The 266,445-nt window shown below is 38.5% G+C and overlaps 2 protein-coding genes across 3 annotated transcripts; both read right to left on the bottom strand.

The window, feature by feature from the left end:
- Positions 1-9,910: 9,910 nt before the first annotated feature.
- On the bottom strand, positions 9,911-14,902 carry LOC135709965 (NCK-interacting protein with SH3 domain). Its single transcript, XM_065232420.1, has 8 exons — positions 14,563-14,902; positions 14,292-14,476; positions 13,790-13,939; positions 13,578-13,671; positions 12,364-13,515; positions 12,075-12,296; positions 11,841-12,013; positions 9,911-11,782 (listed from the first exon to the last, which is right to left on the bottom strand). The coding sequence occupies exons 1-8, from the start codon at positions 14,588-14,590 to the stop codon at positions 11,591-11,593; spliced, it is 2,196 nt and encodes a 731-aa protein (XP_065088492.1). The 5' UTR covers positions 14,591-14,902; the 3' UTR covers positions 9,911-11,590.
- A 13,850-nt stretch (positions 14,903-28,752) lies between these two features.
- On the bottom strand, positions 28,753-215,004 carry LOC135709973 (netrin-B-like). Of its 2 annotated transcripts, none has more exons than XM_065232426.1 (7): positions 213,029-215,004; positions 147,117-147,305; positions 66,332-66,481; positions 66,175-66,276; positions 45,023-45,088; positions 29,649-29,892; positions 28,753-29,591 (listed from the first exon to the last, which is right to left on the bottom strand). In XM_065232426.1, exons 1-7 carry the CDS (start codon positions 214,173-214,175, stop codon positions 29,447-29,449), a joined length of 2,043 nt encoding a protein of 680 aa, XP_065088498.1. In that variant the 5' UTR covers positions 214,176-215,004; the 3' UTR covers positions 28,753-29,446. The 2 variants fall into 2 exon arrangements, with proteins under 2 accessions (XP_065088498.1, XP_065088499.1); XM_065232427.1 differs by having other exon boundaries at positions 29,454-29,591; positions 66,171-66,276.
- Between the last annotated feature and the right edge of the window lie 51,441 nt (positions 215,005-266,445).

Raw genomic sequence — 266,445 nt, 5'->3', positions numbered from 1 at the left:
TAAAGCGTGCAATTAAAACATGGACGCATAGTGGTATAAGAGCTATTATGCTGACTGTATTCACCTTTATTCAGCAATATTGTTAAGCAATGCAATGGAATCTAGTAATGGAGCTAGAAAACAATTATTACACGTATAATAAAGCATGTTATTAAATCAATTGAAACAGTCGGATTAAAGCGTAAATGTATGTGCAAATTACACTTATTCAGTATGTTATTAGATCAAACTTCTGGTGTTGAATCAGGAAGACAGTCATCGTTTGTATAGATTTTAATAAGTATATTATCAGAGCAATCCGCGAAATAAAGGCGCATCATCGATCTCAATGAGGTTTTCTGAGCACATAATTTGACAACCCAGTTTATTCAGCATTGTACACTGTTATAAAGCATTTATTCAATCTATATGCTTATTTGTGACTCTGAATTGTTTTTGGGCAGTGTTGTGGAATAATGAATCTAATACGTGGTTTATAAAGCATTTACAAAGCATTCAACTAAAACATGGACGCATAGTGGTATAAGAGCTATTTTGCTGACTGTATTCACCTTTGTACAGCAATATTGTAAAGCAATGCAATGAAATCTAATAATGGAGCTAGAAAACATTTATAAGACGTCTAATAAAGCATTTTATTAAAGCAATTGAAAACAGTCGAATTAAAGCGACAATGTATGTGAAAATTACACTTATACAGTTTGTTATTAGATCAAACTTCTGGTTCTGAATCAGGAAGACAGTCAACGTTTATAAAGCTTTTAATAAGTAAATTAATCATATCAGAGGAAACGGCGGAATAAAGGCGCATCTATCGATCTCAATGAGCTTTTTTCAGCACATAATTCGACATCTTGTTTTATTCAGCATGGTACACTACTGTTATACAGCATTTATTCAATGTGTATGCTTATTTTTGACTGTGAATTGTTTGTTGGGACTTCAACAGTTATTAATTGAGGAAGTCGAGAAATTTTCCAACCTTAACGGGAATTGAACCCAGCCACCTCCAGCATGGTCTTGCTTTGTAACTGTATCTTTACCGACTGAGTTAAGGGAAATGATTAATGAGCTTCATATTAGCGATTCTCTCTTTCTACATACCAATAAGTCAGCGGTATGAGTAGTGATGCCACATTTTTTCCAATTTTAATCTGTAAAAAATCTTTTTAATCTGTATTTAGCTGATAAAAATCTGTATAATAATCTGTATTCTTCGTAAATGTTCATTCGAAGTTCAGAAAGATATATTTTCAAAGTTAAGAATCTTGAAAATGATTTAAGATTGCTTTCTAAAGAATCTATTTAAATGATCTCTAAATCCTAAATATTGGATTTATTGATTTGTATATTTTCTACAAGTCTAAAAATACAACAAGTTCCAGTAGTGAAAAACAAATCTGAAAATTTATTTACTGAAGTAACAATCATATTTCAGAGTGGCGTTGCATCCACATGTGCAACCTGTGCACGACACAGGTGTAAAAATGCGTTTAGATTTTTATAGATTTTATGGTCGCATTATGACACATGACCACTGGGGAATTCGCAAAAGATTGATATATCAAAAACTCATCATGCGACACCTCAAATCACATTAGAATTTTACTATAAGATCAATATTTCATTCAGACACAATGATCACAATGGCCTCTTTCAGATGTATCAGGTACCCCCGGGAAGTGGACAGATTCTGATTCTTAGTGAAAAAAGGCGATTTGGTTTGGTGCTTGCAGCTGTTCAAAAGCAAGAAACGATTATTTATCGGAATGAATAAATATAATCCAGAGTGTGTTTTTTTTGGCAAGGAGGAAACCTTCAAAAGGCCATCATGTCACCGCTTGACGACCGGACGCGCGGTCGCGGTGACACGGTGTGTGGGAAAACCTCCTTGGACGCCTTGTCCTTTTCCCCCCGGAACCACTTATCGTATTACTTCGGATGGGGGTGTGCATTGCGCACCTCACTTTACCTCAGCTATCTGGCGCTTCCACTTCGCTGACCGTCTCTCCAATTTGTGAGCCATTTAGCTCCCAGCGTCTCGTTCTACTCGGTTAACCCCGGATTCAGCCTACTCTGACGGATAGTTCTCTCGGCTTCGGCTTTCACTTCGCACTTGTGTGAGCACATTATTACCCAGACAACCAGAATGCACGTATATTCAAAGTTGTTTACGTGATATACAAACATATATACAAACAAACAAGTCGTATAGAATGCAAAGAAATGGCTTATACGTACAAAAGTGGAGGCCATATACGTGCATATTTTCGTTTAATTTTAAACGAGTTGATTTAACATCATATGCGATTTGATCTGTAATAACAAATCCATTTTGAAAAGTCTTACGATGTAATCCGATTAAATTTGTGACACAGTACGACGGAAAAATGAGTCATCGCACATAAGTCGGAAATTTGCATTCTATACGATTTAACTTAAACATAATGCGAGGTATGCCATTCTAATATGCGATTTTTACTTAAACTGTAGCAATTTACGATACTGTCTGTACATTATTATACGACTTCTGGTTGTCTGGGTACTTTCTAGCTGGTCCTCTCGCCATTTTCGCTGCAGCGCTGACATGATCTGCGTAACTGCTCTGCTGACGGCGTTAAAGGTGCCCTCCTCTCGACATATTTATTCGACGACGTTCTCCGTGCTAAGGGCGAGCATCTCCTCTCGCACAGCATCAAATCTAGGACATTCGAAGATCACGTGCTGTGGTGATTCTCCCACATTCCAACACTCCGTGACCAGACAAGAACTGCGTCAAGTGGAAGTTGACTTCTCCATATTTCCTGTTGACCCTGGTTCGTCCTTTTCCTAAGAATCGGTATTAGCCTGTGTCCATCTACCGTTCTCTGCTGCATCCAACTCCTGCTGCCACTTAGCCATCGACACCGTTCTCACCATTTTTCGTACTCCTCTGGTTTCTCTCCTCATATAGCACTCGTAGTCCTCCGCCATGGTGATCCCAATTGGGAGCATACTGGCGATAACGCATACTGCCTCCGTCGAAATGGTTCTGTACGCACTCACGACTCGTATGGCCATAAGCCGGAACGTACTGCTCAATTTCATTTGGTTCTGCTTCGTTTTCAGCGTTTCAATCCAGGCTGGACCTCCGTACCTGAGCATCGATGAGGACACACTAGCCAGAAGACGCCTCTTGCTGCTGCTTTGACCAGAATTGTTCGGCATATTTCTGGCTATTTCGTTGATGGTCTTCTCGCACGCATATTCGATGTGACTGTTTAAGTTTAACCGGTCCTCGGTCATCACTCTCAGATACTTCAGCACGCGCTTCACTGTCCGCATTGCATCCACCGTCGATCTCCCTTTCCCGAATCTGAACTGCCTCTCCGACAATCCGTGCTCACTCTCCGTGCATTTCGTCAGCCTGTTCAGTATGATCCTCTGCAAGAACTTTCCGACAGTATCCAGCAAGCATATTGGCCTATACGATGCAGGATCCCCCGGCGGTTTTCCGGGCTTCGGCAACAGCACAAACTTTTGTCCAGACATTTCTGCAGCACTGTCTTCACGTACATTACGTCGTCCATGACGATGCATCCTTCTTACTTTGTAAGAACCACTAGATTCTGCTTCAGTGTCCTGTTTGGTTGCTTACTGGCCCGAAAAGATCGAAATCCTTCTCGCTGACGAATCCTTCTGATGGTGCTTTGAATGGCATTGCATTTCTTGGAGATATCATAATCCGACAGCCCTGGGTTTGCCCTAACCGTTCTCAACACCTTCAAATTCAGCTTCCGATCATTAGTTCCACCACAATCAATATGAAACTATCGATTTTAAATTGACTCACTACTTCACTAGCCTATTGGTCTCAAGCAAATCGATTAACGTACCCCTTTCTAGTTGAAATGCTAGTAGGGTAGAGAACTACTTCGGCCTAATCGCCCATTTTAGGCCTATCAAGCAGAAAACTTCAAATAAATCCTTGATTTCAGAGTTAACAAGTCAATTGTGCGTTTGGTACGATACTTTACTTTATTGGCTATGGAACGAAGTCAATGAGAACGCGTGATATGAAGGTTTGCACCCATTATTCCCAAAATCAAAAGAAGCGCTCCAACTGAATCAACTTTTATCTTCATCCGATAGGCCGAAGTGAATTCATTGGCGTTTCAATGGCGTTTCAATGCGTTAGGCCGAGTTTAGAATCCGTAAGCCGAGTTTGGCGTCAAGAAGCAGCGTTAGACTTTTAACAATATCTCAACGATTAGTTTCTCTTTTTAAAATCTTACGGTACATACGGAAAGGTAAATAAATTTGGAATCCATCAGTAATAATAACATTCCGTTTGGTGCTAAACTGCGCTAGATTATGAAAGACTAAATGCGGGTTGTACTTAATAGCCAGGAAATGGGATAATGAACCCTACTACACTATGTTTGTTTTGATTTGCTCTGAAAATTTGACAGATAAAATGAGGGGTTCGTGGATTTTCCTATGTTTCGAGGGGTGCATCGATTTGCTTGGGACCGAAGATAGTACCAGAGCTGAGCCAAAAAGTTGAGCACGTTTCTTCGGGACCTACTAGTTTAAGAGTTACCTCTATGGTTCCACTACGACGCTTGCTATGATCCTGCCGATCGATAGTATGCCGCTCACGAAAACGTTTGAGAACACTGCACACGGTCGTCGATTTAGCCAATTTCAACGACTCCGCGATTTTTGAACCTGACCACGTCGAAATTTCTAAATGGGTGTCCAAAATTAATTTTTTGTTCGCGGCTTACATCAAGTATAACTTCTGCTGTCAAAACATTCCAGATCTGAACGCTAGGAGCACTGCAGTAAAATAAACAGTGCGTCCAGGTATTAAATTATTCAACAATCATCATTTTACTTCATTCCATATAGTTGCAGAACAAAAATCGGAGCCAATGACCAGCTGATATATAAAAAATCATCATTTCACTTAATTTCATATAGTTGCAGAGAATAATGATTGATTGATTTCTTTATTATAGAGACTTTCACAGCAGAGAATAATCATCAAGGCATACTTTGATAAAAAATATATAATAATTAAGATTAAGGTTGATCCGGTGGACACTCAGTATTCAGAACCAGGTTGTGGGCTGGTTTTGTTAAAATATTAAACAGCACTACACACACATAGATGCCTGTTGCTGTGAATTTCCAGCATCACCTTATTCTATAAGACTGGTACCTTTTCTCTGGTACTGGTACCATATAATTGCATTCCTCTTGGCTGGCACCTCCATCACTGATCAGCCGCAGGCCAAGCTCAAACAAGGGCACTTTATTCTCCCCCCTCAAATCACTCTGTGCACAAAAGCAATGCTCATCGCAAAAAAAAATAACAATAGATTAGCGCGGTCGAGTCACACTGGCAACAAAGGGAAGCGAGAGCACACCAAGCACATAAGCAACAGAGGGAAACCTCTGCACAAACCAAATTAAATTATCGCTCCCGGGACACAAAAGCACCGAAAAACTCAACGGTGCAAAGCAGCACACAGCGGAGCAAACAAACAACCGTTCTCGAACAACTCTCCAAGCGCACCTTGGCTCGTTCCCCCATACATTTTGTCGATCTTCCCCATGCCCTTTGAACGAAATGATTTCAATTTTGGCAGGGTGTTTCTGACCCCGCAAACTACCATTCCAGGGGGTAGCGTTTGCAATGCCAGGATTAACGTTTCTTTCTGAAATGGCTCTTGATAAAAAAAGCAAATCGACCTTATGTAAACCGACCTTATGCCAATCGGCTTTATATCAAACGGAGTTATGCCAAACGACTTTGTGTCAAATGGGGTACCCCCATTAGAAATCCCCTTCCGTGAATATCCAGAGCAGGATTTCATTTTCTTCGGTACAATCACCACGTTAACTTTTCTATGGAAGGGATGTATTGTCATCGAATATTGGGTTGGTTTAGAGAACGCTTTGAGTATAGTATTTATTTGCAACTGGTTCCCTTGCCCAAAACACTTTCGCTCTGTTGAATGCTGTTCAGTTGAGTTACAAACTACCAAGATGCCGTTCGCAAGAGACATTGGCTTAGTCATCGCATGGAGAATTCTTACATCAAATTTCTAACAAAGCTTTCCTTTCTCAGCGTGAACCTATAAAAAACATGTCTGTTTAACCATTTTGGTATTTTAGCATTCCAAAGATGCTTTATTGTTTTTTTTTTCTTCTATCCATCTATTAGTTACCTTTTCTTATATCTCTGTAGTTTATAAACTTTAAATGCAATCTTTAACCTACCGAAATATAAATAGCTGTCTATTTATAATTGTTCGTTTAAATATCTATTTGTTGTTCAACTAGCTTTGTGTTACCAATTTGCGTTAAAAACTTTGTTTTGTTTCCTTTCCATATTTGCTCTTTCATGTGATTTCCTGGCGCAGTTGTTGTGCTTTGGGTTTGTTTTTTTGTTTGTTTAAAATTTCCCTTTCGAGATATAGTTGAAATATAAAATTGTTTTTTTTGTTACAACATTATCGTTACTATTAAAGTGGTTTTTGAATGCCTTTGACAAACTAAAATCAACATTATTTTTGGCAAAAATGGGAATTGGGAAGAATGATTTTTTATCAAATTTCAAATGTTTCGTTTTACGGTTTCTCCTCCGTCAATACGCGATTACTAATAACAACAATAAAACACATACGTTTTCGTTTCGGTATTACATTTTTGATTATTTTTTTCTCTCTTTGGACCTAAATACTAATTCAACGGCTTTATGAACTGGATACAATTTTTTTGTTCGATTCTATTTCATTCTGGAACTGAGTGACCATTTGTTAAAAAGTCCAGAATTTTTTAGGAAAGTGTAATCAACTTTTGAACATTTCTTAGCAAATAATTTTGTTTAGCTTTGCTAGGTGATGGAATTTGAATGAATTCCGAAGTAAACGACTTTTGAAGGCATTTTGTAAATTGAAAAAAGAAACAACTAAAAGTATGCATTTTCGTTGGTTTAAATTGAAACTGCAGCAAGTTTAATTTTCGACTCTAGCGTCGTATACAGTTGTGTGTCCTCTTTTTACCGGGAAAAATTGATTTGGAAAATGTAACAATTATATTTTTCTTTATTCTTTGTTCTTTATTTGTACAAGTTGTTCTATCTAAAACTAGGTTAATTCTGTGTAATTGAATTGCTATGTTAAAATTGGCTATTTTTATGAACATTCTATTGCCTGTCGCTATGAAAAAATCTGTCTGTTTTAGCTGTTCCAAGTATGGATGGTTTAAATTGGTATTGAAAATTGCCCGTCTAGTCATTTAAAAATCATCGGGACGAACATGGTTAAATTTTAAGCTACCGATGATGTGTTTTAGAGAAGACGACTAGAAATTCGATTTTAAATATTGATTCCCGTGGATAACAACCCGATTTTTGTTTCTGAATATATCATTGAATTTTATCACACTCATGGCGTTGATCGCGCTAGCCACCTGAAGTAACCAATAAGCCCGCTAATTCGCCTTTTTGCCGTTTGCCTTTCTGCCTTTCTTCGCATATCAGCTCCATAAGCGTTTTTGTTATTGTTGAGTTTACCAGATGAAAAATACATCAAGTCTGTTTGCCCCATCATACAAAGTAACCGCGCATATCAGAACGACCCACCACGAGCGATCAAGTTATAGCTCTACTGTTTAACCCTCTCCTTCATGGTAGCACAGGGGATCCACAACTTTTCGATCCGTCTTATGTTTGTCAATCTACCATTCAATAGCCAGTATTTATTTAAGTTTCTCCGTGTGGTCATGATTCTCATCCATATCTATTATTGACAATGAACTGAGTAACTGTTGAAAAACAATTAACATAGGGGAAATGGATGTAATGTCGGCCTAAATGCCCCTAATTTGGGCCCATACATAAATTCAGTAATCGAATAAATTTTCAATAGCGACCAAAAATATCCATTAGTACCGTCCCAATCATTCATCTAGATAAAATTGATAAATATCAGATTTTTAGCGATGGGCCCAATCTTAGATTCATAGGCCAACATTAGAGCCATTTCCCCTATTACATCGAAAATGTACTCTATATCTTTGACAACAATTTTCTTAACATTGAAGACGATTATTGTGTATTAGAAACTCAAATGTCATTAGCCAAATACATCCGTAGACCATAGGTCCACCATTGTATAATTGGCAATGAACCCGTGTACTGAATGGGAATTGTGGGTTCGAATCCCACCGGTGGCCTTAGATTTTTTTTCGAAAATTTGCTTACACACACACACGGCTCTTACCGATGATATCCCATTGTGCTTATCTCTCAGTATCTTCTAACTTTCTTAAAAAAATATTGGCTGAAAAGTCGTTAACCGTAATTATAAACTTAATATCAACTTGTTGAAAATATGGCAGGTATGGGAAATGGATGTAATGTCGGCCTAAATGCCTCTGATTTGGGTCCATACATAAATTCAACAATCGACTAAACTTTCAATAGCGACCAAAAATATTAATTAGTTCCGTCCCATTCTAGATAACATATTGAAATCCAAGATGGCGTCTGACATTGAATTCCGGTCTTTATACGCCATCCCGTTTCCAAAAATATCCTGTATTCAAAAACTGTTATTTCGACTTGACACTGCATAATTTTATGCATCAAATACAAATTCCGTTTAGTTATCTGCCATCACTGGCAATTCTGAATAATGCGCACCACGCACATAAACATACCACAGTACCGGATCGGTTCTTGATTTTAAAACATCATCCTTGTGAACACGAACACCGGTACTGGAAAATCAGAACCGCACCGTATGCAGCGAACTGGTGAACACGGTGCGGTGTTGCTTGCAACTACGAAACCGAACCGACAGCAGCAACAAACACTTGGTACAACAGATCAGCACATTGGTTATGATTTAGAAATCCGTACCGGTGCTGTACCAGTGTTTTGCCCATCACTGCCGAAAAGTACGGTAAAGTATCGACATTTACGAATTCGCTACGTAAAAACCGAGAAACTCGGTAAACTGAACCGAATATTCGCTAAAACGTGTTAAACGTCAAACGCTTAAACGTCAAACGTTCCACTTGCACTCAACTTCACGATGGAAATTTTAACCAAAAACTCGGTTCTTTAAGCTGAATTTATTTTTCGTCAACCGAGATTTTCGGTAAATTTGACAGATTGTGGGTAACAAAAAGAACTAACGACAGCTCGGTTATTCCTCTTTGAACCGAACAGACTACTGAGCGTTCAACTCGGTTGAAATGAAATCGAGTTCGTTAATATTTTTAAAGTGTGCATGTATCATTGGGTAATGCGGAGAGATTTTCTTTAATCAACGTTGGCATCACTGAAATAATCGTGTCATAACCATCATTTGGTACGCACAAAACAAATTTCTCTTACATTTAATGCAAGGTTGGATTTATAACATACTCTGCATATGTTTAATACAACAAATGTAATGGCAGCTCTCGCAATGGACTGTAACTGTACAAGTAATTTTTTCCCGATTGTATATTTTTATATGAAACCTTCACGAGATGATTTTCTGGACGCAATGCATTTGCGGAAACAAACTTTGCTCGAAAAATAAGCTAAAATAAAAGCTACTTTTCATGTAAATCTGCTATAGAATACTACATTTCCCGATAAGTGTAGCGAGAGCTTAAAATGTACATTTAGCTCAAAGCCGACTCGTGACTTTTCTATTGCTTTTTTTTTTGCATCCATATATTCTTGCAAATAAATTGTAGATTGTGTTTGTGTTTGCATAGCCATTAATATCAAAAAAGAAAGTCGATGAAGAGAATCGATCAAAGCAGATAGGATCTTTCGAATGGTTCATCTAGAATGCAGAAAGACGTTTTGAAATCAAGTTGATGGTCCTAAGTAACATTGATCGATTCTCTTTATCGAATTTGTGTAGAACTGTTTTTTGTCGTGTTTGTCGTAATAATAATAGCTTCTTTCATCGACCTATGTGCTAAAAAAATAACTGGGAATGTCTTACTCTTAGCCATGAGGACGCAAAAAGAAGTCGATGAAGAGAATATGTCAATGTTGCTTAGGAGTCAGTGTTGGTTAGTTCATTTTCAAAAAAAGTTCTTTCGTAGTTCTTCAGAGCATCATATCGCTGAAGAACTAGCTATTAACGAAACGAGATGTGCGAAACAGTTCAGCAAACGATTCCGAAAGAGAATTCCGATTTCACTCTCTCAACCTATTTCACACAAAATCGAGAAACGAGCTAGCTGAGGTTCTTGTCTCCTATGTCATGTTTCGTCGCGGAGTAGAATGAAATTCTATCGCTTAATTTCTGCTACCTACTCTGCTGATGTTTTCTTTCTCTAGATTAGGTGTTATGCTTTATGCATAATGATATTTATGTTGCATACATGTAGGAGCTACCCGTGCCTTATAATTGGTGGAAGTATACATTCAGGATGCATTTTTAATACACTTTCATAAGGTTTTCATTTTCTGTAACTCTTGTTTTACATTACTCATAACAGCAATTCAAACTTCAAAGGCTGCTCACGAGTTACAAAAAAAGTTCACGAGTTAGTTCGCGATCTATTTCATCACATATCAGGAACGAAAAGTTGTGCAAGGAAGCTAAAGCAAAAAATATAAAAAAACTATAGCTTGCAGGTGAGTCAAAGTGGGAGTGATATTAGTTACTCTCAATCTCAACCAAGAAAGTTCGCTTGGGAAATAACGCTTTGCAAAATTCCAATCGATAATTTCCCTAGTGAAAACATCTCGCTTGCGATAATGAACTTTTGACGATATTTCCAACGCTGCTTAGGACCTAAACCAGCTTGAAAGGTTCATCTAAACTTGCCACGGGACACATGAAGGTGTTCTGCTGGATAAACATTGTTATTTTTTAACTTAAACGGTGGCTTTAGCGCACTTATTCCATGGGTATTATGGAATGCAAACGCGCAGTTTTATTAGCGTTTTCACATTCTCTATGAAACTCACTTATCTCAAGCTGAACAATGCATTAGGTCCTTATTAGCATTGATCGATTCTCTTCATCGACTTTCTCTTGCGTTAATAGCTTGACTAGAAATCCGTTTCTTGTCGTGTTTGCCGTCTTAGATGCCAGATAATAGCTTCTTTCATCAAATTGTATGTTGAAAAAGCTGGTCGTGGAGATGCAATGTGAAAATCGACGAAGAGGCACTGTCAATGTCATTGCTCGACTTGATGTGTTCGCCATAGATGGGTGTACTCAAATGTATTGTAGTTTAATAGTAAATATTGCAGCTCGATTTTGTATGTGTGATTACCAATCGATTTTTGTTTTGTTTTTTTATGCTTACGGCGTTATCCAGGGTAACTTAACCTATGTCTTTGGTTTGAAAACTTCCATCACTAATAAAAATAATTTGATTCACCTCACCATCAGTAGTAACTTAGATGGAAAGCATGCCCTTAAAAAACAATCGCCAATAACAAGTGTACCTTTCCTGTAGCTATTTTCTGCTGATTGTTTGATTTCCGTTCGGTTGGTTTTATTGCTACTGAGGACATAGTAAATGGTCTGGCGTCGCGGTTGTATGGCACACTCCTGGAAGACGTCTGTTTTCACGCTTTAAAAATCTGCGGAAACTCGTTTGCAATCTCTCGTACGATCTGCTGATCCCCAGCACTGCATTCGGTTTCTTCGCAGAAAATTCGGGTGAAAATTTTGATCAGATCCTGCTTCCGATGTTGCTGTTCGACGTAGGAAGTATTACGGACGATTTTCCTACACAGTTCCAGGTACCACTTGCGAATCTAGAACATTATCATACGTGAGTTTGTAAATCAAGAAAGAGATTGGTTGGCAATTTACCGGTTCGCCGGCGGAAAGATCCGACAGTTGTCGCACTAGAATGTCGATCAGAACGTTTTGATCGTTTGTGTAGAAGATGGAAGCAGTTTCCGGTCTACTGAATAGATCTACCAACATTTTCAATACCGGATTTATGTGAGCGGGAGTGTGTTTCAAGGTGTGAACTGGATCCTCTGTAATAGTAAAGAAGTTTGTTAATACCCAAATAGTGGCATGAGTTATAGCTCGAGTTACCTTCTCGGTTGATAAGGACCAGAATTTTTTCCGTAAAAGTTTTAGCTGTTTGAATATGTTCCATTGCCTCCAGTACGACGTTGTCGGTGAAGTTTTCAAACTGAAGATTAAACGATAGAATCAGATTTATCATGATGTCCGAAAGTACGTTGTGAACGTCCGTTTCTGGTGGATTTTCAATTATGTTTAATAGGAAGATTACGAAGTCGGATCGAAGGTGTTCTGCGAAATAGAAGATCGTTATAAGTTTCAGCCATAAATCATTCGGATGGTTCACTTCACACACTACCTTGCTGATTGATTGGCATTCGTCTGCCGATAGAAAACACGATAATTAACATATTAGCCAGTTCTTGCAGTTTCTCCACATCTCTTGCGTTAGATATCATGTCCTGAACGATTTCCAAAGGCAACACCGACCCTAGCAATATATCAACGGTTGTGTAGTCGAGATGACACATCGCTTTGAAAGCCTTCAGTAGGAGCTTACGAATCGACCATCGGGTTTCCATCTGGTAATACAGGACTAGATTGATAACGCTCTGATAGTGATCGACGCCCATTTCGTTGCGGCAGATTTTCGGATCGGCATCAGTTAGGATTCCAATGAGTTCACTTAAATAACGACTAATATCGGCTTCGTCTTCGTGGAGCATCCAAGTACGTTGCTGAGAATCATTCTTACACTCGGATAGACCGGTAAAGATAATTCGCAGACGACGCGCGTCATGGGTCTGAGCTAGCAAGGCATCCGGTACATCCAGAGGCGCCGTTAGGTGCACTGCGATCGGTTCAAGGTGTTTCACTATTGGTTGAGGCAGTAGAGGCTCAAGCTCACTGAGAACAACACGGAGAGCTACGCAAGCCATTTCGTGACTGAGGTTCGTATTGGTACGGATTGCGTCTACCACTTGATACACGTCCTGTGGTTCAATTTTTGCTGTTGGAATTTCGTTAAAGTTCTGGCTTTCAGCAATTGTGTCAGGATCACTGGTGATTTCTTTTGCCGAGGTTTCTTTTGGTTGTGGCTCATTTTCACTGGCGGTCATGTCATCATTGTTGGTGGTTTCTAGTTCTGTTTCATGGTCTGTTTGGGTCTCTGGCTCCGCAATGAGTTCAGTTTTCTGAGCTTCTTCGTCACCTCGTGAAATGGCGGTAATTTCGTCACTCGTAGTAGTGGTTGTAGTTGTGGTAGCGGTATTTGTAGCATCCCCTTCAGATACTTCCGATACTAAACTGTTCTCCTGAGCGGTCGGCGTAAGTGGTTCATCTGCGTTCAGTTTGGACGAGAGAATACTCATACTAGGGCTTTCCTGTATAAATTGGGGGACATTGTTCGCAGCACCTACAGCAGGACTAGATTGCGACTTTTTGGTTAAACTTTCATGCTTCGATGAAACCGGCGAATGGTGGTGTTCGTTGTTATGTGTTGGGGCCGAGTCTGAAAAAAAGATGTTTTTTTGTGAATATCCCCGAAAATACCATTTGAAGAAACTAACTGACCTGTGTGGCTACTGTAAGAATGATCCTCAAGGTGTTTCACACTTCCATTGCCCATTTTAAGCGGTGGCTCTTCCTCACTGTCTGAACTCTCATTCTGGAAAACAACACGTGGTTAGCCTCGATAAAATTAGGGCATCAAATCAATTGAATTATATTCTCATGAGCATCCGCATGCATAAAAACGCGTTCTAGATCACCCCTAGCATAGTTACCTTTAGTATTTTTTCAACTTTTATCTTCTTCTCAACTAGTCGGTCAATGAGCTCATCGCGATTAATAATGCCGTTGATTTCTTTATCGGTAGACATTCGCAGCGATTCAATACTCGATTCGAGAAAACCATTCAGGAAGTTTGGGTCAACCTGCAAAGGCAAAAAAAGGTGAAGGGCGCATGCTGATTATGCATGGCGACATACTCCGAGTGGGTACTGTATGCTTCCGCGCAAATATGGATATGTGTGTACGTACAAAGGACCTGCCATATAAATATTTACGGCATCATTACGGGGTGAGAAAATGCGACAGGAAGAAAAAAACTGAAAAGTTCAAGCCCCATCCATCCACTATCTGGCGGCAACATCATTGCTGATTCGTCAGGATGCGAAGATGCTGAGGCTTATTTAAAATGCAGTAAGATATCGATTTTTCTACCGTTCTCACCCAGTTGTATCCTTTCGGCCTTGTACGTGCTGTCATATGCTCGTGATTCCTTACCTTCAATTTCATGACATAATTCGACGGGACGAACCCAATATTGCCCTTCATGCTGACTACTTGCCACCAATTTCTTTGACGAGCACTAGTCTGATGCAGGATGAAGTACTCTCCCTCGTCGAAGCTAATAGTTTTCGGATAAACTGCTGTAAAATCATACAGAGCCTTCAGCATCTCGAAGCTCTCTGCAATCATAGATACGGGTAATAATTGATTTTTTTCATACTTTCCATCATCCGCTGGCAATTACAGCACATTCTTCAAAACTTACCAGCTTCGTTCAGCAACCCTTCTCCCATTTTCAACAATTTCTAGTGACAGTCTGCACCACTCGATACTCAACGACCTCTTTTTGCATTTATCACTAATTTTTCATCACTTTTTTCCTCGTTTTTCCGACGCGAAAAAGGGGAGCCAGGGACAAACTTTCACACACCCTCTTGCTCCATATCAAACTCGCGAAAGAAGAAAAATCCGTCCGTGCTCTTTGGATGCCTCGCACACATTGTATGGATGAAGAATAGGCGCAAATGGTCCTGCACTCTCGCTCTGTTATGATTCTCCTCGTCGTTCTATGTACCTCTACAGCTTCCCCACAGCAGAGTATGGTGGACCACTGAGGAGAGTATAATCGTGCCTTTGACATATTTAGGAGAGAACATCAACGCTCTGTTTATTTTTGAACCTAGAAAAAGAGCATTAACATCGCTTGTTTGTGGGTGCAAAACGCCAGTAAGGAGAGTCAAATGTCAATGTCATTTTGTTTTTATCGCAAATAATAAAATTCACGCTTCTTCGGAAATGAGAGCATCTTTAAGTAAGTGGCACAGTTACTGGCTTGAAATTTATTCAGCTGTATTGATTTTCCTTCGTGTTTATTAGGTGCCGCTATCTATCGGCGAGCATGTGAAGGAATGTGACTATATCGTTAAGGTGATTCGCTGTGACATCCTTATTCTCGTGACCATTTCGAAACTTTAAGTGTACAAAGATCAGCTTCGACGACACGTGCAATATTCAAATTGTTACTCCATGTTTGCTGCACTGCAGCATACATGAAGTAGCAATTTGAAATGAAATGGAGGACTGATTTCCGAGATGTGTGTAATTGAAAATTCAAAGTGGAAGTGCATGTATAGCCTACGTGGCGGCCATTAGTGGACTCTACAAGGAATCACCTTAAATAACTGTACAATGTACATCGTGGCGGGCTTATTTAGATTGGACGTGCTACTTTGGATACTTTAATGTTTGATAACATAAGTAAACTGCCGGTAATTTATTTATTTATTTCGTCAAACAAAAGTAGACCACATACAATGGTTACAATGTTTTACTTACTATGCACTATTTCTATTTTCCTTAGTCATTTTTTTTTAGATTATTAGACATATTGATGTCGATGACTTCGCAATGGAGATTATACTAGTGCATCATTCAATTTATGGGACTATTTTTTGGATAATTTGATCTAATGATTTTTCTGAGAATAATTTTCGTGTCCTTGTATGTCGACAGAGTGTGTAGAAGCGTAATTGCGCGAGTAGTACTGATGCTTCTATGCTATGAGAAATAATGTTATTTATGAAGAAAAGCGGCGTTCCTTAAGTATTTGTAAGTTGATGAGCATGCAGCGTGCTTCATATGATGGAAGAGGAATTGCAGTCCAATGTAATTCACGAAGGGCATATGCAATGGCAATGTATGGGTTCCATACTAGGCTGCAGTATTCCATATGGCTGATCATCTTAATGAAGCCCATTAAAATTACACCTAATTCCCTGAAATTTTTTACATGCTATTACAAAATTACTCCTAATTCGCTTACAATTTTACTTTTTTTTTTACTTTTTGGTTTCCTAAAAATATTTCAATATAAGGTGTTTTAATTTTTTTGCTAAATGCTATTGCGTTACATTTTTTACATTGAGTTGGAGTATAATTTTACTACATCAAATGTAGAATAGATTGATTTCATTCAGGCATTACTTATTTACATGAATAACTTCGTTTCGTCTCACAGTGGCCGGAGCCCGGACAAAACCTCACAAAAATTACGTTTAAATTTATGTAAATTCTATTTTTTCTAGGTTTCTCACACATTGAATAACGTTTTCTCAAAATGTCGTTATTATGGGAATAAGATTTCGGTTTTTGACAACGTTGCTAAGCCAGCTTTTTTTTATCTTTATTTGTTCAGGGTGTCGACTACCTGAAAAAACCTGGAAAGTCAGTGAATGTTATACCCCGGACAGACTATGGCTTATATCATGTAATATAGGCTGTCTTGCAATGAGCACTCATACATAGGATTTCCAGTGAAAACTAGATGTATGAGTGCTCATTGCAAGACAGTCTGTATTACATGATATAAGCCATAGTCTGTACGGGGTATCAGGGAATTCTATTTACGATCTGGAAAATAGTGTTCGCAGTATCAGTTGGGATGTTGTCAAATATTTGCGTGGTATCTACAATATCTTCAAAGATGTACCAGGAAGACGAGCGTTTATCACGATGTATTCTGGGGCACACCATATTCCCGTTAAAATTTTGCGGTCACCGATGGTTGGAAAATAGTGGTGCTGTTCAGAGGGCAATCGAAATTACTCCGCTAATACGAAAATTGATTCAAGGTGACAAAATCAAAGACAAAATTGCACCAACGTCAGCTTCCTACCAAGATGCTAAAAACTGTTTGAATGACTCGCTGCTGATGGCTAATAAAGGGCGAACACGAAATTATTGCGACACCGAAAATGTCATGCCAATTTTCTTATAATGTTTAGAATCAATATATATATTTACTTCAAAAATCAAAAGAAAAGTTAATCGATGGAGCCTTGAGTGTAAAATTGAACGCATTTTCGCTTGATGCCCTCCATCAAAGTCTTTACAGTGTCATCCGGTACCAGTTTCTCAGTTTTTTTTTTTCCATTTTCTTAACATGTCCTTCTCGTCTTTGACTGTCTTCTTGCTCTTCCGAAGTTCCCGCTTCATTATTGCCCAGTACTGCTCCACCGGGCGCAGCTCCGGACAGTTTGGCGGATTCATGTCCTTTGGAACAAAATGGACAGAATTGGCCTCATACCACTCCAGGATACTTTTAGAATAGTGGCATGATGCCAAATGTGGCCAAAATAGCGGAGCTTCGTCGTGCTGCTGCAAGAACGGCAAAAGGCGCTTCTCGAGGCACTCAGATTTGTAGATCTCGCCATTTACTGCGCCCTTTGTCACGAAAGGCTCACTCCTCAGTCCGCAAGAGCAGATGGCCTGCCAAATGAGATATTTGGAGACGAATTTCGACATTTTCTTCTTCTTAAATTTGTCGTCCACATCGAACTTGCTCTTGCCGGTGAAAAACTCCAACCCCGGAATTTGCTTAAAATCGGCTTTTATATACGTTTCGTCGTCCATCACACAGCAGCCATATTTTGTCAGCATCTTCTCGTAGAGCTTCCGTGCCCGAGTTTTAGCCGTCGATTGTTGCCGCTCATCGCGGTTTGGGAAGTTCTGTACCTTGTATGTATGTAGTCCAGCTCTCTTCTTTGCATTCTGGACGTAGCTCTGCGACATGCCGATCTTTTTAGCCAAATCACGGCTTGAGACGTTGGGATTTGCTTTAATCATCCGCTTCACCTTTCCCTCCGTCTTTTTGTTCTCCGGTCCCGGTTTTCTTCCAGCTCCTTTGCCGTGGTCCAACGTCAACCGCTCCTGGAACCGCTTCAACACTCTGGAGACGGTTGAATGGTAAATGTTCAACATTTTTCCCAACTGCCGGTGCGACAGGTTAGGAAATTCCAGGTGTTTGGAAAGAATTTGTTCTCTCAACTCGCGTTGGTTCACCTCCATTTTCGTTGAATCGAAAAACACGACTTCGAGTTTGACAGCATGTACACAATACACATCAATGAGAAAGTGTGCAAAATTTGGTTGATTTTTACCCAATGGTAAAAAAGTTATGCCCTGTTGAATGTGTCGCAATAATTTCGTGTTCGCCCTTTAGTACATTCAGACTACAGATTTATAACATGTTATAGCACTATCTTGATAGTGGTTTCTGTGTTGCAATTATTTGACAACCGTTATAACGTGTTATAACTCTGTAGTCTGAACGTGGTATTAAGCTAGCTTTCTTCAAATCAGTTGCTGTCGAAGTTGAGCCACTCCTATGCGAATTTCAGACGGACAACCCTATGGTACCTTTTTTGTACAACGCGATGTCTCTGCTTCTCGCATGGTTACGCCAATGCAGGGAGAGGTTTTTTGGTAAATGCAGAATATCTTTTTGAAAACATGAGAGAAGAGTCAAGGCCCAAGCGCAATGACAACGGAACGGCACTGGTAGCGAAAAAATCCCGATCTGAGTAAGCCACAAAAGTCATCCAAGAACACTTTGCTTGAGGCCGATGTTTTTGGCTCTTTGGTTCTATTATACGTCAGTTATTGACAGCTGATGTAAACATTACGAGTTTCAGCTCCGTTTATGCGTTTGTTTGAACGACCATGGTAACGTTGTGGTTTTGATGAAAATGTATCAAGTGATTAGTGTGTTTAATTGTTCTCTCAGTGTTTTTCAGTTGGGTTTCTATCGCTCTACGCAATTATAAGAAAGAAGTGCATGAAAGTGAGTTCACGGTGGCTTCAAGAATAAATGACCGTCCTATCGGTTGTTCATACTCGGAAGGGTGAAACTCATTGCTAAGCCATGAAGATGGTACCGTATGACCGAACCTTAAAATCTTTCCAACATCAACGCCACCGCTATCACTGACGGCAGCTTCAAGAACCAATCGCCATGCCAGAGGATTGGAGTAAGCTAGTTAAGAATTGAAAACTAGTTAGAATTAAATCGACTGCGGTTAGGCATCTTGATGTCATTTGTGACAACTGTCAAACTTACCGTTTCCGTTCCACTTCCGCCCACATTGCGTTTGGGCCTTCATCCGTAGCGCGACGTCAGATCTATGATAGTGTTATGCCTTGTTCAGACTACAGAGTTAGTCTGAGATAAACATTTTTTATAGTAATCCGAACATAAACACATATTCAACTTGTAATTTATCGTTGTAATTTGAACTTACTGAGACTATAAAATGTTAATGATAATTAAACTTAAATTATTTTGCCATGTCTGCGGTTGCCATATGGAGTTCCAGAGAGTACGAAAACTTACTGACTTATGCATTAGCAGTGCATCCTCAGGTTCGGTTGCCAGAGCAAGAATAATCACTACTCTGTTATTTTACAATAATTTATATGTTAAGAGAAAGGTTCGTCTACGGGTTTATTTTTATTTGGCTGTGAAATAATGAACACAAATTGAGAGCTTGGTGACATTGATTAAATATTCCTATTATTACTTAGTAATGAATAGTGAGCCTAGTTGTAAGCAGTAGTTATTAATTATTATATTATAATATGTATTTATAGCCCTAGGCCTATTCACATCCTTCGTAGGTAGTCGGTAATATGTTCTGTAAAAATTGTATTAGTATCAAGCTCTGTTGTGCGTGCCATGAGTATGCTATTCTTGATATTTTTGAAAACTTACCCTGCTGCTCATTTTAAACTAACCTTAATTTGCCCTACGGTATAATAAAGCACATCACGTTGAAGTTTCTTAGGTTGAAATAACGGAGTTTTGTGGCCTGGATTTTTTTTAAAATCCGACAGGGAATTTTTTTTTTCGACTTTGAGTCCAAATTCAAATCAAATTACATTTAATTTTAACCTAGGTGCTCCAACTAGTACAATAGCTTACCAGCCTTAATTGTTCCGATATACTTCTAAATGTTTTTACATTGTTCCTGCCTTGGCAATTCATGGAAAATAGCATGCTTTCTAGTGAACGATATAGAATTGCATTTCTTTACATTAAGTTCTAACAAATTTGTCTTACACCAGGTGTAAAAAACGTCAATTTCATGTTGGAATGTTTGAAAGTCAGATGCTTTGTTTATAACCATGAAAAGTTTCATGTCGTCTGCATGTATTGAAACATGAAGGAATTTCAAAATGTGTTTTATATCGTTGACAAATAAAATAAACAGTAATGGATCAAGATGTGAACCTTGTGGCACACCTGATGTAACATTAACTATGGTACACAAATTTCCTTCAAATATTACTCTTTGTGTTCTCTGTGATAAATATGACTCGATTCATTTCAGTAGCCTGAGGTTGAAACCCAACTAAAATAACTTAAAACACAAGAGCGGTATATCAACTCTGTCAAATGCTTTACTAATTTACTAAATGAACTAAATAAAAATCATTAGAAATCCCGTTGTGCAAATCGCCAGGACGGGATTTCATTTTAATTTTGATTACGTGGATCATCTCCAAGGGATTCACAGGGCTGTTACAACAGGCGCGGATTTCGCGAATTTCGCGATTTTCGCGGATTTGTCGCGGATTTGAACTTTCAGTCGTGAAAATCGCGGAAACATTAAATGATGTCGCGAAAATCGCGAAGGGACTGATGTGCTGTCACAAAAATTGTGGAATTCAATGTAATCTCTCCATCCCGGATTTTTTTGCTGTCATCAATTTTGTTAATCATTTGGCTCTCAATTTTTTATCGGTTCAATCCAAAAACCCTGCAAATAATCTCAATTCCATAAGTCACACCGGATTTACATGAAAATTCCCTGAGGTCTGTCCAATGTGAGACATTTTCCTTTTTTTCCCAATATGAACTTAGTATTTTTCGTTGTCAAATCATAAACGAATCGTATACAGGGGTTACTCAAAATAACTAGGATAGGCAAATTTTTGGTCAACTGTAGAGTATTGTAACTTCGTCAAATATGATCCGATTTTAAATCTTCCAAGAGCATTTGACTGGAAAACTAATATTGTTCTACGGTGTAGCCACGAAAACAATCCTGGTCACCGGATACCGGAGATATTCCGAGTTTCTAACTTGCTAAATTTTTGGTAAAATTTTATATATGATGCTGGTTAAATATATATATTTTTAGTAAATACAACGAAAGAAGAACCATTTCTTAAGCGAATCATATGCCAAGAACTACAATCGGCCTATAATCAACCAAGATATAGCCATTTCCCTGGAATCGGTTCTGGTGAAGAGTTCTGAATGCGGGCAGATCATTTAATCAATCAAAACATGCCGTGCGACAGCTCTTTCTTCATGGTTTCTCGTCAATAGACTTTCGATAAACTTTAAATGCATCATTGACCACATTGGCCACTCTCGGAACATCCAGTATGCCCCCGGGGGAACGTGGAGCAGAGGACAATTGCATTTTTACACCAAAACATGCCGTGCGACAGCTCACTCTTCATGGTTTTTCATGAATAGGCATTCATTAAACTTCAAATGGATCAGTGACCACATTGGCCGCTGGAGTTCTGGGTTCTTAATGTGAACAGAAATGAGCTTGTATTTGGCTACTAATGTAATTTGATGTGTCACATGATGGGCTATTGAGTCTATTTTGAAACTGGCCACACTCTCGGGGATCAATGTGGTTTTGGACACACGATATGTAAAATTTTGACCAGGATCTTGTTTTTGAATTCTGATGTGATTTGATGTGTCACATGTTGAGTTTGGTCCAAGTCAGAAACTGGCTACTTCCTCGAGGATGCCCGTCTCCAGAGGAAATATCCATATCAATATTGTCCACAATTTTACAATATCAAAAGTTACTAAGCCGGCGCCGGTGGTGTAGTGGTAAGCGTGATTGCTTTCTAACACCCCAATGGGTCTGGGTTCAATCCCAGCCGAGGTCGGTGGGATTTTTCTGAGGCATAAAAATCTCTGGTCACGTCTTCCTTCGGAAGGGAAGTAAAGCCGTTGGTCCCGGCCCATGTGTGTTGAATGGGTGCGATATCCTACGCAGGTGTGGAAGCTGCCTTCCTTGCACATTCGATTGTCGTCAATGGATGGCAATCGATGTCCGTCGGTGATTGGCACTAGATTGCGGAACAGAGACCGACGTTAAATAAAGGAAAGAAAAAGTTACTATGAAAAAATGCCAAACCCTTTTCCATTGTTTATGTAGAATTGTCCTTAAAAAATCCAAAGCTTAAACTACATTGCCATGTATACCGAATATTCTAGGTTCTCCAAATCGTCCTGGAGATCATTATCATAGGCTTTGTTGATCTAGTAAAACAAATCATCTGAACTGCAGGACGATTTGGAGAACCTAGAGCATCTGGTATACGTGGAAATAATTATACATTATCCATATAGACACTATGAATCTGTTTGGACATATTTCGATACAACAGACTTTATCACAGTCATGGTTGATCTAGTAGAATAAATCATCTGAACTCCAGAACGATATGGGAACTTAAAACATCTGGTATACATGACAATAGTTCATGCATGATCCACATAGACACTGTGCATTTGTTTGGAAATATTTCGATACTTAAGACATTGTCCCAATCTCGGTTGATCTAGTAGATCAAATTATCTGAACTCCAGGACGATTTGAAGAACCTTGAACATCTGGATTACTCGGAAATAGATCATGCATGATCCACATAGACACTTGTTTTCGATACTACAGACATTATTGTAGTCTTGGTTGGTCTAGTAGAACAAATCAACTGATGTCCTGGACGATTTGGAAAACCTATAATTTCCGGTATACATAGTAATAAGTCGTGCATGAACCACAAAGTCACATATATACAATTCGGTTATGATTTAACAACGAAAAGTGCTAGGTTCATATAAGAAATAAAAAAATATCATGAAAATGTCTCATCATTGCACAGAACTCAAAGAATATCCGTGTAAATACACAACCGCGACGTGACCAACAAGTGCGACTTATGAAACTCTGGTAATTTCTCGATTATGTGCGGGGTGTTTGGTTTGAATCGGTAAAAAATTAAGAAAACTAGAGCCAAATTAACTACAACATTTAGGACAGCAAAATACGTCAGAGACGCAAAGGTTAACTTTCAAGAAAATTTGCATTTCAATTGAAAATACATTTTTTTTTTTTTAAATAATGTTTCATCAAATCTAGGCCGATAATAGAATCTCATAATGTAAGGGTGTTTTATTATGTTCACTAATTACTCAGAATTTATACTAAACATAAATAACTGAAGATGATTCATTGTTATTTTTTCAAGGGTTACACAAGATATTCTTTAAGCACAGTCGGTAAAGGCGACTGAGTTCGATTCCCGTTCGGTCTATTAATTTTTCGGGTTGCAAAATTTCTCTACTTTCTTGGGCATAGAATGGTACAGGCATAGAAATTTCTCGATTTAAATGTGAAAGTAGTTCAAAGAACACTAATTTGAGTGCAGGCAAAAATCTAATATGAAGCAATAAGCTTGAAATGCCATGTAGTAGTACACAAATGCTAGTTTTAGGCAATGAACACAGTTTTTTTTGTCGCGGATTAGCATTTGAAGTCGCGGATTTCATTTGAGAAATCGCGGATTTCGCGGATCGAATTTAGAAAATCTTGTAACAGCCCTGGATTCAGCACTGGGCAGACCTTTCAAGACATCCTTGAACAGACGTTCAGTGTCGTAAGTGAAAAATGTGTGTTGCTTATCAGTAAGATACTTGAGAAGACATTAGAATCCGTCGAAAGTTTCAGCAAATACACGACATTGAAGTAAAAACTTGAATTGAACGAAATAAAAAAATTTCGTGCGAAAAGCATGGAAATCGGAAGCGGTCATCACAATAGCGGGACCTTTTCCTTCTTGACACTAAGCCGGGAATGTTTAATGGAATTTTGCCTGGATCATTCTTATCATCCGTGAGCACATCAAATTGATTGCACAAATAAATATCATCTGAAGGGGGATCAAGATATTGGCCTTTTCCTTTGCGTTTAGGCGCTATGGGGGCAGAACAGAGTTTCACCAAATCGACTTTCAAGGAGATTACTATAAGAATACGATAGATCGTAGGGTCCGAACAAGGATTGAACAGGATTAAGAATTGAAAAGGTAGAAAATTTGCAGGTATTTTTAGCATTGAAAAGTGCTTTAAATTTGTAGTAGCTTTAGGTAGCAGTAACACTTCCTTCAGCAACAAGCAAATAGATCAGCATGGGAAGAGAGCACGATGCGGACTGGCTAAGTCAGCTACCTTTGATTATTTGTATGTTCAAAAACCTAAAATGTAAGGCTCACTTAAAATACCTGTTACTCATTTTATTTTTAACCAATTCGATCACAACAGGTTTATTTTGAAAGTGAGTAAAAAGCTAATATTATCATGTAAATAAACTATGAAAAAAAAAAGATATATGTTAAGCATAAATACTCATCGTGGCTCCTATCTTGTTTTCGAATTCTAATGTGAATTAACCACTTCATTCTAGCAGTTAAAATGACGTTTACTACCACTCGAACTTTGAAATTAAACATTATTTTGAGATTTTTTCTTATAGAACCACGAGAAAAGTAGTCATCATTTGTGCGTTTCATAAATAGAAATTAGTTGGTTCAGTTTTGTGGAATCGTTGGCAGAAAGTCACGCCAAAACTGCTTGACAAAAGTGGTCAATTGGTTTGATGCATGGTGAGTAGGGTGCTTCATTTTGAAAAAAAAATGGTAAATTTCTTATAGGCCGATTCAATACCCCAAAACATGTGACCGAAAAATGGTAAAGATTGAAGGTTTATATGTCGTGCTAATGGATTGTACTGTGTATTAATATTAATTTATTTGATAAGGCTCAACCGAATTAAGGGCCGAGGATTCTTGTTCACTATATAATACATCTTAAAACTATAGTCAAATGGTACAACACAATAAACATGTTATCTCGCGTTATCCAATAATCCTCCTCCACCAGAACGGTAGCCGCTTCCAGTGGTTTCATTGTATGGCAGATTCGCCAACGAGGGTCACAGCGCTTCCATTGCAGCAAGGGACGCAAAACGTGGTCATCGCTCTCACACTCATCACGAAACGGTTGCTTTCCAAAGTCGACGATGCATCGACTGAAAGAACTGCTGATGAAGAACAATGAGGAGGACCACACAATAATGGTTGCTGCCGAGTAAACAGACGATCGCGTGACACACATTGAGAGTGGTCTGCTTCTGTCGACAGCCGAGTGAACACTGGATTGAACTGTGTATGGAGATTTTGGTGAATTACTATGGGAAATTATTGAATTTTACTAACATTACTCTAACATTGGTTGTAGGGATTCAAATTGGTTTTTGTTTGTCGTGACAATAATCAACAAGCCTGTTATTGTTAGGATAAAATTGGTGCTGTTGTCTTTCATCTTCTCTAAAGGGCGAACACGAAATTATTGCGACACATTCAACAGGGCATAACTTTTTTACCATTGGGTAAAAATCAACCAAATTTTGCACACTTTCTCATTGATGTGTATTGTGTACATGCTGTCAAACTCGAAGTCGTGTTTTTCAATTCAACGAAAATGGAGGTGAACCAACGTGAGTTGAGAGAACAAATTCTTTCCAAACACCTGGAATTTCCTGACCTGTCGCACCGGCAGTTGGGAAAAATGTTGAACATTCACCATTCAACCGTCTCCAGAGTGTTGAAGCGGTTCCAGGAGCGGTTGACGTTGGACCACGGCAAAGGAGCTGGAAGAAAACCGGGACCGGAGAATAAAAAGACGGAGGGAAAGGTGAAGCGGATGATTAAAGCAAATCCCAACGTCTCAAGCCGTGATTTGGCTAAAAAGATCGGCATGTCGCAGAGCTACGTCCAGAATGCAAAGAAGAGAGCTGGACTACATACATACAAGGTACAGAACTTCCCAAACCGCGATGAGCGGCAACAATCGACGGCTAAAACTCGGGCACGGAAGCTCTACGAGAAGATGCTGACAAAATATGGCTGCTGTGTGATGGACGACGAAACGTATATAAAAGCCGATTTTAAGCAAATTCCGGGGTTGGAGTTTTTCACCGGCAAGAGCAAGTTCGATGTGGACGACAAATTTAAGAAGAAGAAAATGTCGAAGTTCGCCTCCAAATATCTCATTTGGCAGGCCATCTGCTCTTGCGGACTGAAGAGTGAGCCTTTCGTGACAAAGGGCACAGTAAATGGCGAGATCTACAAATCTGAGTGCCTCGAGAAGCGCCTTTTGCCGTTCTTGCAGCAGCACGACGAAGCTCCGCTATTTTGGCCAGATTTGGCATCATGCCACTATTCTAAAAGTATCCTGGAGTGGTATGAGGCCAATTCTGTCCATTTTGTTCCAAAGGACATGAATCCACCAAACTGTCCGGAGCTGCGCCCGGTGGAGCAGTACTGGGCAATAATGAAGCGGGAACTTCGGAAGAGCAAGAAGACAGTCAAAGACGAGAAGGACATGTAAAGAAAATGGAAAAAAAAACTGAGAAACTGGTACCGGATGACACTGTAAAGACTTTGATGGAGGGCATCAAGCGAAAATGCGTTCAATTTTACACTCAAGGCTCCATCGATTAACTTTTCTTTTGATCTTTGAAGTAAATATATGTATAAAACTACCCTAAAATTTTGGTTTGATTCTAAACATTATAAGAAAATTGGCATGACATTTTCGGTGTCGCAATAATTTCGTGTTCGCCCTTTATTATGTTTTTTTTTTGCATTTTCATATAAACTGATCGTTCTGCCTAATGTGATCTATGATGGCAAAGAGTCCAATAGTGAAGAAGAAGCATGCAACTTCTTCGGGCTGCATTTCGCATCCATCTTCGAACCATTGTCATTGTCCGACGTCGAGGCCGAACTTTCTGCGTCAAATGTCGCGCTGGATGCAGTTGATTTAGACACGTTTGAAATTTCATCTGCAATGATCATCGGTGATTCAAAAAAGTTGAAGAATTCATTTGCTCCTGGCCCGGACGTAATCCCTCCTGCTATGTTCCGTCGCTGCGCATGCGCAGTAGTTTCTCGAGCTTCTCGAGATTATCGTCAGTGATCAAATTCTACGCCCTACAGAAAACCTCATTTCGTCAGATCAACATGGATTTATTCCCGGTAGGTCTGTTGCTACTAACTTGCTGGATCTAACTACTACCTGTTTTTCGGCTATGGAAGATAAAGTGCAGGTTGACGTAATCTATACACAAACGTAATCTTCTCTGCTTACGCTCGCTTGGTCTGTAGTACTCCTAGTCCACAGACTGAGGTGTAACAAAATTTCGTGTACTTAGTTATGTTATTTCATATAAAGTTTTGTACAATTATGGCGTCCAAAACTTCTTCTTACCCTTTCATTAAAATTTAACCTGATTATTTAGTGCATTACCTTCAATGTACAAAACGACGTTTCTCAGTTAACCTCTGACATTTTTATATTTATTTTGTATCAGTATAATTGCAGCAAAGGGCTATGGATACGGTTTGTCTATTTCCAGTGTGCTGTGGTTTAGGAGCTATCCACGAAGAAATTAAATGTGTTAACCCGTACATTAAATAACCTTGAAACTGCTGCCAATAAAATAGCACGATTTTCGAACAAACTAGCAAACTTTGACATGTTGCAACTTTGTTCTGTTATGACCAATGGGGCTACATTGTTGGCACAGAAGTATGTATAAATATATTCTTTAAACAAACTTGAATATTATGTAATACATAAAGTTTAAAAGTATATAGTTGTGGTGCAATCAGGCATGGAAAATCATTTGCATTCATTTCATACATTCATTTACATTCATTTGCCTCTAACTTTTTTCATCAACAGCATTCTGCAAAATGATGTATAGAGCTTTTGTAGGTTTTGTTATTAGCTACAACTTTTGCTCATAACTCAAATCTGTATCTCTTATGTGTTACGAATTAGAGCGGGCAGAACTTGTTACTGTTTTTCAGTGAATGTAAAATACATTCACTGAAAAACAGTAGTGGCTTCTGTTCGCTCTGGTTCGTCATGCATAAGATAAACGGATTTGACTTGTTAACAAAAGCTAATAACAAAACCTACAAAAGCTCTATACATCATTTTACGGAATGCTGTTGAAGAAAAAAGTTAGAGGCAAATGAATGTAAATGAATGTATGAAATTAATGCAAATGATTTTCCATGCCTGGGTGCAATTAAATATAAATGTAATTAAAATATTATAGAATTGAGCTAAAAACATGCCTCTAGCGTACTCGGAGGCAGTTAGGGGCAGGGTATTTTTGTGGCAGCGATAAGCAAAGACAGCTTGCATCAATTTCTACTCATTTACATCTCCAGAATCCACCTGAATACAAAACAAATTTATCTATTTTTCCATTTGTTGCTACTTATTTACAACACCTGGTGCCGCGGATACACATCTGTCACTCGACAGACTATGGGCATGAGCATTATTTGTTTAATAATTATGAGCACAATACAACCACTATACAAGTGTGGCCATGAGTTTTGTTATACAATCAAGGTTCATGCTCATGGTTTGTCATACAAGTGTATCCGCGGCATTAGAATCATTCTAAGGCTAACTGTCATCATGATTGATTGGATCACATTCTCGTCAAAATTGTTCATTTATTTTCTCCACATTCTTCTTACCGGATATCTTACAGCTATAAATGAGTGAGTTTTAGTTGAATTTTTAAGTATTTTAATGATCACACAAACTGCTTAACTGGTAAAAAATACTGATTTTGTATTGATATGGCGACACTTGACGACTATCAAGGAATAGGAGAGCTCTAGAACACGGCATCTACGATCTAAGGAAACTTCAACGATCAACAAATTACATAAATATTCAATAATAGGGTACTAACTTACGTCCTAGTGGTAAAAGTAACGATTGGCAATGGCAATGCTATAAATACAAGCAAATGTATTTCAAGATTTACAACGTCATGGTCGCTATAGATCTTCCGTCAGAATGCTGCATCGGTGCAAGGAGTGTGTTGTTGTGCATAAATACACGTGGGAAAACTGAATTGATGCATTAATTTTTCACATAAAATCTGTACGAACAAATCGGGAATCATTAGCATTTGTGCGTTAGACTGCAGCAACCAAACGGTACGGTAGCGGCTCTTTGAAATATAATTTTCAATCGGAAGGATCGAGCAGATCTTACATAATTTAGCGATATTTTATTACGTTAACCAATAAATATATATCTTAATCGACTATTGTTAAAAATCTCGCCGTCGTGGTTCGTTGTTTGGTACTATGCGAGAGAGCCTGGGCGAGACTGATCAGTGACACGTACGTGCCGCTTGTCGTTGAAATTTCCTTAACCGCCGATGCCATTCGTCACGCCATTCGATGACGATAGATCGCGGCCCGATGCCGAGCGCTCCCGGTGGTCCCTCCGTGTCCCGACCGAGGATCAGATAGGATCTAAAAATGAATCAAATGAGATATTTGTGGACATTTATCCTCTCTAGCGATACTCACTTATTCACTTTGATTCTTGGGCAGCGGCATTCGAGATTTTTCACGTCCACGACGAGCGTTACGTGGGTTGACCTTCTCAGCGACAACGCCAGAGGGCTGCTTGGACTGGGGCTTCTTTTGAACACCTTTTGGACGCTTAGTGTGAACTTGACCACGTCGTTGCTGTTCGGGTTGTGGTTTGTGTTGCTTTTCAGGTTTCCGTTGTCGCTTTTCGTGTCCTTTGCTGTTACTTTGGCCATTATTACTGAAATTTTCGAAATATTTTTGATGAGACGTTGCTTTAAAGTGTTATTTCCAGTAAATTGTTATGATACTGATGTTAAATTTTTGGTGCGAATGTGCTACAATTTCGAAGCTAGCATTAAACTGAAATTTAGAAATCTAAAATTTTCCGCCCTATCAGTGGAAGCTACATCGCTCTGGTAGCAGGAAAAAAGTTCATTTTTCATTTCACATGCTGCAGTTGACTGGCTAAACAGCGGCTTTCCCTCATCTTGTGTAAACAACAAGCATATCCCTGAGCGTTCATTTCCTGACCATTGATCCTGACGGGAGGGAGAGAGAACTGCACCCGTGTATTTTCCAGACATTCCTGTATTTATACTTTTTTGCTATCCTCTCTGGATTTTCCTACCGGGTCCTGCGTTGGTATCGAAAGCCCGCAGGGCTACATCAAAAATTAATTTCAGTTTTGAAAACTAGAAAGGCCAGTCCCACCGAAACGGAGCTTCCGTTTGCGGCTTGCTGAGGAATGGGACTTGAACATATTGCCTAGAAGCTTTTTTTTATGTCAGAATCGATATTTACAGATGAGAAGAAAAAATTAATAAAATGTATATTTGCAGCACGCGTCTCGCTTGTCCATCTTTCAACGATCCGTTATTTTATTTTGTAACGAAAATATATAGGGTCTACGATCGAAGGAGATGGAAATTCAAGTTGTAATATTTTATCCCAAGGAAACATGGCACAACAAAAGGATTTAGCATCGTTGTGGTGAGAAATGGGATTGAAATGAACCCGGATAGAAATATTGGGAAGCAGATTTTGTGCAATAGTACAGGCATAGGGTAGGATAGTCTAAAACAAACCCGGGATCAAATGGCCCCAAGTTGTTTTTTTTTATAGCTTTCCGATTGTCAATTCATGAATTTAACAAACAACATTGCTAGGTCAGTACTAGCACATAAAATCTCATGATTAGTAATGGGAAAGCAACGCGGGGTTATTTCACCTCAGGAGTGCGTTATGGACTGTTCTCCCCTACTCTATCTCTAGTGTGAACTACGTCTTTGTCGACTATACTGGGGTGCAAATCAAAAAATATGTGTGGTGGAATAGTTTTAGGTTTTGAACGCTTGTAACTTTGCCATTTATAGATGAAAATATAATCCAAATACGTCAATCGATAGGATATTACATTACGAACATGCTGAAAAAAAAAATGTTTTCAATTTTCCATAGAAAAACATTTGAAAAATATACAAATGATAATTTAATCTGTTTTCATGAAATAAACATTTTTCCCAAACCCAGTCGTCATAATCGAGTACCACTCGGTTGCACATCGTTCTGCTTGTACCTCAAAAGATATAAAACAGCGCTGCTGTCATGCCTTTACTCATTACCGCTTTGGACGGCGTGGCACTTGGTGCTGCATCAAGCAGGAGCAAGTCAGCGAATAAAGGTGCACCACGGCGTGATCACCTTCACAACCAGCGTGGGTCCCATTTAACTGAACCAAAACGCGGAAAAGTTATCCATGTGATCGCAACAATCGAAAATCGGGCGTTAAATACAGTGCTTGTTCATAATCTGGCCAGTTAGCGAATTCCACGAATTTATTTTTATTGACACTTAATATTCCAATCGAATGCCCCTCACCAATCATGACAACGAAATGTCAAACTAAATGTGACGTATAATTTTGATGTATAGCTGATGGGTGCCCCAGTTAAAAAGGTGCAGTTAAAGAACTCAACCTGCCGGCGCCGGTGGTGTGGTGGTAAACGTGACTGCTTTCTCACCCAATGGGTCAGGGTTCAATCCCAGCCGAGGTCGGTGGGATTTTTCTGAGGCATACAAATCTCTCGTCACGTCTTCCTTCGGAAGGGAAGTAAAGCCGTTGGTCCCGGCTCATGTGTGTTGAATGGGTGCGATATCCTACGCAGGAGTGGAAGCTGCCTTCCTGCCCATTCGATTGCCGTCAATGAACGGCAATCGATGTCCGTCGGTGATTGGCACTAGATTGCGGAACAGAGACCGACGTTAAATTTAATACAAAATAGAAAAAAGAAAGAAGAAAGATCGCAACCTCACTCTTTTTTGCATTCACCCACGAAATCGTGGGAAAAATTAGAATTTCGTCACAAAGATCAAACATTCAAAGAAAACGCAACATAAACTACTACCAGGGTTGGCATGCTCAATTTTTCGCATAAATTGCTCATTTGATAACTCTGCACTCACTAGACGAAACATGGTTTTTCTTGAAGCAATGAATAGAAAATAGTTTAAGGTTCCTATAGGTACGTAAACCACAGTAGATTATTTGTATTTTGGCGATAAGCTGTTCTCATTTGTTAAGGTTAACTACCCCATTTCCGGTCCATTAAGCACAACCCGCACTTAGGCTTTCTTAATGTAGCGTAGTTTAGCACCAAACGGAATGTTATTACTACTGATGGCTTCCCTTTTCGTAAATGATAAACAAATTGTTGAGCTATTTTTAAAAGTCTAACACTGCTTCTTGACACCAAACTCGGCCTACGGATTCTAAACTCGCAACTCGCAAAACGCATTGAAACGCCAATGAATTCACTTCCGGCCTATCGGATGAAGATAAAGTTTGATTCTGTCGGAGCGCATCATTTGTTTTTGAGAATATTGGGTGCAAACGCGTGCTTATTGATTTCGTTCGGTAACATTTGAACTAAAGCATCGTACCAAATGCATAATTTACATGTCAACACCGACATCATGGATTTATTTGATGTGTTATGCTTGATAGGCTCAAAAAGGGTGCTTAGGCCGAAGTAGTTCTCTACCCTAATAAAAAAAATCGCTGCTCATTTCGGAATGAATAATCTAATTGGTATGAATTTAAATGTTGTGATTTGACTACTCTAAGTTTCAGCCACTGAGTGAAAAACTATTAACAAAAGAGCATGCCAAACATGACTACTACTATTGCTCAGGGTGGCTCTACCAGAAAACCTTGAACAATTTCGGGGTCTCATTATCACCATGCAAAACCTTTAAAATGTCGGGAATTTTTAAAATCCATCACTGATCAGGAAAATCTGCATACTGCATTCAAGTATTGTAATTTTTTTTCTAGTTCGTCTCAGTCGCGTTAGCCGATAGTTAATCAACTATCAAAGAAAATATGACAATACATTTAATATTTTTTAAGGCTTGCATTAATAAAACCCTACTTTCTCGATGTTCTAGACAAACAAATCTCATAATATTGTTCCATGGTAATGTTCGAGTGATAGGAAACTTAATTTTAAAATGCTCGATTGATGTAATTGCATTACTAGCCTGTGCTGAATTTGGCTAAAAAAATAAAAATCCGGATTTTACGTTACTGCGACAAAAACAGGTAGGGTACCCGAAAAAAAAAATTACAGTGAAATTTTCAGTGGAAACAATGCTCTAACATTAATATTTATTGTCGACAATAAAAATGATTGTTATAATGTTGTACTCTTCCGAAAACGGCAAAACTGCTACCTAGCTGTACAATGAATGTACGTAATAAAATGTTGTTACAATGATTTTTATCGTATTTTTCATTTATTTTATTGTTAACATGATTCGATCATGAACAATAATGAACAACTCTATTACAATAAAAATTGTTGTGGTGTATTTTCATTGTGGGTTACTTCACGAACAATAAAAATATATCTGATTGAAGCATGCAGACTATGAGAGGGTCAGCAACACTGCCAATGTAATTAAGATAGGCGCTGCTCGTATGGCTCTGGCTTTGATAGTTCGTTTGGCTCAAAACCAGGCAGTCCGCGTCCGCTCATATCTTATCCTAGACCCTCTCTAAAGCTTAATGGAGACCTTTTCCGTGCAGTCAATAATCATACAATAATAATAAAAAATTCCACCACTTGAAGACAGTGCTGAGATTTGTCATTGTCATTGACAGACTTTCGCGCGATATTGACAAAATTGTTCGTCACATAGTCACTGACAGACTTGATCCTCAAAAAAACCTTTGTCAAAATCTCATTCATTTTTTCGTCAATGACAAAGATTCACCTGGTAACAAAAAGTGTAATTTAGTACATTCTGTGTCACATTATTGTTATCCAAGTAGCTCAGGGCGTAGATACTTGTTCACTATAATGGATCCATGTAATTGTTTTGCTCAAGTCATTTAATTTTGCTACAAATTTAGCTAATAAACAAATCTGCACATGTTCGTCACTGACACCATTGTCATTGACAATTGACATGGTTTGCCTTGACTATGACTGTTAGCTAAAATGAGTGACCAAAGCAGAATTGTCAATATCACCGTGTACTGTCGAGATTTTGCAGCACTGCTTGAAGATGTCAGGAAGGAACTCTCAGGTGGAGGCATATTTCATGGGCGATTCTCTCCAGTCGAATGCATTAACTTATCAACGACGCTCAACCACCAAGGAGACGTGACCTAGGGATATCGAGCGCAGGGGAGTTGGCCTGTATTTCTCACAAGTTCCAGATCGAATCTCGATCCATAACCAGTAAAAAAAAAAGGACCACCCGTAACAGACATATACCACCCCCTTCCCTTCCCGGGGCAATGTTTTATTTTTTCGATTTATTTTTAAAGTCCATAAAAAAGATCTGTCAAGCCAACACATACACTCTAAAGTACACTGTTATTTTTTTTAATCAATAAATTCGCCAACCAACAGTAAAATAACAATAATATATAATGTTATTGAAAAAAAAATTATATGGGAAAATCACGAAAATTTCATTGCATATTGCAACAAAGCAAGCAAGAAATATATCATTATCCTTCTACCACTCCGATCAAGCTGTGTTGCAGAGAGAGTTTGCCGTGGCAGTCGTAGCAAGCGTTTTGTATGTATCGTTGGTTACTTTATATGCTTGGATTCGCTGCAAATGAAGAAGCAGTGATGCAAAATTTCATGACACTCACGTGACACTCGTCTTCGCATCAACCGACTATCGCTGACAGATCGTTTTGTCACGCAGTGAGAGTTAGAGCCATGGCAAACAACAATCACCAGTAATGGTCGCTGCTCACAAGCAAAACGTTACACTCGCTGCTGATAATGAAAAGCACAACGAAAACAGTGAAGACTTCTGCAGTACGATCATGAGATTAAGCGAAACGACAGAAGAAAATGAAAACAATGCCTACGCATTCCAAACTCGTCTCGGCAGACGCGAGTGTGTGAGTTACAAACAAAGCAGGCAACATTAAACTGAAGCTGTTGGGCTCACTCACCAACACACTCACATAAGCAAGCAAAGCAGCAACTGCTTCAAAACGAGCACAGATGAGTGTCGTGAGTTGCTTTTTACTTCTTTCGTCAACTTGATGGATGGTCATGGAGAGAGCTTCGACGAGCACATTGATAGGAATGTACAAAGCGTTACTACCATCAACTGTTTGATGATGGTGATTGTGATAGGTCGCAACTCTGTGAGGAAGTAACAAGGGGTAAGTCACTCAGCACAGTGTGCCTAAAGCAGATTCGGCATAGCTTGGGCACACCATCGGCACTATCTTGTAGGCATTGGATTGTTCATTAATTAAAAGGGAGCACTGTTGGACAACTGTCATTGAAGTTGTTCATCTTCTAATTGAATATACCAGAGGAACCAGACCAGCAATTCACTTCTCGGTTCACATTTTAATCCGAAATGTACACTCTAGCGAGGGCTCTAAATATAGACAGATCAATGCAAATTTTGCTACGTAACAAACTGCCCCAATTGGTGGGGCTTATGAAGCATTTTGCAAGGACATCGGATGTGAATCTAAATGCATACCCTAATAAACAGGTACCATACACTAACGAAATCATATATGGTACGACTATACCACGTAAAGCTGGAATGATAACCCGAATTGGTGATTAGGCGTTTCTTATGGTTATTATTTATGCGGGTACACAGCAAAAATAAAAACATTAAAAATACATGTGATGTAATTCGATTCCATAATAGAAATACATTAATGAAATCCATAAACTAGTTTATTTTCTATTAAAAAGCATGCACATAAACAGAGCATTTAAAAATGCGTGTATATATATTATTCATGCATGTTTATACATTGCAGTAAAATTAATTGTTCATCTTTACAAAATAAACTTCTCTGCTGAAGAATTTTGAATTCCTGAGCCTACTGTTTTCAAGTTATTAGGAGAATATTAAAAATAGTGAAAAATATTTTTTTGATTCTTTTTAAATATTTTCATTGATAACCATGTGAAGTAATAGCTTTTTCTGATGTAAATGTATTTACCCAGATTAATTGCATGCAGAACTTTTGCTACGTAATAATCTGCCCCAGTTGGTCTGGGTTGCAATCTGGCGGAACGAAATAAATAACTCTGAAACGAAGCATTTCCTTGGTTTGCTGTCTTCTGCTAAGTTCCTCATTTTAATAAGGACCATCTATTGACATAAACATATAGTTCAAAACTCATCCACATACATGGTGCAAACTTTTCTCTCAAAAGTTGTTTGTCTTTCAAAACTAAACAACTCTTATTTTCTCTGTTCGGGACATAAAACTACTGCGACCAGTAATTTGATCTATTGTAGTATATCCCGTGTCCTTAGTTTAGTGCATGTCGTATTACTTCATCACTATTGAAAAATGATGAAGTATTCGGTTTTGATACAGTTGTTATTCTTGCCTTCATCGCATGGAATCGATTCTAATTGATAGGTTCCGCTATTTATACCCTTCGGAGTGTTGGAACACCCTCCAAAGGCGCGCCCCTTTGTCAGTCAAAATTGGATTCCTTAGCAACAAAATTAAGGAACGACACCGATAGTGACCATGCATCAGAACCCTAGTCTTAACCACTTCAAAGTAGGGAACAACGAATAGAAGATTAGGAATCACATAGATGAAGACTAACTAACTCATTTTTTCCTTGTTTCAAGATCATCCTCGGTCCAGGCAACCCGAGGACTTATCACTATCAACAAGGCATAAAAAGTAACAAGGACTAAGATGTGTTCCTTTGATTACTGAAAAATCCTGTTCCCCTAGTTTGAAGTAGTCAAGACTAGGAATCGGTGGTAGATCTTACATCCCGTAACGTACCACGAAAAGGTGATCTACCCACGTTACGGGACAACTCTTTTGACGTTGTCAAAATTGCACAGCTTACTGTTTCCGAGTTATTTAGAAATCGAAAGTGTATTACAAAGATGGAGATGCTTAACAAATGTCAATATCAGACTTAAGGTGGGCATTTTATACGGAAGATGAGGCGATGAAAATATAGAATGGCTGCTCATATACCGTCAATATGCTGAAACAGCCCTATCGATGTCCAAACACTAGGCTATTTGACGATGTATATGCAATAGAGTGGTTCAAAATATCGATGTTGCTCCACCAAGCTCAATCGATTTCAAATCAGGTTCTATTAACTCTCCCAAAATTTGAGCTCATTTGGATGCGAAATCATCGTTCTCAAAGTTCTAGCTCTTTGCTGTAATGATCTGCGGAAAAGTTTGCTATCTGTAATAATGTGAATTTTTTTATTTCAGCTGCTGAAGACCACATTTGGATTGAACGTCAGAATAAATAGTTATTAATGAATTAGCAAGATGGTATTCTTCTGCTCAGTAGGCAACATTGATGTACTTGGCGTGAAGAATAGGAAAAAAAAATCAAGTTTCTATGTCGCAGTGTTCAGTGTTGCCTTGAAAGCAGTCGATTAATCATATCAGAAAGGGAGTGACCCCGGCGTAGTTGTTAACATCCATACCTCTCACGCTAAAGTCACGAGTTCAAATCTCACCCCAGACAAGTCACGAGTGTTAAAGTGACTATAATAAAAAAAATAACAGAAAGTTATCGGCTTCGAAATCAATTAATAACGAATTACCTTGAAGTCTATTCAAAAAGTGGTCTTGAGCAAAGTTGTAGCTGAGAAAATATTACGTATGCGCATATAGCAAGCATTTCCGTAAAATATTATGGCGAAGTGCTAGGACGTTGAGAACATAAAGTTCACTTTTCCCATATAAACTTCAAAGGATCAGTGCAGTATGAGTACGCATCCAAATAAAATTCTAAAATTTTGGGAGAGTGATTTAGAATCAATTGAGCCTGGTGAAGCAAAATCGATACTGTGAACCTCCCTAATATGCATAAAACACAGAACTTTAGCTATGGAATAAACAGGGTTTGACCACTTAGTTTGAAGAAAGTGTAGAATTAACGTGAAAAAATAAATAAATTTACATTAAATAGCCACAGAATAAAAGTTCCAGCTGATATCGTTGTGAATTTTCTACAAGATTTAGAGAAAATACTAAATGTTACTTTTGATTACAATCAATTAACTTTGTGCAAACTTCCGCTATTGATTGGTTTAAAATTTAAAGTAGAAAAACGTTGCCGAAATATTAACAATAACAATTTTCTATAAATGTTTTCAGAAAAAAGAAAAATATTTAAAAAATAAGTTATGGCGGAAAAATAAAATTAAACCGTTTGTGCAAAAGCAACTATGCAACTAACTTTACATTAAATTGCTCTGATGGATGTGACGTCTTCAGCAAATTATTTCGACGTATCTCAGAGACAACTTTGACCATGAAACAAAGTCGTTAAAATGCTTAGCCCAAAAGATTCCAAACAGAATTGCTTTAACATGAATCCACTGAACTGAAAGGTTTCATTCACAAAGTAGGCTTTGTATAGCTGAGTAACTTTGCAGAAGATATAAAATTGCTACGACGTTACCCCGAGGAGTTATTAATTTTGTCCAGCTAGATTGTACATCTAGCCCACCGTTCAACAGCATATTGACCAGAGAATACAAATTTAACAAATGCTAGGTTTATAATTTTGTAAAAAAGGTTACTTAATTTTCGGTGTTGTGCTTGAAGAGTTTAAGATGTAGACATTGTAGATAAATTCTTATAATTTATAAGGCTTATTTGCTATTCTTGCTCGCTGTGGAAATATTCAGACATTTTTGCGTGTGCAATACGAATGAATGACCAACATGGTTGATTTTTACAACAGATGTCGCTAGTAAAAAAAGTTACTGCGTTTTATTTTGTATCCAGAAATCCGGAATGTCATATGTTGATGACTGTTTTGATCTAATGTCCCAGCATCCGTTTTTTAAATATGTCAGTAATTATTCTCGTACTTGTGTTTTGTTGTTGCTTTTTCTGTAAGTTATTGTAAGTTGCTGTGAGAAAATCATATGCTGCAGAACGTACGGGAACATACTTTTGCTTTGTGCTGTACAGAATCTTACAGAAAAGAAAGTACGGAAACATACATATTATGATGTGAAGATTTTGTATTTGAGAAGCAAATCAATTTAGTATTTATCGGAGGCAAAAAGAAACAGTAAAAGTAAACTTTCATCATAAAACTGCTGTGAAAGTATCTTTTTAACTAGGTATTTTAAAAGTTTCTGCTGTCTTTTTATTTTAAGTCAAAGTACGACTATGGAATGTTGCAGTTTTTAAAATGCAGTAAAATCGCCTTCAGTTTTTTTTTTTTTTTTTTTTTTTTTTTTTTTTTTTTTTAACTCTTTATTTGTTCCAAATTCAAAATAAATTACATTTCATTTTAACCTAGGTGCTCCAGTTACTGCAGTAACGTACCAGCCTTAATTGTTTTGATATATATCTAAGTGTTTTTACATTGTTCATGTCTTGGCAATTCAGTATTTTAAACAGGTTTTTTAACCTGCATGTCAGTATAACAATTGATATCTTAAAACTAAAAACTAAAACTAAATCTTATCTAAGTATAAAGGGAATTAATCGTTGCAATTGAGGATTGCAACGATTTTTGCCTGAAATTATTAATTATTTTGTTGGACATTTGTGCTAAAGTCTCAACATTCGAAATTCTATGTACTTCGGTAGTACTGTACCAGGGAGGCAACTTCAAAATCATTTTCAGAATTTTGTTCTGAATCCTTTGAAGTGCTTTTTTCCTGGTAGTGCAGCAACTAGACCATATTGGCACAGCGTAAAGCATGGCCGGTCTAAAAACTTGTTTAAATATTAGAAGTTTATTCGTCAGGCAAAGTTTGGATTTCCTGTTTATAAGAGGATACAAACATTTTATATATTTGTTACATTTGGCTTGAATGCCCTCAATGTGATCTTTAAAAGTTAATTTTTGGTCAAGTATTAATCCAAGATATTTCACTTGGTTTGACCAGGAAATTGGAGCTCCGTTCATAGTGACTATGTGACTATTACTAGGTTTCAAAAACGAAGCTCTAGGCTTATGTGGAAATATTATAAGTTGAGTTTTGGAAGCGTTGGGAGAAATCTTCCATTTTTGTAAATAAGAAGAGAAAATATCTAAACTTTTCTGCAGTCTGCTGCAAATAACACGAAGACTTCTTCCTTTAGCGGAAATGCCTGTGTCATCAGCGAACAAAGATTTGTGGCAACCCTGAGGCAAATCAGGGAGGTCCGAAGTGAAAATGTTATACAATATAGGCCCAAGAATGCTACCCTGAGGAACTCCTGCCCTAACAGGTAGTCGATTAGATTTGGAATTTTGATAATTTACTTGAAGAGTTCTGTCAGTTAAATAATTTTGAACTAATTTCATAATATAAAGTGGAAAATTAAACTTTTTCAATTTAGCAATCAAACCTTCATGCCAAACACTGTCGAATGCTTTTTCTATGTCTAGAAGAGCAACTCCAGTTGAGTGGCCTTCAGATTTGTTTGAACGAATTAAATTGTTAACTCTTAAGAGTTGATGAGTAGTTGAATGCCCATGGCGAAATCCAAACTGCTCATCTGCAAAAATTGAGTTCGTATTGATGTGAAGCATCATTCTATTCAAAATTATCTTTTCAAAAAGTTTACTTATTGAAGAAAGCAAACTTATTGGGCGGTAGCTAGAAGCTTCAGCTGGATTTTTATCCGGCTTCAAAATTGGAACAACTTTTGCATTTTTCCATTTATCAGGAAAGTATGCCAAATGGAAACATCTGTTAAATAATTTTACCAAGAAAGACAAGGTACTCTCTGGGAGTTTTTTGATGAGGATATAGAAAATTCCATCATCACCTGGAGCTTTCATATTTTGAAAATTTTTAGTTATAGACCTTACTTCGTCCAAATCAGTCCCCCAGGAATCATCAAAAATATTTTCCCGAGAGAAAATATTCAGAAAATCCCGAGCAACCTGATTCTCAATAGGACTAGTAAGACCCAAACTGAAATTATGGGAACTCTCGAATTGCTTAGCAAGTTTCTGAGCTTTTTCCAAATTTGTGATCAAAATTTTACCACCTTCTTTAAGCGCTGGAATAGGCTTTTGAGGTTTTTTCAAAATTTTTGTGAGTTTCCAAAAGGGTTTGGAACTCGGGTCTAATTTAGAAATATTATTTTCAAAAGTTTTGTTCCTCAGGGCAGAGAATCGCTTTTTAATTTGTTTTTGCAAATCCCGCCAGATAACTTTCATGGCAGGATCGCGTGTTCTTTGATATTGTCTCCTACGGACATTTTTAAGACGGATCAAGAGCTGAAGATCATCGTCTATTATAATTGAATCGAATTTAACCTCGCATTTTGGTATTGAGGCAGCTCTTGCTTCAACTATAGAAGTAGTCAGAGATTCAAGAGCATAATTTATTTCATCTTTGGTTTGCAAAGGAATGTTTGGATCGAAGTTATATTCCATAAATGTTCGATACTGCTCCCAATCAGCTCTATGGTAATTGAAAGTAGAGCTGTTGGGATTAGAAATTATTTCTTGGGATATTTCAAAAGTTACTGGAAGGTGATCAGAACCGAAGTCAGCATGGGTAACCAATTGGCTGCAAAGTTGACATGAATCAGTTAAGACCAAATCAATAGTGGAGGGATTTCTTGCAGAAGAAAAGCATGTTGGGCTGTTTGGATATTGAATAGTGTAATAACCTGCAGAACAATCATCAAACAGAATATTACCATTGGAATTGCTTTGAGCATTATTCCATGAGCGGTGTTTTGCATTAAAATCACCAATAATGAAGAATTTAGACCTATGACGGGTAAGTTTCTGGAGGTCACCCTTGAGAAAATTCTTTTGCTGGCCCACGCATTGGAATGGCAAATAGGCAGCTATAAACGTAAGTTGTCCAAATTTTGTTTCAACAGAAACTCCCAAAGTTTCAAAAACTTTGGTTTCAAATGAAGAAAGAATTTTATGTTTGATTCGTCTATGAATAATGATGGCAACGCCACCACAGGGTCCATCAAGACGATCATTTCTATAAATCAAGTAGTTTGCGTCCTTCTTAACCTTATGGGCAGGTTTAAGGAACGTTTCAGTTATAACGGCAATATGCACGTTATGAACTCTTAAAAAGTTAAATAGCTCGTCTTCATTATCTTTAAGAGATCGAGCATTCCAATTTACAATATTTAATGCTTTAAAATCCATTACTGAATTTTAAAGTCATGACAATATTATTTGCAAATTTTACTCCAGTTTGAATAGCATCAAACATGGAGTTAGATTTAAGCATATCAGAAATCATGTCAATTAATGAATTCTGTAAAAATTCCATTTTGGGGGCAGTAATGCTTCCTAAGTCAAAATTGTCAAAATTTCCGTTAGAACGTTGGTTAGTATTTTGATTTCTACCCGCTGCAATAGCAGCATAGGTAGCTCCATTAACTCGCTGAACATTGTTAGCAGCGAGGGGAGTAGGTACAGATGAAACATTTGAAGCAGGGGAGATATTTGTACCTACGGGTACGAATGTAGAATTTGTTCCTCGCTGACCGTTGTTAACAGCAGAGGAATTTGTACCTGGTCGGAAACGTGGAGCGTTTCCTACCTGACGGTTAGAACGAGATTGTAGGATCGCTTTGCGAGTCTTACATTCCCAAAAATTGGATTTGTGGTTTTCACCACAATTTGAACATTTAAATTTCTTAGGATCTTCCTTCACAGGACAGTCGTCCTTTGCGTGAGAGGAATCACCACAATTCATGCATTTAGCTGGCATGTAGCAATTTTTAGTTCCGTGACCCCATCCCTGGCACTTACGGCACTGGGTGAGGTTTTGGAAATTTCCTCCAGTCTTCCTGAAGTGTTCCCACTTCACTCGGACATGGAGCATAAGGCTAGCTTTTTCTAAGGCCTTAAGGTTGTTTAGTTCACTAGACTTGAAGTGAACTAAATAAAAATCATTAGAAATCCCGTTGCGCGAATCGCCAGGACGGGATTTCATTTTCATTTTGATTACTTGGAGTGGCACAACTCCAAGTAATTTTGCCAGTTCATCTTTGATCTGATCCAGGGATTCACCACTGGGCAGTCCTTTCATGACAACCTTGAACACACGTTCAGTTTTGGTGTCGTAAGTAAAAAATTTGTGCTTCTTCTCAGTAAGATACTTGAGAAGACATTTAAATCCGTCCAAGGTTTCAGCCAATACACGGCATTCACCCCGACGTCCAATTTGTAGTGAAAACTTAACTTTCACGAAATTCAAAAGTTCCATGCGAAGAGCATGGAAATCGGTAGTGGTTATCACAATAGGGGGAATCTTTTCCTTCTTGGCATTAAGCCGGGAAAGTTTACTAGAATTTTTCTTGGACGATGGATCATTCTCATCATCCGTGAGCAAATCAAATTGATTACTCAAATTAATTTCATCAGAAGGGGGGTCAAGAGTTTGCCCCTTTCTTTTGCGTTTAGGCGCCATGGCGGCAGTAAATTTTTATCCAATTCGACTTCCAAGCAGATTACTATAAGAATCTGAAGGATCGAAGAGGAATTTTCCAAATCGATATCCAAGAAGGATTACCTCGGGTAGGGTCCAAACAAGGATCGAAGAGGAATAAGAGTTGGAACAAGGTAGAAAATTTTTACAGGTTGAGTACTGAAAAGTGCTGTTTAAATTTGTTGTAGCTTTAGGTAGTAGTAACACTTCCTTCAGCAAAAAGCAAATAGATCCGCACGGCAAGAGAGCACGATGCGGACTGATCGCCTTCAGTTTAGTTTAGTGATCACACAATTGAAATTCGCTAAACTAGTTTGCAAAATATCAACTAGGAGCTGCAAGGTTCACAAGTTGGAGGACATATTTATTGATCAACATTGATAAATCGACAATTAACAAATGCATTTATGTACATTAATCAAGTTCCATACTCTCACAGCCATCAACTCTGGTCACAGTCATTTACGAGATCGTAAATCGATTAGGACAGGCTGCGTGCGTGCAATAAATTTTGCACTTCGATCCGATCTATAAGCTTCTTTGGGGCTGATTGGTTTGTCCTGGGCTAGTGTGATTGAGAAATGAAAAGTTGTTTATTTATTCGAGTAAGCCGCTTAGGAAAATGGCCTGTGACTAATTTGTACGGTTTGTGCCCCGGTTCCTACGGAGCAGGGTTTGCAATACTTTGTGACAATAAGGTGTGAATCGACGCTTAGTAAGGGCTCAGAGCAGCAGCGTTAGTTAGAAATATAAAATGGTTTGCGTTGATTATCGTTTCACTCCAGTGCTTGCAGTCTGTCCAGAAGAAAGTTGACTCTTCATCTCAATATCATCATGATGTAGGTTGTGACATTTAGCAGTCTTACGCTTGGGTCGTAAAAATTAGTTTACTGCCAGAGTTGTTCGAGGCGAGACACCGCTAATAGCATTAAACTATAAAAATACGCGAGTAGTGATATTTCCTTCTCAAGCAATGCTCGGGTAGAGATGCAAGCAGAAACTCATCGGCGCTGTTAACCTTTTAATAAGATTAAATTCACCGACGGGAAGTCTACACTAACTATGGATCCTAATTGAATAAGAGCGCATTGGACAAGAAGAAAGTCAACCTCCATCCGAAGTTTTCTTGCTCATGAGTTTCAGTTTACTGTGGAAAATCCTGTTGTAGTCTTAAAAATTCAATTCACCAGTTGCATGCTCAGGAAAGGAGACACTCCAAACGACGACTTAATCCGTGAAATCACAGAAAATGGCATCTATAAAAGTTGATGTTTCGTGCAATGACGCGCATAGAAGCATTCTCTGTACTGCAGTCATCAAGGTACTTCTTTGCAATAACCAAACAGAAGGGAAGAAAGCAGCTCTTGCAGAATGAGTCAATTTGGCGGTATCTTATTAGTTTATATGGCCACTTGCACTTACCGTAATCTCTTTTGCAGAACTTGTTTAGATTTAGCCGCTTGGTGCCGATTTTGCACTTTCCGCACTCTGGAATGAAAGATACAAAAAATAGAAAAGAAAATCTCCTATTAAACTTTTTAATCGCATAAGTAGGTACGTTTCACTCTTGATTATTTAAGCGTTTGTTAGTTCGATCGGCATGGATCGATTCTTCTGAGTGTACTTCAAATTCGTTAGTTATAATTTAATGGATGAGGTTGCTTCGAGAAACTTTTAAAAATAGATTTCAGTAGGTGGGACAGTTATGAAAATGTATATCATAAATGCGACATAAATGAACAAAAAAACAAGTTCTATGTATTTATATTTCATAAAACTAATTTTATTTAATTCTATCATTCATATGTGATTTAATGTGTGGTATGATGAGTTTTGGCTGATGTCATGACTAGCATTGGGCGATCTTGAGGCAAGAATCGATTTTTTTTTTAAAATAATCGATTCACCGATTTAATCAATCATTTTGAATCGATTTTTTTGAATCGATCTTTTGAATCGATTTATTTTGCAAAATGGCACAACTATGTTTCAAATATAACGGATCTTAGGAAAGTTGGTGCAAATTAAGCCAAATTCAGTCTAGAGTTGATATTACGTTACATAAGCTATCTTGTTATAACATTTCACCTATAATAGTAATTTAGTGTGATGATTGATAGATATTTTTTAGAAATAAATTGTGCAGTACGTACGCAGTAAATGTTGTGAGTGTAACATACATCACTGCTGGTCATTAAAATAGGTGTAGGCAAAATAAATGCGAAATTTTAGGTTATGTTCATTCAACTTAATTTTATTCGACTTTAAAGTTAAGCATTTGATAGTGTAATAAAAATTAAGTAATTGCACGAGAAAACTCAAAGTTAAAACATCAAATGACTCACTCATAAGAATCTTATATAAATATGCCTGGTCCGTGAAATGGAACACACCATAAAACTATAGTATAGAAAGCTTGAAAATAATCACATAAGTTTTATTAGACAAATGACGCTTAGTAACCGCTGTGCCCTCCATTGTTAAGTAGAACCTTGTTCAATCTTCTTGGCATTAACTCAACCAAGGACTGACAAGTTTCCTTTGGTATGGCATACCACTCTTTTTGAACTGTGGTCCATAGTTGATCCTTATTTGAAAATGCTTGACCAGATAACTTTCATTTATGCTCGTTCCATAAATTTTCGATGGGGTTGATGCCAGGAGATTGACTAGGCCATGAAACCTCGGAAATAACCGACACTTTGTTTGCACGAAACCATTCCTTTACATACTTAGAAGTGTGTTTCGGATCGTTGTCTTGCTGAAAATGCCATATAAGAGGCATGTGCTCTTCTGTATAAGGGAGCATAGTCTCCTCCATGATTTCTTTGTATTCAAATCTGGTCATGATGGAATCAATACGGAAAATGGGACCTACTCCATACCAAGAAAAAACAGCCCCAAACCATGATGCTACCACCTCCATGCTTTACGGTTTTAACGTCTACGTAAGAATATAGTAAATGACTATTTTGCTTTCATTTGACGTGTGGAAGTTTTTGCTCAGCATACTGTGTTAGGTAAGTGATAATATTCGTTTTATTGGTATTAAATGAACGATTTAAAAAACGAAAGATTAACATATGAAACAAAACGATTAGATGGTCGGAGTGTAAAAGTAAGTAAGTACGATATCCCAAAACTCATCCGAGAGGGATCCCAAGAAAGCTAATTGAGCCATGCGTCTTGCATTGAGCTGATATCGATTCTGAGTGGTTTCACCAGTTTTGAAGAATAGCCTCTCGGACGGAACGCTTGTTACCATTCTTGATAAATAGTCTCAAGCAATGGGGTTTACATGGGGATATACACTACGGATTTTCTCCCATCATCGAAAAAGATCGACAGAACGTGGAAAAACGGGCTGATGCAATACATTTTGTATTTCTGCCGATATGCCCCATGGTGATCCAATTTTGACATAGCAGAGGACTGATGAACGTGTCAGGGCCTTATGTTGGCTTTATACCAGGCTACCGTGTCCTTGGACTAATGAACTGACACCAAATCCGGCTAAATCAGTACTGTGGCGTCGTGTTTGCGGATCATGGGTAAGAGACGTTTGCTTAAACACTCACGCACGTAAACATCGGTTGTCGTTGTTTCCGTTGTCACAAACGGTTTGGAAAGCATATCATACTCACAAATGGCTTGCGGTCGGTGAAAGTCGACTTATACGCGTCGTCAACACTTCGGCCATAACGAATGCAGGGCTGTTACAACAGGCGCGGATTTCGCGAATTTCGCGGATTTTGCGATTTTCGCGGATTTGTTGCGGATTTGAATTTTCAGTCGCGAAAATCGCGGAAACATTAAATAATGTCGAGAAAATCACGAAGGGATTGATGTGCTGTCACAAAAATTGTGGAATTCATTGTAACCTTTCCGTCCCGGACTATTTTTCTGTCATCAATTTTGTTGTTCATTTGGCTCTCAATTTTTTACCGGTTCAAACCAAACACCGTGTAAATAATCGAGAAATGATCTCAATTCAATAGGTCACACCGGATTTACACGGAAATTCCCTAAGTCTGTCCAATGCAAGTCGTTTTTCTTTTTTTCCAAGGTGAACATAGCATTTTTCGTTGTCAAATCATAAACAAATTGTATATATGCGAGTAAATGCCATGTATACCGGATATTCTAGGTTCTCCAAATCGTCCTGGAGTTCAGTTGATTTTTTCTACTATATAAACTAAGACTCCAATAATGTCTGTGGTATCGAAAAATGTCCAAACAGATTCAAAGTGTCAATGTGGGTTGTACCCGACCTATTGCTACGTATACAAGATGTTATAGGTTCTGAAATCATTCTGGAGATCAGATTATTTTTCTACTAGATCACCCAATCTAATTCAATATCTGTAGTATCGAAATATGCCCACACAAATTTGCAGTGTCTATGTGGATCATGCCAACCTATTTCCGTGTATGCCAAATGTTCTAGGATTTCCAAATCTGTATTTCGATACTACAGATATTATCCTAGTCTTTGTTGATTTAGTAAAACAAATCATCTGAACTGCAGGACGAGTTGGAGAACCTAGATCATCTGGTATACGTGGAAATAATTAAACATTATAGACACTATGAATCTGTTTGGACATATTTCGATACTACAGACTTTATTCCAGTCATGGTTGATCTAGTAGAATAAATCATCTGAACTCCAGAACGATTTGGAGAACTTAAAACATATGGTATACATGGCAATAGTTCATGCATGATCCACATAGACTCTGTGCATCTATCTGGAAATATTTCGATACTAAAGATATTGTCCCAATCTCGGTTGATGTAGTAGATCAAATTATCTGAACTCCAGGATGATTTGAAGAACCTTGAACACCTGGATTACTCGGAAATAGATCATGCATGATCCACATAGACACTTTGAATCTTATTGGACATTTTCCGATACTACAGACATTATTGCAGTCTTGTTTGATCTAGTAGAGCAAATCAACTGATGTCCTGGACGATTTGAAAAACCTATAATTTCCGGTATACATACTAATAAGTCGTGCATGATCCACAAAGTCACATAAATATATACGATTCGGTTATGATTTGACAACGAAAAGTGCTAGGTTCATATTAGAAAAAAATAAATAATGAAAATGTCTCACCATTGGACAGAACCCAAGGAATATCCGTGTAAATATATAACCGCGACGTGACCAACAAGTGTGACTGATGAAGCTCTGGTAATTTCTCGATTATGTGCAGGGTGTTTGGTTTGAATCGGTAAAACATTGAGAAAACTAGAGTCAAATTAACTAGGGGAAATGACGGCTTCGGCATGCCAGACTATTTTCGGCAACCCAAATTGAAACACTATTTTCACTGGATTTTCTTACGAAAACACTTCGCTGAATGCATGCAAACGATTATTTATGCTTTCAGCTTCAATTTGACTATATTTTTACCACTGAGAAAAAGCAATCTAGCAAGGTTTTCTTGAAATGAAACACACGCACTACAAATTGTAGCTGATTTCGAGTTGCCGATAATAGAACAGCAGATTTACATGCAGCTCAAATGGAACGGTTGCCGAAGAAAAACTGGTTGCCGACAATACTCGCTCTCACTAGAGAAGATTGGAGCTTTGTAAAAGCGTTTCAAAACAGTTTTTGACAATTCTTTCGACTGAAATTGTTAGAGCAGCTGGCAGCAAAAGATTGTAAACAAACCAATATTGCATATGTGTGCGTTCCTTAGAGAAAAAGGCTATAGAAAGAAGGTCGCTGCTTAAGTTGCCGAGAATACGTAAATTCCCCTACAACATTTAGGACAGCAAAATACGTCAAGAAAATTGTTTCATCAAAACTAGGCCGCTATTATTCAATAGAATCTCATAATGTAAGGGTGTTTTATTATGTTCACCAATTACTCAGAATTTATACTATACATAAATAACTGAAGATGATACAATGTAATTTAAAAAAAAATAAAGGTTACAAACGATACTCCTTTAGCTCAGTCGGTAAAGGCGCAGCTACAAAGCAAGTCCATGCTGGAGGCGACTGATTTCGATTCACGTCCGGTCTTTTAATTTTTCGGCTTGGAAAAATTCTCTACTTTCTTGGGCATAGGATGGTACGGGCATAGAAAGCTCTCAATTAAAATGTGAAAGTACTTCAAAGAACACTAAGTTGAGAGCAGGCAAAAATCTAATATGCTATAAGCTTGAAATGCCATGTAGTAGTATACAAATGCTATGTTCAGGCAATGGATTTTTTTTGGCGCTGATTAGTATTTGAAGTCGCGGATTTATTTTCAAAAATCGCGGATTTCGCGGATCAAATTTAGAAAATCTTGTAACAGCCCTGCGAATGCTGCAGTACTGATCACCAGGAAGAGTTTTGTAATTAAATTTAACGTATGATTAATCGTCCATAATCACGCACACCGCATAGACGCGAAGTATAGCGTACTTTTCGTTGAGCAACGAACTTTTCAGTCTCGAAGCACTTAATATTAAATTACATGTTTGTTTACGTCTCATCCTTTATGTCTAAGATGGATTCCATCACGTGTAAAGTTAGTCATTTCTAAGAGTGTAGTGTAAATTTCTGTTCAATATGATGCACATAAAAGGAACGTGACAAATCATACAAGCTAACATTTTAAAGGATGTAAAGTTCTGAGACATTTCATGCAATTTTGCAAATATAGTATACAAAAGCCCATCTTTGTATACAACATTGCTTACAAGTTACTCGGTTGCGTGAAATTAAATACAAGTTTACACGCATGAATGTTTACATAATAATTAAAATTCAAATTTTTTATCTGCGTAAACTAGACTTGTTTTGCAGTGTCAGCTACAGAGGTACTCTATTTTGTAGCCTGTAAAAGGGATTTCTAGGTTTGTTGACTGAACTGCCTTCTGTTAACACCTCACGGAAAACAGTCTATGTCGCCAAACAAACAGTAGTGAGTGACATGCGATAACGATGTGTAGCGCATTACGAAGTGGCCATTATGGCCTATCTGCTACATTGGTTAGTAGCAATTGAGTAATAGTTTCCACCATCAAGTCCGACATAGCGGTGCCGGTGGTGTAGTGGTCGGCGTCGCCGGGATTTTCTGAGGCATAAAATCTCTGATCACACCTTCCTTCGGAAGGGAAGTAAACCCGTTGGTCCCCGGTTCATGAGTTGATGGGTCGATAAGTAGGGTCCAAGTGTGGGAGCTACCTTCCTGGCGTCGGTAGCATTGGTACTCAGTACGGCAAACAAGATCGACGAAAAACAAATTAAGGAATAAAAATCAAGTCCGACAGATGTCGCCCCACCATGCCGGCGCCGGTGTAGTGGTAAGCGTGACTGCTTTCTCACCCCAATAGGTCTGGGTTCAATCCCAGCCAAGGTCGGTGGGATTTTTCTGAGGCATAAAATTTCTGGTCACGTCTGCCTTCGGAAGGAAAGCCGTTGGTCCCAGCCCATGTATGTTGAATGGGTGCGATATCCTACGCAGGTGTGGAAGCATATTCGATTGCCGTCAATGGATGGCAATCGATGTCCAAACAGAGACGTCGTCAAATAAACGAAAAAAAAAATGTCGCCCCACCACTGCAGTGGTGGATAAAACAGTTTTGCGACATGGAAATTTTCAAAAATAGTTGATTTCTCTAAGCGGAGTGAAAATTTCATCATTTTGTTATTTTTAATAATAGTTCCATTATGTAGAAATAATAAATCGGACAAATTGTACCATTATTGATATTTTTAATTAAAAGTGAATTTCGCCATACATTCTCAAGTTGATTTCCGCACCAGCTCATACGATTGAAGGCTGCTCGCCGTCTGGTGGTGAGTGCTATCAGAAGCAGCATAAAACACCTTATTATTTAAATGAGCTATCTCGGACGAGTAGCGGTCGCTGTTTAGGATGTGGCGGGATTTGGCAGTGAGTTATGTTGAATTTTGGCAAACCTAGTTTTCAGAGTGCCAAGTCAGCTTCGTTGACTTTTCCGTTATGCCGTTAGTGCAGCCGTGCCTGTGGTCATCAAGCATCTTTTAGGCGCATTTACGTATGGTTCAACAAACAAGAACCCTATACAATACACTCTTTGCGTGTTGTTGTCACAATCTTATTGACGATATCATTTTGTTTTATATAGGTCCCATGTTTGAATTGGAGTGGGATGTTTATGGCAGCCAGCCCAGATGTGGATCGTACCCCAAGGAGCCAATTATCTCGTGTTGTGCGCCACTGAATTTCAAGCAGTTCTTCCATACGATCCTGGATTCTGGGGTGCTTTATGATGTGTTATATTGCAGTTGCCGTCGAAGGCGAGAAAAAAGGATGATATACATTTATATCTGAGCGTTCGGTGCTGTCGGGTATGGATATAATATAATAAAATTAAATTACGAACACACCTCACTGGATCACAGACTTCTGGGCGTGGGTGGGATAATGTATTTTTAGTTTTGCGCGTAAATGAAAGAAAAACATGATTTGGAATTGCGTTTTATGTGGAATTACGGATTAACGATATTATTCTGGGAAGCTTCAGTAAACTAAAATCAACTAAGGTACACCGGGGCAGGTTGAAACGGTACGTGTATCTCTTAGTGAAAGTGAACATTCACTGTAATTATTTTTGAGAGGCATTGTGTAGTACCGCAAAATACTAGATTAGAAATGATCTCAGTGATTATTCACTTCCGGTAAGAGATATACCTACCGTTTCAATTTCCCCACGCGTTTAGAGTTGCCCCGGTGTACCTTATTTTTGATCAGTCGAAGGTTTAAATGAACTTAACTGGTTATTAATTAGCTTAAAATTAGGATGCGATAACTTTACGATCCCCTGCACTCACTGTTTATTCGATTTGATAACCTCAAAAAGTGTGGACTATGTCTAATTAGAACCAATTTGGTTGTGATTTGGATTTGCGGGACAATTTTTAAGTAATTATAGACAAATGTATGGTAAACGGAAATAAAATAATAATTTGCTTTCATTGCTCCGGTAATATACTTCTTCTTTTCATATGCTTTTTATGCCACTGTAACGAACGTTTAGCTGGCTCGCAACTTAGTGTTCTACATACACTTCCACAGTTATTAATTGAGAAATTTCTATGCCAACACCAATGCATGAATTTGAATTTGTATATGATACTTCATGCCTAGGAAAGTCGAGAAAATTTCCAATGGCAAGATTTCCTCGACAGAACCGGGAATCGGACCCGCCGTCTCCGGTTTGGTACCGACCAGGCTATGAGGCACCTATACCTGAGAATTAAATTGAACAAAATATGCAGACCAACCGTAGGGTAGAGAACTACATCGGCCTAATCGCCCATTTTGGGCCTATCGAGCAGAAAATTTCAAATAAATCCATGATCTCTGAGTTAACAAGTCAATTATGCGTTTGGTACGATACTTTAGTTAATAAGCTACCGAACGAAGTCAATGAGAACGCGTGATATGAAGGTTTGCACCCATTATTCCCAAAAACAAAAGAAGCGGTCCGATCGAATCAATTTTTATCTTCATCCGATAGGCCGAAGTGAATTCATTGGCGTTTCAATGGCGTTTCAATGCCTTAGACCGAGTTTTGAATCCGTAGGCCGACTTTGGCGTCAAGAAGCAGTGTCAGACTTTTGACAATATCTCAACGATTGGTTTCTCTTTATCAAATCTTACGGTATGTACGGAAAGGTAAATAAATTTGGAAGCCATCAGTTATAATTACATTCCGTTTGGTGCAAAACTGCGTTAGATTAAGAAAGACTAAAAGCGGGTTGTGCTTAATAGGCCGGAAATGGGGTAGTTAACCCTATATCGATTCGTCTAATATGCACTGCAGTGTAGTAGTAGGAGAGGAAACGGGAAAAGGGGTGGTGGCTGTCATGAGCTACATCTATAGATATCTAGATAATTATAATTGCTGCAGCAATGTGCAGCTTCATGCAAATAGTTTATTCCAGGTATAATTTTTATTCGTTTCATTTAGTGACAAGGGCGTAGCCAGATTTTGAGCTGGGGAGGAGCGAAAAAAAGATTACTATGGAAAATTTGACCGAATGCCATTTCACCGACCGGCATTTCCTCGAAAGCCTTTGTGTTGCTAAGTTTAGGGGGAGTCGACCCCCCCCCCTGCCCCCTCTGGCTAAACCTATGTTTAATGACACTTTAAGTTTTTCTGTAATTTTTTTTTGATTATCCATTTGTAAGTGCAACCTGAGCTCGTCAAAAAATAATGAGTTTAAGTTTGTTTCGCGGTTATAAAATTTAATTTCAATTAACCGCAGAGCTACTTGTTTTGCACGACTAATCATGATGTTTACTGAAAAACTGTTTGCCAACGGCACCGCTTGGCTGCTTCTGACCTGTATCATTCCGAGAAAATGCAGACTCGAAACCTATATTACTTTTGGAAAACATATTTTTAGCAGCGTTCGCTGATGGTTATAGCATGAACGAAATGCGGTTTCTGTCATTATGCGCATTGATATTTTGTTGTTTAATTTGTTTTATGGAAATGGACACACTATCATTTCCTAATGTTTGACACTACTTTCATGACTTGTGGAAACAATTTTAGCTACAGGTGACAAAAATATGCCTTAATTATTTACAGCTAACCAACACAACATCAGCATTTTCAGATCTTTTCACATTCCATATTTTTCACTGCCCGACTGAACCTTTGCACTTTCCCAGCTGGATACCGCTCTCTGATGGTTCCGTCTTACATGGTATGATATGGTCTAATTTAGTTTCCTTTCCCTCTGTTCCCCTTACAGGCACTTCCTATCCACAAAACATCCTCGGTCGCAAAATTTATAGGCCACCGCCATCAACATATTAGTACTAGATAATCGTGAAGCGATTATAAACCCTCATCCTTCGTTTTCCTACGCCGCGCACCACTATTACGAGCAAAGTTGGACCGAAAAACTTGTTTCATTATCTCAACTATGTGCTTGCTGCACTTTCAAATCTTTCCAACACCGTCTTCGCCATCGTCACCGTGGATGTTGCCGTTCTAAGGAGAGTCTCATAGGGTTTCTCTGAAAGAGCGATCCAAGGCGTGTGTACGTGCGGTACCATGCTCCCAGACCTAGATCTGGATCTTACAGGAAATCTTACTATGTCTGTTAGAGTGGTTCGTGATTTTAAGCAAGACTTGTGCATTTGTAACTTTTAGTAACACACTTAGAAATAACTAATTTTCCACGTGACGGAATCCATTTTTGACCTAAAGGATCAGACGTAAACAAACATTTCATGTAAAATTAAGTGCTCCGAGACTGAAAAATTCGTTGCTCTACGAAAAGTACGTTTGATTGAGTTGAATTTCGTGTCTGTTATGACTCAATTTTTTGTCAAAATTGACGCTCGTATATGTCAGTCTCAGAGCACCTAAATTTAAATGATTTTCTAAGTGTGAAACATTGAAATTTTTATTAATCTTTTGCTAATGCTTATGAGTTTTGCTAAATTATTTGAAATTAACTTTCGTCAACATGTGGGCATCAGAATCAGAATTTCCAAACCTGTCTAATACTGGCGTTGCTTGGAGAAATTATTTGGGAAAGGCTATTGACGGTGCCGAAGATGCCGGATAAAGTAAGGGCCCCAGTACGTGGCGATAGAGGATCAACAGCAAAATGCAATAAAATTCCGATGGCAGCAGCAGTAGCAGCAGCAAGGGCAATGGAAAGCTAGTGTAGGATACATTCGCAAGGGTGGAAAAAAGTTTCCATGAATGAGCAAGGAAATTTATTGAAACAGCTCTTCTCTGGCAGCTTGCGCAACCCAGGAAGAAGCTCTTCACAAACTATGGCAAACTTTAGTTTATTTCCTCAACAGTCATTTTGTTGGATAATTACATTAAAGCAATATTAAATTCCTTAAAACCAGAGTGTATTTGTTTGCTTGCATTTTTGCTCGTGCAATTTTCGTTGATTACGTTGCGGAGACTTTTTGGAGAAGTAATGTTTCATTCGTTTTAGATTTAATTTAATTTAATTTATTTTATTTTATTTGTTTTTCTTCATCGGACTTAAAGTGTCTAAATGAAGCCTGATGGGGGAAAAGCCTAGAAAAGGCGTAAGAACCCCATATCTTTTCGAAATACATGAATCACAATAATACAATACAATTACAACGAACATTAATCAAGTCTATAGCATAAAAAAAGTTATCCTTCTATGGCATAGAGTTGTCCGTGAATCAGGTAGAAGTCCTCGTCATGCAGTTGAACCGGAAAAAAAAATAAACAGGTAGCACAATCCTTCACGTGTACATTAAATGGAAAGCTACTCACCTTCTCAGGAGTCTGCGTTGAATACGGTGACGAAAGGTTTCCGCTGCACAGTTAAAGTCGAAGAACTCGTTAAACTCGTTGAAACGCCCAGACATGAACCGTATTGGGTCATGCAAGCTGTAGTTCGCAGCACGAGGTCCAAGATGCAGGAAACTCCTCGACCGAAGAACTCGTTCGGGTCCGTAGATTTTGAATTCAGCCAAGATTCCTGGAGAGTCGATATCACCAATAAGTACTTTCGCTGCGAACACGGCCTGACTAATCGTCCGCCTATGTTCTAGTGTTTCAAGACCCAGGAGTTGACAACGATCTTCGTACGGCGGAAAGTTCACAGGGTCATTCCAAGGAAGGTGACGAAAGGCATACCGAACAAATTTCCTTTGAACAGATTCAATCCTCGCTATCCAAACTGCTTGATACGGGCACCATACTACCGAGCTGAATTCCAAGATCGATCGCACTAGAGAGCAGTATAGAGCTTTTAGACAGGCAGGATCGCGAAACTCGTCAGCGATCTTGAAAATAAAACCCGAGTTGCCTGTTAGCTTTCGCAACGATACCCGAGTAATGAAGCTTGAATGTTAAGGCGCAGTCCAGCGTGATTCCTAGGTCACGAACATTTTCCACACGTTGCAGAAGTTGGTGATTTATCGTATAGTTGAATGCCACTGGTTTCAGCTTGCGATGAAATGAGATAATATTACATTTTTGTACATTCAACGTGAGATAGTTTCTTGAGCACCACTCTTCGAAAGTATCGATTAGGTGCTGAAGCCGCAAGAAATCGGCGAAGCTACGAACAATGACATAGATCTTCACATCATCCGCGTAGAACGATCGGCAACTAGTTCGGAGGATCAGTCCGGCCTCATTCACAAAAATCGAGAATAGCAATGGTCCCAAGTCGCTACCTTGAGGAACACCGGAGCTGTTTGTAAAATAGTCCGATTGCTCTGATCCGATTCTAACACAAAGTTCCCGATTGGTCAGATAGGACTTGAACCAACGAGTTAAATCCGAGGATAGACCGAGTTTTTCAAGTTTAGCTAGCAGTATGGAGTGGTCAAGCCGAATGCAGCCTTAAGATCTGTATATACAACGTCCACCTGAGCTCCAGCTTCGATACTCCGAAGACATAAAGAAATGAACGGAGCTAGATTTGTTGAAACTGATCTCTTGGGATAAAAACCGTGTTGGTCAGGAGAAATGTAATTTCTGCAGCTAGAGAATAATGCGTCGTTGATGATGATTTCGAAAACTTTAGAGCAGGCGCTGAGTGATGTGATCCCTCGGTAATTTTCCAAGTTTCTCTTGTCTCCTTTATTGTAGATCGGGAACACGAATGACGATTTCCAACGCGTAGGGAACTACTCCCCCTGCTGTAATGAAATATTGAACAGCTTCGAAAGCGGTGTTGTAAGCTCTGAACAGCATCGCTTCAGGATGCTTGAGGGGATCCCGTCAGGGCCAGCAGCATTAGAAAATTTCAGCTTCTTGATGGCGGATTCGACGAGGTCTACTGTAACCGAGGTAATCGAAAACTTGAAAGCATCACTGGGTGTTTCCCTCACCGCTTTAGCAACTTGGGACAACGAAGCCGTGTGTCATTGAAAATGCCTTTGAAATGTTCTGCCAGAAGATTACATTTCTCAAGGGAATTGCTGGCGATTCTATCACCCAGGTGAATTTCGACTGGTAGCCACTCCTCGTTTCGTTTGGTATTCACGAATGACCAGAACTGCTTTGGATTAAGCCGTAAATTAGCCTGCACATGCCTTGTGTAGCTCTTGTAAAGAATGCGGTTATATGTGCGATATTCGTTACTCGCTGTTGAAAATAATCGTTTGGTGAATGGGTTACGAGTACGACAGTATTTACCGAGGGCCTTCGATCGCAGACGCTTCAAATTCCGTAGTCGAGCATTGGACCATGCGGGTTTAGGAGAGGGTCTTCTCAGTGGGACAGAATCAGTTATTGCCCGGCCAACGACCTCAGCAAAGTAGTTGACGGCTTCATCAATAGATGAACACGTGTCAAGGAACTGCCAATCTGCCTGGGCAAGCGAGTGACTCAGCGCGACGAAATCTGCTCTACGAAAGTTGAGCTCATGTACATCAACAAGGGGGTTATCGTAGCGAACAGGAACAGATAGGTTGATGGAAACTTCCAACGCAGGATGATTGGTGTCGATGCCAATCAAAGGCTCTGGGGCTTCTAGGATAGAACATTCCAGTCCTGCAGCTTCGGTCGCCAGAACGAGATCAAGCAGCCGAGAGTTGCTATTCAGTATCGAGTTGATTTGCGTTAAGCCATGCAGGTTGAACCATCAAGGAGAGCACAGCAGGATGCGGGCATGTTCGAGCGAAGAACATCAATGCTAGGAAGATCGTTTGCAGGAACGTTCCATGAGAGCCCAGACTGATTGTAGTCACCAAATACCAGAGCTAGGTCGTTTTGTTCAAGTCGACAGAACACGGTACCAATCGAACTGATGTGGTTTGCAATGCTGCTCGAATCAGATCTCCGGTCTGGAGGTAGATACATAGCGCCTATACTTAATGATCTACGAGGCGTCGTTATTTTGACCCACAGCACTGCCGGTAATCGCAAGTCAGTCCTATCTGCATTTTAATCAATTTTGAGTTAGCATCATTATTCAGTTTATCTTTCTATGTTTTTTGAGATGTGCTATTGAAAAAAGGTGGTTTGTTTAAGAAAAATGAAAAACAATACCAAGTCAAACTGTCCCACACCGAAAAGTAACCGCAAGTCAGTCCCATTAGAAAAAAATATGTTAGAAATGTTAGACAACACATCGCATCATGAGATTTGTCTCAAGACAGATTTTGTCCACTTCCCCTAGGGTATCTGGAACATGTCCTGATGTGGCCAATATAGTTCTTACGATACTCAGCCAATGGATGGCTTTGAATTCTCATGTGATTTGATGTATCGCTTGATGGATTTTGATTTAAAAAGGATTTACCACTTCCTCGGGTATACCCGGAACATGTCCGGGTTTGGCCAACATGGTGTTGGTCACTGATAATGACTCTTATCGATCTTATTTTTGAATTCTCATGTGAATTATGTGAATAATCAATTGATTTATCGCATGGTGGGTTTGGCACGTTTATGAAAAGCTCTGGTCTGATGAAGACCCATACTCACCGGAATACGTTCCGGCCTTTGCTCTGGAACCAGCAAAACAAATCCAGAAACATTCAATAACGTTCTATGGGACCATGGTATCTTTCTACTGTTCAATACTGTGCTAAACTAATGCAGCATCGTCATAGAATTGTGACTGACTTGCGGTTATTTTTCTCTTTGACGTTAAATGTAACCGCAAGTCAGTCCCATTCAGATTTTGGCCATACAATAAAAATTTCACGATATTTTTTTCTATATTTTATGGTAAACATAGATGCATTCTATCACATTGTACGTTTATTTTTAAATTTATCCCTCCAAAAAAAGTGTCAAATCAGAAAAGTTGTAAAATCTTTGAACGCCGTTTTCTCATTTCCAGTTTTTTACAGATGGGACTGACTTGCGATTATGGGCAGAGCAGCTCTAGAGAAGTGCAAACTGGAGCAGGATCGATGCAGGAGCTTAGGCGTTTGGATACCGCAATCAAGACGCCTCCCCCACGTGATTTGGTACTATTCTGGTGGTTGCGGTCGTTTCGAAATACCGTGAATAGACTGCGAAATATTTGAGATGAATTAATGCGGTCATCGAGCCAGGTTTCCGTAAGAACTATGACATCGTAGTCAGAGTCAACGGCAGTCAGGAAAAAATCATCAATCTTTGTTCGCAGGCCACGAAAGTTCTGGTAATACACCAACAGGTGGTCGAACGACGTCGGTTGGAGGTCTACAGAATGATCGATCACCCGAAACGAGCATGGTAGTACTCTGGAACACAGAGACGGATCAGGAGAAGAACTGTTTTCAACAAACGCATACTTGCCTCATGTAGAAGGTTGGAAGACCCCTTCACCATTCTCAACCACAGGGCCAGAACGACTACGATGACAGATGCTATTAATATTGTGTTGGAGTGTTCACATTCTAGTGAACTATTAATATTCGTTTCTACTTGTCTCACAAGCAGTCACTTCAATGGTTGTACCTTTATGGCCCTTATGCTCCATCACCATACACACTACGAACAACTCATGTAATTTTCAGTACTCTAGGACCGACATATACGAGCGTCACTTTTGATATAGAATTCAAGCATAAACGACGTGAAATTAAGTTCTTAAGTCATTTCACTCAACGTTACATGATTTTCAGTCATTTAACATGACATGTTTGTTTAGGGTTCAACAAAAAAAAGTTCGAAAAATTGACCAAAAGTTGTACGATTTTTGTCAATGTTGAAGTGTCCAAGGTTTAAAATACACTGTTGTCCAGTCCGCATCGTGCTCTCTAGTCGTGCGGATCTATTTGCTTTTTGCTGAAGGAAGTGTTACTACTATCTAAAGCTACAACAAATTTTAACAGCACTTTTCAGTGCTCAACCTGTACAATTTCTACCTTGTTCAACTCTTATTCCTCTTCGATCCTTGTTTGGACCCTACTCGAGATAATCCTTCATGGATATCGATTTGGAAAATTCCTCGTCGATCCTTCAGATTCTTATAGTAATGTGCTTGGAAGTCGATTTGGATAAAAATTTACTGCCGCCATGGCATGGCGCCTAAGCGCAAAAGAAAAGGGCAAAAGTTTTCCCCCTTCTGATGAAATTAATTTGAGCAATTAATTTGATTTGCTCACAAATGATGAGAATGATCCATCATCCAAGAAAAATTCTAGTAAACTTTCCCGACTTGATGCCAAGAAGGAAAAGATTCCCCCTATTGTGATAACCACTTTTGAACTTCGTGAAAGTTAAATTTTCACTACAAATTGGACGTCGGGGTGAATGTCGTGTATTGGCTGAAACCTTGGACGGATTTAAATGTCTTCTCAATTATCTTACTGAGAAGCAGTACAATTTTTTTACTTACGACACCAAAACTGAACGTGTGTTCAAGGTTGTCATGAAAGGACTGCCCAGTGGTGAATCCCTGGATCAGATCAAAGATGAACTGGAAAGATTACTTGGAGTTGTGCCACTCCAAGTAATTAAAATGAAAATGAAATCCCGTCCTGCCGATTCGCTAATGATTTTTATTTAGTTCACTTCAAGTCTAGTGAACTAAACAACCTTAAGGCCTTGGAAAAAGCTAGCCTTATGCTCCATGTCCGAGTGAAGTGGGAACACTTCAGGAAGACTGGAGGAAATTTCCAAAACCTCACCCAGTGCCGTAAGTGCCAGGGATGGGGTCACGGAACAAAAAATTGCTACATGCCAGCCAAATGCATGTATTGTGCTGATTCCTCTCACGCAAAGGACGACTGTCATGTGAAGGAAGATCCTAAGAAATTTTTTTTTTTTTTGTTCATTAATTTATTTGATAAGGCTCAACCGAATTAACTTTACAGAGCCGAGGATTCTTGGTCACTATACAATACATCTTAAAACTATAGTCAAAAGGTACAACATAATAAACACTTTATCTTCCGCTATCCAAAAAGCCTCCTCCATCAGAACTGGAGCCGCTTCCAGTAGTTTCATTGTATGGCAAATTGTTGTACGCCAACGAGGGTCAGAGCGCGTCCATTGCAGCAATGGACGCAAAACGTGGTCAGCACTCACACACTCATCACGAAACGGTTGCTTTCCAAAGTCGACGACGCATCGACCGAAAGAACTGTTGATGAAGAACAATGAGGAGGACCACACAATAGTTGCTGCCGAGAAAACAGACGATCGCGTGGCACACATCGAGAGTGGCCTGCTTTTGTCGACAGCCGAGTGAACACTGATCCTAAGAAATTTAAATGTTCAAATTGTGGAGAAAACCATACATCCAATTTCTGGGTAAGACTCGCAAGGCGATCCTACAATCTCGTTCTAAGCGACTGGTAGGAATCGCTCTACGTTCCCGAACAGGTACAAATTCCTCTGCTGTTAACAACGGTCAGCGAGGAACAAATTCTACATTCGTACTTGTAGGTACAAATATCACCTCTGCTTCAATTTTGCATCTATACCTACGCCGTAACAATGCTGGAGTAACCTATGCTTCTATTGCAGCGGGTAGAAATCAAAAAACTTTTTTTTTTTTTTCCTTTATTTAACGTCGGTCTCTGTTCCGCAATCTACGACGGACATCGATTGCCATCCATTGACGGCAATCGAATGTGCAGGAAAGCAGCTTCCACACCTGCGTAGGATATCGCACCCATTCAAACACACATGGGCCGGGACCAACGGCTTTACTTCCCTTCCGAAGGAAGACGTGACCAGAGATTTGTATGCCTCAGAAAAATCCCACCGACCTCGGCTGGGATTGAACCCAGACCCATTGGGGTGAGAAAGCAGTCACGCTTACCACTACACCACCGGCGCCGGCTAAATCAAAATACTAACCAACGTAATTCTAACGGAAATTTTGAAAATTTTGACTTAGGAAGCATTACTGCTCCTAAAATGGATTTTTTACAGAAATTAATTAAAATTAATTGACATGATTTCTGACATGATTTCTGATATGCTTAAATCTAACTCCATGTTTGATGCTTTTTGAACTGGGGTTAAATTTGCGAACAATATTGTCATGACTTTGAAATTCAGTAATGGATTTTAAATCATTAAATATTTTAAATTGGAATGCTCGATCTCTTAAAGATAATGAAGACGATCCATTTAACTTTTTGAAAGTTCATAACGTGCATATTGCCATTATAACTGAAACGTTCCTTAAACCTGACCATAAGGTTAAGAGGGACGCAAATTATTTAATTTATCGAAATGATCGTCTTGATGGAGCCCGTGGTGGCGTTGCCATCATTGTTCATAGACGAATCGAACATAAAATTCTTTCTTCATCTGAAACCAAAGTTTTTCAAATTTTGGGAGTTTCTGTTGAAACAAAATTTGGACAACTTACGTGCCTATTTCCCATTCCAATGCGTAGATCAGCAAAAAAATTTTCTCAAAGGTGATCTTCAGAAACTTACCCGTCATAGGTCTAAATTCTTCATTATTGATGATTTTAATGCAAAACACCGCTAATGCTCAAAGCAATTCCAATAGTGATATTCTGTTTGATGATTGTTCTGCAGGCTATTACTCTATTCTATACCCAAACAGCCCAACATGCTTTTCTTCAGCAAGAAATCCCTCAACTATTGATTGGGTCTTAACTGATTCATGTCAACTTTGTAGCCAATTGGTTACCCATGCTGACTTCGGTTCTGATCACATTCCAGTAACTTATGAAATATCCCTAGAAATAATTTCTAATCCCAACAGCTCTTCTTTCAATTACCATAGAGCTGATTGAGAGTAATATCGAACATTCATGGAATATAGCTTCGATCCAAACATTCCTTTGCAAACCAATGATGAAATTAATTATGCTTTTGAATCTCTGACTACTTCTATAGCAAGAGCTACCTCAGTACCAAAATACGAGGTTAAATTCGATTCAATTATAATAGACGACGATCTTGAGCTCTTGAACCGTCTTAAAAATGTCCGTAGGAGACAATATCAAAGAACACGCGATCCTGCCATGAAAGTTATCTGGCGGGATTTGCAAAAACAATTTAAAAACGATTCTCTGTCCTGAGGAACAAAACTTTTGAAAATAATGTTTCGAAATTAGACCCGAGTTCCGAACCCTTTTGGAAACTCACAAAAATTTTGAAAATCCTCAAAAGCCTATTCCAGCGTTTAAAGAAGGTGGTAAAATTTTGATCACAAATTTGGAAAAATCTCAGAAACTTGCTAAGCAATTCGAGAGTTCCCATAATTTCAGTTTGGGTCTTACTAGTCCTATTGAGAATCAGGTTGCTCGGGATTATCTGAATATTTTCTCTCGGGAAAATATTTTTGATGATTCCTGGGGGACTGATTTGGACGAAGTAAGGTCTATAACTAAAAAGTTTCAAAATATGAAAGCTCCAGGTGATGATGGAATTTTCTATATCCTCATCAAAAAACTCCCAGAGAGTACCTTGTCTTTCTTGGTAAAATTATTTAACAGATGTTTCCATTTGGCATACTTTCCTGATAAATGGAAAAATGCAAAAGTTGTTCCAATTTTGAAGCCGGATAAAAATCCAGCTGAAGCTTCTAGCTACCGTCCAATAAGTTTGCTTTCTTCAATAAGTAAACTTTTTGAAAAGATAATTTTAAATAGAATGATGCTTCACATCAATACGAACTCAATTTTTGTAGATGAGCAGTTTGGATTTCGCCATGGGCATTCAACTACTCATCAACTCTTAAGAGTTACCAATTTAATTCGTTCAAACAAATCTGAAGGCTGCTCAACTGGAGTTGCTCTTCTAGACATAGATAAAGCATTCGACAGTGTTTGGCATGAAGATTTGATTGCTAAATTGAAAAAGTTTAATGTTCCTTTTTATGTTATGAAATTAGTTCAAAATTATTTAACTGACAGAACTCTGCAGGTAAATTATCAAATTTCGAAATCTGATCAACTACCTGTTAGAGCAGGAGTTCCTCAGGGTAGCATTCTTGGGCCTATATTGTATAACATTTTCACTTCGGACCTCCCTGATTTGCCTCAGGGTTGCCACAAATCTTTGTTCGCTGATGACACAGGCATTTCCGCTAAAGGATGCGGAAAGAAGTCTTCGTGTTATTTGCAGCAGACTGCAGAAAAGTTTAGATATTTTCTCTTCTTATTTACAAAAATGGAAGATTTCTCCCAACGCTTCCAAAACTCAACTTATAATATTTCCACATAAGCCTAGAGCTTCGTTTTTGAAACCTAGTAGTAGTCACATAGTCACTATGAACGGAGTTGGTCAAACCAAGTGAAATATCTTGGATTAGTACTTGACCAAAAATTAACTTTTGAAGATCACATTGAGGGCATTCAAGCCAAATGTAACAAATATATAAAATGTTTGTATCCTCTTATAAACAGGAAATCTAAACTTTGCGTGACGAATAAACTTTTAATATTTTAACAAGTTTTTAGACCGACCATGTTTAAAGGACGCTCAAGAAACTGGAGACAAGTATGCACGATCAGAGTTAGTCGGTTCTACATTGTACAGCAGTTCAAATCCGGAGGGACGTCGGCCAAGCATAAGTAAATGTAAAGTAACGCACCTTAAGCAAAATCGTCTATTGCTGGCGTATGGAAGCTGAAATCAAGAATAAAGTAATGGTGTATGGTTCATTACCAAGTTTTCTACGAAGATCGAGTGATTTAGAACTACATAACGATGATTTTTCAGGTATTTTATAAATTGGTTCCAAAATCATAGCGGGACAAAACGCCTGATTCATGGTGCAATATGCACCACAACATTGGGGCAAGACGCACGACAACAATGGCCAAAACGCACCACAACATTATTGGGGTAAAATGGACCGCAATAAAGACAAACCATAACCCCTGCAAGTAGAGAATGCAAAGGCATGAGGTATTTCAAATAATTATTCCTCTATGTTACATCAGGAATAAGGTCTCAATAGAGTGTTAAACTGTGATTCATGAAGTAAAACATCGATTATTTTGTGATATATGCTGTTAAAAGCTTAATTTGCAGTCGATTATTTTAAAAACTGTTGCATGTTTTACACAATATGCTATTTGTTAAAGGAATCAGTAGGTCAACATATTATTTTATGGTCATGAATTATTTGTGAAACCTCTAGTTGAAAACAAACACAATCCGTTACCCGGAAAATGCATATGAGGAAAAGTTATCGTTGTTTTTCTATAAGTGGGCATTTCAACCCACACACTTAGATTTTTTGCCGAGATTGGCACCACCGAGCAGGCTCGGCATTTATTGTTACTGAGATCTCAGCAAAATTTATGTTTGTTAGCCGAGATCTCGGCAGAATTCCCGGTTGTTAACTCAATCTCGGCAAATTTATCACTGATATCCAGTAAAATAGATTGCCGAGCTACTCGGTGGTGCCCATCTCGGCAAAATAAAAATCTAAGCGTGCAGGGGTGCATTATGGGCTGTTCTCCCTTACATTCACTCAGCAATCTGACATCGGAGAATGATTATTTGGTTTCTGTGGAGTTCGCACGAGTGAATGACACACTTGAAAACAATACACATTCTCCAAATACATAAAGTGGTTGAGATAAGATATGTTATCTATTAATCTTACCTATTTCCAAATCATACATAAATAAAAGAAAAAGGCACTTACTTACCCCTTCCGGCGTCCGTGCGGTAGGAAGGAGAATCTGGATCGTGACGCTGCGGATCAGGCGCCGTATTTTGCGGATGCACTATACTGATGACGCGTGGAATTTCTGAAATAGTCGTTTATTAATGAATTGCTGGTGTACTTTTTATGGCTTGGCTTACTTATGCAAGGTGCAATGTGTGATCGGCTCTGCTGGTAGCCCCGGGCACATCTATTACAGGTTAGTCCTGTCACTCCATCCTTGCACGGACATTGTCCTGTGGTGTGGTTGCATGTCTTTCCCGATGATCCGATGGGGTGGCAATCACAAGCTGTTCAGATGAAAAGGAATTGAATTTATCTAATGTTAATGAAATGTTCAATTAAATACAGGATAAATGATTACAGCGATTGAATGTGGTTGCATTGGAAAAATTAAAATCTATTTGTAAATGTCAAAGCAAGACGTTACTGGCAGGCAAATAATAATTTGCGTTCGTCTCGACAGAGCTTCTGTCAGAATTCAATCAATTGCCTACAGGTTAAAGTAATCACAAGCAGCAGCTAAATTGAAAAACAGTGTTCCTTTCCGTCGACGCAATAAGAAACAGATTCCACGGAAGAAAGCATCCAAGATCCAAAAAGATAGTCATCTCTCGTTGCTTATTCTACCCCGCTGAGGGGCTATTAAATTATTAATAATTATCAATTTAAATCTACTTAACGCTTCGGGTGACGATGGTACACAGGCTCTTGTTGATTATGACGAAGTTGATTTTTTTTAAAATAACATCCTTAAGTTTCCTCGGTTTCACTTACCTCACACTTTATGAAGTTTATCATCAAGAAGAAATCTTCAGCAGCCACGCAAAGAAAAAAAAAACTGAACGTAATTTCCCGTGAGGTTTGATGTTGAGCGTTGCAAACTGGAACAAATTATATTATCCAAGCGAGTGACATAATCAAAAGATCAAAATTCACACTTTTCTTTCCTTCGGTGCTCTTTAGGGCAATATTAAATTTCGCATATGAACGCTTTATTGAATGTATCTCCTGACGGAGATCTTCAAAACCTGTATCACATAGGTACGCACATTGTTGTAGGAACGTTCCCACATGCTGCTATACGCTGTATAGATGCTTAAGAAGGTATAAAAAGTGACTGGAATTCGTTTATCAAATTTTCAGAATCTGCATATTTAGGTTCCACTTCTGTTGAATGGATAAAAAAAGTTTATTTTCCATAGTCATATATCATATCCGCACGTTATTAGCTGGTATCTGGTGATGAAGGATCGAAAATGAACGAAAATAGTAGGAGAAGATTTATCGTATGAACTACATTTCTCAAGTAAGCTGCGAACCTTGGCTGCACAAAATTAGCATTAATTTATAGCACACTGTGGTGAGCATTTATAATTTTCTCGAAATTCCTGAGTGCCTGCATCCATTTGCGAAAACTAGGGTAATGGCCTCAGCGTGTGCGAGGATGGCAAAACGTTCTCCATTTAAGTCAGATGCTAACTGCTTAAGGATTGAAGACAGACATTTTTCATTTCATTGATGCTTTGTGATTTTATAAAGCTAGAATAATTTCATTGAATGATAGTGTATGCATCTTTTGTAAGATTTGTTACATTGCTGAAAAATTAGCGCTCCATCTGAATGTATTCCTAAAGTTGATTCATTTTTAATTTATACTGCGTTTCGTAGTTTATTTTATTTTATTTATTATTTTATTTAAGAGGTTTTAACAAATTTCATTCACCTCTAATGGATAGGAAATATAAAAAGTACTACGTTCATGAAGTAATGTTTTTACTGTTTTCTTTAGCATTCGGTAGGTTCCGATTCAACACATTGTAGTTTCATTTTTATACCTATGATCTAGACTTTTTTACCTAGGGGATGAGTACTTAAGGGGGTTAGATTTTGATAAGTTCTTTAGTGGGAATGACACTGATGAAGACTGCACATTGTAGTCGAAATACGTATCTGTCATAGATACCAAAATTAATTAAGTGGAATTAAATGGAAGATAACCTTTTTTGCTGTTTTACTACGTTCAGTTCGAGTCGAATATTGCAAACCACAAAGTGGTCATATTTTATCAACTAAGACTTGTACTCGAAAAAAATGCACCATTTTTATCCGTGGTGAAAATCTGGGTATAACTAGTTTGGAGTGAATTGTTTACATGTGAAAAATTTCATAACAATCGGTTCAGTGGTTATTGAGATGTCATCGAAACAAAAAGAAAATAGCCGGAGAATTTTGCGCGCCGTCATGGAAAATCCGACTGCGACCATGAGATGGATCGGAAGACAACTGGGAATCACCCATACAACTGTGTCTCGAGTGGTAAAATCGTTTAAGGAGTCCCAGACGACCGAGCGGCGGGCTGGAAGTGGAAGAAAATCGAAGACAGCTGACCCTGTGAAGACCCGGAAGGTGTTGGATTGTTTCAAGCGTAATCCGAACCTTTCGATTCGCGACGCGGCTCTGAAGGTAAAGTGTTCCGTCTGTTCGTTCAGCAAACCATGAAACGAGCTGGGCTTCGTGTATTCAAGGTCTGGAAGGCACCGAACCGGCGTGATCAACAAAACACGGCGGCCAAATCCCGCTCAAGGAAGCTGTATCGAGAGTGGTTAACTAAACCGATGTGTGTGGTTATGGATGACGAAACCTACATTAAGGCAGACGCAAAGCAGATACCGGGGCTGGAATACTACGTTGCCAAATTACGGTTTGATGTTCCGAAAGACGTAAGGAAGAAGAAAGTGGACAAATTCGCCAAAAAATACTTGCTCTGGCAGGCCATATGCCAATGCGGTAAACTGAGTCAATGGGTACCATCAACAGCGAAATTTACCGCACCGAATGCCTCCAGAAGTGTCTGTTGCCCTTTCTGGGGTCCCACGGAGGCGAGACTTTATTTTGGCCGGACCTGGCATCATGCCATTACGCGCGATCGACGTTGGATTGGTACAGAGACAATAACGTTGTTTTTGTACCAAAAACCGCCAACCCCCCAAATTCACCAGAGATTCGTCCGGTGGAAAGATTTTGGGCCATAATGAAGGACAAAGTTCGAAAATCGTCCAAGGTGTTTCAGAACGAGCTGGAGTTGAAGAAAGAATGGATGAAAGTGACCAAAAAGGTCGGCTCCACCATTGCACAAAATGTAATGAGGGGTCTTAAGGGTAAGGTGCGGCCTTTCAGCGATGGAAAGGAAATTGAATAAAGTAATTATGCCGAAACATAATCCATATGTATTAGTTCATTCCCTGAAAGTTTCAAGAAATTACGACGTGAAATAAATTTTTGGCGAACACTTTTGTCTGGTGCATTTTTTTCGAGTACAGGCCTTAGTTGACTTTCTCTCAGGAAAAACAACAATTTTTCTTCAGCGTTGGGATCATTGCATAGGATTTCTCGTATGGATCCAGGTAAGTCGACGGTTTTCCGACAGTTTTCGTAGACTGGGCAGAAAACGAGCAGATGTTCCACTGTTAGGCGACACTGACATACTTCGTTGCCGGTGATTCCCTTGTGCCCAGGAATCCCGCAGAATGTTACGTTATTATGGATATCGATAGACTGTTTCCAAGGGTGCCCTGATGTTTCACTTTCAATAGATTTCAGAGCACTAGAGGAAGCGGTGAAAATCACTGCGGCGGTATTCAACTGGGATATTGTTTCTAGGGATATCTTCAATGCGGCTGTTTCTGCAGAGAAAACAGAACATCGGTTGGGTAGTCGGAGTGATATACTTATATCTGGACCATTTAGGCCAAAACACACTCTGTTTCCGGCGTTTGAGCCATCTGTATATATTTCAATGTGGGATCCGTAGTTTCTCGCAACAAGTGAATTAAATTCTGCTTGTATTTTCGATGGGGGACAGCCGTTGAAAGTATGTGCTTAAGTCGCCAATCAATTCGGGGGATGCAGTCATTCCATCTGCTATCACTTGCTCGCATTAATTGTAGGACTGTTGCGAGTTGATTTCCAGTAAGAGTGTGGTACAGAGTTTTAGCTACCGTAATTAAGAGGTTTTTAGAAGGTTTGGAATTTCGCTTATTGTAGAATATTGAGCGTTTACTAATAACGAGTGCAACCAGATAATCGAATGGTAGGACTCCTGCCTCGGCCCACGCTGATTTTGATGGTGATGATGGAAGAAGACCACAGGCTCCACGAACCATTTTGTTGTAAAATGGAGCAAGCGACTTAATCAATAGGGTGGAATTTCGGCATGTGATTTCTACACCATAGAAGATTTTTACCAAAATTAAGCTGCTTCCTACGTTCATGATTGTGTATAGATTACTGGTAGACTGACATCTACACACTAAGATTATTTTACAGATTTCTGTAAAATTTAACCGAAATCTCAACAGCTGAACGTTCGGTAAACAATTTTACAGTTTACCTGTAATTATTTACAGATATCTGTGAAAAATTCACAGATATTTGTGAAAAATTACAGGAAATCTGCGAAGCTTTTTACCAAACGTTCAGTTGTTGAGATTTCGGTAAAATTTTACAGATTTCTGTAAAAAAATCTAAGTGTGTACGAATGGTTTGCAGTAAGCAAGTTCTCTTTTTTTAAATCGGCTCTTATCTATTCAAAGTGGTGATTAAGCGAAAGATGTCGATCGAGATACACGCCAAGTATTTTAACGACTTTTCGGTACGGGATACGCACGTTGTCCACCGGGACTTCACGTGACCAAGGGATATGTCTATAGGTACATATATGGGAGATTGAGCATTGCTCATGGAGCATGGCTCTCTGCTGCCATTTCTAATCCGCTAATTTCGTAGCTTGGTTTCTCTAAAATATGTGTTGTTAAAGTTCAGTTCAGCTTGTAAAAAAAACAGATTAACACACATAGCTTCACGTTTAAATCAAATGTTAAAAACAATTTTGTACGCTATAATCTCGACGGATTTAATGGAGTTTTGAAATTAATTTACCAATTGAGTCTCCCGTGTGTTTAGATTGACTGCTATGGACATATTCGGAACATATCAGGTATTTTGGATATATGTTGGAACACAAAGTTACTAAGCATAGTAAATGCAAGTTATGGTCACTATATATTCTACAGTAATGTAAACGCAAGTTTTTTTTTCAGAATATTTACATCTAAAACCTTCACGAGATTATTTTAACATAACCTTATTCAAAAAACCTTCTGACGGCCACATTACAGAATCTTATCATGCGATAAATCATTACAAATTATGTATATTTTATATAAAGACTGTACTCGAAAAAATGTAACAGACAAAAATGATCACCAAAAATTCATTTTAAGTCGGATATTTTAAAAACTCTCAGGGATTAAATAAACATATATTAAAGGGTGATACGGTCAAAATTTGGTCAAGGGAAAACGCGTGTAAATCGGTGAAATCGTTTATTTAAAAAATCAAATTAAATTTCTTTTTCAAGTTCAATTAGTATAAAATTCAGGAAAAATATTCAGTTAGGCTTCCGCTTTTCCAAATCCGAATTGCCGGGCCTTACGCTTGACCCCTGCCATCAGATTTTGTACAGCCACCTTATCCACCTTCTTCGCCGCAGAAAGCCAGTTTGCCTTGAACTGCTGCTCACCCTTAGCAGTTTTTTTGGTCTTCTTTAGGTTCCGCTTGACAATAGCCCAGTATTTCTCAATTGGGCGGAGCTCTGGCGTGTTTTTACCGTAATGGCAAGATGCCAAATCCGGCCAAAACAGTACGGAACAACCGTGTTTCTTCAGGAAAGGCAGCAGACGTTTATTCAAACACTCTTTCACGTAAATTTCTTGGTTGACAGTCCCGGAAGCTATGAAAATGCTGCTTTTCAAGCCACAGGTACAGATGGCTTGCCAAACCAGATATTTCTTTGCGAACTTTGACAGTTTCATGTGCTTGAAAACATCTGCTACCTTTCCCCTTCCTTTTGCCGTATAAAACTCCTGTCCCGGAAGCTGCTTGTAGTCGGCTTTGACGTAGGTTTCGTCGTCCATTACCACGCAGTCAAACTTCGTCAGCATCGTCGTGTACAGCCTCCGGGATCGCGCTTTGGCCGTCGTATTTTGTTTATCATCGCGATTTGGAGTCACTGCCTTCTTGTAAGTCGATAGTCCGGCTCGTTTTTTGGCTCGATGCACGGTTGTAGACGATACACCCAGCTTATTTGCGGCATCTCGGAGAGAGAGGTTAGGGTTTCGCTTGAAACTACCGGCAACTCTCTTTGTCGTCTCAGCGGCTTCCGGTTTTCGATTTCCCCCCGATCCAGACTTCCTGGCTGTCGACAAACGTTCCCCAAACACTTTAATTACATTTGTAACGGTTGATTTGGCAACTTTTAGCGATTTTGCCAACTTTGCGTGCGAGTAGCTCGGATTTTCGCGATGCGCGAGCAAAATTTTGATACGCTGCTCTTCTTGCTTGGACGGCATTTTGACAACTGAAGAGTGAATTCCAAAATCAAAATAGGAGCAACATTCTACACACACACACCTTCAAAATGAGCGGTGTTCAGGTTTTTTAAATGCAAAATTGAAAGAAATACGTCAAGTTGATATTGACCAAATTTTGACCGTATCACCCTTTAACTATGTTTTTGCAAAGTTGGTTTCTTCTACCTCCTCTCCTAGGCTAAATGCCCGCACCTTGGACTTAATGCTACTCACCAAATCCTGTGCAACACTTGCGCCATCTTTCTTACACACTTTCAGCCACTCTTTCTTCAAATCTTTGTCGTTTTTAAGGGCTTTCCCTGCTTTCCGGAGCTTGCCCTTCATAATCGCCCAGATCCTGCCAAAACAGAGTGTCACCTTTGTGGGACCGGAGGAAGGACAGCAGGCGCTTCTGGAGGCATTCTTCTTTATATATTTGGCCGTTGATGGTGCCGGTCGTTATGTCTTCTTCTTCTTCCTCGCATTTCAAGCTTATTGTATATCCCATATTAGCTTATTGCGTGCTCTCAACTTAGTTTTCTAGATGCACTTCCACAGTTATTAATTGAGAGCTTTCGATGCCTGTACTATTTTTGCATTGGTATTATTGTGTGGCAAGTCTAATCGTACTTCTATGCCCAGGGGAGTCGAGAAATTTTCCAAACCAAAAATTCCTAGGCAGGGGATCTGCTAGGCGCCCGCTTTAATGTACGTCTCGTCGTTCATTACGGTGCATCTCGGCTACATCAACCACTCGCGGCACAGCATCCTGGCGCGGGATTTGGCCACCGTATTCTGTTTATCGGTTTGGTTAGGCGCCTTTCTTACCTTGAAGAAATGAAGTCTGGACACGCTTCATTGTCTGCTGGACGAATGCAATGTTCAGCTTGAATTCTCGTTTTTATCAAAAGATTAACTCTTTCGACTCAAGTGTAATAAAGGATATCCGTCAAACACTTCCGAAAACATTTTTTAATACAAAACAATGCCAAAATCTAGAGAAAATTCATAGTCCCTTGGGTAGCGAACTTGAATTAATCAACTCTTTATTCATCAGAACAACACTATTATAATGAACCAGAGGGTCGATAGGTAGGGTCCAGGTGTGGGAGCTGCCTTTCTGGCACGTCGGTAGCATTGGTGTTCAGCACGGAAAACAAGATCGACGGAAAAAACAAACCAAAGGAAAAAAAAAAAAGTAATGAACCAGACGAAGCTCATAAGTTTTGACAGACGCACCGGCGCAACTATCGATAGTTGAGAGATTCACAACTGAAAAGAGAGTGAGAGCAGGCTTTTGCGCTCTCTTTCTCCATTACTCTCTTTGTCTGCAATCAGATATCCAAGTGCACAGCGAGAAATGCACACTTTGGGCACCCATACATCACAAATGTTAATGTTCATCTAATTTAAACTTACACATTCAAACCAGTCTGCAAGTATGATAACGTCCAAAGCGTACCAGACTGCTGTTTCCGTGTTGCTCCCGTTTGACGCGTGACTGCTGAAAGCTTCAATTACAACCAGTGGTGCAAACCGCCATGTATTGTGGAAAATTTGTGGTATATTTTAAGAGGTGATAGAAGGTCTGCTTGGCTTACATCAGGTATTTGGCCATTCACAAACTTGCCACCCGCCACCCAAAAGAGCTCGGTAATGACACAGACAAACAGACGTAACTCTTTGAAAAAGTTTTTCTTGAAAACATAGTATCTCAAAACATAGGACCTCAGCAGCGACATCTTTTAGGCTTCTCGCGGAAAACAAGCTTGCTCGCTAACTCGCAAACAATATTGCGTAAAAGTTCTGTAGAATGTATAGAAACGTCAAAGTGATCCGATGCCAGCGCTGCGGCGAGTAGTTCGCGGAACTGATAATATTCAAATCAACCGTTAAATGCGTGAACGAAGATACACAATGCAGAGTTACGTCTGTTTGTCTGTGGTAATGATATCGACATGGTTAGAAATCAATGCATTAGGGATTAGGCAGACCATCCCAACTGAATTTTACCCTTTTTGAAGCAAACCAAGGTCGAAGATTTAATTGAACCACACTATAAAATAGTGTATTCATGGTCACTTGTGGTCTGGAAGTACAGCTTTAATGTGACAATAAAATCTATTAAAATCTAAACGCATTTTTTTAATTGTTTACACCTGTGTCGTGCACAGGTTGCACATGTGGACGCGACGCAATTTGCGCTTGAAGGTAAACCTTCACCTTCCTTGCGTTCACGAGGTCGGTCGTCTTCGCTTTTCTTCCGCTCCCAGCTCACCGCTGCTGGGTCGTCTGGTTCTCCTTGAACGATTTTATCACTCAGGATACGGTCGAATTGTCAATTCCAAACTGTTTCGCGATCCACCTGTAGGACTGTCCTGGATTTCCCACGACCGCTCCCATATTTTTTGTCGAGGCACTTCTTGCTTGGAAACCATCTCGATACCCACTTGACAGATTGTGACGAGGTTATTCAAAATTTCATCAATGTTTACCCATGCAATAAAAAGTTATACACAAAAGAAAGTGTTGCATTTTTTTTCGAGTACAATTTTTATAAACCTGCAATAGTATATTTTCCGGTTGGGTGACATATGTTTCTCATGTGACATGAAATGGAAATTCACTCAATTCTGTTTTACGTGACTTTCATTTTTTCGAGTTTGCCATCATGCAGGATGGGTACAGCATTTTTAATACCACCATATTTATCTTTGATTTTGTTTGTGATTTTTTTTTAAACAGGTTGCATTAAATTTGGTTGCAATTTGAGATAAAAAATAGAGGCGAAAAAACTGAATTGAGTGTACTTATAATGAGCCCAGGACGGTTGGCATATGGATGTTTGGCATAAGAACGTTTGGTATATGGGCGCTTGGCAAAAAACATTTGGTCGAATGGATGTTTGAGGGGGTTAGAAGGACAGGGTGTAAGTGACTTTGATCGATTCTCTTAATCTACTTTCTCTTTTGATAGCCACATCATTATAAACAGATTTTGCGCTATCTCTGCTACATAGAACGATAAAGGAGGTTCTCATCTAGCATCCAGAATGGCACACGAATCGAGAAATGTGTGCACAGCTGAATTATTAACGAAAGAGAAAGTCGATGAAGAGAATCGATCAAAGTCACTTACACCCCTTTTCTTCTGACCCCCCATGTACGTTCGACGGTTTTTTTTTAATTTTTTTTTTTGTCCTGGCTTGATATGAGAAAGAGAAGTGAAGGCAAAATATGCGATAGTATTTTTTTTAGTGACTACTGCCGGACTGTCTTCGTCACTGACGAAGGATGTATGGAAAAGATGATTTTTGTTTTTGGTTTTCGTCAAACGTCACTGACCAAACTGACCGTTACCAAATCTGGTTGAAGATGCTTAACATCAAATATGAGACTTAAAGTGGACATTATATACGATAGATGAGGAGATGAAAGTATAGAGTCGATAAATCTTTTAATTTTATCGAACCTTTTAACGGAATCCCTTTATGAGCTTTTTGACTGTGTTGATATCTATCTCCAGCTCATCTTTGTATGGAGGAAAATTATTTCATTTTTAGAGGAAATTTTTTATAAACAAACTTAAAGTACTCCTATGGGCAATCCACTTTCCTCATTTTTAAGTGAATTGTTTATGGCTAATCTAGAAAATATTCTGGAGGATAGGAATTGCTTGTCCAAGTGTTGATATGGCACGAGGATGACATTGTTAGTATTGTCAAAAGGGAAGATTTATCAATGATGATGATGAATTATGAGGCCATAAGCAACGTTCACAAGGACATCAACTTTACTCACGAAGAAGAGAAAGATGGCCAACTCTCCTTCTTAGATCTCCGCATCATCGCTCAATTTAGAAATCTATCCAGTATTTTACGATCGTTTATGGCCGCCACAATCTGGCTGAGTTTGTGGTAGGGAATATAAGATTTAAAGTTTGGGTTGTGTCGTTTGACGTGTAAACGATCAAATTTGAACGTTTACACGTCAAACGACACAACCCAAACGTCAAATCATATGTTCCCTGCCAAAAACTCAGCCAGATTGTGGCGGCCATAAGCGCTCGTAAAATGCTGGATAGGACACCAACAAATACAAAGAGAGTAATGCTAAGTTCTTCAAACCATTTCCATCAACACAAAATTACCGTTTTTCACCACATTGTTCACAGGATGCAAACTCTCCCTCTTAGCGATAAAGGCAAATCAAACTTAATAGCTCACATTTTTTTAATCGCTTGACTTAATGGGTATCAAAAATGCCTGAAAAATCGATACAAAAAAAAATAAGGGAATATTTTAGGCGTACTTTGACAACTCTTACACCAGTAACTGAACGGGTAGGGGCAAATTGCGATAAAAACATTACCAAACTATTGAGTTCAAAGTTTAGGCCTAGATTTAGAATTCAGTAGCAGGACAAATCAGCTTTAGGATCAACACAAGATTCGATAAATATCTTATAGGAAAAGCCGGTGTCTACAAAATCTTTTGCCCAGACGAAAAAGACTTTGGAAACAAGTTTTAAGGAATACATCGCAGTGGTAAAAAAGGCTAACAGAGAGATGAGGAAAGGACTTCATTATGAATTTATATCTAAGGTTGCAGAGCATATATTTACAAAGGGACAAAATTTGACAAGAAAATATTATAATCCTGCGGAGTGTATCTTCGCCTTAGAAACTAGACATTTAAAAAAGTTTAAGAAAGTTTAGAAATATTTAAACATAATGCATCAACATTGCTTAATAGAGATCAAAGAAACATTTAGATTTAGATTTAGATTTGGTGATGAAATAGAGTGAAAAAAAGATACGTAAACCAAGCTTATATATAGTATTACAATCCCTGAAACTTTTATGACAATCGGTTGAGGGACTTATTTTTGGCGAGTACTTCTAAGTGATGCAATTTAACTGTGAACACCCTCTAGCGCCCATTTCTTCGACAATTTCGGCGCCTTTTGTTGGCAATGAAACAAACAATACAAACATATTTTATAAAACCTTTCCGATGAGTACATTACAGAATTTGTTCATCCGATGAAACATTAAAAATTCTGTGATCTTTTGGGTTGAAAATTTTCTCGACTTTCCTGGGCATAATATATTGTTCTGTGTCATACAATACACAAGTGCATGCATTGGTTGGTATAGAAAACTCGGAAATTAATACTGGAAGTGGAAGTGGAAGTGCTTCAAAGTGCAGGTGAAATTTCTTATAAGCGTTTCAATGCCAAGTTGAATAATACACTCGTGTAACAGTGTCAACGTGAATCAACATATTTTATGGAAGCAAAATAAAAAAAATCCATAACTGCAAGAAGAAAATAATTTAAATAAATATTCTTAGTTGTTACTGACCCGACTAGAAAATTACCATATAAAGTGGGAAACGACGTGATTGGGGAATCCTACAGATTATTCGTGGCATAATTTACCATTCGGGTTATCGTTCGCTTATGGTTTCCGTTAATTAGGAGATTGAAGTGTACTAGACGTTATTGAAAGATACCTGTCCTTATTCAAAGCAAGTAAAGGGCGAACACGAAACTATTGCAACACTTACAACTGTTTGTATCTTTATTCCTACTAGGCAGAAATTAATCAAACTTTGCATAGTTTCTCTTTGAAGTGTATTGTTTACATCTTGTGAATTGCGTTACTGTCTGTTTCGATGCGGCTAAGATGGAAGTGAGGCAAGTGAAGACGCGTGAAAAAAAATTGTTCGCTCACTTGGAAAATCCGGAGTTGTCCCATCGTGCTATAGGAAAAATACTGCATAGCAATAATTCAAGCGTATCAAGAGTTATAAACAGGTTAAAAACCGATTGACACTGGATCACAAGCACGGAGCAGGAAAGAAACCGGGTGCAGCATGTAGGAAGACGGAAGGAAAGGTGAGGCAGCACAGGTAAAAACCGTGATCGTCTGTTTATTCGGCAGCAACCATTGCACTATGGCCAAAAATGGGTCTAAAATTACCCAAAATTCAATATCTCAACAGCACGCCGAATTCCGGCCATGAAAAACAACTTTTCCAAAGTTTCCCCTTACTCCCCTATAAAGTGGTATCACGTATTCCCCTAATATCTCATGAACTGTTGTTTAAATATATAGTATTCTAAAACCATGCATAAAGTGCTTATGTTTTACGAAAAATAGAGCTGTGAAAAACATTTCCTCCAAAAAGTAGGGGAAAATGGGCTAAAATGGTCCAAAACACATACATACAAGGCTCTCCGGTCTATGGGACCACGTGCAATCGATTCCCCGGACAATTTCCCTTCGGAAAAGTCGTTTTTCATGGCCGGAATTCAGCGTGCTGTTGAGATATTGAATTTTGGGTAATTTTGGACCCATTTTTGCCCATAGTGCATTGTGTGGTCCTCCTCATTCTTCTTCATCAGCAGTTCTTTCAGTCGACTATGAGTACTAGTGTGTGAGTGCTGACCACGTTTTGCGTCCATTGCTGCAGTGGAAGCGCTCTGCCTCCTTTGGCGATACTGCCATATAATGAAACCACTGAAAGTGGCTCCCGTTCTGATGGATATATGTATAGTGATCAAGAATCCTCTGCTCTGTAAAGTTAATTCGATTGAGCTTAATCAAATAAATTAATAATCAACAATATCCATTTGATTACTTGATACAACTCTTTTTTTCATTTCCGCCAGAAAACGGATGGACTTAACTCAATGGATCACATCATTCGAGCAGTTTAAAATGACGTTTCCTACCACTCGAACTTTAACGTGGAACAATATTTTGGTATTTTTTTCTTATACAACCTTGAGAAAATAGGGTCTTATTTGTAATATGCTTGAAAAATCTGGAATTTATTGTTTCATTTCCGTAAAATCGCTGGTAGAAGGTTGTCCCAAAACTGCTCGACAATATGATTAATAGTCGATTGACAGATATTTAATAATTGAAATTGGATAGTTAACGTAAGCTGCAAACGAATCTGAATTAATTTGAAGTCAAATTTTTTACACCTTTTCCCTTATAACTTATTGTACTTCCCAATTTAAAATCCATAGCGAAAGATGCAATAAAATCTTAGTGATCTGGGTGTTTGCAAAACATACCTAGATTTATACACTAACGAGCCATACCACATAACGTATTCTGCTACAATCGAAACCATCATTGTACAAGCAAAGTCATTATGCCTAGTAGAGAGATGTTCAGATCAATTTCTCACAAACACCGTACATCGTATTTACTCTAATAGTCAATCCATCATAGCAGAGCCTGGCGGTGGGAATCCAAGGCTCAGGACACGTCCCTACCTCACACGCGTAGTTGTGATGCAGACAACATTTCTCTTTTGTTCGTCGTGCTACCCGTGTCAGGGAACCTGCCACCGAGACAGGAGGCTAGAAATGTTTGATGATTTATGAGTCTGATACCTCTCTAGAACTTTCTGACACGGTCGACGCGGCGTAGTGCACTGCATCAATGAGAACTGAGCCACTTTTCCCAGGCCAGTTGCTACCTTTCGTAGCTTCCCTTTATCAGTCAGTCTGTCCGCCTGCCTGCATGATGGGTATCGGATAGTGGTTCTGGCGAAGGAGTAAAAATGATTTAATGGTAATTTGATAGTAATTGACGTGTTATGATTAATTTCAATGGTGAGCAGTTGTTACATTTTAAGTGATTTATCACAATACACACTTGTGTGGGATCTTCATAATCGATTGAGAGTAAATTTCGTAGATATGATGTTGAACATTCATTTCTGAAACATTGCTTTGGATTTTATTGAGCCCACGCCAAAAATGCCGATATGTGTATCTCCAAAAAGCTATATATCAACGAGATGCATTATCATTTTCCCGATTCGGATTGTCAGACATGAAAATAGTTATGCAAATCACTGAAACTTGTGTATTTTAGAACCATATCTACCATAAAAAAATCCATTTCAATAAAATTCAATGATTTTCATCATTTGCAAACAAGATCTCATTTCAAAGGAGCAACCACAAGTTGCAACGCTTTTGGTTGTGTGTCCGATGAAATGCTCCACTCACTATCCACAAGGACTTGTATTTGCAGGGATGAGTTACATGCAACCGATCGTAACCGGCTAGATTCCAAACGAGCAATGGTACTATGCGGTGTGATATGCTGTTGGAAACGTTCCAAATCAAAACCGAAACGGGAGTCAATCTCAAACGAGCATAACAGGGGGAGGAGTACCTTTGCTGAAAAATAAAAGGCATGGAATGTAGAGGTGTGATGCATAAAGGTCCTGTCGCCTAGTGAAAGGGAAATAAGAGACTTAGTCTGAAGTCTGGCATTTCGTTTGAAGTACGCTTCCATTTCAGCATGGTTTGCACTAACTATGACTGTGGACGAAGTGGGTTGATTTCAACCTGTTACAGAACTATGTATTCCACAAAGGTAGGGCTGATCAGTTACAGATGTGGATACTCGACAATGTTGGGGACCTTTGAGCTTCCAAGCGAGACGTCACAAATGGAGAATGAAATCCTTAAATCGATTGCTCTTTGTAGGAAATGTGTATTTGTTTGAACAAAGGACTTTAATAGATACAACATGTATAACCAGTTGCAATTTAGACTTTGAAAGTCTCCATCTTCTGGTTTCCTTTTTCGCCCATCAAACACCATAGCATAAGCACTAGAGCTTCCATCCCGGGAAGTCCCGAGATAAAAAATCCCGGAATTTGACATAAATTTGTAAATCCCCAGATCGCGTGTATCCTGAGATTTTCAATTTGAGACACTTATACTCCATTAAATCTTTCTTGGAATATCTGTAGCAGGTTTGAATACAGAACATCTTATGAAAAATATCTCTTCCCTTCGTTTACCATGTATTATGATTTATCGAAAGTATTGCACACAGACATCATTTTTTTTGTAAATGATCGTTGTACAAGAAGCTCGTGAAAAATACGATCCAGCAGTGAAACAAACCGTGAATATTTTGATAAAATTTTAGATTGTAGATAGACGAAAATCAAAATGAGTGTCGTGAGATGTCCATCATTCATATTTGATCGAAAAACCATTGAAATGCATTGTTAAGACGGTTGGAAGCTAGTCTTGACTGTTTAGAGTCCTTCCTTAGATTATAGAGCTAGCGGAACCTTGTAAAATGCTTACTCCTTCGGGAGGAACTTCTATATGACGCAGACTTCTATCTTGGTTTCCATAGCTCTCTCTCTCTTTCTCTCTCTCTCTCTCTCTCTCTCTCGTTGTTATTTTCTAACCATTTCTTACGTTCACAGGTATGCATTACCTCTACCCGGTAGTATTTAATCTATGGAATCCCAAAGTACGACAAAATAGTTTTTTACAAATACTTCAGAAATCATCCACCACAATGATCATAATCTGCATGGATTATTGTGAAATTCGGCTGACAAACATAACATCACGTCACATCAAGGAGCTGCTTAGAAAGTCAAGAGCCATTCATTTGGAACTGTTATAGAACTTTAAGGAACTTCGTAGAATTTTAGACAACTTCGTGGAAGTTTACGTTGAAATTATGATTTTTTTTAGAGGTGCAGTAAATAGAAGTTCAGTTAACCCTGAGAATGCTCAGTGAATTTTGTAGAAGTTCAGATAAGCTTGTTAAGCTTTAGAAACGTTCATAAGAATTAAGCGAATTTTAGAAAATAAATCGAGAAATATGAAGAACTTCATTGATTATTAGGAATCGCTTTTTAGTTCCATAGAATTTCAGAAAATTTTAGCAACTCTGTGGATGTTAAGGGGACAGCGTAGCAATCCAGGAAATTGAAGAGAAATTCGGAGAAAGAGAAATTCACAGAGCTTCAAAGAATTTCATATCCATTCAGAGAGCTTTATTAAAGTTCTGAAAACTTCATAGAAGTGGGAACTTCTGTTTGAAGAACATTAGGGAAACTTGTTTTATTCCAGGAAAGTTCTCTTTTTTCATGGATCTTTTCTTAATTACAGGACGCTTCGTTAATGGTTTTCGTGAGTTTATGGAATTCCTTAAAAGTTCAGGAAACTTTGTAGAACTTCACGAAAATCCTAAAAGTTTAAGCAACTTAATAAAAGTGCAGTGAACTTTGTAGAAGTTTACTACAGCAAATTTTGTAAAAGATCAGGAAACTTCGAAAAATTTCGGTACACTTTCTAGAAGTTCGGCAAAATTTGAAGATGTTCAGTAAATTTCTTACAAGATCCGGGAATTTCGTATCAGTTAAGGGAACTGTGTAACTTTGAGACCTTCATTTCGCCAATATGTTCAGCAAAATTCACGGTAAAGGTTTAGGTTTTTTTTTTTAGAAGTCGGATGTTTGGAGATCGAAAAAACAATTGTGGATTTTAATAAGTTCAGAAAACTTTGTAGAAGGTCAGATTTTTTAGAACTTAAGGGAACTTTGTAGCTGATTACGGAACATTGTATACATATTTGAAACTCGTACAAGTTCAGCAAGGCATAATTTCAGTTGTAGCTATCGAAAAATCAAAAGTTCTAATCTATGGAAAAATATTTGTAGGATCGGAATCTTCGTTGATGGAAAATCCCAGGAGTTCATCGAACATTCAACATATTCAGGGATCTTTTTTTTAATTCTTTATTTAAGAGATTTTTAGCCGTTGGCTAGTTCATCTCTATATTCAGGGAACTTCATAGAGGCTTTGAGTTCATGAAACTGAGTTTAAGTTCTTGAAAGTACAGGAATCTTCGTATAAGTTCAGGAAGCGTCGCTTAATGTTCGATAACTTTATTGATATTCATGGATTTTCGCTGGATATTATTCAATACTTTTCATGTTAATCAAGTAATATTCAAAAGATCTGTAACTGTTCAAACATTCAAATGACGTCTTTCAGACATCCTTCCAAAACGGAAGTTTGATTAGAGAGTTTTTAAAGGATATATAGCTGGTCGGATATTTAAAGCCCTCTGGATATTTTTTAAGACTTCAGGTTAAAGAATTATTATTCTCAAGATATTCAACTGATCATACAATTCAAATGGAGTCTCCAAATAGTCTCTGAAGGTTGCTGGTTGATTAGATATAAGTGAATTCAGGTTGATCAGGAAATTTGAAGATCTTAAACTGGTCAATCATTTTCAAGATAGTAGATCGGTCAGGAAGTACTTAAAAGATCTTCAGCTGATCGAAGATTTCAATAAAGTCCTCTGGATATTTTTCAACGTCTAATGTTGATAAAGTATTATCACAGACAAACAGATATAACACTCACCATCACATTCTTCGCAAATAAGGTTTTAGTTGGGAATGTGCTTGCATTTGTCATGGTGACGCCACTGAAGCGTTAAGCAAGTCTCTACATTTCGAAGTTATCAGTGATGCCAGTTCTTTTTCCATTCAATTTAGTATATGTCAGCTCTTGAAAATGATAAGGGGACCAGGGCATCCCACTGGAGACATATAGAGTAATGACCCGATTTTGCCAGCCCCTTTTTTGAAAATCTTTTCTAATGTTCTACGAAACCTATGTGCTTTTTCAATGATCTTATTGGACAAAAGTATACCTTAAATACCCATCTTGAAGATGCAACAAAATGATTTGGAATTACGATTTTATGAAATTATTTAATGATAAAAGTCTAATGCGTGGAAGGGTTGACGAAATCGGGTCGTTCCTTTTTTCCTTGATTTGTTTTTCGTCGATCATGTTTTCCGTGCTGAGCACCAATGCTACCGACGCCAGGGAGGCATCTCCCACACCTGGACCCTACCAATCGACCCATCAACTCATGAACCGGGGACCAACGGCTTTACTTCCCATCCGAAGGAAGGCGTGATCAGAGATGTTATGCCTTAGAACATCCCGGCGGCGCTGACTGGGATTGAACCCAGGCCTGCTGGGGTGAGAGGTAATCACGCTTACCACTACACCACACGGCGCCGCTAAATAGTGATCAAATTGGTTAAGTTTTGTCCAGGAACTGGAAGAGATGGATGATTAATATTAATGGAGTACGGTTATATAAAACGCAGTAGGGTAGATGTACCAGTCATGGCCAGTCGGTCCCTTTATTGCCTGTGGGAATTCCATATAATAGGAACGTATAACCATAACTGGTAATTCTGCCCTTTGTGTTACAATAAAGAGCTAGAAGTATTTTTCAATTTATCTTGCCAACAGTTAATTTTTCAAAATTAGCCAAAATTAATTCTAAATTGCTGCATTTTATACTAAAAGGATAGGGGAACAATGCTCCATACTTTTTACATCATACTCGAAGCTCAAAACATTGTGGTTTTAATTAAAATTTGGCTGTTTTTGTATCGTACATGTTCGTTAGAAATGATCACTGTATTATTCTTGCATCTGATTGCTGTTGGGATGATTGAAACTGTTTGCAAAAAACTATGCATTTATCAAGCAGATATTGAAGTATTTATTCTATATGTAGCCATCCCTTAGCTCGGGTGTATAAGATATAAGAGGGCCTCCCTTAGCTCAGTCGATAAAGGTGCAGCTACAAAGCAAAATCATGCTGGATGCGGCTGGGTTCGATTCCCGGTCCGATCTAGGAATTTTCGACTTCCCTGGGCATATAGTGTGATTGTACTTGTCACACAATTCTACTAATGCAAAAATGGGACAGGCATCGAAAGCAATTAATAACTGTGGAAGTGAATCAAGAACCCTAAGTTGAGAGGACTCCATTAGCTAGTATGAGATAAGCAATGAGCTTGAAATGCGAAGAAGGAGAAAAGTAGATTTAGCTAAATTTTGGCTTCGGTCAAGTAGTTCGTTCATTTCAGTGTTTTTTCAACTATGATTCCTTCAATATTGTTTAATTTGTCTATGCCAATGAAAATATGCCCTTTCTTTGGTACTACATGCAAATCAAAAATGTATTACATTGAATGTCAGTTGCATTTCCTATCATCCAAATTTCTTTCAAGAAATCTATACCACTTTTTCTGATGAAGATCCACAATCGGGAATATTCTCCAATCTTCCCTGAATTTACAAGAGACATTAGTGTCAATCAAATCAAAGTGGAGAACATTATAGTGGCTTTAAGAAATCTAGACACTTTCAAAGGTTCAGGACCTGACGAGATTCCACCAGTATTTATGATAAGCTTACCAAAGAACTTACGGCTCCACTGTTTTGGCTTTTCAATAAGTCGCTGGAAGCTGGGAACTTCCCCAAAACATGGAAAAGTTCTTTCTAAGTGCCTATTTTTAAAAGTGAAAAAAAAAACTGACATACGTAATTACCATGGGATTTCCATTATCGCTTGCATTCCAAAGATCTTTGAAGCGATTTGTAATGAAACATTATTTTATCAAATCAAAAACAGAATCACTAACATGCAACATGGTTTCTTCAAGGCCGTTCAACTAGTAAAAATTTACTCGAATTTGTTAACTATTCGTTGATTGCAATGGATAATGGAAACCACGTTGAAGCTCTATACACATACTTCAGTACGGCCTTTCATCGCATTAACATACCCTTGCTACTCTTTAAATTGAAAAAAAAAAAAATGGGAATTGAACCAGGACTTCTAAAATGGCTCGAGTTATACCTAACTAATCGCCAACAAATAGTTAGATACAAAGGGAAGAAATCGAATTCCATTCAAGATACTTCAGGAGTCCCGCAAAGCTCCCATTTAGGCCAATTTTTTTGATTATACTATTTGTAAATCCATAATAACATAAAAGTTTTAATTTATGCCGACGACATGAAGCTCTTTCTATAAATAAGGAACAAAGAAGACATCAGGACATTCCATAATGAAATACACATGTTCTATATTTGGTGCAAAAAAAGGCTTTTACAACTGAACGTAACAACTTTAATTCAATAGCTATTAGTAGAAAATGAAGCACACCAGATATTAAAATCTTTTTAGAAAATCAGCCGGTAGAAAAGTTTGAAAGATTAAGGGATTTTGGAGTTATCATAGATTCCAAACTAACATTCAGTGATCATTATAATACAATCATCTTGGCTTTATTAAACGATTTAGCTATAATTTTCATGATCCGTACATAATAAAAACGCTGTGCATTGCCTATGTGAGGTTAATACTGGAATATTGCAGCATGGTTGGTCACCTTATTCAATAACGCACGAAGAACGAATAGAATCAGTACAAAAGCAATTCTTATTGTTTGCACTTCGTAAATTACGTTGGACAAGATTACCTCTTCCGTCTTATGAAGCATGGTGAAAATTTGCAATGGTCTCATCTGTAAATGATATCGTTTTGCATCGTATTGATTCAGTAGACCTCTTATCAAAACTAAATTTGTGTGTACCTTCTCGACAACTGCGCAATCGGAATATTTTTTTTACAAACCACCATCGTAAAAATTATGCTTAATTTGGACCCTTAAATCAAATGATGACTATTTACAAAAAGCACTGCGTAACTATTGACTTCACAATGACAAATTCCACATTGAAGCAAAACTTCAATTTAATTCGTTATTTGAACAAGTGAAAATAGAAAATTATTAAAGTAAACACTGTTTAATTTATTTTTTGTCTTTTTTATTAATTATTATTTAAAAATAAAAAAAATGTAGTGATTATTGTAACAAAACGGTCTGCAGATGATTGACGACAATACATAAATTAATAAATAAATTAATAAATAAATTAGTAAATAAATAAATAAATAAATTAATACATTAATTTACAAATTAATTATTTAATAAATTAATAAATAAGGTGCAAAGGCCTGTACTTACATCCCGATACCCTGTTTATGCTAATGAATTAATTTGTAATTTTGTTTTAGTGTTTTGCTTTGACGTTCGTGTTAGAAAACTTCGCTCTTACGAGTGAAAGGTCCTAAGTAACAAAGTTTGAAATTGATATAACTTAACATTGTAACATTATAAATAAATATTTTAGTACCCTCATCATGCAAAGATTTTCAAATCTACATCAGCACAACTACGTAAAAAGAGGACTCGTTTTTTTTTCTCTTTCATGTTCTACTTCGACTGATTTGCCTGAGGGTGCCAATCACCGTAACAGGAAAAACACACTCACATAGCCCAAACAAACGGAACGAAACGTTTTGGCACGACACTAAAATCGTGTGACAAATTTTTCTTCTCCGAACATATCGCAAAGATTAATCTTTACTTGTTATTTTTTTCCACCTCGGATGCTTCCTCCATCCAACAATCCAGATTCGGTATCATTCGAATGGATCTGATGGTTTTTTTTTCACGTTACAGCACGTGTTCAACTGATTGTTGAATGGCAGGGAAAAATGTGAAATCTCCTCAAATTGGCGCTTAAACGGTGCGAATTTTATTCCTTTTCGCAGAAGTCTCGATTTCTTGCCGCACCGACAGATTCGAGATAAAAATCGACAGCATCGCTGGGTGGAATGTGGGATGTACGGTGAAGTTGCGGATATATATTTTTTATTGACGTAGTAACTTTTTTTTGCCTGGTTTGGTTAGCCACTTAGCGTAAGAAGAGTGCTGACCAGGACTTGCACCGCCATTTCATCATCGAGAGTGAAAGAGGACGGATCATGAGATGCAAATAAATTGCAAGTACCCTTTCCATGGGTAGGAGAAAAACAAACAGACCGATAAATTTCTCAACTTAATGGCCATTTTTATGGACGACATTAACGGGGCGCGTTGGTCTTCTGCTTAACCGTTCGATTTATGACTTGAATCGATCGCGGTTTTTAGGAACAGCTGAATTGAGGACGGCTTAAGCTTTTTTTCCTTCTTTTGACTGTTAAGGGAGGTAATTGGATAATTTAACACTGTGGTGAGTGTAAATTAGTCGAACAAATTGTTATGGTACTTGCGATCAAGGTACTTTGTATAGCTACTTTGTTATGATGTAAATAGATCAGAAGATTTTTTCGATCCTCATTGGTTGTTGTAATAATCAGCAGTATAATTTTCACGTTGGAATCTTTTTAATCTTTTGGTCTAGTACTCCCGATAAAATTTAAAAGTATCCCTCGAATGGTCTCCATAAAATGTGAATATTTTTTTTGTTAATCACTTTATTAGAACCGGCTCAATCGAATAAACTTTAGAAAGCCAAAGTATCATTTCCGTTAGATATATGAACTAGAGTCGGTGTATAATGAGTCACGCCAAGAGTGAAGCCAAGTCTACCTATTGAACTGTCAAACCGGCTACCTATCGTGCAAAGTAAACAAACATTACGATGCTATGAAAAGTCCACGAAAGGTATTGCAAAAAAATATAAACTTTGATCGAAGAAATGATCATATACACGCAGTGAGCATTAAATTATCATGGGATACGTTTGGTAACTATCAGTAATGAGAATTTCTACTATTTTTTGTTATGATGATTGGACAAAATCACTGATATAATGATTTACAACAACCGCTATTTTTGGTTTCGCTAGAAGTCATTTGAAGTTGATGTAGCAGTCCTCTGTTGCCAAGTGAAAAGAAAGGGAATCTTTCGAGAACCGTGATGCGAGTTATACACCGACTCTAATATGAACAATTGACAAATCCAAGTTTATGCCGGCCACCGCGGCGCTGTAATCGTAGCGGTGATGAACTTGAGATCATCTGTCAAACTGCATATATTTTCAAGTTTGTGATAAGAAAACAATGTTTTACGTGTTATTGTAATTGCTTTATTCAATAACAGAAAGCAAATATGAACAGAAAAGTAGCGCCGGTAAGAATGGTAAGTAATTCCTAATTTTTAAATGCAAAATCATTGAGATTTCTTCAAAATGAAAAATAGGTTGCTCCCAACAAAACACCAACAAATAATGTTAACAATTTTCTTACATTATTCAAACTGAGAATGCAATTGGCGTCTTGCAGTGAAACTTTTCCAAGCTTTCGCCACCTACATTTCGAAGTGAGAACTACTAGAAGGAGGATAGTTTCCAAATTTTCCATGTAAAACAGACGCTTTTTGGGGCAAATCGGTCCATAAAGAAAAACTAATAATTTCCCGTGGAAACTTTTGCTTGAATCGTGTAAGAAAACGTGTTTGAAAACTATTTGTTATTATTTCGGTATGGATCGGAGATGTTTCCATGGCAAATTATGCATAACAAGTTTGCACCCACAGGGAGAGGTTACCTCCTGCGCAGCTGCATTTTTCAGAAAATGGTAAATATGAGCGATTTTCACTAAGATGAAAGTGGAAATTAAGTGAATTTACTTAGGAAAGGTTGTATCATGCTGGTGGTAATGGAGAATTGGTTGTATAGGACGCCAATATTCAATAAATGTTCATTTTGCCCTTTTTTAAGCAAACATATTGATACTCACAATTTTCGACGGAAAACGCACCGGAGCTTGATTTAATCAACCCGCACCATACTATAAAATGGTGCTAGATGGTCTTCAAAGTGATAACAAGATGATTATTTTGAGTAATTGAGCAATTTACTTCTGTTTACATCATATTTACGGTGCAGCATTGATGGAGCCGTGAAATGAAATGAATATATCTTATGAAAGTTCACCTGGAAAAGTCAAAGATGCACATCAGTCTAATTGTAAAAACGTTTTCTTCTTCAATTCGAATGTTATATTGAGAGGATTTTACGCAGGCTTGATAAAAATTATGATTTAATGCTAATTTTCACGAATTTTATATGCAGTCTGTCATCATCAGCATGCAGTGGCGACATCTGCGTTGAGCTTTTGCGGCAATCTTCGAATAATGAAGGATCATCCCATCGGAAATTGAATTAAATCAATTAATGTTGCTGTTTGAGGTGAGTTGTTAGAACAATTTTACATATTGAAGCAATCAAAACAATATATTTTTCCATCCAGGAACATCATCTTTCTTATAGATGAATCCGCTGCAATACCATTAGGCGGTAATAACGCCTGGTTTGGTGGATTCAGACGAGCGGGACAACAAAGGCAGTACCAAAAGTGCCTGTGTCGCAGACGGCATTTGATAGTTTGCCTGATCACCAGGATATAACCGAGCCGAAACCCTTTCTTCTCCTGGCATACGTAGAATCTCTCTGGTAAGTAGAATTAGATATTCAAGTGCTAAATTATTGAAATAGCATTGAAATAAAATAAAAATCGTAATACAAACATGATAAAACCAACGAAATTCCTGCATGCTTCAATCGATGGTTGCAAATCATATCAGATTACAATCCTACCGTATTAAACCAATAACCAATAAGTCTAAATCATGGAGCCCTCATAAAACCAAAATTGGTTTACTTGGTTTATTTTGCTGAGATGTTGAAGCACAGCTTTCAAGAAAGTAGTTTTAGGTTTTTATAACTCCATTACAGATATCTATGCGTCTTTGCATTGTTGTAATAAGTTTGGCTTTTGAGTGTAGAGGTGACCAATATGACTGGATTCCTTGAACAAGATTTTCATACGAGATTTTACGTATTTTCGGCAATCTATGCAGCATCCGGGATTCTATAGTCTTTTTATTGACGTAACGACGCGTAGTGTTTGTTTATTTATATTCATCTGCTGCCTGTTACTCTATCCATTCCAATTGATAGAATTGTCCCAAACTGTTTTAAAACTCTTTTACAACGCTCCAAACTTCTCAGGTGAGTGTGACTATTGTCGGCAAACTCGTTTTCTTCGGCAACCTTTCCATTTAAACTGCTTGTTAATCTCCAGTTCTATTATCGAAATCTAGAAATCAGCAGCATTTTGTAGTGTGTATGTTTTATTTAAAACAAAAAACCTGGCGAAATCCTTTTGGTCAGTCGTAAAAACCTAACCAGATTGAAGCTGAAAGACTAAGGAACCGTTGGAAAACATTCAGTGAAGTGTTTGGTGAGAATATGCAGTGAAATTAATGTATACATTTTGGTTGCAGAAAACAGTCAATGGGTGCCGAAGTCGACATTTACCCTAATAATATGAAAAACCGAATAAGTCTCATTCTCGTTTTTGTTAGCCATAATGGGAATTGAGTAGGCCACCTTAATGACGTAGTGATAGCTATTGGTACAATTCCATCTCCATGTTGAATGTGATTTTTGATAACTACATATCCAGGAGAAAAAAAATACCATTACATTTCAGTCAAACGTACATCCATTTCAGCATGCTACCAACACAGCGGAACTAAGAGCTACAAGCTATTTCCACTTGGACAAAAGAAGGGGTAAAAATAACATTACCCTCAACCAGACAATTGGTTCTATCATCTGTCGGTCGTTTGTATTTGGCTTTCACCAATCCTCCTAGGGAGACAATTCTGCACGCGGCTAGCCACATGCTATAGGTCTTGATCGAACGACCGAAACTCTCCTTGCTCCCAGGACGCTCGTATTCCGAATATCAGTTTACGTACATGGGACCATGTATACTTTTTGCTCTGGTTCCATATGGCAAAATAAAATGTACAACAGAAAAAAAAAGTGAATAGTTGTGGGGAAAATGGCAAGAGAGCGCCAATTTCGAAACTCAGATAAAAGTGTCCGGTAGAAAAACTGCTGACTTCGCATGGTTCGACTGGCGTGTGCCACTATTGTCGTTGTGTCGAGACGTTTTGGGACTGTTATTCAGGGCTGGAACTCTGACCAGACTCCGGCAGTTCGGGACACGTGGTAGAAAAATATTAGCTTAATCGAAAAATCGATTAAAATTTATTGTCGCACTGGTGCGCGAATGCTCTTTACAGTCTCGATTGTTTTCGATTTGAGTATTGCAGTGTTGTTGGGATTTGTCCATTCTTGTTTTGCCTATGGCAAGCTGCTTCTAAATGGTTTTGGATGATTTTGGCAATAGCTATGATAACTAACTTAGTTTGCGTGGAATGGCTAGGCAGGCGGTCTTAAAAAATGAGTTAACGAAACGTTTTTCTCCTGCCCAACGTTTCTACCCTGGATTGGGATCTACCTAGTCATTCCACGCATTTTAAGTTCAAGCGGATCCTTTTAAGTATGATAACTTACTTTTCAAACACTATCCTACAAAGCACATTTGGCTTATTTTTCTGCGTGGAAATCATAATTTTTTTTTCAAACACCGAACAATGCCTTGTTGTCGGTCTATAACATTGAATAATTATGGTAGAATGTTTTACCTAACCATTTGTCCATATCGTTATCTCAAAAACGACTGTTTTACGCCTACTTCCATTAAATGGCCTACCTCATTGAGTACATTAGCAAAACGGAAGCAGTTCGCTCCGCACTTCCCCTAATTCGTTTATAAATATTCAATTAACACATCAACGATGAAAGAAAAGAAGATTATCTTCTACCCTATACCCTATTACTTCTGCCAATGCAGTAGAAGCAGACGCTCGTCGTCGTAGCAAGCCAACGAGTTCGGAAACTTCAGTGGTCAATGTTCGAAATTTCAAACGTATCCAAATACAGCACAGCACTAAGACGAAAGAGGCAAAATTTATAGGGAAGTGCAGGGCTAGTAAGATGATATTGAAAACAAAGCAAAAATTCGAGAGATCTCCAAATGTAGTACATAATACTTGCAAATCATAGGACACTAATTGACTCATTGCGCATAATCGTACTCCGTGATGGATAAGAATCAGCAAAATTGCACAATGAATCAACTGAATAGGGCTGCGAGCTATCGTCCATTTTCACTGTACAAATTTCAGTGACTTCGCGTATGACCTCGTCCTTTCAATCAGGTGGGAGTAGGGAACGAATCATAAAGTGGGCCTGGGTTGTTTTTGGAGACCGTGTTTATCTCTGCGTCCCCACAAAGAACACATGATGGGAGATTTCGTTAGCAGGTACGGCTCGTAAAATTAGAATAATTTTGATAAGTGACGTGATCGTAATTTTGATAAAATGTTCTGTTTTCCGAAATTTACTCGAATAAGATTTATGATTTTGACTGCTCAGTTGCTCAGTAACAGAAACCTAAGTAATGTAAAGGGGTATGGTAAAGACATACGATCTTCAGCTCAGTAAGCAAAAACGGTCGCCACTTGGCCACCGTGCCCCTCAAATCACAACAAACGATTATGAATGACGATCGTTCATACCCGGTAAAATGATGCTATTCGAATAAAATGATGTCACTGGCAGGACTCAACTCTTTTTTAGAACCCGTAGGGATGTCCCTGGATGAAACATCACGGGAATTTCGGCATTTCTCGAGTTTACAGTCTCCTCGAACCGATTACGTAACGGATCCGTCCGCTTCCGGCCGGTTGGCGATTGCCGGGAAATTCCGTCCGTTGGGGAGAAGTTGCTGCGTTTTGGCACGGTGAATTGCTGCGAACGATTTAACACGACTACACCAGAACAGTGAGCACAAGCACGAGCACGGACATGGACAGCACATATTGAGCACATCAAAAATTACCTGTAGATTTCTCTAGCCTTTCTCCTGATCGCACACAATTTTCTACACGCACACTTATTCTACTAGCTAAAGGAACGAACAAAAATCTTTAATTAATTTTAAACACTAGACATCACTTTAAATTACATACTTTAACTAGGAAAAACGACCACGAACAAACGCGCACACTTCAAGAACGTTGGGAAGTCACGGACGAAATGATCGAGACCGTGAATCCTCAGATAAAGGAAAGTAAAACTCGGACGAACCGGAAGTCCATCATTTCCCGAAACCCTTCGTGTCCTATCGTGAATCTAAAGACACGAAAGATAACTTGGCTCGTTTAATTGCGCGACTGTCCTTTTCCTACCTTATCCATAAATTAAATGGACCTGTCTTAGGAAAGATTTCAGCAAAAATGCTTGTGTCTTCCTACTGCCTACCCTAAGGAATTTAATTCAAATAATTTAACCTTATCAAATTATAAACAAATTTATACAAAATTCCTGATCGTTACAAGGTGTTCTAGTAGAAATATTATAAAGCATTTTTTCTACTATTGCATCTTGTGACATAATTCTTAAACTGTTGATCATTAATTTTACATTTTCATGAATTGTACAAATACATACATTATGTATACACTATGCTGCTGCCCACTAGTTGACGGTTGGATATTTACTTCATTTACAACCGATCGGCGTTTTTTCATAACTGGACTTCTATTATGAGATATCACGCTACGGCATGACTCACAAATGCTCATCGTTTCATCAATTTCGTGATTATATCCCATAGAATGTATTTTTTCTACCATCGCACAGTGGTTCAAAACCCCCCAAAACGTGCGTTTTTTTTATTTTTCGGTATAAAAACGACATTTTAGAAGGATGATGTTTTCAGAAGAGTTGCAGAGTTTTCAAAGGGCTATCGTTTGGTGCTAAGATATTGCTGATCTATCCACCTAGAAGGGCAGGGCAAAATTAAAATTTTACAAACTTGCTCAAATCATGTTGGTGTCTTGAGCAAATTGATTGTAGATTATGTCAAATGAAACAACTTTGCTGAAGACACCAACTTTGTAAAACGATTGCGTAACGAGTTAACGAACGTTTTCTTTAAATGACCCACCAAAAACAGTTTTTTTTTAAATTACTTTTTTGGACGAGATTTTATCAACAAGGTTCTAGAAAGTTATTTGCAATCACAAAACACACATTTGACCCGAAGACACTTTACCTCTCTGATCATAACTGTCAAAGTTATAAACAATATTATAGTCTAAATACGCATTTTTCACGTCGACACACCATAAAAACCGGCAAAACCGGCAAACCAAACAGTTTCCATTCGAAAGATACGCTTTCAAACTACAAAACACCATAGGTTTCGTCTTGTTCTGTAATGTTCTTCTATTGATTTATCCTCATTCAAAGAGGAGCGTATTTTCCTCATACAGCATTCCGGTTTTACCTTTGGTCTTCAGTTTGCCATCCTACTAACACATTCACATCTTTATATAATACACAATGTTTACCGAGTTTATGTGAGAGCTAGACAAAAATAAATTACAGTTTTTGATCAACCACGTGCTGCTTAGTTTCAGTTTGTTTGTGCTGGCAATTCGTACCGTTCAGTTTATTGTGTTAGACGATCTTTATCTTAAAATCTAAAATGGAGTCCGAAAAGATGCGCAACCTTTCAGGTACGTAAAAATAATAATATTGATACTTCCATTTTGCTGTATACCTAAAATGCAATGCAATGATAATTTGTTAACACAGAGGGTATTGATAGACGGGATCTGTTCCTCTCCTGGAAAGAAGCTAAAGGAACGTTAAAGACAAAAAGCTCTGCAGTTACATATAAAGTCATAGAATTTTATAGTATCGATACGGATCTTATGCCGGAAATTCATTCCGAGGTGTCAAAAATTACAGAAGTACTGTGCAAACAATTCAAGCGTCTTTGGATTAAACAACACCGAACGATGTTGACCTATTTGTTGCGGGAAGCACGCCAAGAAAAATTGGTGCCATATTCCAAAAACGAGGCGTTGGCCATGATTTTGGATGCAAATTTGACAAAGGCTCAATATATTAATATAAGAAACAGAGCTAGATTGAGGCATTCAAACTTGTATCCTAGTTATCAAAATATTTTGACGGCTAAGAAAGACTGCTATCCCAACTGCAATGCTATCACTGTAACCGAAACATCCATTGAAATAAAACTTCAGGATCTTTTGGGCCATACGACGTCAAGAATTATTGATGCTAATATCAACAAATTTCTTGCATTATCTGACTGCGAGCACAACGAGATCAATAGCAGTTAAATAACTTTTAAAGCTTATGTTATTTTTTAACACATAGTATTCCTCAAAGAAATATAGACTAAATATATAAATGTAACTAAACAATTTGTAAAAATCTTATATGTCCGTTGGAACATTACAGAACAAGATGAAACCTATGGTGTTTTGTAGTTTGAAAGCGTATCTTTCGAATGGAAACTGTTTGGTTTGCCGGTTTTTGCCGGTTTTTTCCGGTTTTTATGGTGTGTCGACGTGAAAAATGCGTATTTTGACTATAATATTGTTTATAACTTTGACAGTTATGGGATCAAATGTGTGTTTTGTGATTGCAAATAACTTTCTAGAACAAACCTTGTTGATAAAATCGCGTCCAAAAAAGTTTTTAAAAAAAAACTGTTTTTGGGGGGTCATTTAAAGAAAACGTTCGTTAACTCGTTACGCAATCGTTTTACGAAGTTGGTGTCTTCAGCAAAGTTGTTTCATTTGACATAATCTACAACTGATGTCTTGTTGAAGACACCAACATGATTTGAGCAAGTTTGTAAAATTTTAATTCTGCCCTGCCTTTCTAGGTGGATAGATCAGCAATATCTTAGCACCAAACGATAGCCCTTTGAAAACTCTGCAACTCTTCTGAAGACACCATCCTTCTAAAATGTCGTTTTTATGAAAAATAAAAAACGCACGTTTTGGGGGGTTTTGAACCACTGTGCATCGTTGACGATATGGCCCGTAACTTATTTCGGTTGCATCTAGGATTATTTATATTCGCACAACATTTCAATCCTTTGAGCCTTAATTTACTACTTTGGTCCATGATAATAATTTTACTTTCAACTTGTCTTCACAACTTTCGTTATCAGATTGACTGCTGCTTGTATGAAATCAACCTTAGTTTTATAGTGCTCATAGGTAGAATGAAGTGGTAGACGGTATATAATGTTAATGGTTTAGGTATAAATAACAGAAGGGCATATAGAATTATTATGCGATACGTTGACTTCCCAAATCGTTGTTGATTCGAAAGAAGATCTCAATTTAAATTTTATTCATACCTAATTCTTTATGGATAATTTGAGCTACGAATTCTAAGTTGCTATAGGAGTATCGGATTTTGCCTCAGTAGTAGACAATATAATCAATTATATTATTTTCTAATGATATAAGCCCTTTTCATATGGTATTCTCGATTAATCCAAGTGATTAGTTGCTGATAAGACAAAATTGAAGCACAAATGGAACTTCATTGGGTTCTGAGATGATTTTGAGCTTCACTGGTTTAGTTTTGTGTAAAAATGGTACGTTAAAAAAATCAGTTCAGACATGAAAAAGTTTTTGTCAGAAAAACTTTTTTTCCTTACAAGTGCCCATCTTGCGATGTATGGACGGATGGTAGTAAACATAATTACCTATCTTGAGGCAAAGTTTCATCCAAATCGAACATGGCCATTTTTTTTTAAATCGACTTTAAATTTTAAGAATCGATTTGTTTCAGTGTAGGTCTCAAATGAAATTTTTTTTCAGTATTTTTTTTCGATAAGTTGGTCAATTTCCTAAAAGTCATCGATACAGCATATTTTTGTTGGAGTTGTCATTTTTCCATAATATTTTTTTTGAAAAAATCGGCAGAAAAAGTTTGGCCCTTCTCAAATGTAAGTCTAGATAAATTTTGGAAAAACTGAGTATGCAAAAGTGCTTATTTAGACATCCAGAAAATTTTATTGAAATCTGAGAGGGTGCTGCCAGCTTCGATTCGATTTGGCGAGAAATGCGTCATAAACCTTTTTTGAAGCAATTTTTTAGTGAACACTAATAAAAAATTAAATTCGTTTGAATTTGGGTTGATCTGACTAAGCAGTAAAATTAGCGTGAATTGTTGAGGTATAGTAATCCTGGAAATATTAGAATTCAGATTAGCAACCACAATACGAAGATACTGAGATTTATTCCAATAAATTTACGCGATGTTGAAATGCTCAAATACATATTATTATTTACAATATAGACGATGAACATTTGCACATTTAAAAGCAATCCAAAAACTGAAGTAATACCTTACCAACAAGCCCCAATGCACCCTAAAGACTTATATAAAAAATGAACAGAATGAAGCAGAGTGGGAAGGTATAGGTAGTTAAACATAAAGAACGAAACTGAAAGAAAATCACTGCTCACCGTGAAGCTTGTGTAGGGGTGTCGGGGATCAAATTGAATTAAATTTAATCCGTTTAATTGGCTGTATGCATTACGAATTTGGATCATTAGAAAACACTCCCGGCATAGGAATTGAACAAACAACTGGAGACAGAAGAAGACGGAACGGGAACGATCGGTCCCAATGCTAGAGTAACAGAAGGCGATGGAAGCGTGGGTGAAACGATGATGACGGGAATTAATCACTGCACGTTTGGCCCTACTATAATCTGATACTTTTTTTGTGTTTGCTGTTGTTTGCTGCCAGACAATCGGTTTACATACATATGCACTTTGACAGCATGACATGATATGTGAAGTGATGATTTTAATCAGTGTTTGTTGTTTTTGTTCGGAACGGATTCGGTGAAGTGAATATGGGTGGATATTTACAGTTTGGTTGGTTATTGTGTGTTGAATTAGTGGTGGTTTGTGTTTGTGGTGATGGATATCCAATAAGGCTCGGTATGTTCTATTTTGTCAATAGCAATATGGATACTTATTAAATTTAAAACGGTTAATGTCCATAATATCGGCCAAAGTGTTCTTAATATTGGGTTTGGGTCCATGCATAAATTTCGAAGGAAAGCATTTTTTGACAATCTTTCACTTGCATGCAAAAATATCCATGTTTGATAACGCACTATTCTAAGAAAAATTGAATAACAGGAGATTCTAATCGATGGGCCCAATCTTTAGATCCATAGGCCAACAAAAGAGCCATTTCCCCTAGTTTTTTATTTGTATAAATAGATTCAAAAGCCAATGTTACACTCCAAAAACCTAATTGATTTATTTATTTATCGATTTAGTACAACCGACTCTAACCTGAACAGAAGTAAATAACTAATGAATACCAAATGCAAGTATGATAACAGCATAACTGGCAATCTGAATATGGTATTGACGAGCCTGATACAAGAGGTAAAATACCAAAAATTATACATCAAGAATGTTCTACGACTAGCAGACTAATACATAATTTAGTTATTATAATAACTAACGGGTATAATCAACGCTTTTTAGATGCCAGAATGCCATAATTTGTTATTTAAAAGGTCTTTTAATACCAATCCAATAACTCTTTTAGGCGTTATTGTCTAAAAACTGGAAGATCACGATTTGTTGTCTTGGTATTTATTTGAGATTTTACAAAATATGACGATAGCTGAATAATCGGTTATCGGTTCTGCTCGGGAAGTGGTCTTAAAATGTGGAACGGTCAAAAATTGGTCAATCATGATTAAGTTCACGCTGATTATGTTATCGTACAAATGACCAATCTTTATTTCTTTTTGATGCACAATTACTACCAAATACAGGGAAATTATTTGATTTGGCTTCAGATTTTCCAAATGTGAACTGTCGGGCTTTACGGACCGCTGGTGTATCAACCTTATTTGATGCTGAACGTCAATTTTCTTTGAACTGTTTCTCATTTCCAACTGTTTTCTGAGTTTTCTTGAGGTGCCGCTTAACGATTGGCCAATATTTATCAATTGTTTTTCTTGCACATTGTTGGCGAAATATCGTTCCTGAGCAATTTTCCCGTACTGACAGGAAAGGAGGTCTGGCCAAAACAGCGCGGAACAACTGTGTTTCTTCTAAAAAGGCAACAATCGTTTTTGCAAACATAACATAAACTTTTCATAAATATCTTGGTTGACAATGTCAGTTGTCATGAAAATTTCGCTTTTCAGCCCACAGGTGCAAATCGCCTTCTAAACCAAGTATTTTTTCGGGACCTTTGACAACTTTTTCTGCTTAAACTTATATTGAACCTTTCCTTTTCCGGTAGCCTTTTAAACACTTGACCTGGGAGCTGCTTGAAATCCGCCTTGACGTATATTTCATCGTTGGATAATGTGGATACGCTGTTCCTTTTGCTTCGATGCCATTTAAGAACTGAATGGAAAATGGCAAACAAAATAGAGGCAACAATCCGTACGCACAGACCAACAAAATGAGGGGTGTTTGCCAATTTTGAGTCAACCAATTTTTGATCGTTCCACCCTTTATTGAACATCTTAAGTCTATGAGTACTAGAATTCATTCAACAACATTATTAATATGATATCCAAATATTTATAAACAAAACTATCATAAGGACACCGATAAATTCAAACTTCAACATTCCACTCATACATTGCACAACAATCAACGTTTGAAAACAACATATTCATTTATGCAATATTTTTAAAACAAAAGTTTTCAAGTATCGTTGTGTCTATAGATAAAGTTCCTGAAATTATCAGATATCAAGGGTGTTACGTTCAAAATTTGGTCGTTTTATACTTGACGCATTTCTTTTAATCAAGTATTTTAAAAAAACCTGAACACCCCTCATTTTGTAGGTGTGTGCGTGAAATATGATGCCTCTGTTTTGATTTTGACATTTACTCTTCAGTTACCAACATGGCGTCGAAGCAAGAGGAGCAACACATCAAAATTTTGTACGCCCATCGCAAAAATCCGAACTACTCGCACCCTGAGTGATAGAGATTGCTAAAGTGTGATTGTGTCAGTGATTTGTTTTCATCAGGAAAATTTTCCGCTATGAAGTTTTTTTCCTGATAAAAACAGAATTCTTCTTGGATTTGGTTAGGTTTAATATGCTAAAACCATATTTATTTATTTTATTTATTTGTTCGTCAATCAATCAAATCGTAGACTACATATTAACATTAGGACTTATGTTCTATGGCTTCACAGAGTTCTAAAATTTATTTTTAACTCTGCTCTTTAGGTCAATCATTTCACAATGCTGATTATAAATAGTCATCATCTGATTTACCAGTCTAAATTTAGCGTAATTGGTCCGATCTACTGCGAACAAGTGTTGATTGCGTAATTGTTGGGAAGATGCATACAAATTTAATCTTAACAATAGATCAGCTGAGTCAATGCGTTGCGAAATGATATTGTTTAGAAATCTTTGCCTAATCCCGACGTTCTTTCAGTGTTTGAATGCTGATCAACAAGCAACGTGCTTCATATGACGGGAGAGGAAAAGCCGTCCAACCTAAGTTACGTAGTGCATATAATAAAAACTGCTTTTGGATTGACTCTATTCGTTCTTCATGCTTTTTCATATATATTTTAATATTGACCTCACATAAGCAACGTAAAGTGATTTCTCGATGCACATTTCAAATGATCCTATCTGCTTTGATCGATTCTCTTCATCGACTTTCTCGTTTCATAACCACTGCTATGCAAACAGATTTCGCGCTAATTCTACCACATCGATTGATAAAGGAGGTTTTTATCTTGCGTCAAAAACGTCAAATACAACAGGGAAAGGTTTTGCAGCTGAGTTATTGACGAAAGAGGAAGTCGATGAAGAGAATCGATCAATGCAGATAGGACATTTGAAATGTTTATCTAGATTTAATTGTATAAGGAAATTTAAAGTAGAGGCCGAAACGTTTTATAAAATTACGCATATTGCTTGCTCTATGCACAGTTCGAAAAAGTAGTGTTAATTTCTGTTCAGTATGATGCACATAAATGGAGCGTCATATAGGTTTACATTATATATCATGTAAAGTTCTGAGACATTTCATGCTATGTAGCAAATATTGTATACAAAAGCCCATTGTTGTAAACAACATTGTTTAAAAGTTTACGAGTTTACGTGAATGAATGTTTACATCACTATTAAAATTCAGAATTTTTATCTGTGCGTATCATTGTGTTGTAATGGTCCACAAATGTCAGTTTAGAATCTATAATAACACCTAAATCTCATATATTTCAACATTTGCATTACCTAATGTAATACGAAGATTTTGTTTGTTTAATTTTCTACTGTACGTTATATCGTTATATCAACTATGATACCTTTTTAGTCATAGAATGTACTACTTTTGCCATTTAACAAGAATAAAATGCTGTAAGCAGTCTTTGGTCACACTGGAACACTACAATTTTTGACCAGTAAAAGTATATTTATACTTTTACTGGTCAAAAATTGTAGTGTTCCACTAATGCATCCTAGAGGTTTGGTGGCTTGAGCAAAGTTGTTCGGGTGGATAAATGATGGTGATGGTCCCACTTCATTTTATGCAGTTTATGAACATTCCTAGCGAAACACCTACACAGCTAAAAAAAAGTAGTGTAAATTTCCGTTACGATGATGCACATAAATGGAGCGTCATATATCATACAAGTTTAGATTATAGATCGTGTAAATTTATGAGACATGTAATGCAATATTCCATATATTGTATGCAACTGTCCACTTTTGTTTGCAACATTTCTTGCAAGCTGCTAGTTTACGTGAAAAGGAAGTTTACATGTATGAATGTTTGCATGCATGGATGTTTACATCGCCAGTAAAATTCAGAATTTTTTGGTGTGTATTTTATTTGATGATTTTATTACACAATAATCATCTCATTGCCTAAATGTAGTTATTTGACAAAAATAGCCAGTGCTTTATCCGATGGTTGTGGGTGAAAGTGAAGGGGCATTTAAACAATAAATTAAACTTTTTTGATTTTTCTAATATTCTCTCGTTACTTGTGTGACGTCTGCTTAACATGTAAAATGAGAGCCATTAAGTTGAACAAAAATTCATAGCACAAGTTTCTGGGAACAGCAGAAAGACTTATTCTTACAGCAATGTTTGGAGCTAGTTTTTCCATATGGCGGCGAAAAACAAAGCAAAAATAAAATAACTTTTACACTACCACGGCTTCGAATAAACTTCCAGACGATGAACTGCACTTTATTTTATCAACCTCCAAAAACAGGATGTTAGCACATTAGGAAACTTTTTCTACTTCACAATAGAGAATTCAAAGTTGCGTCCCTTTTTCTGAGCAAAACCTTTTCTCCACGTAAGGCACACAATTTCTTTACGAGTAAAGCAAAAAGTTCAAAACTAATTCACGACCAGCGTTGCACCATTTTTTGTAAAAAAAAAAAATTAAAAGTTTCCAAACATGAAAATGGCGTTTTTTATGTTCTCTCAACGCTACAGCCTGATTTAATGGATTTGACTTTCTTCGCTGTAATCCAGTAATTGATGTGGTTCATTGTTCCCCTCATCACAGTTCACTGTATATGCTGCTCTCAACACCGCATTTTTTGAAAGTTAATCCTACCGATGAGAAAAAAAAAACCATGAACTAATTTTTCATACGTAAATTATTAATTTTTAATTAAAATCTCCATTCTGGTGGTAATAACAAAAATGCATTTTCCGCACAATATTCAACCTATTCGGTGCACATATTAAGCATATGCAAATTTGGCTTCTATTGAAACTTTGTCTATACTGCTCGCTGGGTTTCAGACCTCCCACCACTTCCAAACGATGATGGTAGTGCGAGAAACAAATCATTTAATAATTAAAAGGTGATTTGAGTGTGAATAAAATCCGTGCTATTTGTTTGCATGGTTGTCCACACCGTTTGCAGAGCTCGGACCACCTGATGCGAAGAGGTGCTAAAATCAACGCCCAGGGTGCATCAGTTGACGATCGGGTTTGTTATTAGGGTTACTCAATAAAAAATTTCAATTCATCTACCTCGGTCCCACATACAATTTGTATGAATGTCCAATCCACAGGTTGTCGTCCGCCGTTGCTAAAGCACTGCCAAAACAATAGGTGGTCTTTTGTATCGCCTCTTAAATTGTGACATAGTCGACGGTTGAAACTTCTACGGTTATGAATGGCCATCCGTCGATACCCCATCGGCTCTTGGTAGTATACATCAGAACACTCGAAGAATAGTCATATAGTAAAAATAAAGTCGTAAAATCTGTGTTAGGTGGCACAAGCATCGGGAGATTGCTATTTGGAAAAAAATTTACGACACTATAATATTATCACCACATCTTTCGGCAGACTTTCGAGTAACCTTTCTGTACTGAACAACTTCATACCTAAATCCCTCTGATGCTGGCAACTGTTGGGTAGAGGAATTTTGTGCTTAGCTAAAAATCGCCACTGCAAGCGCATAACGTGCATCGTGGGTCGTGATTTACGGTGTAAGTTGATCGTTGACGCGAAATTGAGTACGAAGACGAACGAAGCATCAAGTTGAAGGCGTTGAGTTTTGCAAAGTTTATGAGCCGTGTAATTACGAAATGTTCGGCAGAGGATTTGCGAGAAATCTCCACTATACGTGACGACAGTTCTCAATGTTTACAACCACGCTAGTTACTCAGAATACGTTCGATCGTAAAATTGTTGAATCAACTTCGAAATGTTGGGATTCATGTTTTTTACCTCTGGTCCTTTTAACGTTTTTCATTCGAGTCCACCTGTTTTATATTTTATCTACAAATTAGCTCATATTTCTTTGTACATATCAATATTTTTTAGCTAAATTATCAATTTTTTGGTCATGTTTTCATCATCTGCAAGTGCTTTGTAGCGGAATTCTGATTACCCGTAAAAAAAAGAACGATAGAGGTACAATGAAATGTATTGTAACCATACAAAAGAATTTATTTACTTAAAATAAATTGTATTATCCACAACGATAAAGTAATTATAGAATTTATTTTTTCCACAATAGAATCTATGGTAAATTGGGATGTCTACAATAAAACAAGGGGGTTGTTATGTATCTTAACCATACAAAAAATCACTTTTTCCCGAACAAACTTGAGCCATTTTCCATTCATTTTATTGTTTTTCTATTGTTGAAAATTCATACTATACTATATTGAATTTACTTGTATGGTATACATACAATAAGATTGATTGTTGTCAATTTATTTCGTTGTGATTTTATATTATTTTATGGTAAATGTATGGTTATTTTTTTCCGGGAGATATTAATTGATTGTAGCATGAAGTTCAAATGCTACAAATGTTCACTGTTACTATTCGAAACGACACGCACTATCCCAATTCACTTGTATGCAACTGGTGGATCCGTGGGATTGAGTATACAATATATAATCTTGTCGTCGGAAATTTAATAATAAGAAAAACACTTTAATAAAGATTGGAATGAGCGGCGCCGGTGTTGTAGTGGTAAGCGTGTTTACCTCTCACCCCAGCAGGCCTGGGCTCAATCCCAGTCGGCGCCGCCGGGATGTTCTGAGGCATAACACCTCTGATACCACGCCTTCCTTCGGAAGGGAAGTAAAGCCGTTGGTCCCCGGTTCATGAGTTGATGGGTCGATAGGTAGGGTCCAGGTGTGGGAGCTGCCTTCCTGGCGTCGGTAGCATTGGTGCTCAGTACGGAAAACAAGATCGACGGAAAACAAATCAAGGAAAAAAAAAGATTGGAATGAGCTAGACAGATGTGGGACACTTGGGAGGAAAAGAGATAGTATATCTGAAGGTAATTGGAGATCGCCTTTAGATAAGATCGTTTTTCGGTTTCCGGAACGATGGCCAAGAATTTGTTTTAGCGGCCTATCTGAGGAATCCCAAGTTCTTTCTCGTCGACTTTAATCCAACCCGTGGAAGAGGCAGGACTTTGAAGTTTGTGTAAATAGTTTCGCGGTGTATTTGTAGATGTATTTAAAGGGTGAGGACCAGTCGGTAAAGCAGAAGCGTGAGTACCCGAGCAGGAGAAAATAACGAATGAATACTTAATTCTGATCTGATACCAAAACTTGGAATTGATCAGCATGACATACTTTTTAAATAACAAAAAAAAAAACACTTTTTAAATAACAAAAATTGATATTTGGATACCAAAAGAATACCTCGGTGGTATTGTTTTGGTATTATATTGGCATATTTTGGTATTGGAATGGTAGTGTGGGAACATTTTTTTGGTATTATTTTTTTGTATTATTTTTTGGTATTATTTTTTGGTATTTTACGAGAAGAATGAGGGTGTCGAATAAAAATGTTTAGGTTAACAAATTTCTCGTTCGATTAGTTTTTTTTTCTACATAAAAGTTTTTTTTTTTAATTCTGCTAAATAATTGTGTTGGTTGTTAGGTTAGAATTTCCTTTTCAATAAGTGCACTGGTCTGACGAAGTTTCTCACGGTTCGTTCGTTGTTGTAGTTGTTCGTTGTTTGGTTTTACTCCAAGTCGGACTGCTTGGGAATCTCAGTCCACCATTTCTGTCCTGACGCGTGTAGATTTTGTGTTTGGGGAAGAGCTTGACCTGTGATGAGAACAGGTCACCCTAGTGCATTTGCTCCGGTAGAAAGCCGGTTTCTGATTAGTTTTCATTCGGTTGGATTTAGTGTTTTCTTTTGAATCCCAAGCACTTAATGTCTACTAGCGCGTTCCAATCCTTTGCGTTACACTGAACTCGCCCTGGAGTTTTGAGTTTGCCGGGTATCCGAAACGACAAGTGGTCCTTTATTGAGGTGGTGCTTAAGCCATTTGTTTAAAAACCGATCTACGGAACACCTTAGTAGACCGATTTCGGCTAGCCGGCTTTATGCCGGCCACATTTGGCGCCCAACTGCAGGTCTCAAAATTTTGAGAATATTTGCTTTTGGCAAATTATTGATGAATAAAATTTAATATTTGGTTTAATCTAAAGTGAATCGTTTCGATAGTTTATATAGTATTGCATGTAGGTTTACTGGAACATCTGCTCTTCACCTGTCCAGGAGAACTGGACAATCAGCAATAATATGCCCAACACTTAACGCAGTATTGTAATGCCGACACCGTGGTTGTGTATCCTTTTCTAATAGGTAACGGTGTGTTGTACGTTAGGGTGTTTCATTTTGAAAAAAGTGATGAATTTTTGATAGGCCACCCTCCAGTTCGATTCATAGCCCCAAAATATGAACCTGTGCAAAAAATGGTAAAGATTGATGAAGGTTTAGAGGTCGCGCCAATGATTTGGATTTTGTATGGAGATTTTGGTGAATTAGTATGGGAAATTATTGATTTTCGTTTACATTGCTCTAACTTTGGTTGTAGTTGTCCAAACGTTGAAAAAAAAAAAAATATGTGGTTGTCATGACAATGATCAACAAGCCTGTTGTTGTTGCGATGAAATTGGCGTTGTTGCCTTGTACATATTCATCTGTCAATTTACCCTATTTTGCCATTTTTTCACATTTTTATAATTCTTGATACGCTGCAAAACTGAGCGTAGCAACTGTAGGCTTTTTGTTTATTGCCATAGCAATAACATACTAAATTTTTTCGACATTTGGACAAGTAGAAGCAAAGTTATAGCGATATAAGCGATTTTTTAAATTCTTCCATAGTAATTCCCATACAAATTTCAAATCATTGGCGCGACCTCTAAACCTTCATCAATCTTTACCAATTTTTGCACAGGTTCATATTTTGGGGCTATGAATCGAACTGGAGGGTGGCCCATCAGAAATTCATCACTTTTTTCAGAATGAAGCACCCTATTGTACGTGTATGACTAATCCGGAGTTGTGCAAGTAGATTATTGTTTTAATATTACTGTACATATAATAGTTGCTACTTCGTAATTTATATAAAAACATTTAGTTGCAAAACAAGTAACATTGCAAATGTAACTATGTACACTACTGAACTAGCATATTATCTTCAATGTGCAGTTAAATTTGAAACATACAATGTTTTTATTTTTATTTCTATGTTTTGTGCTGTAGATCGATCGCTAATCTTTTTATCTCACTAGACCATTAAGACTACGGAGTTTTAACATGTTATAATATTTATCGACAAAAAATGTCGGCTAATAACGTGTTACAACTCCGTAGTCTGAACATAGCATTATGTAGCAGTAGGTACCGTAATCAGGGGGAAAATTGTACAGGTAAAACCTTGGCAGGCCTCCGGATACGTTCAAAACTCGTCACCAATTGGTGGTTGGTGAGTAGTAGGCTCAGATGTAACATTTCTGACTTACGCCGATCTGGCTCTGAACACGGCCCCCATGAAGGACCGTGTCAACCCTAGCATGGCCTCCCTGCTTGCATAGATAACCATGGGATCACGATAGGAGACTACATACAACGAATGGAGATAGTGGTCCGGAGGGGGACCCAACAGAATGGAGAAAAACGGATAAAATAAAAATAAATAAAAACTAAACAAAAATCAAACAAAAAATATTAAGTACGTTGGCAAGACGCCAGAAAGTGAAAACGGAGAAGCAAACGTGTTCGTAAGGAGCGGGATATAATGCAGAGATCACCAGTGTTGAACCTGGAGGCCACAGCGAGTTCCAGCAGCGCAGCAGTAAGCCTCAAGGTGAGCAGCAAGGACACCAAGGAGAGCTAAGTCTTATGCTAAGCCAGATGTTCACACCGAAATCCAGCAGTAGCACACCTCAAGAAGAATTGCAGCTTGGGAAGACCAACTTGATGGAGTATAAGAGGAGGATTAATGAATTCCACAGGCAATAAAGGAAATGGAGACGGGCATCAAATCCGCCATGATTGCTGCCGAACGTGAACAGGATGCGCTGAGGACGAGATCCGTGACTGCCGAAAGGGCGCTGATCGAGGCCAAGGAGAAAGCAGCAGCTGAAACACACGCTCGGAGAAGAGGAAAAGGGAAACGCCATGAGAGGAAGAGAAAAAAGAAGAACAGAAGAAGGAGAAAAAAGAAGAACAGAAGAAGGAGAAAAAGCGATGGTAGGCCAACAGTAATGGAGGTAACCCAAATAAACCTCAATCATTGCGACATTGCTCAGCAACTGTTGTGGCAGGCGACAACAGAAACAAAGTGGGACGTTGCAATCATTGCGGAACCGTATCGAGTCCCTCTCGATAACGGTAACTGGGTGGTGGATAGAGCTGGGATGGCTGCTATACAAATTATGGGCAGATACCCCATTCTAGAAGTGGTTGCGAGCGCATACGAAGGTTTCGTGATCGCCAAAGTCAACGGAATCTTCATGAGTAGTTGTTACGCACCCCATAGATGGGCGATGGAGAAGTTCCATGAGATGCTGGATGGATGCTCTGGCAAAACTGGAGGCTATGTTGGCCAATAAAGGCACCAGCAGCACTTTTCGCAGAGATGGCCGGGAATCCATTATCGAAGTTACTATCTGCAGTCCGTCGCTGGTGGCAAACATGGATTGGAGAGTGTGCGAATGATATACCCATAGCGACCATCAGGCGATCCGATATGGCATCGGCAGACGGAATACTGTGGCAGTACGGAGGACGAGAACTTGTGACCGGAAGTGGAAGGCGAAGGCTTTCGACAATGACCTTTTCGTTGAGACACTTCCTGTGGGCAGGAGTCCCGCAGATCTAAACGCGGACGAGCTGACAGAAACGTTAGTGAGAGCATGTGACACGACCATGCCGAGGAAACTAGAGCCAAATAACAGGCGGTGTCCAGTTTACTGGTGGAACGAGGCACTTAGCACTCTCCGCGCTAGTTGTCTCAGAGTCAGAAGACGTGTTCAGAGAGCAAGAATGGAAGCAGACAGAGAGGAACGAAGAGGAGTGTTTCGAGCGGCCAGGGCCGCACTTAAACGAGAGATAAAGCAGAGCAAGTCAAACTGTATTAAAGAGCTGTGTCGAGACGCTGATGCCAACCCCTGGGGCGACGCATACCGAGTCGTGATGGCGAAGATGAGAGGTCCAACGATGCCCGCTGAAATGTGCCCAGAGAAGCTGAAAGTCATCGTGGAAGGACTTTATTCTTCTTCTTCTTCTTCTTATTCTGATTTTTGCGCCATCCAATGCCTACTCCACCTTTTAAGCTCCTTGTTGCTTTGTTGATCATCCTTACGTTTTTGGGCTTCTCTTTCTCTCCTGGCATATCCCTTTCTTTCTTTTTCGCACGTGAATTCGGGGTTCCTTAGGCGACTTCTCCTCTACAGCCAACCATGCTTTCTCCGTGGCAACGTTCAGTGCATTTTCGAATTTTGTCTTCCAGGCTTTTTGTTCCCGTTCTGACGCTCCTAGCTGATTTGATGCCTGGCTATAGTTGCCTGATCTTATGATGCACGTTGTGTTTTTTCATAAAGAGATCATTCATTTTCTTTATGACCTCCATTATTCTGGTTCTCCCAAGCTGCAGTTTCTACTATTCGTCTTGAGGTTTGCTACTGCTAGATGTCTCCTTAGAGTAATTGCTATGAACTCTATACCTTCTTGAACAGGATCGCACACATCAATCTATATGTTTGATATTATACTAACACTTTCAATACTGATTGATTCTACCTTTATTCAGTATATGATTTTTTTAATATGAGGCTGTTGATAATCTACATACACTGGAGTCGCTTTTTACGCGGATTTTGGAATTCACGCGGTTTTTTTTACGTGGATTCCGGAATTCACGCGCTTTTTTTACGCGGCACGTATCACTCGCGTAAAAAGCGACTCCAGTGTATAACGTTTTTGAGAGGTTTTGAACCATCTCCGTAGATAACGTCTTTACTATATTTTGGAAATTTGTATGGACCGTAGACAATTGCTAACTCCCTCCCCCTCCGCCCGCACCCCCCAAAACATCTACGTGGATTTTGAATAGCCACTAGTTGCAATTTATAACCTTCAAATGCATCAAACTAGCTTTTTCTTAAGAAACTTCTTTTGGAAGCTTATTCTAGGCGCTTGCCTGACGCTCCGCTCCTTAAACTTAAAATGGGCTGGACTACCCAGATTTACTGTAAAGGATGCACTTCAATCATGTCAAAAATCTCATGTATTTTTTAAGGCCAAAACAGTAAACAAATGCAGTAAAAGCAGCGTAATGTCAGTTCATGCACTATTTTAATGATAATTTATTCTTTTTGACAAGCAATATTACACCATATTTTAGACACGATTGAAGTGCGTCCACTTTGATGTGATATTAAAATTATTTTTTTGCTGTGTAGCTACGCAGTATTCTTTTTTTTTTCCTTTGGTTTGTTTTTTTCGTCGATCTTGTTTTCCGTGCTGAGCACCAATGCTACCGACGTGCCAGGAAGGCAGCTCCCACACCTGGACCCTACCTATCGACCCATCAACTCATGAACCGGGGACCAGCGGCTTTACTTCCCATCCGAAGGAAGGCGTGATCAGAGATGTTATGCCTCAGAACATCCCGGCGGCGCCGACTGGGATTGAACCCAGGCCTGCTGGGGTGAGAGGTAATCACGCTTACCACTACACCACCGGCGCCGTTGGCTACGCAGTAAACGAGCAGTTTTTCCAGGGTTTAAGAAACTTTTTTCATCTTTTTAATATTGCAAGAAACCCTTTTCTCAATTTTACTTTTTGCAAACGAACATACAAATAAATGTTTATGTCGGATAGAGCTGCATCCCAATAAAAGAATTGTAAAAAATTGCAAGTTTGGTAAATTTAAAACGAAGCACAATAATTTTTACTGAATGGCATTTTTTTGCAGCTTCGCATGGCAAGGGACCATGTGACGCAATTGGTGGCACATTGAAATGAAAAGCAAGGAACGCAAGTGTAGCTGTAGAACATCAACATCCAATCACAAGTGCATTAGAGTGATATGACTACAGAAAAGTAATGGTTGATTAAAAAAAATGTAATTCTGTTTTATGTCACAAGAGGAATACGAACAGGGAGCTGCAGATTTTTTTAAAGGCCAAAATGATCCCAGGTACACGGACATATGACTCTGTTCCGTCGAGCGGTGACCAGGCCCTACGTTGTGTTTTAATGTTTTTCCGGATCCACGCACGTTTCAAAAACCAACCGAATTTTTGATTTCTTCCACTAACAGAAACATTTCATGTTCCATGCAATGCTTTTATCTGGGGAGGGGACGTACTGTCAAATCAGCCTACTGATCATACTTGTATGAAACTGGTTCCAAACGTAAACAAACGCTGTAGGTTTCTTATGGCTTGTTTACGTTTGGAACCAGTTATGCGCGTTATGCGAGGTAGGCGACGATTGTTCGTATTTGACAGCCACCTCCCCCCCTTGGCTTTTATTCCATGCAACGTGACGATCAAAACTGCGACTAACTACTCTAAAAAGGTTGTGCTATGATCCAACTCGATTTTTCTACTCCACTTTTACGGATGTTCCGGATCTTCTAGTAAACCATCCCGTAGTCCTCAGCGTCCATTTTCTGGATTAATGTGAATTAAATGTGCTAAGGGCTACAAAATAGTGAGTTGACAACCTGGCAGGAGCGGAATACCTAGCCCTGGTCCTCACAAGTTCCTACTTCACGCCTCCTCGAGTCATATGATAACAAAAGACTACCAGCTAAAACATGGACACAGCTGGGTGGCGTAGCCTGGGCAATGTTGCCAGTCTGGCAATAGCAAAGTGAAGAGGTGCGACACGAACACTGGAGCGGTAACCATAGTACGGTGATAGAGGAAATGCTTCACCAAACCCGAGCGTCTGTGCACCATGGAGGTGCGGCTCAAAACGGCGTCTGTTCTGCATGTTAGGAGCGGCTGATCACCGTCCTAGTGCCAGCGTGGGACTCTAAACAGAGCTGTGTACGATGGTCCCCCGGCGAGACAGGGGATTGGGGCAGGCCCAACAAGCCGCCCTGGAAAAAAAAACATAAAGTTGCAAATACTGAAGAAAGAAATACGAATCGGAACAATCGGCACAGACCTACGCGACGAAATATGGACTACGATTGGAAACTCGGAACATGGAACAGCAAATCGCTTGGCTTCCCGGGCTGCGATAGGTTAATCTACCACGCAACTTCGAAGTCAAAGCACTGCAGGAACTTGGACAAAAGGTATGGAAAAGTGGGCATCGAGCGGCTACTTTCTACCAGAGCTGTGGCACCACCAACGAGCTGGTAACTGGCTTTGTAGTGCTGGGTAAGAAGCGCCAACGTGTGATTGGTTGGCAGCCGATCAACGCGAGGATGTACAAGTTGAGGATTAAGGGCCGTTTCTTCAACTACAGCATCATCAACGTGCACTGCCCACACGAAGGGAGACCCAACGACGAGAAAGAAGCGTTCTATGCGCAGCTGGAGCAGGTGTACGACGGCTGTTCGCAAAGGGACGTCAAAATCGTCATCGGCGACATGAACACTCAGGTAGGACGGGAGACAATGTATAGACCGGCAATCGGGCCAAACAGCCTGCATGCCGTATCGAACGACAACTGCCAACGATGCATGAACTTTGCAGCCTCCCGGGGTATGGTAGTTCGAAGTACCTTTTTCTCCCGCAAGGATATCCACAAAGCCACCTGGAGATTACCTGACCAACACACAGAAAACCAAATCGATCACGTTCTAATCGACGGGAAATTCTTCTCCGACATTATCAACGTCCGCACGTACCGCAGTGCGAACATAGATTCGGACCACTACCTAGTTGCAATATGCATGCGCTCCAAACTCTCGACGGTTCATAACACCCGTCGAAGTCGAACGCCGCGACCCAACATTGAGCAACTACGGAACGCCGGAGTTGCCCAGGACTACGTGCAGCAGCTGGAAGTTGCACTACCCACGGAAGAGCAGCTTGGCGCAGCTTCTCTTGAAGATGGCTGGTGGGAAATCCGTTCCGCCATAGTTTAGAGATGAACTAGCCTAAGGCTAAAAATCTCTTTAATAAAGAATTAAAAAAAAAAAAAAAAAACGTTCCGCCATAGGTAGTACTGCTGCAGCGGCACTAGGTACTGCAATTCCGGACCGAAGAAATGACTGGTTTGACGGCAAATGCAAACTGTTAGTAGAGGAGAAGAATGCAGCACGGGCGAGAATGCTGCAACACCGCACGACATTGAATGTGGAGCGATACAGACAAGCGCGGAACAGACAAAACTCGGTTTTCCAAGGTAAGAAGCGTCAGCAGGAAGTCCGAGATCGCGAGGCGATGGAAAATCTGTACCGCGTAAGCGACACACGGAAGTTCTACGAGAAGCTAAATAATTCGCACAAAGGCTACGTGCCGCAAGCCGATATGTGCAAGGACTTGGACGGTAACCTTCTCACGAACGAGTGTGAGGTGATTGAGAGGTGGAAGCAGTACTATGACGAGCAGCAGAAAACGAAGGTGGCACGGCAACATACCTTGGAGCACGCGCAGAAGACAACAGGCTACCGGCCCCTGATCTTCAAGAAGTTGAGGAGGAGATCGGTCGGCTGAAGAACAACAAAGCAACTGGTGTAGATCAACTACCAAGTGAGTTATTAAAATACGGTGGTGAAGCACTGGCTAGAGCGCTGCACTGGGTAATTGCCAGGATTTGAGAGGAGGAGATATTACCGAAGGAGTGGATGGAAGGTGTCATATGCCCAATCTACAAAAAGGGCGACAAGTTGGATTGCTGCAACTACCGCGCGATCACACTGCTGAGCACCGCCTACAAGGTACTCTCCCAAATTCTATGCCGCCGCCTGTCACCATTTGCAAGAGAGTTCGTGGGGCAATACCAGGCGGGATTCATGGGTGCCCGCGCTACCACGGACCAATTTTCGCAATTTGGCAGATTCTGCAGAAATGCCGCGAATACAACGTGCCCACACATCATTTGATCATCGACTTCATATCCGCATACGACACAATCGATCGACATCAGCTATGGCAGATTATGCACGAGTACGGATTTCCGGATAAACTGACGCGATTGGTCAAGGTGAAGATGGATCGAGTGATGTGCGTTGTTCGAGTATCGGGGACACTCTCGAGTCCCTTTAAATCTCGAAGGGGGTTACGGCAAGGTGATGGACTTTCGTGTCTGCTATTCGACATCGCGTTAGAAGGTGTGATCAGAAGAGCTGGGATAGACACGAGTGGCACGATGTTCAGGAAGTCCATCCAGCTTCTTGGCTTCGCCGATGACATTGACATCATGGCACGGAACTTTGAGACGATGGCGGAAACGTACATCAGACTGAAGGCTGAAGCTAGGTGGATTGGACTTGGCATCAACGCATCAAAGACAAAATACATGAAAGGAAGAGGTTCTAGGGAAGACAATGTTAGCCTCCCACCCCGAGTTCAGATTGACGGTGACGAAATCGAGGCGGTCGATGAGTTCGTGTATTTGGGCTCACCGCCAAAAATGATACCAGCAGAGAAATTCAAAGACGCATTATGGCAGGGAATCGTGCCTACTTTGGACTCCGGAGGACGCTCCGGTCGAATAAAATTCGCCGCCGCACGAAGTTGACTGTCTACAAGACGCTGATTAGACCGGTCGTGCTCTACGGCCACGAGACCTGGACTATGCTTGTGGAGGACCAACGCGCCCTTGGTGTTTTCGAACGAAAGGTGTTGCGTACCATCTACGGTGGAGTGCAGATGGATGACGAAACGTGGAGGAGGCGAATGAACTACGAATTGCACCAGCTGCTGGGAGAACCATCCATCGTCCACAATGCAAAAATTGGGCGACTACGGTGGGCTGGGCACGTCGTAAGAATGCCGCACGACGACCCAGTGAAAATGGTTCTAGAAAGCGACCCAACAGGAACAAGAAGAAGAGGCGCGCAGCGGGCAAGGTGGATCGACCAAGTAGAAGGCGACTTGCGGACCCTTTGCAGAATACGAGGTTGGCGAAGTGTGGCCATGGATCGAGTAGAGTGGAGACGACTTCTTCGGACAGCAGAGGACAACAAGGCCTTAGTCTGATTGGTAAGGTAAGGTAAGTCGTATCACTAAAAATCCCTTTCTCTTTCAATCCGATCACACAAATATCGAGGCAACAAACCGTTAACTACTTTATAAATGAAGACTTTAGTGAAATACACAATTATTTGCTTCACTGACAGTTGAGAAAGTGAATATATTACATCTTAAAATCAAACGCATTACTTTATTCTGCAAACACTGTAATCTCGATAGGGGAAATGTTGGCTTCGGCAATACCTTAACCTATTATCGTCACGGGGTAAACAAAGTCCTAGAGCATTTAAATTTGGCCAATGAATGCTCTCAAACACAATGTATCCACATACCAAAATTGAGCCCTCAAGGACGTTGTTTACCCCGCTGACGATAATACGTTAAGGTATTGCCGAAGCAAACCCCCTATTTTTGTTTCATTGGCCAAGTATAGAAACTCTAACATTAGACAAATAAAGGATCTCGTAGATCGCCTGCTTGTAAAGAAGATTACGGGCTCCCAATACATCACTTACTTCATGGAAGAGTTGTCTACCTCGGGCCACTAGGGTATCCAATAGTCGTGCTCTGGAGGCGTCATTACCCGGGCAATACCAAACTGCGTGATCGATGTCATCATAACCGGTTCTGCACCTACATATATTGCTGTCAACGAGGTTTATTCTGTAGAGATGTGCGTCTAGCGAGTAGTGGTTGACATCACGCGAATGAAGCCCCGACTTGCATCCAGACCTTTGAACCACGCTCTCGAAGAAACATTTGGAATAAATGGAATAATGAAAGAGAATTACTTGTCCAAACGTTTTGCCAACTTAAAAGAGAACTCATTTCATCATGTGAAATTCTTCTAACATAAAATATATAAAATGTTATTGTAGTGATCAACAAATGACAACTTAGAGTCGAGAATAATGCCTAAGTCCCTTACTTGATTACACCTTTCAATTATTTTCTCACCAAGGGAAATTGTGTCATTTACTGTGGCATGCTTTCTTGTTCTTTATTTATTTATTTATTTATTTATTCGTCAATCAATCAAATCGTAGACTACATATTAACATTAAGACTTAAGTTCTATAATTTCGTAGGGTTCTGCAATATATCTCTTGTAAACGATATAGAATTACATTTACTAACGTTAACCTCTAACAAATTCTTCTTACACCAAGTGTAAATAATGTCAACTTCTTGCTGAAATAGCTGCAGATTAGAAGCTTTAGATATGTCCATGAAAAGTTTCTTGTCGTCTGCATATATTGAAACATGAAGCAGCTTCAAAATGTATTCTATATCATTGACAAATAAGATGAATAGTAGTAGACCAAGATGCGAACCTTGGGGCACACCAGATGTTACATGAACGACAGACGACAATTTTCCTTCAAATCTTACTCTTTGCGTTCTCCTTGACTAGTATGACTCGATCCATTGCAATAGCTTTGTATTAAAACCTAACTTGGAAAACTTGAACATCAACAGTGGTATATCCACTCTATTGAACGCTTTACTAAAATCGGTAAATCGTTAAATCGTTTTTGAAGCGTTTTAGATCCAAAACACTAACACTAAGTTTAACGCAATTTCACAAGAATGCCCTTTCTGATATCCTGATAGTTCTGGTATCAACAAAGGGTTGCTTTTCAAATACTTCAACAGCTGGCCTTTAGCACCAAGTTCTAAAATTTTCTCCTGTGTGTGCAACATATCGATGGGATGAAACTCTTCGGCTTTAATCATCCCAGTAACTTTTTGTATAGGAACAACTAAAGATTCTTTCCAAATCTACGGCACGTGCCCAGAGTATAGAGGTCCAGCAGGACACACTCTGCTGAATGACTCTGAATGACATGAAAACAATTTTTTTATTATAGGCATTTTAACAGTCTTGGGTCATTTGTGACTTGTCCGGGGGTGAGATTTGAACTCGTGACTTTGGCGTGAGAGGTATGGATGTTAACTACTACGCCGGGGTCGCCCTCGAAAACAATCTTGAATAACTTTAGCATTCACATTATCTACTCCAGCCGTTTTTCCTAAAGGAAAGCAAATTTTATTTATTTCGTTCTATTCATCGACCAGTAAGATTGATTGGTCAGTGAAACGCTCTCCACGAAATAATCATTAAACTTAGAAGCAATTACTGGTTCTGACTGTTCTAATATGCCATCAAAAGTTATGGACCGCAATTTACAATTACTAAGCTTCATCAAATATGTCAAAAAATTCTATAACCCTGATGATGATCAATTTACATCTGAATATATTCTCATCAAGTTTTCTTTGTCGATTGTGAATATTTATTAAACGCGACAGTGTACCTATTCCAATCATTCCAATCATTATCACACTACAACCTGATTTCAGTGATAATAGCTTGTCATTTTAGCATGATATGATATCATAACCTCAATGAAATTATATTCCAACAAACTGTTCGCCGGAATTCACAGATCCGCGTTTCGGAACCGATGCCAAACTGGCAAAAATCATCACAAATCATCTTCATGCACTTGATTCTACCTATTTGACATGATTTGACATGCCACTAGATACTTTTGCCTGAGATATTACTATGTCCTACAGAATCGATTTCCGGGATTCCCGGAACCGATAATATCGTAGCCATACGTTATGGAAATATCTAAACCCAGTCTTAATAATCATATTTCATCTATCTGATATCATTTGCTGCACCAGACAACCGATTCACGTGAAAATTGAAAACATTTGGTCAAACTGGTTAAAAAAGTATAGATAAAGATAAAAGTATAAGTGAAGATAAAACACAGACATATTTACATCTCCCTAAAACGAGGAGGGTTCTAGGGGAGTCGTGCTTACGGCAAAAGTTAGTTCAGTTATTCTCCTTGAATAAAAATTCAAGTTTATGAAAATCGGATGAGGCATTGCTGAGAACGAGTTTGTTGAAAAAAAATTCATTCGTCATCGTACTTTACGGGTTAATTTACTAGAATCTAAAAACGTCTTGAGCCAGTTCTCTAAAACTTAAATAAAATGCTGATTACTTGAACTGGGAGAATGATACAAAACACCACAATTACCCAACTTTATGCCACTTTCATCTGTAATGCCTAAGAAACAATTGCCATCAATAACTTTGTTGGGGCGAAGATTGAATTGAACTGATTCTTTGACATAAATTGCAAAACCACCAGTGTGCTTCGAATGTGATAAACAAGCAGCAGCTTTATATTCCAGAATGCTACCAAATGTGGAAGATTTGCTTCTACAATTTGGACGTTATGCTACGAAGTTTGTAGATAACCTCACAATATTCAAATGCAAAATCTCTAATTTACACACATTACTACTGAAATTTGGTTGCTATTTATTGAAATGTAGGCTGCTTTTTTCGCTGATCATATAGTTTTTTATACACCAAACAATTAAAACTAAATGCTGCGTGGTTGACGTCCAGATTTAATTTACGCTCCTTAGCTTACTAAATTAGCTTTTAAACAATTAACGCATTTCAATACAGTTGACGTACACTTAGACGAGTTATGTTGTTTGCTGCATCTAGAGCACCGTTCGCAATTTTTGCAATCCATGCTCTTGAGCCCAAATTCTCCACATCTGAAGCATCGCAAAAAAATAATCGCGGGAACTATCGAGCACCGACCAAACCCTAAATTTATTATTTTCGCAATTAACAAACATTTATGAGTCTCTTTGTCAGCTTCAATCACAACATTTAATTCGTTGTAAGTGAAGCGTGGATTTTCGTACATATTTATAAGTTTGACGTCATGATTCGAGTTTGTAAACCCGTCGGATACGGTTCAGTTTTAAGTTTGCTCTCTGTTTTGTGCGTGCGTTCGCTTTGATTGTTTGCGGTTGCATTTGACTGATTAGCGCTGGCACTCTGCCTCCCGAACGGTTATGCGTGTGTGATTATGGTGGTTTTCTCGCTTTCTGGGAAGTTTTCAAATCGAGAAGGAAACGTGATTCATCGTGTTTGCAAGAATCAGAAGAGATGTCGCTATCTGCATACTTGCTTTATTTTCTTCGCGTGTGTTCCCGGACCAGAAATGTGTGGCATAGTGGGCATAGTGAAGCGATCGATGCCTGCGTCGGAGGTGTTGGGTTTTCTAATCGTTCTATGATGGTGTTGATGATCAGATGTACTCCAAGCACTGAAGGGTCTGCGCATTCTGCTGTGAATCCTGCGGTTTGCTTCCAATACAGTAACGCAGGCGAAAGAGTGATGAATGGTCTCAATGCTTCGGTGTGAAAACAAAACGCATGCTGGAGAGTATTGGCAAATATGATGCATGAATCAGCTTCGACAGCATGGAAAGACAGGCTTATAGCAGATAATATTGGTGAGATCTTTCTTTTTGTATTCATTTAATTTTGTTTACATTTTCACATAACCTTTACTTTATATTGCCGAATATATTCCATTTCCTACTAACACAAATGTACCCTCCCGAGACATCTATGAAGGTAGTATGGGTTCCCTGCACCTTCTTAAGTAGATGTTGGACTAATTTTCCTTCCTATCCCTTGCGATTGTAAGGATGTGGCCAGGTGTATAATGCGATGCTTGATTTGCAGATTTTAATGTGTGGGAAAAACCACTAGTCCCAAGTGTTTTTTTCACGGCAACACACGATATTTTCTGCGAAATGTATTGGTTGACCATTATACAGCCCTCTACGATTTGTGCAATCGCTTATGCTATGCTATGCTATGCTATGCTATGCTATGCTAATGTGAATTAAATGTGCTAAGCCGTCTATGAGTCGTTTCGAAGAAACCGCAGAGCTCTAGGATCAGTTTCAATTATTGACCAGATTCACGGATGTTGCGGATCTTCCGGAGGACCTTCGCATAGCCCCAGGGTCCATTTGCTGGTCACAAATCTTAATTCATTCTGATAAGACGTCTATGAGTGGTTTAGAAAAAAACCGTGGAGCTCTAGAATCTGTTTCGTGAATTGACCACTTTTACGGATGTTCCGGATCTTCTAGAGGATCATTGCATAGTTCCCAGAGCCCATAATCCATTAAAAACTCTGAATTCATTCTGATAAGACGCCTATGAGTGCTTTCGACAAAATCACGGAGCTCTAGGATCGGTTTCATGAATTGACCACTTTTACGGATCCGGATCTTTTAATGAGCCATCCCGTAGTGCCCAGCATCTATTTTCTGGTCACAACTCCGAATTCATATTCAGTTTCGAAAAAAACCGTGGAGCTCTAGGATCAGTTTCATGAATTGACCACTTTTACGGATGTTCCGGATCTTCCGGTGGGCCACCCCGTATTCTCCAGAGTCCATATTCTAGTCACAACTCCAAATTAATTTTGATAAGACGTCTCTGAGTGGTTTACCGAACTGGCACTAACTTTTTTTTTTATTTCGCTTCAAAAATCGGTGGTATCATACTATCAGCAGCTGTGAGATTAAAGTTTGACGAATCTTCTTGATGGTATTGTAAGCATCATTTGAAAATATGCATTTATCTTCGAGGAAATGATTAAAAAAATCTTCTCTCTTATTTTTAACTGGGTAAAATGTGCCACTGCAGTGTGGCAGGAGTGATGTGTGCCACCTCGTAGTTGTCATGCTTAATATTTAAAGTTATGTAGTAATATTTTGTTATTATTGAAGGAAGTATAATTTTAGGCTGTATTTAATATACTTTTATAAGGTTTCCCCTGTATATAACTCTTGCTTTACGTAATTCATAACCCGTGTACTCAATGGGATTTATTGGTTCAAATCCCATCGGTTGCCGTAGATTTTTACGCAAATTTTCTCATACACATGTGTCTTCCGATCATGTTTGCTTTGTTTCTTAGTAACTTCTAACTTGTCCATAAAACAATTAATTTGACTAAAAGTCGATAACCGAAATAAAAAAATAACAGCAATTTAAATGTAAACGGTTGTTTTAGGGGCCTGTTCATAAACTACGTAGACAGTTTTTTGGGATTATTGACCCCCCCCCCTCCCCCTGCGTAGACAATTGTCCATACAAAAAAATTAAAATTTGTATGGGCCGTGAATAATTGTCAACCCCCCCCCCCCCCTAAACTGTCTACGTAGTTTATGGACAGCCCCTAGGAGTTACCAAACCACACGGTGCATATTGTTTTTTATTTGTTGTTTGTTTGTTTTTTTTTTGTTTATTTGTGTAGGACCTTTACGGTGCATATTGTACCGTAATCGAAAATCTTTCTGTTTTCTCACAGATCACGAAGCTGATAATTGCTGCATTGATTTATAGATCATGAGTTGGGAATAATCTTATTTAAGCCTATGAAAACTCTATCAAACCATCGAACAAATCTTGCATAGAGAATTACTGATATAATCTTTTGTTTTTATAATTATTTTTGGGAACAAAAATGGTAAATTTAGAATTTATTTAGAATCGCATTCACACAACGGTTAAATCATGGTGGCGCGTATTACCCCGCCGGTGCATTTTACACCATTTTGCCCTATACCATTAATTCGTGAATATTGGCTAATCAGTACCTACCATGTTTAAATTTTTTGGCAGTTCCGCAGCACAGATAAACAGGCATATATCTCTGCGCACTGTTAATCGTGCACTGATTTAACAGTTGGTTTAAATTTGTATTAGTTTGTAGCTTATGAAGTTTGACGTTTGAATACATTCGTTATGGCAATTGACAGATCTCCCATTTACCTATTAATGAGTAAACCATAGTTTACAGTTAAATGAGGTAGGTCACTTTTAGCGGAAATGGATATTTTTTACCCATTAATGGGTTTTCGCAAAATACCGTACATCTATGTGAAGTGTGAATAGTCAACAGATGCCGATAGTGTTTTGTGGACGATGTTTAAACATAATCACAGTGTAATGTCTGTTTGTCACTTCCACCCCATCAATGCACCCTTTACCAATTTCATCCTGTTGCGGACCGATTCAAAATTAAATTTCATCAGCTGGCCTGTATATTTTAATATATCGCTGACACATCTTCCATATGAACCTTTCACTGACATCGGGGGCGATTTCTCTTGGGAATTTGGCCTTTATTAGCTCCGCGGGCAATTCGCAATTATTGAATTTTAATTGTTTACTTTAGCTGTTCCGAACAGGCCCAGATTGGGAGAGCCTATCACGTTTCGGATGGGGTGTTTTTCACCAGCACCACCACCACCACAATCGCCACTTGTTTGACATCGGAACGAAATGAACGATTTATTTGGATCATTCGGCCGTGCGTGTAGCCATGTTTGCCAATGTTTAATTTCAGAGGGGTGAACCAGTCCACAGATTATTGCTGCTTTATCTTTGATATCCGAACGCAACGTATGGTTCAGTTTAATCTCTGACAGCGGATTGCGTATTGTACAAACAGCCGATAGCGTTATTGGAAATGGTTGGAAAGTTTCATGTTCTAATTATAGAGTTCATTCAAATGATTTTAAATAAAAGAAAAAGTTCAATGGAGATGTTAATATATCTAACTTAATAACAAAGTACATTGAAACAAAGCAAATATACCGACTCAAGGATGGACCCATTTTCTTTGTTTCCTTTAATTTTCAGTAAAAAGATTTCATCTCATGTTTCTTGGTATAGTTATCGAATCTGTCCTTTTTTTAGTTTGTTTTCATGTGGTTAAGAATCCAAAATTGAGCTTTGCTCTCCTGAAGAACCATCCTTTGTATACGTACGGATTTCTTATCAGTCAACCGATGATATGATCCCTTGGGAATATAATAGAATTGTTTATGTAGCATTTTTCCTATTTCTGTGTTTCGTTTCCAGAGTGATTGGGAAAACCCAATCTTGCTTTAAGAAAAAGTTTATCACATTGCTTTTGTTTTATGTCCTTAACATTAAATAGGTTGACTTCTCTTCCCGATTACCTCTTCAGTTCTTGTTACTCAGTATTATTAATATGAGGTGAACCTCTTTCTCACACCCTCCTCAAGCCAATCCCACATGACATTCATCACCCTATTATGGAGAAGTTTCTCCCTTCCAGAAGACATCGACCTAACGAGGAGCCATAAATCCAACAATTTAAAGAGATTGACCTCCTGATGTATGGACTGGTACTTTCAGCTCGGCAGCAGTGGAAAAATCCGCTTTCACGGAACAGGAAGAATCTCATCCCCACTGGGGACGACCGGAGCAGAGCAGGACGGAAAGAATAGGAAGCAGTGAGCCGCCAACCCTACTATTTGTGCCGACAGACAAACGCATGTAACAACAGTGAAGCAGTAGAAGCGGAATAGGAGAGCGTTTGGGCATTCCGCTTTTTTCCGTGCAATGGAAAAAGAGGATAAACAAAGGGGATAAAAGGATAACAAGACTGTTGCTCTGAAAATCCCCATCTCAATAGATGGGTAAGTTAGACTGCTAGGCTGGATGCTGGATGGTACAGCAGTGGTGAAATTGTACTCTTGCCCAGTAGCGAGTAATTGTAGGACTCGGAGGACTACACGCTGGCTGTCTTGCTGAGGATTCTACTCACCGTATGGGTGTATATATCATGACGTTTTGGCCTGGATTCTGGCAACTCAAGGCAGTTCTTTCAAGATGTCTTAACATAACAGACAGTGCCTGTAGTGGTAGGAAATAAAACCGAGAGGCGGATTAAGGCGAGGAAATGTAAAACTCCTCCATACGATGACGACGACGCGTTGAATTGGGAGTGGAGAAGTAGAAGTAATAATCGAGTTATAAAACTGTCAGTAAGAGTATTTTTCTTTTCTGTGGTAGATGGTTGAAATGAAGGGGTTTTCCTATAAAAATTATCCAGGATCCAGGCATGTGTTTTACTTGACAAATGAATTTTTATTTTTAGTGACTACACAGTTCGAAAAAGTAGTGTTAATTTCTGTTCAATATGATGCTCATAAAAGGAGCTTGACATATCATACAAGCTAATTATAATGCATGTAAAGTTCTGAGACATTTCATGCAATTTTGCAAATATTGTATACAAAAACCCATCGTTGCAAATACAAGTCATAATTAAAATTCGGATTTTTTATTTGTGTATTTTAACACTCCTATGTCATTCGTGACTTGTCTCGAGTTTTCAGGTACAAAGATTCATTGCTTTATATTTTGGCGTCTTTTATTGATATTACAGTTGGTTTTGCATCAGTGCATGGAAAACTAACACAACATTCATATGCATGCTATCAATTGACGTTTCAGCGGTTTTTATGAGTTTTAAGCTGGAATGATTTTTGGCGTTGTGACTGTGAGTGCGTGAAAATGCATGAGATTTGTTTGCCAGATTTGTAGGCAAGTTTATTCTCTGACGGAGGTCCAATCATGTGATTTGAGAATGATTTTCCGAACACTCCTGATTTATGCGAAATTACGTTTACATTTACATAAAAAATCGTGTAAATTTACAAATGTACACATGTAGTGTTAATAACGTGTGCAGCAGAAATTTACAAGAATTTTTCCAACGGTGTATGTGCAATGAGTTAAGATTTTGTTCGTATTGAAACATGATTCATTTTGAGGTAGAAAATAAATGTTCCGGTTGCGATCATATAAACCACATAGAAAAAATCTGAATTTTAACTGTCGCATTAAATCTCCTCTCGTTTAATTTTGAGGGATAGTAGGCATACTATAAATATCGAAATTGATTACAAGCTTGTATACAATATTGTAGATTTTTGCGCTTACATTAATATGAAATATTGTGTAAAATTACGCCAAATCTAGCGTCATTAATCTGTGTGCTATAATATATCACAGAAATTTACATGAATTTTTTTTTAATTTTTTATACGGTGCAGTTCCACGCCAAATAACGAATTTGAAAAACACGACCTTCTCCGATTTGCATAAAACTTTGACTATATGTTTAAGTATTACTTCTGTGTGAAGTCAACGATTTACATAGTTGAAGTTGCTAATTTCAAATAACAGACTAAAGTGGTAATTTTTATACGATAGATGAGTAGAGATGAAAATATAGAATTGATAGTTCCGTTTAGAGTACGGCATTATGAAAATTGCATATAGATAGTAGACAGCGAGCTAGGACAACTTTTAGGAAGGTACAAATCGGTTTTATCATATCTTATTACCAAACTCCCCTTTTGAGAAGGATGGTGAGGGGTGTACCCCCCCCCCCCGCCACCACTGGCAAAAAGAGATGATCGCCGACCGCTCAAGTACCGACATTGTGTTTGAAACAGTTCTACCGATTTTTACCGCACTCCCCTCGAGATCGTCAAGTCGACGATGACAGGAGCACATACCGTGGTAGGGGTAACAATAGCTGCAATTTCCAAACCTACGACTGGATGCCTTCCTTCAAATAACAACTGGAGGGACACTCCTCACCATCCCTCTCCAAAGGGGGAGTTTAGTAAAGAGAGATGATAAAACCGATTTGTACCTTCCTAAAAGTTGTCCTACCTCGCTGTCTACTATCTAGGGGAAATGGATGTAATGTCGGCCTTAATGTCTCTAATTTTGGCCCATATATAAAATTCAGCAATCGTCAAAATTTTCAATAGCGATCAAAAATATACATTAGTACCGTCCCAATGACGCGTTAATCTAGATAAATTGATAAATAACAGATTTTTAGCGATGGGCCCAATCTTAGATCCATAGGCCAACATTAGAGCCATTTCCCCTACATGCAATTTTCACACTGCCGTACTCTAAACGGAACTATCAATTCTATACTATATATTCGTAAGATACGCTTTACGTGTTCTGCCCTGGAACGATTCGGTAAATTTGCCGCCTTACGAAGAACGGTGCAGGCTGATTGACCTGGACACGTTGGCAGCAAGGAGGAAACTACTTCAGCGACTCTTCGTGTTTGGATTGCTTAACTGTGACGTGGATTGCAACTCTTTTGTGAGTCAAATCTACATCAATGCTCCTCAAAGAGTTCTACGTAGTTACACGCTACTGTGGCAACCTACCCATCGGACCAACTATGGATTCAACGAACCATGGACTTTTTGCTGTCGTGTGTTTAATGAAACGTTTGATGTATATGATTTTAACATTAGTAAGTCTACTTACATTAGTAAGTCTACTTCGACACCTAGCCTAGAAAATATCTGTGATACATTATGTTGAAGATTTAATTAAATAAATATATACTTTCATCTCCTCTCATCTATCGTATAAAAATTACCACTTTAGTATGTTATTTGAAATTAGCATCTTCAACTATAAAACTTTGCTTAATTCACATTTTTGCTAAAATTCTGTCATTTTGGATGTTGATTTTTTTATTTTGACGTCTTTGACATTTTTCAATATATTGCAGCACGTAAGCGTTTTTAACGTCTGTTTGTTGACAACAACAATAATGTTATTGAACAGTGTATTTTTCAGTACAGTTGTTTTGGAGACTGTAACCATGCAAGAATATAGTAGAAAAAATCGTGCACAGTTACCAGGAGCATCCATCGTGGTCCGCGTCCAAGCTGGCTAAAGTGTTAAATTTTCCTGGAAACACCATATGGCACGTGCTCAAAACGTACAGGGAAACGTTGACGACAATGGAAAGGTCGTGCGATCCATCAGAAGCAACCCAGGTATGTCCAATCGTGATTTGAGTAAAAAGTATGATGCCACCCGTAGTATAGTGCAGCGAATTAGCTACCGCGAAGGCTTACAGGCAAACCGTGCCAGCAGGTAACCAAATCGATCACTCAAGCAGAATACCGTAGCTAGAACCCGTACTCGAAAGCTGTATGACAACCTGCTGATCAAGTCCGATGGGTGCATACTTATGGATGATGAAACCTATGTAAGGCCGACTTCGAACAGCAAACGCGAAGGCTCGAGGAGGTGTCCCTGGCAGATTGAAATTTGTTTTTGCGGATAAATTCACACGCTAACATATGATCTTCCAGGGAATTTGTAGATGTGGCCAGAAGACAAAGGTTTTCGTCACTGAGAAAATGATGAACTCGAAGGTTTGCAAAACCGAATGTCTCCAGCGTAGTAAACGGCGGAAAATAAACGACGAATTGATCGATCCAAAAGTGGATTCGATAGAAAAAGCGCTGTTGGTAGCAATAAGAACTGCGTACAATCGTCGTGAAACCAGTCTTGTTAAAGTGATTGGTCACATTTTGAAGAACAAATGCTGCCAAAATGTTTGTTACTTTAGAAGATTCTCGAGAAATGATGTCAGCTTAAGAAGCATTTGAGTATTTTCTAGATTGTGACCATTGTGACATAACCAAATATGTGTACGAACAGACACACAAAAAAACCCCGCGAGGTTTCCTACCTATAAAAGTGATACAAACTATGAAAACGATCTGCTCTCCTCCGGTAGAGTGCATTGAAGAAACGTCAACAAAAATACAAGTGAGTAATAATGCATTGATATTGAATAAACCAATAATAAAGGTTTTGATTTTCCTTTCTATATGTTAAATTACAATCGCTTATGCAGCATACAGCGGAAAGAATTTTAAAAGTGGTTAACTGAGAAATTCAACGATACCTCAATGACAATGATCTTGAATACTTAGACTTAGTGCTTCTGAGTAGTTGGGGCATGGACGGCTCAACTGGATACTCACAATATCATCAAACGTTCTCATCTGCAAATCAGCAAGACGATTCCGATGTATTTTCGGTAGCAACAACTCCAATTCAACTATTTTTCCGTAATGATCAAAAACAAATCTTTTGGTGTAATTTAACACCAGATAGTATAAGATATTGTAGACCAATAATGTTAGAGTTTGTTAAAGAATCTAAAGAATCTAAACAATTACTCCTCGACACAAAGACAAGTATAGAGAAGGAAATGGTATAAAATAAATAAATTAGTTCCTATAAAAATTGATTTACTCTATAATAAGCATGTTTTGATTGATTTTGATGTCGTGATGAGTATGATAGATGGAAAAGTTCTCAATTACATTACAGATACAGCCTCCATGCAGAACTGTAAAAATATGTAAAGCTACTCCAAATATCATGACCAGTATAGAGGTATAATACATGACTATAAACTATTATTTCGTAATAAGCTAATCGATTTTTTTATTTCAGAATCTTGAAAAAGGTTTTATTCCAGAAGAAGATGCACTATACTACGAGGGGGGCGACTCTATCTACGATGAAGGAAAAATTGTTTTTTGCTGTGGTTAGCTGCGCGCACAGTGAGTAGATAGAAAGAAGATTTATGAAGATTCTGAAGATTTCTTGCAAAAAGATGATGCACGATGCAAGTAGATGCGAGAAATTAAAGAAGATTTTTCGAAGATTGATAAGCTAGTGTGAAATTTGTTGAGCACTTAGAATTGAGATTTAGATGTGTCGTCCCCCTCGCTATACTATGGAACCATTCTCCAGCAACACTTGGAATACTAGCCGAAGAAGCTGCCGAATGCCAGCACAAACACTTTTAAAAAGTCGAACCCATCATGCTAGGAAAAGATCAAGAGTGGAAAATTCACATGATGTTTTCATAAGAGCCATGAATGCCTCTGATCCTTTCATAAGTTCGCTTTATTTTAGTAATCGATTACATAAAAATTCAATTCATGAATATCCCGCAGTTGTACAGACATTTCTTTAATTTTAGAATAATAACATTTCAACAGAAACAACATCAGAGAAAACAGCATAAGAAGAATTATTGAGTGACGTTGATGAAATTGACGATGCCTAAAAGATGCAAATGTAGAAAATGCGTGAATAAATATAACAGCTAACAACAGCGTTATTTCACGAAGTTCACCAAGGGAAAAGTTCGCGATTCATAGTGAGTATTGGTGAACTTTTCCAACACTGGCTAACAATTAATTAAAACTTTATTTTTTCGCACTGTTAACCAAACACTTTACTAACAAAAAAGAAAGCTTTGCAAAAGTGATGAATGCTTCCGTAAAATTTCAGAACACTATCAAAAATTCGATTGTGATTGTTTAACATTAAAACAATGACTTTAATCAATAAAAAATATGAGGGATCTTTTTTCAAAGATAGTCAAGATATTTACCCCAATTCAACGTATCGCATCGGCTCTCTTTCACTAACGAAACAATAAAAGTCACTTTGTGAGGTGACTCTCCATGCAAATCAAATGTAGAGTCTTCTCACAAGGCGTGACTTTCATTGCCTCGCAAATGACAGAAGGTCAACCCGATGTACAGAATAGGGGTGATTGCTTAAGGCCTTGATCTTGACTTGTAAAGTTCCATCATCTTTTTGCTCCAGAATAGTGAGGAGGGCACCGAAAACCATTCTGTGATTTACATATAACCAGAACTTCTTGAACTGATAAAGATCTTCGGGACATTGTTTACGACATAATTTAACCTTACTCAATGACCATAACTCCAGAATAGTTTGGAAGCAATTAATATTTGATCACTGATACTCTACGGGGCTGTCCAGAAACCATGTGGTCCATTTTTTATGATTTTGAATCTCTAGCCCCACAACGTGGTCAAACTTCCATAAAAATTTCTGAAAATTTGTTTGGATCGTGGTCTTTCGTTCCCCCCTAAATTGACTTCGTGGTTTCTGCATGGCCCCTAAGATGCATATTGCGTTAAACATTATTAGTAGGGACCTGATGGCATGTCAAATACATCGAAAATTTACGAGTCAAACCACATTGATTCAAGAGGACATCTAGATCTCAAATTGAGGACATTTTGCAGACCTTAAGATATTACATGACTTCAAAAAAGCTAACAATTCATACCCATACAATCAAGACAAAAATGCATAAAAAGTACGAAAATTTTTTTGGCCACCTTCTTGTATGGAGATTCCCCACTGTGATTGTACGCCGCTTGATGGGTCATATTAAGGGAAAAGTTCGAGAATTCCTTCGAAGTCGTGACGAATAATTCATTTTGTAGAACAGGGTCTAGTATAAGAGAGGAGCGGACTGGCTGGTTTTGAGCCAAACGAACTGTAAAAGCCAGAGCCAATTGAGCAGCGCCTATCTTGATGGCATTGGCAGTGTTGCTAGAAATCATCTAGGCATAGGTTGTCAAAACAGTTTGTTTTGAATCCGATTTCTAAGATTTTTCAAAGCCTATATTTCCTTTTTAAAAATCACAAGCATTTGGCAGCCAGATTACGTCAGACGACGGGACCAAGAGCGACATAGGTGCACAAATCACAACGGCTTTTGCCTTTTAGAGTTGTCGTTATCGAACCAAAATCTGAATTTTCAGTATGATCTGTTCTGTTATAAAACTACAAGACGTAGAAAATACTCGAAAGCTACAGGTCTGCATCAAGCGTTGAATCTCAAATGCTGAGCATTGCCTTCAATGTCATTAGAAACCGATATCAGCAGAAATTCGAGAACGCTACGTACGGAAACGTACAACAAAGGAGCGAAAACGCAATGTGCATGCAATCTCTGGATTGGAAACCGATACGACATGGCAGCAAATACAGATCCAAGGGCTTATGGCGGAGGACAAAGAAATCAAGCAAATAGACAGGGTCCAGGTCAAGACGAACGCAAGCATCCGCTCAGGATGCAAGTATTTTACGTTGGCTGGAGATGCTCAGGGTACTTGTAGAAGTTTTCAAGGGAATTTTGATGGGAGTTTAATATAATTTCTTGGAGTTTTCGAAATTATTTCTAAGAAGAGTTCTAGGGGAATGCTGAAAAATATTCCAAATATATTTGTAGAAGAATTCAAAGGGAATTCTGTAAATAAATCCAAGGGAATCTCGGAGATAATTTCAAGGGTATAGAATTTTGAGGGTACCTTTGAAGGAATACTAAAAAGAATTCCAACGGAGCATTACAATTGAATTCCGAAATGAATGCAAAAGGATTTCTAAGGAAAATTTCAATGCAAGATAAAAAAATTGAGACTAATTTCTTGAAACTTTTGCGAAGAGGTTTCAGGTTTCCTCCATAGATTTACATGGTACTAATTACATCTTGGTGTACATATATGGGTCACTAAACGCTTTGATGACAGTTACATTTAACATCACCCCAAGTCGATGTTTCGTACGACATCCATCAAAATCGTTTCGTTTTTCCAACTCCAACTGCATTGCTGCTCATGATGATGAAACATGTGTCACCAGCCAGCAGCAAAAGGCAAATAACAGGTTTCCACCCCATACCGACAGCACATTATAGCCAGACCAAGAGCAGCCTCGTTAGCATCAGAAAGTCATTTTGCGGGACCATTAAGCGCCTTGCCGCGTGCGACGAGACGTCATTTTTGTCACTCACATATAAATCCCGGCATGACCTCGGAATCTCACTATCTGTCAACAGGTTGAAATCAATAACCGTTCATTGCATAATGCAGCTCACTGTTAGTAGATCCTGTCGTGATATATGAGGAAACCCGGCTGGCATGCATGGTATCCTTTATACGTTTGATCCGGAACAGCGCTAAACATTAATGGCGCAAGGACAATTTGAATTTATGTTGTATGCTACCTACTGAACTTTAACATCCATTTGCCTGGAAATGTGAATCGTTCCGTTTTTAAAATAGTAAGTCACACTATTGGTTAATCTTTTACAGTATTTAACATATTTTATGTTATATGTCATACCTTTTGAACTGATTTATTTTCCATCACGAATGACATTTTTATTTTTATTCTAGAGGAAATTTAGTCGACTTCCCGTGATAGGATAACCTAACGACACCATACGACATTGTTTATTATTTATAACTCAATATCGACATTGCGTGAATGCGAGGGCGTTGTGATTGAGAGCCAGAACAACGCCATCATCGAAATTAATCGAACGTGAGCCGTCTTATTTATTCATGAGTCATTGATTAGTCTGTCAAAATTTGATGACAGGAGCAGTTCCTTCCTGTTGTTGAACGGAACAGCTGTACCAGGCGAAAAGAAAAATGGAACGAAAGACCTTGCAAGCATTACGTCCTCCGGAAAGGACACACCAATCAGGCATTCCGCCCACGTTTTCAATCAACCGCGGTCGTCTGGAATTACAATCGAATAAATGTAGTGTAGCAAAGTAGCAAAACCAACAAAACTCCGTTGTAGAACGACGACGTTGCATACTCGGGAAAACGAAAATAGTTTATCTTTCCTGAACAAATCTATCAAATAATGAACCAAGTTGTCGAACGATGTCGTCGGAATGCCGAGATACTGATTGTCTGTCGGTTGGTTGTTCTGTGTTTGCCTCTATTTTCGGAGAATGCGAAATATCCGTTCTCCGGGCGAGGACTAGCATCTCGTGAAGTCAACAGACCGTTAAAATAAGATACTGTTTGCCAATAGGACACGACGGTTTGCACTTCATTCCTTTCGATGACTTCCTGGTAGTCACGTAGTTCGTCTATGTGCTATGTGTGTATCTGGGAAGAAACGTGCGTTGCCTCAAAGCTTTAGCAGTGCTGGTAGACTGGCTTGCGTTCTGGGAACATGCAGCAAACGCATGTTGCAAACGGCACGTCTGGAGGAATCGTGAACCTCGGACCAATATGTTGAAAATCTGGGATTCTACCATTACTAGGTAGTTCAGTATTCCATTTTGGAATTTAGCCATATCACCAAATATTTGATAAAACCATTTAATTCAAGCTTGGACTATGTGAAACCCTTCTTGAAATTTCGAAATTTATTACAGTTCTATAACGAATTTATTATATCTGCTAGAGTTCCAGGATGATGAGATTTCATGATATCTGCATTCGGGATCCAAACTGAAAAAGTCGATTGTTTTTCAAAATAATGTGTCTTGGAATTTGAAGAATTCTCGCTGAAACCAGCCCACTAGTTTTTCGAGCTTCTTAAATGTTTAGATGATTTAATTAAATAAGTCCCGTAACGTGGGTAGATCACCTTTTCGTGGTACGTTACGGGATGTAAGATCTACCACCGATTCCTAGTCTTGACTACTTCAAACTAGGGGAACAGGATTTTTCAGTAATCAAAGGAACACATCTTAGTCCTTGTTACTTTTTAAGCCTTGTTGATAGTGATAAGTCCTCGGGTTGCCTGGACCGAGGATGATCTTGAAACAAGGAATGTCTATGTGATTCCTAATCTTCTATTTGTTGTTCCCTAGTTTGAAGTGGTTAAGACTAGGGTTCTGATGCATGGTCACTATCGGTGTCATTCTTTAATTTTGTTGCTAAGGAATCCAATTTTGACTGACAAAGAGGCGAACACTTGCCTCGAATCTCTCCAGCAGAAAAATCATACGAAGTCGAGTATGCGAGAAAATGAGCGCTTCATGTTTGCTTTTAGGCTCTCCATATTCAGTAGCATGTAGAGAGCAGTGGAGAAAGCACAGGTCTGATAATCGCAACGTTCGTGGTTCGAGTCCAGCCGGCAGTCTGTTTTCAATTTTTTTCGATATAACTAATTTAACTCACTAATACACTCTACATTTTTCGGTCTCCAATTTTCTTGCATTGGACCGCAGCTAGGTATATCGCATCCTCGGTTCATGCGGTCTCCACTAACATCCTCTGATGATGAATCCCACATAATTGTAAGAGAATCTTACATCTCCCGGTTGGGTGTATCGGTGTCATTCTTTAATTTTGTTGCTAAGGAATCCAATTTTGACTGACAAAATGGCGCGCCTTTGGAGGGTGTTCCAAATACTCCGAAGGGTACAAATAGCGGGACCTTTCAATTAGAATCGATTCCTTGCGATGAAGGCAAGAATGACAACTGTATCAAAACCGAATACTTCATCATTTCTCAATAGTGATAAAGTAATACGACATGCACTAAATTAAGGACACGGGATATACTACAATAGATCAAATTACTGGTCGCAGTAGTTTTTGTCCCGAACTGAGGACAAAAAAAAATAAGTCTTAAAAAATTCCCCTGAAAATATTTTCAAAAAATAGATTTCCATATCTTTCGATGCGGAAACGATAGAGCTTTCATTTGGCATGTGTATAGTTTTTGGCGCCATATTTAATTTGAGCGACATAATGGATTTAATATATAGTAAAAAAAAAAAGATATTCATAAGTTATTCATAATTCCTTTTTGGCCACTAAATTTTGTTTCAGGGAGCGATTCGGATGTTAACTGGCACAAAAAGACTTATATGGTTCTCTTAAAAGGATGTGGAATCGTATTTCTTTGCCAAATCACGTATGGAGACACCTGGGTTGCTTTTCACGTACCTCAACACCTTTCTCCTCAGCTCTTTGTCCCTAGTGCCACTTTTATGATAGATGCGCTGTGCTCTATCCACACTCAGAGTATCCTTGTAACGTTTGATTTCAAGACTCACCGTTGACTTTGGGAATTTTAACACTTTTGCTATTTTTGAGGCAGACCACGAAGGGTTCTCTAGATGTTTGTGCACAATTAATTTTCTTTTCTCAAGTTCCATGATCCTTAATTTCGGGATGCGTCGATCAATCGAGAAAAACTTTTCACCAATTTCTTCGTCAATGAAACATCAACAAATAACTGTCAAATGTCTTTTGTTACAACCACCAGGGGCGTGGTGGTGTATTAAACCGTGCGTCCAGATTTTCTTTAAATAGAGCTTTACAGGCTGATCTGAACATTGCCTCCCGTCCTACCTGAGCGTTCCTGTCAACGATGATGATTTTCACGTCCTGTTGAGGGCAGCCATCATCAACAATACCATGTATCTTGATTTTTGTAGTCGAAAAAAGTTGGAACCCTCTTGTTTATTTTGATACCGTTAGGTTCTGGAATAAGTTTGTTAGCTAAGTTGAGCGTAGAAACACTTCCTTCTCTTCGTTGGGTCTTGGTTCGTGTGGGTAGTAACGAGTACATCTCAAGTAACAATTTGGGTTTTATCATATCATCACAAATGATTTAGAATTTAAAAATGAGTAAAAACCTTAATACAATTTGAAATATTGCCTGGGATGTTTAGTGTTTGTTTAAGAAAGCATATAATTTCTGAGTCTTTTGATATTTATTTATTTCGTCAGCCAACGTAGACTAGTACAAATACATATACAGTTTTTTCTTAAATAAAAAAATCTTTCAAAGGAAAAGTAAAAAATACAATTGTGTCTTAAATGAAAATTAAGAAATTACTGCTTTTCTGTTTTTATTCTTATGAATTTATGTATTTGATGTCTTTTTTTCTAAACATTCCAATTTTAAACACTGCCAGTAGTCATAAACCCATATCAGAATTAATATCTAACTCGTTATAAAGTGTGTACTGACTTTGCCTCATTGTGTTTCCATTTATCCATCACTGAATTTCAAGTGACACACTGAAAATTGATCGTTCATTCCACTCAAACCTTCGGTCGGTGAAAGCACATTATTCACGAAACACCAAACAATACCAAGTTTTTTCCTCGTACGGTGCCGTTTTGTGATTTTTGCATTGCTCACGGTAGAGAAAAATTCTACCCCATTTTTCGGTGATTGAATGCGACAGCACATCGTCATTCCAATTCAACTCCCTCTTCTTCCATTTTTCCATTTTTCATTTCCATCGTACTGGTGACTGTCGTTATGTGATCGGATTTAGCAAATCAACTAGAAATTTCGTCAGCTTTGGCCCTACGCATCCTTTTGTCGGTAGTATGGTAGTTTTTTTTTGCTCCTCTATCGGTGTGATGTATCCTGGAAGGAAATCACAATCCTCCGCAAATCGAAATACATCCTGGAAAAAAAGCAAAATAGGGGAAAAACTACCGTCCTTGTTGAGGAAACTCATTCGCCTGGGTATATTTATCGCCAGACGAAAATTCCATTGACTGGAGCAAAAATCGGACGTGGGCGGATATTATTCAAATGGGGGAGAAAAATGAGGAAAATTATGAAAATGAACCACTGCTGTTTGTGCAGGTAGGTATTAGGTCGCTTCCTGTGGAAACCGTGTATTTGAGCTAAATGCCTTTTCCGGCGGAAAACTTTATGCCTCGTCTTGGAACGTGGGAATGAAAATTAATGACCGAAGATAAATTAACAGCGAATGGCGCGATTTATTTTGGCTGCGATGATTTGTTGGGGTATTTAATGAGACTTTCGGTTCGTGGTATTATTTTTGTGGTGCATTTTTTGTATCAATTGTTTATAGCACAAAATTACTCGAAAAAGATTTTATGTTTATTTTGATGATCAACCAAAGTATAATTTCCTATCATCCGAACCTCAATAACAAAAAAAAAAACATGTTTGCACTCCTTACACGTTACCATTAGTGTTATATAATGAACCGCAGCATGTTTCAAGTTCATCTTAGAGTGCAAGGCTAATTACCCTAGTCAATAAATCAGTCGGCAATTTTCAAGCCCCTTTTGAGCAATTGCTTGAGAAGATTTTTTTTTCATTTTTCAACTGCTTGATGAACTTAGTAGTCTCAGTAGGTATATTCATTTTGTGACGCATTGACTAATGCGAGTGACCTAAGCATTAGTCTTAGAGATAGATAGATTTATGACTCTCAGAGACATTTAACACTGAGCGGTGTTGATTTGGTCGGCAGATAGTTTCTTATTTAAGATGAACAATTAGTGCTTGACTTTACGCCTTATCGGGCATACTTAGCTATATTGAGTCACTTTTGAGTCATCATTATGGCTAGTTATGCAAGTTGTGCTAATCTTGCAGTGTTAAAAAGTCCTCGGATTTGAGTATACTAGACCAGCGCTGCCCAACATGCGGCCCACGGGACGGACGTGGTCTCTGGATCTCAGCAAAGATATCATTCTAGTCCAATTTTATTCATCTCTATGAATTTTAGCTCAGATTGAATGAGAAATAAACAAAATCCAGCTTGAAACAAGTTCATCGAACATAGATAAAGCCATTTAAAAAGTGAGTTTAGAAAGGTTGGGCAGGCCAACGTTTCTTTTAATCTTGTCGTACCGAAAAGCTTATAAAAATGAAGGTTGATCCCACAGTGAAGAATAACACAGGCAGCAATTCTCGCTGAAACAGTGCACTAGTTTTTCAAGGTTCAAGGTTAATATAATTGTTGCGGCTGTTGAATTACACAGATGCAGTATACACTTTGATGATCGTTTCTTTAAGCCAGTGGTTCCTGATGGAGTCATCTACTACCGAGATGGGAGATGACAGGTGGGCAGGAACTCACGATCTCCCAGTGTTGGTGAGTTCTTTGCCGTTAATGTTCACGAAAAGTTCACTATTTTGCTATACAGAAATTCAAAACAAAATTTTTTATCTGCGGATTTGGACAGTTTGTGACCTGTTTCATACGACCGGAAGGTGTATGCTGGTCACAAATGCCGTGCCAAACTGATTTCCTACGCAATTAATCAATCTTTGATGTGAAATTCGCTAATAAACACGAGGAGCATTTCTTATAGCAAACATGCCATAGCAAAATGGGCATGGTTCATTTAAGTAAACAAACTAACACTTCTTCCGACTGTGGCACCTCTCTTACTCGCCTGGATCTACTACCACCACTGCCCTGATGCTCAGGCAGGCGAATAAGGCCACCCAGCGCTTGATTTGATTTCGTCCGACCTTGATCATAACCGGCCCAAAGTAGTTGATCCCAATGTACGTGAACAGATTCAAGAAGGGAGTCAACCGTGCCATAGGTAATGCTGTTATGCGAGGAATTACAGGAACCGCTTTGAAGTTCTTACATCGTAGACATTCGACATGAACCGCTGTATCATGTCATTGAATACCATCTCGTTGTTGGCGTCAAGCAGACGTCGATGGTAGCTGTCAGCAGTTCTGATAAAAATCATTTCTTCTACATTCAACTTTGCTGAAAATAAAGACAACCTTAACAAATAGACCAAGGTTGTGTTCCATTTGGTGAAATTTCGCTAAAATTTGAAAGATGGAAACATTTCAAATAAACCTGCTATTGTACCAGACTTATTTCGGACAGACCAGGAATCAATTTTGACAAACACCTTCTCGAAAATCAGATGATCAACAACAGAGGGATTTTCGAACATTTTTATTTATTTTCGAAGTGTCAAATGTAATTGAAAATTCACCAAATGTAACACAGCCCAAATACCTGCAAGAATTTGAATTTTGGCATAATAACATTATTTTGATCAAGGCAACCTCTGAGTGTCAAAGTCAACATTAAATGTTGTCAATATTAATATTCGACTTCCTCTTTTTTTTTCCTTGATTTGTTTTCCGTCGATCTTGTTTTCCGAGCTGAGCACCAATGCTACCAACGCCAGGGAGGCAGCTCCCACACCTGGACCCTACCTATCGACCCATCAACTCATGAACCGGGGACCAACGGCTTAACTTCCCTTCGGAAGGAAGGCGTGATCAGAGATGTTATGCCTCAGAAAATCCCGGCGGCACAGACTGGGATTGAAGCCAGGCCCTTTGGGGTAATGGGCAACCAGGCTTACCACTACACAACCGGCGCCGCTACGATTTCATCTTGGTTGGGATGATTTTGAGGATCAAATGCAAAATGATTATTTTCATTTTACACTATAATAGCGGTGAAGAACGTGTCATGTTGGTTTTTACGCACCGATCGATGAAAAATTGATACCTCTTGCTGAAGTGATGATAATATCACAGACAAACAGACGTAACACTTAGAAATAGTTTTTCTTGCAAACATAGTATCTCAAAACATAGGACCTCAGTAACGACATCTCTCGGGCTTCTCGCGGAAAACAAGCTTGCTCGCCAACTCGAAAACAATATTGCATATAAGTTCTATAGAATGTATAGAAACGTCAAAGTGATCCGATGCCAGCGCTGCGGCGAGTAGTTCGCGGAACTTATAATATTCAAATCAACCGTTAAATGCGTGAACGAAGATACACAATGAAGTGTTACGTCTGTTTGTCTGTGATAATATCAAGGCTTAAGGCTCTGGAGTCGACGATATTCAAAATCATCATTTTGCCCAAAATGAATTTGAATATTTTGCTTTTGAGGATCGCTTCTGATTTTGACAATTTTGGGTTGGATAATCAAGCACTGGTGAATATCAACAAAGGCGTATTCGTTGGTGTATAATGAACTGAATTGTTCATTTCGCTCGTACGTGACAGCGAAGATGTTTAAAACAAACACAATTCATCTACACTGGGTAGAAGCGCTACTCCTTGCGGATGACTGATAAAAACAGACATTGGTTGTCAGTAAACAGGAGTGTTTTCGGATGGATTTTCGGTAAGAAATGGGGTGCTTAGCTTCGTATGGGTCGAATGGAGCAGCCCCAATACGACTGCCTATTCGAATGACTTCCAATTGATTGATGAGCAGCGAAAGTTTGTACAGCGGACTCGTTTTGCTCATCATCCGAGCAGGAACGAATATCTCGATACCTTTAATTGGTATGGATGAGCCTGACATAAGAGATAAAATACCAAAAAATAATGCCAACAAAATGTTCCCACAATACAAGTCCAATGCCAAATTATGATAATGCAATACCAAAACAATACCACCCATGTATTTTTATGGAATCCAAATATAAATTTTTGGTTTTTACAAAGTATTTTCCATGTAATTTTTTGGTATTATTCTTTGGACATTATTCTTTGGCATGACCTCTTATGTCATGCTGGTCAATACCAAAATGTTGGTGTCAGATCAGAATTAGGTATTCATTAGTTATTTTCTCCTGCTCGGGCAATGACTCGATTCGTTATCCATCCGTGACTTCAGCAATTGAAACTCCCGAAGAAACGCTTCTTCTTGCACTCCCGAATCAACGAGTTCTTCCGTAGACAGCCATCCTCGGATTTCAGCAGCTCTACCCTTGTTTTTAAACAGTGTTTTTGCTCTACACACGAATGTAGCCGTTCAGAGCAAACACTAAGATTATTTTACAGATTTCTGTAAAATTTTACCGAAATCTCAACAGCTGAACGTTAGGTAATTTTTTTTACAGTTTTCCTGTAATTATTTACAGATATCTGTTAAAAATTCACAGATATTTGTGAAAAATTACAGAAAATTTACGAAACTGTTTACCGAACGTTCAACTGTTGAGATTTCGGTAAAATTTTACAGATTTCTATAAAAATTTCTAAGTGTGTAGACGGCACCAACTGGAGAAGTGGGTTACATCCATAATCTGGTAGAGCACTATCTCCTGATGAAGAATCAGCTGTTTTACCGGTTCTTGTGTTAGTATTTTGACGTTCTGGTTGTACCGACCATTCCGATTCTAGTTGGCGAAGTAATATGGGCCCGTTGAACCAGCGACTTTCCATACTAAAATCCAGACCAGCTTGCCATTTTGTGGCGTCTTCAGCCACATTCAGTCTTGATGGAGCATATATCTACTCATTATCACTGGTTGTTGACAGGATTTCACCAACACGAAATGCTACGTACTGGTGATAACGAAAGGCATCTGAATTTAGCCAGGAGAGCACTGTTGATGAATCAGTCCAGAATATCTTCCGGTCCTAGGAAGCGTCCGACTCTGGCACACGTTTTCCATCAAGTGGGCTCCGATTAGTGTCGCTTACACACTTAAATTTTTTCGCCGAGATTCCAACAGCTGAGTAGTTCTGCAATTTATTTTGCTGAGATTCAGTAAAACAATAGCCGAGACTCAGCTAACAAATAACTATTTGCTAAGATATCAGCTAACAAACAGATATTTTGCAGAGATATCAGCAAAAGTAAATGCCGAGGTAATCGGCTGTTGGAGATTTTACCGAGCTAGATTAAGTGTGTAAAGCTCCAGTCGGGGTATAGAAACTGGTTTCAATGGTGGCACTTTACTTTTGGCAATTATGAGTAAACACTCAACTCCAGATTCACCGACCGTTCGTAGATATATGGCAAATGCATAGGCCTACCGACGCGCATCAGCAGATAAATGTAGTTCCGAAACCCGTTCCTGACCCGATCGTGTGCAACCAAGTAGACATCAAGGAATCTTGATCTCGTGCGTAAAAGATAGTCCTGACATGCGTTCCAGATATCACGTAAATGTTCTGGAATCAACTCGTCACTATTCGTTTCAGCTAGCCAAATATGTTGCATAAGGATTTGGCCGTGTACTATGAAATGGGCTATAAGCCCCAACGGATCAAATATGCTCATAATATTCCTAAGTACTTGTTTTTTTTCGTAGGAATTGATGGTTGGTTATCCGGAGGCGAAACTTCCGAGTTCGATGGAGATGTGAACGTGAATATATCACTAGCGGGAACCCAGAACATTCCTAGAACTCGTTCAGACTCCGAATCCAGATCCAAGAAAATTTTATAATTTTGTAGGATTTTGAAATTTTTTTTCGCAATTTAAGGAGAAGTTTTAGGATAAAAAAGGTGTGAAATATATTAAATAAGTTATATTTTAGTCAATACCTTTCAAATGACATATGACGATCGAAAATCGGTAGTAAAATGGAAGAGATATGAGCAAAACACATTTACATGTTTTTAAAGGGTGACTAAAAACTTATGATCGGGAGTGTAGATGGATTAATTCAGGTATTTTGTTTGAAATGACTCAAGATAGTCACTCTGGTCCAATTCGGGAGTCACCAAAACAAATAAAATTAGGTAAATAAAGCATTAATTTAAAACCAGTTTAATCGAATTGGGCTACAAAATGGTGAGTTGACAACCTGCAAGGAGCGGAATAACTAGCTCTGGTCCTCACAAGTTCCTTCTTTACGCCTCCCCGAGTCATATGATAACAAAAGACTACCAGCTGAAACATGGATACAGCTGGGTGGCGTAGCCTGGGCAATGTTGCCAGTCCGGCAATAGCAAAGTGAAGAGGTGCGACGCGAACACATAGTACGGTGATAGAGGAAATGCTTCACCAAACCCGAGCGTTTGTTCACCATGGAGGTGCGGCTCAAAACGGCGTCTGTTCTCTATGCTAGGAGGGGCTGATCACCGTCCTAGTGCCAGCGTGGGACTCTAAACAGAGCTGTGCACGATGGTCCCCCGGCGAGACAGGGGGTTGGGGCAGGCCCAACAAGCCGCCCTGGAAAAAAACATAATGTTGCAAATACTGAAGAAAGAAATACGGATCGGAACAATTGGCACAGACCAACGCGACGAAATAAGGACTACGATTGAAAACTCAGAACATGGAACTGAAAATCGCTGCGATAGGTTAACTTTGCTGGACGGGACAAAAGGTATGGAAAAGCGGGCATCGAGCGGCTACTTTCTACCAGAGCTGTGGCACCACCAACGAGCTGGGAACGGGCTTTGAAGTGCTGGGTAAGATGCGCCAACGCGTGATTGGTTGGCAGCCGATCAACGCGAGGATGTGCAAGTTGAGGATTAATGGCCGTTTCTTCAACTACAGCATCATCAACGTGCACTGCCCACACGAAGGGAGACCCGACGACGAGAACGAAGCGTTTTATGCGCAGTTGGAGCAGGTGTACGACGGCTGTTCGCAACGGGACGTCAAAATCATCATCTGCGACATGAACGCTCAGGTAGGACGGGAGGCAATGTATAGACCGGCAATCGGGCCAAACAGCCTGCATGCCGTATCGAACGACAACGGCCAAAGATACGTGAACTTTGCAGCCTCTCGGGGTAAGGTAGTTCGAAGTACCTTTTTCCCCTACAAGGATATTCACAAAGCCACCTTGAGATCACCTGACCAACACACAGAAAACCAAATCGATCACGTTCTAATCGTCGGGAAATTCTTCTCCGACATAGATTCGGACCACTACCTTGTTGCAGTATGCATGCGCGCAAAACTCTCCACGGTGCATAACACCCGTCGAAGTCGAACGCCGCGACCCAACATTGAGCAACTACGGGACGCCGGAGTTGCCCAGGACTACGCGCAGCAGCTGGAAGTTGCACTACCCACGGAAGAGCAGCTTGGCGCGGCTTTTTTTGAAGATGGCTTTAACATATTTGTAGTTCTTTGGCGAACGTTTCAGCTCAATTGATCATAACCCAAGTAACATTGCAAGATTTACAGTGGTTTTAAAGCATGCTATAAGTCTATATCATGGTCTACAGAACCCTCATAAAACCAAAATTGTTACTTGGGAAGTTAACAAAGTTACATCATGTCAAAGTTGACCATTTTGTATGGAAATTGGCATGCGCTGCTATTTTATCGAACACAACTGTAGGTTGTTAGTCTAGTCAAGAACACCATGAAATTACATTTGAAATTGTTCAAATACCCCCAACATTTAAAGTTCTTGTAAAAAAAAAACAATATTAGGTTAGTGATCGCATACTATCAAGAGCAACTCAATCATTACTCAACCATTTTTTATTATTATTTTTAAACGTTTTTGGAAAGCAACAGGTCAGAGTTATTGAAATATAAATACATTTGTGGTGATTTTACAGAAATTTAATTTTTATACAAAATAAATCGCATTTTTCAGAGTTCAGACTTCAGAAACCATTAAGGTGACTAAACCATGATTCTCCCCCCTTGCCGTAATATAACTTGTTCTTTATGCGATGTAGTGTGTTGCTTGGGTCAAATCTATCTCGGGTACATAAAAAATGTTAAATAGTCTAAATGAAAAAGATTCACATAGCACTTTCATAAAAAAAATATTCCGTCGCGTTTCTGATAAAATCGCGAAAATACATTGAAATTCCAGCAATCAAAACTAACAGGGACATCTCCAGGTAGAATTTACATATAAATTTGGCCAATTCTAACGTTTTTGCAATTTTCGGAGCTGTCCACGCCGCATTTTCGACATGGGTAATCAATATCAATTTCCTTCATTTGTCATCCAATTGGCACAACTTTTTTAAATACACTGGAGTCGCTTTTTACGCGGGTGATACGTCCCGCGTAAAAAAAACCGCGTAAATTCCGGAATCCACGTAAAAAAAACCGCGTAAATTCCGAAATCCGCGTAAAAAAAAACCGAATAAAAAAAGACCGTGTAAGAAAAAAACGCGTAAAAAGCGATAAACCGCGTAAATTCTGAAATCCGCGTAAAAAAAAAACCAAAATCCGTGTAAAAAAAAACCGCGTAAATTCCGGAATCCGCGTAAAAAAACCGCGTAAATTCCAAAATCCGCGTAAAAAAAAACCGCGTAAAAAAAACCGTGTAAAAAAAAACCGCGTAAAAAGCGACTCCAGTGTACTCGAAACGTAACGAAACTTTTAGCATTGATAGAGGAGCACACAAACAAACTGCTGTTGAAGGATTCCAGATCCGAGCACTAGGAGCTTTATATGTTTAAAATTAAAGAGCGACACACAATGCATCAAGATTTGATCCGTTGCGGCAAACCTGGCAGTTAGACAAAAGATTTAGGTATCACTTTGGGCAACGTATCACATCCGAATGCATTGTGCGGTGCACTTAACACTATCATATAACATTTAATGTTCGCTGAAATTTCTGAAATTGTTTAGTTGAAATATTCATCCTGTTTTAATCTTTCCGGTAGTTTGTTAGCTATTTCAGTTTATTTATAAGAACGCTCAGTCAAACAAAAATGCATTATTCACTTAATCTAAGTAGTCTAGAAATTCAAAGCACCACATTAAAGAGAATGGCTTAAGAAAGCAAGAGCATTGCGAATCTTCTATGAATGATTGCATTTTAGTTGCCAACGATTGACCATAAAACTGATGAGTAGATAATTTCACACTTAATACTTATGAATTATGACTTCGTCTCGAGGTGAAAAGACGCCAAGACGACCGATCGTCGGGAATGCGGTGCATACTTTCCTGCCAGATTTATGACTCATACCCATTAGATCCAATTGATATAAATCACCGATGGAGGATACACTCAGTGTTTTATGTCTCTGCTGTTGGCGTGGTTGGTGGGTAGAGAATATCTGTGGTTTATTATTATCCATTCAGTAATAAGAAATTTCATTTGAAGTGGTTTTAATTGAAATGTATTTCGCTATCCTTCATAATGTGAACCCACGTACTTTCAGACGAATATTTGATTTACACTTTCTGTCCACCCACGGTGAAAGACGAAAACGCTTTCGTGACAAATTTAATCATTCTGAAAGTCAGTCATCGTTCGTTCGGAGGAATATTCCTCAGAGAATTCCAAACCGACAAATTTCCCTCGGCTGCTATCACTTTCTCATTTACGACTTTGTTCACAATTTCCTACCGAATGACCTTTTCTGTGTTGGAGGCTACGCCGTACGAAATTTCATCAACCACAATGAGCTTGCAAATATCAAATGTTCATGGTCATAACATTGGAGACGCAAAGCTGATGGCTCCACCCTCGTCTCCAGTCGGTTGGATTGATGGAATAAAACCAGATAAGACCGAGCAGGGTTTTCGCTTGGGAATTCCGGTCTTCTAGGCGTACGAAATGCACTTTTCGATTACCACTTCCTGGTAGGTTGAGCAAGTTTAAATTATTGTAATGGGGATTCTGGGGATGGGCAATGGAATGGGATTTTTTTTTTAATATCACACATTCTGTAGACGTTGGATGTGGTACAGCATTTCCATTTTCTTTGCGTTTTGATTTTTTCATCATCTATTACTCACAGGTAGGCGTTTTATATGACTGGTTTTTGCTATTCCCAATGCGTAAATATTCTTCGTATTTATTTAGCAGGAAAATTCTTATTTTTTCAAGCGCATCGAATGCTGGCTCTTTTTCTTTTTTTTTGTACATACTTTCATAGGACCATGCTCTAAGTGTTAAAACGTTTGATACACACATAAAAACGAAAAACGCAAATAAATATCTGTACTTTCAAATCGACACATGTAAACGGGAAATTCAGTTGAATCAAATGCGATTATGACATGGTTGTTTACGTTTCATAATCATGATCGGTTTACGTTACGTGTAATTCTATTATTTGCTATAAGTGAAGATAATATTCACACCTAAAACTAGATTGCTATGATTTTTAGAAGCCGACTTTGCATGATTGCATTGAATTCATTTCTTACAACGGAAATCATGCATATATACAACGTGGTATTGCACATTAATTTTGGGTGTATCAACTTTCCATATCTCCGTCTGCGAGAATGAATATAGGGTCAATGTACTAGTTAGTCAGGCAGCATGTTACTCGGAACTCCATACACCACAAAAAGGGCTCAGCATACATATGAATGTATTTATCCATAACAGGTACAGTCACCCTAAATGTGTTGTAAATGTGAACTGACAAAAAGTGTGAAGAGTGCGGTACGCGAGCTGTCGAAACGATTTCCCTGTAGATGGAAGTTGAAATCCCTTCCGGGAGAAGGATTTTCCATTTCCTTTGGCCTTTACTGAAGTATTTCGATTCACGTGACTTGCCGTAGCGTAGAGCATTGAAGATGCAGCTTTAAGGTTTTCTATATTTTACTAAACATTATTTTTGATGGCATTCAATCGCTGAACATCAAAGTTAAAAAAATATAATACTCACGTTTACAAACCTTCCGATGGGTGATCGGTTTGGTAGCATCCCGGTAGTATCCTTCTCGGCAGTAGTGGCAGTGTCGACCGGTGGTCGCGTGTCGACAGTTGAGACAAACGCCACCGGAGATCCGGCCGGACATCTTGAACAGCTCCATGTTGAAGCGGCAGCGCCGTGCGTGACCGTTGCAGTTGCACACTGTAAATAAACAGATAATAAAGTGATCATTTGGATGACAAAGTATTTAACGAGAACCGGGCTGAAGTGTCATGCGCCAGCCGATGGTGAGGGCGGTAGAGGAAATGAAGGAAATTGCACGTCCTACAATGAACGGCCCACGGATGTTTATCTTCTTCATCTTTCTGTTCGGATCAGTGTGACGTATGAAAAATGTATTATTTTACTGGCAGCAGCCGTCGTGTACAACCTCGCGAAATCTCACAAGACCAGCAAAACCGCCAAACGAAGGAATGTGGGTGATCGCACTGCAAGAAAAGTGCGAATGAAAAGTGAAAGAAAGATTGTGTTACCTATTTAATCTTTAATTTCCGGGCCTGGAAGAACGACTAGCTAGAAACAAGGGTGAATGTGAAGATTGGAGGCGGGTTACTCTCATTGAGAACCGGATGAAAGTCTCAGGATTGGTGTGAACTATTCATTGGGAATCTTTATGGTAGAATCGATGCTTGTCAGCATATTGTGCATTTATTGTACAAAATGGTGACGTTTAGAGAATATACAAATTTTGCAGAATTTAAGTTCTTTCTACTATACACCCGAGAAAGATAGTACTGCATATTTTAATGAATAATCTACAGAATGTTTAATGTTTCTCCACATAAAAAAATTCTGTTATGTGGTTGTCTTCTTCTTCTTCTTCATTCCTTTATTTAACGTCGGTCTCTGTTCCACAATTTAGTGCCAATCACCGACGGACATCGATTGCCATCCATTGACGGCAACCGAATGTGCAGGAAGGCAGCTTCCACACCTGCGTAGGATATCGCCGTTCAAACACACATGGGCTGGGACCAACGGCTTTACTTCCCTTCCGAAGGAAGACGTGACTCAAAAAAATCCCACCGACCTTGGCTGGGATTGAACCCAGACCCATTGGGGTGAGACAGCAGTCACGCTTACCACTACACCACCGTCGCCGGCAATGTGGTTATCGGAAGGTTTTAAAAATTAAAACTTTAAAATTTTGGAGCTAAGTTTTTTTTTCCAATGCACTGAACATAGAACATCTTGTGACCGTTTCATACGAATATATATATTCAAGAAAAACTTTCTTGTACGCTAGCCTATTCTATAAACTGACATTACATTTGATGTAAGGAACATACAGTTGTGTTCGATAAAATAGCAGCGCATGCCGATTTTCATACAAAATGGTCAACTTTGACATGATGTAACTTTGTTAACTTATGATCAATTGAGCTGAAACGTTCGCCAAAGAACTACAAATATGTTCAAGTTTACGATTACAAAATATTAAATTTTTGGAAGCACCTGCCGGAAAGTGAGACACCAGGTAAAATTGTTCAAAATAATAGCAGTACTAATAATTATCATTTCAGCTTAGTTTTGAGATTTTAAATTTTAACACCGGTGAAGAAGTAGCGGCCGCATATCTACGGGCGCGCTTCGAAATCATCGTGATGTCTTGGATTCCTTCACAAAATATCGGGTGAGATCTTTCCTTTATTTTGCTCTCAACTTTCATTCCATTATTATTTGGAACATTATATGCTGGGTACGGGAGGGTCCATCAGGGTTGGAACACGTATACATTCACATACGAACATAAGCATACACGAACATACATACAAATACAGATATGTTTCGATCTAGTCGATCTGTGCCGAATTGTACATGGCACTCGGCCCTGGATTGAAATACGGTTTTCTAAACGATATATAGGGTAGTACCAGTTGTGGATATACGGGATTCCCATAGGCCATAATTGGAATACACCATAATAGAAACGCACAATACTTAAACGATTCCAAATCGGATCCTGAATAACCCGAGGGGGGCGACACATCTAAATCTCAAGTTTAGATGCTCAACAAATCTCATACTAGTGAATCAATCTTCGAACAATCTTCTTTCAATTGTCGCATCTACTTGCATCGCGCATCATCTTTGTGCAGGAAATCTTCAGAATCGTCTTCAATCTTCTTTCTATCTACTCAGCGTACGCGCAGCTAGCCACAGCAAAACACAATCTTTTCTGCATCGTAGATAGAGTCGTCCCCCTCGGACTAACCATCAAAATTTGAACCCATTTGGTGAGAAATTGAGATGGCACAAACCATTTGAAGTTTGTATGGAAATTACTATGGTAAAACGAAGATTTTTGTTCATGTCTATCTAATAATTCACCATATCGGTCTGCTCAAAAGCTTTCAACTGTACTTTTAGGAAATTTTCCCAGCTACAACTTTGCTGAAGACCACTTTAAATGCAAGGATCGAAAGTTATCAATGGTTCAATGCGCTAATGTCTTATCATCATGCTCAATCAACTGCTCAGCAGGCAACATTGGTGTTTTTGGGGCGTTGAATAGGACACATAAATCATGGCTACTATGTCACACTGTCTCGTTTTACATAGAAACGATATTTAGCAAAGTTGTAGCTGAGAAAATTTTGCTATAAGAATGGCTATCGAACTGTTTCGCAGCTCAATATGGAAAAAAAGACTAGAAGGCAATGAACAAAAAGTTGAGATTTCCCATAGTAATTTACATGTAAACTTCAAATGGCTTGTGCGAAGTCTGTTTCTAACCAAATGAGTTTTAACTTTGGGAGGCTAATCAGGACCCGATTTTAAACCATTGAAGCACTGTGGAGCGAAAAGTCAAATTTTGCATCAGTCTAATCCACCTCTTCAAGGTGGTTTGTTTAAAAAGACGTTAATAGATGGAAGCACATCCATAACTGAAACACCCACCCTATGTCCTTCTTTGTAAGAAGGGATTAACATGTGATGATGGGCAGTGTGTTAAATCGAGGGTATATTGACCGGGGTGGGGATCTGTGTTCAGATTTATAAAATTGAGCCTTTATAGAAGTTCAGAGAAGTTGAGGGAACGTCATTTGATTTAAGAAAACTCCGTTAGTACAGGGAACGTTGAAGAACTTCGTAGTACTAGAGTACGACAACCAGGAAACTACGTAGCAGTTTAAGAAACGTTTCTAGAAGTGTTGCAAATTTTGAAAAAGTTCTGCCAACTTTGCAGAGGAACTGCGAACTCCGAAGTATTACAGTGAACTTCGTAGAATGTTTTTGTAAAACTTTATTGAACTTTGTAGAAATTTGCCGAACTTTAGAGAACTTGAAATTCTTTCAACCTTAGAATAACCTTAGAAATCTTCTCACGGTGTATTTTATAGAACAACTTCAATATAAAAAAAATCGGCAAGTCTGATATTTGCATACACGTAAGAATAGATTTTTACCTATCGTTTGCGACCTCGATTGAAATAATCGGTCGGGGCGTCAACAGCAACTTTTTTTAATGTTTTTTTTTGCACTTAAACTATGGTTTTACAATGATAGCTTTTGAATATCCAAGACATTGGTAGTAAAAGCCCTCATCCCCCTTTTGATTTAAAAAGGGACAGCCGAGTGGACAGAAGAGTAGAGAAACCGGGGTAAGTAGAGAAGTCGGAGGATAAGTAGGCTTTTCGATTAAATATTCTGATTCTGATCCTACGAAGTTGCAGAACTCTTGAACATGGAAACGCAAGATATTTTACTTTGAGCTATTTTGTTGTCCTGCCTGAATCCAGCTCTCTGCAAATTCTTCAATTCTCTGAAGATATCCAGAAATTAAGTTTTCTTGAAGGCAAGCTTTGAACACCTCAGCACAACGGTCAAGTACCTACGAATAATCGCTTAATTAAGTTAATGATAATAAGAGAAGAGTTAAATTTACATTTCGGAAAATACTGAACGGTTTATCAGATTTCAACAATGTCCTCTTCTCCAGTAATTTGTGGATATTTCTACCTGTAAAGCCATATTTGCTATGACGTTGACTTGAACTAAGCTTCACCCACTGTTGAGCAGTTGTTGGATCAACAGCTCCAACACCTTTGTAAATGGCGTTTATGATCCCAAGTACGAAATGGAGCACGGGTGGTGGACAAAGCAGAACAGTTCTTTGATCGTTTATCATCAGCACCATCAGTCTTCCATTTTATGTAACTTGTGTTTATTAAGTTCAACGTTCTTGGAACCTTGCTCTCTTGAGAAAGCATGGACTTACTTGTGCAGCAATATGGACAAGGATAAGTTGAACTGTGACCCATGATACCTATCAAAAGATTTATGATTTTTAGGTCACCTGCGACAACCGCTTTGAATTTGTCCAACGTGAGAAGTGTCGACTAAAGTTGTACAATATAGGTGTACTTTTTCGGAATTACTGCAAGAAGAAACAACTTCTTCACTCCTGTATCTTTAGGTCCATTCCCCCTTTTTCGCTCCTTTTCTACGATAGATAACGTTATCTTAAATGAGCCTCATCTCCCAGCTGCTCCTATCTTATAGAATACATCGGTATTAGATAGAAATCTTTCATGTTCAACATACTCGATTAAAGCCTTCACGTCGTTACAGTATATGACTGGTTTCATCTAGACTCTTGAAGAAGACCCCTTATTGGTCTGCTCCAATTTGAATGGAAGACGTGTAACAAACAAGAATTCCTTGAGCTGCATCGATGTCCGATAGATAACGTTGTTGAACTAGGCAAATCAATTTTTCGGTTAGTTTTCGCAAATTAGTCTTCTTTAGGCATAAAACACAAACTAATTTAAGTCGATGGATGTGTAGATACTGCAAACTGCATTGTAAAGCCAATGATCTTAAGGAAAATAAACTTAATAACGTTGCTCTAGACCCCCCGACCGATTACTTTCAATGAGATCTTAAATGATAGGGAAAGGCCTCTACTTGCACGAGCCTAAATATCAAAATAGCCGATTTTTTTTAAAATAAAGTTCTCTATAAAACACACCGTGTTCTTAAGACTTGACTTCTGACTAAAATTCTGAAAACTTCGGAGCTTCGTAAAATTCTAGGAACTTCATAAACGTGGGAAATTTGTACAAGTTTCGGGAACTTCGTGGGAGTTAAAGGAACATTGTTTAAGTTAATGAATCCTCATAAATGTTCGGGGATCTTCGTTTATTTTGTTTTTGCCATTTTCCATTCAGTTTTCAATATCTTCGACGCCATATAGAGGAACAGAGTATCAAAATTTTGCTCGTGCATAAGCGAAATCCAAATTACTCCCACGCATATTGATTGCGTCAGAAATTTGATTGCGTTATAATGAACGATGAAATATAGGTCAAGGCGGATTTCAAGCAGCTTCCATGTCAATAGTTTACACGGTTATCGAAAAAGGAAAGGTTCAAGATAAGTTTAAGCAGAAGAAGTTGTCAAAGTTCCCGAAAAAGTCCTTGGTTTGGCAGGCGATTTGCACCTGTGGGTTGAAAAGCGAAAATTTCGTGTCAACTGGCATTGTCAACCAAGATATTTATGAAATGAAATGTTTGCAAAAACGATTGTTGCCTTTTTTGAAGAAAGATTTTGAACGTTAATAACTCAGCTGCCCCTGGTCCAATTTCAATAACTTTATCACCAATCGATCAGTAATATGGCTACGCATTGATAAAAATGCTTCCGAATGTTGATTTTCAACAAGAAACTATTGAAAAACTGGTAAATGTTCAGCATTGTCCAAAAGCGTCGAATTAACTAACAAATCCACCAATTACCTACATGCATATGCTGCTTCCCCAGCACAGTCGTCAGAGAGTAGTAAGTAGACGAAACAAGTCGAAGTGGCATTCGCCTCCGATCCTCGGGCGCGTGCGAATAGGGAGCCATGTTCAGAACCAAACGCAAATTCTTCGAGATAACCACCATCCGTCGTCTGGCTCGCCGTGGCGGTGTCTGACGTATCTACGGTTTGATTTACGAGATGTGCTGAAGGTGTTCCTGAAAAATGAGATCCGTGATGCTGTCACCTACACTAAACACGCCAAGCGTAAGCGGCCATGGATGTCATCTACGTTTTTGAAGTGACAGAGACGCACTCTGTTTGGTTTCGGAGGTAAATCATCACCAACATTGGAAACAAAACGGCTCTTTTCAGGGCCACCAATCTTATTACAGAAAAGAGTAGGAATAGAATTCATCTGCCTGTTTGTCCATATTCAGAACCACCGACCACACAAAATGCTCATGTTATCAAACTGGAAGCAGGGATACAAATTATTTTGATCAACCTTGATCAACTTTGAATCGCCACGGCCGGATATTTTCGATGGAAGAAGCAACAATCTAGCATCTAATTCGACGAAGACGGCAGGAAACATTTCTGGATCAACAATAGAATAGGGCCCATCAGCATTTGTAAACAAACCGTTCCAAAGCCTCACAAATCGAAGGCCGCTCACACAAACCAACACCAACATCTTGTAGGTAGAAGTTTCCCCAATCCGATGATGGTGTTGGTTTGTGTGGGTGGCCTTCGCTTTGTGAGTAAAGGGCTTTGGAACGGTTTGTTTACAAATACTGATGGGCTCTTTTCTATTGTTGATCCACATTTGTGAAGCCGAATATTTACGAAAGAGAGTGTCGATGAAGAGAATCGATCAATGTAGATAGGACCTATTGAAAAGTGACGCGAGATTTGTTTTCCTTACTGAGCTCTAATGCTACCGACGCCAGGGAGGCAGCTCCCAGAGATGTTATGCCTTAGAACATGCCGGTGGCGCCGACTGAGATTGGACCCAGGCCTGCTGGGGTGAGAGGTAATCACGCTAACCACAGACGCCAATATCTATCACGGCGAATGAGAACGACCCAAATTTGAGTTTAGTTATCTCAGAAATAAGAAATAAAGTGCAGGAACTCAGCGATGAGTAAGTTTGCCTTATTGTTTCCCAGGTTTTCCAGGGAAAAATTCCCGAATTTGAGAAAAGTAAAGATTGGATTCACTCAGTCTATTACTACTACTCCGAGACTGAATAAAATTTTCGTCAATTTCCTCATTTTCTGGCAGATTTTTGAGGTTTTCCACACGAAATCATGAGACAAATTTACTCATCGCTGAGTTCCTACATTTTTGGCGATTATGAGTGAACTAAACTCAAATATGGGTCGTTCTCATTCGCCGTGTATGCAAAAGGAAAATAGCCAGTGTCGCTACTTGATAGCAAACTACTCATAATGGGAGGAGTCTTTGTAGCTTTTATACCACTTGGTTGCACATTATTCTGCTTTAACCTAAAAAAATATATAAAGCAACGCTGCTGTCTGGTATCAGCTCATTTTCGCTTCGGACGGCGTGGTCAGCAATAGCAGCAGTAGGTCGTGGCAAAGGAGGTGCCAATCGTCATCGCAAATTCTTCGAGATAACCACCATCCGTCGTCTGGCTCGCCGTGGCAGTGTCTGACGTATCTCCGGTCTGATCTACGAGGTGTGCTGAAGGTGTTCGTGGAAAATGAGGTCCGTGATGCTGTCACCTACTCTAAACACGCCAAGCGTAAGTGGCCATGGATGTCCTCTTCAATAAAACGGCCCTTTTCAGGGCCATCAAGCATACATCAGTAAAGCGTTGGAATAGAATTTAGCTGTGCTTGTTTGTCCATATTCAGAACCACAAGCCCCCAACGACCACACAAACTTGGAAGCAGGGCAATTGCACCAATTGATTTGGATTGATTCTCGTAATCAACTTTCTACAAATTTGGATCGCCTACAATTCAAAAACGGAAAGAGTTGAGATAATAGATATTTCAGGCATAACATTTGATAACGGCACAAAAGCATTTGTAAACAAACCTTCTAAGGCCCTTTACACGCGAACCAAAGTACGCCCACGCAAACCAACAACATCATTCGCGTGTAAAGGGCCTTAGAATGTTTGTTTACAAATGCTTTTGTGCCGTTATCAAATGTTATGCCTGATTTGATCAATTAAAAGAACTTAATGCTCTTCACATTTATTCCGTCCACTAGCTGTCCTACGTCAAGCTTCCGTTCGTGCCCCTAGGCACAGACCCTTCTATTTTTTTTTTCTTTATTATAGAGATTTTTAGCCATAGGCTAGTTCATCTCTTAAACATGCAAGTCGTACCCAATTGATAAATCAATCGTTAAGCGGAACCTCAAGAAAACCTACAAAACAGTTGGAAATGCGAAACGGTTCAAAGCTAATTGACGTTCAGCATCAAATTAGGTTGATAAAACAGCAGTACAACATCTGATGGAAGTTGTGAAACGTAAAGCTCAATTGCTCGCATTTGGAACTTCGGAAGCCTAATCAAATAATTTTCCTGTATTTTGTAGTCATTGAACTCCAAAAATAAATAAAGTTTGATGATTTATACAATAACATAATCAGTGTGCACTTAATCATGATTGACCAATTTCTGACCATTCCACCCTTTAGAAGTGTAGAAACATTTTTAGGAGTTCAGCGAAGTTCGTAGCAATTGGACTGAACTTCTATGAATTGAACACTTGGAAAAATTGACGTAAATGTAGATGCTCTGAGACTGACATATCCGGAGTGATTTGAGATTTGGGCGTAATTGTATTTGTAAGCAAACACGTCAATCACCGATTTATCACGAATAAAAGAAAACTAATAACACTATGAGGTAGAGGTATGATTCCTCTATCAATTGGTATAGTTTGTTTATAAGATTGAGCTTTTTTTTCACGATAAATCGGCGATTGACCTGTTTGTTTACAAATACAATTACACCCAAATCTCAAATCACCCCGGATATACAAGCATAAATTTTGACATAAAATTGAGTCTTAATAGACACGAAATCCAGCTCAATCAAACGTCTTTCGAACTTTTCAGTCTCTGAGCACTTAATTTTACATGACATGTTGGATTCTGTCACGAGTAAGATTAGGTATTTCTAAGTGTGTGGAATAAGTTCAAGAAATTTCGTAGAATAACAAAAAAAAAAAAAAAATAGATAATATGTCTGGTCGAAGGAGTTCGTGTATTTTAGCTCACTGGTGACCGCTGAAAATGATACCAGCAGAGAAATTCAAAGACGCATTATGGCAGGGAATCGTGCCTACTTTGGATTCCTGAGGACGCTCCAATCGAATAAAATTTGCCATCGCACGATGTTAACTATCTACAAGACGCTGATTAGACCGGTGGTTCTCTACAGCCACGAGACCTGGACTATCTTCGTCTAGGCCCTTGGTGTTTTCGAACGGAAGGTGTTGCGTACCATCTACGGTGGAGTGCAGATGGATGACGGAACGTGGAGGAGGTGAATGAACCACGAATTGCATCAGGTGCTGGGAGAACCATCCATCGTCCACATTGCAGAAAATGGGTGACTATAGTGGGCTGGGCACGTCGTAAGAATGCTGGAAGACGATCCAGTGAAAATGGTTCTCGAGAGACACAACTGGAACTACAAGAAGAGGCAGGAAGGGAGCAAGGGGGTCGACCAAGTAGAAAGCGACATGTGGAGCCTTCGCAAACTTTAGAGATGAACTAGCCTAAGGCTAAAAATCTCTTTGATAAAGCTTTAAAAAGAAAAAAAAACCTTCGCAGACTACGAGGTTTGCGACGTGTGAGCATGGATCGAGTAGAGTGGAGACAATTTCTTTGGACATTAGAGGACATCAAGGCCATAGCTTTATGTTTTGCTTTTATTAGGGTGCCTCTAAACATTTTTTTTTTAGTTTTACATTTCATCAAAAAGTAGTGTAATGAAGAGTTTTCGAACTAGTTTCAGCCTTACAGCACAAGACAGCAAGTTGCTATTTTCAGGCGTTTATAAGTTGCACATTTTAGATTTTTTTAATGCTTATCCTTATCCTTATCACGCAGTTTTATCCTTAAATGATGCTTTATGTATGAACTTTAGAATACCGTATCAATAATATTATTATCTATCCAACTACATCAGATAATAATATTTAAAAATTGGATATTTTTTGGGATAAAATTACCCACAACTTTTGAATGTTAAATTGTACCCAAATATTTTGTTCAGCAACACTAATTTTCAATCCTGCTCTAGACCACCTTTCTGAAACATTTGAATCATTGCAAAATTTGAAAAAAAAAATGTAGAAGGGTCTGTGTCTAGGGGCACGAACGGAAGCTTGACGTAGGACCGCTAGTAGACGGAACAATTATGTTGATCATTTAGTTCTTAGCCACACCAGTGCAAGTCGACGCTGACCGGATGACGTCGGCCTAGTCATGCTGCCTATTGCCGGAACCTTTTCCTCCGGTCGATGTGGGTGTTTTCGTCGTCGTGTCTTCGTATTGGTGCAATGCGTGTTGTTCCACTCATACGTCGTGTCCGACGCTTATCCGTCCGTTCCTCGAAAGCAAATGACGAAAAAAACGATATGGCAAGCATCTTTATTATCGCTGCTTTTCTCCTCCCTTCCTTTCATTGGTGAAATGGTGAGCGATCAACTGAGCATTAAGCTCGCTCATGTGAGCATGCGCAATGTGTCGTGTGTTTGATTTGCGCTCTATCGTTGCGTCCGTGGTTGGGATTTTTCGTTACATGTTTGAATTTTGATTTTTTTTTATTGTGACCCCCAGTATAAAAATGAAAGACGTTGTCCTACGTCAAAAAAAAAACTGGTTTTATTCGGGCACCTTAATTTAAAGCACATCAAAAGTTCTAGCATTGTAAAATGAAGAGCTAGAAAAATGATGTCTTTAGCAAAATTACTTGAAATAATATTTTCTACAACTTCGCTACATAGTTTAACCACCTATAACTTAAAACTAAAACGTTAGATTCCTGATTTTAGTTAAAATGAGAACTACCCTAATCATATTTTTTAAAATCAAAATGCCCATTTGATTATGAACAACTTCTACGTAGACATTTACTCCCTAAAACTAACAGAATCGTTGTAAATAATTTATTCTCGCTAAATTGCCGATTCGGACCACAGTGCAGAGGAAAAACTTATCTATGTGTGAATTGTAGAACTCCTCAATTTTTTCCAAGTGGGAATAACATAGAACTTACAATTATTAAATTTACCTTACCCCCATCGCCTGCAAGAGAAGCACCACATTGACAAATCTCTTGGCAGTTGCGGAGGTTAGACCTTCATGCAGTTAGCAAAGCCAGTAGTAGTTGGTAAGAAAGACGCCGTCAACACATAAATGGAGACACATGGGACGGCAATGCTGTGCGATGGTCCACGTGAGCATAGAAAAGGTAAGCGAATACCTCTACAGCAGTAAGGCATTTGCTACAACCAACGCGTTCCAGACTTGACTAATTGGCGTGCGCTCTCCATTGAATGCGTTGTGATATTTTATGTATAAACAGCACTCATTATTACTAACGACACACATATATTTCTCGCTTGAGAGATGGTACGCTTTTATTGTGAGATGGTTCTTGCTTGCGTGACAAAAGGCATCTTGTGATGCTGAGAAGGAAATGGCACTGAATGAATTGCATACATAGGTGGAAGAAGAAAGCTAGGATGCTGCGTTGTTTATTTAGAATGATGTAAAACGGAATATATCATTGAGCTGCGAAATTTTGGCTTCCTGTTGTCTCCGATTGATGGTTCTAAACCTTGATCCTTATTCAAACTAATTGCTTAATAAATGAATTTAAAGCAATTGTATATTCAAAATGCCACCCAGCTACGCAGCCATAATTTACCATAAGTCGCAAAATAAATTTTGAAATTTGTTATTTTTACAATCCTACAGAACCCTTTTCCACTTCGAATTTTCCATTTCACTTTAGAAAAAGTAAGCTCGTCCTGATCTGCCAACTCGAAAATTTGTGGATAAACCCAAAATTTATATTGTCCCACAAGATTTATTGACCCGATTCCCTGCTCTTTTCTCGATTTCAATTGTTTACTGTAGAATTCTAGGGATTGAACAGAGCGGGAAAGCAAGCAAGCTACAGTGAACAAATGGGTCGTTTAATCAATTTAATAGCGTGTTTAATTAAGTTAATGAACGCACTCGCTTTTTGAAGTTGGAAGAGGATTTGGGTTTGTTTCAAAAGCTCCTCTGATTAATTCAGTAGCCGGCAATAGACATTAATGCTTCCGAGAAGTTGTTGCTGAGGATGAGATGTTTTACACTCTAGAAAAGACATGTTATTATGTATCTACGGGTTTATGTCACTGTGGGTTCAATTCTCCTAGACGTTCGATGTTGATAATCCGCAGATGGCTCAGCTACAATAGAATAGAGTGTCGGCGGTGCAGAACATTAGTTTCGTTTAAATAGTGAACAGCGTGAAAAAGAAGTGTAAACGTTAGTCTAACTAATTTGATACTGTGATTTTCTAAAATCAATACTTTTTTGCACAAACCGTCCTACCGATGCAATCGGTTTCGATAATGCCCGATTAAGCTTTTTCCGCAATTTAAAGCAATCTGCGAAGCCGTAACGATAATTCAATTCCATTTGCCGCCTCTTGACATCTCTTTCTGAAATGATGATGCGATGGTGGTGGCCCCGTGTGCAGAAGATGATGTTACACAAAATCTCGTTAGTCCGGGTGGGGAAAGGTAGAATTAAATTGCTCCATAACTAACTTAGCTCACACGTCTGCTTGCCGCAGTTTCAGTTAGGCATCCGTTGCAAGCAGTTCCACTAGTGTGAGTGAAAGCTTTCTCGGCAAAGTAAAAGACCGTCTTCAAAAGATAGAGTTTCTTCCACCGATTCTCCGGGGCAGAACTTGCCAGGTGTGCGCTCTGGCGTGTTCTTTGGGTGATGCATTACAGCTTTCAGCTTCGGCAGACGGCTGTGGGGAGAAAATTTTGTCGAGTAAAACGAAAGTGATACTAAAATTTCTGGCCACAGACTTCGACCTCAGAAACACCAGCGAACAAGTAAGGGATGTGGTGAAGTCTTGGAAACTATCAGGGAGAGTGTTGGACTGCGAGTTGACAGTGTTGCCGGGGAAATCTGAATTGAATTGTTGAATGTGAACTGATTTCTACTAACAGCATTTTTTTATTTAGAGAGAAGCTTAGCTTAGGTGAGCAGATTTGTCAGGTGCAGTTGGGCAAAACATCGAGTACCGTGCGGGACCGAAATCCGTACACCTAAGCACGAGAGAATCATTAACGGTCAATACTAAATAATGCTATCACATTATGCTCTGTATCACATCTTTTCCCCATACATTTATCTTTATTTTACCATTATTTGCAAACACCAGGTCTTAAAGTTACCTTTAATTATAAGAAAAAAGTATTTAAATTGCACATCTCTTGAATCAAAATCCGTACAGCGTTCTACGATTGAATCAAAATCCGTACAATTTAGAATCGAAATCCGTACACTGTGTTGAGGATGAATCAAAATCCGTACAGTCATGAATCAAAATCCGTACATGCATGTAAATCGATCTAAATCTATGAAAAAAAAAAACATGTTGCTGTCTTGAATAAAGTATTTTTTCAGAAGTTGCTTGGCTAGGAGTCCAAAACAGATATACTCGTTTAAATACACTAGTTTACAGCATATTTGAACGTTGTACGCTGATGGTCATTTCCCATGTAAAATCGTGCGCTGAATCCAAAAATGTAGTCCAAAAAATCTCAGTAGGATAGTTTTTGAGATATAACTAAAAAATTAAAAATCACTTTAAAAAAAAACGTGTTTACTAAAACCGCAAATACCTCCGGCTGTAATGAAGTAATATTAATTATTTTAACGCTGAATTAAACGTGATAAAATTTGATTTCGATCATTAGAACATTTTTTTTTCGTGAGGGTAATGGTAGAACCACAATAAACATTTTTATTTACATTGCTTAAAAAATTAGCAGAAATTCAATTTTTCTAAGGAAAACTTAAAAAAAACAACTATAAAATAATAACAATACCACTAATCTCACTGACAATTGATGTTCAATTGATCGAACGAAAAATCTCTTACCTCTAATTTAGCTTTAAAATAATTGATATTTATATTGTTGGATTCAGCGTACGATTTTACATAAGAATCATTCGTCAAAGGTTCAAGTTCATTTTTTTACTTTTATGTTTTAACTAGTAATATCAGCGTTAGATTAATTGATGCTCCAATTGATTCAAAGGAAAGGTAACTGATTTCTTTTTATTTAATAAGGTGACTGCTCTGGATTTTTATGCTAACTAATATCATGCTTAAGGATTCATTTCCTCCAAATTTTATTCTATACCAGTGCTTTGGGTTAAATATTATTACTGGAGTTTACCTACGATCACAACTTCGAGGTCTTTGAAATTTGACATGTGATAACGTGCATACTTTGAAACTTGGGGGTACTCCAGCTCAACGCTACAAAACATTATTAACCGGGACTAAACTGGGCGGTGTAGCTTGGACAATGTTATCGAATTAATAATGGCAAACTGAAGAGAAGACTGCCGAAACATCTTTAATACACCGATAATGGAAACGCTCCACCAACCCACTAGCATCAAGCGATAGAATGAGCTAAGATGGTAACCCTATAATGGCGGATAAGTGAAAAAAAAATTACAACCATCTTAGAAACCAACATAAAAAGACAATGAACTGACATCAAAGATTAGTTTTTCGTTTTGTGCATGAAAAATAAAATAAACGTAAGTTAACGACTAAAACTTAATTTTATTTAAAACGTCAAGAGAGTAATAATTATAAAAATGCAGATCTTTCATTGCTTCTTTTCCGCAGCTTTCTTCTGCTTCGTCTCCATTGTTGACAATGCCTTTTCAAGTTATAATGCTTTCTTGCTTCCAGCTTTCTTTCCTCTTCTTCATCTTCTTCCTCCTCTTCCTCTCTTGCTCAACCTTTTTCTTTTGTCGTTCCTCAATCCTTTGCTTCTTTGCGTTCTCTTTATCAATTTTCTCCCGTTCACTTTCATGTATATTTCCGGCCATTCCTCGCTGGTGGCTACTGTTGGGAATGCTCTCTTGCCCATTTCTGTCTGCTCTCTGTAATTTGTATATGCGTGTTGGTGTAGAGGAGCTGCGCTGTTTTCCTTTTCGGCTGGTTCTTGACGTTCTTCATTAAAAGATATTAATAATTTAACATTTACAATACGAATAAAATAAGAGAGTAGCGATTCAATACGGCATCTCTTATGGTGGTAAATGGAACGGCAAAATCCCTGGATGCTTCTCGGTAAGATTTTCCCGCACGCATCATTGCCACAGTCTTCTCCAAATCCTCCGGTGTGTATTTAGCTTCCATGATCTGCTGAAAAACATTGGATAAAGTGGAGTCGTCATTGTGAATGCACAAGTGTACGGATTTAGAATCAGCTGTTATATATGGATCGAAATCCGTACAGTACTAATTTTGATAAATAAATACCATATGAATGATCCATTGCTTAGAATTGAGATATAAAACGATAAACACTTACCTTTCCGATCGACCTTCAGGAAACTACTTGCAAAAATCACTTAAATACGCTTAAAAACTGGAAGTAAATCCGAGAGATTTTCTTAGAAACTCGTTAAGAACGCAACCGATTGATAGAAATGCCCGACACGTGATAAGGTTTTTATTTTTCTTATTTTAATTGTATGACATACTGCTTAATTGTTGACGTAAACATCAAGCTAATGCATGAATGAACATGAATATGTATTCATGTATAATATTTACATTGTTGTGATGCATATAAATAAACAAATTCAACAGGGTGTACGGATTTCGGTGCTGTACGGATTTCGGTCCCGCATGGTAGTCTGGTTTTGGCAGTATTACTGAATCAAATTTTGCAACTCGTTAAGGATCAATATACTTTGACGCATTTTGGAAAAAAAATCATATGCATTTTTTTCGACACATCATTTCAGATTGCATAAAGTTCGCGTAGAATTACTTTTACTATTTTACACAAAATGGTCCTGGAAAGCCGAGAAATTTTCCAGCCATACCAACTCAAACTTGAGAACGTAAGTGGAGGTGGGTCAGCCACACGCTCCGTAGGGGTGGAATGAAAATCTGCAAGTAAGCGCTAGATTGGAACCCGGCAGGACATCGCAGCACAGGCAGACCCAGGGGATCAAGGCGACGGAGCCTCGAAAACGCAATCAACCAAGTCGATAGGAATTTGACCTGGGCCCTGATTAAATCAAAAGGAAGCAGTCACCCACTATGGAAGCCTTTCAAACTGACCCTTTACACCTCTGAAGGTGCTCAGAGTACTGAAGTAAGTAAGACAAATCACCACGGACATGATATGCCAGGGCGCTTGACGTTCGGCATATATACGTTAAGCATATCCCAAGTAGCATTGCAAGTTTTATCGAGGTTTTAAAGCATTCTACAAGTCCAAACCATGCTCTACAGAACCCTCATAAAACCAGCATTGTTACTTGGGATTGGACGATAGGCATTCGAACCCCGAGCAAAGCTGGAGATCACATTGAAATCAAAATTTGCTGTTATGATGTAACTTATTTTGAATAATCCAGTTGATCTCATTTTGGTTGACTCAACGGTTAAAGCAGCAAAAATTTTAGCAAATATTGTACACTGTTGAATCAAACGGAAAACTAATCTTGCTTTCAATGAAATCAATTGCATTCATAATGTTTAACTGAATACGGGCCTGGCATAAATGGTTAGCATCCATATTTCTCATGTGAAACAAAACAAATAAACAATAAACGTTAGTTAAACGACAGATGAACTTAAAATACAGAACTTCAAGTTGAGTTGCTTTCATTTAAAAAGTCTCGACTGCATAATGAAAGCACAATATGATATCAGACTTTTGTCGCGATAAATGAAATCAAAATGAGTTTTCATTATGATACCCGAGCAGGAACCGATAACTAATCGATAACATATGAATATCTTAATGTGGTATGATACCAGATCTTGGTATGCTTGTGGTATAAAACCTTGTTTTGATATTATTCAGCTATCGAAATATTTTGTAAAATATCAAATGAATACCAAAATAACAAAATGTGATCTTTTGGAGGAGAACCAGCCTAAGGCTGAAAGCCTCCTAAATAAAGCTAAATAATAATAATAAAATGTGATCTTTCAGATTTTAGACAATATCACCTAAAAGAGTGATTGAGTTGGTATAAGGAGACCTACAAAATAACAAACAATGGTATTCTGGCATCTTAAAAAGCGTCTGTTATCCGTTTGTTTTTATAATAACTAAATTATTTATTAATTCGTTATTCGTAGAATATTGAGGTATTATTTTTAGTATTTTACCTCTTACAACCTCACTAATACCATATTTAGGTTGCCAGTTATGCTATTTTCTTACTTGAATTTGGTATTAATAAGTTATTTACCTGCTCGGGTTTTCAGTTTTTAGACAATAACATCTTAAAGAGTTATTGTATTGGTATTAGAAGACCTTCCAAATAGCAAGTTATGGTATTATGGGATAAAAAAGCGTGCAATGAAGCTTGCATGTTTTGTTATATAATCGACTTGTATCCCGAGCAAAGTCAGTTAGCAAAATGAAAGCAAATCGATATTAAATTTTGCTGTTCCTATCACAATGAAAACTCTTTTTACTTTCAAGTGTCACGACCTAAGGCTGATAGCATATTGTTCTTGGATAACAAAATTCAGAATTGAATGAAAAATCATCAAATTTTCCAAGTTTTCATTCATTAACTGTTCTGCTTATAGTGTAAACATTCCTATAGTTGCGGTACATCACAAGCGTTAAGTTCCTATAGATGTGTATGGATACTTTATACACAACTATAGGAACCTATCGCTTCTACTGCTTTGTACCGCAACTATAGGAGTGTTAACCCTTATCGACTGCCATTCTTTCAATGCCTGCTTTTTCCAAATGGTACTGATACCATTTGGAAAAAAAAACAGGCATTGAAAAAAATGGCAGTCGAAGCTACGCAGTACAAGTCTGATAGCATATTGTTATCTTATTATGTAGCCAAAAGTTTTTTTTTAATGAAAGCAATGTAACTTCAAGTTCTGCAGTTAACGTCTTGGTGAAAATTTAATTTACGTTCATCTTTCATTGAACTAAGCCAGAGGAGGACAGGGGGGGGCGACTGTCCCCCCTTAAACTCAGCTACACAAAGGCTTTCGGGGAAATGACGTTCGGTGAAATGGCATTCGACCAAATTTTCCATAGTAAATTTTTTTCGCCCCTCCCTTGCTCGAAACCTGGCAACGTCCTTGTCAATTATTGTTTTTTTGTTTTATTCAACATATTTTAGGTCATTTGTGACTTGCCCGGGTAGATATTTGAACGCAAGTCTTTCAGTGAAAGAAGCATGGATGCTAACGATTTTCGCTAGGCCCGTATTCAGTTAAATATCATAAATGCAAAATTAGTAATACAATTGATTTCATTGAAAGCAGGATTGGTTTTGCGTTGGACTCAACAGTGTAAAATGTTGCTCTCATTTTGGCTCTGTTAACCAAGTCAACCAAAATAAGATTAACTTTAGTATTCAAAATAAGTTACATCATAACAGCAAATTTTGATTTCAATTTGATTTCCAGCTTTGCTCGGGATAGCAATTTAAAAATCATAACTGTAACTTGACCTCTGGATAGTTGCATTTCACGATGGGACTGATATGTGATTACTATGCTTGATGGGACAAACTGATTTGATGCTGTTTTCACATTTTCCATGATCAAAGTCCGTACACACAGGGTAAACGCACCAATAGTGGAGGTAAGTTGGTGCAATGTATTACTATAGTGGCTTATAGAAACTCCATAATCCACTATAGGAATTCATTGCACCAACGTACCTCCACTATGGGTGTGTTTACCCTATTTAAATATGTTCGATGAACATGTTTCAAGCTGCAGTTTGTTTATTAAACATTCATTCTGAGCTATGATTCATAATTATGGGCTAGAATGATATCATTACTGAGATTTAAAGACAAGCAGCGCCGGTGGTGTAGTGGTAAGCATGATTACCTCTCACCACAGCAGGCCTGGGTTCAATCCCAGTCGGCGCCGCCGGGATGTTCTGAGGCATAAACATCTCTGATCACGCCTTCGTTCGGAAGGGAAGTAAAGCCGTTGGTCCCCGGTTCATGAGTTGATGGGTTGATAGGTAGGGTCCAGGTGTGGAAGCTGCCTCCCTGGCGTCGGTAGCATTGGTGCTCAGCACGGAAAACAAGATCGACGGAAAACAAATCAAGGAAAAACAAAAAAACAAAAAAGAGATTCAAAGACCACGTCCGGCCCGTGAGCCACACGTTGGGCAGCCCTGTTCTACAGTGTATCGTAAAATTGAAGGTATACCTGGGATGGAATGGACCAATTTTTTGAAACCTTGTGAATAGATAGATTCCTTAAATCTTGGCTGACAACTATTTATTGATTTATTGGTATAGTTTTGAACTTTATTGGCAGAGCCTGTATGAAGTTAGAGCAATTTGAGTAAAACGCCTGATTTTCAACTTTTTTCAAAGTGGACAGAAAATATTGGGCCATCATCCAGCGGAACCTCAAGACGACCCAAAAAACGGTTCGAAGCATTTTAAGGCAAATTGGCGTTCTGCGGCGAACATAGTGGGCAAGGTGACAGGAGTTAAACGAAAGTCTCGTTAATTCGGATTCAGTTAACCGGAAGCTTAGCTGAATATGTTTTCGGTGTTTTAAATATACTACTTAAACTTAAACTTTTTAATAAAAAATTAATCAATTCACATGCATTTTTGTTTAACCAAATTTTGATCGTTACACCCTTTACACGTTAACAATTGGAAACGCCTTTAATGCGGTATTTTGTTATGTAGGCCTGCTTTTTGTAATCATAGGTATTTGATGTATTGGGCAGCATTTCTCAATATTATGAAAAGCACAACTTTAATCAATAAACCCTCCCTATTTAAAATCGAGTGTATTCTAGGCGGTGTGAACAAGAACTAAATAGAAATCTAAAAATGTTTGTGATTTGTAAACCGAGCAACTTTGTCGAAAACCTTAGAGCTGTAGAAAATGCTCCCACGACTCTAGAGATGTTGGCCACGCTATCGGCCTACTGCTATAATATTCTTCTGTAATATGACATATTTTAATCTTCAAAATTACAGTGATTAACATGTGTTCAACCATATTACATGAATTGAAAAAAAAATAAGTGAAAGTCAGAGTTTAGTTTTAGACCCATTTTCCATCATGTGATGAAAACAGTCGCCTACTCTATGTGAGTTTAGATAACTTCTGACAATGCAAGGTAGATTGAAAAGGCTTTCTTGAACAAACCATCAGACGGAAATCTTAATATCGAAGGGGAACTATTACGATACATTTTAAGATGGTAATAATGTAAGGAAATTCTCTCCGATTCCAGGTTTTTGGGTCTTCTGCAGCAGTTGTTTGACGGTTATTACTTGCTATTAACAAATTAACAATTAACATTTACGAATGCAACAACACTTGATCTTGTATTACATTCCGAAGTGTGCACAGCAAATGTCTTCAATTGAAATGATCTCATTACTCGGAGCCTTCTTCTGCTGGCCTATCTAGCAATATTGGTTGTTTGTTTTTTGTTCCTATTATAAGTTTTGCCAAGTATAGCAATTTATCTTGATTAGCAATGGCTGCCAATATGGGTCACTGTATGTATGATCTGCTCCCACACGAGTTGATCAATAAATCGATTATCTGGGTGATTGGGTCGTGCAACATGTGTGCTGAAGTCCTTACCCATTTAGGTTTCTTCTTTCGGACCTTGTAAATGCGGTGGCAGCACACATAACATGCGGGTTAACTCGTCGTGGCACACGTACCTACCAATATGAGGCGAAGACTATCTATTTAGTTTTTGCTTCTCTTGCGCGTTCGGTAGGCCAGTTTCAGCAGTGTCTCAGTCGAAGGCTCTAATTAACGCAATCGTGACTTGGTCGAGTGTTACAAACATACTTTTGATTAGGCACACACAGGGGACACGATTTCATTAAATAGATAGTGGAATCTTGGGTGATTTATGTAAAGCCAATCATGACGGTGGTTAAACTTCGTGTCATGTAGGGTGTGCAAACAATTGTCGTGTTTTGTTTTCAACTCACCCATGCTAACGAATACGGTACAAACAACCTGTCGATTTGACCTGCATAAAATTTAGTGGGGTGCGAAATATTAATTATTTCTTGATTGTAATCAACACAGGAATGCCGCGGCAAACCCGATGGTGGCACCATCGAGTTGAACCTTTTTGAAACGAGCTCATTAAAAGTTAACGAGAAGTACTTTGTTTTGAGAATTGGAGAAAGTGGAGGAATTGATAATCATGGCGGCATCCGGATAGACATAGACATACGTAGGCATAGAGGTGAATGACATATTACCTGAGAACATTTAGCTAGTGCACTGTCAGGGTCTATACTAAAACCAGAGTTTGACAATTGGCAGTATGTCCCGGGCCCAAATCAGTTGTTTTGTTGTTTTGGGCCCGCTATGACATGTTGCCTACGCGATAATTGCATCATGATATTGGGCTGCTTTAGCAGTATGGACACTCGATCGTTTGGATAGGTTTGAATAGTTGTAGTATATACCATATACATATAGGTTGTAATAAGTCAAATTCATGATTCAGCCATCTTGTATTTTTGCATGTAGAAGTCACCGAGTTTGTTTACAATTTGCTTTAAAACCACTCCTAAATAAAGGTAAACAAATCAGTTTCGTCTCACAAACTTATACCATTGTTGCATGACGTGCCATATCACCTTAAAGAGTGAAATGCGAGAAAGTGGCTGGTAATCCAATTTGGAATGCTGAAAATTTTCTAATAAAAAAAAAACAACAAACTAAGGGGTTATGCAGTCAAATGTCCAACAATGTACAATAAAAATCACAACTTCTACAACAAACGCGAAAAAGAAACACATTCGTTTTTATACTGTCCGAATTAATTATGTTTACTCTATTCAACCTGAAGGAGAAGCGCACTGGCAGTTTATTTTATTTGAAAACTCATTAAGAACTGTTGCATCCCACAGCGCCCGTCGCCCACGACACCGCTAACAGCCGCCGCCATCACTTTACAAGTTACTTTGGAGAACAACACCAGAATGAACGATTCATCGCAGAAACGACCGATGCTCTGCTCTTTTCCCGTTTCCTTCCTGCATCCGCCACCGCTGCCAAATTTCATAGAACTCTTTAATTTCTTTATCTCTCAATCGCAATCCTTCCACCCATCTTTTCTAAGGGGGGACACCGAGTTCCACTAAGACGAGGGGTAAATTTAATGCTTTCATCAAGTTTTTTTCTTCTCTTTTTCAATGTTTGTTTTGATCGAAAAAAAGGGCGGAAAAGTATTTTGGCCAACCACAGCCGGCTGGTTGCAGCAAATGGACGATGAATTGGTTTTTGAGAAAGGATTTGTATCCGTGGCTGTCTAAAAGGGCAGCACCACGCGCCGATCCCTTTCAGCAAGATATGGTTTGTTAATAAAGTTATTAATTTGAATCGTCCCGGCCCATCTCCTACTCTTTGTCCAAGAGATTTTGTTAGAATTGATCTTGATTCTTCCAATTTTTCATTACGGTTTCTCGCTGTGGGTTCTTCGGGACCAGTTTTGTGTGGGCATAAGATTTACCGCGTTTCAGTTTGCCTTTTCTTTATCAAGGCAGTTGTTTTAATGAGCGTTAAAAAGCGAAACCAATTAGAAAAGTTTAGTTGAGCTCCTTTAGCAGGCGTCAGATGGTATGATTAAGGAGGAATTTAATTTTGGATATGGATTTTTGTCGATAAAATTATATATTGGAGTTTGATGATGATAATACATAACAAAACTGAGAAAATGTATCTAGTTAATATTTTTAACTTTTGAAGTCACACACAACACATTCGGTTTTCTGGATTCTTACCTTACCTTATACCTTAATTCTGGAGCACAGAATTTGTTTTTGCAATTTGGAGCATAATGTTTTCCAGGAATCATTCCTGAATTTAAAAAAGAAGGCGGCAATTGACCTTTTCCTTCTTCTCTGCATATATAGAGTAATGGTAATTTAATGAATTTCGAGGAAAAGTTTCCAAGGGTTGTCCATAAACTACGTAAACTGTTTTTGAGACCCACTTCTCCTAGACAATCAACTATTTACTTAAGCCTTGGTAATTATGGGAGCGTGATAAGCGTGATTACCTCTCACCCCTAGATCATGTAGATTAATTATTTTATTTTGTATATACACGCTTAGAAGTAACTAATTTTACACGTGATAGAATCCATCTTTGGCATAAAAATGAGACGTAAACAGACATCTCATGTAATATTAAGTGCTCCGAGACTGAAAAAATCGTTGCTCGACCAAACGTACGTTTGATTAAGCTATACTATACAGCTATACAGACGCGAATGTTATGACTCCAATCTATGTCAAAATTGACGCTCGTATATGTCACTCTCAGAGCACCAACATTTACATGAGTTTTTCTAAGGGTGTAGCTTAATGGTTTTGTGTTTTTGTGCAGTGCAGTGTCTGTCATAAAAAAAACTTTGTGTTTTTCACACAAAATTTCACGAAAGCCTTCTACAAAGTCTAATAAACAGAAAGTTCTATCTCAGCAATCACTTCTCATGTTCTCTCCTTTTACATGCTAACGCTTTCGTCGTAACGCCAAAAATCCATTTATTTTTTTCTCCTATATGACAAACTCTTTGGAAATTATTGTACTAGGCTTTCAGGTAGGGCTTAGATCTAATGTTGGGCCTACTAAGCACAACCCGCCCTTTGTATTTATATTTCAAGTGGATTTTTTTTCACGAAATGAATTTATTTACCTTTCCGTACGTACCTCAGAAATTGATAAAGAGTAATACATTATTGAAATATTTAGGAAAATCTAACACTGCTTCTTGACCTCAAACTCGGCCTAACGTACTAAAACCCTATTGAATTCACTGCGGCCTATCGGATGAAGAATAAAATTGATTCGGTTGGAGCGCTTCTTTTGTTTTTGAGAATAATGGGTGCAATGGAGCCTCCCTTAGCTCAGTCGGTAAAGGCGAAACTACAAAGCAAGACCATGTTGGAGGTGGCTGGGTTCGATTCCCGGGCCGGTTTAGGAATTTTTCGGGTTGGAAAATTTCTCGACTTCCCTGGACATAGAGCATGATTGTACTTGCTACACAATTATACTAATGCAAAAATAGTACAGGTATCGAAAGCTCTCAATTAACAACTGTGGAAGTACATCTAGAACACTAAGTTGAGAGCACGCAATAAACTAATATGCGATAAGCAATAGGCTTGAAATGCGAAGATAGTTTTCTGCTCGATAGGCTCAAAATGGGCGATTAGGCCGAAGTAGTTCTCTACCCTAGTGCACACTTTCTCAGGTTTCAACTCTTGCCTTCCAATCCACGGATGGTTTGTCTTTCCACATAGCAGCAAGTAAAACTCAACTGCAGACAGTTGGTATTTAAAAATTCCATTTGGTAAGGTTTCGCACCGGGCGACCAATGAACAATTCAAGTTGAACATTGCATTATGTCCTAAGTAACATTGACCGATTCTCTTAATTGAATTTCTCTTTCGTTACTAACTTGGGTATAGGACCGTTTATTGTCATGTTTGTGGAATTAGAAGTTAGATAATAGCTTCTTTCATAGTTCTGTGTGCTGCAAATAGCTGGGAACGTTTTATGTTACTTATGACCTAATGCAATGTTCAGCTTGAATTTCTGTTAGCATCTTGTGTTGGAGTCGTTTTAGTCCCGATGTGATGCTCCTTGGACGGTAGGTGTAAAAGCGGAATACATCTGGGTTTGCCACACAGCTGTACCTAATTATACCGTGTTGTTGTAACGAGATTGTAGGGAAGTTAATGGTCAGTCGACGATGGGAGATGGCTAGTGCAGAAGAACAATGGCTTTGGTTATGGTTCCTTGTAATCACAAGATTGACTAAATCAGGAGGTTAGTTTTTTAAAGAGTGATTGATAGTTTTCCATGATTTTAGATTGATATAAACAAGCGAACATTTTTACACGTTGATTGTCACTCTGAAAAATATTTATAAGAATAATAAAATAAAATAATCATTTACAAGAATATAAAAAAAATCTTTCAAAAAGTTTAGTTGGCGCTTGCCTACTTATAATTGCTGAAAGGATGACAAAAATGTATCCATTTACAGATTATAATATAGTTCCTGATAAGATAACCATCAACATGTTTCAACATTAAAAAGAATATGCTTCACTATGGCAAGGTTGCAAATACTCATTTAGGTATAAATTACGTTTTCCTTAATTATGTTAAGATTAAATCAGGCGTAGCATTTGAAAACGGCATAAAAGCTTTTGTAAACTAAAGTTGTAAGGCATTTTACACGCGAACCAAACATCTGTGCTGGTTCTAGTGCACTAAAACTGTACTAAAAAGAAGTCAGCATAATATAAACAGGGCGTCCGCATCTACCAGCATTAGATTTAAGGAGCAGCTGAAATTCGTGCTGGTATACATATGTAAACACCCCATAAACGAGAAACTGAGCAATTCTAGCCAAATAGCGAAAAAATAATCAAAATTTAGATTTCACCCCTCAGAATTCTATAAAACTTCGCATAATTGTTCGCTAGTGGCAATGAACCAAGGTTGTGTTGGAATTCGACCATTTTGACTCTTGTCTATTTTTTCATATGGCGTATTTGATATTTTTTAATAATAATCATTGCACGAAAATGGCTCATCTAACCGAAATGACCTTTGAGACAAAGTTGTAGGAAACTAGTTTGCAAAAAAAAAAAAAATGCAAACTGGCACAACATTTCAAGTTGAACATCATTGCTATAAGTGCATTTATTAGCTCTGGTAAATGTTTTTGAACCTTACTTTATTCTAGACGTTTATTCTAGACACTAATCAAAACAAAACTGTGTATTGGAATTTGTGGAAAAGGATTTTTTTTTCGAATTATTCTTAAACACAATTCGCTAATCTTCAAACAGTATTTTTCAAATAGTGTACCATTAAGACAATGCAGCCTTATTTTGAATTTTAGCAATAGTCAATCGATCAAAATGTTAAAAAAATTTTTTTTTAGTTTAATTTAGGATCAGAATATAAGTAATGAAGGTTCGCTTTTGGTGGCAAACAATTCCGAGAACAATTATTTAACAACGTAATTGAACGCCACAACCGCCAAATTAAAGGTATAATGATTATACAAAACGCTGTTGAATATTTTCAGAATCGGTTAACTGGTTCCGGAGATATGTCCGGAACAAGATCCGTAAAACACGGATTTTGGGAACTAAGTCGTGTTTCTCGGCTACCACTGAACCTAATTGGATGCAACAACCATAAAATAAAAGGTATCATAGACTCATATAACGTTTTGGAATAGTTTTGGAGTCAGTCAACTGGTTTCTGATATATGGCCGAAATAAGATCCAAAAATCACGGATTTGAAAACTAAGTAATGTTTCTCGGTGACTACTGAACCGAATTGAACGCAATAACCACCAAATGAAAGGTACTATAGTCTCAGAAATATATTGAATGTTTTTTAAATCGGTTGTATTGAATATTTTTAAAATCGGTCAACTGGTTTCGGAGATATGGACGGAACAAGTTCGGGTGTGTATGGGCCATGGGGGTTAGAACCAACAAGTCAACAACCAACCCGGACAAGTCACGAATGACCCAAGAGCGTTAAAGTGACTATTCATATTAAAACAAAAATGTCATACATAGTAGCAAAATAACTTTTTTTAAATTGTCCACAGGCAAATAAAAAATTTGAACACACTTGTATGTTCACCAATGTCACCTCTACTTACGGTATTTTACTTTAGACCAAGTGCTCAGCACATATCTACAAGCTCATATATACCTGTGTTCAATTTTATAGCAGAGCATGCCGATTTCCATACAAAATGGTCAACTTTGACAAGTTGTAACTATGTTCTCTTAAGATCAATTGAGCTGAAGCATTCGCCACAGAACTACAAATATGTTAAATTTTACGATTACAAAATACCAAATTTTTGGAAACACTTGCCGGAAAGTGAGACACTAGGTAAAATTGTTCAATTGAACATAAGTTAACAAAGCTACATCATGTCAAAGTTGACCATTTTGTATGGAAATCGGCATGCGCTGCTATTATATTGAACACAACTGTATACATCCTACCCGCATAAACAATAATCATAAGATGCGCCTAACCACTAATTCGAGATATCATCCCAACATCTAAGATATCGTCAGTATATGGTACCCGTTTATTAGGGTAGCAACACACATGTTTTATAACGATTTATATAAACTTTGTATGGTTTAATAGCAGTTTGCTCAACATTATTCTATCAATTTGTGTTACTTGGGCATCTGTAGGTTACGCAGATCCCTTGAAGTAACGTAAAATAATAAAAACTTTTTGGCCAGAAATCGGTTTGCGATCTTAGACAACGTTGTATTACCAATCTTAATTGAAGGTTTGGCCAAAATTGTAGTCATTTTTTTTTAATTTTTGACAAGTTGACAATAGTTGTATAGTTGTATAGCAAATTAAAATACATACATATCCAGATCGTAATCAAATTCGTTCAAATTTGGCACTTGTTTGGGACCTCAATACACATCAGTTGGAAGAAAGGGGTTATGATCCACAATACAAACATGACCCACCCTAGTGTTCATGGATCCACTCAAAATTATGGTTGGCTTCCATAGGCGTGTGCAGGCCATTTCATGGGAAAGAAAAGTCCAATCAATAGAGGGGCGTCTCATATTTTAGGCGGTATAGGTGAGTGCAGTTATGAGCATCGTAAATTTGGAACATGATAGCATTTATCAAAAGTGAATGCTGAACTTGTTGATATCAAGGAGAAAATAACTGAAGACAAGGAACTGCCGTGAAATGTTAATCCAGATGATTTTTCAAAGTTTTTTAAGCACTTACATTATAGTATGAGAGAAACACTAGTTTGATCAAAAATGATTCCAAAGCCAGGTGATCAAAATCTCCAAAAACAGATATCTGTTCAAGACTTCAGCTTGATCAGGCATCCTTCTGAAGATATCCAACTGCCCAACAAATCAAATCATAACTCTCAGATATTCTCTCAACATACCAGGTTGCTCAGAGATTATTCAGAAGACCTCCAGGTGATCAGAGATCTCGAAAAAGTCCTCAAGATATTTATCAGATTTACCAGGAATCATTCTGAAGGTCTTCAACTGCCCACCAATTCAAATCACATCTCCCAGTCATTCTCTCATATACTAGACATTATTCTAAAGCTATTTGATCCTAGATCTCCAAAAAGTTCTCAAAATATTGGTTCAATACTTCAGCTTGATCAGACATCATTCTGAACATCACCAACTGTACAACAATGCACATGAAGATCTTCAACTGAGCATGAGCATGAGCATGATTGACCGCCCGCGGATGCTACTCTATTATTGCCAGATCAGCTGTAATTACACAGAGAACCAAACTGGACACTCACTATGAATACCAAACTAGGCAATACCAGCGCCGGCTGTGTGGAACGCAGGCCATGAAAGGAAAGGGTAGGTATGTGTTGGCGTGATACCCGCTATGTTGAAAGCCGAGAAATCCTCTGCACTTCCACGAGAAATTACTGGGATGTTTGATAAAAGGGTTGGGTTTGCAGCAGGATTCGTTTTGGTAAACGATAAGCTGAATTGATGTCCTAACAATCCTCATGGCCGTGTTAAGAACACACCTAAAGAACAATCTTCAACAGGAACGTATTAACCAAATCAATATATCCGCGAGCGCATTCCCGATGCTTCCACGCATATTTTTAGACAATTGCTCCTCCAGCGATTCCAACTTCACAATAATTAGACATCACTTTTCTTTTTCAAATCACTCTGCGCAGAAAAGTAATGCACATCGCAATAACCTAACAATAGATCAGCGTGGTCGAGTCACACCGGCAACAAAGGGAAGCGATTGCATACCAAGCACCCAAGCAACAGGGAGAAAACATCAGCACCAAACTTTCCAGATCAAATTATCGCGCCCGGGACACAACACTAATCAAATACGAGCACCGAAAAACTACACACCATCACAAAGACAGCCCGAACTAAAAAAAAATATATAAAAGCCCGCAGCGGAGCAAAAACAAAACCGTTCTCGAACGATTCTCAAAGCGAACACAATTCACATGAAGATCTTTAACTGCATATACACTCAAATTATATACCCCAGGCATTTTTCAAGATACCAGGATGCTCAGAAATTATTCAATAGACCTCCACGTGATCATCGATCTTAAAAATTCTTCAAAATATTTGTTCAAAGCTTCAGCTTTATCAGGCATCATTCAGAAGATCTTCAACTGCACAAATATTCAAATCACATCTCCTAGGTATTTTTCAACATACCAGGTTGCTCAGAAATTATTCAAAATACCTCCATGTAACCAAAAACTTCAGGTTAATCAGATAATATTGTGCTGAAGATCTCAAACTGTTCACCAATTCAAATCACATCTTTAGAATATTTTATCATGATGCAAGGTGGTCCCGAAAATAATCCAAAGACCATCAGGTGATCAGTAATCTTCGTTTTCTAGGCTTCTGGTTGATAAAGTTTTGGTCTCAAAACATTTAACTATGCAACAATTAAAATAAAATTTTCAACTATGCAATGAGTCACCTGGTATAGTCCCTCACAGTGCAGAATTGTATGGTATGGTGACCTCAGGATGCCTTCATCATCTTACCTTTCTATACCAATTTGTTTATCCGCTAAGCACAAATTGGCTCAAAATGGTCAAAATGCATCAATTGTGCATTTACCCTTGCCTCTTGTTTTTACTGACTCAAATAGAATACTACAGAAAAAAAATGATGGCTGCAGATAATCGAGCCATTTTCTCCTGATAATCGAGCCCCGGTTGATCAAACCCCCGGATAATCGAGTCTGACCTCCCAAGAGCAACAATTTTTGTTTTATTGATGTTTTATAGCCGTTGATATAACCAAATTATAAAACCTTCACTGACGACCACATTGCTTTAACAACCTCCTTAGAACCGCTATACAGCCATGTCCATGGTCAATTGGCCCAGTTTTAATGCAATCATTAAAACTTGATATGCGAACTACCTAAGGAGCATAGGTTTTATGTCAGTCTTATCACACTCTACACGTGGTTGTTAAAAATGAAAACAAAAAACCTCCTTCAGGTCAGAAAGTTTTAACAATCCTTTGAAGACTACCATAAAACTATATTACAACCGCATAAATCGCTTCTGAAGAAGTTGATAAAACATAATACGCAACACATTTTGACAACCTTGAAGGTTTTAAGTTGGGATTTTTGGATGATAGTTAATATTGAGAAATATTTGTTTGTGGTTTTATTCTTTCAATGTTTGATGTGAAATCATGATCCTTGTCAGTTGGTAATAGTAGCTGATATTATTGTTTATTGAAGACGACTTTATTGAAATTTTAAACCAATTTGTATATGCTTCACAGCATGCCGTGCAATATTTATGGTGATTATTATACCAAATAGGAGCATACATTTAGTGCGCCATATGAATACTAAAATATAGGGATATTTTTAATTTGTCTGCATTAGCACCATGCATTAAAGAGTCATTAGAAGATTATCTATTTAGTACAAAACTGTTACTACTGTTGAGCAATAACCAGTCACACATTATTTAATTATACATCTAGATGTATGAAAGTGTTTTATCGCCTATAAATTAACGCGTAATTATTCATACTGTGTGAAATTTGTTCATACGGCGACAATTTTTCGTTATAACTTGCTACTCCTTAAAAATACCTCAATATAACATATTCTCCTAGATTGGAATTCTATAGCATAACATAAACCTAATGGTTGTATCTTAGCATTTCGTAGTCCAAATGTTCTCAACTGATAAGTTATATTCAAGCTCTATAACTAGCTTGCTGGTTTTATTCAGTACAGCGAATCAAAACAAAACAAAAACCATGGCAACCTGTCAAAAAGTCAACATTACAAGCGATCCTCTTATTTTCTCTTGTAATCAAGATGTAATAAATGCTTATTGGATCCACTAAAAGCTTTTTCAATGCAAGGTTTAAAGTCGTGATGCCAATACTGGCCATCTCCAACCGGATTTAGTGAAACTGTCTGCGTTGTTTTAAGAAGGGTTCGTGGATTTTTCGGAAGTGTATCGGAAAGCCGCTTGTTCAATATTTTTAAGAGCTCCTTCACCGCACTATGCCTTATGTTACATGAGGGAGCCCATAACTGTAGATCCTCCAGCAGTTTCATATTGGCGATCGTCTCATCTTCATCGTGTTCAAAAGCACTGAAGGGGTTTTCATTTTATGTATCTGAATAGATTTGTTTTTTTTTTTTTATATTGGTAACAACTTTCAGAGTATTTTTTGCTATTGTTGTAGTATATTTTTTATCTGTGAATCTTAGGCCTCTGATAAAGATGATAGTTGTAATGAGGCTTTCATGAAGGTCTAAGATTGCTTCATGTCATGAAAAATATGCCATAAAACATAATTGTATATTTTGTTTTGGGTTTATTCTGCATTTATAAGTAGTGATACAGAACCACCACCAGCTACCGTTAAAACTATGAAGTCTGAGTTTTAATTTAGTAGTCATAAAACAGTTTTATAGACGACTTGACGGCTTGATTTTATGACAAGCACACAAAACCGTAATACAACCACAGGCTGCAAGGGATGCTATGATAAAACAATGATAAAATAAAAATAAATCTCCCAAGCATTTAGATTGTTACTTGGGCTATACCACAATCTATAAGCGCCGAAATGAATGCAATAAAGCACGTTCATAAAATAGTGTTCAAAATCTTGATTTCTAATGCTGAAGATGCATGTTAATTAGGTCCTTGAGCACTAATTTTTGCATCAGGATATTTGTACCAGGGCATTAATAGGCCGAAATTGAGCACTTATGGATTTTTTTTCGTATGGTCTATCTTCCCCTGCTTGGGCTATTGATTAAAGTATTCAAAAATTGGAAGGATTTCATCCTAGCTCTTTATGGTCTTCCGTTTCAGATGAGAAGTATATGTCGATGGATAGGGGTGACAAAAAGGATCAGCAGCAGGTAGTTCTTCTTCACGCCCAGCTTTCCGGATCCATTGAAAATGCGTGCAGAGGCAGGTAAACTGGGATGCGAAACTCAATTCTCCTGGCATTTATTTTATTGATAAGGAAAACCTTTCATTTTTAATACTAAGACGTTTTAAGGCTCACCTCGATAACCGAAAGGAACTTGCACTCCATCAGCAAATTGCGAAGAAGGGTAAACTTTCAGCTTATGGCATCAAACAAACTTGACTTTTAATAAATTTCCATAGATCCCAACCCAGAAATCCTTGTACGGTGAGGCCCATCAGGCCCATTTTATCCATGATGGACGGACAGTTTCTTCGTTCAACGCCAAACATTATTAATTTATTTATGTTCAAGCCCTGACCATCTTCTCTGGCCAAGTCCTTCTGGAGAAAAGGTCAACTGGGAGGTCCCGATGTAGCGAGATGATGATAATGACGACCGCTACCTCTCTTGTCAGCAGCCACCAGGCTATAGGAGTTTTTGTGGCTCATAAAGATAATGAAAATCGGTGTGCTCTGTGTTGTCCGCATTTGGACCGAACAGATCATACAAGATATAAGCAATCACATTGTTACAAGATTATCTCCCATGAGGTGAATGTTGTGTGAGCTAGTGGCACAGAGAAGATATTTTTTGTTTACTTTTATCTCATTCTCGTGTTTTTATTTGTGTTCAGAATAGCTGGGAAGTTGCATCTGCTCTTTTGACCATCATCTGTGTTCAATCTTACATGGCCGAAAGTATCGGTTAGTTATTTCACATTTCCTACATCTGGTATCACATTTTTTCAGCACATTACTCGCAAACCCTCAACGTAAAAAAACTACCCCACTACAATTCAAAATATTCTCAGATGTTTTTCAAGATGGATAGATAACACATATTTTCAGAAATGACGGAGTTATAATAGTTTTAGCATCTTTCAGCATCAGTTAGGGGATTAAGAGTTAATATCGATCTGGCATGTGCATCTAGCTATGGCATGTTCATATAGAGGTTCATACAATGAACATTACCTCCCTTCTTTACATCACGAGCTGTTCTTTGACATATAAAATAGTTTGAAAGCTCCAATTGAAAATTTTCAAAAGTAACAGCTCTCTTGGAGTTGACTTCTTCTTTACAGCATAAGCTGTTTGTTGATTTTTTTTATGAAACATTCAATTGAAATATTCACGTACATCCAACAGCAAATATGTATTTGAAAAATGTTAGTTAATTTGATCATACGAATTATGGCAAATGTCCATTATGGATATCGTACATTATGCATAATTTCCACAAACTTAAATAACAGTATGGCTAACGATAATTCTGGCACCTGTCCGTACACAGTTCGAATAAGTAGTGTAAATTTCTGTTCGATATGATGCACATAAATGGAGCGTTTACATTATAAATCGTGTAATGTTCTGAGACATTTCATGAAAACTTGCAAATATTGCTCATCTTTATAAACAACATTGCTTACAAGTTACTCCTTTGCGTGACATTAAATACACACAAACGTGAATGAATTTTTACATCACAATTAACGCATTTTTTTTTGCTGTGTATGGCAAACGTCCGTAAGGCTAATGGAATGTCATCGCTCGAGAATATTAAAAAAAAATCATATTAATTGTCCCTGAGACTACTTTCCCTTACAAGAACACACACTGTTTGATAAACTCGTGTAAATTTATGTTACAATGACGCACATACATGGAGCGTCATATATCGTACAAGTTTAGATTTTAGATCGCGTAAGATATGAGACGTGTCAAGGAATATTCCAAATATTGTATGCAACCATCGATCTTTGTAAACAACATTTCTTGCAAGTTACTAGTTTATGTACAAATGAAGTTTACATGCATGAATGCATGGATATTTACATCAGCAGTAAAATTCACAAATTGTTTCTGTGCATGTCATCCAAAGGGGATCAAGTCTCCTCCAATTAAAAAAAAATGCATTTTGGACATCTTACAGAAAAAACATACATGAGAAATTATTTACTTCGAGGTTATAGAGTATTCATAAAATTATTTAAGATATTTCTCTGAAAGTCTGTGCAAAAACCGCGGAGCTACATCCAAAATTAAAGCAAAGGTTCAAGTGTGCTCACTATTCCACACAGTTTGAAAAGGTATTGTAAATTTCTGTTCAATTTGATGCACATAAAAGAAGCGTCACATATCATATAAGTTTACATTTTAAACCGTGTAAAGTTCTGAGACTTTTCATGAAATGTTGCATCTTTGTAAACAACATTGCTTACAAGTTGCTCGTTTGCGTGAAATGAAATACAAGTTTACGTGAATGAATATTTACATCACAATTAAAATTGAGAATTTTTTGCTGTGCATACATTTCTGACACGCATGGTATTATTGCTGCACGCTTAGAGAGTCGGTTAATTCGCATCGATCCTGTCCTTTTATTCTATGACTGAACCCTTAAATTTGCGTTTTATTATACTTCAATACTTGGTTTCAAACCCTTAAAATATATCTTATCAGAAGCGGTACATTACTGGACCAATTAAACACAGGATGTTTTGAATATTCTGAAGCCTCTTTCTTCCATGTCCGATAGATTCTTAAAAATCGAACAAATTAAAATTTTATGAACTAAATACTGATGGTGCCGGACTGATTCCATTTGACTACGGGCTAGAACCGTTGGTGGTGGTGATGGCGGCGGCGGCGGAAAAGATGCTAATTAGTTTAATTTTCTCTCGCTCGTTCTCTACGTGCGTCGCTCCGATCTGAGCATCTTCGTTCGGTCGGTTCAGGTCTATTAGGGCCATAAGCAACGCATTGTGGGGTGTAGAATATAGAACAAGTTTTCGACGGTTTGGTTTCGTTGGAAGCTGGCCGATCTAATTACCTGTGAAAAGAGCCCCTTAGCTAGGCCAGATCTGATAGGCGGCTCTTATTGGATTGTGTTGATTATCATAAATTAAATTCAATTTGGTCGGACCTTTTTCAACAGTATTCAGCTAATAGTTAGATGCGCCGGGATCAAGACGTTTTTGGATCGTCATAATTTTGAAAGATACCAACATTCGTTATCGTCTGTCTGAATCGATATAGCGGAAAATGTCGCAAATCGTTTGCAAGTTTTATTGAATACAAATCGTATTTATTGGCATTGAATGGGAAAACACACCGAATCACCCCCTACAGGATGCGATGATGAATCGAAGGGGAAATTACGAGCAACCGACGGAGGTGAATCTTACTTCATCATTTAAATCTATTTGCTCTCAGTGCCGGAATCGGAACCGGTAGAAAATATTTTCGTTCGAATAAGAGTGGAACGTTTGTGAATTCCTGACTGTCAGTGGCTGACGGTGATCTAACATTTAAGGAAAAGGTAGAGATGATTCTGGCGAAGCCACAAGAAAAGCCAGAAAAACCTAGATAAATGATCGAAAAAATAAAGCGAACGATGACAACACGACCGAGCATCATCCTTCGGCGTAGGGAAAAGGAGGAAATCAAATTAAAGGAAAATATGGGGGTGTTTTGATTAAGTTTATTAGACGAGAGGGAAAGTTTATTTGTACTGGATGGAGAGGACTGTCTGTTTTAAGCAGAAGCAAATCGGTGCTGGGAATCGTTTCTACCTTTTATAAGTAAAACAAATAAACTGCTGCTAGCTACCTACTTCCAAGGTGTAAGTTCGTTTAAGGATTGGTAGTTATTTGATACAATAATGTAACTCTGTGCATAATAATATTTAGTAAAAATTTCTTATTCATACCTGTTATAGCTACATCTAATAATTACTTATTAATCATAGTCACTCCAGCAATCTATACATCACTTGCTTGATCATACGTATGCCTAAATTGTATAAACACTTCACCTTCCTATCGCCGGACACGATTGCTCAACCCAAATCTGAGAGGACGTGACTGAGATGGCTTTTTGGAAGTGAGAATGCGTTTTTCTCCTCATAAAGGGACGCAAACGCCGAAGAGTTGATGCTTTTTTCAATCAAATATTTGTTTACTACTTCTCCTGCCCTTTCTTGGTTCAATATTTACGATCATCAGCATGCTACCATCCCTGGAATGTTAGCTCGAATCGATCGTATGTGCGGTGTCCCAGCAGGGGGTTTCCCTCCCCGAGACTGCACCGACTTGCAGCATAACAAGATTGTTTCTCTCTAAACGCCTCCATTTTTTTTTGTTCGCATGTACCTACATATTTGGAATCGAATAAAGGAAACTTGCACTTTTCGACCGCGTGTTTACAAACAAAACACCGGAATGTACACTAGCCACTAGTGTTGTTCTCATTCTTTCGAGAGGTGGTAGTTCGTTTGTGGTCTATGCTCAAAACTCTGACAAATGTTACTTCCAGCTGTGTAGCGGGGTTTTATGATTGACCTTTTTCACCGTCCTTCGGGTGTGATTTGAAGCAGCTAATTTTTCATATTCACAGCTAGCTGGCGGGAATGCTTCTGGTAAGGTATAGGGTTTCTGCCTCCTAAAGTTAAAACTGTTCAATTCATCATTCCACCACCAGATGTCACCACTAATGAAGCTTCTCGGTGCCCATTACTGTTTGTTTCACTTTGGGGTTTTATACCGTTGATCCTTGTGGTAGGTGGGTGCCGTTTTGAAATGACCAATCCGGAAAATCTCTTTTGTCAGCTTTTTCCAGCATCCCATTCGTCACACTTCTCCAGGCACATGGTCATCATCATCAATCAAGAGGGCAACAGGACGGACGGAGCAGGCTGCTTCCACTTCATTCTGCGTATTTGAATGGGAAAATGCAAAGAATGGAAAAGAATCCCTCTTAATTCGCCAGGAGAAGTTAACAAACATCGGTCGGACCCAAAAATAATGCTTTTCTGGGAGTGATACTGTTTTACGATCCATTCGAATTCATTTTGTTGAGCTGAGAATTATGGGGAATGGTTTCAGACCAATTCCAGTTTTTTCACATTCAATACTAAAATTCTTCGTTGGTTTTCAAATTAAATGTTTATAGAGCTAATGACTTTTTCTTTGGTGAATAGTATCGCAGTAGTGGCAAGTATGCGTTAAGGAGGAGTATTAGAAGTCTAATACCTTATGAACCAAAAATTATGTTAGACGTACGTACGCTAGGTAGATATTCGTTCAGTGGTGGCAAATGTATATTTTTTTTGCAAAGCCGTCGTCCAGCGCAAAAAAAAAACAGCCAGCACATGGGTGGTCGTGTTTTCGATTACGCGTTTCCTATCTTTAAAGTTGAATAAAACAAACTGTGTGTGAGATATTGACGACATTTATTTTTCGATTGAAGGCCTATCAATACCATTATGTATGGAATATGACATCGTTCAAATGGCCTTCTCGACTTCACTTGGTGGCGTGCATCCTAGAGGTCCTATTTTCCATGATTCTGGCGCACAAATCGGGCTGAATCTCGTTGATGGCTTGAGTAATGACGGCTTTGAGGGCATCGGTGGTTTGCAGCTTAGTGACATAGACCTGCGACTTAACATAACTCTTCAAGAAAAAGTCTTACGGAGTAGAATTACACGATCTTGGTGGCTAGTTGACATCGCCTTTGCGCGAAATAACCATGCCCGGAAATCGCTCATTGTCATATCGCATATCGATTGTTTCGTGCGCTGTGTGGCACGTTGCACCGTCCTTTTGGAACTACATATCGTTCACATCCATATCGTCCACTTTAGACCAGAAGAAGTTGGTAATCATCGCCAGCGTCGTTTTCGAAGAAGTAGGGACCGATGACGCCTCCGGCCCAAAATACACACCAAACAGTGACTTTCTGGGGATACATTGCCACTTGGTGAACCTCGTGTGGATTGGCCTTGTCCCAAATTCGACAATTCTGATTGTTCACATACCCATTCATCCAGAAATGGGCCTCGTCGCTGAAAAAATCGGGGTCTGTTTCCAACTGCTCCAAAACCCAATCAGCAAACACACGGCGTTGTCCATGACGTTAAACTTGAGCTCCTGGGTCAATTGGATCTTGTATGGGTGCAGACCCAAGTCTCGACGCAGAATTTCCGAAGTTGAAACCAGTGAGAGGCCCAGTTTTTGATCGCGGCGTGGCATCGACTGCCGCGGCTTCTCCAGCACACTTTCGCGTACAGCGGCAATATTCTCGGCAGACCTTGCGTTCCGGTGACGTACGGGTGGTGGTTGAGCGTTCACCGAACCAGTTTCCTTGAAATTGTTCACCACATTGCGAATAGTCCTCAGTAGGACGATTATTGCGTCCGTAACATGGGCGAAGCGCTAGAAACGTTGCTCGCAAAGAACACTTCCTTTGATAAAACAATTTTATCATTTGCACGTTGACGCTATAACCACAGACAAACAGACATAATTCTTTGAGGAAAATTATTCAAAAAATATCGTTAAGCGTATTTTGCAGACACACTAGCACCCTCTATTATGCACATTCTCAAGCACGGTTTTGCAACCGGAGCATCCCTCGTTCATGAAATATTTTCACTAGTTGCTTTTCCCTTGTTCTGTAACCGCGTCAGCTTTGTTGAATAAAAACAAAACAGGAAGTCAGTGATGTCGGTTCAACGAAATTTTCCGTGGATCTAATTGATTGATTGAATTTTGTAGAAATACAAATCCGTTGGGGAAGTTCTCAGAAGCTCAGTCCTTTTTAAGGATTTGTTTTGATTATTCAGTGTGATTTTTCTTTTGCTGGAAACAACTTTTTAAACGTGGTAATGCATCACTAATGAATGCTTTTTCTAACAACGGTCATGACTTGATTGTGTACATAGCAAACAATATGTGTTCTGTATTCGTCAAATTAGTATGTGGTATAGTAATGACTCGATTTTGTCGCCCCTCCGTGCATCCGACTTTTATCATTAAATAATTTCATAAAATCTCAATTCTTAATCATTCTCATGCATCTTCATGACAGGTGTTTAAAGCATACACTGGTCAAAAAGACCACTGAAAAAGTGCATGGGTAGAACATTAGAAAAGTTTTTCAAAAAGGGACAATTGCATTAGGTCCTAAGTAACATTGATCGATTATCTTCGTCGACTATCTCTTTCGTTAATAACTTGAGCACATAACCGTTTTTTGTTGTGTTTGTCCTATGAGATGCTAGTTAAAAGCTTCTTTTATCGATCTGTTTGCTGAAAATACCTGTGAATGTCTTTACATGGCCGAGGGGATACAAAGAAAAAGTCGACGAAGAGAATCTGTCAATGTTACTTAGGACCTTATGCAATGTTCAGCTTGAAATGTCGCAGCCCACTCTTTTTCCAACGGTTTATTGAAGAGAGCGCTTATGCTTATGCTTATGCTTATGAATGGTTAGTATTCGTTCTTATCAGTACAGATATGTCACGACATTTTTGCCGCTTGTCAGTTTGTTTTTTTGTGTCTTCACTATGGTCATCGTAAAAAGTATCAAATGTTAAACGCCAGTACTCGTGCCACCACTACATACGTTAGGCATAAAATCCCATTTTACACAGTTAGTTTTGTTTTCGCCAGCTCAGCAATTTTTTACCAAGATTTGCGCAGCCGAGTGCTCGGCAATAAATTTTATTGAGATCTCAGCAAATATATTCCAATATTCAGCAACCAAATGTCACTATTACTGAGATCTCGACAAAATATGTTTACCGTGAGCTCAGCTGTGCAAATCTTGGCAAGAATTGTCATTTCAAAGTTCTTATTTTACTGCAATATCATTTTATAAAAGTTAGCGGCGCCGGTGGTGTGAGGTAAGCGTGATTACCTAATGCCTCCCTAAATCCCATTTCCTTAAATGTTAAGATATAATTACATCCAATTCACAAAAGGGTATTTATTTTACGCATTAAAGGTAAATGTTAATAAAAGGTTATAGAACAAATTAGCTGCGATTATTTGCGATCATTAAAGGTGATCTACCCACGTTACGGGGTGTCTAGAGAGTTTGTGTTGCAATATCACGCGGGATTCAAGGGTGAACGGACCAAATTTTCGCGATTCGGCAGGTTCTGCAGAAATACCGCGAATAAAACGTGTTCACGCATCGTTTTTTTTATATCTTTATTAAGGAGACTTTCAGCCCTGGGTTGGTTCGTCTTCCGGTTCACACATCATTAGTTCATCGATTTTAAATCCGCATACGATCGAGATCAGCTATGGCAGATTATGCACGAGTATTAGTTTCCTGATAAACTGACGCGATTGGTCAAGGTGGCGATGGCTCGAGTGATGTGCGTTGTTCGAGTATCGGGACACTCTTGAGTCCCTTTGAATCTCGAAGGGGGTTACGGCCATGTAATGGACTTTCGTGTCTGCTTTTTAACATCGCGTTAGAAGGTGTGGTCAGAAGAGCTGGGATAGACACGAGTGGCACGATCTTCAGGAAGTCCAACAAGCTTCTTGGCTTCGCCGATGACATCGATATCATGACACGGAACTTTGAGACGATGGCGGAAACGTACATCAGACTGAAGGCGGAAGCTAGGCGGAAGCTAGGCGGAAGCTAGGCGGAAGCTAGGCGGATTGGACTTGTCATCAACGCATCGAAGACGAAATATATGAGAGGAAGAAGTCTAGGGAAGACAATGTTCAACGAGTTCGTGTATTGGGTTCACTGGTGACCGCCGAAAATGATTACAGCAGAGAAATTCAAAGACGCATTATGACAGGGAATCGTGTCTATTTTGGACTCCGGAGAACGCTCCAGTCGAACCGCGAATTGCACCAGCTGCTGGGAAAACCATCCATCGTCCACATTGCAAAAATTGGGTGACTACCGTGGGCTGGGTACGTCGTAAGAATGCCGCACGACGATTCTGTGAAAATGGTTCTCGAAAGCGACCCAACAGGAAGAAAAAGAAGAGGCACGCCACCTTGCCTTGATCGACCAAGTAGAAGGCGTCCTGTGGACCCTTCGCTGGCTACGAGGCTGGCGAAGTGTGGCCATGGATCAAGTAGAGTGGAGACGACTTCAAGGCCTTAACCTGATTGGTAAGTAAGTAAGAATGTACAAAGACGATTTAGATTGTTTGCAAGGAACAGCTCATGAGAGATATAATGGCAAATCATGTGACTTTTCATTTAAATATGAATTATACCTTATGTCAACCATCCATTATGCCGTTCGTACATTATGTCTTATGTATGCCTAACGTCATGCACCCGTCGCAGTTAGTCGACGACTAACTAGCTTTTATCGGAAATCCAAAATTTCTTGATTTATTAAATTGTTGCCCCCTTTTAGTAGTACTACTCCAGTCGATGGCAGCCCTCAATATTAGGATCAATTTCAGGCAACTTTTGTATAATACCTTTACTAATACAAAATGGGTGGAACGGTAGGGAAAAAAGTAATATGTTTAGATAAATATGGCACACGCTAGATCCTGTTTGGACAATATTATTATCAGCATTCGGGGCCTTTATTTCATTTAATTAGCTTCTTATACCCAAGCTTGAACAATAGTTAGGCGTAGCTTGTTGTGATGTTATCGACACAGTGGCCTTACTGCGGTTTTGTTTACTGAGTAGAAGATCGTGGATTAGGACCCAACCCTAGCAGCACACATGTCACTGAACAATTGTGGTTACTTGTGTGCTACTTATTCCAGTCACAATCAAGTTGCAGCAGCTTATTTCGATCGAAGTGTGCTGCTTGGGAAGCCCCTTATTTATTATAGGTTTTCGAGGCATTTTTGCAAACTGAAAGTCACCATCTTAGATTGAGGTCTGCCATATCAAATGCCTACTATTACCGGATATCGATTGTTCACTTCTCCTCGTCTAGGCCATTCTGTATACAGTAATCCCTTCTTATATGCGGTGGGAGGAACCGTCTATCAACCGCTATTTCTTGGCTGTCCTTCAACTAATTGAGCTGATGTTCTGTAGATAACTAGTTTATGGTTGACACTAATCACATACAAACATTACGCTTAATTCATTGAAGGACAGTCGAGAAACATTTGTGGGTTGACGGTAGCGCCAACCGCATATATGGAGGATTTACTGTATACCCATATTGTAGGGACTCCATGGCATTTTTTGCAAACTAGAAATCGCCGTCTTGGATCGAGATCCGACATTTTGGGTCCCAAAGCAGCACCAGACATCGATTTTTCTTTTCTACTCGTCGAGTCCGTTCCGTAGATAGGTGGTGGATGGTGGCTTCTAATTTGTTATAATGTCTTGGAAATCAACATATGTAGGTCCAAGACATTATCACAACTTGAAAGCCACCACCTTGAATTGAGGTCCACTATATTGGATCCCAAAAAAAGCATCGGAAATCAATTTTTAACTTTTACTCGTATTTATCCGTAAACCCGTGCGCTTCGGTAAGAGAGCGTATAGGGCGTCGTTGTGCCAATTTGGTCGTGGCACATTTCGAGTATGACTCTTAAAACGTTCATCAAAATCGTTTTTAACGGTCAATTTAAATGTTTCTTAGTTGGTAGTACTGTTAGTAGTAGTACTTAGTTGGTGGTGCACATAATCAATTCCCTAGCGTTTGACGTTTACACACTACAACCATCTGTTGAGAGTATTGCCCATCATATTGTATACGACAGATGGCGGTAGGGTTACAATGATAAATGTTCAATGTGTTGTGTCTGCTTGTCTGTGAAATAACGTTAGGATAAAATCAAAATATAGAGAAATATTACGCATCACTTTCAGAAATACTTCACTTCGCAACCGATGAACAATTCTGACGGCCATATGAGTACCCAAGTAACCATATAGTCGCAATATAGCTTGTATATTCTTACTTTGCTTGAGTGTGGTTAGTTGGGGAATCTGATGAAACTGTCACTTCTTGAAACTGATCCCTTTCGCATTTCTTTCATTCTCCTTTCGCAGACGGAGCGCTCGGTGGACCTCGTCCCAGATCACCATGGCAATTCAATAACATATGGTGGACATCAAACCGACCAAAAAAGGCGGAATCATATTAGAACCAACCAACCAAGGACGATCTACGGAAGGAAATTGCCGGTGAAGCACTGAATGAAAAACGAAGCGTTAGAGAAAAAGTACAAGGGATTTCAAAGAAAGCAATATTAACGATGGCGGAAGAGCAGAATATGGTGAGAACTGTCCAAATTTTTGTTTACATAGGAGAAATTTCGGTAAGATCTTTCTATTGCATTATTTTATGATTTTTCAATATTGTACAAATATTTACACATTACACACAACTACACATAGTAACTCGGAGCGTTTGGTACGGTATGTCCACGCATCCTTCCACCCCTGTAGATTCAAGAAATGTTTCCATTCATTTCCAAGAATCATCTTTGCGGCAAATACAACGCAGTAGGGCTGGCCGTATTGATGTTTATATCATATCTCAGATATGCTGTAAACATTAATTAGACAAGAAAAATTATTAGACCTCATCTAACCTAATCATTTTCCAGGATGCTTTCTCGTACTGGCTCCGTATGTAGATTAGATTACATCAGATTAGTTTAGATTAGATTACTCGTATTTATCCGTAAACGTATTTACCCTCCAGTTTGATTCATAACAATAAACAATAAACTTTACAGTCACATATTACATTTTTACAGCGTTTGGACTACTAGATGTATTTTTCCCTAAAAGTAATTGAGAAATTTAAACTATCGTTTTTTTGCAAAGGCTCATATTTTGGAGTTATGAAGCAAACTGGAGGGGGGCCAATAAAATTGACAATTTCTGTTTTTTTTTTTTATTAACTAAGCACCATAATACAATAGAACAGATTGCCCGGAAGAAATTTTGTAGATTTCTTGGCTCAGTCCTACGGTCCAATCTACCTGAATTTGAATATAATAATATTTGTTGAGACCTTTTCCTTATAACACCTCGTTTTTTTTTAAATGACCGTGCACGTTGTAGTTGCTTACTCTGTTTCTGATCAGAACCAGTACAATTACAGAGAGAACCACATAGCTGGAGCTGGGATAAGATTTCCATCTTCAAAAAACAAGTTCACTGATTCATTCTATTTATAGATACCGAGGTATTTGGGGATGGGAAGGATTATTAGTTCGACAATCGTTGTTAGTAGAGACGGAGTTTATATTTGCATCTTCCACACTTGCCACGAGAAGGATAGTTGGGTTTGTGTTAATGGGTTGGGTTATTTTTTGATCAAGATTCACTGTGGTAAGTGATACGAAAATCAGATCAATCAGTCAAAGCAGCAGACTATTTTTTTTAAATTTTAATCTAGTGAAGATAGACTAAGGCATAGTGACAAATTGCAAGGAAGTGGATGGCCCTGGTGTGAACTCCCGGGCCTTTTGTTCAATAAGTATAAATGGTAACACTAAGTTACCGAGCCTCGTCTTTATAACACTTCGCAAGAGCACAAATCCCTAGATTTGCGAGGTTTATATATCTGTATATTTCAGACATGTAGCTTCTCCGCAGCAAACAACAAGTACACTGAAAATGTATTTTCGTTATTTCTCTGAAAGCCGTTTCATAAAAATTAATATCGTACATAAAACACATCTTTCATAAATGGTACGAAAAATTTGTTTTTCCTGTCATCTGGCGTAATTCTAATATTACGCCTCCTTCGTGTAATATACAAATTCTACTTCGTACAATCAAACCAACAACTGCACTTCTTGTCTCCTAAAATGCTGATTGTGTGCTGGGCATGGGATACTTTTTTTTCTTGAAATATTGTCGGTTTGACCAATACATGCAAGCTACCACAATAAATCAAATTACTGGTCACGGTGGTTTTATATCAGAGAAAAAAAATACACATGCTTCCAGATTTTAATTGCGGATCCACACTAGCTGCAGGAACTTTTAAGAAGTTCTGAAACTTCAGAAACGAGCAGACTTTTAAGTACGTTTAAATTAAAGACATGGGAATATCAGAGTACTTCAACGCTGATGGCAATGAATTCAAGAAAATTATGGGAGCACTAAACAAATATCGTATTTCGTAATTCAAGAAAGTCCAGGGACCTTCAAAGATGATTAAAGATATTCCGGTTATCTCATTATAATCAGGGAAGTACTTCGAGGATGATCAGAGAACTCCAAAACAGCCCCATTAACTTTAAGAAAATTACAAAAACTTTTAAGGAATTCCGAGGAATTATTGAATATTCCTAAGTGCATTTCTGGAATATTTCGAAAACTTCAGGGGCATTGCGGGGTCTTCAGGAATGTTCTATGAAAATTTTCTGGATCATTAGAACATCCCCCAGGAATTTCTTCCGGAATTATGTCCTTGTTTTTTTTTTCGACTGTTCCGTAAGCGCTCTGGCTTCCGACTTTCTCCAAAAGTTTCTTCCAATCTACCTTAGGAAGTTTCTGCCAGCGTCTCCAGGAAGTTTCGTCCGGCTTCACCAGGAAGTTATATTAAACATGTCCCAGAAGTTTCTTTCGTATTCTTCTGGAAGTTTGTCCATAAGCCATAGGTTTTTTAAGACTTTTATTGGAAGGTTTTTTTCCGAGCTTCTTCAGGCTTCCCCCTAGAGATGACTACTTCTGGAATTTATTTCCGATTTCCGAATCTTTTCTAGCTTCCTGTGGATGTGACATCCAATTTTTTTTTCGAAAATTTCTTTAAACTTTATCCAGAAGTTTCTCAATTTTGGTCCTGGAAGTTCCCCGGATGTTTTTACTACTTTTCTTTGAACTTTTCTCAAACTTCCTCCAGGAGAGCTTCTTTCTTCTTTTTCTGTATATTTTTTCAGCTTCCTCCAGAAGCTAATTCAAACATTCCCCGGGGTTTTCTTCCGAAATTTTCCGATCATAGCCCAAAATTTAAAATTTGAAACAGCAAAAAGAGAAAATTAATTAAAATAGTAAATACCGATAAATACCGATTTTTTTAAACCTTGATACCGATAAGCTTTGAAACATTCTGACAACGCTGGAAGCGATAGCAAGTGTGACAGTTCTAACGAAACTAGCTTCATACAATGTACAAATAAATTTCGTTGCAGAAAACAACGAATAAATTCGTAGAACAAACGAGCGATTTCATTTTTTTTTCCTTGATTTGTTTTCCGTCGATCTTGTTTTCCGTGCTGAGCACCAATGCTACCGACGCCAGTGAGGCAGCTCCCATACCTGGGTCCTACCTATCGACCCATCAACTCATGAACCGGGGACCAACGGTTTTACTTCCCATGATTGAACCCGGCTTTGCTGGAGTGAGAGGTAATCACGCTTACCACTATACCAGCGGCGCCGCTAGCGGTTTCGTTTTATAAACGAAATTTTATTTTCAGTGTATATAGTAACCGTAACCTTAATATTTTGACTGGCAAAATTGTGAATGTGAAATGTGAAAAGGGCGCTACATGGAATAACCTTAACCCGTTTTAATGTTTGAAGAACAAATAATGAATTTGTATTAATATATACGTTACTGATTTGCACCTTGAAATATTTGAAAACTTATTTGGAAAGATACAGTGTACCTCAAAATTGAGCGTACATATGTCCTTAAATTTTAGAAAAACAGCTTTAAAGCACAATTTAAAGATGTATGTTTCAGAATTTATGGCTGCTGAATCGTCATAAATTTATCAATTATTGGTACAGTGTTGGGCTTATTTGGTTGCGTTTATTAAAATTTAGAGCTATTTGAGAAAAACGCCTTTTCATTAAAAAATCCTTAATATCTTGAAAAATAATGAACTAAACTTTTTGAAATTTTGCTAATTTTTAGTCATAATCAAGATTATTCATATTCCACTATTTTTACTAAAATCGTTCGCTTTACTAAATTAAATCTAACTTCATAAAGGTTATTCCAATAAAGTTAAAAATTAAAATGATAAATCAATCAAATCAAATCAAATCAAAAAGTGTTCCATGAGGGCGTACGCTCAATTTTGCGATACACTGTATGTTAAGTCACATTGACTGGTAATTGGAAATCGTTTAATTTATATCAACCGCAGCCTGACACCGATGCCTGTTATTTATGTTTACTTGATGCTTGAGGCAATTCAGCATTAAAACGAAATTGAGAAAAGTTTATGCGTAGATGCTTCATTAATCCTACTAGTATAAAATATTCTCTGTATCATCCCCTCATAGTGACCACGCGTAAAGAAGGTAAAAGTAGCGACTTATCAGATTCTCGCGATCGGCCCTTTTCGTGTAGGGTTAATTTACCCAACGATCCAGGAACCGTTTTCACCATAAACTGTGCGGCGCCTCTTCTGACAGCTGTTTCCCTTCTGCACTTCGGTCGAAACACGACCTTGCTCGTGATGTTTACCTTTGGGAATATCTTATCCCGCTGCAGCAGCATGCAGACGGCGTCCCAGTCCCCGTCGAGATGAGACGATAATAATCAAAATGTAAACCAAGTTCTTCATTGTGGGCTCGAGAAGCCTGTTTGGTTGGGTCACTATCGGCGGCGGTACGCCTGCCGAACAATTCCCACTTCCATTGAACTCGAGATACGGCGAGTGCAATGGTCGCGGTGCTAAGTGGGAGTTATCGATGCGATTAACTTTTCAATTAAGGCTTTATTTATGAGATTTCTTGCGCTCGAAGTAGTTCGAGTTAGTGGTGGAGAGGTGTAGAAAACATGTGTCTCGCCTTGTTCGTGTTAAAAGACGCTAAAATGTGCAACTCCAGCAAAACCTAGCGAACAACTGATGAAGGATAAGGACATCCGAGATAAGCTTGATTAATGAATGTACCTCTAATAGAGAACCTCTTCACTGTACTTGGGTAAGCAAATTGCGTTTAATGAACGTCAAGTGTTAAAAGAATTGCTATTTGATTTGTTGAAGCAAATTTTCAATGGCTGTAGAGGCTATTATAATGGACCGAGAGTTTAATAAGCAGATCCATCATCAAACTAGTGCACGATGTTTTACTTCTTTTAATAATTGTTTCACGGAACATGCAATCAAAACCGTAAGCTGAAGTTCTTCTGATTCAAATATTATGGAGCAATTGAGACATTATTTGTGGTAAGATTTCACTGTATCAACTCCTAGAACCACCCTTAAGGTACCAAGCAATTCCCTGCCAGTTCAAAACAATCCTATCAACCAGCAACAGCATCGGTTGTTTCTGGACTAGGGGCCGTTCATAAGCAAAGCAACCAGTTTTTTTTTAAGATTTAGACCCTCCTCGCACTGCTTACACAATCTTCCATACCCATTTATGGACATTTGTATCGTCCACAGACGCTTGCTACACTCTTTCCCCCTCCTGATTTCCATAAGGTGTCTACGTGGTTTATGAATACCCCCTAGCTGCTAAAAACTTCGTCCCTCCCCATAGATGCAGCCCCGTCCGGGATCATGTCGGTGCGGCTGTGTGGTGCTATTTACATAATCTTTGATCCTGTTTATCTTCAATTTTCATAATGTTATTGTTCTTCTGCCAGAGAGTGCCGGCGCACTGATTCGTATATTCTGGTTTTGCATAATGTTTGGTTGGGACCACGCGATGCGCCATTCTTGCTGTTGCTGCTGTTGGTGGCAATGGTGGTGACGGGAACGGTATTTTTCGCTAGCAGCATAGATGTATTTTTCTGGCATCAAAAACATACGGAAGATTCCTGGATGGGGGTGGCCGTGGGGAGGGGGATTCGTCGGCTTGCTTTGCGAAAATCCGAATGCCTCGCGCGGTCTGTTCAACCGACTGTGAAGCGTGCTTTCGTGATTTTTCATTTTTTTTTCGACTTGTTCTGAAAGGTATGTATAGTAGAAATATGAAGGGTACACGGGAATAAAGCATGGCAGGAAGGGATTTCTGCTTTTTAGCCGATTTAGGAGAAGCTTAGACAAAGGGACGGTATGCTCTGGTCGGTGGCGAATTGTGTACCTACTCATTTATAATGAATTAAAAGTCATGCATAAATTATGCTACAAATGAAGGAAAGTGAAATGGAGGCAGATTTCAAATTCAGGATTGTAGAGAAGCGAAAACCTGAATGAAAATGGGTAGGCTAATCAGCACCATAATCAGCAGGTGCCGAAGGTGGCATTTGCCACCCGAAAATTGCTGAGCGGGCTGAACATTTGTTTGAATGTTACAGAGAAAATTCATTTTCACTTAACAGGTTGTATTTGCAAGATAGAGACCCACGTCCGGATGGGGTCAATATGATTCTGGGCACTTGACATGTCCACCATGATCTCGTTTCCACGTTTTTGTCTGATTTTATGCGTTGCATCGAGGGTTTTATTCCAATTAAAAAAATGGTCATTTCCCCGAGGGCACCCAGAACATGTAATCACATTGGTCTTGTCCGGACATGTTCTGGGTTTCCCCGGGACAATGACCAGTTTCTGGGTTGGATTATGAATTATGAATTTTTGAAGTTGGGTATATAGGCAAAAACATCGATTTGATGGACCACCCTAACTCAGGAAGATGCACTCTAAGAGCAAAAAAAAAAAAATACTGGTCTAAATTTTTTTTGATAAGTAACAAGTTTTGAGCGAATTCGGAGCAAATTTAATTTTTCGGTAGTATTTTTTCATGGAATTGCTGAATGATGGGTTTTGTTTTGGTCCATATCAGAAACTGGCCACTTCTCTTGAGGTACACGGAACATATCCGGATGTGGTTTATTTCATCCTACACACTCAAAATGATTACCATGATTACACGATTCAGACCGTTTCTAGACTCACGACCCGTTTTCACCGGATCATCTCCCGGTTATATATCCGGAACCAGAAGACCGATTCCAAAAATATTCAATATCGTTCTCTGGGACCACAACATCATTCATTTGGAGGTTGTTACGTCCCATTCGGGCCTGTGCACAGTGGGAAAAAATGAACCCAAAACGTACCGTTATTAAAGGCCACGTGCACAGAGCCCTGCAAAATAGTTTATCTTATGTAAAACAAATGTGGAGAATCGGGTGGTGATGATTTCAGTTTGTGCAGACCTCAGACTAGAACTAAATATTACATACGATTGGAGTGGATATTCGATTTCCCAGACATTTTTTCAATAGTCAAAAGTCATTTTGCGCGGTACTGTCCTCTATGAATAATTAATGGCAAACAGATTATGCGTAGTTTCCGAAAGATAGTCACCGCATACAACAGCAGATGGTTACCATGTTCACTTCAATCTGGAAAAGAAGGCTGGAACAAGAATTTTCAGCTGACGCAGTGCATAAGAGAGAAGGGAATGCAAATTTTCTCAATAGTTTGCAAATTATTGGAAAAAGAAAATGGTTTTAAATTTTCGTGAGATGGTGGGGACTAGCATCTAATCATCAGTAAACCATACTGAAAAAAAAAAATATCCTTATTCAGATGTAAACAATTCATCACTTACTTCTCTTATCATAACACGCATTCATGAAAAAAAATCTTTATCTACTGATCCCGCTTAAGAAACTTAATCAAATTTGTCAATTTTTCACGATACATTCTCAGATGAGTTTTTGTAGATTTTTGGCAATTATGAATACTTATTTAAACTTTTAGTCGTGTTGAACTTTTTTTGTTTTCTAAACTTTTTTTGTTTTCATCAGAAAACCATCTCCTGCTATAACTCATTTGGCATGTTAAATTTAACTCGAAGACCTTTTGAATGATTTTTTTTTTCTTTTTTGAAAACCCCTGTGTTTTTTTCTGATCGACCAGTTTTTGTGCATGGCTGTTACCATTTTGTGTGTCAGTATTAATCATCAGGGTTAATCGATATCAGGGTTAATCGATAACTTTACATCTGTACGGATATCAGGGTTAATCGATAACTTTACATCTGTACATAATATCCACAAGTTCAATATAATCCAGCAATTTTGGACAGCCCCAGGGATCAAATTAAAATGGTTCCAGCTTGTAATCTACAGTTTTAGCCTGTTTTGCCCCGATTACCATGTTTTCAATATATTTTAAAATAGCTATTATTTCAACTATTTTCTGTTGATATCTATTCCACTTCGTATATTGAATTGGCTTTTTCTACACTCGTCGCTATTTGCAATATTTAAGAGTTTTATGTTTATAGATTTAAATCAACTAAAAGAACTAAAGGCAAAAACAATTGTACCAACCAATCGCGGTCCTACGTCAACCTACCGTTCGTGCCCTAGCCAGGGACTCTTCTAGTTTTTTTTTTCAATGTGATTTTCTATCAAATAAAGATTTAAAATTCCTCTCATCTGTTCATTTTGCTTCTGGCGGAATATCTTTTCTTGCTGATTGTGACTAATTGTAATGGCATAATCAAATAGCTCTAATGGATCGTGAAACGTTACCGTAATGCACCGAAATCTGGCCGCTTAGTTCATTAATCCAGACCTTTAAAGAAGTTGAGGCCCAATAAGAGCCAAACAGCGGTGCCGGTGGTGTAGTGGTAAGCGTGATTATCTCTCACCCCAGCAGGCCTGGATTCAATCCCAATCGGCGCCACCGGGATGTTCTGAGGCATAACATCTCTGATCACGCCTTCCTTCGGAAGGGAAGTAAAGCCGTTGGTCCCCGGTTCGATGGGTAGAGTCCAGACAAGTGCGTAGCCAGTTTTAGAGCTAGGGAGGCGCAATAGAAAAAATTGCTATGGAAAATGTGTGCGCCATTTCACCGATCGCCATTCAACCGAAAGCCTTTGTGTTGCTTAGTTTAGGAGGGGGGACAGTAGCCCTCCCCTACCCCCCTCTGGCTACGCCTATGGGTCCAGGTGTGGGAGCTGCCTCCCTGGCCTCGGCTGCATTGGTGCTCAGCACGGAAAACAAGATCGACGAAAAACAAATCAAGGAAAATAAGAGCCAAATTTACGTACATTTTATGAAAATGCTGTAGTGTTGTCCATGATCATCTAACATAATTATTTTGTTATCAAGTGGATGTAATATTTAATAAAAATTAAATAACCGGATTGAAATACTTTCTGGTGTTCGGTGCATTACGGTATCGCTCCTTTTAACTTCATGTCACAGAGTAGCAAACCGTGGGAAATATCAGGTAATAAATTAATCAATTATGAAAATGCATTAAGATAAGCATCCACTTGGTACCTGCGAGGAGGCTAGATTCGCTGTTGCAATGCATTAGATCGAACTCCAATCAGAGAAATCTCAACGCCTGATTCGAAACTACGACAAATGTCACCAACGTTTCAGAAATGAGTCGGTTTGGAACACGCTTATCTCCGGTAATGACACCGATCTCCAGCCGCTCCATGCAAAGCGCAATATTAATCCAAAATGAACGCCCCATCAGGTCTGCGAGATGTCGCAGGATTACTCGATTCGCACCTACTCTGGCTACAATACTTACTTTTATTGCCTCGATCACTTCACGATTGCCACCGCTGCCTACTGCTACTATTTGGCGTTGAGCAAACAAATAATAAAAAAGTATCACAATATGCAAATTTGTGCACTTTTTCACGTCGTTCGTCGACACTTCAGGGAACCGAATGATCACATTTTCATTCCGTTGGATCTCACTCGAACGGCAAGCGAGCGTTTAATAAATTCACCCGGCAAGACATTGTAATTGCTAACGACACATCAAGTCGGTGGACACAAATTAGTTGGAAACGTTCCCGCTTTACTCCCAAGAAGCGTGGGATCAAGCGGCGTCGGATGACATCAAAATATATTATCTGGTGCCATGTAGTTTTTATAGCTTCTCAAAACTTCCTCGTCCTTTGGGGTTGTTTGTACGCCGGTTCCGGGATGGAAAAAGTAGCATCACATCACAGAAAATTCGCAAACAATCGAAAGTCATCAAACTATCATAAAATCTGCTACCGTTTACATCGGGTTCAATCTTTTCGGGCGGTACTTTTCCAAGATTCGTAGGGAACGACAGAAATCCGGTAGCAAAAGTAAATTGCCGATATCCGATACCTGCTCCGCTCTGTGGTGTGATGTGCTGCGCTTAATACAGGATGGGTATATCATGAGGGGTGTACAAACAAACCGTAAAAAGATAAAACAGCACAGTTTGACACCGTGCAGCAGCATGGAAGAAAATTGTTCGTTTTTTTTAAAAGCAGAAAGAGAAAGAAGTTTGAGTTCAGTCTTTGAGCGGATGAAGGGTTATAGAGAGCGATATGCATTTCCTTTACTATGTTGCAATCAATTCCCGAATGTGTAAACATTGGATTCATGCTGTTAGTAAATTGAAGACGTAAAAGTTGAAGTGGTGTCAGAAGTCTAAGAGAGTTAATTATGCTAGTGTCAATAGCCTTTGAATATAATTACAATAAAATAATTGCTTTGTTAGGGCGATAGAATAATAATTAAAAAAGTATTACAACAATCAATAATTGTGCATATTTTTAGAAATAATTCATGATTACCAAAAATTCTGCATGAAAATCATTAAATACCTAAAATAATCCTGTTTTCTATCAACAATCATTCAAGCTAAATTATGATTTGTATGAATGGAATTCCAACAATTTAAAATTTCAAGTTCTACTGTGTTTGCACAATTGGTCTAATCATGCCGTTATAAGCAGTGGTGGCACGAGTACTGGATTTTAACATTTTTCCTTAACATTTGATGCTTTTTGCAATGACCATTGTAAAGATACGCCAAACAAACTGGCAAGCGAAAAAAATGTCGTGACATTTCTGAACTGTTTGGAGTTGATAATTTACTGTCACACGCAAACTTGCAGCTGAAATTTAATTAAAATAAACTGTTTGAAAAAGAATGGGCTGCGACATTTTTCTTATTCTCTATCTCCGCCGTTCGCTTGAATTGTACCGCTTGTGTTCTGGTTGTTTTGTTTTGCTCTGGAAGATGGTTTTGCAAAAAAATGTACAGTTGTCACCACTGGCTATAAGTAAGTAGCTTATAATTGAAATAAATAATAAAAAAAAAGCGATGGGAATATGAATATAAACCAGGAAAACGGTTCGAACGAAAAAATATACCTAATTATATGTGTATGGCGAACAAAGTAGTGTTTTTGTTGAGTTGTGCTGTGATAATTAATACATAATTTCGTGTGAAATAGTGCCGTGTGCCGCGAAAGGATTATTCCAATGCGTGCCTGCTGTGTTTTTTTAACAGGCTAAGTAGGAGAACGGTTTTCCTGGCAGCTTGATCTCGTTTAATGTTGGATTTCACCCCCGGCGCGCTATTGATTTAGCATAGTGAGCTGTGGCGGTAAAACTTTATTTTGTGTTATTGTCCTCTGTATATGTCTGCTGCTAATAGTGTTCGCGTTTAATTTGGCTTGGTGAAATGGATGTGTGTAAAGTCTGCAAGGAGTCTATTACTATTAGTGGGCTACATGTGTAGGTCCGTGCAATGGAACGTTCCATTACAATTGTGCGACGCTCACTAAGGCTGCGGCAAGACTAATAGCACAGAGTGCAAATGTTTGTTTCAAGTGTAGTAATTGTATGTCAGATCAAAGTTGTGACGAGTAGAACGTTTCGGTTTCGGATGCAAAACTGATTTTCGAAGTTATGAAGCTATTGTCTTATGATGCGGACTCAATCACTGGCATACGAAACAACGTTGCTGCTCAGATGGACATCGCGTTAAAAAACGGGATGGCAGAAATTAGGCAAAATGTTAATTGTTTTCTTGAAAAATTAATTAGTGAGAAACTGGACGCTACGACAAGTTCATTTTTAAAAAGTAATGCGGAAAAACAATTAGCTATAACGAATGATCAGCACAGTGTGTGTAGGATGGTTCAGTCGGAATCAGACCAAAATACCAGACGCAAAAAAAACGTAAAATACAGAATAGTGATATGATGATGATGATGATTTTTTTCAGGAAAATCCGACTTTGCGGTTGTTGTAAAAAGATCTAGTCGTAATAGTAATCAGAAAATCATTAACAGTATCAAACCAATAATCGTAAGACTCGTCCGTAAATTGTGATTAAACCTTAAGAGTCCAAACAAGCTTGCGAAGACATTCGCAAGTTTTTTTTACGTAGGACTTCGTCTTTGATTTCTATATGGGGGTACACTTTGTGAAAACCGAAAATGGAACATGTAACAAATTAAGAAAGATTTTGAACGTTAATAACTCAGCTGCCCTGGTCCAATTTCAATAATTTTATCACCAATTGATCAGAAATATGGTTACGCATCGAATGTTGATTTTCAACAAGAAACTATTGAAAAACTGGTAAATGTCCAACATTGTCTTAAAGCATCGAATTAACTAACAAATCCACCAATTACCTACGTGCATATGCTGCTTCTCCAGCACAGTCGTCAGAGAGTAGTAAGTAGACGAAACAAGTCGAAGTGGCATTCGCCTCCGATCCTCGGGCGCGTGCGAATAGGGAGGATGGAATTGCGTAATATTTTGCATACTCATCGCCATACTCAGAACCACACGCTCCTAACGACCACACCACTGTGTGGTGGTGTTCGGTCATCGAAATTAGTAGCAGCATTAGAAGCAGTAACAGTGTGTTCTCCAGTAACAACGAAAGGCTGCCTGCAAGCAGCGAGCTGCAGAGCCCACATAAGCAACCATCAAAGGAAGAAGAAGCTGCACCACTCATAGCATAGCGGATCGGAATCAGTAGCTCTTCGTGAGTTGCTGCGGGTCGGTCATCTATGCCAAGCGTGTCACCCTCGCTCCAAACGATATACAGCTCGACAGCCTCATCCGTGTTGAATACCCAGTTCAGAATTACTCAACCATCACTACAAAACGGTCCTTTTCAGCAAGCAGCTAGCTTTCAAGGCTCAACCTGTCTATAGAAGGTGTGGAATTGTAGGCCTGAATATATTGGTGCAATTAGTTTTTCCTCGGCTTTCATTCCGCACGATTCGTTTCTTTCGTTTAATCAATGACCCATGTAGTGACGTCGAAAAGATTGTTTCAATAGCCCTCCAGAACCCCTCACAGAATTTCCCGCCGAATTTTATGTATGGGGCGGGGCATAAAGTATCTTTTGCGCAGAATATGTAAAAAAGGAGGGACTTCAAATGTTAATGCAAATGCATATATAGAGGTACCAGACATGTTTTGTAGTGTCTGATACTCTATTTTGTAATCTGTGAAAGGGAAATCACAAATCGAGTGTCAACAAAATTGCCATGATTGAGGTCGTGAGAGCAAATTTTCTCTCTCTAATTTGAATTTTTTGGCTCTCTGGGAGCTGGTAGTACATCAGGTGAAACAGTATGGGGAAAAATCATTTTTATTTAATTGTAGCTTGTTTAAAAATAATTTCCGGGAAAAAACTGAACGACAAAGTCCCTGAGTCATTTCTTTAGGTTGTCTTTTTTGACCTGAATATGCACCGAAAGCGAATTATTCCCACTTCTCTCAATTTTTATATGGGGATTTTTATCACTTCCTACCAGTGGAACAACGCCATCTCTGTGGAAAATGGTCGTACAAAATGATTAATTTCAAAAAACCAAAATGCACAGCATTACGAAAAGAGGCCAGGTTTCGACCAATAGCAGATAGATTTTAATTCTAAACAAGCCAAACGATTGGAAATTTATCTATCAATCTGCTAAAATGAACACTTAGTTAATTTTCAATAGGTTAGGCAACTGTTGCAATGGTGATCAAAATTATCACCGAATGTCTAAAAACAGCGCATTCCCTAACACAGACTTAAAAATCGAATTCCATGCGGTCCCACTGAACGGTGCTCATTCAATCACCGTAAGTGGGGGTTTCCAGTCCAGCAGCAGCAGCAGCGCTTGCAGAATAAAAAAATGCGTTTGATATTGAGATGTAGTAGATTCACTTCCTTAACTTTGATGCTAGACGCCTTACAATGGTTGTCGGTGAAGCAAAGAATTGTATATTTGACTATGGTGTTCTTTTTTAAAGGAGTTAAGGGTTTGCTGTCTCGATATTTGTGTGATCGATTTGAAAGACGAAGTGATTTTCATAGATATAATACTAGAAACGTGGATGAAATAAGAACACCACATTTCTTGACTTGTGCTTCACAGAATTCATTATTTTTTAAACATTTGATTCGATGCCTAGACACATTAAACGTGCAACAACATTAGCAGAATTTAAGAGTCACTGCATTTCACACGTTAAACTGTCTTTTGAACAGTTACCCAGCGATTTTTTTTATGAATTGACAAAATATGTATCTTGATGAAGTTTGTAACAGATTATTTTGTATTAATAGCTCTTATAACGACTTTTTAATAATTGTTGTTGCAGTGCAAAAACTATTTTGTTCGCCACGGTGGTGATGATGAATTTTTGATATTTGATGTAATAGTAGTAGATTTAAAAAAGTAGGCTACAAAGGTTTGAGCTTCGCACGCATATAACGGATGCATACAGGACTGAATTTAACATTTTATTAAAAAAAAAAAATCAATTTTGAAGCTTGTTTGAAATATACCTCGAGTTAATAGTAATTTCTCTGGCTGAATGTCCGGCGGTTCGTGAGCATTCCTGACATTGCTGAAAATTATGATGGCATCAGATTGCTGGGTTGCTAGTGTAATATGATGCTTTGTTGATTGTTCATTAACTGTTGATTGCTTGTAATACTTATGTATTTTTTAGGTGGACAAAAAGGCGAACTAAGAGGTTGACGCCTAAACTTTTCCACATTTATATAGCTGTGAAGCAACTTTAAACTCTAGAGGGAATTTATATCTGTAACTGTTACCAGTGCGATTTAGTTTGCTAACCTGGTTAAAATGTCATGTTAATTATTTTAAAGATAAATCTTCCAGTTCAAACCTTTGTAGGGGTAAGAGGTGGGACCATCATCATCATCATCATCATCACTCTTGGAAGAACCCTATGGCAAAGTATATTAAAGTTGAAATTTGCTAGATATAAATGTATCATTTTTACAATCATTATACCCAGAAGAACTCAGCTTAGTACTTTATCGATGAAATTCAAGTTGCCGCCGTCAATCGCAATAAACATACTAACTACAATAATTGATGATCATTTGGTTAATGGCATCTAGCGTATAAGTTAACATCATTTGTTGTGCACCCACACAGTATACAATTGTGGCTTGAATTTGTGTGTGAAGATGAACTTCGCAAAGCTAGGCTTAATTTTTACGCTTTTGTCTGATGTAGCGGACTTGAGCAAACCAGGGGCGTCATTGTGCAGGTTGGATCGAAGCATTTTTTATATGAACGCTTGTATGAAAAAGCTTCCCGTTTCGACTTGCAAAATTAGGCCCCAGGTAAGAAGGTTTTCTACCCTTTATTGATGTATGTATTGTTGTAGACTGAATATCAAAACAAGTCAATAAAAGCGGCATAACGCGTCTACGTGAATTTAACCCTCCAACCCGTTCCAATGCCTTTGTTGTGAAAATAGTTACAGTCAATATATTTCGGTCACGCCAGTTAGGCTTCACTAAGCAGCACAATTTCTCTCCTCTCCAAGAAATTCTAATAACCCGAAGGGTCATAGTTTAAATATGGTGTTAAGGTTTCCACAACAGTAGCAGCAGCATCTTTTACTGCAACCACCATCATTATCATCATCATCATCATCATCATCGTCGTCGTTTTATTATTTGCTATGATTTGCCTAGTCTCCCCTTTTCCAAGAACAACAAAACAGCCCTACGTATCGTAGTGGATCATATTCTGTCTCGTATTCATGTGTCTGTGGGATCCGTTGCGAGTGCGAAGGGTCCAGTGGAGTAGGAGGAAATCAGAATGAAAGTGACTAATTAAATATGAATCTAGCAGGGCTGTTATTTCCTTAACCCCTCGCCCTTCACCCTTGGGGCAACCGTTGCTGCTGTGTGGGGCTGCCGTTTTCATCGTTGTGGACGAGAGCGTCAACTTTTGTGCGCTCATAGGCGCCGTTTTTGGGGGGTACGACAGGTTTCGCCGTCAATAATATATTTAGACGAAGCTGGTCGCTTATGCACTTGAGTCATTATTTTCGTTTTCTTGGTTTGTAACGTTTCTACTGGAACTTGTATCAGTCCATTTCTTCGTGATTTTTGAATGCTTTCCAAATTGATCATTGAGAGCTTTTCAAGCCTATTTGTCCACAAAATAATGTGTAATTTATCATTCATTTCTTCTAATTTACTATTAAATAGTTTATTACGAGAAATACAATATATGAAACGTACAATCTACCTTCCCTCGCGTAGCAGATTCATGTAATGTTCTGCGCCGATTATCATGTCGATATCCAATGTCTGGTAGAAGTTGAGGTCTGCCAACACCATATCCTCGAGTATATTCCACTGGCTAATTCGACCTCTTCACTCGGGAGTGGAATACTCAGCTTCGGAAGGACGTTGAACCTGCACCTCTCAGAATAAACTCCTGCGGGAAGCATTCCTTTTGCGAAAGTGGAACCAAGTGCTTGAGTGCATCTTCATACTCCTCCGTTCCGATGTAACCTAATTTCCTGGAAGTTCGATTAGCTCTCTGAGCATTGTGGTGAAATCGGCGAATCCAGATCACCAGACGAACTAGGCTGAAGAGCGACGAGTGGAACGAGAAGGATCAAACTGATCAATAGCTACTTCAGCATTCTCAGGCCAGTAGGTTCTACCTTGGTGTAGTCAGATGGGACCTATGAACCAACTGTTCTGGCATGTGTGGCTGATACACCTCTTGAGCGAACGTCGGCTGGGTTTTCTATTCCTGTAACGTGGTTCCACACTCCTCCTTCGGTAATATGCAGGATCTCGGACACCTTATTTGCAACAAAAGTCTGCCATCGCGGTGAAGTAGAAGAAATCCAAAATTTCACGATGTTTGAATCCGTCCATAAATACGAGGGAACTGGCAGTTGAGTTTTCGTATATATGGCTGAGTAACAGAGTGGACGGGAGTTTTCGACGGGGCGTAGACTGATTGCGTTTCTTCTTCTTCGAATTCTGCAGCGGCGCTACTCGTGACTTTGATATCAATAGCTGGACTCGAACCGATCGATCAGCGTACGTGCATCGAAGATTCAAGCCAGCGCCGTAAGCGCTATCAGAGGCGTCACAGAACCCAAACCATTCTATAGATGTGCATTTCTTGCTGTACCCAACCCATCGGGGAATGGTAATGAATTCTAGGCCACTGAGATTCCTGAGATACTCCAGCCAAAAGGTTTGAAGGTTTTTAGCGAGCGGCTCGCCCAAACTCCCTTGCAGTTAACATAAAGTTTGGATGAAGATGTTGGCTTCAACTACGACCGGTCTTAACAGTCCCAAAGAATGGAATAATTTCGACGCATCGGAGACGACGGTTCTCTTCATAATGACTAGGGTAGGATTTCATTTGAGAACGGTGAAGCAGAAGATATCAGTTGTCGGGCTCCAGAAAAGACCCAACATTTTGACGGATGTGGATGTTGCAGGAGAATCCATGTCAAATACCGCCCGTTCATCTCCTAGATGTGATGGAAGCTCGCTATTCGAATTCCACTTGCACATAGTGAATACCTTCCCTTCCCTTCTACCTTCCTCAGGATCATCAACCCCAGTGATCATATCGTCAGCGTAGAAATCTTTCCGCAGGATATTCACAGCGATCGGGTGAGTTGATTCTCCATCTTCTGCTAATCAAGCAACGAGTCGTGAGAAAAGGAGCCGACGCTGTACCGTACGAAACGGTCGTCAGTTGGAATATCTTGATCGGTTCAACCGGGAATTTCCTCCTCTATTTTTTGCAAATCAGTTGGTGGTTCTCGGTGAAGATGTGTTCTGCAAACTTTGGTTTTTGGCCTTATCAACCTTCGCTATATGTTCTTTAAATTTAGTTGCGAAAGTTCTAAAACATTAACTGCATCTTTAGTACATCCTTACAATGATTTTTACTGGTTATGTCTACTAGTAAAATCTAAATCTAAATCAATTTTTTTAACCGTGGTCTTAGCTTACTAGTAATATCTTGATCAAATGGAACGGACACTTGTTTCAATGGTTCGGATGCGGCGGTGAGATTTGTAAATAATCTCCTTTGTAGATTTTTAGCTGTTTTTTTTTATCGATGATTGCCTGGATTGTGGCCTCCTTGTATCCGTTGAGTCTCGCTGTTTCAAATATGTACTACAATTCCTTAAACTTTCTTGTTTCGCTGAGCGGAAGAAGAGTCTGCATCCTAAGAATCATGTAATGGAAGGTGGCCATTTTTGATTAACTGAATGGTTATTAGTATAGGATGTATAGGGGATAACTATTTTGGTACTTGTTGGTTTCCTGTAAACTTCGTATTCAAAAGAAGAAGATGATTACGATTCCCTGATGACAAGAAAGTTGAGAAATGCGAGTTTTCCGTCTCATCTAAACTTTGTTTAGGGGTTTTCCGTTTAACTACGCTGAAGACATCGTCGACAAACCTTCACCAACGGTTTAATAATAGTCCTTTCTCATTCAGAATTGTCTCCAAGTCAGCCATGAAAAGTTCACACAGGAAGGGGTATAGGGGATTTCTCAAAGGGGCTCCTTTCGTCTGCTTGTAGAAGTTACCTCGGAACCGCTGTGACATCGAAAGATACCCTAATCTCGTCCTCGTTGATGTCTCCTAAAGATTGTAACTGCTGAGAATTCTTGTAAAATTTTCAAAATGGCGTGCTTTGAAATTGTATCACGGATGCGGCATTTCGCATCGAAATGACGTCTGAGACAAAGTTGTAGCAAAAATAAAATGTGTCTGAACAAAATCAAAATTGTTTTCTATTTATTAAAATTAAGTAAAAATAGTTCAAAACCAAAATTTCGATAAAAAGCTTATCAGAAATGCAAAATTTTGGAAAGTCCAAAAGCATGGACACTTGGAAACTGTCAAAAATTGTAGAACAAGGACTTTGGGTCAAATATGTGAACATTTTGTTTGTTCGCCTTTATATGTATTTTTTGCACAGGAAATAATTTTTTTTTTAATCCGTTCCTAAGGTCATTCTCTAGCTAATCAATTAACGCACTAAAGCTTCATGTTAAATAGCATTTTCAATCAACTCTGAAATTTTAAGTGTCCATAATTTCAAACACTCTAAAAGTTTGTATTTTCCATGAGATTTTTTTTAATAAAAAAAATAAATATCGGCAAGGAAATTTTAAGATATTAAGGTTTCATTATTTTTTTTAAATTTTTACTTAAAATTACAAAAAAAAAAGTTTTGTGTATGTTCCCCTGAAAAAAAAAACATTATTTTTATGAACAACTTTGACTATTACCAGGCTTCGGTCAAAAGTGCCGTTTACGTGCTAAAATTTTTTGATAAATTTCGATGACACCGATTTAAAAATTTTACAAAATCCAAAATGGGCAATTTTATTGCTAAAATACGAATCATTGCCCAGCACAAACAATTATGTTAACTTTCAAGCAAATTGGAGTAGGTCGAGTTTTTCGGATTCGTCATTTGGCGTCGAACTGCTCCCATACCTTTCTACCCCTGAAATCCCTTTATACGGCCTTGAATACGCCAACATTATCTTTAACACGTGTTACGGCCATGAGTGGTTGAAAATATCGTTTTTGATCCATCAAGCTCAGTCTATTTCGAATCAGGTCCTGATAATTCTCCCAAAATTTGAGCTCATTTGGATGCGAACTCATACTGATACTGAGTTTTATGCGGGAATTACTATGGGAAAAGTGAACTTTGTGTTGACATCTTTCTAGTCCTTCACCGTAAAAGCTTGTTATCTATACTAGCGTGAGAGGCATGGATGCTAGCCATTACGCCGGGCCCGTCATCAATACGTTGTCTTAAATTATATCAATAAAATTGGAGACATCCATACCTCACACGAAGGACCTATTGTTTTAAATTGAAGTGACTATAATAAAAAAATATCTATATCTGTTGTGTGCTGATACACCATTTTTTTCTGTAGATCAATATAAGTGGCTAAGTATAAATATTTAACGTCGCCCATTTTTAGCCGCTCCTCGTTACGGCACCGATTAATAATAACACATGTTTTTTGTTTCTCTCATACTAATTTCGAACACAGAAAGAGTCGGGGGAGGTAGCTCATCGATTCTTCCGGTTCGCCTCCTAGCATCGTGCTATAAGGTACCAGGCGATAACCAGGGTAGTTGATCGATAGCTTGATGACGTCATTTCGTTGGCGTCTGCTATGGGAAATTCTCATAGCAGGCGTTGACGATGGGACGTTGTCGAGTTGTTGAATAGCAACTATCGTGGTAACTCACCGATTACCTGTCGATCTGCCAAATTTGGAAAGACGTCTGCATTGAATTGTCTTATATAATAATATTCCGCCCACTATATCACACGAAATTGCGAGTAGTTGAGTGGAATGGAGATAAGTTAAGCATTGGGTACAGGACCAAGTCTCCCCTGGGTGGTGCCAGAAGATGAGCGCAATAGAATCATCAAGTTGCCATAAGGCACGGAATGAGACTATTGCATGGCTGGGTAGTCAAAGTCTTCCATTCGTTAGTCATTTCAGGTGGATTAGAACAGGTTTAGGTTTAGGGTGGGCGTTGGCCAGATTTGGTTTCCTAAATAGGACCTAGATTATTTAATACACTAGTAACCTCAACTTCTGTCACAATGTTTCATTGTGACTAATCAACACTCAATGGGTAAAATATCAAATTTGCGGTAAATTTGAAAAAAAGGGAACTTGGAGTGTAGAGTGCACTGTCCACTGGACGATTCTGAATCCTGACCAAGTGAGTGGGTTACGGGTTTATTTGATTGTACGTCATTTCCAAGTTATATATAGATACATTCATACCATTGGCATTTTGTATTTAAGATAAGACAGAGACAGGATGCGGAGGGCCCGCTTAGGGGGAGCGTATAACATGTTATGGCTTCCATTTATTAAATAGTTCAGATAGGCTGGAAATGATAGGTTCATGGTGAGAAAATGTACCATATGGTGCCCGTTCACTGATCAAAATTAGATTCAAATCGTCAGGCCCTGCCCTGGAATAAGGGAATTGACGATGATTTGTCAAGTTTCATTTTGCATTTGCATATAATTGTAAGTTTAGGTTTGCTTTTGTAATTGTAAGATAGATAGTTTGCCTCAATTGAAACATTGCGTTAAACATGACGAATCATACCTCTAAAATAGTAGTAGTTACAGTGCCACATTATCTAACTTTTGTTTTGTTTGTTTACATATAACTAATACTAATACCTCCTTGTTTTCTCTCTAATTTGTCTACTATGTCCCACCATCACGATGAGAGATGAGCTACCGTACATGGTACACGCTCATATACACTCCCAAAATAGTATGCCGCAAGTAAGTATATCACAGAGGCAACTAAAGATCCAGAAACAAAAACCGAAAACGCTGAACGGCAGATTGGTTTACAGTGGTCGACCAGGGTGTGTGCTGATAAATTACAAAATAACAATTACATCATTATTCCATACATCAGCTTGAATTACGTTGATCGATATTACATTTTTTTTTGCTGTGCACTACACCACCGGAGCCAGCAAAGTTCAACAATCCATCGTTGCTTATGCCTTTGTTGTCGTTTGGAACCAGTTTTGCGAGGTAGGTGACGATTGTGCGTATTTCTCGCGTAAATTTTGAAAAGGGCCTAGCCTGAACAATACGTAAAGAGCAAATTGAAACATTGTACGTCGCGTGAAAGTGGAACTTAATGAAGGCCTAAGTACTTTTTCGTAGTTTTTAGTTTTCGTCGGTTACAGTGGCCTGCTTACTGAGCAGAAAAACGCGGTCCCAGGTCCTTACATATCAAAGAGATTTATAGTAAAATCGCTTGTGTATCGTGTATTTTGCGAAACTCGTTGTTGTCGTTGGTTCCGGGTTTGAATGGATACAAAAATTAGAGCAACGGTATTATGTGATATGAGGGGCTCGGTGGCCTTAGAGCAACCGTTTTTGCTTACTGAGCAGAACATCATGAGTCTAATCTCAGCCCCATCCACAATCAAGATTCGTCAATCGTTTTATTTGTTAATATGACTACATGGTAATAACAGCAACTCGGTGATTAAAAAGGTGCTCGTCTGCCTAGTGGCAAACGTTTTTGCTTACTGAGCAGAAGACCGTGGGTTTAGTCCCAAGCTCCTTCGCGTTATATGATCGTTAGGACATTAATTCAGCTTATCGTTTACCAAAACGAACCCTGCTGCAAACCCAACCCTCTTATCCAACATCCCAGTGATTCCTCGTGGAAGTGCAGAGGTGTTCTCGGCTTCCATCAAAGCGAGTGTCATGTCAACACAATCCTTCCCATTCCTTTCTTGACCTGTGTTCGGGCGCGGCCGGCGCTGGTATTGCCTAATTTAAGATCACCAGTTTTTACACATTGAGGATGATTGCTAGTCCCAAGCATCGTCTATTGGTTCTCTGTGTAATTACAGCTGATCTGGCAATAACAGAGTAGCAACCGTGGGCGGTCAATCAAGCTCAAGCTCAAGCTCAAGCTACTAATTTCGAACACAGAAAGAGAGTCCTTTCTATTTCATACTCAAATTTAAAGAACTGATTAAGACCCCTCAGTACTCAGACTAAGTCGACGCCACTGCATGTGTTTGAATTTAACAAAAGGGATGAAGGATACAATCGATAGTAGGCATACGGCACAGTCGGATTTTTTTTTTTGGGATTTGTGATATGTTATCATTTTTGTTCCACATATAGGTAACAAAAGATTTTAGCAGTATGTGAACAATCATATCGTCATTAATTTATCTGCTGTGTACAACATGGCAGAGGTGATGTTTTTGCTTCAAACTTAGTTTGTTTATGCAGCTAAATCGTCGATACCGATGCCAGATGTTGATTTGGTAGCTTTATGGAGAGTTTCGCAATCGAAAAGTTATGTCTTGTTTCACAACAACAGTATTTACATAATCAATGATTGCAGTTAAGTTGGCAACCATTTCCAAGTTGTATTAAATTGAGTGTTTCCGATGAATAAAAGTAAATTTGATAATCCATATTCGTATCTTACCTTTACATTCATTAGATTCCCGGGCATTGGCTCGTCCCCATGGTCGATCAAAATGAAACGGCTTGCAGCGTTCACAATCCCTTCCGGCGGTATTGTGCTTACACTCACACGTCAAATCATCATCACGTCCGAGAACGCACCTGGAAGCGTGACCGTTGCACTTGCATCTGCCACCAACGGCAAAGTCCGATACAGCATAGTGATGTGTCAAAGTCGGAACAGTTGGTGCAGTGATTGATTGATCGGTCACTTCGTAGTTATCGATTCCGTTGAACCCAAAGGATGACTTCTTCTGTCGGAAAGATGGTGGAACTTGTGGTGATCCAATTAAAAGAAGATCTTCCAAAGACTCCTGGGGCATTTGCAAACGATGAAAAACCACACGGATGTCGGTTGCTGTGACCCAGTCTTGAAGGACCGGTGAGGAGTCAAAATCCGATGCAGAAGGACGTCCCTCCAAAGTACTGAAGGCAATTCTAGAACCTTGAATTCCAGTTGATTCACCCATATGCCGGTGTGCATCGGTACAGCGTGCTTCCTGTTCGTTAGCTTTGGTAATGGTGGCACGATTTGGTCTACCATATACTTTTCGGCACTGAGAGCTGTAGAACTGGAACGGTTGCCAGGTTTTACCGAAGTCTGCGCTTTTGTAGATTGCAATAGAGTCTGGTTTAACAGCTCCAGGACAGAACGTTAGGCTTACATAGGTCAGTTCATATTTTTTGCCGAGTGTTAGAGTTAGTGTTACATTATCAGGAGGTTCATTCAAACCCGTGGGAGTTGGTATTGCTTCTGAGCGCCAACAGGTAACGTTATTAGAATTGTTCACGTCCGTCAATGCGGAAGCTGGATATCGCTTTCGAGGAATGGAGTCATCGCATTCATGGCACGGACCACGGAGCTCTTGGCTATCGCAAACTTCCTCAAGGCCTCGCAATCCACACGTAGAAGAAGCAACTATTGGCATACCAAATGCAGCATTCACAAAGTCCGGAACACATCGTCTCGGTCTATCCTCATCGTAGCATGGATCGAACTGCGACTGAACTGGAAACATTTCCAAATATCCTTCCGGCGAGGCCACAGCGAGTGCCACCAACAGGAAGGTGGCCCACCAAACAACACAGACCATCATGAACCACTTCATTGTCCCACAAATTACCTCTATCCACCACTGCGGTTTCAAAAATCTGTTTTCCTCATGAAATTTTAATTAATTACTATTGTGGCATGCATTAACGCTGGTCAAGCGTTGTTCCCAACCGAACACGAAATTTTAATTAATACACTTTCCGCGCGTGGGCGGCCTCTTTCTATCCCATTATAGTGGGAGAATACCAATGTAACACGATCCCCACTTCACGGGCAAAATACACGCACTACCAATTTATCACCGGTTTCACGTATTTCGTTGTTGATCTTCCGTTCGGCCTCTTCAGCAGCCAAATGGTGACTTTCAATCATCCTATTATCACATTCTAAAATTCACACCATTAACACATGTTTCACATTACTCATTGATTGGAGGTGTCTTCTTCACGATGCCATGGTGCACTTTTTCTCCACTACTATAAGTTGTCTTTAGCACTGCAATGTCACTCGGAAAGCATGCGGCCCCGAGCACCGAAACGAGCGATCAAAACAAACGTCTGAAGAATTGGTTTGTGGACGTGTGGGAAACGAGGCGCGACGGGTGACGACACTTAGTCTACAAAACACACGAGACGATAAAGCGAAACTGACGACGCGAGAGAGCGAGGAAGAGCGAAAGCCGGTCAACCCACGCCGAAGAAATCGAAGGACCGCTGAGGAACCGCTATAAGGACTGAATCACGCGAATCGCCTCTGGGCAACCTGTTAAAGCGTATGGCAACGCGAGGACGAAGTCCAACGACGACGACTGCTAGCTGGATGGATGCTGACTGAATACCAGTATGTTCTTGTACTGTACCATCAGATTCGGGACCAAAACGCGCACAAAGCAGAAAACCATCTGCCAGCAGCGAATGGAAAACCCAGAGAGATGAGCTCTACAGGTTCGAAAAAGGGAAATTTGCGTGTGGAGTTGCAAAAAGGTTGGGAAATTGCGCGGGGGCGAGTGGTGCAGGAGGATGCCGAATGGAGTTGGTCAGAATTTTCCCGCAGCTTCTTTATCATGAAGGGAGAGCGGTATACATAGTGGCTCTCGACGTCTGTCTGCAATGAGAGAATCCGCCAGGAGAGCATAGAAACATCACAATCGCGTCGATACGAGCGTCGTTTATCGGTACGGTGGGTGGGTGGGTCGGCATAAAGGACGGGTGAAACGAGGCAACCAATCTGCTCTTTTATGTGCCGTTAAAAGGCTGGATGTTTTTGTTTTCATATTCCCGCACCCTTTGTGGCGGTTCGTTTCAACTTTGAGAATCCAACGAAGCGAACGATGAAGAGAGGGAGAGTATTTGTGTGAGAATGAGTCCCACCGGAGTGAGAGACGAAGCCTGTGTGTTTAGGAGAATTTTAGCATAGTTTGAGAGCGATCAGTTGTTGAGCGCTGTGAGCAGTGAGATGCTGTGCCGGTAAGTGAAAAACACTTGCTCGCGTCTCACAAGTTGCAAAGAAGTTGACTGAAAGGTACAAGTTGAGTGAACGAGCAAACACTATTCGCGGCATAGTTATGATCAAAGCACAGAAGTCGCATGCTTAATACATTTAATTTGAGCTGTTTTGGAATCAGTTTACTTTAGGTTTTTAATCTGGTTCTGTGCGTCATTAAGTTGTTTCTAATTTACCTATAAGTGATATTGAAGAAAGCCAGCAAGTTTTATTACTTCATACTGGATATTATTTATCTACATTAAAGAGTAATGTAGACTTGTGATTTTCATTCTGCCTTAGAGACTACACCCCCCCCCCCCCCATACTGTGTACGAATCCAAAAGTATTCCAAGGTTCAACCGTTTTCTAGCTTCAGGGTTTATAATTTCAAATTTTAGTTTCCAGTGTAATCATAGCTCGTATAAATTTTACAGATTTTGGCTTAATAATATTTTACTGATTCTACACTTATTTCAAAATTCCATCCGATCCTTCGTTGAGAAAATTTCCCAGATCTCAAACTTATACGATAGTTGATCTATCAGATCTTGGACTTTGGAATTTTCTAGACCTCATTATAAAATTTCAGACCTTCGATAAAATACGATATATGTATAGAAAGGAAAAAAAAATAAGGAGTTCGTTGGATCAAATGCTTCCGGAACTACCGCTTAGTTATCTTGCAATATTGATTTGAGTAAATCCAGTGTTAGAACTTCACGTGTTTGCATTGCTCTGGAGAGTTTGGAACCATCACATTTTTATTCTGGTGATTGATTTACTGTTAACCATCGATGCTGATTTTGAACTAAATTTCAATCAAGTCACTGCTTCTGGTTTTTCTCAAGACGATATATTTTTTTCATCGCTAAATAGCGTTAAGATCAAATTTCCGCCATACCAACAAGCGCAATTCGCACTTTACCTATATTTTTTAACGGGATTATACAAAAAAATTGAACTTTGACTATTTTGGTTGTATTACTTCTGCGTTAAGTTGACGATTTACATAGTTGAAGATGCTAACGGGCGATCTATTTATTATTTCATGCTAAATTGACCCCCTCCCCCTTTCGTGACGTTTTCCTATACCTAATGCATTGCTTGTCACAAAATCGTCAACTCCTCTCCCCCTTAGGGCGTGACATAATATGAGCATCACTTCTAAGCGTCAAATAACATACTTAAAGTGGTCATTTTATACGATAGATGAACAGATGAAATTTTAGAGTTGATAGTTCCGTTAGAGTACGGCAGTGTGAAAATTGTATATAGAGAGTAGAAAGCGAGCAAGGACAATTTTGAGGAAGGTACAAATCGGTTTGATCATCTCTCGTTACCAAACTCCCCAGTTGGAGAGGGATAGGAAGGGGTATCTCCTCCTGCCACCACTGGTAAAAAGAGATGATCGCCGATTTGCTCATGTAACCTACGATGTGCGGAAACAGTTCTATCGATTGTACCGCACTCAAGTCGTAGGTTTGGAAATTGCAGCTATTGTTGCCTCTACCACTGTATGTGCTCCTGTTATTTGACGCTTAGCATCTTCAACTAAAAAATGTAATGTTTCTATCAAAGATCAACGAAAAAATGGATTAGAAAAAAAAAGATGTTTTCTAAATGAATACCTTTCCATAACAAAATCTAACACGCTACTTCTTGACTCCATCATACGAGTTTTAATTCCGTCCAAACACATGAAAGGTCATTGGATTCACTTTGGGATATGGATTCGCTTGGAGTGATTCTTATGTTTTTGAGAACAATGTATGTAAATATTATAATTATGCGTTCTTATAGACTTTTTTCTAGCTTTTGATTTAAACTATTGTACCAAATGTATAATTGTTTCGTTCACTTCAACACAAAATCTGCTCAATATGATGGAAATAGGATCTAATGCCGAAGTAGTTCTTAATCCTATACCTCGTAGGAGCTTGGATCACCGAAGTTGTTTTTTTCGATGCTGGGTACATATTTAACTGCGAGCAGTTATTTGATCTATTGTGACGACTCCGGTTTAATGAATGCGTCGTATCACTATTAGTTTAAGTGATTTCTACAAGCTGGCTATCATCTGGAATTCATCCCAGTAAGCTATTATAGAACTAACTTACTTACTTACTTAAGGGTCCTGTGCACCACCAGCGGTGCAAAGGATTAACGTGAAAGACTTCCATCCTGGGCGGCTGCTCGCTTTTGCCTTGACCTGGGCCCAGGTCAGATTCATATCGACTTGCTTAATTTCCTTATTGAGGTTCCGCCGCCATGAGCCCCTGGGTCTGCCTCTGATGCGATGTCCTGCCGGATTCCAATCCAGCGCTTGCTTGCAGATTTCGTTTCCGCCCCGTCGAAGTGTGTGGCCGACCCACCTCCACTTTCGCTCTCGAATTTCTGTTGCTATCGGCTTCTGATGACATCGACGATGGAGCTCGGTATTCGAGATCCAGTTGTGAGGCCACCAGGCACGAAGTATATATCGCAGGCATCGGTTGATGAAGACCTGCAGCTTTTGAGTGTTCTCCGCTGATACACACCACGTCTCGCTGGCGTATAACAACACAGATTTCACGTTCGAGTTGAAAATTTGGATTTTGGTGCGTTGACTTATCTGGTTGGATCTCCATACGTTTCGTAAACTCGCAAAGGCAGCCCTAGCCTTCTTGATTCGTGCACCTATGTCGCTCTTGGTCCCGCCGTCCAACGCTATTTGGCTGCCAAGATATTGGAAACTTTCGACCTTCTCCACTGCTTGCCCCGCTACCGTAAAGTTGGAAGGGTTGCCCGTGTTTATATCCAACGATTTGGTCTTGTTGACGTTGATGGTGCGACCCGCCGCAGAGGAGCGTTCGGCTAGGTCATTGAGCTTACTCTGCATATCAGAGTGCCGTTGTGCTAGTAGAGCAACATCATCAGCCAAATCGAAGTCGTTGAGATGCTCCATGGTGATAGGCTGCCAAAGCAGCCCACGGTTCGGTACACGGTCTATTGAACCTACCATGATCTCGTCGGTTACGATGAGAAACAGTAGCGGTGATAGTATACATCCTTGTCTCACACCAGCGACTACCCGGATAGGGTCGGACAAGGCTCCGTTATGCAGAACTCTGCACGTGAAAGCCTCATACTGCGCTTCGATGAGGTTGACGATTTTATCCGGGACTCCCTTGCGTATCAGGGCGCCCCACAGATTCTCGTGATTGAGACGGTCGAAAGCTTTTTCGTAGTCAATGAATATCAAATAAAGGGACTCTTGGAATTCATTGACCTGCTCCAGGATGATTCGGAGCGTGACAATATGGTCCACACAAGATCTTCCGGCACGGAATCCTGCCTGCTGCTGTCGGAGAGTCGCGTCGATCTTCTCCTGTATATGAACTGTATTATAGAACGAATGAACTTTATTGTCTTATTTGGCGAACTTATCCATTTTTTTTCCTCTGTTCGGGACCTAACACTACTGCGACCAGTAAATTGATCTATTGCAGTATATCCCGTGTCCGTAGTTTAGTGCATGTCGTATTACTCCATCACTATTGAGAAATGATGAAGTTTTATTCGATTTTTTACAGTTGCCACTCTTGCATTTATCGCAAGGATCCGACTCGCTATTTATACCCTTCGAAGTGTTGAAACACCCTCCAAAGGCGCGCCCCTTTGTCAGTCGAAATTGGATTCCATAGCAACAAAATTAAAGAATGACACCGATAATGACCATGCATCAGAACCCTAGTCTTAACCACTTCAAACTAGGGAACAACGAATAGAAGATTAGGAATCACATAGATGAAGACAACTAATTCATTTTTTTCCTTGTTTCAAGATCATCCTCGTTAGACAAAGCCGAGTCTTGTCACTATCAACAAGGCATAAAAAGTAACAAAGACTAAGATGTGTTCCTTGGATTACTGAAAAATCCTTTGCCCCTAGTTTGAATTAGTCAGGACTAGGAATCGGTGGTAGATCTTACATCCCGTAACGTACCACGAAAAGGTGATCTACCCACGTTACGGGGCAACTCATCCATACATCTGAGGGTTGTATTAAACCCTTATCGAAAAATTGTCTCCTTTTATGAAGAAGTGCTGAACAGTTACATACTAAACGTTCCAAATTTGCACTCTCTAGGTTGCAGAAGCAACAAGTGTCATCTTCCAATTTGCTTAGCTGTTTTAAATAATACTTACTTGAACAGTGGCCCGTAGCTAGACTGATAAAAGTACATCATCAAAAAATTACAAGTCTTTTTTGGAGAGACTAAGAAGTCTTTGAGTTGCTCTTTGATTGGGTGGTATAAATCTCTTAGATTGTCGAGCTGTTATAGTGTTTTTTCCAAATGTCATCTATCATCGATTTTTCCCAGTTCTTTAGTTAGTGTTCTCTTAGCGGTCGACAGAAGCATCCGTGTTTTTCGCCGGCAGCAGCCTGCAGTATCTCTCGATGTGTTTCACACGATCGTCTTTACACATGATAGCAGCTATTGTGCGATGATTGTTGATCATTTGCAGTTTTCTCGGTCGATATTTTTGTTGTTGACCTTGAACATTTCCTGATGAGTGTTTAAGTGAAGACCACGATTTGCGTTCATTTCTTCAATGGAAGCCCTATGCTCCCGTTTGGTGATATAGCTAAAATTGGACAACACTGAAAGTGAATCCCGTTCTGATGGAAGATACAGAGGATAGGTATTTTTTTGTATTGTCCTTCTTGACTGTAGTTTAACGATTTATTGCATTGTATAATGAACAAGAAACCTCGGCTCTGCAAAGTTCATTCAATTGAGCCTGATCAAAGAAAGTAAAAAAGCATTCGAAGTGTAATTCTATGTAAAAGTGATACCGATAATCAATGATAATGATTGATATTTTTAGAGATTATCAAAACGCACGGCAAACAGTAAAAGAGGTACACACTTCGAAAAATACATGTAAATTTCAGTGCTATGAGACCGACATATACAAGCGATCCTTTTGACATAGGAATCAGTTAAAAAGAACGAGAAAATCAATTCAATCAAATGTACTTTTCGTCGAGTTGCATATGTTTCAGTTTCAGGACACTTAATTTTACATGCCATGTTTGTTTACGTTTCATGATTTACGTCGAAGCTGAATTACATCTCGTGTAAAAATAATAATTTCTAGGTGTGTATTCCACAATAAACACTTAGAAATTCCTAATCTTACACGTAACGGAATCCATCTTTGACATGAAAAATGAGACGTAAACGTCATGTAAAATTAACAGCTCCGAGACTAAAAGCTTGAAAATACGTTTGATTGAGCTGAATTTCATGTCTATTTGGACTCAATTTTGTGTCTAAATTTACGCTCGTATATGTCAGTCTCAGATCACCTAAATTTGCATCAAATTTTCTAACTGGGTAGATAAATGTCCCCGACAAGGAAACAAACATAATTTAATTAATAAACATGGCTTGGCGGCGCTGGGTGTGTAGTGGTAAGCGTGATTTTCTCTCACTCCAATGGGCTTGGATTCAGTTCGAGTCGGCGCCGTCGGAATTTTCTGAGACATAAAATCTCTGATTGTAAAGTAAAGCCGTTGGTCCCCGGTCCATAGTTGATGGGTCAATAGTTAGGGTCCAGGTATGGGAGCTGCCTCCCTGGCGTCGTAGCATAGCTACTCAGTACGGAAAACAAGATCCACAAAAAATAAATTACCACGTTGAATGAGAACGACGCAAATTTGAGTTTAGTTTACGCATAAGGGGATTTTCATAAACTACGTAGCCCATTTTTTAGAGGTTTTAGACACGCCTCCACCCGTGTAGACAATCGTCCATACAATTTTTTGGAAATTTATATGGACCGCACACATTTGTCAACACCCCACGTAGTTTATGAGCAGCCCCTAAATCACATAAAGTGCAGAAACTCAGCGATGAGTGAATTTGCCTCATGCTTTTCTAGGTTTTTCCAGGTTTGTCCAGGTAAAACTTCCCGAATATGAGAAAAGTAAAGGTTAGATTCCCTCAGTCTATGGTACTACTCCTAGACTGAGTAAAATTTTCCGGAAGATTTTTGAGGTTTCCCACAGGACATCATGAGGTAAATTTACTCATCGCCAGGCATGGAAAATCATTTACATTCATTTCATGCATTCATTCACATTCATTTACTTCTAACTTTTTTCATCAACAGCATTCCGCAAAATAATGTTTGGAGCTCTAGTAGGTTTTGTTATTAGCTACAACTTTTGCCCATAACTCAAATTTTTATCTCTTATACATCACGAATTAGAGCGGGCAGAACTTGTTACTGTTTTTCAGTGAATGTAAAATACATTCACTGGAATACAGTAGTGGCTTCTGTTCGCTTTGGTTCGTCATGCATAAGAGATACCGATTTGAGTTGTTAACAAAATTTGTAGGTAATAGCAAAACCTACAACAGTTTTATACAACATTTTGAGGACTTCTGTTGATGAAAAAAGTTAGGGGCACATGAATGTAAATGAATGCACGAAATGAATGCAAATGATTTTCCATGCCTGCTCATCGCTGAGCTCCTATAGTTTTGGCAATTATTAGTGAACTAAACTCAAATTTGGGTCGTTCTTATTCGCCGTGGAGGAAAAAAAAATCACATGGCTAAATCCACTTTTTTTTAGCAGTGACACTGTACGCTAACTCTTATAAAGAGATGTTGAAAAATCTTAAACATTTGAATGTATCTCAAACCAGCAGTGTAAAGATTCATAATACTAGTGATGAAGTAATTTTTAGACGTAGGATTACGTTTTTCGGCAACATATTGGGGGTTCAGTTTCAGAAAACCAAAATCGACCGCGTTACGAAAAGTGGTCAGGTTTTGACGTCTTATAACTCTGTCAATAGCGGATAGATTTTAATTCTAAACAAGTCAATCGATTGGACATTTTTCTACAAATCTGCAAAACTGATCACTTTATTAATTTGTAATAGGTCACTATTGACAATTATACAAATGTAAAACTGTTGCATTTATCATTACATTTATTACAAACCACCATCGTACATATTTTGCTAAATTGAGACCACTTAATCATATTATGTCTTCCTACAATAATCATTGCGAAACTGTTGACTTCACATGGCAAAACATAATTCAAATAGTTGTTTTAATTCTATTTGTAATTTTGATACGTGAAAGTAGTACCACAGACAAACAGACGTAACTCTTAGAAACAGTTTTTCTTGCAAACATAGTATCTCAAAACATAGAACCTCAGTAACGACATCTCTCGGGCTTCTCGCGGAAAACAAGCTTGCTCGCCAACTCGCAAACAATATTGCCTAAAAGTTCTATAGAATGTATAGAAACGTCAAAGTGATCCGATGCCAGCGCTGCGGCGAGTAGTTCGCGGAGGGCAAACATACTTTTGAACATAAAAACCAATAAATGATCCATAAAATATTGGAAAACGTTCCATAAAAAACATCCAAATGTTCCATAAAACTTCGGAGAAAATCCTTAAAAAAGTGTGAATGATCCATAAAAAATATCAATATGATCCATATTTAATGTAAAATTTAGCAACACAATTGTAAACATGTACCGCTAAATTTCTAAGGAATGAGCATTGAAATTGTACGAATTACCCATAAACATATTGCAATTGATCCATAATACATTCAGCAGTGAACCTTAAACCACAGACAAACTTAAACTAAAGAAAGTGATCCATAGAAAATCATGTTTGCGCACTTAAAAATAAAGCCATGTTCGTATTAATGAAAGCAACTTCCTCAAAGCAGTCTCGTTTTGGACAGTTTGAAGCTGAAATAGGTTTTATTAAACTAATATAAAATCAAAACCAATCTTAATGCTTATAAGTTGGCAAAAGGAACCAAGAAGTCTGTCTCACATAAACCACCTAGCAGAAATAATAGAGTGAGGAGTGATGCCGCAACCGAATCTGGAAAAGGAAGTACCAATGTGGTCAGCCTGGAAGAATCCCTAGACCAGTTGCTGCAGGAGAAAAGCGCAAATAAGAAAGCGCTAGAGGAAGAGAAATTCCTCCATGAAAAGCGATAGGAAGCTGAGCGGGAGATTTTCAAACCGAGAGTTATCTTTCGTCACTCTTTCAACAAAGATTTGGCTAGATTTAGCATTTAGGGATTCAAATATTATTTTAGTTAAGCACGCAAACGATGTAGAATGAGTTACTTACTAGTTACATAGGGTAAATCATGTATATAGCGTTTAGGAACAAATTGTAGGTTACCAGATTTTAGGATCAAATTGTAGTATCTAGATTAAGCAAATATAGGGTTATTAAATTCAATATTTGCACGAATTCCACCTCCAACTAACCTACTTCAGTAGCTACATAGAGGTAACTTTAAGACCAGAAGGTCCCGAAGAAATGTGCTCAACTTTTTGGCTAAGCTCTGGTACTATCTTCAGTCCCAAGCTTATCGATGCACCCCTATAAAACACGAGAAAATCCACGAACCCCTCATTTTACCTGTCAAACTTTCATAGCGAATCAAAACAAACATTGTGTAGTACTAGAATTTTGACTAGAATGGGGTACGTTTATCGATTTGCTTGGGACCAATAGGCAAGTCAAGTAGTGAGCCAATTTAAAATCGTTAGTTTCGTATTGATTGTTGGTAGCTAGTTCACTACAAATAACTACAATTTAATTAAACGATAGGTATATTAACAAATTTAGGCAATTAAAATAATTTAGCTGTAAAACGTTTTTTAAATGGTTTGGAATTGCATCTTCTTTTTCTCTTTTTTTTTCTCGTTCATACTCTGACCTATCTAAGGTTTGGTTCAACGGAACTGTGAGTTCACAGTTCCGTTGAACCAAACCTGACGTCTGTCATTTCTGACAGCAACCGTTACCGTAGCTCTCTGAATCCCCCACAGGGTTGTCACTAAACTTGGCGGTACAGGGTTATCCCGATATTCCGAACAGCCATGATCCATAAATTAGACGTATATTATTCACGTTTTGGACACTGTATTAAAAATTTTGATCCATAAACCATGAAAAATTGCTCCATTACTGCTTAACTACTTAGATTTACTGTCCTGCCGTGTTTTTAGGTAGATGTGCGGAGCGATGGTCAAGCGTCTAGAATTAGCTTCCAAAAGAAGCTTCTATAATAATCTTCTTAAGAAAAAATGAAAAAAAAAAATGTTGATTTTATGGATCATACCTAGGGTAGGTGTTCCAGTTGTTGGTAGACGTGCTTATTTTGGTGTGTTCCAATTATAGTCTATATCTCGGTCTAAATATATACATATGTTTTTTAATTTGATCAATAAACCTTGGAAAATTGCTACATTACTGCGTAGCACTCAGATTTACTGTTCTGCCCGTGTTTTTTTTTTTTTGTCAGAAGAGCAGAACGATGGGCGAGCGTCTAGAATAAGCTTCTTAAAAAGTTTCTAAATGAAGCTTCCATAGGAAACGTCTTAAGAATATTATTATAGAATCTTCTTTTGGAAGCTAATTCTAGACGCTTGCCCGTCGCTTTGCACATCTACCTTAAATACACGGGCAGGACAGTAAATCTAAGTAGATAAGCAGTGGAGCAATTTTTCAAGGTTTATGGATCAAAATTTAAAAAAATAGTGTCATAAACATGAATAATATACGTCTAATTTATGGATCATGCCTATATTTTTAAGTGTGCAAACTTGATTTTTTATGGATCACTTTCTTTAGTTTAAAGTTCATTGCTGAATGTTTTATGGATCAATTGCAATATGTTTATGGGTGAGTCGTACAATTCCAATGCTCATTATTTAGAAATTTAGTGGTACATTTTTACAATTGTGTTGCTAAATTTCACATAAAATATTGATAATATTGATATTTTTTATGGATCATCCACACTTTTTTAGGGATTTTCTCCGATGTTTTATGGATCATTTGGATGTTTTTAATGGAACGTTTTTCAATATTTTATGGATCGTTTTATCAATTCTAAAGGTGCAAACTTAGGGCTGCCGTTCGCGGAACTTATAACCCTCAATGAAGTGTTACGTCTGTTTGTCTCTGGTAGTACATCAAACATATTATTAATAAGACAAAAATTGTGACAAATTGAGTTGTTTGTTAAATAATTAATATTTTCATGACATTCTTAGAGGTAAATTCTAAAATTTGGAGTGGATCTCCTTTTTTAATTTTGGGTATACCTCAGCAAAAAAATCGATACTTGTTGCGGTTGTCGCACAGGTTCACAAGGAAATATCTTCTATATGTTTGTAAATAAAGGGTGTCTACAGTTAAATTGCATCACTTTCGAAGAGCTGTACTATTTTGCCGTTTGGGTTAATTTAAAATAAATTTTGGGAGAGATGGCCTCAGCGTGTATTGTTTATACTACGTGAGTTTCATTGTGAAATTTCTAGTAGTTTTGAAAATGGAATCGAAGGAACAGTGCGTGTAAGTGCAAGAAAATGTGTTCCGTACTGCATTGAAGATCACAAGCGAGTGGTTGCTGCCTTCCAACACAAACCCAACTATGGGGATGTCGCGAAAAAACTGCACCTGAAACGAGCAGGACTACGTTCATTCAAGGTTCAGAAAGCACCAAACCGCAATAAACGCCAGAATAATATAACTAAAACGCGGGCACGTAAGCTGTACATACAATTGTTGACAAAACCACACTTTTGTATGTACAATGAAACATATGTAAAAGCGGGCTTCAAACAAAACGGAGCAAGCCTTTCGTAACAACTACAACCGTAAATGGCCAATTCTACATGAATGAGTGTCTGAAGAACGACTACTTCCGTTTCTCAAATCACACAACTCTCCTACAATGTGTCAAATGAATCTAGCTGCTTTTCACCACTCCAAGGACGTTCTGGAGTGGTATAAGACGAATGGGTCAATTTCGTACCGAAGGATCTCAATCCCCCAAGTACACCGGAGTTGCGACCGATCGAAAGATACTGGGCTAAAATGAAGCACAAACTCCGTAAGCATCCTAAACTTGTCACTACGGAGCAGGAAATGTTGAAATCATGGATGAAAGCAGAAAAAATGTCGATACAACCGTTGTGAAAAACCTTATGGATGGAATTAAAAAGGATGTTCGGGTATTTGGATTTAGTTAGGAAATCGAGTGAAATAAAATTACGTAAACCATGCTTATATATAGTATTATAATCCCTGACAATTTCATGGCATTTTCAAACCAGGTCATACATCTCCGGAAGCAGTTCACGATTCCAAAAAAAAATTCAAAAAGGTGCTTTGAGACTATAGTACGATAGCACCTTGTCCCACCTACATCTTTGAAAGTGGACGCACCTCTGATTACGAAGATGATGTTCTTCTGACAGCACATCAACTTCTCAGCAGGCAATATTGGTGTACTTGACGCGAAGAATTGGGCCAAAAACCAGGCTACTATGTCATAAGTGCAATCTGCAGTTTTGCTCTGACAGTAGTAGATTTCAACACCAACTATTGAAATGGCCTTAACTCCATTTTGTAAACAAACCTTGTAAGGCCATTTTCTCGCGAACCGAAACCTTCACTCGCAAATCTAAACCACAATCGGGTAGAGGAGAATTTCCCCTACCTGTTCATTATGTTGGTTTGCCTTTGCGGACTTCGGTTCGCGAGAAAATGGCCTTACAAGGTTTGTTTACAAAATGGAGTTAAGGCCATTTCAATTGTTGGTCTTGAATTGAAATCAAGTTTTGATATCAACATCAAACTGAAATCATAATTTGATTTCAGTTTACACATTGACAAATTTGATACCAAATTTTGTTTTCATTTTACTGTACATTTGCTCTTTAAAAATATGTTGTTACGGGTTTGTTTTCATTGCCTTAGCATAACATCAAATTGAATATTTGTTTTGTTATCAACAGGAAAAATTGATATCAAATTGAGTTTTCAGTTTGCTCTCACTGATAGCAGAAATAGTTTTCAATGTGATGTCACAGGAAGATTACTTTGCTCTCAATTTTGATATTTTAACCGTTAAAACGACCAAAACGACAGCAACCTGAGCAGTCATTATCAGCGAAAACACAACATCAAATTTAGATTTCAATTTGATCTCATACTTTGCTCGGGTAGCTAGCCTATTGATCTGCTGATCAGCGAAAATGAACACTGAGAACAAAAGGCTGGATGTGGATTTTCTCGTCTTTGCTTTGCTCGCATCTTTCAATGAAAGTAATGTCGATTTTTGAGTTGAAACGAAGCATCAATTTCAATATTAATTCTTTTCATCGACACTCGGTAACCTGCTATTTTTTATTATGTAACAAGACTACAACATAATACACTGTAATATACATTAAGTCCCGTTTTCGTTACTTGTTTTAGGTAAATATGATCTAAGATAAATTAAACATATTACGCGTATTTTTCAAGTGTTTTCATTTGAGAAATGATATAAATATATATTTTCATTCCGTGCTTCATGGAAGACGAACAGATCAAAGTCGAGCGCTCTTTCACTTGTCCGCTTCACCGAAACTTGAAAGAAATAGAAATGAAGCGACAAGATAAAGAGAGACCAACGATTGAAAATGCGTTTGTAGATGCCAACTGATGTGCTAGAATGTTGCGAAGTTGCTAGACTTCAACAGAAAAAAGAAAGCTAGCAGTTTCTTTGTCGCATAGATTTTGTCGATTGAAGCTGATATTGTGTCGCCCTGATTCCCATATTAACTTCAAAGGGTCAGTGCAGAATACGTTCGCTTCCAAATAAGGCTACGATCAGAGCCTGATTTGGAATCGATTGAGCTTGGTGAACCACCCTAATGAACATTGCAATCGCCATTTTGGAATTTTCATAGTCGTTAAACTTAAAAACTATGAAAATTTTTGAGATGATGTATGACAAGAATTGGTTTTTAATTGAAGTAAATGTTTTAACGAAAGTTCAGTCGATGTGAATTCTTTGCAAATTTACCAAAATCGGTGGGAGTTGTGAAAATGTGGAGGATGATTTGTGAACGGTCATCTTCAACTTCAATTCAATGGAGCATGTAGACCAGGAAGTGACGGTTTAGTGTGGATTTCAATCGATCTCGACTTAAGGAGTATCCTTCTACCAGAGTTTTTAAGATAATGAGCCAATACATTTCAAATTTATTAGGCCTACACAGCAAAAAATTCTCAATTTTAATTGTGATGTAAATATTCATTCACGTAAACTTGTTTTTCATTTCACGCAAACGAGCAACTTGTAAGCAATGTTGTTTACAAAGATGGTTTTTTGTATACAATATATGCATCATTTCATGAAAAGTCTCAGAACTTTACACGGTTTTATAATGTAAACTTATATGATATGTGACGCTCCTTTTATGTACATTAAATTGAACAGAAATTTACACTACCTTTTCGAACTGTGTAGTATAAATAAAACCTTCATTGATCGACGGTCTTGGAAAAAGTTGTAGTGGTCAGAAATGTAATTTTAAAATACTCGAATCATACACACCAAAAAATTAAGAATTTTAATGGTGATGTAAATTTCAATGCATGCTAAAATTGAAGCATGTAAACTTCCTTTTTACGTAAAATAGCAACTTGCAATAAATATTGCTTACAAAGATGGATGGTTGCATACAATATTTATAATATTTCCTGAAATGACTCATAAACTTACACGATCTGTAATGTGAATTTGTATGGTATGTGACGCTCGATTTATGTGCATCATAGTGACAGAAATTTACACTACTTTTTCGAACTGAGTATGATTTATTGGTAAATACAAATGGGGATTCTGGGGGAATGCAGATATTTTTCTGAATTTAAAAAAAATCGCTCTCTAGTTGTTGTTTTGCGAAAAACCTTTGCTCGTTTTGGTCTGAGTGGGTGTTAATTATACACTCGGATATTTCTACCAAGATTTAAATTTTGAAGTTTGCCCAAATTTAGAGTGACATGATGAAAAAAAAACAAAGAAATATTTGAAGCTAATGTTGTGGACGTTAAATTTTGAATCGTCCCAATCCGCAAAAATCAGTTGAGTAGCCTACTATTATGATACGGTGTTACTTTTATCAAGAGTCATCACCTGGTTGTCAACTGAAGGTTTGGTAAGTTATTAACGATAAGCTGTGATGATTTTTATTTGGTCTTTAAATTCTCTTCGTCCATTGCCGGGTTAATTTTAATGATAATACGCTTTCAATATCAGACCAGCAATCCTTCAACTGAATAAGCCATTACACTCTCTTTTGCGTATCTTCCTGTCTTCTGTCGTCCGTAGGCGTACTATCACTGAAGAGACGAAAATCGAAAGGCCAATCAACCTAGGCGTCGGATAAGTGGAGAACTCAAGGCCACACAGTATCCAAATGTGATGCAGTTCGATATTGGACCGTCTGCAAGAGGTATTATGGAAAAATATACACAATTGCTGCTGCTGTCTGGCCGACTGGCTCATCCCTGCATGGTATGCAGTTGGAAGTTTTGGCCAAGCGGGAAAAGAGAATGCACTTTATTATTCCACTCGAAACGATTGATTTGTTCAGGGCTATAAATTATGCACCATTATTATAAATGATATTTTGAGAATTAAATAATTATGGTAATTTTTCATCGCAGTGAGGTCAACCGGGGTTTACCGAATCGACAATGGTCCGCGTGTGAGCAGAATGAAGACTCAGTGAATGCGTGCGGATGGAAACTGGACGCGGGAGTGTTGACGATTTGGGACCTGGGTATTGCCATTTTTGATATTGACGGTAATGATTGCTGATGCCCCCGGGGGGAGTTGAGTTTGGGTATACCCGACACGAATGCATCCATGTAGGTTGATAAGTACCAGATGATTACCGTTCCACCGGATTTGAATAATTTTGACCGTAAACATTGTTGTGGATGTTGCTACCGAATGGATGCCTTGATCACATTTTTACAAAATTAGCTACTAATGAAGAAGATTCCATTACTGTCATAAGGTTTGTCTTAACTTGGAAATCAATTTTCTACGGCGTAAAGTATTATAGGTATTGACTTTGACTGTTAAAAATATGGTAATTACCCGATTTTGCCAGCTAGTTTTTTTTAAATCTTTTCTTACGTTCTACAAAACCCATGCACTTTTTCAGTGGCATCCATCTTGAATGAATGAGAATGATTTGAAATTACTTTGAATTGTTTGATGCGTAGAGGGGCTGACAAATTCGGGTCATTACTGAATATAAATCTAAAAGCAATACCAAAGTATGGTGGATTTTTACTAGCTGGGTCAAACTCTCAACGGTTATGTTATGGGCAAATCCTTCCAGATGGCTGTATTTTTGTCGGCACAAATTATATATCTGATCTGCATACTATTTGTGGCTGGCTGGTGAACCTTCCATGGGTAGCTTGTTCTTGCACTTTGTTTATTGCAAAGTACACGGTCGGTGGGAGGCTTTGCATGCTTAGCAAACACTATGTGAGAAGTATTATTTTTTTACCGGAGCTTTGATTCTTTTTATCGATTTACTGACTCTCTTGTTACCAAAATCGGCCGAAAACAAGCTACTGCTTTATTGTTTGTTTGCAAAGCTAGCATTAAACAGCACTATTGTCAAAAATCAATCAATTTATTTAAGAGGAACTGCATTGATCATTGTTTTTAATCTCTCTAATCTCTCAAATCGGGATCTTCATCTGCACTGCATACAAATGCCTAACTACGCTACTGGTCGACGATGCATACGTGCATGCATATGATCTGTTCCAGGAATCGGCAATTGAAATCGCAATGCAAAAATATGCTGAAATTATGCTCCGTTTTGTCGTACATGGTTTGTCCTTCGATTTGTTCCCTGAATCTTTGTTTCATATTCATGCTTGTGGGTTCAACCAGCCTGTCGTAAGTAGCGGCTCAGTCGGTTTTGTCTGTTCTCCGTTCTTTGCTGTACAGGACTGGCTGAAAGCTTGTTTTATTCATAAATGCTTGAGCCTATTGTGCGTCACAAACCGCGATATGTTCTCCATGTTCTCTCGCAAAACAATTTGTGTACACGGTTTTCAAATTTACATAAAATGAGTCCCCTTTCTTGATGCAACGAGCTGTTGCTGGAAGAAATATTTGATTCTAATCGCAATCGCATTTGGAGCTATCTTCACATTCCTCCTGTTTTGTAATATTTCACTGAACATATTTTTTCGTTAATTCTCTAAACAAATTTTGCAACAATGGGTTTCGTATGTAAAACCATGACTTCGTTGATAGTGCAAAATATTCGTATTTCCTGTTTCCAGGTACAATACCAAGATACGAGGCAAGGGGTAACAAACTTGCTCCAGATTAATCTTTGACTTGTAAAGCTCATGTCAAGGTCCAAAATAGCTATCAAATGAATAAAATAATTAACGGGATCGGTATGACAGCTTTTTTTAAATTTTTTATTGTAGACCCTTTAAAGCTCTTGGGTCATTTGTGACTTGTCCGGGGGTGAGATTTGAACTCGTGACTTTGGCGTGAGAGGAATGGATGCTAACCACTACGCCGAGGTCGTCCCCCGGTATGAGAGTTATTTGCCACCCCTGCTGCGCGTAAATTTACTCATAGAATTCATAAAAATATGTTCGTACGAAATTGTTTCGTTCATACAACCATAGTCAGTAACAGTGTTAGGAAAAACTCAAAAACTCAAATTTCATGCATGAGTTTATGCGCCTATGAGTTTTGCATTTCAAAATTCAACGTCGCAAAAATCACCGATGAGTTTTCAGGTTCAAAAATTTATTGCTTTATATTTTGGCGTTATTCATTGTTATTACTATTGTATGCGCATCAGGGGTTGGAAACCTAACACAACATGCATAGGCATGATATCAATTGACGTTTGAGTGGTTTTTATGAGTTTAAAACTGGACTGATTTTTCAGCGTTGTGAGTGTGAGTGCGTGAATATGCATGAGAATCTCAAGCGTGTTCTCGCAGGAAGGATCAAAGAAAGAGATTTGAGAATGATTTTCCGAATGCTGGTCAGTAAGAAGATTGCATTATGTAGCTAAATTCTTGTAGGAACCGCTTATTTTTCGTATGAAAATTTCATACTATTTGCAAGTCTCGATTATTTTCACATTAACAATTCATAAAAATAAAAAAATATTTTCGCTATATATTGTTATAATTTTGAGTAGTATATAATTTTGAAAATGGAAACGAAAACAGCTTCATATAAAGTGCGAATCAATTTCGTCACAGAAAACAATGAATGGATCCGTGGATTAAACTAACGTATTCGTTGCATGAAACAAATTTAATTTTCAGTGTGGCATCCAAAGTATGACTTTGTGTAAATAATGTGTGACTAGCACAATTATATTCCATGCCCGGGGTCGAGATAATTTCCAACTTGATGGATTTTCTAGATCGGACCGGGATTCTTATCGCCTTTACTGATTATGCTATTGGAAGGAAATTATTTTTCCATATAAAAGAATGATTTTAATCAATACACACTTAGAAATTATCACCGACTTCGGTAATTTTTCCGAACTTTCAACCGCTGAACGTTCGGTCATACTTTAACCCTCATTTCAAAAGATATTTCACTAAATTTTAATTTCAAAACACTGTCAGCCTTGTTTAAATAATCGAGTCTTGTCATTGTGGTGAGGTTTTCCTTGTATAGTTGAATAGTTCAGCTATTGAAAGGTAGGTAAAAATGATCGAAGTTGATAATAATTTCTGAACACTTAGATTTTTCTACCGACACATTACTAAAAAGTCATGTAAATTTCGGTTCCCTGAAACCGACACATGCAAGCGGGCCTTTTGAAATAAGACTCAGTTGAAAGAAACGTGAAAATCAATTCAATCAAACGTTCTCTTCGTCGAATAGCTGATGTTTTGGTTTGAGAATATTTAACTTTACATGAAATGTTTGTTTGCGTTCTATGATTTACGTCCAATATGAATTACGTCTCGTGTAAAAGTTGTTATTTCTAAGTGTGAAGCTCGGCTGTGCAAATCTCGCAAAAAAAGATTTACTGAGATCTCAGCAAACATTTCCTTTGTTTACTGAGATTCAGCTAAGCGTTATCCGAGACTTCAAATGTCACTTATGCTGAGATCTCAGTGAAACTTTTTTTTGCCGAGATTTGGTTGCATTGAAAGCCCCAAAAAGTATTGAAAAGGAAAAAAATGTAAGAACTTCATTTGGCGTGCTCAGAATATTGTTGCATATCGAATTTCAAATTCGCCTGTTAAATTTATATTTTTCCTTAACTGACATTTTTTAAGAGGTTACCTCCCAAAAATTTTGAAAGTACGAAATTTGATTGGTGAGATTTTTTTTCTATACGAAATTGAACTCTTTATAGGACGAAATAATCTTTGGACAGCTTCGGAAAGCCTTCGTCAAATATTGATCGATTTTAATCAGAGATCGAAATTATCACTGATGTGAGAAAAGAAACGGCACTTTTCACCGGTTCAGAGAATGAAAAGTTAAAACTATGAGCGAAGGAACTTTGTTCAAGCAAAGTAATTCTCTCGAGTAAAGAAGCTTTAATAATTTCTTTTCAACATCTGTCAGTGTGGAAACGGTTACGAAGACATCGATCACGCAGTTTGGCAATGTACGGATAATGACGCCGCTGGAGAGCGACTTTTGAATACCCTCGAGGCCCAAGAAAGGCAACCCTATATCCCTATCAGAGACGTGTTGGGTACCCGCGATCTTTGCTTTATGCAGTCGATTTATGTGTTTCTGCAAATGTCTAGTATAAGAATTTAATTCGTTTGTCTTTTGTATCTCTTTATTAGTTTTTGTTTGTCTGGTCCCCCGTCTCGATGAGTCTTATCGTTGCCCACTGGTCACCATAGCCGGTCGAACGCTAGACGAATCTAGAACCACACTACCGTTCATACTGGCGACATCGCTCTGATGAGACAACGAAATTCTACCCCCAAGCTCCTCCCCTGTTCTTATCTTTCGACAATGTACCCCTCTAACCTCGAGTAAGCCGCGAGTATTCGGCCCATCTCGACATAGAATTAAGTGAATTTTGTTACAAACAAAGAACAATGAATTATCGACTCCGTAAAGCTAACGCAATTGTGCCCTATATATAAACGAACTAGATAACATAAATTCATACAGCAGCAAAAAAAAAATCTATCGTAAACATAATTATAAGGGCCTAGCTGCGATGATCGATTATCTTCATCGATTCCCTCTTCGCATTGCTACAGTTGAGTGAATCAATTTTCCAAAATTGTTCCAGTACAGTGTACTAAAATGATGCATTAGCTAGCAAAATAGGCATCAACGGCTCCGAAAAATGTTAAACCTACCGAGATATTAACAAAATAGAAAATCGATCATCTCAGCTAGACCTTTATGATTCTGAACGCTGGATATATTGCTTGCGAAAGAAAATAGTGGCCTATCATTGTTGATCGATTCTCTTCATCGATTTTCTCTTTCATGAATAACCCGTCTGCAAATGAATTTCCCATTGAGTGTGTTGTTTCAGGCGCAAGCTAAAATTATCGTCTGTCAAACTGTGCCGCGAAATTAGCGAGAAATTCGTTTTTGTTGCCGTGGTAAACCAGTCGATGAAAAGTCGATTAAGATAATCGATAAACGAAGATAGACCCTTTTTAAATGTTACGCGAGACTTCTTCTTTTTCTCTTGTTTTGGTCCATAGTTGGCTTAAGTCAACAGAGCATTTTGTGGGACGTTTCTGATCAGCTTATTTTTCAATTTATGAATGAACTTTGACAGGAGGCAGTGCCCTAACGACTGTGAGAAGCAACATTAATATCAAACTCTGTCATGCTGGCTCCTGTTACTTAGTAATATGGACTATGTGATGTGTAATCAATGTTCTCTCGCTGTTTAAATAGTTGACGGAGCGTCACGTTAAACTCCGTCATATATTTAAAGTGATACTCTAAAGAAGCCTTAGCGTGGAACTTCAAAGACACAAATGTCAGCTTCCACAAAACATACAAATTTGAAATTGTTACTCTCTGTTTGTAGTAGCACAGCAAACAAGGAGTAGTAATTTCAAATTTGTATGTTTTGTGGAAGCTGACATTTGTGCCTTTAAAGTTTCACGCTAAGGCTTCCTTAGAGTATCACCTTAAACAGCACACAAAAGTCATGTAAATTTTGGTTCCCTGAGACCGACACATGTAAGCGGGCCTTTTGAAATAAGAATCAGTTGAAAGAAACGTGAAAATCAATTCAATCAAACGTTCTCTTCGTCGACTAGCTGATGTTTCGGTTTGAGAACACTTAATTTTACATGAAATGTTTGTTTACGTTCTATAATTTACGTCCAATATGGATTAAGTCTCGTGCAAAAGTAGTTATTACTAAGTGTGCAGGCGACTCACCTGTTTACATCACATTGGGCGCAAACGCTCAGATGCTGCACTCCTGCTCGGACCTTAGCAACACACAATCGAAAATTTTCGGTGTTCAATGGGAGATTCAAAAGTGTTCTCACCAAATTTGAGAGAGCGATATTTTCAAGGGGAAAACGAATAATCGCTGAAGAATGAGAGGTGAAAATATAGTCTATTATCAGATCTGCGAAAATCAGCTTGAGTAATACCGTGCCGATTCAAATTTCGGACACTTAAACTCGAATTTCGGACACTTTTAAAAGTTGATTATCTCGGTCGAATATGATCCACATGTCTTGTAAATTTTAAATTTTTTTGACTAGTGCCCTCCACGATCATCTAACATTATTACTTTGTTTCTAACTGGATGTAATATTTAATTAAAAATGAAAGTGTCAGAAATTTGAATCGTCCGAAATTTGAATCGGAACGGTACTTATCTTGATTTTTTTTCGATCGCTGAATTTTATTCAAGAAGCATTCGACAGGAAAACATTAATAGTCTTATGGCATAGTTAACTTATCCATTACTCGATATTATTTAACTTGATATTTTCGCTAACTCGATGATATTGAAAACCCTGTCAATTGATCAAGCATTGCTCTCCCCGATCTCGATATTTCCCTTACACGATATGTTAATTTTCCATTTATTTTCTCCCTCACAAGTCAATTTTATATTATTACTTTTTCGGTTATTTTAAATAAAGTCTTAGCAGGAAAATTGAGATACAAAATTAAGTATAATTTGTTAACTACACCCAACCGAGGGATGCGATATATCTAGCTGCGGTCCAATGCAAGAAAATTGGAGACCAAAAAATGTAGAGTGTATTAGTGAGGAAAATTAGTTATGTCGGAATAAATAGGAATCCGATTGCCGACTGGACTCGAACCAAGAACGCTTTCATTATCAGACTTGTGCTTTCTCCACTGTTCTCTCCATGCTCCTGAATATGGATAGCCTAAAAGCAAACATGAAGCGCTCATTTTCTCGCATACTTGACTTCGTATGCTTTTTCTGCTGGAGAGATTCTAGGCAAGTGTGTGTGTCATTCTACATTGTTCTACAATGTGCGTCTAGACTGATGCAAAATTTGAAATTTTCGCTCCACAGTGCTTAAACGGTTCCAAATTGGGTCCTGCTTAGCCTCCCAAAATTTGAACTACTTTAGTAAGAAACTGATTTGGCACAAACCATTTCAAGTTTAGATGGGAATTACTATGGGAAAACTTATGTTTTTGTTCATATCTATCTAACAATTCACCACATCACTATGCTTTTAAAAATGATAGCAGTAATTGTAGCAAATTTTCTCAGCTACAACTTTGTTGAAAACCACTTTTCAATCAAATGTAAGGAACAAAAGTTATTAATGATTCAAGTCACTGATGTCTTATGATTATGCTCATTCAACTGTTCAGCAGGCAACATTGGTCTTTCTGGTGCGAAGAATAGAGCACAAAAATCATGGCTACTATGTCACACTGCACAATACAGTGTTGCCCACAGAACAGTTACTGGATCATGCAGTAAGATTATCAATCGCTTAAACAATTAATAACAATTTAATTTTACATTTGGCTGAAAACGATATTCGACAAAGTTGTAGCTTATAAAAATTTTCGTAAGAATAATTATAGAAATTTTCGAAAAAGCAAGATGGAAAATGGGTAGAAGACAATGAACAAAAAGTTTGGTTTTCCCATAGTAATTTCCATATAAACTTCGAATAGTTTGTGCCAAGTCAGTTTCTTACCAAATGAGTTTAAATATTGGGAGGCTAATCAGGACCTGATTTGAAACCGTTTGAGCACTGTGGAGTGAAAATTTCAAATTTTGCATCAGTCTAATGTGCGTCGTTCTACAAGCTTACTGGTATAGTCGAAAGCGTAGATAGAACACGAAATGAAAAAGACAAAAAACCATTACATCGCCAGTAAGGTCAACTTCTAACATTCGCTGCGATGTTCATGAACAGAGGATGATAGGAAACGGAACTAACATTCATTGTAATAGATTTTTGGTTTGCGTGTAGTCGAATAATTTTGGAATTAAATCATGATTTAATTTTCTGGTCATAAAATCTGATAAAAATCCACTTGACCAATGCTCGTAGGTTAGATATGATTTCCAATTGCATGAACATTGTGGAGCAATGCCGAAAACTTTAAGGATTCTCTTCATCGACACTTTTGATAACCACTGCTATGTAAACAGATTTCGCTCTATTTTTACCTCATCGTTTAATAAAGGAGGTTCTTATCTAGCGTCCAAAGAATCAAATACAACGGGGAAAGGTTTTGCAGAGAGTGACTAACGCATGAGAAAGTCGATGAAGATAATCGATCAATGCAGATAGGACATTTTGAAATGTTTATCTAGAAATCTCGATTAAATTTAGAATAGGTCCTATATCCATGACAGTAATTTGAAGTTCCCAGGACCACACTGGTAGGAACCCTGGGTGGTACTGAAACCATAACAAATAGAAACAAAGCTTAGGGCCTATTTTTCATATCAATAACGACATTGTCCTGTGAGACAAACAAAAACAAAATAAAGGCCTGATTCTTTTTTTTTTCTTGATCAAGGTGGGTCAATGTGGGTTTTTACTTTACTAGCATATTACATTTTAGTCATCATTTTCTGTATATTCAAGATAGGGGACATGTTGGCTTCGGCAATACCTTAACCTATTATCGTTATGGGGGTAAACAAAGTCCTAGAGCATTCAAATTTGGCCAATAGTTGCTCTGAAACACAATGTATCCACATGCCAAAATTGAGCTCTCAAGGACGTTGTTTACCCTCCTGACGATAATGGGTTAAGGTATTGCCGAAGCCAACTTTTCCCCTATTTGCACCAAAAAAAAAAAAAAAAAACGTTTTTTTCCCAATGCACAGTGGTCCAGAATGCAGATTTAGGTAGAATGATATGTTTTGAGCCTGAAGTTGAAACTTTAGACTAAAAGTCTCTCCTACTAAGTTGTTCCTTATAGTTAGGCCCTCATTTTTATGACAATGAATTCTAGGGTGGTTCTTATTATCATTAAAATCAAAAATCTAGCTTTTTTTTTTGAATAAATTAAGGTATACATTTTCCGACAAAGTTATAGCTGAGCTAATTTCAAGCAACTTTGTTCAAATCAATCTCTTTGTATCTCTTAAGTTGGCCGATTTAGAGCTATTTTCTTGAATTGAGTTAGGGTGGCGCTAAAAAAAAAACAGTTATTTTGCTCTAGTTTTCTTATTTCAAATTTCTCAGCAAAGGTGTCTCGAAAAGATCTTCAGAAGGTGCAAATTTTTGCATTTTTGCGCCGATCAAGAGTTATTGACGTTTTTGCACTAAAAATATGCAGTTTTCAAATGTTAATATCTCTGGTTGGGGGAAACAAAAAAAAAGTTTTAATACGGCATTCGAAAGAATATATGAAAAAATATATAGGTAAGTTATTTTTTAAACTCGTATAAAATCAATTTGAATTTACTCATATTTTTTACTAAATTTGGGTATATCTTTTTTATTAGAAGAGATACAGACAATAAATTTGGCTATAAACTCATAAGGACCACTGTGCAATGTCACAATGACTGGTGGCAGCTAAAAACCTTGACATGTGTAAACACCGGTATAAAATGGTACTAGTGCTAGACGTTTTGATTAACAAAAATTTCTAATATATTCATTTACGCGTTTCTAAGGTACAAAAGTGTAGCTGCCTTCGAATCGTTGAATCTGGATGGAAGAAGAGGAACTAATATGACTATTTTTTTTGACGGAGTGACATCAAGGGTCATTTGAATTTCGTTGCCTAGTCCAAAGCAACCTTTACACGCAGAGCAGGAATCAGAAAATTCCAAATCAGATCACTAATGGATTCCGTTCTCAATTCAAATCCAACTACACATTCCCTCCACCCTAGGCTAGCCCTGAAATACAAAATCTCACACGCTCTGTTTTACACCTTTCTATCAAATTAATATTAATCAGAGTGACCTGACGGGCGCTTATCGTATTGTTCCAAATTTTAGCACTCCAGTGCTATCTACCATCGACCGTAACCAAGTGTCCGTCAAACAACACGGCCTCATGAAACGCATTGATTTCTCTATATCCGAAAGCTTACTTTTATGGGATCACCACCGTTGATATCGAAATGGGCGTTCCGAGCTTCCCTTTTCTCTCCTTCTTTACAGTATGGTCACGAAAAAGGTCCGACGCGTAGCTACTTTAATATAAGTCATATTTTATGAAAATTAATACCAAACATCCCCGCAGCGGCGTCAATGGCATGGCAGTGGTGAGTTGCAATGCTGTTGATTGTGACATAGAGAGAATGCAATTCGGCTGGGTCTAATCAAAGCTGTCCAAATTTTGATTTCGTCTCTAGCACGAATTCCGGTTGTGAGTGGTCGGCTCGACGGTGTTGGAAAGCAATCAAGAGCGAGTTTTACTGTGGTCTCTTTTGGGCTGAGTGTGATTTCGGATTTGATTGAGCCTTTTTACGTGAGGCTTATAAATTCAGTATAAATTAATTTTGCTGGTGGATTAAGGAGACTTTGGATAATTGGATGAATTGGGATTAAGGTTTTTATGCCATGATGCATTAATGCAAACGATGTGTGGTCAACAGCAGCACAATGCAAATGTTTACATTATTTATGAGCTATTTTTTTCTCAATCATTAAGGCTTTATTTTTGAAAATTATTTAACCGATTACCACATACTAAAACATTTCATTGGCAGCCTAAACTTCCGACAGTTAAATTGATGCAAAAAACAAGCCTATCTCATAGGGTGCGGCCTGTTAAAGTTTATGCGAGACCCCCATTGACGATCATGACCTACGAGACCTTCAGGCCACAGTGGATACCTCATCCTCACCCGCCAATGGTCTTCATATCGGTTGCCATTTTCGTTGTTAACGCGCACCGTTCCATCCTCAATTTCCGATCAGCGAAAACGATCTTGTTTAACGAAATATAATCTGTTCAACATTTTCGGAGCTTTCCACTTGCTCTCTGATACCATCGTCGAAGCCGATCGTGTTCCCTATCACGTTGAAGCCAATTTTTTTGTTCGTCACCGTCATCATTATTGCTCTTGTTGCTGGTTTAGATGCTTGAGGTTTCGTAGATTGGATTACAAATTGGCCTTTTCCTGAGCATGAAAAAAAACTTCCCAAAACAGCACTCTGCAAGAGAGACGCGAAAAGCAACCCAACGTAATCATTAACTTTTTGGAAGGAAACTAACAGCAATTTTCGGAGACCTAAAAACTAACAAGTGTCTTGTAACATGCCAAAAAGCTCGACAGGTTTTACGGTCTTCATGTGCAATGCGTCGAAAGGCCATTGGCTAACCACCAGTGTCGGCGGAGGGTTTAGATGAACACGAACGGAAACAAATAATGTCTCACGTTGACGCGAAAAAGGGTGCGCTCAACGACGAGGACAAAAAAGCGAACAATGTTGATCGTAATCTGAGCTATGTCGTAATAAATACTTGCTGGGAAGGGTTTTTTTTTTCACTTCACCTTTTTCGTGCAAGACAAATCACGTCTTTTTTTCATACAAAGATCATCTCCTACTGAAGTCACCTGTTGTATGGAAAGTCACAAAAACAATTGAGTTCAAGTTAAGAAATAATGCATTGAATTCAATCAAAACAATTCGTGCATTAACCACTCTATTTATCTCATATCAAGGGTCATTTAAATCATTTTCACAAATGTGCAGGCTTGTTATGGTGGTTACTCATGATTACTCCATTCGCAACCAGCTCCGAAAATCTCGTTTTTTCATCAACAATCGAAACTAACTGGGTGCAGGAATATAGATCTACATGTGCTTCTTCCATGAAAGCTGTGTATCAAAATGCATTGTTTTGGACGACCATCCATTATTGTACGTTCATATGAACAAAATGCACTGCAAACATACAAAATGAGCTATATTTTGTCTTCATCCAGATTCAATCAGTGCCGTTAAATGTGGAATTAAAATATTACATATTGATAAACAAGTGTGTACCCATCAGATACAAAATTTGTTGCGCCCATGTGGTACAGTTTGATTTTATTTGGGTCACATTATGAATGCTCACGTGCTACTATGGATACAGGCACCTACATCACCAAATTCATTAAGACAATTTTAGTTGTCAATGGACACGAGGCGCTCTCGAAGGGAAGAAATATTGCTCCACCCTAGTGAGAAAAACAAGCCCTTGAAAAAAATTACCCTAGTTAAAAATAAAAAGTTTGCATGAACTTTATTGAAGTTCTGAGAAATTCACGCCAGTTCAGAAAACAACTGGAAAATTCAGAGCTTTTGAAACCAATTTTGAAAGTTCGGAAATCTTCAGTGCAGTTTTGTTTATTTCACCATAATTACCAAAACTTCAGTTGAGATTAAGATCTTAAGGGAAGTCACTCAAACATCGTTAATTTGAAATTCGATGGTGGTATTCTAGAGAACATAATAAAAGCAAGTCGAAAATAGAAGTTCATAGAAATACACGGAAGTGGTGGTTTCATCAGCTCCAGTGAAATTGCAAAAACTGTTAAGAAGTTCTAAGGACTTAAGGGATATCCGGAGAACTTCATGGGCACTCTTCATGAAGTTCGGAATACTTTAGAAAAATTGATTGAAGATCCAAGAACCTCAAGAAAAGGGATAGACAAAATGATCAGGACAGGCATTTTTTTTCAAAATTCAAATGGCATAAATTTTTTGAAAGAAACAAATTTTGATGAAAACGGATGCATTTCACGGGAAACTTATAGAAGTATCATCACCATCAGTAAATTACCAGTGACCACCAGTGGACATTTGGAGTCAAATACGGTTTTTTTTATCGATTTTTTCTGGTATGAATTCACATTTGATTTTGAATTCATATTTTATATTTATGCCACAGACAAACAGACATAGCTCTTTAAATAAAATTACATAATACAAAACATAATACCACCAAACTTAGGACTGCAGTAACGACATCTCGCGGGCTTCTCGCGGAAAAAAGCTTGCTCGCTGATTCGCAAACAATATTGCATGCAAGAAACACCGAATATATAGAAACGTCAAAGTGATGCCGATGCCAGCGCTGCCACGAGTAATTCTCGTAAACGATAACATTTAAACCATACTACATACTAGAAGCAATTCTGAATTCAATGCTGGCCAGATCTGTTGAGAAACAATCGAGGTCTGGTCATTTCCTTGAAATCGGTTCCGAACAGTAATGTTAATCTTTTGAATCACGTCAATATGGGTATCAACCGATATGATTTTTGAGCGCTATGTCTCCAAAATTGTTTATAGCGTCATCAATTGCAATGGCCAACCTGGAGCAGGTTCCGGGTTCCGCGGGGGGAAGTAGCTAATATCATAAATGACCGAAACCATATTAACATGGGTGTCAAACTTAAAATTTTTGCCAGCCAATGATAGCTTTTACAGCCCACAGCTTGCCCCGGTTTCCTTGGAACAGATTCTGGGTACAGGGTAACAGGTTCCAGTCATGTCCCAAATTTACCACTTACCCCGGGGCATCCAGAACCTGATACAGAGTAGCCTGGCAGGTTATTTGCCTGATAAAACTGCCATTGGTATTGGCTTGTAAAATTTTGAAGTTTGACATTCATATTAACATCGTTTCGACCATGTTCGAAATTGGCTACTTCCTCCGGGCAGGGTGTTGATTCAATGAAGAAAACAAAATTCCCTGATATTTCCAGCAATTAAAAAAAATCCAGGTGCAGTGCCTAACCGTTTTTGGCAACACAACCCCAGAAACTTTTCTCAGATATATTAGTGCTTCCTGGAATATTTTTTCATGAAATAATAGGGTTAACTACCCCATTTCCGGCCTAATAAGCACAACCCGCATTTAGTATTTCTTAATCTAGCGCAGTTTAGCACCATACGGAATGTTATTATTACTGATGCCTTCCAAATTTATTTATCTTTCCGTATGTACCGTAAGATTTGATAAAGATAAACTAATCGTTGAGATCTTGTCAAAAGTCTAACACTGCTTCTTGATGCCAAACTCGGCCTACGGATTCTAAACTAGGCCTAACGCATCGAACCACCATTGAAACGCCAATGAATTCACTTCGACCTATCGGATGAAGATAAAAAGTGATTCGGTCGGAGCGATTCTTTTGTTTTTTTTTTGGGAATAATGGGTGCAAACCTTCATATCACGCGTTCTCATTGACTTCGTTCCGTAGCTTATTAACTAAAGTATTGTTCCAAACGCATAATTGACTTATTAACTCTGAATTCATGGATTTATTTGAAGAAGCTCGATAGGCCCAAAATGGGCGATTAGGCCGATGTAGTTCTCTACCCTATGTACATGGACCACTAACCTAGTACAATTTCAAACTGAATACAACGTTCGATACATTTTATAGAATGCAAAAAAAAAACAAACCCTGTGTAGCCAAAAAAGGGAAGGAATAGCTATTTTTAAAATGTATAGTAATACAGTTAAAGTAGTAACCAGGATGTTACTTTGATTAAAAGCTACGTGTGGAGGAAACTGCAACCACCTCCATATAAATCCGTTTCTTATCTCGATTAACTCAATGATACGAGAAGAGGTCCTTCGCATGGCAATTTTCTTACCATCAGAAGTTCTTTTCTGCCTGCTTCCGAACTCAACCCTAGGGGCATAAATTCATCCAGATCTCCTCCATCTTCATAGTGACCAGCAAATCTCGATTAGCAATTTCCAGGTTATAATAAATTATAAATTTGAAATTCTCTCTGGAAATCCCTTGTATTTATAATAATTCAAAAATTATCTGTGGAACATTCCAAAAAATTCATAAAATTCGTCATTAGAATCTCTTTGAACTTTGAACTGTTTCTGAGAATTCACTGGAACTTACATTTTTTAAATGTGCTTGAAATTCGCCGTAGAGTTGTCGCGCTATCCACCTCATATTTTAAACCAACAATTGAAAAGGGTCTATTAGCTTTTAAGAGCAAAACTTATGTTAGAATTATATTAGAGTGCTTCTGTAAATTCTTCTGGAAACTGCATTAAAATTCTATAGAAATTCCATTCGAAATGCGCTTGGAATTTTTTCTCAGAATTTCCTTATAGATCTTCGCAGAATTATGTTTGAATTGTACCATAAAAATTGCTTCCCTTGGTATTTTTCACGAATCCTGGAATCTTCTTCACTCTTGGGAGTTCTGTGAAGGATAATAACGCTTGGGCGAGATTGTTTTAGATTTGCAGTATTTGTGTCGTAATGCACGATCCTGTTCTAAAATCATGGTTGAAACACCCGAAGAAGTTTGTCGATGTGTATACAGTACGTAGAAAATCACTTGTGAGATAGACCTTGGTCGAAACAGTGCGAAAAAAAGGTTTTCTCGGTAAAATACTTGCTGCGGGACATCATTCCATTTGAATAGTTTCGTGTCTCCGGGCATGAACAATCGTCATTTGTAATGTAATGTAATATAAGGGGTTCGGTTGTATAGTCCACAATTTTTGCTTACCTAGCAAAGGATCCTGGGTTTTATCCTGTGCCCCTTTGCATTACTTTGCATTGCATTACAAACTACGATCGCATCACTAATTAAGGTGAATCCTGATTCAACAAACAACTACGAACAAAATCTGACCTCCTGTGACCATTGTGGAGACACAGAGCTAAATACGGTCCCTAAAACAGCAAATATCACTCTAATACTCCTTTCCTACTCCTACTTGATTGCAAGGACGTGGGCGGCGTTGATATCCATTTACGGAGTAGCAACCATTGATATGCACATTCAGTCTAAGCTAAGCTAAGTTCGAATTATAGAAAATTTCTCCAACAAATCACTTATTTTTTTCAGGGCTCGGAAATTGGATTTAGTTTTCGCATCATCAGGAAACATATTTCAACTATCTATGTTGAATTCATTTAAGCATGAAATCCAGCACCCATTTTCATTACTAAGCGCAAAATAATGTCAAATCCCACGGCACATAAGCCCTTGAGAGCGTAAATCCGGTGGCGCCTGACTCACACCCTGATTTCGGCGTGCGCGCGACGTTCTGCACTCTCATTGCAGTAACATATTTTTCGCTATGCAAACACAAATCATTCCAGTTGACAAAACATGCCATTTGAATTAATCGCTACCCTCAAATTGCCCGTTTCGCGTAAAGTACATGAAACGTAACAGGCAAGAGTTGATCATGCTCAACTGTAAGGCACACGACTAATCGATGACTAAATGTGTCTGTTTTCTTGCAGTATTTTTTCGTTTCTTTTTGTTCAATACCAAATCTGGCTCTAAACTTGAACCACACTATGAGGTACGTACTCTGGTGCTGGTGCTGCAGTAATTTGCATACATATAAAGTTAAAGTTAAAGTCATAATCTGGTGCTGACGATCTAGCGGGAGATAAAGCGAAACATTGAACACGAGTGCGAAAATGCTTGGAGCTTTGAGCAAACAGCTGGCCAAGGTACCCACCTAATCTTGTAGCAAGTGACAAATGGTACAGGAGAATCGTGCATTTGGAAGGACTGTTGAATGTTTCAGCAATATGATAAAAAAAAATTGTAGGCGTATCCGTACAAGATTATTTCAGGCACTTATTATTCTTTCACTTTATTTAAAGAAATCGAAAATGACATAGTGGAAATATTTGTTTACGTAACAATTATTTCTAACATTGCTGTAATGCTGACATGCAGTCCCATATGGATTTTCACTAATTTTAAAATAACATCGCTATCTACTATCAATTGGCATCTACTTCCATATTATGTGAAAAAAGTACGGCTTTGATCATGGAAAATGTCAAAACTACATCAAGTCAGTCAGAAATTCGATCTCCCAGAGATCAAGTCACAGTTCTGATATTTGGATCACCATATTTTTTGGTGATACACTGAAACCTCCATTTACGAACCAAAACGGGGGTTCGTAAATCGAATTAGTGCGTAAAAAACAACCTCGTTATTTGGGATTTACTTCGTAAAAAGAAAACTCGTTATTTGGGATTTACTTCGTAAAAAGAGGTTTTTGAAAATATTGTCAAATATCCCACAATATGGGTATTTTTGGAATCAGGGTGACGTGTAGGGACCGGAAATTTTTTTTTTTTTTTTTTTTCCCTTGGTTTGTTTTTTTCCGTCGATCTTGTTTTCCGTGCTGAGCACCAATGCTACCGACGTGCCAGGAAGGCAGCTCCCACACCTGGACCCTACCTATCGACCCATCAACTCATGAACCGGGGACCAACGGCTTTACTTCCCATCCGAAGGAAGGCGTGATCAGAGATGTTATGCCTCAGAACATCCCGGCGGCGCCGACTGGTATTGAACCCAGGCCTGCTGGGGTGAGAGGTAATCACACTTACCACTACACCACCGGCGCCGTTAAACCGGAAATTTATGTCTGACGCCATTTTGAAATCCAAGATGGTGGTTTCCGGTAACAGAAAAACTTCGAAATTCTGTCAAATACCCCACAATATGGGTTTTTTGGAATCGGGGTGACTTATTAGGACTGAAAACCCATGTATGACGCCATTTTGAAATTCAATATGGCGACTTCCTCTTACATATAGACATAAAAATAATGTTAAATAGCCTACAATATGGGTATCTTAAGAATCGGGGTGACGTGGTGGTATTTGCCAATTTTTCTGTAACCGGAAGCCACCATATTGGATTTCAAAATGGCGTCAGATATTGATTTCCGGTCCCTACACGTCACCCTGATTCCAAAAATACCCATATTGTGGGGTATATGACAGAATTTCCAAGTTTTTATGTTACCGGAAGCCGCCATCTTGGATTTCAAAATGGCGTCAAACATTGATTTCTGGTCACTACTCGTCACTGCGATTCCAAAAATACCCATATTGTGGAGTATTTGACAGAATTTCGAAGTTATTATGCTACCGGAAGCCACCATCTTGGATTTAAAAATGGCGTCAGACATCGATTTCCGGTCCCTACACGTCACTCCGATTCCAAAAATACCCATATTGTGAGGTTTTTCACAGTATATCCCAGTTTCCCAAAATCACAAAAAAAAAACTCGTTATTTGGAATTTACTTCGTAAAAAGAAAACTCGTTATTTGGGATTTACTTCGAAAAAAAAAAACTCGTTATTTGGGATTTACTTCGTAAAAAGAGGGACGTAAATTGAATACTGCGTAAAAAAAGACTTCGTAAACGGAGGTTTCAGTGTATAACAAAATATGTACGTTTTATTATTCAAAATTTTAAATTTATTTTCAATTTGATAAAAGTATTAATTAATTTACTATGATTTTTCAAATATTGACATAGAAATTGCAGTTGATAACTACAACTGCCATTTTCTCAATGCCTTCTTTTTCCATATGGGGATATAAGATTATAGTCAGTTTAGGTGCTTTTACCCTACCCATCCTGCACAGTTTTGTGTTCCTTAAATTTGAGCAAAGTAGTCGCACCCAATATCAACCTACGCTCTTAAAATGTAAATCTTCCTAATATAACGATAACTTCCCACGCGTACATTGCAATACATTTACGCTTTATTGCTGCTGTACGATGAGTAGCACCGTATTCTACAGGTGGCGAAGATGGCATTTGGCAAAATCTGAGTGACCGAAAATCGCTCAAATGTTACTTTCACATCTGAAAAGTTCCTTTATCCTTATTTATTGAAATTATTCTTAACTATACTGGAGTGCAAATCAAAAAAATTGTGTGGTGAAATAGTGTTAGGTTTTGAACAATATAAGTGTATTACTTTGTCATTTATAAATGAAATAAAAATCCATATACGCCAATCGATAGGATAATACATTACGAATCTGATGATGGTAATTTTTTTTTTCAATTTTCCATAACAAACTTTTGAAAAGTATACAAATGATAATTTTATCTCTATTCATGAAATAAACGTTTTTCAAAACCCAGTCGTCATAATCGAGTATCACTTTGCTGCACATCGTTCTGCTTGAACCTGAAAAGATATAAAACAGCGCTGCTGTCGTGCCTCTGCTCATTACCGCTTCGGACGGCAAGGCATTGAGTGAGCAGGAGGAAGTCAGCGGCTAAAGGTGGATCACGACGTGGTCACCTTGACAACCAACGATGGGGTAGAAGGAGACTTGGGTCTCGTACAACTTGGAGGCTGTTTATTAACTACGTATACAGTAAAGAAGGCCGGGGGGGGGGGGGGGTGGTTGACAAAAAAATAAAATTATAATAAAATTATGAAAAATTGTCTACGCAGGGGAGGGTAAGGGGTTGCAAGAATTGCAAAAAAAAACTGTTACGTAGTTGATGAACAGTCCCTTGATTTGTTTTCCGTCGATCTTGTTTTCCGTGTTTTTTTTTTCTTGATTTCTAGATTGTAACAATCCCTTTTGTTACGCCCGCTCAGTGCACAAGTGACTCTAACCAAACTCTGGGTCGGCTTCTTTCCACCGAGGTTTGCGAAATTAGAGGAAAAACTATAAAATAATTAATTTTCTTACTGACGGCGACGTATAGTCCCTAACAGCCCTACCTCTTCCTATCAATAATTACTCACGGTTTCTGTTTGTGTGTGGTGTCAGTGTCGGGCCCGTCGATGAACGCTCGCTGGTTGGCTACGCAACGGATTGCACGATGTCTCCGTGCCTAGTCGAATCCTTGGTCTCCTTCCTTGCTGTTCGCGCCAATCGTGTCGATTGCCCCGATTGCGCCGTTCTGGCCTCCCCGATATATGGTGATGATCGTTCGTGACAATCGTGCCGACTGCCCCTATTCCTCCGTGTTCGTCGATTACGCTGATTGTACAGATAACACTGGTCTCGTTCTCTTGGATTCGCAGGTTTAGAGTCTCGCTTCGTCCACTTATGTCAGCTTACCGTTTTTTTTTATGGCAGTGACGACTCTGTTTTCGTAGAACCTTTCCACCGCTTTATGGAGAATAAATTCCTTCACCTACTTTTTCTTCGTAAGCTAAGGTGTGGGTGCTTTCCTGGTGCTCAAGCAAGTGACCGAGCCTCCCGACTTGAAATCCTCGGGAACTGGCGAATAGGCCTTTTTCTGTGGTTGTTGTAGGTAGCAACAAACCCATCGGGCAGTACTGCTACCATAATTACCAGCGTTTAGGGGTGTACTGTGGGTGTGTCGTGTTGTTGAGGCTGTGTACAATATCTTCACAGGGTGTTTTGTTTTTTTTTTAATATAGTCGTTAGCCTTCTTTTGCCTTCTTTATTTATTTGCATGAATTTTATTATTTATATAGCTTTTATGTATATTATTTTAATTTGAATGTTAAGGTTTTATTTATGATTTTTCCTCTATAAATCCCCATTTGTGGAAACAATGCTGTGGACTGAGTGAACTAACGAAGTGACTTGTCACAAGATAGAGCTGGAATTAGGGCGTAACAGCTTTTGTAAACAATGACTTCTCTCGATGATTTCTAGAAATCCAAGACTCGCCCACTCAAATCAACGTCATCATCGGTAGGGGAAGACGTCTCCTTCCCGTTGGTTATGTTGGTTTGCGTTAGCGTGCCTTGAGTTTCGAGAAATCATCGAGAGTAGCTTCCACACCTGGACCCTACCTATCGACTCATCAACTCATGAACCGGGGTTCAACGGCTTTACTTATGCTGATGTTATGCCTCAGAACAACCCGGCGGCGCCGACTGGGATTGAACTCAGGCCTGCTGGGGTGAGAGGTAATCACACTTACCACTACACACCGGCACCGATGTATGCGAAAACATTGGAAACAATATGTTGAGTATTTTATTAGTAGAAAATTGGCAACTATTTTTCCTAATGTATCTGATACAGCTCTTTCGAAATGTCAAGTGGAAAAAATATTTGTTTTTTTTTTTGTATTTTTCGAAATAAACAAAGAAATAGTTATCAGTTAACTGTTTGCCCAAAAATTGCCGAAAGAGATTGAAAAGGTGGTAAGATGTCAACGAGTGACTGTATATCGTGTGTGTGTGTGTATGTGTTGAATGGGTTCGATATCCTACGCAGGTGTGGAAGCTGCCTTCCTGCATATTCGATTGCCGTCAATGGATGGCAATCGATGTCCGTCGGTGATTGGCACTAGATTGCGGAACAGAGACCGACGTTGAATAAAGGAAAGGACAACGTTCCATGGAGGATGGACCAAAACTAAGGAAGCCAGAAAGTGGTCGTTCGCGATGGACGCGCACTGAAAAAGTGGTGAAATTCGTGCAATTTAAGATTCGCCGTAATCCGATATGGTCAATACGAAAATTGGCCAAAGAGGCTTATATTCCTCAAAGATCTATGCGAAGAATCATCATAGAGGATTTGTATACAGTATCCTGAGCCAGAGTAAAGCGCCATTTAATCACGGAGCGGGTTAGGGAGCTAAGACTGGAACGCTCAAAGCGTTTGGTTTCGATACTTAAGGGGGGAGTACACTTTGATTTTTCAAAAAAAAAAATGCATATTTTTTGGCTTAAAATGTTCCTTGGGATGTATACTTTAATTTAAAAAAGACTCCAAGTCCGCCAGAATATTCCTTACCGCTTTACGAAGCGATTTCCTAAAACATGTACCGGCGCGATGAGAGAGCAATTTTATCTTTAAACGCGTTTATCTCGAAACGGGGTTTTTCAAACTGGCGTGGGAAATAACTTTAACCAGTTATCATCAAATTTGGATGTTAGGTTTTCTTGTTCAAAATTAAATTCTGCATATTTTCGATTTTGTCAAAAATTGATTTTTAATCCACGATTTTGTAAGCATTTTTAGGGTGAAAAAATGGACTTTTTTTTCCTAAGGCCACAACTTTTGAAAAAATTAATTTAAAAAAAATCGGAATACGTATTCCTAATCCAAATTTCATTACTAATCAGGATTTTTGTTCGATTTATGTTCCAGGATCACACGGAAAGGAGTATTTTCCCACGCCGTTTTCCGACTTCCGTGCGAGGACGCCCGCGCGACCTGGTGCACCGGACACAGGAAGACGCCAATCGAGTTCAAAAAAAATACAAATTGTAGTTCGAAGGATGACTAATAAATGGATTATAACATATTTGCCCTCGCTGAGTGTTTTATTGCTTAAAAAAATTAACGAAAATGCCTTACTTTTTGGACGTTCAAAGTGTACTACCCCCTTAAGAAGGAAAAGACACGGATAATCTTGTTTTCTAACAAAAAAATGTTCACAATTAATCCCGTATCAAATCCCGCTGGAGCAATGATGCTTGGTTTCGTTGCGTCCAGTGATCGAAAGGTGCCACCTGTGTTCGTTGCTGATGAATTTAAAATAAATACCGAGGTAATTGGTATTTAGAAAAACTATGTGTCGCCATGGGATAAGACTAAATTCTCCAAAGCAAAGTACGTTTTTCAAAAAGACAGAGCGCTATGCCATACATCGAAGCGTTCTGAACAGTGGCTCGAAGAAAATTTGCATTTATTGGCGAAAAATTTATGGCTGCCCAGCAGCTCCGATCTTGATCCACTCGATGATTCAATATGGGCAAATGTTCAGGCCAAGGCCTGTCAAACAAGGCATCCTAGTGTTACGGCTCTAAAAGCTGCCATAAAAAAGCTTGGCAATCGATGTCGGAAGTCTACGTTTGGAATGTGTGCTTTAGATACCGGCCCCGTCTGCAGCAGGTTATTGATAAAAATGGCGGACATTTCGAGCTATATAGTTTGACATATGTGAATAAACGAATATATGAATTATAATGAATTATAATAATGAAGATAATTGAAAAAAATAATTTGAAAGGAAATATTCAATTTTCAAATTATTTTCTGCCAAACGGCGCCGGTGGTGTAGTGGTAAGCGTGATTACCTCTCACCCCAGCAGGCCTGGGTTCAATCCCAGTCGGCGCCGCTGGGATGTTCTGAGGCATAACATCTCTGATCACGCCTTCCTTCAGATGGGAAGTAAAGCCGTTGGTCCCCGGTTTATGAGTTGATGGGTCGATAGGTAGGGTCCAGGTGTGGGAGCTGCCTTCCTGGCACGTCGGTAACATTGGTGCTCAGCACGGAAAATAAGATCGACGGAAAAAACAAACCAATGGAAAAAAAAACATATTTGCCCTTCCTGAGTGTTTTGTTGCTTAAAAAATTAACGAAAATGCCTTACTTTTTGGACGTTCAAAGTGTACTACCCCCTTAAGAAGGAAAAGACAAGGATAATCTTGTTTTCTAACAAAAAAATGTATCCCGTATCAAATCCCGCTGGAGCAATGATGCTTGGTTTCGTTGCGTCCAGTGATTGAAAGATGCCACCTGTGTTCGTTGCTGATGGATTTAAAATAAATACCGAGGTAATTGGTATTTAGAAAAACTATGTGTCGCCATGTGATAAGGCTAAATTCTCCAAAGCAAAGTACGTTTACATCTACGTCTTCAAGTCTACATACTTCAAGTCTCCGCGTACATCGTACGGGTTAGGCAAAAGATGTGCGTCTAATTTAAAAAAAAAACTGTCGCATTAATGGCCCTTCGCTCATTTTCAACTTCTATTCAATTTTCATACTGCCGTACTCTAGCGGAACTATCCACCTACCCTCTTCTAAATATCATTCTCTAGCTAATTAATTATCACACTAAAGCTTCATGTTAGCATTTCCAACCAACCCTATTTTTTCTGTTAAAATTTCCGAAGTTGAGCGTTTTACTTTTAAGTCTGTTGTTAGTGAATTTTCGGTTCAGTGTATCGAGTTTTCTCGGTTTTCACGTACCGAACTTGTAAATACCTCTTTTTTATGTACTTTTCGATTCAGTGTTCATTTATTACTGTCAAATGTATCCTAATGTAACCAAAATACAGCTTACACTCCTACTTCAGTTACTTCATAATTCTCCTGGAATCTTACAAATTATTGAACATTTAACAATAAAAATCTTAAAATTCTTTTCAGCATTTGCTTTAAAAACCCAATTGTTTCACACTTTACATTGTTTAATGTGCATAATTTATAAATGACGATGACATTTACCGATCATGGTAACATTCTAATCAGTGATCAATTGTTGAATGATAAATCATGTGTTTTGCATACTAAATCTTAGCAATATTGTGTTTGAACATGTTTTAAATAATATTGACATTGTGCATATGATTTCAGGTGATTTCTTTTTGTTTCAGCTAATAATACTCGGTAGTAAAATATGCTTATACTAGCTCAAAATTCAATTCATGTAAGTAATCTTAAAAGAAAAATGTTGGTTATTCTTTTATCTAACGGTCAATTGCAATACATCTATCAATCATGTAAAATTTACAGAACAAATATTAATGTTCAATAAGGCCGGAGGAAATCGCAAGTTTTTCTTCCAGAGACAAACCAGGCCAGGGCTGAAAGTCTTCTTAATAAAGATATAAAAAAAAAAAATTCTTTTGTCACCCCCCCTCAAAAGCTTTGAATATCACAAAGGGGAGAAATGAAAAAAAATACTTTTAGTGTGTATTTATTTTTTGAGTATCGCTATTTCATTTGGATATGAATATTCGCTTTGCTAGATTTTATTATGTTGTAGAATATCACCTTGTTCTTCTACAGATTTTTTACATACATTTGAACTAGACCGGTACGGCATGCCAGGTAGTGAAATCGGATCAGCCGGTTTCAGTTGTTGAAAACGGATTTTATCTAACTCATTTCTAATCTGATTGAACCCCCTTGTTCGCTGCGCAAATCTTCGTCTTGTTCCAGTCGGGTTGCTACCAAGAACCATTTTCATTGGGTCGTTGTCAAACATTGTTACGATGTGCCCAGCCCACCATAGTCGCCCGATTTTTGCATTCGATCTAAATTTCTCAACTTACAATGCTGCAATGCTACTTAATGATTCAATTCTTTTCTACCGTGATTCTACAATATCCGAGCTAAATCCAATTTGTTCAAAATTGGTTTAAAATTTTGAGAAGTAAGACCAAATCAGAAGCGATTCAGAAAATTCCTAGTTGAGGAGACATTTTAAGCAGATTCAAAACAGAGTCGAATAAATCATAAACATTTTTCTAACTGAGTATAATTATGTTATGTTATTCAATCCTTCTTAAAGTTGTCAAAGCTTTCCTGAAGTGATCCAACCCGAACCAAAGGCTGTACATTGAATTGGTTTCGCATTTTCTGGAGTAAGGCCACAATGGGTGATTTCATCCCTTTCCTAAATGAATCCAAGGTTTCCTGCATTGATTCAACTTTTTCCGATCTGAATCCAAACTTTGAACAAACGGGGTTGACATTTTCCTAAGTGAGCTCCAAATTTTTGTTAACCGCTGTGGCATTTGGCAAGGAGACAATCTTGTTTAGGCCATCTAGCTTTCCTAAAAGTGTAGAAAGTTTTCCAAAGTGAACCGACACTTTTTAGAGCTTAAATTTTCCAAACGGAGTCCAACTTTTTCAGAAGTGGTTCAATACCTTCCTTAGGGAGTCCAAACTTTTCTGTTGAGTGATTAAATTATATTTAATGTTAGTCTGAGTTTTCCTGAAGTTATTTAACTAACTTAAAAGTTAAAACATAGATGCCGCTCCGCTAGACCCCTTCATCGCTCTTGTAAAATTTATTTCCTTTAAAAATTAGGGTGATTTTTTAAAAAATGGACCTTCGTGTGTTCCTGATGGTAGATATTTTTAAGCAAGCACACTTGTTGAGAAAACTGGGTTTACATCCACCAAAGTACGTATTTTTATAGGAATTTGGGTTTCTAGATCAGCCAAGTTGGATTATGGCTCCGTGCTTTGAGGAACAAGCTTGGATTTTATAGAATAGACCTTTGTGAGTTCATACGTGATGGTAGATTTTTTTAAAGCCAGGTTCCATCGTTTGAAATTTGTGCTTTGATTTTATAGAATGGAACTTACTGAATCCGTGCATGAAGGAGCAACCTGCTTAATATTCACAAAAGTAGGAGTTTTCATAGAAATTAGATTTTTCTGTTTTGCCGAACTGAATTTTGGCTGAATCTTTGAAAAATAGGCTTGCATTTTATAGAATAGAACTTGTTGAATCCATACGTGAGGGTAAAATCTCTCAATTTTTTGAGAAAACCGAGTTTAAATTCATAAAAGTACGTATTTTCATAGAAACTTTGATTTTCTGTTCTGCCAAGTTGAATTTCAAGTGAGGTTTAAATTTTTTGAATTTTTTGTGAAAACCGAGTTTAAATTCACAAACCTATGTATTTTGGTCGAAGTTTGGGTTTCCTGTTCAGCCAAGTTGGTTTTTATCTCCGTCCTTTGAAAAATATGCTTGGATTGTATAGGCTGGATCTTGCTGAATATATACGTGATGGTACATTTTTTGAAGCATGCATGAAAATTACGTATTTACATAGAACTTTGTGTTTCCTGTTCAGCCAAGTTGAATTTCGGCGCCTTCCTTTGAAAATAGTCGTGGATTTTATAAAATTGCCAAATCCATACGTATTTTCAAAGAAATTTTGTTTTTCGGTTCTGCCAAATTGCATTTCGGCTCATAAGTTTGAAAAATAAGCTTGTATTTTATTGAATGGACCTTTCTGAATCCCTACGTGAAGGTTGAACCAGGTTTGTAATTCGAAAAGTATATTTTTAGAAATTTAGGATTTCTTTTCTGCTAAGTTGGATTTTGACACCGTCCTATGAAAGTTATGGTCCTTGCTGATTATTTTTTTAAGCACACACAAAGTCAGGTTTAATTTGACAAAAGTACGTATTTTTGTTAAAATTTGGTTTTTATGTTCAGCCAAGATGGATTTTGGCTCCTTCCTCTGAATATTAGGCTTGGATTTTGTTGAATTGACCTTCCTGAATCCATACGTCTCGTTAGATTTTTTTGAAGCACGCGCAATTGTTGAGAAACCTGAGTTTAAATTCACAAAGTAGGTATTTTCATATCAATTTGGGTTTTCTGTTCTACCATGTTATATTTGAATTAGGAGGAGTTATCGAAATTAGATCATTTTTTTATAAGAACTATTACGTTTGTGGTATTTCACTCGATGGCTTACCCGGAATTTATCAAAACTCAAAAATCACACTTATTCGCGAAATGCCTTGTTGATAACCCGAGTGTTGCACATAATAAAGTGATACTTTGTGGCTTCTGTGCATTATCTTATCTTCTGTGCATTATTGTCGAAAATCACGGCTTCAAAGAAGTATAAGACTAAAGCAAAGGCTAAGAAGTAATGTAAACGCTTGAAATATACCCCCCTTGACTGGTACGAACATCGAGTGACAAAAGAAAAACTTGTGATTTGTTCCGGCCTAAAACATTTGGACTCTTGGCCCTGAATTATAACCTATAGTGATAAAGCCTAAAAAAATGCAACGTTATATATAAAACAACTGCTGGATTATGGTCCGGTTCAATAAATTCAATAAAATATCTGATATCGTAAGTACAATATACCGAAAAGTTACGGTTAAACATCTAACAGAATCACAGGATGACTATTCTTAATGAGAAAAATAGTTCTAAGATGAATTTAGCCATATTTTATGGGTGAGCAATAATTAGATACAAAGTGTTAGATTGTAAAGCAAATGATTCGTCTGGAAATTCTTCGTGAATCACATTCAAAGCTTTTTTTAAGAAAATTTTAAAAATGTGTTCAATCTCTCAAAAACAAAAAAAAATAACAAAAAGCACGAGCTTAGCTGTGCAACAAATGGCAAATTATCTTGCAATTCCATCTTCTCGACAAACTATTCTCGGAATTATTTTGAAGTTGAAACCCGCCTAATAGGCTGTTTATAAACTACGTAGACCATTTTGGGGATATTTTAAATTCCCCTCCCAGTGCCAGATTTAGGATCCAGGATGCTTTGGGCCATTATTGATTCGTTTAGAAGTATGAACTACACAATATTTTATAAATTTAAAACAATCATACTCATGTACACATTTTTTGTTTGTTTATTCGATTATTCACCTCTACATAAATTGTGTTCTGCACTAAGCTTCTGAAATTTTTTTTGATCGTTTTATAGAATATCAATTTCAATGTTCAGCAAACAATGAAAGCTCAGCTTTTCGTCAGTAATCGATGTCCTCAATTTGATTTAAATCAGGCTTGCTGCGTTGTATAATTACGCCGACTGCTGATAAAATCGAATTTTGCAACGAGTTGCTAACAAAATGGTGTACAAATTTTCGGCAGTGCACACTTAGAAAATTTTTGTAAATTTAGATGCTCTGAGACTGACATATACGAGCGTCAAATTTGACATAAAATTGAGTCATAATAGACGTGAAATTCAGCTCAATCAAACGTGCTTTCGAACTTTTAATCTCGGAGCACTTAATTTTACATGACATCCTACACTGATAGGCAAAATAAAGTGCCCACCCCATCATTTTTTGAATTTCTCTCATTTATTTGGTTCAAATTAAAGTAAATACACTGTAGTATTTTTTATATCTTATTCTTTATATTCTTTTTAAGTTTCACTTATAGAATACCAGATAAAAAGAAGAGACTGACTCGAAGAAAAAAAAATCAAAATGGGTGTAAAAAAGAACAGTGACAAAAAAAAGTGCCCACTGCATTTTAACTCCAGAAAACATAAAATAAAGTAAAAGAATACCAGCCTAATAGTTAATGTGTCCTCCTTTGGCCTTCAGGACCAGCTGCAGGCGCTTCGGCATGCTCTCCACTAGATTCTTCAGGTGCTGTGGATCTAGTTCTTCCCAGGCGCGCTCCAGGGCTTCAAAATAGTTATTTTTATTGGTAACACCAGTTTTGTCAACCCTGGCATCGAGAATCGCCCACAAATTCTCGATGGGGTTGAGGTCCGGGCTTTGTGGAGGCCATTCCAGTGGTTTAATTCGACATGACCGGAAGAAAGACTTAGTCTTCTTGGCAGTATGCTTCGGATCGTTGTCCTGCTGGAATACGAATTTCTCCTCAAGGCCCGTCTGGATCAGCGAAACTTCCAGATTTTCCCGCAGGATGTCGATGTAGGAATCTGCCGTCATTATCCCGTCGATTTTCACCAGGCTTCCCACTCCACCCCACGAAAAGCACCCCCAGACCATCACATTTCCTCCTCCATGCTTCACCGTGCCTTGTATGTGGCGCTCCTGAAGCTCCTCACCCGATCTACACCACACACGAACCCGTCGCTTCCGGTTGAACAGTTCGAATTTTGATTCGTCCGTCCAGAGAACCGTTTTCCAGAACTCTAGGGGCTTATCAGCATGCTCCTTAGCAAACTTAAGCCGTTTGACTTTGTTTGCCTTGCTGATAAATGGGCGCTTCCGAGCAACTTTGCTGTTCAACCCCTGTGCTACGAGACGGCGACGAACAGTTCGACTGGAAACTGTTAGCTGAAGAGCCTCCTGGATCTCGCGGACAGTTACCTTCGGGTTCTTCTTCACTTCACGCATGATCTTGGTGTCCGTTCTCGCATCCGTTTTGCGCATCCTGCCTCTGCCAGGGCGATCCACCACTGATCCGAACGATTTCATTTTCTGCAGAATTTTCCCGACCGCTGTTTTGCTGATATTGTACTTCCTAGCGACAGACCGGTGCGATTCACCGTTTTGCACATCACGAACAACCAATTTTCGGATACACACGGGAATTGCTTTCGAAATCACTACGTCCTCCATTTTTTTCAACTGATTCAAATGCGATCACGTGTACAAATGCACCAGTTCCACCCGTTTGCTTCAATACATGTCAAACTTTCAAAACAAAAACAATCGAGGGGTTTTCCGATGGAAACTTATCGAAAACATACCGATTTTTGAAGTGGGCACTTTTTTTTGTCACTGTTTTCTTTTTCAATCCAAATTGATTTTCTTTTACTTCAAGTAAAACTTTATATTTTCAGTATTCCATAGGTGTAACTTTAAAAGAATAATAAAGGTAAGACATCGAAACAGACTACGGTGTGTTTATTTGAATTTGAACCAAATAAATGAGAGAAATTTCAAAAATGATGGGGTGGGCACTTTATTTTGCCTATCAGTGTATATGTCAAAGATGGATTCCGTCACCTGTAAGATTAGGAATTTCTAAGTGTGTGGGTAACAGTAAACTCCGACTCTTGTTGAAAAAATCTTCGTTTTGCAACTTGTTGCATAATTTGCTGTTTTGGCACTCATTGCTGAAAAGTGCTACTGCACCAACCAAGTAACACTGTTTGATATTACTAACCGCACCGAGCCTTTTTTCCGGGTGGTGAGCGAACCTGAAGAAGAAGAAGATGACAATGAGCCCCTTCTCGAAACGAGTGTATTTTTGATGGACCAGGTCTACGATTCAAGGTTGGATTCTGTGATGATGAGTATCACAAAAAAGTTAAATAAGTAGCACGATCGTCATCGAAATGTAAGTATTATTGACAATAATCACAACAATCAACTCGTATATACATTGAAATACATATATAAAAGGGAAGAGACGGTCTAACAGGGCACCCGATTGAAGCGATTTGGACGGGGAGAGTGGGAATGCCGATTCGTGGATAAAGGGTGGGCTTTTCTCCCCACTCATTGGGGCATATTCCTGTTTGGGGGATTGTCTTTTAGACCAATTGGCTGATCAAGTTGCTGGAAGGAGATTCTTTATTGTTCCGTAGATGCGTATAGGCGACTTTGCCTATCGATCTATCCAATCCGTTTTTGGGCCTCCATACAATGACATGTTGAGGACAATCAGAGGTTATTAAGCTTGATCAAGACAGACAGAGAAAAGAGCCCACTGCTGTTGAACTGTACTTTTCGAGACTCTTTTAAATATCATAACGACCTACTTTTCCTATTATATCAGTTATTTGATAAATGTACGACTCGTGCTAAAAACATTTTCTTTTTGCAACTTGTTGCATAAATATCTATTTTTCCCTTCTTAGAATTTGACGTCCAAAAACACCTCCAAACATTTTTTTTCAAAATGGCTTAATTGTGCTGATTAGATGCAAACAATGATTTTGAATTAGGCTTACAGCGTCAAACTTTTTTAAAATTAACTTCAAAGTGGTCAAATTTTTAAAATGTAAAAAAAAAAGTTTTTCTAGTATTCGACATTTCATAAATGAATAACGATGAAAATATATCATCGGTTTCATTATATTTTTAGAGGTTTGACTGACTTTTGTAAGCATGCCTACCACTGTGCAACGATGATCATAAACGAATTGAATGGCTAACAGTTAGGTACCTGCTGAGTTGTTTGTTTTCCGTCGATCTTGTTTTCCGTGCTGAGCACCAATGCTACTGACGCCAGGGAGGCAGCTCCCACACCTGGACCCTACCTTTCGATCCATCAACTCATGAACCGGGGACCAACGGCTTTACCCACGTGATCAGAGATATTATGCCTAAGAACATCCCGGCGGCACCGACTGGGTTGAACTCAGGCCTGCTGGGGTGAGAGGTAATCACGCTTACCACTACACCACCGGCGCCGCTACTGAGTTGTTTGCCCACATTGTTCCATACTGTTTACGCATCCCTTCACTTGCTGGTCGTGTGTCATGTTTCATTGCTTTATACTAAGGTACTTTGTCGCGTAATACAATAGTTTCACAGAGGCGGTTCCTGTGATTATGGTTGTTAGAATTTGTTGGCATGGACAACGTGTTAGCACATTCATTTATCTACTTAATTTTGTATCATTCGTTGTCAGCTGCTGCAGGAAGTGGAGGCGTTATTATAATTGTTAAATTAAGATGTAAGGCCCTTAAATGTTCTCACGCTCCAGAGAGGGTATTGATTTGTATCGAACCTGGTGCACATAGATTTAATCATTGGAAAAGTTTGCTAAGGAGTGCTGCATGCTTGCCATTTCAATTTCTGATTGGCAGAACTTATTATCGTTTACTCAACGGTAGTTTATCTCCGCACGAAAATATTAGAATAAGAAAAGCGAGTTCAGTTTGAAGCTGTCACAACCGAGACAGATTTACGACGATCCGTATGAACATGTCACATCCATTTAAGGATACAGGATGCCGTCTCTGTCCATCGATTGGCGCAAGACTCTGACAGTCTACTATTAATTAGATTCGTGAACAATAAATTTCTCATTCAAAGACTTGCTTATGGACAAATAAACGTTTCCAACTAATTGCCTCTTGGTCATATCATTCCATATTGATGCCACGGTGTTTCAGCATCGGTACTCGTTCCTGCGACTCTCGGTGTTTATTTTGTTATTGACTAACGGGAAGATTCATTGCCTGCCGGCTCTGAGTCTGTTTAAACGAAAGCGGTGTGAGAAGATTAGCAGATTATTTATTTTCCCTGTAAATAAGACTTTAAAAATCGTTCATTTTGTGATTTCATAAACAAATTCGCAATCGATTTTCTGAACAACCGTGCGAAGTTTGTAAATCCGTGATGAACGATGTGATAAACATTTTCGCCGTCGAAGTGTGGAAGCCAAAAAACGCCACGGCGGCGATCGCTTGTTCGAAGTCATGTTTATTTGGATTGTCTGTGGTAGTATTTATGGTCATGAACAGGTCCCTGACCTGGTGCATATGTGAAACGGGAACGAAGGGAATGTTCATTCATGAGATTGATTCACTTTTTGTGATTTTGTTTTTCTTCTTGGATTCCATCTAAGACTTTACGTCTTCTCTTATCGCAGTTTTCTTTGAATATGGTCACAGTTGTTTATTGTTTCACTCATATCTAGTGTGCACTATAGGGGAGGTAGGGGCAAGAGAGTAGACTCGATGTAGACTACTTTTAGACTACTAAATGTCACGTTTATTCTTTTGAGGAGTCCCAAAGGCATTCCCTTTTTTTGAGCATGGGCTGTTCTTTCATATTTTTTTAAAGAACAGACCATAACACCAAAGCAGTAATGCTCCTTAATGACGATAACATGCGTTTTCCCGATTATGTTTAACGGCAGTTATGCCAATGCCAAATGATTATTTCATATCAGTTTAAGGGATAGTGATACTGGTTTACCACCCATTGTAGCACGGAAACTAAGTCCGACAGCAGTGGGCTCTCTTTTCTGTTTGTCTTGATCAAGTTTAATAACCTCTGATTGTTCTCAACATGTCGCTGTATGAAGCGCCAAAAACGGATTGGGTAGATCGATAGGCAAAGTCGCCTATACGCATCTACGGAACAATAAAGAATCTCATTCCAGCAACTTAATCAGCCAATTGGTCAAAAAGACAAGCTCCCAAACAGGAAGATGCCCCAATGAGTGGGGAGAAAAGCCCGCCCTTTATCCAAGAAATGTTATCAACAGGGAGTTGGCATTCCCACTCGCCCCGTCCAAATCGTTTCAATCGGGTGCCCTGTTGGACCGTCCCTTCCCTTTTATATATGTATTTCAATGTATATACGAGTTGATTGTTATGATTATTGTCAATAATACTTACACACTTAAAAAAATACATGTAAATTTAGGTGCTCTGAGACTGACATATACGAGCATCAATTTTGACATAAAATTGAGTCATAATAGACACGAAATTTAGCTCAATCAAACGTACTTTTCGTTGAGTAACGAACTTTTCAGTCTCGGAGCACTTAATTTTACATGACATGTTTGTTTACGTCTCATCCTTTATGTCAAAGATAGATTTCGTCACGTCTAAAATTAGATATTTCAAGTGTGTAGATCGTATTACTTATTATACCTTTTTTGTGATACTCACCATCACAGACTCCAACCTTGAATCGTAGACCAGGTCCATCAACAATACACTCGTTCCGAGAAGGCGCTCATGGCCATCTTCTCCTCCTTCTTCAGGTTCACTCACCACCCGGAATGAAGGCTCGGTGCGGTTAGTAATATCAAACAGTGTTACATGCAAACGAAAAAGAGATACAACTAGGATTACTTTTAAAATAAAAATCATCTGAATACCCAACGATCCATATCTCAGTGACATTGTCTCAGTCTGAACCTACATTAAAAGTTTTTGTTTTTTTTTGTGATTATATGGTTACTTTGGTACTCACATGAAATGTTGTACAAGTACCACAAGCTCAACAACGCCCAACTAAAGGGTGATACGGTCAAAATTTGGTCAAGGGAAAACGCGTGTAAATCGGTGAAATCGTTTATTTAAAAAATCAAATTAAATTTCTTTTTCAAGTTCAATTAGTATAAAATTCAGGAAAAATATTCAGTTAGGCTTCCGCTTTTCCAAATCCGAATTGCCGGGCCTTACGCTTGACCCCTGCCATCAGATTTTGTACAGCCACCTTGTCCACCTTCTTCGCCGCAGAAAGCCAGTTTGCCTTGAACTGCTGCTCGCCCTTAGCAGTTTTTTGGTCTTCTTTAGGTTCCGCTTTACAATAGCCCAGTATTTCTCAATTGGGCGGAGCTCTGGCGTGTTGGGAGGGTTCTTGTCCTTGGGAACCACCTGCACGTTGTTGGCGGCGTACCACTCCATGGCCTTTTTACCGTAATGGCAAGATGCCAAATCCGGCCAAAACAGTACGGAACAACCGTGTTTCTTCAGGAAAGGCAGCAGACGTTTATTCAAACACTCTTTCACGTAAATTTCTTGGTTGACAGTCCCGGAAGCTATGAAAATGCTGCTTTTCAAGCCACAGGTACAGATGGCTTGCCAAACCAGATATTTCTTTGCAAACTTTGACAGTTTCATGTGCTTGAAAACATCTGCTACCTTTCCCCTTCCTTTTGCCGTATAAAACTCCTGTCCCGGAAGCTGCTTGTAGTCGGCTTTGACGTAGGTTTCGTCGTCCATTACCACGCAGTCAAACTTCGTCAGCATCGTCGTGTACAGCCTCCGGGATCGCGCTTTGGCCGTCGTATTTTGTTTATCATCGCGATTTGGAGTCACTACCTTCTTTTAAGTCGATAGTCCGGCTCGTTTTTTGGCTCGATGCACGGTTGTAGACGATACACCCAGCTTATTTGCGGCATTTAATATCGGAGAGAGAGGTTAGGGTTTCGCTTGAAACTACCGGCAACTCTCTTTGTCGTCTCAGCGGCTTCCGGTTTTCGATTTCCCCCCGATCCAGACTTCCTGGCTGTCGACAAACGTTCCCCAAACACTTTAATTACATTTGTAACGGTTGATTTGGCAACTTTTAGCGATTTTGCCAACTTTGCGTGCGAGTAGCTCGGATTTTCGCGATGCGCGAGCAAAATTTTGATACGCTGCTCTTCTTGCTTGGACGGCATTTTGACAACTGAAGAGTGAATTCCAAAATCAAAATAGGAGCAACATTCTACACACACACACACACCTTCAAAATGAGGGGTGTTCAGGTTTTTTAAATGCAAAATTGAAAGAAATACGTCAAGTTGATATTGACCAAATTTTGACCGTATCACCCTTTATGGACAGCTCAATGTTAATACCATTTACTCTTTGAATCAACGTACACCAACATGATAATCTTCTAAGAAACAACTTAGAATGTATAGAGATAAAGTTCAAAATACAATTTTAACTGATGGTACTTATACATCAAACTGTTCAATATTGGACCCTTCCAACACACGGCGCCTGCAGGGTAATGTGTGCCGTCAGAATGGTTCATCGGTTGCGAAGTGAAGTGCTTCTCAAACTGAAGCGATACATTTCTCAATTTTTCAACGTTATACTAACGTAAACTTAATATTATCACCCTTATGTCTGAACCGAACCCACGGCCGAAACCCACCACACTAACACAAACACAGTCAAATAAAAATGTTTCTGTATGTCAAACACGTCCAGACATAAACGAGAATATGGGTGTATATCTTCACTGTATCAACTACGGGTAATCATCGAAAGTACTTGCATTTTACTCAGGCACTTTTGAGCAAACTGCAATCACTTTCTCATACTCGAAATGTGCCACGACCAAATTGGCACAACGACGTCCTATACGCTATCTGACCAAAGCGCAAGGGATTATTTCATATCAGTTTAAACACTAAAACCCATATAAAGCACTGCAAACGTTTTTTTTTTTTTTATTTCAAAGATACTGCTATTCATTGCTAAAGAAAATTGTGCTATGTAGGACGGACATTAACGTAGGTTAATGAGAAATGGTTCATTTGGGTGAATGGACCATTTGGGAAAATAGTATATAGGAATTCGGGCGAATGCTATAGAATTCTAAGTAACTAGGCACTGTCCGTGGAGATATCATTTAATATTGGCCGTGTTCAGAATTATATTTGCCGCTTCTGTAATCTGGAAAGCGAAACTTCGCAGCATCTACTTTGCAGTTGTAGTGAATTGTGAGATTTGGTCTGCTAATCCTGGAAAGGTGATTTGTTTCATAAACCATACCTGACTGGGAACGTGTCGAGACAACTAGCTAAATACTCAATTAATTATGGTGGCTAAACAGGGATATACTGCAAAAGTTAAAATCGGCAGCCTTAAGCATGCACCTTTAGAATTAATAATATTATAATCATATTATTAATCAAATAATCAATGTTATCAATATTTTATGTAAAATTTAGCAATACAATTTTAAAAATGTACCGCTAAATTTCTAAAGAATGAGCATTGAAATTGTACGAATTACCATAAACATATTGCAATTGATCCATAAAACATT

The sequence above is a fragment of the Ochlerotatus camptorhynchus genome, unplaced genomic scaffold (genome assembly GCF_037179485.1).
Source record: "Ochlerotatus camptorhynchus isolate MF236.1 unplaced genomic scaffold, CSIRO-AGI_Acam_v1.1 ptg000369l, whole genome shotgun sequence".
Classification (NCBI taxonomy): domain Eukaryota; kingdom Metazoa; phylum Arthropoda; class Insecta; order Diptera; family Culicidae; genus Ochlerotatus; species Ochlerotatus camptorhynchus.
This window is presented reverse-complemented; position numbering and strand designations above follow the sequence as displayed.

Excerpts from the sequence above, each read along its gene's own strand:
- LOC135709973 (XM_065232426.1), bottom strand. The coding sequence starts at position 214,175 with ATGAAGTGGTTCATGATGGTCTGTGTTGTTTGGTGGGCCACCTTCCTG. Across the intron at positions 29,893-45,022 it reads GTTCTGCAAAAGAGATTACG|TAATAATGGCCAAAGTAACA; the intron begins GTAAGTGCAAGT and ends CGAAAATTTCAG. Across the intron at positions 29,592-29,648 it reads CCAAGAATCAAAGTGAATAA|ATCCTATCTGATCCTCGGTC; the intron begins GTGAGTATCGCT and ends ATTCATTTTTAG.
- LOC135709965 (XM_065232420.1), bottom strand. The coding sequence starts at position 14,590 with ATGGGAGAAGGGTTGCTGAACGAAGCTG. Across the intron at positions 14,477-14,562 it reads AGGGTTGCTGAACGAAGCTG|AGAGCTTCGAGATGCTGAAG; the intron begins GTAAGTTTTGAA and ends CTATGATTGCAG. Across the intron at positions 13,516-13,577 it reads TTCTTACAGTAGCCACACAG|ACTCGGCCCCAACACATAAC; the intron begins GTCAGTTAGTTT and ends TCTTTTTTTCAG.